Here is a 288358-nt window from a genome sequence, read left to right as displayed (position 1 = left end):
CAAACAACATACAGCCTCAAATCTAATATCTCCCACCAAGGCATCCATTGCCCGCTTACTATAAACAGCAATGATGAGTTCAATCATTGTCCACAATAAAAACCCAGATGTTCTAGATTTGGCCACACTGCAGCACTAAGATCCCAATGCTACTGGAATTTGGGGAGAGACCACCAGGGATGAGCAACCCTGAGAGACAGTAACTAGATGGTGGCAACCAGCACTCACAGGAGAAAGACCCCAGGCACAGCCAAAGCCACAGGCACCCTGACGCTGAACCTCCAGGTCCTGGCTGATGTCCTTAGACAGGGGCAGCTGCACCCCAAGATGGCAGTGGCAGCAAACCCGCCAGCACCCCAAACAAATCACAGGCTCTGGCCAGCATCTCAAAATGGATGCGGCTGTGTGCAAGAAAACCTGGAGTCTCCCTGGCAGCGGGCCTCTGGGCGGTGGTGGAAGCAGTAGTGGTGGGGGTCGGTGGCAGCAGGCAGGGGGTCAACAGCAGCTGCAGTTGTTGGTGGTCTTGGCAGCAGGTGAGGGAACAGCAGCAGCAGTGGCCACGGTGGCAGCAGTGGCTGTGGCCGCAGCTGCAGAGGCACCCAGAGAGAAGACCTCCAGGTGAGCCCTGTGGCATCCGCAGCAGCAGCAGTGTAGATGGCAACTGTGCCCAGAGAGAAGACCTCAGCCCCCCGCGGCAGTGGCGTCAGGGGCGGTTGAGCCCCAGGAGGGAACGTCTAGGTGATGGCAGCAGCACCCATGAGGGTGGCACCCTGGGGAAAGACCCCTGGGTGTCCTCAGTGGTGTGGGCACTGGGCGTCTGCGCTACTGCCCTGCCCCACGAGAAGACCTTCTGGCAATGGAGGGGTGTCTGTGGCAGTGGCATCTGCAGCAGCCATCATTTGTATTCTTAATGACTGGCATTCTGACTAGTGTGGGATGAATTCTCAGTGTAGTTTTGATTTGTATTTCCCTAATTAGTAATGATGAATTTTAAAAATATATCTGTTAGCCATTATATTTCTTCTTTTGAGAAGTGTCTGTTTAATTTATTTTCCCACTTATCAATTCAGTTATTTGATTTATCTTTGGTGTATGTACATGTACTTTTTTTTTTTTTTTTTTTTGCAGTGCTGGGGATTTGAACCCAGGGCCTTGGGCTTGCGGGCAAGCACTCTACTGACTGAGCTATATCCCTAGCCCATGTACATGTACTTTTGATACTAGGGATTTAACCCAGGAGTGCTTTACCAGCTAGCTATAGCCCCAGCCCTTTTTATTTTTTATTTTGAGGCAGGGGCCTAAATTGCTTAGGGCCTTGCTAAATTGCTGAGGTTGGCCTTGAACTTGTAATCCTCCTGCCTCAGCCTCTGGAGTTGCTGGGATTACAGTCATGCACCACCATGCCTGGCATGGTAAAGTTTTTTGAGTTTTTTAAAAAATATATTCTAGATATTAATTCTTGTCAGAAGAGTAGCTAGCAAAGATTTCTCTCCCATTCCCAATTGTTTCCTTTGCTAGGCAGAAGCTTTTTAATTTGATGCCATCTCATTTGTTAACTCCTGGCATTATTTGCTGAGTTTTAGGGGTCCTGTTGATAAAGTTGTTGCCTGTGCCTTTATGCTGCTGTGTTGACCCTATACTTTCTTCCAGGAGTTGCATAGTTTCTGGTCTAATTCCTAGACCAGAATGGATCAATTCAAAATTCGTGTTGACTTTTGTGCAGGGTGAGAGATAAGGATCTAGTTTCATTCTTCTGTATGTGGATAACCAGTTTTTCCAGGACCACTTGTTAAAAAGGCTGTCTTTTCTCCAGTGTGTTTTTTGGCACCTTTGTCATGGATCAGACTGTAGTTTGTCTTTGTCTTCTATTCTGTACCATTGGTCTACCAACATTTGCATTTTAATGGCCGTATAGTAATCCAAGATATGACTGTGCCTTGACTTATTTAACCAATTTTTAAATCTTGAATGCTTAGTTTGTTTTCACATTTTTGCTCTTTTATTATCTTTTTTTTTTTTTTTTTTTCAGCACTGGGGATTGAACCCAGGACCTTGCACTTGTAAGGCAAGTACTGTACCAACTGAGCTATATCCCAGCCCTTTTATTATCATATTTGAACATAGATCTTTATTGATATCTTTTATTTACTTAGATTTATTCCTAAAAGAGGAATTGAATTGTGGCTGTGGTTATAGTTTAGAGTATGCTTAGCATGCTCAAGGCCCTGGGTTCAATCATTAGTACCAATAGCAACAACAGAAAAGGAATTTTGATTCAGTCTTTAAAGACAGAGTATTAACAGTTTTGTTTTACATAAATAATCTTTATGTAGTTCATAATTTTATGTGTATGTGCACTAAAGAGTTAACTTGGCAGGTGTAGGTGTTTGAATCCTGCACATTCAAAGGTCTTCAGGTCTGACCTTCCACCAACTCCTGGGAGAAACCTCTGAGCCCTCGGAATGGCCTGCCTGATAACAGTGTCTTGGCATAGTGACCATAGACCATGTCACAGAGTTTGTTAACAATGTAATGCATGGTGAACACCTGTTCATGTTTATCTGGGGTCCTGGGCCACACTGTATCAGTTATACATCTGATGGGGGGTGGAGTGGGGTAGAGATGGAGTAGTTAGGATCCATTATATAAGTGCTCTGGTCTGTGTGACCAGATTTGCTCTTACTCCCCAATAAAAACTGTGTATACCAAGGCTCAGGGGAGTGTCATTGGTTAACACTAGTTCGTGCATATTGTCACACACTCTTGCTGGGGGAATGAAGTGTTGTCTGTGTGATCTGCTTGAAGAAGAACAGCTCAAACTCTGTACTTGGTTTCTCCTGGACTCTACCATATATACCTTTTTCCATGTTGATTTTAATCTCAATCCCTTTGCTATAATAATGGTAACCATTATAACAATTTTGAGTTCTATAAGTTCATATAATGAATGATTGAAGTTGAGAGTAGTTTGGGGGATCCCCTAATTCAACCCATTATATTCTAATACATACACATAGGATTCTGGGTACCAAACCATACATACTATATTTTATTGGAGATTTAAGAGTGAAAGCTGATTGACTATTATACTTGATTTTTGCCTTATATTTCTATTTTTAGAAACCAATCCTTATCAGCTGTGATTCTGCTATTGAACATCTTTTAAAATGCTTATTGGCCATTTGACTTTCTTCCTCTGTGAATTGTCTATTCCAGTTCTTTTTCTTCACTGAGTTGTTCTTGAATTTAGAAAACAGTAAGCCCATTCACATATACACAAAGGAAATCACATTTTTATTTCCCTGTTGGTGCATGAAGCTTAGTGCTTTCTAAATGATTTGCTTTGTCTAAATAATCCCTAAAATTGCCTGCCCCTCAGGAATACCAGTTTTCTCCAATATCCACTTTTCTTATTCCATTCCCCTATTTTTAAGTCATGTCAATTCCACCCTCAATCTCTCTTAGACCTGCTTTATCTCTAGGAAACTTTCACTGAGTTTAGTTGTTTTTTCTTTCTTTCTTTTTTTGGGGGGAAGTGGGGAGGTTGTACCTGGGATTGAACCCAGAGGCACTCAACCACTGAGCCACATCCCCAGCCCTATTTTGTATTTTATTTAGAGACAGGGTCTCTCTTAGTTGCTTAGTGCCTCACTTTTGCTGAGGCTGGCTTTGAACTTGCAATCCCCCTACCTCAGGCTTTTAAACCACTGGGATTACAGACATGTGCCACCACATATTCCTTTATATTGACACTTTGCAAAATCAGGCATGCATAATATACACATTTATTTATTTATTTATTTAGCAGCACTGGGACTTGAACCCAGGGATGCTGTACCACTGAGTTACATCCCAACCCTTTTTATTTTCTGTTTTGAGGCAAGGTCTCACTAAGTTGCTGAGCCTGGCCTCAAACTTGAGATCCTCCTTAAGTCCTTGAGTTACTGGATTACAGGTATGCATTACTGTGCCCAGCACAAAATCAGACCTTCAGAATTTCACATTTGGTACTACAATAACCTTCCCATGAACCCTGTAACTTTTACCTTTATGTCCATCCTACAATTGCCAAATGATCCTTCTTAAAGCACTGATTTCATTGTCTCTCTTTCTTGCTCAAAATATTCCAAGATTTTCTTTTAGTTTCTCTTATCAGACATAGGAATCTCTGGGTCAGACATGGAGATCTGGGTGTGCTGAGCCCAGTCCTGTTGGTTTGCTCATGGAATTGCCTCCCAAAAGAAATGCTGCAATAGGACGTGTGTGTTTCTGTGTGGCCAGTTCAGTTGGGATGAGCCAGGAAGAAGATGGATTATGACCTAGGAGGTTGAAGTGGTGGAAGTGTCAAAACCTGCTTAAGGTAGTTCTAAAGAAATTATGCTATTTACTGGTAGGATCAAGCTTGAAGAAAGCTGAACATAGTGTGGTCCATGAAAACAGGATTGTATATAATGGATGCCAGATCCTAATTATAGTATGTTTTGTTTTTTGTTTTTTAAATGATGCTGGGGATCCAACTCAGGAACTAGTGCATTCTAGGCAAATACTCTATCACTGAGCTAAATCCCTGGTCCTAGAGTATGCTTCTATGTATGGCCTTTTCTTCCAGGGTCTTCATTCATATTCTCAACTCTAATCTCCACTGTGAATTGGAATAGACTCTGGGTTTCTCCAAGTTCTTTTAACAGAAATTTATGAAAGGCTTTGGAATATGTGTAGGGCAGGCTGTGCATCTCGCAGCCATTACCCTCAGGGACTGACTCATTTCTGTCTGAGCACACATCTGTAATGGGTGGACTGTTGTGGAATACTGTTGGATTACTGGAAGACCCAGTGGACCAACCATACCTTCCTAACTCCCTAGAGGACTTTAAAGGCTAGAAAATAGAAAAGAAAATGTTGCTGATAATGAGCCACAGAACCATACCAGTAAAGGCTGGAGAAGGATATTAGATGAATGCTGTAGTTTCTTAACCCTCTTAGAGGTCCTGGAGAGGTCTGAGACTAAACTTACAGAGACAGATTAATAGTAGAAAAGCGTACACATTCATTTAACATAAATTTCACATGACATAGGAATCTTCATAAGGAAATGAAGACCTGAACAAACAATTAATTCTGAGGTTTTTTTTCCCCTAGTGTTGGGAATCAAATCCAGGGCTTTGCATGTGCTAGACAAGCACTCCACCACTGACTCACATCTTCACCCTAGGCCTGAAATTTTTATAATAGGTTTAATAAAGAGTGGGAGGTCATAAGAAATGTGATAAGACAAAAGGATATGAGCTGAGGGTAGCAAGCTGGGGGACTTAGCCAGGCATGGTTACCGAAATTATCTCAGCATCCCTCCTCCATCCCTGGATATGAGGATGTTCTTGTATTGTAGGGGAGGGAGGGCATCTCCCCTACGAGGACCTGTTGACCTGCTCCAGAAGAGAAAGAGAAGGTAAGAGGTTTTCCTATACTTAATGTTTCTCAAATTTCCTTAAGTTTAAAACAGACAAAATGCTAAGGTACCATATTTTGGGATAGCGTGTTCTGAACCCCATTGATGCCAACAAGACCAAGTGGGGCCCTATTCCTGTGAAATCTTCCACTGGGATGATGCAAGTCTTGGATCTCTGGATATTCTGTTTTAAAATTTATTTCTGGGGGAGGATCTGATTTCCTGTCGTATTCCTGCCTCCTTCAGAAGATTTGAGACTGCATTAGACAGGGGTTACTTAAAGAACAGGACCAACTGTGTCTGTTTTTGACTCAGCTTGCAGGAAGCCCACAGGCAGAAGAGAGGTCTCACATCTTATGGGTGCTGAGCCTCTCCCAGGCAAGTGGAGGAGCGCTCTGAGCTCAGTGAGCTGGGGTTAAAACAAAGAGTTGTGTTTTTCAAAAGTATGCTTGGGTTATGAGGGAATTGTCTAAAGCAGGTTGCCTGAACTTGTACCTGGAAATTGTGATTATCGATCTAGATTTGGACACGGGAATCTGAGATTTATCTTCAGGGAGGCTTGGGAAGTACTGACCTAGGGTTTGTGAAAGTATAGCCCTGATTGACGTTGGAAGTGCCAGGAATAGGCATGAAGGTTAGCATAGAGCACAGGTGAAAATTCTCTTTAATTTACTGAATAACTTGACTTTATCCATCCAGAAACTGGATGGACAATAGCCCTTCTCAAATAGATTCATCAGCAGGTGTCACACAGAGATGTGGGCTAAACAAGGAATGTCTGTTCATCCTTGATAATTTGGGGAGAGGGACACCATTTTAGGCCTGTGGAGAGTTTTGCTGGGGACAGTCATCTGAAATTGGGTCACAGAACAATAAGCCTCGAGAACTTGATCTTAACTAGCTCCTATAACCATTTCTTCCAGTGTGGATTCCCAGAAGGAGCATCCTGGATGATGTCAACTGAGGGTTTAGGGTCAAATTTGGGGAATTGTATATGTCTTCTGAGGGGAGAGAAGGGACAGTACAGGCCTTTTTTTTTTTTTTTTTTTTTATAAAAAAAAAATTCACAAGTGATTCTGATGTCTTGGTTAAGAATTCGTCTTGTAGAGGACTCCCTGGCATTAACTTGAGATTTACTGTATCCAGACTGCAGACCTAATTTTGCCTGGCAACTCTTTAATAATTTCCTTTCTTTATCTTACTTACCTAAGGCAGACAGGTATCTGGATGGAATAGATTCCCTCATTCATGTCCTTCATCTATTATGACTTGCATGGGCCATTTTGATATTCCATCACTTTGACTGGCCTGGCAATCTTGCTAGGATTTGTTTTCAGAAGCAGACTCAAATACAGTTGCTCAGCATTCCAGGCTTTCCATCTTGTACTCTAGTCTCAGAAGGTTAAATTGGCATTAGAAGTCTCCAGTGAATCCTAATTTCCTTTTCTCAGTTTCTCTCCCACCTTCTCTTTTGAGAAGTCCTGGTATCAGTTACTGCTCCCAGACCATGTTTAGCCCATCACTACCCTCAAAGCTTTGCTCACCACGTTCCATATACTCTCTCCTTCTTTTAATTTGTCTAAACTCCTCTGGTTTTTAGAATTTTTTTTTTCTGATTATAAAATTCGTACATGGCCAGGTATGGTAGCACACTCCTGTAATCCCAGTCACTTGGGAGGCTGAGGCAGGAGGATCTGGGTTGCCTGGGAAACTTAGCAAGACCCTGTTTCAAAATAATATGAAAGGGCTAGGGAAGTAGCTCAGTGGTAGAGCACTTGCCTAGCATGCTTGAGAACCTGGGTTTGATCCCCAATACCTCCCAAACAAAAAACAAACAACCGAATACATGTTTACTGTAGATCATTTGAAAAACTTGGTAAATCATGGAAGAAATAATAACCCACAGAAAAGATAACCCTCTGTTTTTTACATTTCCCCACTAAGTATTTAACTATAATGTGGGATTAGCAGCTATTGATATATGGATTGCTTTATATTTATGTATTGTTTTCTAGTTACTCATTCTTTCTTTTTCTTTTAATTTTAGAGACAGGGTCTCACTATGCTACTCAGGTTGCTCAGGCTGGCCTCAAACTCTTGGGCTCAAGAGACTCACTTGTCTTAGCCTCCCAACTGCTAAGACTGTAGGTACATACGACCTGCACCCAGAATTTTTTGTTTTTTAAAAATACTTAGTAGTTCTTTACTCCCTCTTTTCCCTCTCCAGGACAACACGTTTCTCAATTTCACACACGCATCTTTACCTCTTTCTCTAACACTCTAGGGGCCCTATCTGTAAATACTTTGGAAAGGAAGTTTGACTTTTAAAAAATTCTGATGCTACTTCTGAAGAGAATAGTAAACTTAGCTGGGCATGGTGGCTCTCATCTATAATACCAGTGACTTTGGAGTTCGAGGCAGGAGGACTACAAGTTCGAGGACAGCCTCAGCAACTTAGTGAGACTCTGACTCAAAATAAAAAATAAAAAGCACTGAAGATGTAGCTCAGAGGTATAGCATCCCTGAGTTCAATCCCTAGTAACACACACACACACACACACACACACACACACACAAAAAAAAAAAAAAAAAAAAAAAAAGCAAGAGAGAGAACAATAAATTTCATCTTGTAGCTAGAGGAGAGATAAGAAAAGTGATACATGTAAAATTTAAAAATTTGGACTTTAATATAGTTGCATTCTTGTTATAGATCAATGTTGTTTTGATGTTTGGAAAGAAGAAAAGGTAAAATCTGTATAATGATCAAAAATTTTGAAATTTTAGGAAAGTTTATATTACAGCTAATCTAAAAATCCAGAAATGCTGTTAATGTAGTATATGTTGTACAGTTTTTTATGCAGCTGAAATATAGAATTTTATTAGTTTATATCCTTTATTACTATTATATAATGAACACGTATTCTTTAAAATGAAAATTTCATAGCTCTCTTTCACTCTTTATACATATATTCTGTCACTGAAAAAAGTATTAACTGTAATTAAATTATATTGATAAAAAATTGGCCAGGTGTGGTGGTCTGTGCCTGTAATCCCCAGTGACTAGGGAGGCTAAGCCAGGGGGATTGCAAGTTCAAGGCTAGCCTTAGCATTTCAGTGAGACCCTGTCTCAAAATAAAAAAATAAAAAGGGCTGGGGATGTGCTTCAGGGGTAGAGCATCCCTGGTTTCAGTCCTCAGTGCAAAAAAAAAATCATTTAACAACATGTGAACAAGCCATTTATTCTCTATTCACTTCTGGCTTCTGACCAGTTGATCTCTCCAAGATCATTTCTATTCCATTCTGTTTTTTTATTATATATGTGTTTCGTCTGTTAAATGTAAGTACATAAAGTTGAATGACATAACATTGCAGATGCTCTACCATCTTTGGCTACAAAAATAACAATTTCATATACTCATGGAGAAATGTTTATTCTGTGTCTTGCAACTCTGGAGCATTCTTCATTTGTTACTCTCTCTGTGTCTCATAAATTATTTTTCTAAGTGATGCTGCTCTTACACCTTCTGTCACAGGAGGCCTCTCAGAGTCCTGTCTTGAACTCGGCCCTATATGATGGTGGAGCGAACTGGACAAACTCCCTGAACCAGGCAGCCTCCAGGTTGGTCTGTGGTCACTCTGCGTTTGCTCACTCACATTTGGGATGGTAACCCTGACTGGCTTAGAAATGTCAGAGGCAGCTGTGGTTGAATCAAACCAAACAGTGAAGCTCTCCTCTGGGGAGACACACTTTAAATGTGCCTGAATTGCATTTTTTGGCAGATTGTTACAGTAGAATATTGACTCTCTGATCTGAAGCCAGGCTTGTCCCAGAGATTGTCTGTTTTTCTAAGAGCTAATAATGAGAATTGATCAGCAGTGGGGGTGGAGACCAGAGGTGGAAGGAAGAAGAATACTGTTCAGAGAATACTGAATTCTGAAGCTGTTTGGCAATTTATCTCTATTATTTTGCCTTATTTTTCCTCATTGGCAATGAAGCAAGTTTTTAATGGACATTATAAGATTGAATTAAGGCAAAGTAAAGCATGGAAAGCAAATAGAAATGCTACCTTTTCTTTCTGTGAATTTCCTTATTTTTAAATTTTCATCACCATCATCCATATAGGCCAAATCTGAGTACAATGGACCCCTGGGGAACTGTACCATTTTCAATGTAATGGAATCTCATTATTGCAGTGAAAGCCTGGGAAGATGAAGGATTGGGCCCCAGTTCATCTCCTGGGTAAAGAAAGATAAGCACCTACCATTTTGATTAATTATTATTTCCCACCCCAAAATAAATAATCAGAAAATCCATATGCATGGCAAAGAGACAGGGTGGTGGAAATGCAAACCAATAATGATTTCTTGTTTAAACTGGAACTTCCTGTTTTAATCAATTAATTTGCAGGACTGGGGGATTGTACCCAGGGATGCTTCCTCACTGAGCCACATCCCCAGTCCTTTTTTCATATTTTGAGGCAGGGTCTCCCTAAATTGCTAAGGCTGGACTTCAAATTGCAATCCTCTTGCATCAGCCTTCCAGGTTGCTGGGATGACAGGTGTGTACCACCATAACTGGCTGAAAATACTGTCATGAAGAACCTTTCTGTTTTGCTTTCAAATATGTTTATGTGTATATGGCTTATAGATGAAATTTCTGTTTTCATATTCTTTCTTGGAGTCTATAAGATGGGGTAAGTGTATGCACATAAAATACTTAAAGTTTATGGGGGTATTTCCCATGTGTGGGTATTGAATGCTTTACTTCTCAGAACAGTCCTATGATGTGGACACCATTATTACCCCCATTTTAAGATGAAGAATCAGCCCAAGGTCATTCAGGTAGGTGATGGAGTGAGGGCATGACCCTGGATAGTCTAACTTTCAGCCCATTCTTTTTCCTCTCTGTTTATGTTGCCTGATCCAGGACAGGGGAAAAGTACATTGTGATGACACTATTTGGGTCACTGTGTAAATTTACTAGTGTAAATAGATGACACTATTTACACTAGTAGTGTAAATAACATTAAAAGAAAGAAATTCCTGAACAAATATTTTGAGCTTCAGTTGCTGACTAGTACATTTCAAGTAGTATTTAACTACATACATTCCTGGTTCCAAAATTATAATAAAAAGGTTTGAAGTCTCTTGGAATTTCTGATTGTGGAATTTGGCCTTATGAATTGTGCTTTAATAATATTTACACCTCAAAAAGCTTATCTGGCCATGAGTGGTGGTGCATGCAAGAGAATTGCAAGTTTGAGGCTAGCTTCAGCAACTTAGCAAGGCCCTAATTAACTTAGCAATTCCCTGTCTTAAAAACAAAACCATAAATAAAGGGCTGGGGATATAGTGCAGTGATAAGCACTCCTGGGTTCAATCCCCAGTACTGCAAAAAAGAAAAAAATATACAGGTAGCTGGGTATACTAATGTATCCCTGAAATGCCAGCTACTCAGGAGGCTGAGCCAGGAGATTGCAAGTTCAAGGTCAACCTTGCAACTTAGGGAGACCCTGTCTCAAAGTTAAAAAAAAAAAAAAAAGTCTGGGAATGTAGTTTAGTGTTTGAGTGCCCTAGGTTCCATCTCCTAGGTTTATTGTGAAAAATAAAAATAAAAATAAAAAAAGTTTAATATTGAGGCAATAAAAATTTATAAAGAAATAGTTAAAGTGATCACCAGAATTTATTATAATTTAAAACTCATAGTTGAGTACTACAAAGGATCATAGAGAACATGTGTATGTGTGGTTAAAGACTAGAAGATACACAAGAGTCCCCTCTAGGAGTTGGGGGTGTTGCTCAGTGATAGAGTACTTACTTATCATGAGTTGGATTTGATTCCCAGCACTACGCACGCACACACACACACACACACACACACACACACACACACACACACAGTCACTCTCATCTGCCTGGTTCCTCCCATGATCACTGTTATCAATTTCCTCTGAATCTTTCCAGAGTTTCTACATATATAAGGAGGTATGAATGTGTATGAACAAAATAACTACTTTTTGAAACAAAAGATAGCACTATTCTACATGTAAAAAAACTTTATTCTGAAGGTTTTTCCCATATCAGCATATAAAGGTTTTTGGTGTTTTTATGTCTATAAAATATTTCATTATGTAGATGTATCATAATTTATTTGTTATTAGTAGACATTTAAATTGTTTCATAGTCTTTTACTGAAATGTTTCATTGAATAACCTATGCAAGTATATCTATTGGACAGATTTCAAAAAGAGGATTTGCTAAGCAAAGAATTTATACTTTGTGTATATGTGTGTGTGTGCGTGCATGCATGTATGTGGGGGCTACTGGGGATTGCAGCCAGGTCTTGTGCATGTGAGGCAAGTGCTCTATCACTGAACTATATCCTCAACCCCAGGGACTTATACATATGGAATTTGGGTAGGTATAGCAAATTGCCCTTTCTAGGGGTCGTCCTAATTTATACTTCCACCAGCAATGTATAAGAATGCCTGTTTCCCCACAGCTTTGCCAATAGTGTGCATTTTCAAATTTTTATCAGTTTAATAGCTAAGAAATGATTTCTCAGTATGGTTTTAATTGATTTTTTAAAATTATAAGTGAGGCTAGGTATATTTTCTTAGTGTTTTTATTTCCTCTTTTGTGAAATGTTCCTATCTTCAGCTCATTTCACTCTTGAATTGGATAAATTAGTCTTTTTCCTATTTCTTTTTATAGGAACTCCTTCTAGATAAAGGAGATTTGCCTTTTGTCTGTGAAAACTATTACAATCACTTTCCTCCCATTTGTAATTGTCTTTTGAGATCACATATGCTTTTTTTTTTTTTTTTTTTTTTTTCAATGTAGAACCTTAAAAATATTTTTATGTAGTTAAATTTATCAATATTTTCTTTAAAGATTTCTGGCTTTTAAGTCATAGTTAGCAGCCCCTACCTGCTTAAGGTTACAAGGGAATGGTCCTTTCTTTCAGTTCTTTCCTTTTCCTTTTCCTTTTTCCACCCTCCCTCCTTCCTTTACTTCCATTTGGAACACTCATAGTGTGAGATATGAATACTATTTTGAAATTAACTTGTTTTTAAATTTTTCAATCTTTTTTTTTTTTTTTTTTTTTTGGTACTGGGTATTGAACCCAGGAGCACTTAACTACTGAGCCACATGCCAGCCCCCTCTGTTTAAAAAAAAAAAAAAAATTAAATCTTGAGACAGTGTCTCGCTAAATTGCTTACGGCCTAAATAAGTTGCTTAGGCTGGCTTTGAACTTGCAATCCTCCTGCTTCAGCCTCCCAAACTGCTGGGATTAAAGGATTAAGACCTTCCACCTATTGTCTTAGTCCATTTGAGCTCCTATAACAAAATACCATGAAGACAAATGGTTCATAAACAATGCAGATTTACTTCTTGTAGTTCTGGAGGCTGGGAAGTGCAAGATCAAGGCACTGACAGATTTGGTGTTTGGTGGGAGCCTGCCTCCTTGTTCACAGATGGTGCCTTCTAGCCATGTCCTCACATGGTAGAAAAGCAGAGCTCTGAACTCTTCAGCCTCCTGTAAGAAGGACCACAAGTTAAAGGCCAGGCAACTTAGTGAGGCCGTCTCTAGATAAAAAAATAAAAAGTAATGGGGATTGAATCCAGCTTAGTGGTAGAACACTTGTCTGGCATGCATGAGGCCCTGGGCTCAATGCCCAGCACCAAAAGGGAAAAATAAAAAGTGCCAATCACATCGGGCCGTCTCCATGACCTAATCATCTCACAAAGTCCCCATCTCCAAATTCCATTACCGAGGAGATTAGGTTTTTAATATATGAATTTTGGGATGCCACAACTTTCAGACCATGGTATATGTGCTTTAATTTAGGTATGCACTATTTGTGATAAATCTTTACCTTACAACTCACTAAAGCCCTCCAAACTTAAAAAAGATTAGGAATTCTAGCTTTTGAGAACTCCTGCTAGTTCCATTCTACTGGAACTTCACATATCAAAGTGTCTTTGAATGCTACTGGGTCACAGGTTTATTTTTTTATTTATTTTTTCTTAGTTGAGGGTGGTGGGGACTGGGAACAGGAGGGTAGAAGTAGGTAGGTAGGGAAGAGACCAGATGCATAGATTGAATTGAACTCCTCAGTTCTTAGCAAGCAGTTATGTTCTGTGAAGTGTTATTCTCCTGTTTTATTTTGTTATTTCCCCCTTTGTGTCTTTTAGTCATTTTTGGCACCGTGACAAAACACCTGAGAAAATCAACTTAATAAAGGAAAAGTTTATTTTGGCTCATGGTTTCAGATATATCAGTCCATGGTTGGTTGGCTTCTTTGTTTTTGGGCCTGTGGTGAGGCAGGACATCATGTCAGGGAGCACATGGTAGAGCAAAGCTGCTCATCTTATGCAACCAGAAAACAAAGAGAGAGAGGGAGGGGCCAGGGTTCCAATAGCCCTTCAAGAGCACTTCCCCAACCTCTTCTCCTAGGCCCCACCTCTTAAAGGTTCCACCACTTCCAAACAGTTCCACAGGTCAACCACCAAGTCTTTAGCCCACGGTCTTTGGCAGTTATTTAAAATCCAAACCACAAGACCCCTTCATTTCCTGTCTTACTACAATTCTTTTCAAAGGTAGCCCATCTAGAGGCTTTTCCACAGTGACTCATAGAGACTTGGAACAGTTCAAGTGTCTTAAAAAAACATGTTCTGGGCTGGGGTTGTGGCTCAGTGGTAGAGTGTTTGCCTAGCACGGGTGAGGCACTGGGTTTGATCCTTAGCACCACATATAAATAAATAAATAAATAAAATTAAGGTCTATCAACTTCTAAAAAAAGAAATTAAAAAACAAAAATCAAAACAAACAAACAAACGAACACAAAAAACCTAGGTCCTAGGCCTGGGGGTTAGCTCAGAGGTACAGCCTTTGATTAACATATATGATTCCCCACATCACAAACCTCCTCTCCCTGCTATCCCCAAGGCAAAAAATCAGTTGCCGTTGACTAATAAGGTGGTTGTAGAATAAGCAACAAGAGTATAACAAATAAGTTACAGAAGGAGTATAAGTGAGCTGGACCATTTTCTAGTGGACCCTCTTCACTTGAGAAAATGAAGTTAATAATAACCTCCTCTATATCTAACACAAAAAATACAATGAAGAAAATTGGTTATATAGTAAATTTATGATTTTGAAAACTTATAGGAGCATTAGATAGCTTTCAAATATGGAATAAGCTAAAGCAGCAGCAGAGTATTAATGGGGAGCATTAATGGGGAGTCTCAGAAGTCTGTCTTTATTTGCTATGTCAACTACTCTAAGGTTGTGAGAGCAACCTACTGACCTGAAAAACACATTTTCCACCAGTGTGAGATATGGCTAATTGACTAATCAGTGTAAGGAAGACCCAGATGACTTTTTAGACTAATTCAGATCAGAGTGGATATTGGTAGGGCAGATGGTGAATGGCACTGAAAGGCAGATTTAATTTATTTACTCTTTGTTTTCTAGTTTTTGTAATTTTAATTAAAATGAGTAAAAATAAGATCTTGCCTAGGCATTTTTTCTTCCCAGTATGAAAGGTGTTGACACATCATATCATTGAGTTGGGAAGATAAAGACAAGGAAAAGGATTGGAATTTGGTGTGAATTAACATATCACAGGGCTCTCGAGTCTGCAAGAGGTGAGGAAACAAACACATGTGTTAATGTGACTCAACTGCAAAGGAGGCTGTCAAGGCATGTGGGTTTGCTTGGCCAAATGCTGTTGATTCCAAAAATGTAATTTCATTTGATGGATTTTATTGTAATTAACACAGGGAGTTGCACCAACTCAGAACTCTTAGCTTTATTATCTTGGGAGGAGAGTTATGAAATGCATGCACTTATAAAATAGGGTTCATATTTTGCAGAGGGTTTAGAATACTAATAGATCTTGGGAACCTTCTGGGATTATGTCTTTATGGTTAGGGTTTTTGCTTTGCAATCTCAAGCGTGGTTCACCTGGAACATTTTTTTCTTAAATGGTGTTTAATAGAGCTTGATAGCCCTTCAGAACAGGGACTTAGATTTGTTGTTCTTACTTATTATAAAGCATTCAATTCACTGCAAGAGAAAACTTGCAGTCACCCCCAACAACAGCCCTGGGGATTGAATCTAGGGCCTGGTGCATGCTAGGTAAGTGCTCCTGAGCTAAATCCCAGCCCTTTTTACTTTAAGACAGGATCTCACTGTTTTGCCCCGGCTGGCCTCAAACTGGCAATCCTCTTGCCTCAGCCTCCTGAGCAGCTGGGAATTACAGGCATGCGCCACCACATCCAGACAAGTAGTCACTTGTTTTGTATACATCTGGTTATTTAAATCAAGTAGAGGTTGTCTCTGACACTTAGCAATTCACAAAAGCATAAAGTTTACCTGAGTATATTAATGTGTGTACAGGTTTGGCTCTCTATTTTAACAATTAAGCAAAATCGTTGAGACTATTATGAAGATGAGGTAGAAGATAAACAAGGGGAAAACTGATTCAAGGATTTCTTCCAGTAGTGGCCAGATATAACTCATTCCCTGTTGCATCTTCAAACTGAAGGAGAGCTACCTCAATATGAAAGCTCAGGCTTTTCAGGTAGGATCTACCTGCAGTTCTGAGCTCAGCTAAAAACTTGGATACTGTGGAAGCAGCCTGCCCTTTCAAACCTCTCCTTGGGAAACTAATTAGCAGAATAATAAAAAGGCAAGATCAACTCTTGTCTTCCTTGTTGGGGATATAAAAAAAAAAAAAAACAGTAGTTCTAATTAGCAATAATTAAAATTTAATTAAGAGGCTCTTTGCAATCCTCCCCTCCCCCGTCTGCTGCTTGCCAGCTCCCGGTTGTGGAGCTGTTTTTCTTCCTGTGGTGCTGAATCACGGCTTAATCACAGAGCCTCAGATCACAGCTCATCCAGCCCTGAGCGCTAATCACCACTGCCTTCCAAGAGTGACAAATACATGTTCTAGATTGTAATAACATGAACAATTACTTTCTTCAATTTTGTAATCCTGAATTATGATTCTTTCCCCCTCTTTATCAGCTGATTACAGATGCCATTGGCTTTTTTTTTTCTTTTTCTTTTCTTTCCTTTTTTTTTTTTTTTTTTAAAAACTTTTTATCTGTTCCCACAGTTCTGCCCCTTGTTGGGACAAGAGGGCAGTAGGAGACCTTGAGAAATACTAAACTTGAACCCAAATTTCAATTTCTATGCTTTATTTATTTTTAGATGTCAATAGACCTTTATTTTATTCATTTATTTATATGTGGTGCTGAGGATTGAACCCAGTGCCTCCCATGTGCTAGACAAGTGCTCTACCACTGAGCCACAACCCCAGCCCCAACTTCTATGCTTTAAAGTAATACAGAATATTAGCTTGAAATCAAAAACTGGTGAAAACCCAGATTTAAAAAATATTTGGCTATTAAAAAAAATAAAACAGTGGTTTAGATCATATAGCTCAATAGAATAGCACTTGCCTAGCAACATGAGGCCCTGAGTTTGATCCCCAGCACCTAAAAAATAAATAAATAAAATTTAAAACCAAAACGGCACACTGCAGAAAGAATTAAGGAAAACAAACATAGCACTTGATATTTCTTACAAGTTTAAATGGTATTTTAAGTATTAATCTGAATTTAGATTATTTTGAATTGCTAAAGGAACTGAGTTGTATATTTTAATGTGGTTACAATGGTGAATTTTATGTCATATGAATTTTATCTCAACAGAAAAAAGAATTCAGTCTCTGACTTTGTCCTAGTTTTGGGCATGAGGATTAATCACCTAGTTTACAGAGAGGCAGAAAAAAGCCTCCAAGATTTGATGTTCATTATGAGCAAAAGAAAAAGGAAATAATCAAGAACAGAGGGAAATTAGTTTTTTAAAAGCCACTGGACTAAGAAATATAACCCTGGTTCTTTAATTATTAAGGGAAGGGCTCTGAAGCTGCTCCATTATCTTAATTATGTTTCTGGAGCAAACATTATTTCAATGTGATAAAAGATGACATGACACTAAAGGTAAAGCCCAAGCAGATGTACATGAGTAACAAGCCAATAGGCCCACGTTCTGGTGATTTCTTCCCCACTAGACATGTTCTCATTAATCTGTGATTAATAGGATTTGAGTACAGTAAATGATGATGATCTATTGTCTGTCTTTGTCGAGCACCATGGAGGGAGTAATTTGTCAGCTCAGCTTTTGTGTGACTATTTAATAGCAAAGAGGGAGAGAGAAAAGACGCTAATCTTCTAATTGGCATCTATAGAGAAGAGCTAGGAGCATACTGCCTGTATGGAAATAGCCCAGTGTAATTCCTATGCCTAAGGAAAGCAAAAGTGGACTATATGTACCTTTTATGTAATTGTACCTTCTATAGAGTAAGAGGTGAGGGTGGGGACGAAGGAAAAAACAGCAATAAAACAATCTTAAGAGATTGTAAGGTGACATTTATTAACCTACTTATGAGTGTATAACCTAGTTATAGAGTTTTCTCAACTGTAGTGATTTGCTGCAAAAGAAAAACAATCTACTTTAAAAACAGCAGTTGCAAATCTACCCTCCTGAGCAGACCTACAAGATACCCCCTGCCTCTGAGGTCATCTTAGACTTCTCTCCCTTCCTGGTTCCAGTCACACTGGTCTTTCTGTTCCAGTCTCAATCTGTTTTTTGTTGCTATAACAAAATACCTGAGACCAGGTAATTTACAAAGAACAAAGGTTTATTTGACTCATGGTTTTGGAGCTGAGACATCTAAGAGCATGGTGCTGGCACCTGCCCAACATCTGGTGAGGCCTTCTTGCTGTTTCATTGCATGGTAGAGGGCATCATATGATGAGACAGGACAGGTATGCTATCTCAGCTCTCTCTTCCTCTTCCTATAAAGCTACCAGTCCCATCATGGACCCCACCTTCAGGACCTCATCCATTCCTAATTACTTCCTAAAGGCCTTACCTCTAAATATCATCAGCTTGTGAATTTGGGGATTAAGTTACCAAAATATGAAATGTGGGGTACACATTCAAACCACCACAATTCCTTAAACACAGTGGTCTGCTTTCTGGCCTCAGGCCCTTCTCATTGGCTGCTCCTGCTGGTTACTACAGTCTGAGCTCATGTATGTGTCGCTTCCTCAGATAACTGTCCTCTAGCTATGGTGACCCCCCATTACACGGCTGGGCAGTCCATTAAACTTAGTGCTTATTTTCTCCATAGAATTTATCAAAATTTGTAATTATCTGTTTTACATGTTTATTTGTTTATCACCTGTGAGATCCATGAGAGAGAGGGGCCTCATAATGCTGTGACAGAATCTCAGTCTTCAGCAGTGTCATGCACATAAAGCTTAGTTATTAACTGAAAAAGGCAGTTGCCCAGATAGACAAAAAAAAAAAAAAAAAAAAACCCAATGTCTAAAACAAAAAGCCATCACCATCAACACCTCCAATAACACAGAAAGCCCTGATGTTATGATGGTAAAATTTTAATAAATTAATAAATCAGATATTTTGAACTAAAATGAATTGATTAGTCTTATAAAGTCTGTTGTAGAATCTTTTCTGAATGCTTATACGTTGGCAGAATGATGTATGAAATTGCTCTCTCCCTTCTTCCCTTTCTTAAGTTTAAAAGTGTTCTGCAGTTTTCATGATTTTAGATTATTTCAGATACTCTTCTGTTTACTGGAAATAAATAGGACAAGGTCTCACTGAGAAAAGTTATGCATGAATCTGACATATAATTAGTACGTGCAGAGCACATGAGGAAGGACTGCTGGTCAACTTTGGAGAGAAAGTGGCAAAGAATAAAAACAGGCAATAGTCAGAAGTGAAAATTTAATATGGGCAGTGAACATAGGAATATATACTCAATATAACTAATAACCAGGAATATTTAAGTCAACCAATAATCCACACCCATCAGATTGGCCAAAATTTTAAAAGTTTGAGGAGACCAAATGGAAATTCAAAATTTGGCAGCAAAATATCAGACAATAATTTTAGTGGGCAATTTGTCAGCATCTATTAATTTTTAAATCACTTTTTCAATGTTTACAGCAATTCTTTCATAGCAATGTTTATAGCAAAGAATCCTTTGCATGTGGGCACAAAAAGACATCTAGAAGAATATTCCTGGGCATGGTGATACATACCTGTAATCCTAGTGATTTGGGAGACTGAGGCAGAAATTCAAGGGCCAGCTTCAGCAACTTAGCAAGTTGGATAAGAGATAATAAAGCAAATTTAAGAAAAATATTTAGGGTATAAGATATGCAAAATGATAAAATGCATTTATGTTGCTTCATATGTGGTATGACTATAAAAACATGCATGTGAATAACATAACACCAAATCCAAGATGGTGGTTCCCTCTGAGGGAGGGAGGGGAATGAATTTGGGCGATTTCAACAGTGTTTCTAATATTTAGTTTTTAAAAGCCTGAAATAAAAATCTAACACAATTGGCTGGGCTAGGTATGTGCCTGTAGTTCCATCCACTACGGAGGTTGCAGTGGTGGGATTTCTCGAGCCCAGGAATCTGAGGCCAGCCTGGGGAATATAGTGAAATTCTGTCTCAAGAAGAAAAAAAGCATTGTGGCTCAGTCAAGGAGTGCTTGCCTGGCATGTGTGGGGCACTGGGTTCCATACTCAGCACCAGGTAAAAATGAATAAAATAAAGGTATTGTGTCCACCTACAACTAAAATGATTTTTTAAAAAGTATATTTCATCTCAAAAAGAAAAAGTATATAATAAAAGATTTGGTAATACTGAATGTTTGCTATAGAATTCTCTAAATTTTTCAAAATGTTTGAAATGGTTAATAATTTTAAAGGGGGAAAATAAAGACACAAAGTAGGAGAAATAAGTGATTTCTAGTTTCCAGGTACTTATATTGTGGCAGGTGAACAGTTTACAAGTAGCAATCATACAGTTTGTTAAGGGTTATAATGCAGCCACAAAGTACAATATGTAGATATAAATTGCCTCTGTCTCTCTCACACATGCTCTTTAAGATGTATGACCACATTCTTTTAATAGCAAGTGATTGAGCTGAAAAATATAATTGACATGTATTATCTTTATTGAAACATAAAATTTGTACATCTTTATGAGGTGCAGATGATAATCCTATACATGTACACAATATGCAAGGATCAAATCAGGGTAATAAGCTATTCTATCTCTTTAAATGTTAATAATTTCTTATGTGTTGGGAGTTTTTGTACTCTTCTTTTTTTTTTTTTTTTTTTTTTGTATTGGGAATTAAATCCAGGGATGCTTGACCACAGAGCTACATTACCAACCCTTTTTTTTTTTTTAATTTTTTATTTTGAGGTAGGTATGCCTAAATTGCTGAGGCTAGCTCCAATTTGCAATCCTCCTGTCTCAGCCTCCCTGGTTGCTAGGATTATAGGCATGCAACACTACACCTGGCTTTGTACTCTTCTTTTTTTTTTTTTTTTTGGTACTGGGGATTTGAACTCAGGGGTGCTTAAGCACTGAGCCACATTCCTAGGACTTTTAAATTTTTTATTTTGAGATGGGGTCTCGCTAAGTTGCTGAGGTTGGTTTTGAACTTGATCCTCCTTCCTCAGTCTCCTGAGCTGCTCAATTATAGGCATGGGCCACCGGTCTCAATTGTACCCTTCTTTGTGGTTCAAATGTGTCTTCAAATTTAGGAAAGAGTTGGAGTGTTAGCAACAATAGTAGCAATGGTATAGTAGTTTTTGTTTTGTTTTGGCAAAAGGACAAAGATTCTAAATTCTAAGAACAGCATTAAAATTGTTGAGTTTTTTGTCTCTCTAATGTTATTGGTTTCGTGAACTTGAAGTTACTTTAATTTCTTCAGCCTCTGTTTCTGAATCTGTTTTTGTTTGTTTGTTTGTTTTTGTACTGCATATTGACCCAGGGGCACTCAACCACTGAGTCACATCCCCAGTCCTTTTTATTTTGAGGTAGGGTCTCCCTAAGTTGCTTAGGGCCTTGCTAAATTGTTGAGACCGGCTTTGAATTTACAATCCTACTGCCTCAACCTCCCAATTTGCTGGGATTACAGGTGTGAGCCCCTGCACCCAGCTCTATATCTGTTTTTCTTTTTTTAAATAAATGCTGGGAGGGCTGGGGTTGTGGCTCAGTGGTAGAGCACTTGCCTGGCATGTGTGAGGCCCTGGGTTCAATCCTTAGCACCACATATAAATAAATAAAATAAAGGTCCATTGACAACTAAAACAATATTTTAAAAAAATTAAAAAATTAAAAAGACTGGGAGAGAGATATAGAATCTTTACATAATCTTTTAAGGTTCCTTCTAGTACTAAAATTTTAAGTCTATTTTTTTATGGAAACATCCTGATTTATGTGAAACCAAAACAGATGAGCAAGATTTTCCAAGATTTGTCCTCAGGTTGGTAATAGTTCTTTTTTTATATCTTTCTATCATTCTTTCTCTCTCTTTCATCTGTCTGCCTGTCTGTTTATTGATATAGATCTATATAGATGGGCTTTTGCTCTGCCACGCAGGCTGGTCTTGAACTCCTAGGCTTGTAATCCTCCTGCCCCAGTCATCCTAGTAAGTAGGACCACAAGTGCGTGCTGCCACACCTGGCTATTAAAAGTACATTTATTCATGGAATCTTACAGACAATATTCAAAGGCAAAGAAAAATGTTCTCTCATGAATTTGGAAGGAAACTTATTGAGAGGGTCACGATTAGATTTGGAGGAGACCTAGAGATTTGGAGAATACATATATATTCTTAAGGAGCATATGGGAAGACAGAGCTAGAAAGAGGTGAATCATTTGAGCCAATAAGATCTGCAGATATAGGTTATTTATAATAGGAACTTCTGAGATGGATAGAAACATTTTGTCTTGTATATTAAATTTCTGAACATGGCAGGATTCTGCATCAAGGGTGATTATTTTTAGATCAGGCAATGTGTGGACTTCTTTGGTCCCACATGCTGAGCTGCAAATATACCCCCTAGTGACTTATCACTTAAGTTATTCATCTCTGCTCAATGATAATAATCCTTGGTAGTAAGTCCTTGATAGGCAGCAATCTTGGCCCTTGAGGATGTTGATTCCTGGTTGAAAAACTAATTGTCCTGGAGGATAGTTAGAGAAAAGCGGTGTCTTCAATTCATGTTCCTTTTTCTTTAAGACTCAACAAATCAGACATTAAGAATCTAGCACGTCCAAAAATCTTCTCAAACTGTGTGCTCGTTTGCTACATTCTAAAAGGAATCCTTCCTTTTTTCTTTATCTCAAAAGGCCCTTTCCTTATTATTTTTTTCTATGTTCTATTATTATTATTATTATTATTTTTTTCTTTGGTGCTGGGGATTGAATCTAAGGCCTTGCACATGCGAGGCAGGTGCTATATCATTGAGTGCACCCTTAGCCCTGCTGTTTTCATTTTGGTTGGTATGAATTATAATCTTAAGAAAATATTGTGGAATTTTTTGGGTTTAGTTGGAAGAAGAGATTATTTGGCATTCCTTTCTTTCTTGTTTTTGACCATTGTCCTCATCACTTCAGAGAAAATATCCCTAAAGTGTTGCTCCTGGCTAAACCTAATAGCTAACTCCTCTGCCCCTGACCAGCTCTTTTTTTCCATTTTGAAATAATTAGAGTTTCTAGGAAGTTGTGAAAAATAGTAGAGAGAGGTCTTATGTATCTCTCATCCAGTTTTCCCCAATAGTAACTTAAATAGTGAAGTCTTACGTGAAAAGTTAGAGATTTCATCACTTTTCTGTGGGGTCATTTGTGTGTGTGTGTATAGTTCTAAGCAATTTTATGATGTGCGTAGGTTTGTATTGGCACTGCCAGAATCAAGATAGAGTTGTCCCATCACCATGAAGATCTCTTAGGCTCTGCACTTATACTTATGCCCACTCCTCTCCCTTCCATGACCCATGCAAGCACTAATATGTTCATCATGTCCATAATTTTGAGTGTTATAAAAATGGAATAGCAACATAAATATGTATCTTTTGAGATTGGCTTTAGTCTTGTTGCACAGTTCTCTTGAGATCCACTCAAGATGTTGCATATATTACTAGTTCATAGATTCCTTTTGCTGAATGGTTTGTTTAACCATTCACCAACTGAAAGATATTGGGGCTATTTCCAGTTTGGGATATTATGAATAAGACTACTATAAGCTTCATGTACAGACTTTTGTGTGATGAATAGTCATTTTAAATCTTAAATTCTCATTGCTTTTACCATCATTAACTATCCAGTTTTGAAAACAAAGCAAAACCTCCTTTGGATGCTTATATTAGGTCTCTTACTCATCATTTCTCTTTGACTTGTAAGTTACCCCACCTACATCTGTGGTTTTATAAAACTCAGTTCTTGGTCCTCCCAGGACTTAGCTACTTTCTAAGAAAGGTTATACACTCTTATAACTACAGATCCCATTTTTGTCCCTTACGAATCTGCATCCATAGACAACTAGCCATCTATATGGGATCTCTATTTGTAGGTTATGCTGTACCAAGGTATTTGCTTCTCAAAAACTGGACTCTTTCTGTTATTTGCACCCTGAAAGCCCCCTGGTTTCACCATTCTCTTAGTTTCCTGTGATCATAGTCTTGTGATTGCTTTCAATTAATCTTTTTTCTTTCTTTTTTTTGTCGATTCATTATAATTATATACAATAGTGGAATTCATTATGCTATGTTCAAACTCAGCTCATCCTTTTTCTTAACCTTTCACATTCAGTCATTCACTAAACTCTGAGGTCACCTTTTGGTAAGCATTCACATAGACACAATTATCTTTATATTCTTTGCTCATGTAGAGAAGTCAATCCACATATCTCTTTTCCATATTTTCTATCACCAATTTTCCCAATCATGTTCCTTCCAGGTTCCTACCCAGGTAACCAACCATTGTTATAGTCCATGAATTTGTATAAACTCTTACTTGGAGTCATTTCTCTTTCAAAGTAAAATGAATAACCTGGTACACTGCTTTGTGTTTTATTTCTTGGGAGAATGTTCCTTTGCCACCCTTCTTCGGGGTACCATTGATTTGGGCAATTGTCCCTTTCTGGGTAATGTTGCATATACTGCAGAACAACCTATAAATCAGGTCCGATTTCTCTCTTTCTCAATCAGCCAATGGTAGGGGCTCCTCATGAGGCCATAGAAGCTGGCTGAGAAAGAGAAAGTAGTGTAGCAGGAGTAGGGCCATGGGTATTTGGGCCACTTTGTCATGTAACATGTGCTTTTGGGACAAGTTGCAGCCTGATCTCAAGTACACCACTTCCATTTAACTGTGAGATGCTGCTGTACACACCCAAATAATAAGGTTTGGTGGGTCAAAAAGAACTCAATTTCTGATGGGCAGCTCAATTTGCAAGGTAGCTTGGTGGGAGAAAACAGATGATTGTGTATGTGTGTGTTGGGGAGTGGTTACTGGGAATTGAACCCAGGGCCTTACACATTCTAGGTAAGGACTTCACCTGTGAGCTACACCCCAGCTCTCTTTAAATTTTGAGATGGAATTCACTCAGTTGCCCGTGTTGGCCTCAAACTTGGAAACTTCCTGCCTCCGTCTCATGAATAGCTGGGATTACAGGCATGAACTACTGTACCTGGCCAACAGATAGATCTTAAGGAATGACTGGATTATCATAAATTTAAGTGGGTAGCAACTCTAACTGTAGCTCCTATTTCAGATGTGGTTTTGTTGCTCAAGCAAATGAGCACATCCTCTGGCAACTGATATGCAGCTATTGATCTGGTAAATGCTACCTCTTTGATACCTAGTAGATTTTGGTGATGTTTTGAATCTCCTGGAATAAGTGTTAATTCAGAGTAAGTGTCTGAGAATCCCTGAAAATTCAGATGATTTTCTTTTGGGGGGCTTAGAGGAAGATTAACAAACTAAATTTTTGGCAGGGTAGCAGGGTCCTTCTGCAAGGGACCCATCTTCCCCTTCATTCTGGGATTCTGGTCCATGAACCTGGTTTGTGGCTGGGACTTGGTGAAGGAGCTGTCACTGTCTGTTTGGATGATTCATGCTAGAGTACTGAAATGGTGCTGGAGCTCCCCTTACAAATTCACTTCTCACGGTCGTGGTGACAGCTGTATCCTCTGGACCCTCGTGGGGTGAGTGAACAGGTACTTACCAGGTAGTTCCACTCTAACATTCTGGTCTCCCTAAGCCTTCAGATATCTTCCTCTGCAGTATCTGAGGCAGTTCTAGAATCTCAACTTCACTCAGTATAGGCAATTTATTGGTTCATGTTTCATCCAATGATTCAAATAAACTGTTTCATCTCTTTCAAGACCCTTACCAGAAACTGTGCTTAGAAGCTAGTGACATTGTGAAACATATCTTTGGTATTCATCAAAAACCCTGTTTCCCGGAATACAACTTCCAAAATCTTTGGAAAGGAATCTCTAAAGTAATAAATGTCCCCCTGTCTTTTTTTGTTGTTGTTGTTGTTTGTTAATGAGTTGATTGATGGTTAGTATCCCTAAGGTAGCAATATTTATCCTAACTTAAAATTGAAGTATACTCCTATTTAGTAATACTTTCGGAAATGTACCCTAAATTTTCATCATAACTTATAATAGCAAAAAATTAAATGTAAATAGTTTAAATGTTCAATAGAGGGTTAGATGGAAAAAACACATCTATATCCTCAGCAATTAAAAATGGTTAAATAGACATCATCTGTTAACATGGAAAAATATTTAAGATGTCCTGCAATAAAAAATACCAAGGGATGGGAGGGTAACCTGGTGATCGAGTACTTGCCTAGCATGTGTAAGGTCTGGGTTCAATCTCCAACACGGAAAAAGAAAAATTATCCATGTAAAACTGTTCATACATGCCGGAGTATGTGCATATGCTTAAATTCTGAAAAGAGCAGCGGCTTACTTCAATTGATGGAATTTCTGATATTTTCTAATTTATTCTTTGTGATTTTCTGTACTACTAGAATGGAAAAAAGCATGTGTCATTTATAGAATCAGAAAAAAATCTATTTTCATTAAAAATACATTTGCAACCATCACTAAAGAAAGTCTTAGGGCTAGGGGTGTAGTCATGGTAGATGTCCTGGGTTCAATCCCCAGCAAAAACAAACAAAAAGCAAAAACAAAACAACCCTCCCCAATTCAAAGATTGTTCATAAGATATACTCCATAATATACAAATCACACACATACAGCTGTGAGATAACACCATTTTTTGGTCACTTAAATAGTGCATGAATGAATTTCGTTAATGCCCACTTTTTCCTGTATTACTGTAATTTTATGTTCAAACATGATGGATGTCTTGCCCTGCAGCATGCTGAAGAGCTGTATTACCATGAAATGACACAATGTAATGTAGTAGAGCCAGTTCTAGACCTATCTGGCTGGAAAATTTAGGCAAGTTATTTAGCCACTTTGAATCCCTACTTCCTCATTTCCAGAAATAGTATCTGCACTGCCTACTTCACACAGTTGTAAGTATCAAATGAGATGATATGTGTGAACACATTCTCTAAACTCTAAAGTGCAGGTGCAGTTCTATTCTGATGTTTATTAAAATAAGAAAAATTACCATTACCAATTGAGGCTGCACAGGGAAGAAATGCTCTAAAATATACAAAGGAGCTAAGTGGCTGACAGCATCTTTCCCTTGCTGCAATTAAACAAATAGTTCTATATAATAAAACTGAAAATGTCCTGAATTGATAGTCCTTTTTTCTTTTTAAGAAACCACAACCAACAAACTAATATACCAGCAGCTCCTCTAAAAAGTAGAGTTAATTTCCTGCAGGCACATCCAATTTTTCCTCTTTTTGAACATTCTGGAAAGGTCTTCTTTTTTTCCTATTATTCCTGACAGTGTTGAAGGTCCTCAAGTGCAGTATATCATTATCAGCTGGGTGCTGTGGCACATGCCTGAAATCCCAGCTACTCAGGAGGCTGCAGTAGGAGGATTGCAAGTTCAAGGCCAGCCTGGACTTTACTTCCTCAAAATAAAAAAGTAGAAAGGACTGGGGATGGAGCTCAGTGGTAGAGTGCTGTCGGATTCAATCCCCAGGACTGTGGTGGGGCTGGGGAGCTATCATTGTTACACACAGAATAAGAACTGAAATCCTTGCCTCTTTTCCTCAGTTATCTCTAGTTGGCAAAGTTGTTGTTTTACTAGCACCGTGATTTGCTTTTTAATGTTGTGACTTTATAGTCTCATTTGTAAAAACTATGGATCCCAAAGTGGAGAACCTGTTCTTAAGTAACTATGGTGGTGGCTACCCTTCCTGCCACATACCCTCTGCTTAAGCAACCATGAGGCAGGGTTTGTATGGGCCATAATAATAGCCCATTTAGATGAAATATCAAATGCCTTCATGGCAAGTGGCTTCGGTTTCCTAGTTTAATGTAAAAATAAGTAAGGCCATACAGAACTGTAATCTTGTTTCAGAAATCGCATTTGTGAAATTATTGTCATCAGAAAAGGGTATATTCAACAACATCAGTCTCATTGAATACAGAACATAAGATAAGGCAAGGTCAGATATTTGCTTGTCTGGTACTGATTTCTTATTCTAAAGCAAATAATTATGATTTGGTTTTAGGGGAAAAAAAGGAATAAAAAAAGGGGATCTCACAAAAACAGGAGGGAGACTAACAGAGTGGAAGGGAGGAGGGGAGGAAATGAGGAAATCCGGTGGAATGAAATCTACCAAATTATGCTATCCTTATTTGTGTATGAATAGACCACAATGAATTTTATTTATAAATACAATTATAATGCACTAATGAAAATAATAATGGAAGAGAGATCAGTAAAGTAGAGCACGTTCATCAGGGAGGAAGGAAGGGAGGGAAAGGGAAAATTCTGGGAAAGGTTATGTTATATACATGTACGAATATGGCATGATGAATCCCAGTATTTGTAATTATAATGCACCAAAAAAACATGATTTGCCTTCAATGAACTAAGGTTTCAGATTATGGGTTGCTTTTTCTTTTTGTGAGAATGAGGAGGATAGATATTATCACATTTAAAATTATACCATTTTGGAAAAACGCGAAATTGGAAGAATAATCCCGAAATCTAGAATTAGAATGAAACTTTAAACTCTGGCATCCTTTTTACTGAAAATTATAGGATAACATTTTGATAGTTTGAACCAAATATAACACAGAAGCAATTGCTAAGTGTTGATGGGTAAAGGAAAGGAAATGAAATTCAATCCACTAAGGAAGATTTTGATCCAAAATGAAACAGTTCTTCTCGTTAGTCAGGCAGAAATCTAATTACTCTTGTCTGATCTACTATGGAGAGGCAAACCTGAGAGGTATAGATTATGGACAGTTTTATTGATTTTAATCCTAGGAATCAACAAGTGAAGGTTTTACACTTTGCTCGCAGTTACTTAACTGGTGTTAAAAATAAAACCCAATCAATAATAATAATTTTTGCTTTACTGTGACTTGTTCTAGTTTCAATTATGGGGTTGGCTATTTCATAGTTCCCTTCTTTATATGAATGTTTTAAAGATAATCTCTCTCTAGTTGAGGGTTTAATGTGAAACTATTTGTCATTTCATATAATGTTTTGGAAACACAACCAGAATCAAGGAAACTTAAAGCTCTGAGAAGATTTGGAGTGTATAGAGAGATGAGCTGAAATGAGGTGTTTTTCTTTCCTTTTTCCTTTCCTCCTTCCTTCCTTTCTTTTTTTTTTTTTTGAGATGGGGTTTTGGGGTTTTGCTATGTTGCCCGGAACTCCTGGGCTCAAGTGATCCTCCAGACTCAGGCTCCCAAATATCTAGGACTATAGTCTTGCACCCATAACAGTCAACTCTCTTTTCCTTCAAGTCGATTTTGTTTCTCATTACTGTCTGAATAGCTCCGTTAAAGGAGCCTTTCGATGAGATCAAGAGTGCATACAAGATTCAAGGAATACTCTTCCTCCCTGGTGCTTTCCCTTTGCAAAGTGGTTCACTCGGAGGACCTTGGTGCAGGGCCCAGATCTACTCCTCAGGAACTCGATGACCTGGTATTGAAAATCAGTACTGCAGAGGACTGAGAACTAGTCTCCACTGATCCCTCACTCTGCACTCTTTATATCCCAGAAATAACTGTGTTATTTAAAGGGACGCCCCCTGCCAGACCACCCCCTCCACTACCTTTTTTCTTCAACAGGTAAGGGAACTGAACTTTTGGGAGCTCAAGTAACATGACACAGTAACAGATTACACAGAAAAGAAATAATTTGAAGATCAGATGAAATAATGCTTGCAAAAGTACTTTAAAAATTTTCAGTCGCCACATACATTTAAACTATTATTTTTAGTTCTCCAGAAGGAAAGTAAAAATCTGTATTTTTCAAGTGCTCTTTCCAGACAGGCTTCCACTTATTCTGCATTAGCATAGCAAATGCTTCCATTTCCAAAAAGAGCATGATTAGTGTTTGCAGGTGTTCCAGTGGCCCTACTGTCACAAATGGCAGAAATAGTTATTTTGCCAAATTGATGACAGGCCCAAGAGGAAAACAAAAGGAAATCACTTTCCCCGCTACTCTGTTAGGATTTAATAAAATACTACGGTGTTAATAAGATCGTGAATTTTTTTTTCTATGTGTGGGAATTGTTGGGCTGATGATGCCCTCGAATGATAATCAGTCTCTTGGGGAGGGTCACTCTTTGCTCTTAGGACTTTACTGCCTTGCCTCTTTTTATTCACACAGCAGTACACACACAACCTATTTGTCAACTTCACAAGCACTCAGCTGTTAAGGCAGTAACCCTCTGATTATCTTGATGGTATATCCAAAGAGATAAGACCTTCTTTCCCAGCTGCCTCACTCCCAGATGACTGGCCACTCCTTCAGAAGAGGCTGCCACCTTCTCTCTCATATGAAGGGTATCAAAACAACCACCATTTAATTGTTTTCCTTGTGGCTAAAACTACTATTAAAACAATTAACCTTCTTATGGGAATATACCACCAAAAAAAAAAAAAAAAAAAAAAAAAAAGACAAAAAGAGGCAAACCTTCATTTCCATTTTCAGATTCTATGTGGTTTGTTACTTTTTTTTAAAGCCCAATGTTACTGTAAGCTCGAGGGCAAGGGCTGGTGTCCAAACAAAAGCGGACAGAAAGGGTCCAAGCAAGCCTTACTGGAATTTGGTTCTCCTCCGAAATTCCCAGCCCTACAGAGTACAGGTCAAGGTAGAGAGCCCGAGAAAATCCCACGTGGCCCCGGCTGCCCAGGTTATTTATAGGCGGGAGTAGGCAAGGGTCCTGCTGAGTGATAGGTGGAGGTGGGGGTCAGTGAGGTTTATCTGTGTTCGATTGGTCACTCTTTGGCGCGCTGCCCGCTTCCTCAGTTGTTCTGTTCCCTCCCACGTAGCAGCTTAAGTCCCGACCTAACAGTTATTAATGATATTTTTTAGCCTATGGTGCTTCCCAGGAGCCAAATCATCAAATACAGCATTAGATTAATTCTCAGAATCCTGATGCATTATTATCCTAATTTATTTAGTTGGGAACACTGAGGGAATTCTCAGCAGGCCAGTTCTAGAAAGCATTAGGAAAAGCCCAGGACTAAGAAACCTGATTACACACCATTCTGCCACACCCATAATTTTGCATTTCACACTTAGTAACCTCTTGAAGTGCCTCAGGTCTCTTTCTCCATAAGAAGAGAGTTTACTTTTTAGGGCTTTAATTAAGATGAGTGAAACAGCTGAGATTGTATGTGATCCATACTGGCTCACAGTTGTTCTGCTATGTTGACCCACTAATTTCTTCCTTTTAAAATTCTTCTAAAAACTCTGCTTGGAAGCAGCATGGGCATTGACAATCACAGGGTTTTAGGGCTATCTGTTCCCATTTATGAGACCTGGAGCTTGCTTACCCTTAACTCCAAATACCTGAGAGCAGGACCTGATGAATTTACAGTCATGGAGCAATCTTCTTCACCGAAATCAGAAACTAAAAGTCCATCCCAAATTTGGAGGAGGCCCACACAGGCACACTGCTACTTTTACAGGATCTTTGAATGTGTTTTTAGTTTATTATGTATTTACATAACAAATACAACATTAAATTATCATTACAGAAATTATCAAGCTAGATCTGTAATCCCAGATACTTGGGAGACTAAGGTAGAAGGATCACAAATTCTAGGTCAATATGGACAATTTAGGAAGAATCTGTCTCAAAATGAAAAAAAAAACCAAAAAACAAAAAACTAGGCACATAACTCAGTGATGGAGCACTTGCGTAGCATGTACATGGTCCTGGGTTGATATGTATTATTGGGGTAAAAAAAGAAGAAAATTTTTATCTGAGGCCCAATTAACTAGCCATGATTTTTCCCCTAAAATTTATAATTTTACTGTATTTTTTCTTTCATGATATATATCTATTCTTGCACAAATAATATTGTAGTGTAGTAACAAATTAAAATATTTTTAAATGCTTTAGAATCTCTCCTCACATGAAATCAGTAGTTTTAATTCATTTTTCTGTGTTCTTCTGTGTACTGGGCTATATGCATATATAACCTTATGCAAATGAGGCTGTAGCATAGATATAATTTTATAATTTGATCCCTTTTTTAGTTTTGTATATAAGGTAGGGGAAGCCAGTTTCATTCTTTTGTGTGTGTGTGTGTGTGTGTGTGTGTATCTGTTGAACTAGCATTGTTGGTTGAGACTTTTTCCTCATTGAGTTGTCTTGGTACCCTTATTGTAAAGCAGTGGACCATCAATTTAAGTCTATTTTCAGAATCTCAATTTTATTCCATGGGCCTAGATATTTATTCTTTTGCTAGTATCACAAAGTTTTGATTACTGTAGCTCTGTAGTAAAATTAGGAATTGGGATGTGTAAGTCCTCCAATTTTGATCCTTGTTTCTTGTCTAATTTCTCTGGCTAGAACTTCCAGTACAATGTTGAATAGCTGTCCTAGTCTCATTCCTGGTTTTAGTGGGAAAGCTTTCAGTTGTTTACCATTAGTGTGAGCCATGGATTTTTCATAAGTGCTCTTCACTGTGCCCTTCACTTCTATTTCCAGTTCTCAGGGTTTTTTTTTTTTTTTTTAAATCATAAAAAAGTATTGAATTTCACTAAAGGTATTTTATTCATTGGTGGAGACAATTGGGTTTTTTGTTTGTTATTTGAATATTTTTAAAGATGTTGATAGAACTTTATTTTATGTGGTGCTGAGAACTGAACCCAGTGCCTCACACATGCTAGGCAAGTGCTCTACCGCTGAGCCACAACCTCAGCCCCATAATCGTGTGTTTTTTAACCTTCATTCTGTTAGTATGATTAGATGGATAGATTTTCTTATCACTCTTTCATTCCTAGGACAAATCCCACTTTTATGGTATATCATTTTAATATATGGTTGAAATAGGTTTGCTAGTGTTTTGTTGAGAGTTTTTGCATTACATTCATAAAGTATTTTGGTCTGTAATTTTTACCCCGTGTCTTTTTAAAAAAATATATTTTTTAGTTGTAGATGGACATGATACCTTTATTTTATTTATCTTTTTATGTAGTGCTGAGGATTGAACCCAGGGCCTCTCACGTGCTAGGCAAGTGCTCTACTACTGAACCCCAACTCCAACCTCCCCATGTCTTTATCTGACTTTGGAATCAGGATAATGCTGGCCTCAAAGAATGGGTTAGACAGTGTTAAGGATGGAGATACATCTCAGTGGTTGAGCATTTGCTAACATGTGCAAGGCCCTGGTTTCCATACCTAGCACTGCTTAAAAAAAAAAAATCCCCCCCTCTTTAATTTTTCAGAATAGTTTGAGAAGAATTTGTTTTAATTCTTCTTTAAATCTTTGCTAGAATTCATCAGTAAAACCATCTGGTCCTGGATTTTTCTTTGTCTTTCATCATATTTGGAAGGTTTTTGACCATGATTTCTTCAAGTAATCTTTCTAGTCTACCTGATGTTGTCCTACAAGTCCCTTTAGGTTCCACTTAGTTTTCTTTAAGTTCACTGATTCTTTTCTGCCTGCTCAAATATGTCTTTGAACCCCTTTAGTGAATTTTGCATTTTAGTTTTTATACTTTTCAGTCTCAGAATTTGTTTGGTTCCTTTTATGATTTCTCTTTGCTAATATTCTTATTTTATTCATGTATTATTGTTCTGATTTTCTTTCTTTGGTTATATTTTCCTTTGCCAATTTAAGCATATTTAGAATGGTTGTTTTAAAATTTTTGTTTAGTAAGTTCAGTGTCTAGGCTACTCTAGGGGTGGTTTCAGTCAGTTGTTTATTTTTCCTTTTTGAATAGGCTACACTTTCATGTGTGTGTGTGTGTGTGTGTGTGTGTGTGTGTGTGTGTTGAAAATCTTGTGTTTTTGTTTTGTTGGTACTGGGGATTGAATCCAGGGCCTCACACATGCTAGGTAAGCAGTCTACCACTGAACTAACCCTTTAAATTTTTTGTTGTTTTTTGTTTGGGGATAGAGTATCACTGAGTTGTTCAGGTTAACCTCAAATTTGCAATCTCCCTGCCTTACCTTACCAAACAGTTGGGATTACAGACATGTGCTGCCACACCTAGCAAGTATGTCTTATGATTTTTGATAAAAACTGGACATTAGAATATTAGTATGTGACAACTTTAGAAATCAAATTTTTTATCCTTTTTCTCAAGGTTTGAGGGCCTTTTAAAAATTATTGAGTGCTTTATTCCTTGTCATGTGTGGTCATTGAAGACTCTGTTCCTTCAGAGATTTTCTTGAAGGTTGGAAATTAAACAATAAAATGAACTAAGACAAAATGAAACCAAACAAAAACAAAAGAGAGAGAAGGAGAGAGAGGAAAAAAAACAAAATCCCAACAACTCTACTAGTCTTGGCAGATTGGCTCTGTAGTGGTCACTCTCACACTTACAAAGGCTTGCACTGAGCCTAGGGATCATATGAGGTGAGTGTTTAGGGTCTTCGCAGGAAACAGATTACTTTAGAAAAAGCATTAACACTTTTTAAATGTAACTTTGGACACAGTATACAAATTTAAAAAACAAAACATACAGCAACACTATCCTGTGGTCTGATCCTACAAAATGAACTTTAGGATCTCAAGAGAAATTTATTACAATTCTAAATATTCACAAGCTGCTGCCACTTCAACTCTGCCATCATCCAGAGTGAAGGGAAAGAACAATTTAAACATCAAACCTTTCCTACTGTACATTTCAAGCTGCCTTTCCTTGATTCAGCTTTCATTCCGTTGCTGTAAATCTTTGACTGTTTTCCAGAGTTTGGACAAAGTTGGTTTTTATGTTTCTATTTGTTTGTTAGTATTTCTGTTGGAAAGAGGAGAGACAGAAAGCTTGGAACTAATGTGGAAAGGGAAAAAATGAGAGGGAAAAAAACCCCTTTGAATTTCCTACTCCAACCTTTTGCTGACATAATTGCCCTTAGAGCTTAATATACTACTCAACTTTTGTTTTATAAAGTACCTCTACTATCTGTAGTGATTGTTTCTGGAGTAGTTTGAGACCTTATTTATTTGATTCTTTCTTTTTTTTAAAACAAGGTAGATTTATTTATTTATTTATTTATTTATTTATTTATTTATTTATTTATTTATTTATTTTTACGTGGTGCTCAGGATCAAACCTAGTGCCTGACCTGTGCTAAGCAGTCTACCACTAAGCCACAATCCCAGTCCCATTTTCAGTTTATTTCTACTGTTAATGACACATAGGTTGTCCTAGTGATGACAGTAATTTCTTTAATTAGGTTCCCCTAAGTCATTAATTCTCAGCTTTAGCTGCACAGTAGCATCACCTATGGGAGTTCTAAAAAATAGAGAAGCTCAGAATCCTCCTTAGACTTAAGAAATCAAACTCCAAAGGCAAGTAGCAAAAGAAATAACTGTAACTAGAATCCTCTCCAGAGTTCAGTTAAAAACTATGAATTTTTTTAACATTGAGTGAACTACCACGGGGGTCATATTATTCTTGAATTAAGAAATTAAAATTTACTTATGGAGCTTACTTATAGAAATACTAACTTTTTATTTAAGTATTTTGCTTCAATGAAGGTAGAACATTGCTATTTAAAGTTAAGAAATGATTAACTTTGATAGTAGTAATATATATATATATATATATACACACACACACAAGTAGTTTTTCTAATTGTGTATACATGTGTACTATATAACTAGATATATACTGCACACAATTATATAGGTAGGTAATTATTGTAAAAAGTAGAATTTGTAAAATATTTAATATTTAGCTTTTCATTATTATCTTTTCCTTCCTTCCTTCATTTTCAGTGCTAGGAATCAAACACAGGGCCTCATGTATAAACAGGCAAGTGCTTTCTCATTGAGCTACATCCCCATCACAAATTTCCAAGTTTTTCATTATTTTGTGTGTGTATATACACATACACATATATATGTATATATGTATGTATATATGTATATGTGTGTATGTATATTTTTAATTTAATTTAATTTAATTTTTGGTATCAGGGATTGAACCCAGGGGCACTTAACCACATGGCCACATTCCCATTCCTTTTAATTTTTAAAAATTTTTTATTTTGAGATGGGGTCTCGCTAAATTGCTTAGGACCTCACTAAATTGCTCAGACTCAGGCTGGCTTTGAACTTGCAATCCTCCTGCCTCAGCCTCCCAAATTCTTGGGATTATATCCATGTGCCACCATGCCCACTTTCATTATTATATCTTAATAGGAAAAATGGAACCATAAAATATATCTAAATGTATAGTTCCATAGTGACAGTTTACATAGGTTTAATTTCCTTATTTTAACTTTTTGGAAGTATAATCTAAAGTAAATCATTAATTCAAAAAAGATAAAGATTCTTGGTGGAAGAGAGATGCTGGACCTTGATGGCTTGCTGCCTCTAGAACTGTCTCAAAATGTTTCTAATTCTTCCCTATGCATAAGTCATTTTTCTCCCCTTTCTATAGTCAAAAACTATGTAGATCCTCCCTCTAGTTTAGTCTTCAAGGGAAAAGTGTTAGCTCATTTATTTATCATCAAACTTCTTTCCCACAAACCTAGTCTATTGATCACTCTTTTTTAATGCCTTGCACAAAACAGAAAACCTCATGCTTTTTTCAGCAGAGGCACATTAATATTTACTCCCTTAAGCAGGAATTTCAAGGAGAATGCCTCAGAACAACATTTAAAACCAATGTCATAAATGCTTCCTTTTAATAAACTCTGACATAATGCTGTCCTCAAGAGGGCCATCTGGTAGTTTTGGTAATATCTTCTTGTTTCTACTGTCTTTGTCTAACCATTATGGTGAGAATTGTTAAAGAAGTAGATGTTGTGCACCAAATCTTCACAATATGCTCAGCATCCCACCCCTGTCAAGCTCACCTTTCACACATGCAAACATGGTACCATCTCTGTGCATTTGTGTTTTAACTTATCATCCTTGATTTTTATTCATTTTATTGAATGAAGCTCTGATTGGTTTATTAAATGGCAAATATTCACCATACTTTTAGAACTGAAAGCTCTCCATGTTTTTTCACATTGACTAGAAGGGCAGGGATCAAAGTACAGAACTAGGACAGTCACTGCTTATGTTTGTGCTTTATCTCATTAAGTGCTGATCACCAGGAAGGCAAACAGCCTGTCATGAAATTTGCCTTGCAAAGTATATAATAAAAAAATCTTATGAAAAGAGGCTGAACAGAAGGTATGTTTAATCTGTTGTAATGTTGGTTAGCCCCAGTTTCAGACCAAGAGTGATGATAGTTGGAAAAAAAATTGGGAGTCTGCCTGCGGGCAACATTTACCCCTGGTGTAGAGATTGCTACAGAAACCTAACCGTTGGAAGTTTTCAACATACAAGTAAGGATTTATTAAAGGAATTAATATCTTTGAAGGTTCACAAAGCAATCCTATTTTCCTACAAGATGGATGAAAGGCAGAGATTCAAAACATTTGCTCGAAAACATCAATAGCCAATCCTGCTGATTTAATTTTTTCAATCCCTCCGGCATCAAAAGAAGTTGTGACTTGTCCACATTTGCCTCGGAAGCAAAGCAATATTGTAAATTAAAAATGACTGGAGCTTAGCTGGCTGCATTTCATTTTTAATTAGTTGAAGTTTCACAATATTTATGAACATTTCTTCAGCTCAGAAACTGAAGAACCTCTTCCTAGCGTTTTTCATTAAGAGGGTAGAGGGAATATTTGATGACATTCCCTGACACGCCAAGGAAAAAGTTCTTAAATTTAGCTGTCCATCACAATACTAAGAAATGATGTTTGGCCATCTCCATTTCTCTTCCATTTTATTCTGGAGTGAGAAGACACTTCCTATTCTTTTTAACCAGTTGAGAACTCACAAGACATACTCATCAAAGATTTATACTAAAAATCAAAACAGATTCTGACATGAAACACTAAGATCACAAAAACATATTTAAAAAGAAGATGATTTTACTTTAGACATTTTGTTGAGGTGTGTGGTAAACCAATAGGAGGCAACAACATTATAGCCAAGCTTTGGAATGAAGGGTTTCCTCTGAGAATGAAAATGAAAAAAAAGTCATACATTACATAAGACTAACTGCTCATTCATTCAAAACAATATTTATACTTTACTATTCTTTTATGTTAGGAATTTGGGTTAAAATGTTAAATAAGAACTGCCTAACATCATGAAGTTTATATTTACTTGTAGAAATATTTAGTTCTGAACAATACTCTGTAAATGTGAATGGGAGTTCCGACGGCACCCGAATTTTATTTAAGGTAATGGGAGTATATGTTAAAAATAAATGCAACTACATTAGTATATCTAAATCAGTAAAGGTCTCAGTTACATTTAGTCTTACCTGGAGTTTGGGGTGGGGGTGTAGCTCAGTGATGCAGTGTTTACCTTTTATGTGTGAGGCCCTGGGTTCAATTCCCAGTACTGCCTAAAACAAGACAGACAAACAAAAAAACCCTGAAGAATGTGTTATAAGAAGCATAAGATAATGAGAGGTCAAGGATAAGAATTTCTCCATTATGGCCTTGGGCCTAGGGAGCAACTTCCAGACCCGTGGCAAGTCTAGCTCAACAATGGAGATGGGTATGTCAGACTATACTGATGCTATTAGTTCAGGTAATCCAACGGAGGCCCGCTGCTGATTTCGAGGTGACTGAGCAGTCTTCAGCTATAATGTGACTTCCCATATAGATTTTCCTATAGAAAGAGTGTGTTCTCTATAGTCCCAAGAACTCTAGTCTTTTAAAGTTATAGTTCTCATTATAAATCAATCAACAGTCTAGTTTATATTGAAGAGTCTTGGGAATTTGGATGTCATGAATCTGAGCATCTGAGTACTCTGACAATATTGAATTTCTAGAACTATAGAAACTAGCTTTAGCTCAGGCCTCCAAATAGTCTTTCTTCAGGGGTGGCTTTAAAATTTTTGGCATTAGCAGGGCACTGGTGCATACCTCTAATCCCTGTGACTAGAGACCGAGGCAGGAGGATTGCCAGTTCAAAGCCAGCCTCAGCAACTTAGCGAGGACTAAATAACTTAGCAAGACCCATCTCAAAATGAAAAATAAAAAGGGTTAGGGATGTGGCTCAGTGGTTAAGAACCCCTGGGTTCAATTCCTGCTACGAAAAAAAAAATTCTGGCATGAGAATCACCTAGGGAATCTGTTAAATATACAGCTTCCTAGACTCATACCGTACTCAGACTGAATCAGAATATTTGAGGATGGGGTCAAGATCAGTATTTATCAGTTAATTCTAATGTACAATAAAACTTGAAAGGCACTGCCTAAGAAGCAAGAGGTCACATCTAGGGAAGCTCTGCTTGGGTAACAAGCCCGTTTCCTCGATAACATCTCCATCTTAGAATTGCAGCAAAGTAGGGTTTCGGTGAATTTTTTTTTAATATTGTTAGTTGTAGATGGACACAATACCTTTATTTTATTTGTTTTTATTCTTTTGTGGTGCTGAGGATTGAACACAGTTCCTTACACGTTCAAGGCTTCAAGGCAAGGGCTTTACCACTGAGCTACAACCCCAGCCCTCAGAATTCTTGTTAAGGTTTGGTGGCTTTCACAGTCTGGCCTCCTTAGTTCTCCAATCTCATTTCTCGGTGCTTTAACCCTCTGAACTCAAGACTTTCATGACCTTAGGCCTGTACATTCTCGAGGGAAGGGTTTTCTTTATTGGTGGTGGTTGGTGGTGGTGGTGTGGGGACGAGACAAAACACATTCCCATTCCTTGTTTGAGTTCTCAGTCTACTGACGAAGGCAATTTGAGAGCAAAATCTGACTTTTTCTTTTTTTTTTTTTACTGTGGATCACAAGGTTGGAGGATGTGATTTAGATGTAAAAACTAAGGGGTATCTTAATTCTGAACTTCAGAATACCATCCTGTCCCAGGAAAGATTGGATAACTACGGGCCTCTTCTCTCAAGGGCAACCAATTACTTCTAAACTTATGTAAGGCCAAGAGCAGACCAGGTCAGTGAGAAAGCGGAGCGAGGAAGGAAATGGCTGAGCTGAGCTTAGTAAATTCTTGGTCCCTAACTAACCAATCAGAATAATTCATTCTAATGGAGGAAATGAATGAGTGAGGCATGGAAAGGGATCAGAACCCTCCTCTAAGTGGATATTCCTAGGTGTCAAAGGACACATCAGGAAGGGGAGTCAATACCCTCTGCCCCTAGCATGCCCTGTTCTTGGTCCTTGAGACACCCTGGTCCTTCCCATGTCTTCCTCTTATTTCCCTTCCTCACTCCTACTCATCTTCCAAGATGCAGCTCCAGTGTTCATTCCGTGATGCCTGAGGGAATTGAGAGCAGCATTCCCACCTTTATGCTGTCACAGGGCTTCAAATGACTTTCAGAATGGTACTTGTCATGTAATGGACATACTTGCTCTCTCTTATGAATGCAGGAACTCTGGCTGATATGTCTTTATATTTCCATGCAGTAAATTTTTGCTGAGTGACTCTGAAAATGAGCACCAAACTCAGATATTTTTGAAGCTTCATTTTAGTAACAAGACCAACAAGAAGACTATCAACCATTTTCCTTTTCAGAACTTTCTGTTCTCTAAAAATCGGCTAACGAACTTGCGGTCAAGGCAGCTATTGCCTATTTAAGCCCCATTGTAGAACTCCAGCTGACATCATCTTATTCACATGGCACGTGTGACTGATGCTCTGACCCTGAGAGATGCCCTCTTCCAGTTAGTATAACCTCACACACTCATAATTAGAATAGGCTAGTAGGTGACAGTCACTTTTTAAAAAGGCCCCAATGAAGTAGAAATGAGAAGTCATTTCAGGTAAAACTTAAAATTTCAAATTTCAATTATTTTAGAAAAATTTATTATAATGAATGATTTGAATATATGTTATGAAATTACTTTTTCTCCTCTCCAAGTTTATCTATTTTCTCTAATTGTGTAAGGACACAAAAGGATAAAAAGCATTTTGATCTTAAAGTTCAATCCTATGTATTTTTATTGCAGGGATTACATATAGTTATGCAATAGTTATTTCATAAAGTTATAGACATAAGAAAAGATTTTCAGCTTTAATTGGTAAGACCAATTGTAAAAGATCCTTGTAAAAGAGATCTTTTAAACAAAGTTATTTTTGTGGTACTCCCTTAATTTCAAGATGATTTTTTTGGTGTTAAAGTATGTAATTATCCTTGTCTCATACTAGCTTCCTTTCCAATTTATCTCTTGTTTCAATTATTAGTCATAAATTTCCCAAATGATGGGTAACAAGCATGTATAAGTGGTAAAATAAACTGAGCTAGGATGTACACAAGACTGAATTTCTACCTGTTCTTTAAGAACCAATAACACTGAAAACAAAACAAAACAAAACATACCGTAGAAAGACACCCGGAGCTGTTCAAAACAATAGTGAGTCATCCCAGTGGAGAGCCACATTAGGCCTTTTTTCTTCTGAAGACTTGATAGCTTGGGAGTGGGCCTTGCAATCAAGTCATTTTCAAAACAAATCTCTAATGTCACTTTAACACTTCTATTGGTAATTCAAGATATTTTAAAATGCTGTTTCAAACAGGTGTCTGTTAGCTTATTTTTTTCTGCTTAGGACCTACTGTAAACTTAAAAAAAAAATGAACTATTTTGTCAATCAGTATCTGCTAAACTCTGGGTCTACATATCAGTAAATGTGCTTCTGTTTAACTATCTTTTTACAGTCATAAGAGAAATAAACATAAAATAAATTCATCTCAATGCATAGCTGTGCAGGAGTACAGATGTTTTATTAATGAAAATGAATCCAGCTTTTTGTAAGTCATGGCAGCAATATAACATTTCATTGTTTGGTTCTGTGCTAGACAGTTCCTGCTGTTTCTACATAGAAATTCCTGTAATGCTTAATGGACATCTGGAAGAATTCAGCCAATTAATCGAATTCACGTAGGAGCTAGGCTAATGGCTGTCTGAAAGGCAGATTACATTAAATCAAACTTGCAATATGAATGAAAGCACTTAATCATACATGCAACATTCATTAGATGCGACACAGCAAGTGTTTTGATTACTTTAATGAAAGATCAGGTAAAGTGCATCAGCTGAACAGATTGAAAAGACAGCATGCTTACAAATGTTTGATTATACTGAATATCAACAGAAACAGTGCCAGTAATTTATAGCAAAACATATTTGTAGGTGTCTAGAACTGGTGAACTCAGTGAAATTCAGAGCCCATGCTCAAAGCAATAATTAATATATGATAAAACTTTAATCAGTTGTCCGGAAAAGAGAGTGATTGCTAGAAGTTTAGTAATTATATTCACTAGGCAACTTCATGTTTTGAATGACTCAAAATCTCTTTGAACCCCAATTTTATTTATTTTAAGGTATATAGTTTGTGAGTGAAAAGGTACTGCAACCCTAAAAGCATCATATTGAAAGAGGAATTAACTCTGTATGTTGGGCTTTGAAAATCTCATGCCAGAAATTCAAATGCTATTTTTAATAGTTGTTCCTGCATAATAACACTTTTGTTTCTGAATGAAAAGGAGATTCATGAATATTTTCCACCTTCTTAATTATCTCACTGATTTCCCCCCCAACATTCTACAGAAAGCTTATAAATTTTGTAAATAATATTAATGGTACTAAACGTTTTATAATATGATAAAGCAAATGCCATTAGTGGCTCTTTGGAGTAAAAAGTGATATACACATAATCATTTTAAAATTCTATTTAATATATTTTAACTAATTTTATAATTACTAAAATTATAAAATTATTTTTTATGTGATTATACATATCATTTCTTCTCTGTAAGCACGGTTTGTTGCTGCTTTTGTTTGTTTGGTGCTGAGATCCAGAATCTTTAAGCACTTTTAATGTTAGACAGGACTGCTTTTAGAGGTTGTGGCAACCACCTTTTCCTGGGGCTTAACAGAACGACTGAATTTTATCTTTCTAGCTGATGTTAGTGTGATTCTAAAAACAGAAATGGGCATAGGACTTGCAAGTCCATTTAGACATTTTCTTTGATTCAAGTCAATGAATATGTAACAAGTCCTCTGTTTTAAATGCTATGGGTGGCATCAAGCTGTGAAAGGTATGGGTGATAACCACAAGAAGTTTATAATATTCCATCCACTGGAACAATACAAAGAAAAATCGAAGTAACAGCAATAACGACCAAGAAAACAACTTGAATATATTCAAGCAGTAGAAGATAAAGTACCAATTTATAATTCTTTTTTTTTTAATTGAAGAGCTAAAATAATGGGAAATTTTATACTTGGGCTGCTTAATTCATTTGACAAGAGATATGATTTAAGATAATTAAATTTTCATATTCTAAAATTAAGCATATCTTAGTCAGTTTGGACTACTGAAACTACTATATAACGAAATGCCATGAACTGGGTAGTCAGAAAGAACAGAAATTTATTTCTCACAGGTTTGGAAGCTGGAAGTACAAGATCAAGTATAAGGACAAGTATGAGATACTGGTAGATCCAGTGTCTGGTGAGAACCCTCTTTCTGATTCATTCATGATGCTTTCTAGATGCATCTTCACATGGCGATAGGGACAAAGGAGTTCCCTGGAACATGTTTTGTAAGAACACTGATCTTTCATGAGGGTTGCACCCTAAGGAACTTGTCAGCTTCCAAAGACCCCACCTTTTAATACCAGCATCTTAGGGAATAGAGTTTTTTTCCCTCTTTCTTACTTTCTCCCACCCTCGCTTTTATTGGGAATCGAACCAAGGGTGCTTTACTACTGAGCTACATCCCCAGTCCTTTTTCATTTTCTATTTTGAGACAGGGCCTTGATAAGTTGCTGAGGCTAACCTTAAATTTGCAATCCTCCGACTTTAGTCTTCTAAGTTGCCAGTGGTTACAGGTGTGTGCCACTATCCTTGGTGAAGCTAGGATTTCAATGTATGAATTTGTGGGGTGGGGGACACATACATTCAGACCATAGCAAAGCAAATAGAAATATTTGTAAGTACTATTTTTTTTCTATAGAGACTTTAAAACCCGAGTACATCTATAAGTATTTTTCAAATATAAAATTGCCCATCCCATTTTAATTGTTTGATTCTGCAGCAGACTAGAAATTCTCTCTTCTTAATTTTCTCCCATTACAAGTATTCACAAAAAGGAAAAGAAAAACTCGCTGGATTTAGGGTTAGGGAGGGGGGCAAGAATGGAGGAAGAAAGGACTGTTTAGAGGGAAAAGAAGGGTGGGAGGGGTGGGGGGGGAGGGAAAAAATAATAGAATGAATCAAACAACATTACCATATGTAAATTTATGATTATACAAATGGTATGCCTTTAACCCATGTACAGACAAACAACATGTATCCCATTTGTTTACAATAAAAATAAATAAATAAATTAATTAATTAATTAAAAAAAAAAACAAAACTAGCTGGACTGGTGGGAGTGTGGGGTGGACGCCTGTAATCCCAGTGACTCAGGAGGCTGAGAATGGAGGATTACAAGTTTGAGGCTAGCCTGGGGAACTTACTGAGACCCTGCTCAAAATAAAAAATAACAAATGCTGGGGACGTGGCTCAGTGGGAGAGCACCTCTTGATTCAATCCCCAGCACCCCTGCAAACAACAACAGCAACAAGAAACCCTAGCTGCACTAGAATACAGCCTTTGTTTATATCTGCACACCAATTAATTCTTTATCTATTATTAAGAATATAACCAGAAGGAAAGCCTCAGATTATGCTACTTACCAAACCTTCCTAAAACCTGTAAGTCAGTCACTTCAGTTACTAACCCTAACCCTGCCCACATTGCCATTTACTTCACTTCTTTTCAGTAAAAAATGGATATTCTGAACTCTCTTCCCATTTATTTATCCAATTTCTTATAATGGGTTATGCACTTGAAGATTCTCATAAATCTTAAGAGTTTCAAGTTGGTTGGAAATGTAATAAGTGTTTGAATTAGCTCAGGTAGGTCCAGACAAACTAGAAGCCTTTATATTTCTCCCCACTGGCAAATCTTTACCCATTTCTTTGATTGAACAGGAACTGTCACTTCAAATATATTTTTAATCATTTTTGAAACATTCAGTTTGACATGGTTCACACTGGAGAACCGTCCTATGATGGGATTCCACTAATAATAATTCCCGTCAGTCTATTAGTCTACCTATCTATTCACTACCTATTGGTTTACAGCTTTTATTTTTTTAAGGTGTCTTCTGTGACTTTTCTGAGATGCCCAAAGTACTGTTTGTATCAAAAATATAGTCTTTGAAGTTCCTTCAATTTATTTTCTTAACCATAGAATGGAGGAGGCAGAGCTACTATACTTTTTAAATTTTTTTTTGTATTTTGTGGTGCTGGGGATCAAACCCAGGGCCTCCTGCTAGACAAACTTTCTCCCACTGCAGTATGCCCCCAGCAGCCCCTATGCATTCTTTTTTTTTTTTTTTTTTTTTTGCAGGGGGCAGGCGGTGTTACTGGGGATTGAATCAGGAGCACTCAACCACTGAGCCACATCCCCAGCCCTATTTTGTATTTTATTTAGAGACAGGTCTCACTGAGTTGCTTAGCATGTTGCTTTTGCTGAGGCTGGCTTTGAATTCTTGATCCTCCTGCCTCAGTCTCCTGAGCCCGTGGGGTTACAGGCATGTACCACCATGCCTGGCTCTTCTTATTATCTTTTTCATATTGGGGATTGAAACCAGGGGTGCTTAACCACTGAATCACATCTTCAGTCCTTTTTATTTATTTTGATTTTTGAAACAGGGTCTCACTAAATTGCTGAGGCTGACTTTGAACTTGTGATCCTCTTGCCTCAGCCTCCTGAGTCGCTGGGATTACAGGAGTGTTCCACCGCCTATTCCTGGCTCAGGAATTTGGATCTGCGGAGCTTCAAGGACTGTTTAGCTCATTTACTTGTTCAACATCATCCTTTCATTGTATACTTTGTGTACTCCTCTATTCACCTTAAATTGTGTTCTGCTATGTACTTTGATGCATTCTCCAAGTACCATTCTGAAGCAATGGTTATATGTATGTAGTGAAGGGGCTTATGTCTTTAAACCTGACAGTGTAAACTCCTAGTGGCAGCTCCAAAGGGAAGGGTTCAGTCAGAATTTGGCTTACAGATACATAAACATGGTCTAGATTATCCCCCAGGTTCTCATCAAGCAGTTCTCAACACTGAGACTACTTTGAATTTGAAAATAATGGGCAGTGCATCTTTAGGCTCAGTTCAGTTTGGTTCCAAAGATTTTTGCAGTGTAGCTATCTTAGGAGGCATAAAATTTGTCTTTATTTATAATTATTGTGAATCATTTTTTGAATACTATGAATAAAATGTCATGCTAAATCAAAACTACTAAGATTTCATCTTACTCCCGTCAGAATGACAATTATCAAGAATATAAGCAACAATAAGTGTTGGTGAGGATGTGGGGAAAAAGGTACACTCATTCATTGCTGGTGGGACTGCGAATTGGTGCAACTACTCTGGAAAGTAGTAAGAGATTTCCTCAGAAAACTAGGAATTTAACCCAGCTATCCCAGTCCTCGGTTTGTACCCAGAGGACTTAAAATCAGCATACTACAGTGATGTAGCCACATCAATGTTTACAGCAGCCCAATTCACAATAGCTAAACTGTGGAACTGACCTAGATGTCTTTCAGTAGATGAATGGATTTAAAAAAAAAAAAAAAAACTGGTACATATACAAAGTGGAATATTACTCATCCTTAAAGAATGAAATTATGGCATTTGCAGGTAAATGGATGGAGTTGGGAATTATCATGCTAAGTGAAGTAAGCCAATTCAAAAACACCAAAGGCCAAATGTTTTCTCTGATGAGTAGATGCTGATCCATAATGGTGGGGGGTAAGGGAAGAATAGAGGAACTTTGGATAGGGAGAGGGAGGGAAGGAGGAGAGAAGGTATGGGGGTAAGAAAGATGGTGGAATGAGATGGACATTACCCTCTGTACATGCATGATTACACGAATGGTTGTGACTCTGCATTGTGTACAACCAGAGAAATGAAAAGTTGTTCTCCATTTGTGTACAGTGAGTTGAAATGCATTCCACTGTCATGTATAATCAGAACAAATAATAAAAATAAATAAAAATAAAATATTGTGTTAGGTACTTTGTGGCTAGATCCAGTCACTTCCTTCAATTTAATGAGAGAGATAAAATGTTCAAGTAGAATAAATGTAGACCAGGTAGGTAGAGAGGCCAAGATTTCTTTTTTTCTTTTTGTCCCCCTACACTGCTGGGGACTGAGCCCCGGGGCCTTGCACATGCTAAGCAAGTGCTCTGTCACTGAGCTACACCCCAGACCCTAGAGAGCATGAGTATATGCTTCAGCCCTGGATATATGGTCATGTGGTAGCAAGGAGTAGCCATCACGTCCAGTTTGTCCTCATGAAACTTCAAGTGAGGAACTAGTATTTGGCAGATTCTTTGGTGATAATATTAGATTATGTCTAGGTGCTTTAGTTATAAAACTGATCATACTTGAGTCGGTTTTTGGAAGTAATCTGTGATTCTATGGTAGAGAAACCAGAAGGAATCACAGGAAACAAAAATGGGAAGAACTTGAAGGAAGTAAAACTAAGCTTCAACAGTCAGTAGCAAAATATTTCTTCTTGACATCCAAACAAAATAAATTAATAAATAAATAAAAAGAAAATGGACAACTTGAGAGGAACTGAAAGACTAGATAACAATACAGATATTGTTTCCATTAGGCTTCAAATCTAAGGAATCTAAAGTACTTTATAAAATATTATGCCTCACAACCTCTTTATGAGAGAGGCAAGTGTTATTATCTCCATATAAAGGCAGGGAAAGAAGGAACAGAGGTTTGCTTCTTTTACGCCAGGAAAGGCCAAATATTTTGTGGAGTATTTGAAATGAGACTTGAAAATAGGGAAGCAAGGATAGAGAAAGCTGGAAGAATTTGTAATTGAGGGGAATAATTTCACACCACATAAGTGTCTAGAGAACGTTAATATAGTGAATCTTCATTTCCAGTGAAGTGGAATGAAAGTCTTGAATTGCTTCAATGCACCACATCGTGCAAATAGCAATTTCAGTTTCAGAAAATCCTCCACTTATAGGAAAGTTGTTCAGTGAAAATGGTCACGATGAGGATTTCGCACATAATTGTCCAAAATATGTTCACAGTTGTACCCTGTACACACACACACGCACACACACGCACACACACATAGGCTTTCTCAGTTGAAAGATTAAATATTTATAGGGCATTGTGTAGGCTCTTGAAATACACTAATGGGTATCTACTGTGTTTTGGTTCCACTCTGTTATTTATTCACATATTTCTTTTTCACCCCCCACTTATATTTTTATATGCTGCTTTTCTTTGATCCCTTGCATTTTAGAACTTTCTTTAAGAGGTCCTGCCCAGAGAAGATGGATACAATAGCTCAATAAAAATAAATATTGTGGTCTTATTTTCTTATTTAAAATAAAATTCATAAAACATAAATACCTATTAATTTCCTTTAAAGGCTCTGAGTTCCAACACTCCCAGTGAGAGGCGGCCCTTATAGATTTTTGCGTGTGAGATATATAATTTTTTTAAAGAGATGGGTTCAGCTTCCAGAGTAGCTGTATCTACAGCAATGTGTCACCATGCCCAGATATTTTTATATTTTTTAATGGAGTATTTGAAGTTGAAACAGCAAATTAGGTTGTCTGTCAATAAGTTGTTGACAAAAGTAAGAATAAAACCTGATCTGGATACTAAATTGGGACTTTAAGGTATGACTGTGAATTGAATGCTAATGAATATTATATGGTTTTTGTTTTAACTAGCACCCTAAGTCTTACTCCACAAAAGATTTGAGGTAACAATGCTACTTTCATTGTTAAGCAAGTGTGTTTCTTGTTGTTTTGTTTGTTTAAAAATATTTTTAGTTGTAGATGGACACAGTACCTTTATTTTATTTGTTTTTATGTGGTGCTGAGGATCAAACCCAGTGCCTCACATAGGCTAGACAAGCGCTCTACTCCTGAGCTGTAACCCCAGCCCTGTTGTTTTTTAAATAGGAATTGAACCCAGTGGCATCCAACCACTGAGCCACATCCCCAGACTTTTTTTTTTTTTTTTAATTTTATGTTTTCTAAATTTTGACACAGGGTCTCACTAGGTTGCTTATGGCCTTGCTAAGTTGCTGAGGTTGGCTTTGAACTTGTGATGCTCTTGCCTCAGCCTTCTGAGCCACTGCAATTTCAGGCATATACCATTAAACAAGTTTTAAAAGTTAATCACATTTAACCTTTTGGGGGAGTAAAGCAATTTCTTTATAATAGATGCTGTGAAATGATAGATATGATCAAATCTGCTTTCTTCTGCATTTCAACCATATTTTGAAGTTACAATGTACAATTTAAGGACTTACATTGTAATATAGTTACAAGTCTTTTTGACTGGTATCAGGGAGAACTAAGCTGTAGTAACCTAAAGAATTCATTGTATGTAGCAAATTAATTTATCTCTTATCCTAGAATGATTGCAAACCTTCCTTGGGATGGTTTAGAGAGTAGTCAAGCAATCTGTGTGTCACATACTAGAGTTCAAATGAAGTATCTTGACTGAGAATGTTAAAGTTTTCTTGGTTAGTCTTCTTTGTACTTCTACCCTCTCTTAACCTCCCCTACTTCATAAAACATTAGCAATTATACCTTTAGGGAAATCTGCTTCATTGAAAGGCAAGATGACTTTTTATGTGTTAACACTGTAGTTACAATGTACCAAGGCAGGTAAAGGTTTTATTGATGACAGCTAGCTCTGATATACAATGGCAGCCAGACCAATATTCTAATTATCCCTATGTGAGGTCTCTGGAGAAATATAACGGAAGTAAAGGAAATGTAGCCAACACACCGAGGCTTTCTTTTTCTCTCACAATAATATTGTCCTCTTTAATAATCATTTACAATGCAGACACACACATATATGGTATTTAATGTCTTCCACCAATAAGCATGGTTGATATTTAAGCAACAGAAAACTAAAAAACAAGAAAGATGTTATTAAAATCAGTACCATGAGCTATTGTCCTTAATTTAAATAAAGGTAATTTACCAATTAGAACAGTGAAGATTAGATGCTACTATGATTTACTATTGTGGATATTTCCTCTAGTCTTTGTACATGTTTCTTGGGTTTTGATGAACTCACTAATTCATTCATTAGTAATGGAGATACTTTTAGTGAATAAATATTGGCAATTTTTAAATTCTATCTAGGGCATCTTTTGTAATATCTTCTCCTAAATTGTTTTTTGAACTATGTGGGTTTGGTGCTACAACTGCTCATTAAAATGGCTCCCAAGCAAAAGAGTACACATACACTCTCCCAGAGGGTGCACCATTCATTCCCTGGGAGTGATGACTGAATTTTTATACCTGGATTTGTTTCATTTTAAACATTTCTAACAATAAAACTAGAGCATCAGGGACACTGTACACGTCAGTTCAAGCCGAGCCGGGTCGAAATTAAGATATAGGAAAACCAAAGGGAAGGGCAAGATTGTTCATCTCTCCTTCTGGACATATGCTTTGCCAGGACATTAAATTTTCAGCTAGACTAGTACCTGATTGTCCCGCAATTAACATATAGTTTTAGGCAAATATAACTTATGGAGATAAGTCACAGGCCATCAGGTAAGTGTAAGAGAAATAGCATCAATGAACGTATCCATTCTATGTATTATACAGCAAGTAATGAATAGAGCTTATTCATTTATCTTGAAATATAAAACAATGATCATTTTTCTTGGATGAAGCATTTTCTTGGATGATCATTCTGCCTCAGTATAATATATAGCAAGTTTTCTAATGAAATCATTTTACATCCAGTGTATCTCATTATTAAACTGATATAAAACTCAATTTCAACTAAATCTAATTATGTAGCAAGAAACCTAGTATTAGTATACACTAAAAATACATATGAAAAGAAGATATTCTTTGCTTTGCCTGTACTTCCCAATGATGTAACAAATCTACTTAGGACATCTAGAACCAAGATTTAGGTAATAATGTCACTAGTTAAAGCTACACATGGATATGATACATAGTCTCAGCCTATCAGACACAAATCTTCAGGAACCAGGCTTTATTGGTTCAGATACTTGCCTGCTTGTTTCACAGAACACTTTGTTAAGTGAGAGGAAGAATAATGTCTCCAATTGAAAAACAGAGGGAGTTTGGGGCTGGCAGAATGCAATTGCCCAAGTTAGAGTGAACCAAATTGATCTGAAATCATTTAGATAACAATGTGATGGGCAATGGACAGCATTTGTTTATGAAGACAGATCATGCCAGGCAAATCTGATTTATTCGGTCTTATAAAATTACTCAACAAGTTTGTGGATAAAGGAAACTCCCTAGACAAACAATATATCTAAATGTTTGTAAAAGCCTGTGATGTGGGTCTGCATGAGATTAAGATAATTGAAATGCTGGAAAGATGTTGCCTAGATAACAATGCAATGGTGTGGTTATCAGATTTAAAACAAAGTCATAAAAATAGATCATGATACCGAACTAATATATTTGGCAGAAGACCATAAAGGGGCTCACATCTTTATAGATCAGTATTGTAAGCAAATATGAAAATGATTTAGTCCATAAAAATTAGTTAATTCTTTCTTCAGGAGGTACACATATTATAAACAAATTTTTTTCATTTGCTTTTCAAATTCTCCAACATGAACTATTACTTATTTCGGCCTCTACTGATATTTACAAGATTGGAAATGTGTGGTGTCTGCCAAAGCATTAAAACAGATAACCATAAGTTTAAAAGGTTTCCAAAGCATAGTAAAATTCAATGAAAATCTTATGTAGGTTTGTGAAGAAATTCCTTTGTAGCTTTTAAAGAGCTAAGAGATAATTTAAAATAAAAGTCATAGTATTAAAACAAATTTGGGACAACTAATTATAAATAAAATTTAAGGAAGGGGACTGTGGAATGGAAACATGGAATACAGTTTGATGCATTTTACAGTCTTCTTGCCAAATGGGAAAAATACTTTCAATATATATTCACAGGGCTTACAGTGAAATATAGAATAATATCTACGATGTGCCTACAAACCTATGAGAACTGGGGAAGGGTCACAGAGCTGGACTCAGGCCCTGATGGATAATGGGGAGGATCTAGGGGCAGGGGGCTGGTGAGAGAGCATTCAGAAAGGTGATGCATATCTGCTAACTGAGATGAAGTTATTTTAATTTTAACAACTGATACAGACTTCCTGATTGGTTCCAGTTATGTGATAGCCAAAGGACTCTAGGAAAAATAAATAACAGAAAATTTGAGTATGTTAAGTTTTAAAAAGTGAAATACAAATTTAATGAACAGATTATAAGATGTTAAATGTCATGGGTAATAAAATAAATACACATTTATTGGAACAAAACAATACTTTTAACTTATCTAATTGACAAATATATTTCCTTATAAGTGACAAAACATAGTGGAGGGAACATGGAAAGTGACACTCTTCTGCCTGTTGATAAAAGTATAAATAGGCACTATCATTCTGAAGGACAGTTTCACAATATTCATCAAAATTTTGGTTGTTTTCCTTGCAAGCGCAAGGCCCTGAGTTCGATCCCCAGTACCGAAAAGAAAAAAAAAAAAAAAATTGGTTGTTTTGACTTAGTGGCTCTGTCACTTTTAGGTTTAATTAGATTAACCCTCTCAGAGAAAATAACTAAAAGAGCTAGATTTTAAAAATATTTTTAAAGTATAAGAGAATATGAAAAAATAGTAAGGAAGTGTTAGACATCAAGTGAAAAAAAAAAAAAAAGGGATGTTGGATATGAATATTGTCTGCCCTGCTTGAAATTTCTAACTTAAAACAATTAAAATCTCTATTGTGATAGACCTGTAGGACAAGGGAGGCAAAAAGCAAAATTCAGAACTTGGATAAAAGAGAAAGTCTGGAAGGTCTTCCCTCATAGGATACTGGGACCCCAAAACCCTTGGGTGTTTAGTGCTTTATTCAAATTGCCTAGGACAGTGAACTGCAAGTCTTGAACTTAGGGTAAAACAATTTTGAATTGATAGTGTAGGGCAGAAGTAAATACAAATATTCTCAAAGTAAGATACCTTCATCATAGGTATAAAATCATTCTAGATATAATTCTTCGACTACGATTTTGAGCACATAATAAAAAAAATCAGGTATACAATGAAACTAGATTAAATAAGCAAGAATCAATGGAGATAACAGACAACAGAAACAGACTCAAAAAGACTTTAAATACTGGATTTGCCAGGCTCAGACTCTAAGACTATAAAAATGTTGAATATGTTCAGCCTGGTGCGGTGGTGCATGCCTGTAATCCCACTGAGACAGGAGGATCACAGGTTTGAAGCCAGCCTCAGCAATTTAGTGAGGCTGTAAGCAACCTAGTGAGACCCTGTCTCAATACAAAAATAAAAAGGGTTGGCACTGTGGCTCAGTGGTTGAGTGCCTCTGAGTTCAATCCCTGGTACTCAATAAAACAAAATACAACAAAACAACAAAAAACAACCCCCACGAAACCAAAATATCTAAACAAACAAATGTGAAAAGCAGCCAGAGAGAAGGACATATTCCTTTCGAAAGAGCAACATCTAGCAACAGCCACTTTTCTCTTCACTAGTAAAAATGGGAAATGAGAGCTGAATGTTATTTTCACTGTGTTGAAATAGTTACCAACCTAAAACTCTACAGTAGATAAAATAACAGCATTTCAGATACCTCAGAGCTGACATATTTTGCCACTAGTAAATCTGTAATGAAGGAAATTTTAAAGCATGTATTTCAGGCAAGGAGAGAAATGATCCTATACAGAAAATCTGAGATACAAGGAATTAAGCACAAATAAGTGGAAAACTTGTGAACAAATTGAATGAAATGTAAAACAATAATATTGTGAGCTTAAAAAAGTACTAAGTTAAAATACACAAACCAGGCATAGTGGTGTAGGCCAGTAATTCCAGCTACTCAGGAAATTGAAGTAGGACCTGGATTGAAAACCGGAGCCAGTTTGGACAAGTTAGACTCTGCCTTGAAATGAAACATTTTAAAGGGGCTAGGTGTACAGCTTAGTGGTAGAGTGCTTGCCTAGTGTCTAGCGTGTGAGAGGCTCATGTTCAATCTCTGGTACTACAAAAATAAATAAATAAATAAATAAGCCCCCCCCCCCCCGCAAAACTAACAACAACAAACAATGCCACTCCCCAAACCATAGCATATAAATTAGGAAAGAGTACATGAAATGCAAGTGTTCTAATGCCCTTTTATCATCAAAGACAAATTTTTCTGAACTCAAAATGTATGATGTAATTTAAAAAATAATAGAGAAATACAAGCGAAGGTTTTAAACTGATAAGGGGGAGATTTGATATATAAAAATAAGATGACAAAAGATAAAAAGAGATGTAACATTAGACAAATAGAACACATTTTTAAAGACAGCAGATTTAATTCCAAATATAGCAGCAATTACACAAATGTAAAAGGACTAAATTACTCCAGCTATAAGTTAAATACTGTCTGATTGGTTAAACAAATCCAACTCCTATTAATAGACACATTGAAAACATAATGATAAAGAAAGTTTGAAATTAAAAGGAAAACATATACCTTGCAAACACCAATTAAAAGAAAGCTGATTTGAAGAAAAACATCAGAAAAAAAACTATTTAAGGCAAAAAGTGTTACTAAAGATGAAGAGGGAGACTTATGAGAGGTTCAGTTGACCAAGCAGATGCTGAATTAGTTCATATGAATCTTGAGATTATGACAAATTCTCAAGATTACATAGAGCAGAAGTTGAGAGTTACAAAGAGAAAAAACATAAATTACTATGTACATATATGGGGAGGAGGGTGTGCACACACATACATACATGAACTGGCTACAATTGCAAAATACATATTCTCTTCAAGCATGTGAATTAAATGTTAAATCTAAACATATAAAGATTGACAAGGGTCTCCCTGCCTGCCCTTTGCCAGGTAGACAAAGTAGTAGACAAGTACTCCTAAGTGCTTATTTGGAACACATGTACACTTTTTATTTTTTTGCATAATGAAATGCAGATTAAATAGTCAACCTCTGCCCTTAAGAGTTTAACAAGCATCACCAAGTAGGTATATTCATATGCAGCACTAGTGGCTCATAGCCACTGCTGTAGGGGATACAAGTTTATCTCATTTAATTCTCATTCTACTATGTATGTATGTATTGTAATGGTAATGCCCATTTAAAGATAAAGAAATGAGACTCAGATTAAACCAGTTTTCTGAAAACCTCTTCAGAAGATGACAAAGTGAGGATTCAAATGTACTCTTTATGTGTAAAGAACTGGTTTCAGAAAATACTAATTCCTGTGAGACTGGAAAGAAGGAAGTAAGCATTCTTATAGAAGAAATCTCTAATATTTGGAAAATGTCTTTGTGCAATACTGACAAAATTTTAAGTGTCTGAAATATAGGAGAGTTTCACAATGAGCCAAAGAAGTGGCAAAAATCATTTGATGAGAGAGCTATCTTAGAAGATAGAGGTAGAGCGAGGGATTTGGAGTGTGAGAATGCCTGAGGGAAAAGATCCAGCATAACAATTAAAATGCTTCTCCTCTATGATGTCTCATGCCATCAAAAATCCTTTTTTGCTAGTTCAAGTTCACTACCTTCTCCTTGCTTATAGTCCCTGAAATAAATCCCATATTTAACAGTTTTTCATGACCTAGTGAAAGTCAAGTTGTAAATTTCCTCTTCGAGTTTGTAGAATGCATTATTTATTTTACTGTTTAATGCATGGGATGGGAGGAACATGCATATGGATAAGCTGTAGTTATATAGTTTATCAATCCACTGTTTAAATATATTCAATATTTGAATAACTTGGCCCACATTATCTTCTGTCAACTATTTTAATATTTTGTGGCTATACTTCTCGTGTCAAGTCTCATCCCACTCTTTGGACTTCTCCATATCTTCCCTCAACCCTATGGTTTTGCTCCAATATAGCCCTTAGATGTTTTTCCAAAATAAAGATCTGAATATATAACTTGAATGCGTTTAAAAAAAATCAGTTAGATTTCACCAAAAAGCATTTATACTCTGGTGCGGTATATAATTCCCTTTGCAATTTGTCCTCAACTTACCTTTCCATTCTGAGCTCCTCCACTCCCTATTGCATTTCTTTACCCACAAGCAACAACAGACTGCTGCTCCATTTATAGGAAATACTACATTCTTGTGCCTATCTGATAAGAAACTGGGGTCACACAATAAGTAAACAGCAGTCAAAATTCAAAGTCAGGCCTCACAGACCCCAACTCATGGGCTTAACCCAGTAAAGTCTTTTAAGTGTTTGGTGAATTTTTTTAACCATATGAAGCAAAATCAATTTTGAGTGTATTAAATGCTATATAGAAATCATTGCTGTCTTGTATCATAATTGGGTATAAAATATAGGCCAATCACATAATAAGTTATTGTTATTTGAGCAGAATTTATGGTTTCCATTAGTGTCCATTGTTTTCCTTTATCTCAAATACCTAAATAATAACTTCTATTCATTTCAGGTGCACTATGTGCCATGCATTGCGAAATTTCACATGCATAATAACATGTAATGCCCAAAGCACCCTGTGAAGTCCCATTTTGTGATGAGAAAACTGTTGCTTAAGATTAAAAAGTAGTGGAACTGGAACTGAACTCAAGACTGTTCATTTTAAAATCTGTACCACTTCTGTGGAAGCTCTTAGATTGAATTTCCCAACAACCTGGTTATTACCTTCCATGTCCTATGCCTGAAATTTCGTTTTCCACATTTGTAGTCTTCTCCTGCCTATCTTGTGTTTCTATCTAAGTAACTGACTAGCATATTTTTGCTCCCATTTTCTTAGTATCCAGGCTACTTAAAAGCTTAAAATAGCCAGGTGCAGTGGTGCATGCCTGTAATTCCTGTGGCTCAGGAAGCTGAGGCAGGATGTTCAGAAGTTTGAGGCCAACTTCAGCACCTTATCGAAGTCCTAAAAGGCTTTGAAAGACCCTGTCTCAAAAAATAAAAAGGGTTGGGGATGTGGCTCAGTGTTTACGCACCCCTGGGTTCAATTCCCTGTACCAAAACAAACACATAAACAAACAAGCAAACAAAAGCTTAAAATAGTAGAAACTCTGGCTATAAATTGTGGTTTATTTTCCCTGTACAGAATGATTTCAAAAGGGAAATGGGAATGACTTAAGCCATGGCTTCAGCAGTTGAGGTGGGGAAGAAAATATTTCCAAGGGCATAAAATGTAAGGAGACCTTTTATTTCCTTTCTCTGCATCAATATTCCCCAATACCTAGGATCCAGAATCTTCAAAATTTTGTTTTTCTTTCCTCTGAGCTCAGATGGGCTTCAGGTCTGTGGGTTGCAGCTGTAAGAAATTGTAATGCCTTTTTTTTTTTTTTTTTTAAATCTGGTAGCTCACTGTTTTAGAAATCAATTCATTTATATGCCTGCTTAGTATTGTTCCAGATATGGATATACAGCTGTGGATAAAACAAAGAACCTGCCTTCATAGACCTTATGACTTGCCAGGAAACAATTAATGAATAAACACATAATGTGGTGATAGGAAATTATAAATGCTATGAAGAAAAAGTTGAGGGGTAGCACCGTGACAGGGTGCATGTTTAGCACACCTGAGGACCTGAGTTCAGTCCCTAGCATATGTGTACACATATGTGTGTGTACTCATGCACACACAATTACAAAAGAAAAAAGAAAAAAAGAAAGCTGACTGAAGGATAGAAAATGATGAAAGGTAGCTGATATCAGTGTGGTCAGGGAAGATCTTTCTGCGGTGGACTTTTTTTTTTTTTTTTGGTACTGGAAAGATTGAAGCCAGGGGCACTCAACACTCAACAACTGAGCCACACTCCCATTCCTTTTTATTTTTATTATTGAGACTGAGTCCTGCTAAGTTGTTTGGGACTTGCTAAGGTGCTGAGACTGGCTTTGAAAATCCTTCTGCCTCAGTCTTCTGAGGTGTTGGGATTACTGGCGTACCCCACAGTGCCCAGCCTGAGGTGGCATTCTAAAGACTCAATGTTAAGGGAAGAAAGAAAGAAAGAAAGAAAGAAAGAAAGAAAGAAAGAGAGAGAGAGAGAAAGAGAAAGAAAGAAAGAAAGAAAGAGAGAGAGAGAGAGAGAGAGAAAGAAAGAAAGAAAGAAAGAGAGAGAGAGAGAGAGAGAGAGAAAGAAAGAAAGAAAGAAAGAGAGAAAGAGAGAGAGAAAAACAAAGAAAGAAAGAAAGAAAGAAAGAAAGAAAGAAAGAAAGAAAGAAAGAAAGAAAGAAAGAAAGAACATTCTAGCAGAAGACAACAGCCTTGAGGGGTTAAGTGTGCTTCTCGTGTTTGAGAAACAAAGGAGATTAAAGTGGATAAGAACAGATTGAACAAGGAAGAGAGTGGTGGAAGATGTGATTTAGGAATAGCAAGGGACTAATCAGAGTTTTGGATTTCATACATGGTGGGTTGCAGCTGTAAGAAATTGTGATGCTTTCTTAAAAATCTGGTGGTTCATTATTTTAGAAATCAATTCATTTGAAGATTTTGAGCAAAAGAGTGAAATTATCAAATTTATATTTTATCAGGATCTATCTTGCTGCTACACTACATGGAATGCAAGGGTGGATGTAAAAGACTTAACAGAGTGTAGTGATAAAGAATCTGAGAGGTATTCAGATTCAGGCAATGCTTTGAAAGTAGAATTGTTAATGGGTTGATAATAGGGTGTTTAGCTTGAACCAAAAGTTTTGGGGTTTTGGTCTAGGCAGGTAACTGAATGAAGGTACTATTCACTGAGATGAGGAAACGGAAATGGAGATTCATTTCAGTAGAGGAATTTGGTTTTAGATATAGGAGAGATGGTTGACTTTCAGGTTCTTAGGGACAACAGATCTATAGCTGCAACTGGTGTTAATCTTTTACAGGGATGTGTCCAGGTGGAGGTGAGGAAGCAGAGAAACAGAAGAAATAAAGTTCTTCCTGAGTAATCCCCCAGATATTCAAGTGATTAAAAGCGTAGTTTAGTTATCTGAGCCTATCTTATACTCAGTATGATTTTAGGGCCAGAAGATATCTGTCTTCAAAATTTTTCCTGATTTCTACCATCTCAATTTCTTTGAATTTAAATCACAGTAATTTATTCCACAGTTAGACATAGAAAGTAGTCATGGAGTTTAAAGTGCAAATAGTTTAAGAGAAAATCCACTGTATATGAGTTTTTGTTAAAGTATAACAGAGCAGATGAAGGTCCTGGATGTTTAATAGAAGGAAAATGTTGCCAAGCATGTAGCTAAAACAAAGATTTCACAACCTTGCTGAGCACAGCCCATTATTCAGCAGTTTATTATTATTTATCATAATATCTAAGTGAAAAAATAGAGAAAGAAGTGTTCATATCTTGAAGGATCATCTAGGTTTATATCTGAGTGGGGAGCATGCATCTAAATTCTTTCTCTTCCCCACAGTTTAATTCTTATTCTTCTCCTAAAACTGTTCTTCAACTGGAAGACCTCTGGCATGATAGAGGCTTGTCACCTCACTGTGAGGGCCGGATTTCAAAGAGATTGCTGTGGAGAATGCTACTTATCTGTACAATTCTCCATTTGATGTTGAGGTATCCTAGGGAAAATTTACTGCATTGAACACCAGAGACATTTAAGGCTGTTTTTACATTATGTATTTTTTCTGACTACCAAGGTAATGTAACTTATTGAGAGTATTTTTAACAAAAAAGTTTAAAAACCCCCAAACAACAAAAGACTTAAAATTCCTACTACCTATGGGAACATTACAGCAGCATGTTGGCATAGTTCCTTCCAGTGTTTTGTGCATTTTGTTCTTTCATAATTGAACTCTACTGTACAGGCAACTTTACAGCCTGCAGTTTTGCTTAATGTTATGATATACATATTTGTCCATGTCATTGCATTTTTGTTTACCTAATCATATATAGTATGATTATACTGTGATTTACTTTTTTGATTATTTACAATGACAACATTGTGGTAAACTGCTGTGCACATACATCTTTGCTCTTATTTTGGGTGACTTACTAATAGATAATTGGTAGTTTACGGGTATACCTTTTTTAACGCTTCTGATATACATTGTTACACCAATTTCCAGAAAGGTTGTTATCAAATTATACTTGAGGGCAAGAGAAAGCTATTAAAATTATTTAATCTGGCAGAAAATATATGACAGCAGTTCTTACAAAGTACTGTGCCTCTGGGGAAAAGCCCCTTTGGAAAAGGGACTATCTTAAAGTATTAAAATTCTTACATTAGATTTTTCATACCACATAACATATCTGGGTCATAGGGAGAAGAAAGGAGAATAACTGAGAAGAATTTGAGGTAGATATCATACTTAAACTAATATGTCAGACATGATCAACCTGAGAAACTGAGATACTGCCAATGAAAAGGCCTACATATTTTAAATAATGATTCAGAATATTATTTTGGTTATAACACATTAGGTTTATTTGCTTACTTTGTATATGATTTTATGTTGTTTAAATTGGCTTTAATCCACTACTCAGTTATGAAATCAATTTATTTGCAATGATCAGTGCTTTTAAATACTTTTAAGAGCAAATTCAGTCAGGCATGGCAGCGCTCACCTGTGATTCCAGCTACTCAGGAGGCTGAGGTAGAAGGATCACAAGTTCATGACCAGCCTGGGCAATTTACTGAGACCCTTTCTCAAAAAATAAAAAGGACTGGGGGCATAGCTCAGTGGTAGAGCATCCCTGGGTTCAATCCCTAGTACTGCAAAACAAAAATATAATAAATTGAATAAAGAATTAGAAAACATTGCACTTAGTTAAGGGAAATATTATTTTGTGAAACTTGTTTTCAGATGTGTGTTTACTACAGAACATATTTGTTATTATGGGCTTTGATTAAAGAAAAAAATTTGAAGTCATTGGAATGGTGGAAAGAGACTGGGTTTTGGAATTAGCCAGACCTCAGTTTCAATCTGGGTTGTGCAGGTGTACGAATTTTGCCAGTTACCACCTTCTCTCTGGCTCAGTTCACTCCTTAAAAAAAGGAGAGTAATAAAATCTCCTTCCCAGGGTGTGTGTAAGGGTAGAGATTTCTTACTTCCAAATCTTTCCCCAAACAGCGTCCTCCTTATAGTTCATGAGAGGGAAGACAATGTTTTAGTGATGACTAAAATTGTTATGTTGTATTCTACTTTAAAAATACCTCCCTCAGTCTTTTCTCCAATTTGGTTTAGTAAGGAGAGTTGAACACACAGTTCTTTTCCTTCCTTTCCAGTTCTCATGTTGTACTTATCTTGTATCATAAAATTTGGCATTTCACCTGTTGTATATTGTCTAATCATTTCATTGTTCAGCTAGTATTATGGACTTCCAAATCTCTTCCAGTTCTTAAGACAGAGCTGGGCACGTGGCAGGTGGTCAGATGAAAATTTGTTGAGTTTGGACTACAGCACATTTTTGCAAAGTATCACTTGTCATGTATAGAGAAGCAGATGTAATGCTGATTCCACCAGCATTTCTCACTCAATCTAGTCCATACTAAACAGGCCAGTTAGGTATTAAGTCATGTCTCTGGGTAGCACAAGTGGAAAGTGTGAACAGAGAAACCACTTTGTGTGAGGGCAGTCGAAAATTAGATCCCTTCCCCTCCCCACTCCTATTCCCATCGGGGATGGGGCACTTATCAGCCTGGAGGACCAGGGCCCAGAAACGTGCTGGCGTCCTGAGCTCCAGAGGCTTCTTGCCAGCACGCACGATCTCCCGCACTGAGAACCCTTCTTCCCAGATGAATTCTCATAGTATCACAGACGCGCGCAGTCTCGATCGATACTGGATAGCAGATGTGCTCCCACCGACAAGTGTAGGCACAGGGCGGTGGATTTAGCCACCCTGCCTCTCTATCGCAGCATCTCATCAGTTCAATACCAGCAGAGGATGTTAACCAGTTCCCCGGTGGACACCCACCCTGTGGTCTCCACTTCCCGCTGCGGTTTCCCTTTCGCAGTTCTCCCTCAGCGTCAGAGCCTTCCCGTCAGACCTGGGGGGCGCAGGGGCGCTGCTGTGTGGGGCTCCCCAATAGATGGTCCCGTCCCTGGAGGCGGCTGAGGTGGGGAGGGCCGCACTCCTTCAGACTCCAGACCTTACCTTCCTGCGTCTTCGCCTGGGGCGGGGATTGAGGGGGGCAGCAGGGGAAGTCAGCCCCTCTACAGACCTCAGGAGGCTCAGAGGCACTGCGAGGCGGGGCAGTAATGTGCGCCGCCACCCAGCTTGGGCTACTCAGCAAAGCCCAGCAGACAAAAACCCCGCCCCCGGCACCCGCTCCCACTCCTGATTGGCCGGACCAGCCGGGAGGTGGCCCAACCGGCCCCTGCCCGCGTCCCAGCTATAAAGCCAGCTTCTGCATGACCGCCGTGGCGAAGCTTGTGTAGCTCTTGTTGCTCGCCTGCTCTCAGCCCCTGTGGTCCCTTATTCCTCCTGGAGCCTGACTGTTCCCGACTCCACCATGCCGAGGGGCTTCCTGGTGAAGCGAACTAAACGGACAGGCGGCTCTTACCGAGTGCGCCTAGCTGAGCGGGTCTTACCCCTGCTGGGGCCCCAGGTGGCGCCGCCCTTCTCCCTGGAGGTTCCCAGTGCCTCCCTGCCCAGTGCGGAGCAGGCGGCGCCCCCTACCCAGGAGGAGCCTGGAAAGGGGCTGACGGCCCAGGAACTGTCGGGGTCACCCTGTCGGGAGGCTGGGGTGAGCCTGGGAATAGGCGGGCAGGAAGGCACAGAATGGAGGGTCGATGACAGAGAGGGTCCCAGACCCAGCCCCAGCCCCGCAAAGCCGGCGGGCACCGAACTCCGCCGAGCGTTCCTGGAACGCTGCCTCAGCTCGCCTGTCTCCGCTGAGTCTTTCCCCGGGGGTGCCGCCACTGTAGCCACTTTCTCCTGCTCGGTGGCTCCAGCAACCGCACCGACCTCGGGGGAACAATTTTTGCTGCCGCTCCGGGCACCATTCCCAGAGCCCGCGCTCCAGCCGGACCCTGCGCCCCTCTCCGCCACCTTGCAGGGCCTGAAGCGAGCCGCTGGCAGCGAGCGGCGTGTCAAGGTACCTCCAGGCTGTGCGCCTGGACTCACGGCAGCGGGAATCAAGAAGCCAAAGGCCATGAGGAAGTTGAGCTTTGCCGATGAGGTGACCACGTCCCCTGTCCTAGGCCTGAAGATCAAGGAGGAGGAACCAGGACCGCCTTCTAGGGGCTTGGGTGGCAGCCGCACACCTTTAGGAGAGTTCATCTGCCAGCTGTGCAAAGAGCAGTATGCGGACCCCTTCGCACTGGCTCAGCATCGCTGCTCCCGCATCGTGCGTGTTGAGTACCGCTGCCCCGAGTGCGATAAGGTCTTCAGCTGCCCTGCGAACCTCGCCTCTCATCGCCGCTGGCACAAGCCACGTCCTGCAGCAGCAAGCGCTGCCACAGTCTCCTCCGCCGACGGGAAGCCGCCTCCTTCATTGTCTTCGTCCTCTTCGGACTCCGGGTCCATTGCATCTTTCCTGGCAGAGGGGAAAGAGAATAGCCGGGCAGAGCGGACTGTGGATCAGCACCCGCAGGTCAGGGACAGCTCCGGGGAAGATCAGCACCAGGACAGTGCCCCGCACCAAGGCCTCCAGGTGCTTCCGCACCGAGAGTCACCACTGCCACAGGTCTCCTACCCAGAAGGGGTATTGGGGCACCAGGTGCCTGCACTGGGCAGTGCCACTAGTGGCGGGGGATCTGAGATCTTCATGTGCCCATATTGCTACAAAAAGTTTCGTCGCCAAGCCTATCTACGCAAGCACCTGGGAACTCACGAGGCAGGCTCAGCTCGTGCGCTAGCCCCCAGCTTTGGCTCCGAACGTAGGGCTCCACTCTCCTTCGCTTGCCCTTTGTGTGGCGCGCACTTCCCATCCGCAGATATCAGAGAGAAGCACCGGCTGTGGCACGCGGTCCGCGAGGAGCTGCTCCTGCCCGCTCTGGCGGGGGCTCCTGCTGAAGCACCGGGCCCCGGAGGTGCATCTGATGGAAGTGCTCAGCAAATTTTTTCATGCAAGCACTGTCCGTCCACTTTTTTTAGCTCCCCAGGGCTGACCCGGCACATCAATAAGTGCCACCCATCAGAAAGTCGTCAAGTATTGCTGCTGCAGATGCCACTGCGGCCAGGCTGCTGAGGGCCAAGAGACCAGATTTCAAGGCTGGCCTTGGGGAAAACAGATCATAGGAATCTCTGTGGGGGCTTTGTTCAACTTGTGAGTTTATTTTCTTTTCCATGCTTTCCCTTCTAAAACTCTCCTAGTAGTCAATGTTCTGCTAGGGGAGCAGACAGAAAAAATGTAAAATCCCTCTCTAGAACAGGTAGGTATACAGTATAAATATTCATGGTCAAAGACTGTCAGCTTTAAATCTTCCTCACTTTCCCCACTAAAATAGGATTTTCCCCCTCAAAACTCTGGACACCCTAACAAATCCTATATGATTTGTAATTCCTATGGAAAGTTGCAGTGAATGCATGCATGTCTCAACGTCTACAAGGGGTTCTGGCTACCAAAAGTGGTAGTCGCCAGTATTTTTTTTTTTTCCCCTCTTGCCATTACAGGCACCTATGTGGTTTCTGTCTCAATAGGGTCAGATATCTTACATTGTATATTCTGTGAATTAAAAAGTTATGTGATTGGTGCCAAACTTACAGGGGGGACCGATTCAAGACCTTTGTCCATGGGCAGGAAATAGAGGATGTTAGCTGCTTTGGTGGGGATATGAAAATCTCCCTGGTAACCTTTTCTCAATTATGTGTACTAGCCTATCCTTAGTTTTTGGAGATGGTACTTTATTGGAAGGAGTTGAGACACCCTCAAATTATTTTCTTTAGTTATTTTGTGTGCAGTATTCAAGAGCTGCGCTAAACCTTTCTTTATGTAGTTTTTTTGGAAATGTAGAACTTGTTTCCTGATATTTGACTGTTTTAGTAAGATTTCACCCAAATTATTTAATGCTTCTGCTTTAAATCTCACTGTATATATGAAACTATGTTCAGCTTAAGGAAGATGTTAATAACTGTAATACACTATGGAACTGAATGGCAATTTCACTCAATATTCAATATTTTCTTTTCAGCGGTAACTTTTGCATTTCTTTTTGTAAACCATATTCAGTGTACCTTCTGTACTCACCCCCTAATAGTCAGAGTTTAGGATATTGGCTGAGCATTGCTTGACAGATAGCTTAGATTTGTAAGATGCTTATCACCAAATAAATGTACACAGACTGTGCCTTGTTTTGCTGCTTGTCTAAAGAATGGTTGAACACAGCATATTTTCAAAGTCACATTTCTTATCTCCTCATTGCGAGTATTCTATTTTAGAATTTGGACAGAATACAAAGACAGGAGATATATTTTGTGAATGAATGCAATGGTGTAGAAATGCAATCCATCTGAAGTATAGCTGCATAGACTGATGCTCCCAAAGGTCAAGAATGTGCACTGATCTTTAAATATATTTTCTATTGTCATCTGTTAAAGTATTTTCTTAAAAAAGCTTCAGAAGTGTCATCTGTTATAAGTTTAACAGTGATACCATTTAAAATTATAATTTTGCTATATTTCAATACTTCAAGTTAGTATTTTCAGTCCATTTTATTATACATTATATATTATCAATCCAGTAGATATTCATTTAAAACAAACTGAAAGCACCTTAGACTGAAAGAATCTTAGAAACATGTTAACAGTTATGCTTTATTCTCCTTTTTATAATTCTTCACCTTGGCTGTGGGAAATTTTCTATTCTGTTAAATTTGTTTCCAAGGATTCTTTATCCATTTGTTCATCTTTTTAAATAAGCTTTCATAAGAATTTTGGTTTGTATTTGCAAGAAAACAAAAAAATTGAGTGCATAGGAACTCAGGAACTCTGAAAAACTATTTTAGAAAATTTTTCTGGAAAGTTTTATTCCTGAAAGCATATTATAAAACAATATGACACTTGAGAAATTAAAGAAAAATGAGGCTGTGATAAATTGATGTTTTAACCAACAGCACTGGGTGAAGTTTCTGGCCAGTCTCATGAAGGTGTAAATTTCCTGTTTTTAATGACTGTGGTGGGATCTCTGAGAAATAATTTGGAGTGTATCCTCAAAAGGAAATTCGTTTTTCATGATTTGCTAAGATAATCTAGGTTTATGCTTTACATCTCCCTATTAATCATACAGCCCAGGTTATTAAATCTGAAAATACATGAAATATATGATGACTCATGGACAGGACATGATAAGAATATTTTTATTGTGTTATTAAATACCATGTCATTTTTAATCCCCCCACTGTAACAAATTTGTAGACACTACATGAATGATGATACATAATTTATATTCTATATTTTGCCAGTATGATGTATTTACACATGCAGTTGGTACTGATGTCATGCTACATTTCCTTAAGAGATGCCCATTCAAAACAAAATGTGAGCAGCTTATCTACCATAGGAAAATACTTCTGGAGGATGGAATGTCTACCAACTTGTACCAGGAAGTTCAGTATTAGCAATATTAGATTCAACTTAGACTCCTGGGTCATGTTCCCTTTTCTTATTTAATAATACACATAATTTAAGCAACATATTTATGTCAGAAAAGTTTTTTCCTCCTGTCCATCACCTCCTTTTTGATACTTAAGAAAGAACACAGATAAGCCAGTCAATAATCAGTCAATAATCAAGGGCCACAATCTCAAAACAGAAATAGCAATTTAACAGTGATACCACCACTTAAAAAGCAAAACATTAGAAAATTATTTGGAAGCTAAACAGAAATCAAAACTCAGCAATGATTTTTCTAGTTATTGGATATGTCATGGTATCACCTGCACAGCCGAGAAATGAGACATTATCTTGGGAAGAAAAGGTTAATGCTAAAATTATTTCACTTAAGAATCTGAGATGCTAAATGAGCATTTGAGTGTTTTGTTCTTGTAACAAATACTCTATACATATCTGTATTAACAGATTTGTAACTTTTTGCTCTAACTTTACAAATGCTTAAACTTAATTTTACATTTGTAAAAAATTATACATTTATTGAGCCATAAAGCTGCAATGAGGCACAATAAATAAAATAAGACTATTTGTCCAATTATATTTTGGCTCTACATTAATCATGAAATTAAAGGTAAAAACTACTTAGACATAATTATCTAGGAAGGTAAAGAGTGTAAAATAAAACTCCATCCCCTCAAAATATGGCAGCTTGGAGTGTGAGGAAAAAACAAATTGAATAAATAGTCCAAATCTAAAATATTAGGTTACAAATTATTTAAGTCCAGTGTTTTCTCAAATATAAAGGAAGGAACATGCATGTTATGGCAGACATGAGGCCTGTAAGGATTAACACTATGTTCGTGCTAAGGTAGGGCTGCTTGTCTCCTTAGGATTTATTGGCTGAGCCAGAAGAACGACGCAGCTTCATGGACATGCGGCTTTTGCTAGTTCGAGGAGACATTGGAGAGGCCAGGTCAGCCCCATCTACCTGCGTTGCTGTGGGAGCTTCACTGGGTAGAATCTCTGGGTAGAAGCCTGTAGGAAACAGCAAGAACATAAATATAGACATCTGGCCTCTCATAAGACATAACCTTTCTGCTACTAATCTGGGGTAAGGATCCCACCCCTTAATGAGATCTTTTAAAGAAAAAAGCAAGCCCCAGATAAACTTTGTTACAACAGCCTGCTAATGTATTTAAAACCCAGTAATCTGGTGGTTCATATCATTATATTAGCCATAAAGTGCTAATCATCATGTCCAGAGCCAGAACCCTGGGAAAAGCAATGGGAAGCAAAATCTCTGGGCCAGAAAGATAAGGAATTCAAAGCACTAGTGGCATGCAAGGAAGGGCACAAGAAGCAGGTGAGAAAGACTAATTCTACTTCTAGGGTTCGGGGAATAACAAACAAAAACAAAAACAAAAACAAAAAGCGGGGAAGGGAGATGCTTCACAACTCAAACTGGAAGAAAACAGCACTGAACAATTCTAAACAGTTACGTTCCAAAGAGGAACTCTGCACTTATGAGATCATCGTATATGTAAGATGTTTAAGTAAGGTTTTAAAAGGAGCAAGACAGATTCCAGGGGGAGGGAAGAGGATAAGAATTCTCATCTGAAAGTTGGTCAAAAGAGACAAACTAGCCTCAAAAAAATCTTAATTTAGAAGAGATAAGTAATGCTTTTATTTCACTAGCTTGAACTTTTGCAGTTACACTATTCAGAAATAGCCAGTGGGAATTAGTAGCTATAAAATTTTAAAACAAGCAAAACAAATTCAAATAAGAGAACTCTGTGTCATTTACAAAGTAGTTCTTCACCTCTGTACCTTATTTCTTTGAATTATGATTCTCCAATCTACAGCAATGCCAGAGACCTTTGCTTGTTGTAGGCAAATTTTCTCAAATATTTTCCTAACAAATGAGACATTAAAAAGTCCTTCAAGGCTGGGGATATAGCTCAGTTGGTAGAGTGCTTGCCTTGCAAGCACAAGGCCCTGGGTTCAATCCCCAGCACTGCCCCCACCGCAAAAAAAAAAAAAAAAAAAAAAGTCCTTCAAAGAAAAAAAAAATCTAAACAGAATAACAAAATTTAAAAATCCTGTATATTTTAAGACACTTTAATCCAGACTTTTCTAGGTCTTAAGTACATGAAAATTTTCTTTTTGTGTGTCACAAACAAGCAAGAATAAACAACCACACAGATTGCAGGGTTAAACTGAACACTTCTTACTATGGTGGGGAGACTTTTGGCATATTTGTTAACCAATGCAACATCCCACTGACACTTCAAACTTGGAAAAAATGCTAGTACTTTCATATAATGAAACATTTGTGCTTAAATCAAAGTTATAAATATTTATAAGAAAAAGCAAAAATGTTCAATAAGGAGTGAATATTCTATAGAGATATCTTAGGTAATGAAGAATGTATCTGCAGAACACTTCAAAGTTTTTTAAGGCCAAATGTTATACTTTTCCTTGTAAATGTATATTTGTTCTTAAACATATCACTCAAATTCCATGTCAGCTACCCTCCTCAAAGTAACTTCTCCAACATTTTCTTTTCTAAATTGAAATGAGACTGGCCTTCAAAATGCAAGGAGGAAATGCATTTTTGTTTAAATTTACTCCTCCTGAAGATCTGAATTGGTCCATAATAGACCCATATTGGGAAATTTAGAGAAGAATATGAATTCATGGCCCAGTTAGGGAAGCACTGCAACGGACAGCAGAAGGAAGGTGAAGAGCAGTAGCTCATGCTTTTCTGGTAGTGCATACTATTCCCAGTCATCATGAGAGGCCTTCCCTGGCTGTTTACCTTGAGATGGCCAATGCTTTCTAGTGGAGGTTTTGGGAGGAAGAGAACTATCACTGCATTTCTTTCTTTGTTGTGAATGAAGAAATGGAGTAGCAAGCAGAAGCAAGGAAACAAAAGAGAAGATAGATAACAGATATGAGAGACATGGTGTAGAATTTTACAGGTGTTAACTGAGGAGTAGAGCAGAGAGTAATCAGTTCTTTATATGAAATATAACTGGGCATGCAATGAGTGAGGGTGACGATGTTTCACAATGGTTAATAGTTTGTAAATTTAAACATTATACTTACCAACTAACAAAACAAGTTCAAATAGGAAAAAAGGAAAAAAGGGAAAAAAAGTCTATGAGAGTTTTTATAAATGTCTGCATTTTAAAATGTTCATTATACTAGTGGATGTTATCCTAACCAATCAATCGTAAAATATCTAGAGATATACTGACTGATATGGTACCTATAGCCATGTTAAATTTAAATGTATTAAAATTAAATAAAAATTCAGTTGCCAGGTATACTTGCCACATTCCAAGAGTTCAACAGTCACATGTGGCTAATTGCTACCATACTAGAGATGCAAAACAGATACAAAACAGTTCCCCCATCATAGAAAGTTTTATTGGGGAGCACTACTTTGTCAAACTTTATTTTCCTCACTCAATTCTTTAAAAAAAACAAAAACAAAAACAAAAACAGACCTCCATGCAAATTTACTCCATAGCTGTTTTATCCATTTCTATTACAAAATTTTCTTAACTACACCTATTTCTAAAAGTCTTTTTCTTTCACTACTTTAAAAAAATTTTTTTTTTAGTTGTAGATGGACACAATATCTTTATTTTTCTATGTGGTGCTAAGGATCGGACCCATTGCATTGTGTGATGCAAGTGCTCTATCACTGAGCCCCAGCCCATCTTTCACTACTTTTAATAACTATAAATAAAGCTAATCTTCAGTTGCCTGTGTGCATATCCCAGCTTTATCACTTAAAAAATGTTTTATTTTTCCCCCTCAAAAACCGCAAATCCTTCATGTCTCCCTTATTGCCTTCAAAGTGAAATCCCCCTTTGGTTAACTGAGAGTCAAATAAGGCTTTTTGGCACATGTAGTATATAGTTATTGGTACTTACGCATATTTAGCAAATGATAATTGTGGTATATACTGGATATACCCAAACTCTATAATTTACAGTAGGTAGACCTCAATTTTATAAGAATATAGTGACACCTGCACTTCATTTCACACCCTATTCTGCCTATTGATTTATACAGTCATAGAGTGCCAATTTATATAATTTATATATGATTTATATATTTATAATATATATATAATTTATATATACATATAATTTATATAATTGCTATTATTAATAGAATATTATCCTCAAGGATAAATTTTAAAAGTATCTATGGGCTCCTATGAGCATAATGTATCTGTTATTAACACTCTTACTGTGTTCATATAGACTATGTCTATGTCTTGATAGTATAATAAACTGGTTCATATACACTGATAATAAACTATCATAAATAACAGCATGAATATAAAACACATTATAAAAGGGAACTCAATGGATCATTATTTATTTGTTTGAACTGTGTAGTAGTTTTAAACTGGTCATGTTTGTTATCAAAGTTATTGGGCAAATAAAGCCTTTTAAAATACTATAACTTTGAAAGCAGCTTGAATTAATATTGAACTAAAAAACAATGTGAATGTGTTAGAAAGAACATGGGCATGTACTAGAGTTCTAGATTAAATATCAAGGTCTCTCATTTTAATCATGAGCAAACTGACTTCAGACATTTTCTTACTTGTAAATGGAGAAAATAACAGTTATTTACAAAATTGTGGGAATTAATGACTACAGATGCAAGGATCCTGGTATGTAGTAGGTATACTGTAAGTGCAACTATTTGATAAAGCTATTAAATAAAAAAGAGTGAAAGTTAATAGACTGAACAAAAACAGATGAGGATTAGAAAGGTTCAGAAATTAGAAACATTTTTGAAGAAAATGATCACTTATGAAATACAACTGTCCAAACGTGGAGAACGTGACACCCTTCCTTAGGGTAAATACCCTTCCTTTGGGGAAATAAAAGAATTTATCCTCTCTTATGTTAATAACCTTATGAAATACTACCTTATGTTAAAGGTTAGATTACCCAAATAACCTTACTGCTTTAATATTGTTAAAGGAACTGATAAGAGATTAAAGATTAGCATGAATATAACACTGAATGTCAAGAAGGAAACAAAACACATTAAAAATAAAATAATGAAGAAATACAGGCAAACGAGTATTTTCACTGTAAGATATTCAAGAATTATATTGCTGTAGACTTAAAATCAGGTTAAGCTTGTAACATTTTACTTCCTTCTTACAAATGAGAAAACTGGGTGTAGGATAGATTAATTTGAGTTTGTGTGGATAATAAATGGCAGGATAATGATTTAAATTCAGATCAGTCCAATTTCAAAGCCTATATTTTTTAGCTGGCAACTTTAAAGCTATTAAAACAAAAGAATTTTCAATGGATAGGAAAGATAGAGCCCTCAAAATAAAAATCTCCAATAATTTCTAATTTGTAAATGTGACAGATTATTGAGCAATCTCTCTCTCACCTCTACCAAAAGCAAGAAGAGGATGAAAACAGATTGTGTAATTGTAATAATTAGGATCATGTACTCTGAGGCCAGATATATCTAGATTGGAATTCTGGCTTTATTGAGTACTAGGTGCTCCTGGGTAAGCTTTTTTTTGGAAAATTTCATAGAACTGCTGTTGAAGATTGAAAGAACACAGCTATGTGAGGTGGTACACGACCTGTAATCCCAGCATTTGGGAGGCTGAGGCAGAAAGATGATGAGTTTGAAGCCCCTTGGGCTACGAGACTCTGTTTCAAAATAAGATTTATAAAAAGGGCTGAGGGTGTATGTATGTATTTCAGTGATAGAGTACTTGCCTAACTAACATGCATGAGGGCCCATTTTTAAAACTCAGCACTGAAAAAAAAAATGCCAACAAAGAAAGCACTGTTTTAGCATAGTGTCTGGCACCCTGTAAACCACTCAATTATTACATCATATTTTCATAACAAATATCTCACACCCAAATGAGTGTTCTATGTCAAAACTGAACCTAGTAATTATTGTTACAAAAGGTTAATGGATGTTATTTAAGATCAGTATTATTTGCCTCTTAGTCAAAAACATATAAGACAAATTTTTTTAAAAATATTTTTTAGATGTTGATAGACCTTTATTTTATTCATTTATTTATATGTGGTGCTGAGGATCGAACCCAGTGTCTCACACATACCAGGCAAGCGCTCTACCACTGAGCCACAACCCCAGCAACCTAAGACAAATTTTTTAAGTCCAAAGTACTGAAGAGGACATATTTGGCTGCCTATAATTTCATACTTATGTCATATATTGAAGGAAACTGACTTTTCTATTGGCATTTGCAAATACTACTTAGGATGATTATACAATATTTTTGAGGGGCTAAAATCTTTTCTTTCAATCCTGTAATCCCAGAGACTTGGGAGGCTGAGGCAGGAGAATCTCAAGTTTGAGGCCAGACTGAGCAATTTAGCAAGGCCCTAAGCTACTTAGCAAGGCCCTGTCTCAAAATAAAAAATGAAAAGGGCTAGGGTTGTAGCTCAGTGGTAGAGCACTCCTAGGTTCAATCCCCATTACTAAAATACAAAAAGAAACAAAAATACCAACCCCCATCACCCAACTTTCAGATCATTTCAAAGCCTGGGAAGAGGAGAAAAGTTAGTGTTTATAAAGTGTTTAAAAAGATCACCATGCTTAAAAATTACCTAAAGCAATGGCTAAGATTTAATGATTCTGTCCTACTCAAAAAATTCAGAAAGACAGGTCAGAATTAATGATTATCAGATCTATCTATGTATGGTAATAAAAATTTTGTGAGACTGAGGTTATAATGAAGGTCAATTAGATGCTACTCTGGGTCTTCAATCACTCTAGATTATCTTTGACTTCGATGGCATATCAATTATATTTGAATTTTACTAATTTTATAAGACTTCTTTAATAGGAACCTATATGTTTATAAGGTAATTATAAAAAGTGGTATGTTTGTATGAATACGTGTGTGCATATATATTCATGTATATATTTGTGTGTGTATATGTGTGTGCTTCCAACATTTCTAGCATAATCTGTTGAAAACTAACCCAAAAGAAGGAATATCCTGGCTCAATTAGAATAATACAGTAGGCATTCAAAAATATTTGTTTGATATAGTCAAAAAAGACATAATACTAGAAAAATCATGGGAGTATTTTTAATGACAAAATTTAGAAAGACAAACCAATTCATATTTACTATACACTTTTAGCAAAATTGGATACTGTTTTTGTTGGCATTTTTAAATTTCTTAAAATTTTAATAACAAAAAGATGATATTGAAAGGCAACATATTAGGGGAAAATGTGAACATTTTTTAACTACTACTGTAATTTAGTTAAGAAGAAGAGTGATTTCATTTTAAAGTTTACAGTTAGAAGAAGGATGTTATAAATACAAGTTTAAAAAAAGAAAGTCACTATAAAACTTTTGATATTTTCCATATACATGCCTGACAGAGATAAAGGGATTTTTTTCCTGTAATTTAAAAAAAAAATAAAGGACAAGAAAAATCTAATAATATTTTAATGTAGTTATGGAAGATCAACAAAATGTGACATCACAAAATTTCCCTCAATGACCTTAGGGATAAAAATAATTTCCCCTAAGTATCAGTCTACTGCCACAGACAGTACACTTTGAGAAAATAAAGTTATGAAATTTATGGATCGATTATGATACACCCAACTCCTTCATATCTATTTAATAGTGGAAGTTATTTATTTAAAAAAATCTTTTTGAATTTAAATGTCACCACAGTTGGTAGATTACTGTTAACAGGAAATGAGTTTTACATCATATTGAACCAATTAAAGAAGTGTAAAAAAAGGGTTTTTTTGTTTTTAATTTTGTTTTGTTTTTTTGGTGTTAGGGATTGAACCCAGGGCTTCAAACATGGTAAACATGTATACCACTGAACTATACTCCAAGTCCCCCCAAATAATTTTTATATACTATTCCACTGAGTAGATATATATTGGTTAGAATTGATTAGAAATAATATATCATCAGTGCATTTCTTCAAAATGTAATTTCAAATATCACTGCATCCGTATTTGATTAGTATTTTATTTTTTATTTTTCATAGTATTTTATATACATAGGGTAAGCATAGGATATCTAAAGTTGATTTTGAACTGCAATTATGAATCCATTTCCTTAATGTTCCAAATAAATTTTATTATGTTAAAAAATGAAACCAATGAACTTCACATTATGTCATTTTTGCAAAGAAGAAATCATGTCCACATTGCTATTATGTGGTTATTTCATGTCTTCTCTCTCCTACTTTGAGTTAAAACTTTAAAGAAGGCTCTATATGTGTGGGGTGGAATATGAAGTAAAATAAAGATATGAAATAAATGGAAGAAAAAAATTATTTAGATACTATGTTTTTGCAACTAGAGAAATACATATTTTTAATTTTATTGTATTAAACTGAAAACCATGCTGACAAAAAATGTCATGACTATCAAAGTTTGCAAAAAAGCATATAGAAATGTATTCAGTAACACTGTCACAAGTTGTTTACAGGCAAAAATACCCTTTCATAAATTAGTCTTAAAACTTAAATGTTTCCTAAAGGCTAAGGCAATTTAAAAAAACTAATTGAAAAAAACTATAGCCACAATATTAGGTTGATGTTCAAATTCATATTTTTATTACTTTATTGGGTCTTAAGTAAATTAAGAACACTAATACATTAAAAATGAAGCCAATAGAGCCTTGACTTGGCTGCTATAGCATCCTTTGATTTGCATTTCAGAAAGTGAGAATATGACTTACTTCTCATATTGTATACCTAGCTAAAAGTGGGGGATACTATGCAAAATATGAAAAGAACATTAAGATGGCAAATGTGAAAGACTATAGCTGGAAAACAATTATAACATTAAAACTAAACAGGCCTTATAAGTATAAGGGGAGAAGTTAGTCCAAATGTGACCTGATTATCAGTGTTTTTTCAGTTTTGAAGTTTATGGCTTGACTACATGATACACAAAAGTGTCATTCATATCAATTTTAATAGTTTGATAATCATCAGATATTCTTTATTTTTAAACAACCACATTGCTAGGTATACTTAGTTTCCCTTTTTTGCTGTTCATTAGTTTTAGTATTTTTCTTTTACCTTCTTTCTTAATGCCAAACTGTAATTTTAGATAGTGTCAATCCATTAAAGCAAATCTTACAATTTATCTAATTTTCAAGATTCAACCCAGTCTAATGTGATTTTCTCTTTGCTATGTCTTTTATATTAACTGAAATGGATCTAAGATTTTTGGTAAAATTATTTTTCTAATGGCAAATTAATGATGACAGGAATGGAAGCTTTAATTACATTAACTAAACCTCAATTTAAAATTATAGTAATTTATTTTTCCAATAGATTAGGTTAAAGAGTGCTGTGCCTTTCAAACTTATAAGAAAACATAGTTAATGTAAAGAGAACTTTAACTTCATTTCATGTTCTCCTTTCCTGCATCCTATCACAACAGTCATCTTCTATTTTCAGGTGCCTAGTACAGTGCAAGGCACACAGAGAATAACCACAGGATGACTTAAGAGATCCAATAACAATGCAACACATTACAAATACAAAGACACACCACTTCAGTTCAATAGTACTACTTTTTCATGCTGAAAAACAAACAAACAAACAAAATAAAAAGCATCAATATAACAAGGTGTAACTAATTTCAGCCAAAGGGTTCTATTATTAGTTATTTTAATCCCCAAACCATGTTAGTGTTTCATGCAGACCTGGGTTAGTTAGTATAATTCTGGAAAAAATTTAGTGACAATTTCTGAAGTGTTTAGTATGAACCAGGGCAGTGTTAAGTTTGTTTACTGTCTGAGTTACAAGCTTAGAGCTTGCTAAATTTTGAAAAAAGGAAATGGGAAAAGAACAGAGGGTGTTTTGGTTGACACTTTATCTTACCTTCAGATAAACAGAACTGATATTTAATGATCTAAAGAGGGAAAATAAAATAAATGAAACAATCATAAGGAGTGCAAGATATTACAGAATAGGAAGGCCATGAGTCATTTATTTCTTACTGATTTCTTCAAAATTAGTTAATTGTATTAATGCAGTACCCTCTGAACAATCCTTAAATATAACATAATTTGCTATATTAAGTACTTCTAAATCTAGACCAGTTTAGCTTTATTTGTAAAATTAGAGATTCAGATGAGGCAATATTCTTGGCCATAAAATTTGATCCTCTAAAGTTGAGAGTACATGCTCAGTTTGTATTTCTTTTGCAGATACTTCAGAAATGATCCCATGAGATGCAAGGGTCACTGACTTTTAGCTCAGATAAAATGTGGTGCATGTACTTGTATGAAGATTGTTGACTTTTTAAGGAACTGCAGTTAGATAAAAGGAAACAAATCAAATTTACAGGCCAAATTTGAATAGCGATGAAAAATATGTAATTTCAATGATTAGAATTTCATTTAAGCAAGGTTTTAGAACAAAAGGGTATCACATTTCAAGTTCCAGTGACAACAAGTAACTAATACTTGCTTTTAATCTTACCGGCATCAGATGGTAAATGATGGTAGGGAGCTGGAGAAAAAACTTGTGCTGCAAAATCTTCAAATGTTGTTGGTTCTAAATGATGCTGGACAATTGTTTGCAGATATCGTGCTCTCTCCTCATAGCTGATTTCCTTCTGTTAAGGATGAACTTAAATGCAGCTTATATGGGAAAGGAACAGGTCTCATCAAAAAGGACCACTATGATTGCTAAATTTCATTGCTTCTTAGTAAATTAGTCACTAATTATTCTTGCATATGATTAGAAATATGCCATTTTAAAGCATAAAATAAACGTCTGAGGTTTACTCCTCATGATACCACTAAATGACAGCTTAACAGGGAGACATTTATTAGAAAATAATTATAATACTAAAATGTTGGAAGAGAGAATATTTTGAGAAAGGATTCAACTACTGTCAAGTCAGGCTAGGCTCCTCTTGTTAATCAGTTTCCATTTGCAGATTTACTCTCCAAAGTCATGCAATAAATATTATACTGCTGCCTTTAAAATACTTTGTTCAAAATTTTATATTTTTCATTGGAAAGGACTTATTGTAAAAATTCCTGCATATCTTCTTCATTTTCTAAAATCGCTGCATTTTCTCAACAATTGTTCTCATTTTGAATGGAAGACTACTGTTGCTATAATCCTGGAATAACTCCATGCCGTTAAGATAAATACATAGCTGAATCTGTGTGTCAGGAAAAAATACCTAGTCAATTATAACACTGAAACAAGCAGGAATATTTGCAAAGAGTCCACAGGACTCCTAAATACTGTCTAACAAAGCATCTACAGGGCACTGACACTGACAGAAAAATACTGTACTTCCCTTTGACCACATTTTCTTCTCTGATATTATTGACAAGCAACCAGTACCTTGAAGTGTTGTTGCTTTTGAACAACCCACTCCAGGCTTCCTGTTTCAGCAGGTCTGATTGTGCTGTTAGCACAGAAAGGGCGAGAAAGGGAGAGAATATTTCTGTTGTTCACGAAAGCAACTATGGAAATGGCTGTCAAAATGTAGAGCAGCAGGCAGCAACATACAATTATCAGGAAAAACTCACATGCTGACTTCATGTCGTATAGTTCTTGAACTGAGAAATCAGTTAACCTTTCTTCTACAACTTTTAAAAGTTTTCCTGCTGTACTCAGTGTGCTATGTTGACATTTAAATAAGGATAATAAAAAATGTACATGAGACATTTAAATAAGGATAATAAAAATATGCTCATTGGTTCTTTTTTCATCGATTTTTTTCTAAAACCAACTTCAATGTTTTTTCCTCAAAATTCCTTATTCTGAAGTTCTACAGTTCTAGAAATTGTAGACCAAGTCTATACATAGACCAAGGAAAATAATTTGAGAGGAAGACAATTTAAACTGATAATTCAATGGGAGATACCACAGCCAGTTACATTTGTAAGTTTATTAAGAAGGGGTAAAAAGTCTAAGAGTTAAAGGTAAGACTACAGTGTATTCATTTTGCATTTGACCTTGATTATGCTATCTTTTTCCCCTTAGATGCTTTGTAATCTCTTGCATTACTATTTATTTTATGCATCAAATATTGAAATAACCTGAATTCCAATTCCTTATAATCCATTGTTTTCAATTATGTACACTGGAGTTGAACTTCAGAAGAATTTTACTTCTGAAATGGGTAGCAACAAGATGTTATATTAAAATGATTGGTGATGAGGATTTTGTGGAAGGATAACAGACATTTTTTAGTTCAATTTAACATGGAAAAGTAACAGCACACTTTTAAAGGGAGTATATGGTTATAAACAGAAGAGGATGAAACTGATGGTTCAATCTAAATAATACTACATATCTCACAACTTGTTGGAAAGTACTTTTTTCATTGGGGGAGATTCACAGCTGCCGAATTTTCTGCAGTTAATAGAGTCCTTTGATTCACAGCAGTGCCCCTTGTACAAAAAATACTGGCCTTTGTGTATTACCAGAAACTAATTTTCTATTTGGCTGAAAAGGGAAAAATGGGGTTATTGCTTCTCCCTCCTACAGAGCTTTTCATTATGCCTGATGCACTCAACTTCTAAGCTCTTCTGAGAAAAAAAAATAACTGAAGAGGCAAGAGGTAGAAAAATGAGCTTGTTAGCACATTAGAAGTGAAGTATCTTGGTGGGCCCTAGAAATTCCCAGTGGTGTGTTAACTTATCACTCTATGCATGCTGGCACTGATAGTCTCCCAATTGATCACTCTCTTTTCGCACCAAAGGTGCTGCCAGGAAGCAAAGGCTGAAGGCCCACAGGAGAACAGTCTGCTATCAAAACAAGCTGTTTTGAAAAGTCTGCTTGAATGGGTAAAACGCTTCATGAAAAGTAGGGTGGAGACACCTACCTGCTTTGAAAATGCTCTACTTTCAGAGGGCCTACAAATGAACTATTTTACTTTATCTTCTTATATTTAGAGTTTATGTAAAAAATTAGGCAGAAAGAAAATATTAATATTTCCAAAACAAGATATTTCTCATGTTGTAAATTTATCAGAGGAAGAAAATGATTATCTAAATAAAACACATATTGAAGGGTAATTCTACTTTGCTATACAAAAGGAGGTTTTTTTTTTATAAACAAGAGAAACTCTAATACATAGGGCACAAAACTAAATTATTCTAATATAACATTTTCTCTTTATAGAAAACACATTTTAATAAAATTACAATAAATCTCTGTTAGGGAAAACAGTGTTTCCCAAAATGATTTTTAAAAAGTTTGAGTCTCGGTGGCAGAATGAAAGAAAATAACCATTAGTGGCTAATTTTAAATGGAAAATGGCAGTAGTCATCACATACTAGCACAGGCTAACCATCTAGTTTCCTTTTTGGGCTGCTGAACTTCTGAAAACACTGTTAGCTTGATAAATATAGTTTAAGGTAACTCACCTCTTAAAAGCTAAATTTCTTCATAATTTTTCAGGTTTGATGTGACAAATAATATTAAAACAAACCAACCCAATCTATAGTACATTTGCCTTTTCCCTTTTTACTTCAGAAAACATATATTAAAGACATATAATAAACTCTTAAGTATTTTAACCATACTCCTGGATCCACAACAAGGTACTTTTGTGATTGTAATGATTACAAACTTCCAAACAGTGCTGTAAGCATCTGCAATTGTAACCAGAATCTAAGCAGTTAATTCCTGTATCTCATAAAAAGTTAGGCACTTTTTCATTACAAAAGGCAGCTCTCTAGGCAAGTTATTAGTACCTATAAGATGAGTGGCATACACAAACATGATGGCTAGCAACAAGAGGACAACTCAAGCTATATTCTTACTGTGAGTGTTGCCAATGGTATTGAAATTAAAAAAATTTGAAATGCATAAGATAAAAAGCTGAACGTAAACTAACAAAAAATCCAGAACAAAAGTTTAAAGTACAGATCTAAGTTGAATTGAGAGGGTTTTATTGTAAATTTAAAACAACTCAAGCCAAAGTTAGCTAAAAATACATTTGATAAGGGAGACTCTTGGCTGGTAGGAATCTTTAATATAGAACTAGCCAATCAAAAGAAATAACACACAGGTGCTGCAATCATAGCAATATAATTATCCACTAATCCTCCTTCTTTCTGTAAAAGCAGAAAAGGGAAGGAATATTACTGTTCTAAAAATAATAAAGGGAACCAAACATTCTCTTTAATAAAGAAATAGTTTAATCTGCACTTCAGTAATGTTAACATTATTACATATTTTAAGTAATTACTTTTAATTTTAAACTTCAAGACCAGCTGTTAAGAAATAGAGGTTCAATTTCAGCTTGGACCTGGACAGATAGGTATGAATTCTCTTTAAAACAGTTTATCTGTATGTTAATGAGGATACCACCACCTGCTCCTATTTACTTTGTTGGGGGTATAAAAGGATATAAATTTAGGGTAACCTAAAAGTGCCCCTACATCTGCACTTAGAATAGTTTATTTTGATGCCTGGCTCACATCTTTGTAAACAGTAAGTGCTATCTCTCGGAGGACAATTTTCAATGTTGGTTTAAGAAATATATCTATATTCATATATAAGAACTCTGATAATACTGGTAATATTTATTTGTAATATGTAAACAGGTGCTTTTGATTTATTCTGATGTAAGGAAATTGATTTCTCATGGTGAAAAACAATATGAAGAAGGTTAAGTAATATGAAGTGTTTTATTAATATATAGGGAGAAAAAAGGTAGGGTTTCTTTTGGTAGTACTGGGATTGAATCTAGGGTTGTTGTACCACTGAGCTACATTCAAAGCGCTTTTATTTATTTATAGTTTTTTTTTTTTTTTTTTTTAACTTTGAGATAAAGTCTTGCTAAGTCATCAAGGCTGGCCTTGAGCTTGCAATCTCTGTGCCTCAGCCTCCTGAGTCAGTGGAATTACAGTCATGTGCCACTGCGCCTGGCCAGATTTGGTTTTAAAGAAGCAACAACTCTCATTCTCCACAAATTTCTTGCTTTTATTGTCAGAATTGGGGATACTTTTCGTTTTTTGATCAATGATTCCATGGCATACCCCAGTGGGTTGTACTTATATCTTAAATTATTATTACATTATTATTAATGTAATTTATGACTAGCCTAAAAGAAATGGAAATTTTTGTGTATACATGTATATACATATATATTATACAAAAGAATAAAGTATAATTTTCACAGAGAAATTATGAAAGTTAACAGTTGTAGGCAAGTATCAAAGATCTACATTTTCACTTATTCTCTTCTTAAGTTCATGTTCAATGTTTTATTTCCCAACCCAGTAAAAAACACTGGTTCATTTTTAAACAAAGGCAAATATGAAGTGTTTATACCTGTACTCAATGTTATACAGTCTTAGGGATTAAAGGCCTACTTTGAAATTCCTAAATTAGTAAGCAGTTGCCTTAGAATTTTTATTTTGAGACAGGGTCTTGCTAAGGCTGGCTTTGAACTCTGAAACTTCCTGCTTCAGCCTCCCAAGCTGCTGGGATTGCAGGCATTTGCAGGCAAGTGCCACCATGCCCAGCTATAAACTATTTCTATTTTGTCTTACTACCCCAGATGCAGAACATCTTTATGAACTTGTAATGAGCAGTAAATGACCAATTATGGTAACTTTGAAATAATTGTTTTTAGAGGTCTTTTGAGAAAACTAACACATGAATGATTATAGAGTTCAATATGTTTCCCATTATATGAAAATACATGAGATATGTATGCTCTAGATTATGATTTCTAACCTATTTTAATGCACCTTTATCAATTTCATTGAAATATTAGAATTAAAATATTAGAATTGAAAACCTGGAACTTAATGGGTTAATAAAGTGTAGTTTACTAGGAGAACAATCAGGAGCAAAGAGGTTCCCTACTGCTGGGGCTAGAAAAACTTCAAAGCCAATTTCAAGTTATCTTACTTTTGAGAGTTTGGTTTCACCTCACTCTTTGATCTTGTTGACCCCTTATGAATAATAAAAAAAGAGAATAAAACATAAGGAATAAATATGTAAGGTGTAATATTAAAATAAAACTGATAATTCTTTAGAGAAATTATAATAAAAGCATTGAAACAAATATTTTTGTCATTAGTTGTGATGATTTTTTAAAAAGAAATTTTAAAAATTTTCATAAATTCTTTAATTGTATGAGAAAATGAGGGGAGAAAAAAATCTACAGATAAAATCAAATGAAGTTTAATTCTAGACCATGTTAGGTAGATTTCTGGAAATGCTCTGTGGATTAAGAATAGAGTTAACTGAAAAAAACTTTAAATACAGATGCTGAACTTTTTATGGTGTTATCCCCCAATAAATCCACTGTTAAGTTGTAAGTACTGTAAATTGAAAAATTCTAAGTAAAAAATGCATTCAATACACTTGATCTACTATCATAGCTTAGCAACACAGTACATTATAGAATATAGGGTTGTTTACCCTCTTAATTGGTGGCTGTCTGGGAGCTGCCCAATATCATGTGGGAGCATCTTATGGCATTTTGCTAGCCCAGGAAACAATTAAAATTCAAAGTATGGTTTCTACTGAAACAAGCTTTGCATCATATAAAGTTGAAATATCATAAATTGAACCACTGTAAACTGGGGACCATTTCTATTTAGGTTTATAAAAAGGACATCTTGAAAGGTATTATACCAAAATGCAGCATCATTTATTGAGAATATTTAGGACAGTCAGAACTAGAGTAAGGATACATTCACAAATATTACCTGGAAATGCTCAAAATCACCAAAATGATTATTCAGCAATAAGCCTTCTCTTGGTGAGGAGTACAAAAATTTGCTTGGAAAAACAAAACTGCTGACTAGAGTTGGGACTAGAACCTTAGTCTTTTAATTAATGTCCAGCACTCTTTCTACATCCAATGTCAATGATCTAGGTGTTGTGTAGAGAAACCAAAGAAGATTAGGCTTGTTAATTATCTTAAAGATTACCAAAACAATGAAAATTAAATTGTAAGATGAGCAACTTTTGAAAATGTCTGTTTATTTTGTTATACATTTCATTATACTTTTATTATTATAGTAAAAAAATCCTTGTCTGTCATAAAATAAAAGTGAAAAAAAAAAAAAAAAGAAGTCATAGGAAACATTTTAGTTTTAAAAGGCCTCGAAGTATCTTTAAACATTGTAAGGCAATATCATTGTCCAGTCTTGAATGATGAAAAATAAGATTTTATTGAGATTTATGAGAAGATATCTTTTGCAAATACATTTCAAGGATCCTATGTTACTGTCAGTGGTGAAACAGTGTATTTCCCTGAACTGTACAGGGAAATTAAGTGTGCTGTGACCTAACAGGCAGTGTTTATTTATTAGATGAAAGCAAACTATATTGCTTACCTTACAAAGCAAAATCTGGTAAATTAATGATCTGGCAGGGGGAGGGATATTTCATATTTTTTTCTATTATAGCTAATTTCTTCATGAAACATATAGTTTAGTTCATATGCAGTAAAAATAAAACTTCTTTAAGCAAATAGCATGAACCCAGATACAAATATTATTTACTTACACCACATTAACAGAAATTCTTCTGAAAGTCTGCAACAGGTTATGACAAATTGTCTATTTTTATGATGCCTCTTACATTAATGAAATTCTTTAGTAGCTGATACTATCTACATCATGAAGGAAAAGCTGTGATTTGTCAGAGCAGACAAAGCTGGGCTTTAATCCATCCTTTTAACCATATTGCCAAGACTATATTGTTTTCACTGCGTCTCAATTAGGAGACAGGCAGGACACCTGGTACTTCTTTATCTAAGTCCCATGGGCTGCCAGATGACTCAAAATCCATAACAGGTGCTAAGGCAGTGTGAGGATAGCCCTATTATTGAAACTGGAGTTGAATAAAATTTGTACCATATATAATTGCTCATAAATCAATTACTAAATGAAAACATTAAGTAAAAAGTCGATAAGCCCATTTCTACCAAAGTTCATGTAAATACATTAAAAAAGATTAACCTTAAATAGGCTTAAATTTTTAAAACTACCCCAAAGGATCTGAAAATCTTTTTTTATTTAATAATCTAATAAATCATTGGTGGTTTCCAAAAATTCTAACATGATTATCAAACATGTATATATCTTCTACTTTCATGAAAGTTGTATAAAGCAAAACATCTAAAAGAAAAATTAACTTATCTGGATTTAAATTTAATAAAATTAAAATTTTGTACTCATTATTGATAATATCTACTTAAAATGTTATTATTAGTTTGGCATAATGAGACTTTCATAGTAGAGAGAGTACTACTTCAAAATCACTAGAGTTTTAAAAACATTGAAGATACTAGAAAAGGAAATTAAACCCAATTTATAACCTTATCTGATATGTGAACTTGTTCCTTTTGGGAGCAAAAATTTCAGTAGATTAAAGTTGAGAAAATGAATGTATATATTTGAACTATAACTTGAACACTGGAAGAAAACTGCAAAAAGAAAAAAAAAGTGAAATTTTACAGTGTACAATTACTTAAGTGTTATCTCTACGTAAATGTGCACTAATTTAATTAAGATTTTATTTAAATGCTATAATTATTGGGAATACAAAAATGATTTTATTATCATAGTAAGTAGTAATAAAGTACAGCAAACTGTCATTTAAGACAGTGTCATAGAATCTGTGATAAGCAGTATATTGGCTTAAACTAATGCACTATATGCCCCCAGGGAATGATAGGCTTAGACACTGGACTTTAACATCAAAATCTATCCATTAATCTTGACTTAAATATAATCTATTCTACAGTAAAAGGAAGAATGGACATTCAATGAATTACTGTTTTTGAAATACTGCACTGGTGCCCATTTGCTAAAATCACTTAAGGGGATATGAGGAGATGGAATACAAGTAAATTTTATAGATTTACTAATTTTACAAAACATGTATTTGACTTTCTTCAAATTTGGCAAGAGCACCCCATTTAAAAAAAAAAAAAACAGATTTAAAGAAGTTTGCTTAAAATATCTCTCCCAGATCCCTATATAAGGAAAGGCTACATAAATTGCAATACTGCAATATAGTCATTATCAGCTGGAAATAAATCATCTGTGGAAATACTGTGGGGTCAGCATCCCTGGAGACTGACAATAAGTTTTAATAAAAAATATTGTATACAATATATACTGTATATCTCTATTATATATCTATACCTATATCTGTCTATATTTCTATATATGATTGTTGTTTCTTTTCACCAGAATGACCAACCTACTATTGATAGGACTGATCGGAATAAAATGGAAAGGCTAGGAGAGAAGATTTAAAAGGAGTTTATACAAACATCAGGGTACATGATACTTCATAAAAAGGAAATAACCCTCACATTTTAAATATAACTAGAATTAGAAAGAATTCAATGAGATAATCATACAAAACTAAAATCATTATCAGTTATTCATGTAAATAATACAGTATTTAACCTTAAGATGTGATAACTAATTTATCTTTAGTATATTATTTTGGCACTTTCAACTGTTATACAGAAAACTAATTTATATTTGTATACTAATATAGCTTATATATATTCATATGCTATTTGGGAATTCTAAAAAGCAAAGTGTAAAGGAAATTAAACCAAATTTTTAAACTTATTTAATATATGAACTGTGGTGGTTTTAATCCACTTCCTCCTCTTTAAAATTTTTATGGATATAAAAAAACATTTTTTATCAAAGCATAAAAAAACACAAAGCAAAACTGACATTTACTCTGCTATAATCTTGTGGGCTAAAAAGTAATGGCATGTTAACAAGTGATTACTACAGGTGGTTGTTTAAATATATTCATTTGCTTTCTTTTTGATGGTAGCTATGTGCTAAATAAAAGTCAACACTCCTATCAAGAAAGTAAATGTAGAAACATCAGTTCTACAACAGCTGTTTTTGTTCCTTCTCTTTTCTGAACAGCAATTAGTAAAGCAACCCCTTCCCCTCCTCCCTAGCTGTCAAGCTGTTCAGAGCAGTTTGCAACTTAACAATGGTACTATTGTGAATGCTCTCTGGGCTTCCTTCCCACAGAGAGTTAAATGGGCAGTTCCTGCTGCCCATGATTGGTGTCCAGTGAAATAATACTCAAGAGCCAGGTTTTATCAGCTTCACGCCAAAGAAGTGAAGCCAGGGAACCCAAGCCTTCATATCATACTGGACCATATGCCAACCCTGATGGCCCCAAAGGTTTATCACTAAGAATCAGGATCCATCATGTCCCTTGTGAAATTTCACTTCACATACCTTATGTGAAATGCAAAGCTTCACTAAAAACCGAACCTTCTTTACAATTGGCATGAACAGATGGACGGTAACAGTGGTTTGGCAAGCAAAAGTTAAGATTTAAATAGGCTGTATTCTAGTGTTTGAGAGGAAAAGCAGTTAGAAGAAATGGAGAGATTTGTGACCCATCATTTAGTCTTAATTCCATTATTTAGTTATTAACTATTCAGTATCAAAAGCTTTTATATATAGTAAAATGAAATGAATGAATTAAAAGTACTGCAATTCCTATGTCAAACAGGTTTAAAGACTAATTTGAGCTTTACATCTTTTCTTCTTTGCTCTCTGAAATCCCTAAATAGCATCTGATCTACAGTTGTTTTTGAATTTAGACACTAGGAAAAATTTGCATATTATATAGTAAGTATGGTGAATAATAATGTAAGCATATCACAGCATCTTCGTCACTAATAGAACAATACAGGGTTTTAATGAAAAGAGGAAAAAAATCCCTGTTATAATATAGGTGAGAAATTAAAAACAGTAGTGGAGAAATATCAAGTTTGGTTGCTTTTAGGGAATAGTTTGCCCATGCTCTGATGGAGTTCTCTATCTTCCTTCTGGCACACTGTGATATCACCCAACTGTCTGGATTGGCATATGTAGACCATACTGTCACGCTGGATTTGATAAAACAGATAAGATGATGGTAATGATTTTTCTTTGCTATTTCTTCCATGAAACCAATATACTATAAGAAAAAAATAAAAGCATTCAATTTATCAATAATGTGTTAAAGTATAATAATGTGTAAAAGCACAACCATGTAGAAAAGCATTTTATAGGGAAAACATAAAGGGCTGTTATACAAGAGGAGTATCGTGAGTCTATCATAAGATATATAAAATCTCAAATGCTGTTTTAAAAATGAAAATTACAAATAAATATTAACAGATATTTAGAGACCTTCTTAGCTTCAATAAGAAAAAGTAACACTGATGCTATTAGTTTGGCATTTATTGCTTAAATAATTATTACAAAAAATAGAGACTTTGAAAATAAACTGTTTGGAAAGGCTTCTCTAAAAATGAAAAATGATAAATTCAAGTTATAACTGTTCTGCTACTCAATAGGTGAAAAGTATACAAAAGCAGAAGGAATTGTCACCTTAGACACATATTACTGTTGGCAGCATTAGAAAACTCTTAAGTTCACAGCAGGTGCAGTAGCGCATGCCTATAATCCTGGCAGCTTGGGAGACTGAGAAAGGAGGATTGCAAGTTCAAAGCCAGCCTCAGTGAGGACCTGTCTCAAGATGGAAACAAAGGGGGTGGGGATGAGGCTCAGTGGTTAAGCATGCCTAGGTTCAATCCTGGGTACCAAAAAAACAAACAAAAAAAATAGGGCTGGAGTTGTGGCTCAGTGGTAGAGGGCTTGCCTAGCATGTGTGAGACCCTGGATTTGATATTCAGCACCACATATAAATAAATAAAAGATCCACTGACAACTAAAATATATATATATATATATACACACACACACAAACCAAGTTTGCTTTTCTTTGTTTAACTACATTATCTGATTTTGACTTACTTCTTGATCTTCATGTGCCACTACTCTTTCTTTTGCCTTATATCACCCAGCAGTACAAACTATTTTTTTGACCGCATCATACTTGTATGCCTCCAGGTCATTTTCCCACCCCTGAAAAACTCTTCACTAACTACCTATCTTGAAAAGTTCCTTGTGTCTTTGGAGTAATTAGCAGAGCAGTCTTCTTTGGTAAAGCCCCTCCTAATTCCATACCACCCATCTTCTGCCACTTAATATTGATTACCTTTGCACCCTACTTTGTATATACCACTACTGGTAGACTTTCATCAGTGTGCACTTCATTACCCCACTCATAGGACTCTTTTCCCACACCAGTGTGTAAGCTTCTTGAAAGCAGTGACTTACTTTCTTTTCCTAGCTTTTTTCTCACAATGTCTCCCATGTAGGAAGTAGGCAATATCTGGTGAATAGATCAATGATCCAAAATTATTTAGTAATGTTATTAATGTTATTATTAGTGCATTAAGTTCTTGATAGAGGGTAAAAACTTAAATATCTCTAGAATTAGAATAATGTTAACAGAAGTTGGTCACATAGTGAAGTCATTTTTTTTTTTTTGTGAGCTCACACAATTTAAATATAAGAAAGTAATTATTACTGGTCCATATTAGTTAAACCTTAAAAAAGACTGTCTCTAGAGAACACTGAGAGACAATATTATTTTTAGACATACTGGTTCAATTCCACAGAATAAACTTACTCTATTATCATTGCAAATGTATTACATGACAGATTTACACTAATTGCTTTTATATCTTTTTGACAATATTGTCTAGATTTGCTAGGCCAAAACTAACACCTCTAAAGGTATGCAATAAAAATATTCCCACAATGATTTTAAGGAGGACCCTCAAAACCCCTCAATAGGCACATAATTACCATTTATTGAAAGAATAGCTGAACAAATGAAAACTGATATAGTAAAGAATATATTAGGGACTGGGGTTGTGGCTCAGTGGTAGAACGCTTGCCTAGCACAGGTGAGGCACTGGGTTTGATCCTCAGCACCTCATATGAATAAAAAATAAATAATCCATTAACAATAAAAAAAATTTAAAAAGGAATATATTAGTCACCACAGAATTGCTGCACATATCCAGAGCCCCTGTTTAAGTAATTACTCTGCATATGTAGCCTATGAGGCTTAGCAGCAAAATCTGGGCCAACAGGATGTTTAAGCACAGCAAAAAATTCTTTACAAGTAATACCCATGTCTTTAACACAGTAGACTCAAATGCTCCAATTAGAGATTATCAGGTAAATACGAATGTTGTCTACTCTCTCTCTCTTTTGTTTTTTTTTTTAAGAATGTTGTCTACTCTTGAAGAGGTTCTACTGCAATGAATTAATATCAATGGCAAAATGGCTGCAAGCGTTTCAAGGACCACAAAAAATTTCAAAGATCTCAAAACTTGGTTCACTGAATTGGAAAGACTTTTATTTAAAGACTTAACTTCCCTTCTTTTGAAGCATGAATAACAATAATTATAGATATTGGAGTATTTAAAAACTAAACAATTTGTGAGGTTTCAAACTTCCATTTAGAAAGTAGGAAGAACAAATGAGGGGGCTGGGGACATAGCTCAGTGGAAGAGCACTTGCCTAGTATGCGTGAGGCCCTGGGTTCCATCCTCAGCATTGCATAACAATAAACAAATAAAACAAAGGTATTGGGTCCATCTACAACTAAGAAAAAAGAAAAAAAAAAGACAAGAGATTCCTAATGGGAATCACTAATGTAGGTGGTGCCAGTGTTCAAGCAACAAAACCTGAGACCTCACTAGCATATAGACTCCCATAGCTGCTCCCTACTGCTCTACTGTGGCTACCACTTTCCCTGCCATAGAGAAAGGAAGCACGAACCTTTAGGGCTAATGCTATACACGGCCTCCTCCTTGGATGGGATAACCGAGACAACTTCTGTCACTATCAAGTCAGAGCTGTCTTAGTTCTGTTTTCTACCTAACAGATACCTTATCCCCTTACCTCCACTGACTACTGGTCTCTGAAAATTATCCTCATTAAACAATACTGACCTCTATAAAAATACACTGATAAACCAGTAAAATATAAAATCCTTGGGTGTGTGCCGTTCTGGTTTAGTCTTACGTCAGAGGCAATTTCTTCATGTCCTAGGTTCTCTTTTCTTACCTACCCAGTGAGCTCGTCAGAGCTATAGTCCAGTTTAATCTGAACTTCAAAGAATCTATACTAATCATAAGCTTCAAATACACAGATCATAAAAATACAAATGAGCTTTTAATATATACTGGTAAATGGATAGCAATTTTCTGTTAAAGAGAAAAAAAATGAGTTAAAATCTTATCCTATTATAATAAGTTACAAGTCACCAATTATAGGGCAGGGACTGTGCCAGAAGTCAGTGAAACAAGGAGGGTAAGACATACATTAATATGTGCACATACATGGTAATTACTATAACAAAATGCTTGAGGCAATGTGAGCAATTCTCCAAAGGATTATTTTAATTAGGTTATTAAGAATGAGTATAATTAGGAAGAGGTGGGCATTCTTAGGGTAAAAATGTGGGCTTAAAAGAGAAGGGCATTCATAGAAAATAGACATGGTTTAGCTTGACACATTATAGAGTATCCTGGGTGTCAGTGTGGTGGGGATGATTACAAAGAACAGGGGTGGAGTTGGGGAGGAATGCCGGTACATTTGACGAAACTAGAGTGGGAGAAATGAGGTTTGTGGGGGGTAAGATAAAAAGTATTTGCAGGTAGTCAACAAATGTAGACCTATTTCAATAAGCAGTCAACAACCATTATCAATCTTTCGGTATACTCAGGTTTGTGTTTTAGTATATTTCCAGTGTCAATATAAAGGTTAATAATATCAACCACCATGTAGCTGCTATTTGCTGAGCAGGTGCCACATATGACAAACAGGCTGCTGAGTGCTTCACGTAGATAATTTTGTTTAATCCTTACACAAATCCTGAGTTTGGTACTATTATTATCCTCTCTTTACTGATTAAATTAAGGATAGTTCATGCTTATTGATGTTATCTTCTGAGAAAATGATCTACAAAAGAGTAGATACATAAAATTATGTAGTTTCTTAAGAAACTCATTTTCTGCTAACATGAAATGACAGCAATATTGATGGGCCCCCCTAAGAGTTTTATAATGTCCTATCATAATGAAAGGCAACCACATTAGTAGAGCCAATCAATTGCATTTCATTTACTTTTGGCTCTCATACTTTTGCAACAGGTTCTTTACATCTGAGTAGTAGAACTGCAGGGATAACAAACTGTGACAAATTGAAGAATGATCATTGACTTCTTGTAATTTGTCTGATAAAGTTAAACAGAAACCCAATTCTGGCATTTAAGAAAAAGTCAATCTAAACAGATTAGAAGAAATCAAATAATATTGGCTGTGGGAGGAAAGAATATTAAATTGAGGTATAACATATTTCCTTAAACATGTTACTTAATTGGGTAATATCCCTCATACTGTATATTTCAGAATATTATATGTATAGAGACCCGCAAGCTCTAAGTTCTAAATTATAAGAATTATAACAAATAGATATGTTGCATTCTATCTGCTCAAATCCCATCCTTTTAAAAAAAAATGTTGGGGCTGGGGAGATAGCTCAGGTGGTAGAGTGCTTGCCTTGCAAGCACAAGGCCCTGGGTTTGATCCCCAGCACCGCAAAAAAAAAAAAATAATAAAAAAAATTTTTTTAGCTCTAGATGGACACAAAATATTTATTTATTTATTTATTTATTTATTTATTTATTTATTTATTTATTTATTTATTTATTTTTATGTGGTGCTGAGGATTGAACCCTGTATCTCAAACATTCAAGGTAAGCACTCTATCACTGAGCTATAGCCCCAGCAAACCCCATCCTTCGAGACCCAGATTTTCTATATATTCTTTCCTGATCTTCTTATTCCAAACTAATTTCTTCTTCCTTGGAATTCTCATATCTTCTATTATTTTACTTAATATTTTCATTTCATCTCGTGTAATAATTATTAATATACATATTATTTTCTCTTTATTCCTTTATAAAAACCAGAGGACCATGTGATTGGTTTTCACATTAATCTCTAAATCTTTACTACTACTGTGTAAATGATTGATAGATATTTTTGAAAGAAGAAAAAAAGTACAGTTGTATTTTTTGATGTGGTGGTAGTTAACTAATTATTCATCGCAGTACATTTATGATTTACGTACTTTTCTCAAATTACATTCTGCAATAAGATGGAAGAAAAGAAGCATGAAGTGTTGGTTAATTTTATGGGTCAGTGTGGCTGGGTTATGGGACCTAGTTTTTGGTTAAACACCAGTCCAGACGTTACTGTAACTGTGACTTTTTTTTTTTTTTTTTGGTGTGATTACTATTTAAATCATTAGACTTTGAGTAAAGCTGATTATCTTCCATAATGCAGGTAGCCCTCATCTGGTCAAAGGCCAGAGACAGAGACAGAGACAGAGGTCACTTGAGAAAGGAAGGAATCCTACTTCCAGATACTTTCAGACTGAGACAGCAATATCAAATCTTCCCTGGGTCTCTACATTTTTCAGACTTGATAGGCCCTGCAAATGTGAAAGCCAATTCCTTCTTTCTTTCTTACTATATATACCACCTGGATCTGTGGATTTTTTTAATCTGTGTATTCAACCAACCTGCAGTCAAAACCATATTGAAAAAATTGTGTCTCTACTGAACATGTACAGACTTTTTTCTTGTCATTATTCCCTAAACAGTACAACATAACAACTATTTATACAGCATTCACATACTGGATATTATAAATCTAGAGATGATTTAAAGCATGCAGGAGAAGGTGCGTATTTCTATGCAAATATTATACCATTAAATATAAGGTACTTGACTAGCTGCAGATTTCGGTATAATCAGGGGAAGGATTGATTCTCTTTCTCTAAGGATGCAAATACAATGTAATTATATACTGTAAATTCTGAAAAAATTTACATGTAAATCTCACATTAAAAAGAAACAGTATGTACATGATGGCATCATATTTGTACATTCAGAAGTCAGTCAAAATGTCTTCAGCATCAAAACAAGTAACTGCTTTAAAATTTTTATTTAAGGAATAGAATGAAGACACAAAGGCTAAGGCCATGAAATTAATGCTTTAGAATTATTCTCACTGCAAAAAATAAAAACAAACCAACAATAAAATCCCCCAACATCCTTTCTAGGTAACTAATAAATGGTGGCTAAGATCAAACCTGAAATATCCCTCTGGTCCAGTGGTTACCTAGAATCTGCCTGGTCTTCCTTCTAGGGTTGCAATTCAATTCTAATTGCATGAGCAAACCAATAAATTGAGCTTAAAAAAAAAAATGTACCTAGCTGACAAAATCAGAGGTTGCATGAAAATGCTTTTCCAGTACAAGTACTGCAAGAAATGACAAGTGAAGTAAGGAGAGGTTTCAAAGCTTGAAAGACAGTCATCAATACTGACAGATTACTGTAATTCTGGCTGCCAGGATGATCGATTTGGGCAGCATATGACAATCAATATTGTCCTCATTTAGTGAACAACATTAGATTCATAGTTACAGAAGATGTTCCTAGGGTAAAATTTAAACTGTATTTAATGATTATAAATAGCACAATTTATGCTGTGGAATCTTAGGGGGTACTTTTACTGGGCATAAAATAACTGACCCAGTAGTACAATTATACAAATATAATTGTTTATTACTTTGTTTTTTTACCCCTTCATTTCTTTTATGAGAATTAAAATATTAACTGGTGGTTTTCAAAGCCTACTACTATTTCAATTCCTGTTGTAATTCATGTTAAGTGCATTGATCTGTTTTAGAATGCATAGATCTGTTTTCAATGAAAGTAAATTTGGATTTGTCAAAAACATACATTTTTAAAAATTTCATACATTATATTTTGGAAATCAGTATTTATTATTTAAATTTAAAACAGATATTCCTATATTTTAATATCTTAAAAGTACATATGAATGGTTGTAAATTATTACATATACTTTGATTTATAAAACAAGAGATGTTTCTGTAGGATGGCACTGTCCTCAACATTTAGAATTAACACAGAATTTTGTGCACCTTTGTGAATGATTGTTATGTTCTTCCAAGTAACAAAGGATAAGAGTATTTACAACTATATATAGTTGTCCCTCGATTATCTGAGGGGTGTTTGTTTCAGGATCCCCACAAATACCAAAAATCTAGAGATGTTCAAGTCTCATATAAAATGGTGCAGTGTGTTCATATAAGCAAGGTGATCTTCCTGTGTATCCCTTAAATTATCTCTACACTATTTACAGTAATACCTCTACAAATATAAATCCTATTTAAATAGCTGTCATACTATATTATTTAGGGAATAATGACAAGAAAAAGTCTTAATTTTCTTTCAAATAATTTCCAGTTTGTTGAATTATAGAACATGGAACCCATGGATACGATGGTTGACTACATTCAAAATAGCACTGGAGGCCTGGGGTTGTAGCTCAGTGGCAGAGTGCTTGCCTAGCATGTGTGATGCACTGGGTCTGATCCTTAGTACCACATAAAAATAAATAAATAAATAAATAAAATAAAGGTACTGTGTCCATCTACAACTAAAAATATTTAAAAGTACAGCATTGGAAAAAATTTCCTATGCCTTCTAAATTCAAGTGTCTATGTCAAGAAGAATTTGTTTGATCTGATTTAATGTTTTTACTCTGTTCCACAGGCAGTTTTGCTGATAGGAATTATTCAGATTTGCTACTTAAATACACTGTTTATGTTTTCTATTTTCATTTTTAACTGTCTCTCTTCATTCTAGAATTTTTCTCCAACATGGTATGAATGTCTCAACATGATTAACTATTTAAGATGTCATAATCCAACAAATCAATCTATTAACCAGCCAAACATAAAAACATAATTAGGCAATTCCTTGGTATTGGGTGGAATTATGTAATATTGCCTATAATCTTCATACATAACAATTCATCACTGGTCAAAATAATGCAACTTACTGCATTTACTAAGCACATCCAAATTCATTTATCTCATGTAATCTTCACAATTTGTAGATGGGCATTAGTATATTTTTACAGATGAAGAAAGTGACATTCAAAGATTCTATAACAAGAGCTGGCAGAGTGGCTCAGTGGTAGAGTTTACCTAGGATGGTCGAGGCCATGGGTTCTATCCCTAGCACTGCAAAAAACAATAAAAGATTCTGTGACTTGAATAAGATTGCAAAGCAGAGGTCAAGTTAAAAATCATAATTTGCCAACTTTTACATGTGAAAATCTGAATACAAAAATGTGAACCTGAGTATAAAAAAAATTAAACGATTTATATCCCCAACATTGTTGATTTTGTATTTTTTAACTTCTTGGGGGAGGTGTACATCTTAAATGTTTGTATATCAGGTCAAAATATTTGTTTGCTCAATTAATAGAGTTCCTGTTTTATGACATAAGAGGCAAATAGAGTTCTGTGTTTCAATCTATTTTACCACTTTCCAAAAGGTTTAAAGCATTTTTTTTTGAGGGAGCGGGTACACAGGAAAATGCAAACTCTTTTCATATCCATTTCTGTGCTCCACTTTCAATTGTGACTTAAGTGAAATTTTGGAGGACACTAAACCTCAGGGTGAACAACAGGATTAGGTGAGCCACAAAAGAGATAAAGGTCAGAAAGACATCTTTGGTGAAGCTATGTGGATAAAATTATTTTATGGGTAACTATATATTTCTGTAAGATTAGCTACCTTTCTAGAGATATACAGGAGATAATAAGCTGAAAAGTATGCTCCAAGAAACAGATTAAAACTTCAAAGCTTTTATGAAAGAATTACAATAAGATGAAAATCAGAACAGGAATTTAGAAAAAATACATTAGAAAGGGGAGAATTTGTTACTTAAGTATCTTATTTTGTACAAAGGAATAAGATACTGTATCTTGGGAGTGAAGGTGAAATCCCCCCTGTCCCACTCTGCTTTTTTTTGTGGTGTTGGGGACTGAATCCAGGGACTCATATTTGGCAGGCAAGTGCTCTACCACTAAGTTTCCTTGGCCCATGAAATTCCTAGGAAGTCATGTGGTATGCAAACTTTAAAGATGGGAAACCATGAGTTTGAAGAATCAATCACATCTGTTGAAATGACTTTTAAGATTCCTGGTCCTAAAGGTAATGGAAATGACCCTGATTTCTGGGTAAACTCAGCAGGGTTCACAAAAACTCTGAATTGCCTTCTTGAATAAATTATCCTTAATTATTCAAAACAAAAAGCAGCCTGCATACTTTTCAAAACAATTTATAAAACCAACTAATAGACTGTACAAAGAGATTTTGAAAACACTTTCTTCATGTTTACCTTACTCATTCACTGAACTTGCCCACTGAGATTTCTTTTCAAATTGGATATCCAAATGTATAAGAATGACACGAAATCCTTTCTCTCACCCTGCACAAGTCAATTCCAAGTGGATCAAAGACCTAGGAACTGGATCAGAAATCAGCAACTGCGAGAAGAAAATGTAGGCTCAACATTCCAACATTTGGCATAGGCACTGCCTTCCTTAACAAGACTCCTAAAGCATAAGAAATAAAACCAAGAACCAATAGGTGGGATGGCATCAAATAAAAAAAACTGCACAGCAAAGGAAATGAGAGTATGAAGAGAGAACCTACAGAAGGGGAGAAGATCTTTGCCACCCACTTCTCACATAAGGGATTAATATCTAGAATATGTAAAGAACTCAAAAACCTAATATAAAACCCAAATAACCCAATTAATACATGGGCAGAAGAACTAAACAGATATTTCTCAAAAGAAATACACATAAATGGTTGACAAATATATGAAAAAATTTTCAACACCTCTAGCAATCAGTAAAAAGGAAATCAAAACTCCATGTACAAACAGAGAAACAACATGTATCCCATTTGTTTACAATAAAAAAAAAAAAAAAAAAACTACACTGAGAGCTGGGGATATAGCTCAGTTGGTAGAGTGCTTGCCTTGCAAGCACAAGGCCCTGGGTTCAATCCCCAGCACCACCAAAAAAAAAAAACAAAACAAAAAAACCCCTACACTGTTGAGATTTCATTTTGTTCCAATCAGAATGCCAATTATCAAGAAAAATGCTAGCGAGGAACATGGGGAGAAAGGTACACTCAAATTATTGGTGGGACTATAAATCACAGGGTCAAATGTTTTCTCTCATATGTGGAAGCTAGAGCAAAAGGCCAAAATAAGAAGAAGTGAAAAAAAAGGGAAGGGAATCCCATGAAAATGGAAGGGAGCTCAATGGAATACAGGAAGGGGTTTGAGGGGGAGGGAGGAGAGACAGAAAATGGGAGGAATGAAACTGGTCAAATTATCCCAAGTATGTATATGAATACACCACAGTAAATTTCACCTTCTTAAAAAAATTTTTGTTGTTGTTGTAGATGGGCAGAATGCCTTCATTTTATTTATTCTCATGTGGTGCTAAGGATTGAACCCAGTGCTTCACATGTGTTAGGCAAGCGCTCTGCAACTGAGCTACAGCCCCAGCCTTAAATTTCACCTTTATGTTTATTTATAAAGCACTGATTTAAAAATACTATGTAAAAAAAAAAAAAAAAAAAAAACAAAACTTTCCAATTTGTAGATCTTCATTTAGTGGATTTCTCCCAGTGTCATTTTTTGAGATGGGATTGTGCTACGTTTCCCTGGCTGGTCTCAAACTTGTGGGCTCAAGCAACTTTCCAAGCAGCTGGGACTATAGGCACACACTCCAAATTATATTTTTAACAATGCAAGTCTCCTGAATTATCATTTCCTAAGATGACAACTTTAATTCTGTGTTTTCAATTTAAAGTAAGTAAAGATATGTTACAAATAAAAAATGCTATATAAACATCATTAAGCTTTATCAATGTAACATATAATGATCCATTTGTAATTTTATTTCAGTGTCACGTGCATGAGAAATTATGTAGAATAAGAGTTCTTAAGTAGATTTTCATCAAAAGAAAAAAATATATGTGGCAGATTTCCAAGTTATAAATATATTTCCTGTGAAAGGAATCATTTTCAAAAGCCTTCCTTTTAAATCCTAACATTTATAGTTTGTTGTGTAAAAGAACAGTAATAATGAAATAGTGTTAATCATATTGAAAAAATGTGTGGAAAACACAAATTCATTTTAGAAAAGATCCATCAGAAAATAATTTAAAACCTTGTACATAGTATACACCTGGCACTATTTTAAGACCCTTACATATAATGAGTCATTACTAGTTCTCATAACACCAGGCGCTATTACAATTATTCTTATTTTAAAGATAAGTAAATTGAGGCTCAGAGACGTTAAAGGAAACAGTTAAGAAAAACCAACATTTGAGTATAATCTGGCTCCAGAAACTATATTCTTAATTACGGCATGTCCTCTCATACTTCCACGTCTCTGTTTATGTTGTCCTATTAGGAAAGCTCTTAATCTCATCAATCTGATTAACTCTTATTTGTCCTTCAAGATTGGTTTAATCCTCACGTTTGTCAGAAGTGTTTCCTGATAACACCATCCCCTCCAGCTGAGTGAGAGGCCCCTTGTTAGTATGCATATTGCATTTACATCTTTTAGAGCATGTATGTTGAAAACAGTATGTTTCCCCAAGACTGAATTGTTTGCAATGACTTTTATTTCTACACCTTCAGAGCAGCAGAATGCCCACAAATAATGGTACTCTAATTAATTAACTAAAAGGTTAGTACTGATTAAAAGTATATAAAAGAAAATACATCATTCAAATATCACAACTACTCAATCACTGCAGAGGAACTCCATGATTTGTTTATCAATGAACAGAAACTAACTCAAAAGTCTTCACATAGAAATACTTAATTTGGAAAGCAGACATACATTATGGTAGAAACCATACTGTTAAAAAAGGATACAAGTTTTGATACAATGGAATCAGTGATTTCAGAGCACGGCTTGCATTTATAGCTGTTGCCCGAACCATAATGGGTAGAACCTTCCCATTCACAATAGCACCATCAAAAAGTGGACCAAAGAAGGGAACCTAATAGAGAAATGAAAACAATTTCATATTTTACATTTAAATTGCAGAAAGACTATAGACAAGAGCAATCAAGAACATTTTGCATTCAAAAGTGTCTCTGCTTCTTTAGTTCTTCCTTGAGTAAAAAATCTGTTCAATAATTAAATTATTTTCCAGGCTAGATCACTCATCCTAGACCATAAACAAAAAATGCCAAAGCTCCACAGGGTGTCTATGCAAAAGAGCTATGTGTTTCATGTAACCAACTAAATAATTTATACATCCTGCCAATCTGCAAAGTTTTGAAGTTTTAATTATATATAGAAAGCCAATGCTACAAGTAAATTCCTTTTTCCTCACTGAGCAAACACAGAAAAGATATGTATCTTTACAGGCAGGAAGTTTTTTATACTTTTGTGAAAGACTGGTTTTACTACAGAACCTAAAATACCTTACTTGGTATATGAGAAAAATAATGTTTTGAAACTAAATGCTGGGGCTGGGGAGATAGCTCAGTTGGTAAAGTGCTTGCTTTGCAAGCACAGGGCCTTGGGTTCAATCCCCAGCACCACAGGGGAAGAAAAAAAAAAAAAAGCCATTTTTATTGGGAAATGACAATTTCAAAAATTCTATTTAGGGTTGGGGGTACAGCTTAGTGGTAGAGTGCTTGCCTAGCTGAGTTCAATCCCCAGCACTGCCCTTCTACCGATACACATTATTTTATGAGTATCATTGGCACAAATGGTAGCTGAAGGCAAGGAAATAAGCTGTGGAAGGCATAGTGAGCATTTTAGGCTTTGTGGCCACAAACTGTTTTATTCTTCAAAAAATTAAAAAAAAAAATGTAAAAGTGTAAAAAATCATTCTTAGCTTGTGGGCTGTACCAAATCAGGCTAGGCTATGGGCCATGATATGTTGACCTCTGGTTTAGATAAGTCTTAAAAAACCTGGCCATCAGCAAAATTCACACATGAAAACCTCAACCCAATTCAAGGAATTCTGAAGATTCTTGGTCAATTATCAAAGAATAAGTTTTCTACTGAAAGAATTCAGCTTAAAAAAAAAAAAAAGGAATGCAATAAAATATCAGCAAACTTTTATGATCTTGAAATACTTTTGTACTAGCTGTTTTAACCCTATGCTATAATACAAGATATCCAACTATAGGAAAGGTTACAAAACTAGGCTCTTTATTTTTATTTTATTTATTTTTAAATTTGTACTGTCCTCATTTATTAAGTGAACATGACTAAATAATCACATAATTTTAATAAGTATATAAAACTAAAAATAAAGGAATCATATATTCTTATTCTAAAGGGAGGGTTTACTTCTTACTGAGTCTTTTAGGAAAAGATCATTTTTGGGGGGGGGGGGATGGGGGATTGAACCCAGGCACTTAACCATTGAGCCACATCCCCAGTCCCTTTTATATTTTATTTAGAGACAGGGTCTTGCTAAGTTGCTCAGGGCCTTGATAAGTTGCTGAGGCTGACTTTGAACTCACCATCTTCCTGCCTCGGCCTCCCAAGTCACTGGGATTATAGGCGTGTGCCTCTGTGCCTGGCACGATCATTCTTTTAATGAAAGATAGGTCCTTTAATGAGATTAGTATAAAGGAACTTTCACCCTGGCACTATTGAGCCATCTCCCATTTGAGCAATTTCTTGCTATTTATTCTGTTTTATTTTCTTTTGTACCAGGTTTAAGATATCTACTCTGCTACGAGAGTCTAGGTTGCATTTCCCCCATTTTCACAGCCTAATGCCTGATCTAAATTTTTTTTCTATAAGATGGAAAGAATTCATAAATACATATAGAAACTCAAAATCTATTACTGAAATTGGGAGCAACGAGTTCTTACCTCTGGTTTTTTCATTATTTGGATACTGAACATGTGATTTTTCATTGGATATATTATAATAAGAACATCACCAAATTCTGTAGGAATAATTCCTCTCCTGTAGTCCCTGGTATGCTCTGACCAAACGATGTGCACTTCATCATTTCCTAAATGTCTCAACTGGAAAACCAAGAAAATAATTTACAGTGCCTTATAAAAAGCTCTGTGAGTATAGTCATATAGTTAGTGACAACATACTATAAAAAGGGGAAAACGTAAATAATAAAAATGCTTAAATTTCATTTGGTCATTTTCACAACACATGAAACACATTTAAAGACAGTAAGAGACACTGCAGAAGACAAACTCAACTGTCCATAGTCAATGAGAAGCAGAAAGAACTTAAAAAGATTCACATAGAGCCCATTCTTTTTTTTTTAATCCTGCAGTTTATTTTTTAAAATATATTTTTTATTTGTAGGTGGACATAATACCTTCATTTTATTTTTATGTGGTGCTGAGCATCGAACCCAGGGTCTCACATGTGCTAGGCAAGCATGCTACCCCTGAGCCACAACCCCAGCCCTAGCCCATTCTTCTTAATTAGCAATTTTCTGCTACCAAACTTTTAGAAAGGTTGTTTATAAGATTCTTCTTTTTCTGACCACTCTCTGGAGGTGCTAATGTGCAGTGAAGTGGCGTGAAGGAGGCAAAAGGAAGAGAAATAAAAGAAATAGATAATTCATAAATTGGATGATCACTTATTGAGTAACGGAAAGTGTGGTTTAACAAATTTCCAGGTTTTCTTTGCTTACAAAACTACCTTGAGTGTTATTAGACCTTTAAAATGTTATTAGGATATCTGTAGGGCTTACAAAGGTGTTTCTGACAATCTGAGTTAATGTTATAATTAAAAGTGCATCAAAGTAAAGCATCCAAAGCTGGATTTCTTACAAGTTATTAAAAATTAACTTAATGCCTATGACTCCTGAATTTTCTCCTTGGTGATTATGGTATAAACGTAAATTTTATTATTCAAGTGCATTTATTGATTCTGCCACTGAGAACATTTGAGTTCACTTTCAGTTTACTGAGGTATCTGGACACACTGAAGGTGGGAAAGTCTGAAGACAAAAATAGGGATATCATCAATATCTATGCTAACATACAAGAAATTTCTATTTTTAAAATATGCAGTTTATTTTTGATTAAGGGCATAGGGTAAGCAAACAAACAAACAAACCCCACAAAAAACGTGTGACTTAAAACTCTTAACTCCTTAACCTTGTAGTTAACTTCCTTACGCCTGTGTATAATATAACTGGAATGATATAAATGTGGGATGTGGACTTTATGACATTTTTTAAAAGAAAAAAAAAAAGATTACACAACTCAGAAAAGCCATGGCTCTATAACTTCATTTTTTAATCAAAATACTTTAAAAATATCCTTCCTATACAGCCATCCCCATGTGTCAGCTTCCCTAATAGGTTTATGTTAACTGAATACAAAAGAAATGTGAAATAAATTTAACCAGGAGGGATGATCCAATCTAATTTTGATACATTAATGTCATATGCTGTACATGTTACAATAGCAGCCAGATCTAATACTAAGCTCCAGGCTATACTGAGATTTCCAAATGGCAGATTGTTCTAAGTGATATCAAGTATAATTGAAGTAATAAACGATAGTAAAAGCTGAGCACACTGTCAGGAAGAATTTAAGTATTTACTTTTTAAAATTAAATGAGTTAGGTTAGGAAAGACAAGACAACTGAAATAATGCAGGTCTCAATTTACAGAAAATTCCTTTTATTTATCTGCTACATTAACCCTTGAACTCTTGCCAAAACTATCTATAATTTCTAGTGCCACTTATCTAAAGAAACAAGAGAAAGGGGCAATTGTACTTTTATATTATAGCCACAGTTTGTCTTGAAATATCTTCCACACAGTGTTAAGTCTGTTATAGAAGTTCAATGGAAAAGGACACATAATTTTACCAAGATGTTGTAATAAAGATTTTTGGCACAGAACCATGTGCATAAAAAAGTCATTCTAAACATGTTAAAACATTTTAAGGGAAAACTTCACAAAAATCCTTATTATTTACATTCAAATGCTAAAAAAGTAATTATTTTGGTCTGTCATGAGACCACTTTTTAATGTCTTTAAAATCTGCTATACAACTAAATAGAATACGCATAGACAAACCCACATAAATACAGTTATCTCATACTAGACAAAGGTGCCATACGTACATTGGAGAAAAGATAGCCTATTCAACAAATGGTACTGGGAAAACTGGAAATCCATATGTAACAAAATGAAATTAAACCTCTATCTCTCACCCTATAAAAAAATCAACTCAAAGCAGATCAAAGACTTAGGCACTAGAACAGTGACTCTGCGCCTAATAGAAGAAAACGTAGGCCTAAATGTTCATCATGTCAGGAACCGACTGCCTTAACAAGACTCCTAAAGTGCAAGAAGTAAAATTAAGAATCAATAAATGGGATGGATTCAAACTAAAAAGCTTCTTCTCAGCACAGGAAACAATAACATGAAGAGCGAGCTTACAGAATGGGGAGAAAAATCTTTACCACATGCACTTCAGATACAGCATTAATCTCCAGGATATATAAATAACTCAAAAAAACAAAAAAGAAACAAATAACCCAATCAATAAATGGGCTAAGGAACTGAACAGACACTTCACAGAAGAAATACAATTGATCAGCAAACATGAAAAAATGTTCATCAGCTCTAGCAATTAGAGAAATGCAAATCAAAACTACTCTAAGATTTCATCTCACTCCAGTCAGAACGGCAATTATCAAGAATACAAGCGATAATAAGTGTTGGCACGAGGTTGTGGGGAAAAAGATACACTCATACACTCATACACTCATACACTGTTGGTGAAACTGCAGATTGGTGCAACTGGAAAGCAGTATGGAGGTTCCTAAGAAAACTTGGAATGGAACCGCCATTTGACCCAGCTGTCCCACTTCTGGGTTTATACTCAATTAAAATCAGCATACTACAGTGACGCAGCCACATAAATGTTTACAGCAGCTCAATTCACAATAGCTAGACTATAGAACCAACCTAAATGCTTTTCAGCAGATGAATGGATAAAGAAAATGTGGAACACGCACACACACACACAGACACTGGAATATTACTCAGCTTTAAAGAAGAATGAAATTATGGTATCTGCAGATAAATGGATGGAACTAGAGAATATCATGCTAAGTGAAATAAACCAATCCCCAAAACCAAAGGCCAAGTGCTTTTCTCTGATAGGTGGATGCTGATCCACAGTGCAGGTGGGTAGGTTAGGGAAGAATAAAGGAACTTTGAATTTTGTAGAGGGGGTGAAGGCAAGGGTGGGGTGGTGGGGATGGGAAGGACAGTAGAATGAGACATATTATTACTCTATATACATGTATGATTATACTACTGGTGTGACTGCACCATGCACAGCCAGAGGAATGAGAATTTGTGCTCTATTTGTGTACAATGTATCAAAATGTATTCTGTTATGTATAATTTATTAGAACAAATTAAAAAATTTAAAAAAATCTGCTGTACAACAATTAAACTGAGGAATTGCCAATCACCAGTAAGTATCTTGGGAATTTTTGAAAGACCACTGGAAGTATGAATTTTCAGTAATTAAAAGTTAATAGAAATTTCAGATATATGCATATTTGACATATTTTGCATATGATTTTACACATATTTCTTATCTCTTTTGGTCTTAAAAGACTGTCTCATGTATACTCAGCAGGTTTCCCTACATTCTTAAAATTCTAAAAGAAATTCCCAGCTACATATTTTTGGACCAAGATGTTAATTCATTTCTGAAATACAGTACAAAACTTCTGTACACGGGAAAGGTCTGTTAACATGACTGGCAACCAAATCACTCTTCCAAATTTACTTCGACTGCTGTTGAAGCTATTTGGAATTCATGGTTGTTATGGTTTAGATATGAGGTGTCTCCCAGAAGCTCATGTGTGAGGCAATGCAAGAAGTTTATAGAGGTGAAATGATTGGGTTATGAGAGCCTAAACCTAATAAAGGAATTAATCCACAGACAGGGATTAACTGGATGGTGACGCCAGGCAGGTAGGATGTGACTGGAAGAGGTATGTCCCTGTGGCTGTGCCTTTAGGGCACATATCTCTTCTTTGTTGAACGGAGTGCGCTTTCTCTCTACTTGTTGGTGCAATGTCCTGAGCCACTTTTCTTCCATCACACTCTTCTGCCATGATGTTCTGCCTCACCTTGGGCCTCAAGGAATGGAGAGTGGGCCTTCTATGGACTGAGACCTCTGAAACCATGAGTCCCCAAATAAACTTTTCTTCCTCTAATTGTTCTTGTCAGGTCCTTTAGTCATAGCAATGAAAGAGCTGATTGAAACCATGGTATATAACACAGGCTACAGCTTATCATTATTAATTTATGAAGATAAAGCAGCAAAATGAAATTCAACATATATAAAATTGAAGTCCTTGATACATTGTGGAATGTTAATACTGGAAGAAATCTTAAAGGTATGATTTCCTACCCAATGTAGGAACCCACTGCAATACCTCTGAGTAGATACCTTGCCTGTGCTCAAATGCTTATTTAAGCTCAAATCTGCCCTCCTGAAGCTATTTCTTCCAAATGAGCCTTACCAAATAAACCCAGTTTGTATTTTATATATCTTTTTAGATATTTGAAGGTTAATATCTCAATTTTCTTTTCCAGTTTATTGTGCCCCTCATTCTTCCTCTTAAGAGTTTACAAAATGTTTACTACTGTGCATATTTCCTCAGTTTATTGATGTTTCTATTAAACTGTATCATCTGGAATAGAATACAATATCAATATATGCTCCAATATAGAAAATCAATATTGGGATTGTTTGTTGTTCTGGTCACTAAATTATTATTTTTTTGCATCTTTATAACAGTGCTTAAATCAAATTCTAGTCAATTCAAATCCATAAGTCTTTTTCTTACAAAGTTTTTTAAAGCAAGTACAAATGACTGCCAAAACTAGGAAGGATTCACATTTATTCTTTATTAAATTTTATCTTGCCAAGTTCAGATTTGTCTTTAAGCAATGTCTATTGTTAGCCTGATTTTGCTACTCAGTGTGTGTTGGCTCTCTCTTTTCCATATTTAGGTTATCTTTAAATTCAAATTCTTGTGTCTTCATTTAGGTTTTGAAGAAAAATGTCAAATGGGACAGGTTTGGATAAGAGCCTTAACAGTCAGTCATTAGATTTCCCTCCTGGTTAAAAAATATTTCTACCTTTATTAAGGGTTCACTGTTCTATGTGATTTGTAATAATTCATTTAATTTTCACTACAATGCCTACAGGTATGTATAATTAGTATCATCCCTATTTTTATAGGTGAGGAGTTGAAACTTAAAAGATGATGTAGCTTGCCTAAGGTCAAACAATTGGTAATGGGAGAACCTGGATTTGAACCCAGGCAGGCTGGTTCCAGAACCCATAATTTTAACTAATATCCTATTATTGCTACTTGTTAAATAATTTATGTGTTCTGAACATAATTATACTGTCAGTCATGAACATACTTACCAAACTACTATTAAGACCACATTTCTTCAACTTGGCCATAACAAAAAACTTAAATGCTTTATACAGTCTATGGTTGTTCCTGATCTAGTAATCCTGTTAAAACAAATTAAGTTATTTTGATGTGATTTGTTATGGCGAACTTATGGTGGCTCCTAGTGATCACTATTTCATTAACTAAGTGCTCACAAACCATCTGTTTAATAATCCTATTTTGCCAAGCACTGACATGGAGCTCATGAATGTTGTAATTTCTGTACTCTGTAGCCTGCTCTGTATCCTTTTGTGAAAGTCAGATGCTTGCCATTGCTATAGACTCAATGTTTATATCCCCTTAAACAAATTGGGGTTGAAGTTCTAACCCCAATGTGATGGTATTAGAAGGCAGGGACTCTGAGAGGTGAGATTAGATCATGAAGAATTTTTTTATAAAGAATTAATTGCTTTATAAAAGAGGCCCAGAGAACTTGCTTGCTGTTTTCACCATATAAGGTTACAGTAAGAAGACAGATGCCTGTGAACCAGGAGGTGGTCCCTTCCCAGACACTGAATCTGCTAGCACCTTGATCTTGCTAGCCTGAATATGAGTGAGAAATAAATTTCTGTGGTTTATAAGTCATTTAGTCAATGGTATTTTTATTGTTGCTGCTCTAATGAACAAAGATATCCATCTTCTGGCAGTACTCTGGTTCCCCATGATTTTCAACAGGGACTCCAGAGTTTCCTAGATTTCCTCAGTGCCATATCCTTCATCTGGAGTTAGAGACCAGAATTCATGTAAAGAAACTTTATTATCTCATAAAATCAGCTTACTCCCTACAACCCCCATTTTTGTTAAAGGTAACTACCAACTAATTATAACCATCCAGGAGCAATACCCAAGAGTTTTCTTGATTCTACTGGTTTCTTTACTATTCTAACAAGTTCTTCATTTTTTTTTATTTTTTATTTTTATTTTTTTTGCGGTGCTGGGGATTGAACCCAGGGCCTTGTGCTTGTGAGGTAGGCACTCTACCAACTGAGCTATCTCCCCAGCCCAAGTTCTTCATTTTTAAAAAATGTATTTTCTTTGCACTTTCCTTCCTATTTCCTCTACTGTTGTCCTAAAGCAGATGCTAATCCCCCTACATACCTGGACTAGTTCATGAGATCTTAAAAGGTCTTCTCTCTTACTCCCTCACTCCTTCCAATCTACCATCTTCATTCATTAGCAAATATTAACTAAGAGTTGACTATGCTGTGCTAGCTTTTGCAAATGCAACGAGGAAAACTAGACATGGTCTGCTCTCAAAGCTTTAGGTCCAATAGAGGAAATGAAGCAAAATAATTAAATATTAAAAAATGAATAATTAAAAATACATATAATACTCTACATATACTTTTCTATTATTGATAATGGCACTTGAACAAAAAGCTGAAGAACACACAGAGGCTAATTAGGTTAGGCAATTACTTCAGAATAAACTGCTATAGATGCAGAAAATGAACAGTATTCTCACTGTCCCATTTCCCCATTATTTCAGCCTCCTTCTAGACACTCACACTTAGCAAAGCATACTCTCCCTTACCCCTCAATTATTTGAAAGTGTGGCGGGCGAAACCGGGGCCCAGGATTCTGCCATGTGCATCTAAAGATGGCAACTGGCAGAGAGCAAACGGCGTCCTAATTATGCCTGGAGAATGGCAAGACACGTTTACAATTGGCTGTATGATAATCAGTTCAGCTGCCTAGCGCGTGGACAGATATACTTTACATGTATGCTCGAGTGAGTGATCGCTGACCTTTAAAAGGATTGGATGGACATATCTGGTTACAATTGCTTATGCATGAGACTGCTTATATATTGAGGGTGTTATTTGAATAAATGGGAAGCTGCTTCATGAACCTCTGAAGTGTACGTGTCTTCTGTCCCGCTGGTTGGGCCGTAAGCGCGAGAAGCAGCGCCGAGCCGCTTGGAGCAAGCCAGGCAAAGAAGCCACGGTTTTCCATAAGCGGAGCCGCTTGGAGCAGCCCCGGCAGCAAGCAACGGTTTTCAGTAGAAAGAACATCCTCTCGTATACATTTTTGTTGTCACGTATTTTCATGTATTCATTTGCTGTCTGGATCATTCATTTTTAAAAACTAAGAAAAACTTTTTGAAAGCAACAGGCACATCTAGTACTATGTCTTAATAAGGGGTGGGCAGCCAATAACTGTTACTGGCTATTAAAAAGATATTATAACAATACTTGGCAATTTTCTTCTATAACTACGTGGTAGATAGTATAAAAACAGAATTATCTGCAATTATGGCTTTTATTTAAATGTGACACTTGGATGACAATAAAGGTGTCTATAGTTCTTTTGATTTGAAATATTTATTAAACACCAATAGGCCTGGTTTTAGATGCCGATGATACAGCGGTAAAAAAAAACAGAGCCCTTGTCCTCATGACCTTGATAGTGCAGTGGGAAGAGCCAGATAAATATGCACAAAAATAAACAAATAGAATAATCTTACATGATGGTAACTGCTAAAAATAAAATAATGTAAGGTAATGTGACAGTGTTCCTCAGGAGGAGGCTTCTTTTCATCCCAGAGTGGTCTGGAATGGTCTTTCATCTAAGTTTGACAAAGGAACAGTGAGAATGGAGGAAGCCTGCAGGGAAAAAAAAAAAAAAATTTTCAAACTAAGAACAGTTGAGTGTATATAGTCTCTGATAGGTAAAGGAGTTTGATATGTTGGAATGCTAGAATGAAAGTGAGGCCAGACTGAATAAGAAAGTGACAGAAAAGGAGATCAGAGAGTTAGAAAAGTGGTTAAATCATGAAGAACACTAAAGGCCACAGTGAGAAATTATAATTTTATTCTACATGCAATGAGAAGCGGTTGCTATCCTATTCAAATTATACCATTCATACTGGGGAGATAAATTTGCACTGAACCACTGTATTTTTCTGTCCCTTATCTTTGTAGAAATTTGGGTTATGGTTAGGGTCTTAAAATTAAAATGGAATTATATAAGGTTAATTGCTATATTTGGGAGTAAAACTATGAGTATGATTTCATAGCTATTATTAATTATAATGTTAACCTTGCTGAGACTAAAATAATTTAAAAATTTATTAGTACTTAAATTGCTTTTCAAAAATTCACTTTCCAGATTATGTTTAGCACATAATTCTTTGAAAAGTATCTTATTTTTGATTTTACATAAAATTTAAAAACATTTAAAATTAAAATTGAACCAATCAAGTCTCAAGGTTCATTTATTTATGGAACTATTGTGACCAAATTTCAAGACAGAAATGAAATGTTGTCCATTACACTAATAGTATTTCAGATGAAACCAACTTAAATAAAGTGCTTCTTTCCCCTCTTTTGGGGGGTCCAGGAAATGAAAGATAGACTAGAGTGTCCAACTAAGCATGCTACAATTATCTCAACTTGATCTTCATCAAACTTCTAAAAGGATGATTCAGCTACCTTAGAAGCAGAGTATCAGCAAGTGGCTAGAACAAGGAGATAGAGGAAATGAGAGAGGCTCCTGTGAACACTTTATACCAATGCTTGCAGCACTTTTGATTTTTAGGGGTGAATACACTCAGTTAAGTGGAAATTATTTTTAACCATTTTCCATCAATCTTCCTCAGGTAGAGATAATTTATAGGACAGATGGCTTGGACTGGGGTTATATCGGGATTTTTGATATGGTGGTATATTTCTAGGAGAGACTACTAGAATGAATGGTTAATTTGTTCAAAAGTACAGTCTATGTTACAAATATTCTGCTCTACTGGCTTGAGCCTTGAAACACTTTTTCTTCACATACTAAAAAAGAAAATAATGCTACACTTAAATAGGTCTAAGGAAATTTACTTCTCATTCCAAGAAAATAAAATGCTAAAAAAATTTACAAAACACCATATAATATTTTAAATAAAAAGTTGGAATTAAAATTGGTTTCTACGAAATGGATACAAATGATTTTCTCCTACCAAGTTTAAAACAAAGAACCAGAGTCATAAATAATTCTAGCTTGCCAGAGGCATGGCAATTTCTTTATACTGACTGTCGACTATCTAATTTAATTAGAGGTATTAAACTCCATGCTGAGGTCAACAAGCCTTACTTCCTCCAATATTACACTTCAACCAGTGCTCATTAATGTGTCTACTGAATGGATTAACACACCTGAAGATGTATGTGCAAAGGACAGGGGGGACAACCTAATGATACTCAATTGTTCATTTATAATAGGACACATGTTCTAGGCCCCAACTTATTACCACTAATGTAGAATTTATTAAATTCAGGAGAAAAAATACCAATACAGAAAGTGATTTTTTATTAAGAAGAAACTGGTATAAGATAACTGAATTCTATGTTTAAGTTTAAATGTTTAGGGCTAGGGTTGTGGCTCAGTGGTAAAGTACTTGCCTAATATGTGTGAGGCACTGGGTTTGATTCTCAACATCACATAAACAAATAAAATAAAGATATCGTGTCCATCTACAACTAAAAAAAATTTTATAAAAAAAGTTTAAATGTTTAATCTATTAAAAAGGAAGTGATAGTAAAGAGAACTAAAATATAATCCTGCTATGGAGAAAAATCTTACTAGAATTCTGAGGAGCAGATTAAGAGCAGGAATAAGAGAAAAGGGAAAATCAGTATACAGAGAAACCAATGTTACAAGTTTTTTTGATTTCTATGAAAAGAAAATTCAGACTAGTAATTTTGATATCTATGAAAAGAAGATTCAGAATAGTTATAACAGAATTTTGAGATCTGCTAAATATTCTCTTTCTAGGGAGCTTTAAAACAAATCTTTTAAGCAAAAAACTTATCCAGGTTAGGTAATTTTCTTCAATAATAAACAGGTATAATTTTTATTTTAACAGCTAAAATAATACACATGCTTATATTCTAAAAAGTTAGAATGCTTCTGGCTTCTTAAATGCATGAAATATTAGGCCATGTTATAATCTGAGTTCTTCTCTTTACTAAATAATTGGAAAATATTAACTTTTTCATCTGGTATATTATCAGATGATTTTAAATTTAGAATTAAAACAAAACTTTTTCTAGGGTATGATGTCAGCAAAATGGCAAGCTAAGAAACTCCAAACTCTTGTTCCTTCACAGAAACATAAAAAAACATGATCTCATCTGTAGAAAAACCCAAGTCCACAAAAAAACTATTAGACCTAATATATAAATTCAACAAAGATGCAAGATATAAATCAACACACAAAAATCGGTTGGATTTGTATATGCTAATGGTAACAACATGCAAAAGAAATTATGAAAACTATTTACGTAGCATGAAAAAGAATAGAATTCTTAGAGATATTTAATCGAGTAGGCAAAAAACTTACACTGAAAATTGTAAAGCATTTCTGAAAGAATTTAAGGTGATATAAATGAAAGGCATTTATTCCATGTGTTCATGGATTGGAAGACTTTAAAACTACCTAAAGTGATACCACAGATTCAATGTAATACTCATCAAAATCTCAACAGTGCTTTGAAAGGGAGAAACCTATCCTAAAATTTTTATATAGAAACTCAAGAGACCTTGAAGGCCAAAACAATTCTGAAACAGAATAAAGCTGGAGGACTCATATTTCCTGATTTCAAAACTTACTACAATGCTATAGTAATTGAAACAGTATGGGGACTGTCATAAGGATAGATGTTTAGAACAACAGATTTGATTACAAGAGTTTTTCAACAAATGGTGATGGGAAAACTGGGTATTCACATGCAAAAGAATGAAGCTGGATTTATATCTCATGCCATCTACAAAATTAGTTTAAATGGGTCTAAGAACTGAATGTTAAGAGCTAAAACTATAAAACTCTTAGAAGAAAACTGAAGGAAAAATCTTCATGAGACTGGATTTGGCAAATATTTCTTGGATTGAAACCAAAAGCAGAGGCAAGAAAAGAAAAATGAAATTGGATTCCATTAAAATTAACACTTTTGTGCATCAAAGGACACTACCAACTAAATGAAAAGACAACCCACAAAATGAGAGAAAATATTGGTAAATCATATATCTGACAAAGGATTAATATCTAGAATAAAGAATTCCTTCAATGCAACAACAAAAAATACAAATAACCTATTAAAATGGGTAAAAGGTGAATCGAAAATGCAGTCTGTAAAAATAAAAAAAAATTAAAAAAATATGTACAAAAAGTTTTCCAAGGCATCTTTAAAAAAAAAAAAAAAAAAAAAAGAAGTGGGTAAAGGACTAGACATTTCACAAATGAAGGTACACGAATGGTCATAAGCAATGAAAAGATGCTCAACATCATTAGTCATTGGGATATGCAAATAAAAGCCACAATGAAATAACACAGCAATTTTTTTAAAAAGTGAAATATAAGAAGTGCTGGCAAAAATGTGGAAAAATTGGAACCCTTGTGCATGGGTGTATGGCTAGCAGGGATATAAAATGGTACAGCTGCTATGGAAAACAGTTTCAATTATTCAGCAAGGTATATATGACTCAGCAATTTTATTCCTTGTTGTATAGCCAAAGGAACTGAAATTAAGGATTCAAACAGATAAGTGACTGTTTATAAACTGGGGTATGCTAATGTTCACTGCAATATTATTCACAATAGCCAAAAGGTGGAAACAACCCAGGTCCATCATCAAATAGATAAACAAAGTGTGGTATATGTACACAATGGATTATTATTTTGCCATATAAAGGAATGTAATTCTTACACATGATATGGCATGGATAAAACCTTGAAAACATCATGCTGTTAGGTTTACAATCTAGTGTACAATTAATTGGTAGGGATATGGACAAAAGAGAGCCCTGGTAAAAATAGTTGGTGGGAATGTAAACCAATACAGCCATTATTGAAAACAGTATTAAAGTTCTTCAAAAAACTAAAAATAAAACCATATAATCCATTAATAGCACTATTGGGAAAATTTAAAAAAAATTTTTGAACCAAATGAAAATGAAAGTTATATAAAGGGGTAATGATGGTGGTTGCAATGCACTATGAATTTACCTGAAGCCAATGAACTAAAAATGTTTTTAAAAATTGGTTTAGAATGAGTCAGTGCAGTGGCACACACCTAGTGACTCAGGAGGCTAAGATAGGAGGATTGTAAGTTTGAGGCCAGACTTGGCAACTCAGTGAGACCCTGTGTGAGAATTAAAAGAAATAAAATAAAAAGGATTGGGATATAGCTCAATGGTAAAGAGATTGGTTTAAATTCCCAGTATCATGAATGAATGAACGAATGAACAAACAGTATAAGCTGGGCATGGTGGTGCATACCTGTAGTCTAGTTACTTGGGAGGTTGAGGCAGGTTGATTCAAAGGAAGTAATATCATTATGTCAAAGAGATATGTGCACCCCTGTTTACTGAACCATTGTTCACAATAACCAAAATACAGAATCAATCTAAGTGTATATCGATGGATGGATGAATAAAGAAAATGTGATATATATATATATATATACACACACACACACACACACACACACACACACTATACACACACACATATAAACACACACACACACACAGTGGAATGCTATTCAGCTTACAAATGAATGAAATCCTGTTATTTGTAACGACATGAATGAATCTGAGGGGCATTAAGCCAGGCAAGAAAGACAAATACCATGTGATCTTACTTATTTTTGGAATCTAAAAAAGTCAAAGAACTAGCCACGAGCAATCAGATAAGAAAAAGAAATCAAAGGAATCCAAACTGAAAAGGAAAAAGTAAAATTATCTCTGTTTGCAGGTGCATGACTGTATGGAAGAAACTCCAAAGATTCCACAAAAAAGGTAGAACTAATAGATGAATTCATTAAAGTTGCAGGAAATAAAAAGTGAAGAAACAAAAATCAGCAGCATTTTTTATGTAACAATGACCTAATAAACAAAGAAAATAATCCCATTATAATAAGACAAAAAACAACACCCCCCCAAAAAAAACCTCACAAATTAATACTGAGGAATAAATTTAACCAAAGAGGTGAATGATGGAAAAATGGGAACCATAAAACATCAATGAAAGAAACTGAAGATACAAATAAATGAAAAGATATCCTGTGTTCATGGATTGAAAGAATATTGTTAAAATGTCAATTCTACCCAAAGCAATATACAGATTTAATATCATCCCTATTAAAATTCTAATGGTATTCTTCACAAAACAGAAAAACAATCCTTAAATTTGTATGAAACCACAAGAAACCCCAAACAGCCAAAGCAATAATGGGAATGAAAAACAAAGTTGGAGGTATCATACTCCATGATTTAAAATTAATTAATAAACTATAGTAATTCTGATAGCACACTGAAAACCCTGACTTGAAATTCTTTTTTCCCATACTCTCATTCAACACAGGATGATAAAGGCTTCTAACACCAGGTGTGTAAGAGAACCAAGAGAGCAATTTTACATAAGCAGACACCTGGTGGGTATCCTCTAATCCAGTTCTACCTGGGGATAATATCCGAGCACACAGTCTCCAAAAGGGCTACCTCCTATTCAGATGCCAATCACAAGCCCCAGAGTATTCTACCTGTGCTTCTGGACTGACTGTTTATAAACTGGGGTTCCCAAACCTCCTTCTTTGGTTTGATAAATTTGCTTGAATTATTCACAGAACTCAGAGAAACATATTTGCTGGTTTAGTATATGGGAAATTATGAAGGGGTGCAGAGTTCCCATGACATCTTTAGGCATGCCACCCTTCAGGAAGTGCCATGTGTTCAGCTATCTGGAAACTCTTCAAACTCTGTCCTGTTGGGTATTTATGGAAATTCCATCGCACAAGCACGATTGAAGCATTGTAGAAATGTGATTGGACAAAGAGTATGAACTAATGTTAATGGACTATATGGGAAAATCCAGCAAGGCGCGTCTGTCTGAATTATTCTAGGCTTCTTTTGCATCATTATTTCCTTGTGGGTATGGGACAACAGTGCTTCTGAAATGGAGGTCTTATGATGTACTCTTAGATAGGCAAGTTAAAACGTTTCCTTATGACAGAGTCCAAGACAGAAAAGTCAAGGAAGATTAGTTTCAAGGACCTGCTTTGGTAAACAGAAATTCTAGTGTCCATAGCCTGCCTTGGGGACAAAAAGGAAAAGTGAAAGGAGATCAGAAGGGGTGTGTGTGTGTGTGTGTGTGTGTGTGTGTGTGTGTGTGTGTGTGTGTGTGTGTGTGTGTGTGTAAGAGAGAGAGGTTGATTTAGCTTTCTGAGAACTTCTTCTAAGGTCTAAAGTACTCCAACATTATAAAAGACATACTTGTTCTAACCATTTAGGAAATAATGAGGTGCTATGGGAGCTAGCCAGAAATCATATATAATATTACAGTAACCAAAACAGGAGGGTATTGACATAAAAACAGAAAGATAGGCCTATGGAATAGAAGAGAGTCCAGAAATAAATACAAACATTTATGGTCAACTAATTTTCAAAAAAGGGTGCCAAGAATAGGGGAAAGAAGAATCTTCAAAAAATGGTGCTGGAAAAATTAGATTTCCCCATGCAAAAAAATGAAACAAGATCTTCATTTTGTGCCATGCACAAAAATCAGCTAAAAATGGACAAAAAAACCCCACTCAAATGTAAGAACTGAAGTCACTAAACAAATAGAAGAAATCATCTAAAAGTCTAGGCTACAAAAGCAAAAATCAATAAATGGGACTATGTCAAACTATAAGGCTTCTGCACAGCAAAAGAAACAACTGATAAACTGAAAAGGCAATGTACAGACTAGAAAAAAACTTTGCAAACCACATATCTGATAAGGGGTTAATATCCAAAATTCATAATGAACTCTCATAACTCAATAGTGCTAAAAGAAGTAACTCCCTTAAAAAATGGGCAAAGGACCTGAACACACATTTTTCTGAACAATAGCCAACTGGTATTTGAAAAGGTGGTCAACATCACTAATTTTCAGGAAACAAATTAAAACGATGAGATTTGTTAAAATGGCTATTATAAAAAAGATAAGAGATGATAAATGTTGGTGAGAAAATGGAGGAAAGGGAACCCTTATACACTGTTGAGGAGAATATAGGTTGTTATAGCCATTGTGGGAAATAGTATGGAGGTTCCTAAATAAGTCAGAAAATAGAACTACCACATGGCCCAGTAATACCTCCTCTGGGATGAAAATAACTATCTCATATACCTGCAGTCCAAAGATTTGGAAGTATTGTGTCCACTGATGAATGAATAAAGAAAATTATGTTTGTGTAAGTATGTATATGTAATGGAAATTATTCAGTCTTAAAAAAAAAAAAGAGAGAGTCTGCTTTTTGCTGCAATATGGAAGGATCCTGAGGACATTAAGCTAAGTGAAATAAGCCAAAAAACATTGTATGATCTCATTTATATGTGGAATACAAATGTGTGTATGTTGGAATATATATGTGTGTGTGTACAAAGAATAATACCATGGCTAAAGCAGGTAAGGGGAAGAAATGGGGAGACATAGGTTAAAGAATACAAAATAGTGGATATGTAAGATGAACAAGTCTTCAGGTCTAATGAACAGGAGGACTGTAGTTTAATAAAGCTGTATGGTATTTGAGATTTTGTTTAATAATATACTTAAGCTGAATTTTTCTATCACAAAAAAAGTAACCATAGTAATCATTTTACTATCTATATGTATCCCATAACATGTAAATTTCAAATATACATAAAAATTTTTAAAGAGGATTATACTTTTTGATCACAAAATCCTTGAAGAATCATTGTTCTTTAAGGAAAATACACTTTACAATAATTCTTTTTGAAGACCACATTGGGTATAGAAATACCACACTGAGAAATAGTGCTTGATCACTTGGTATTACTTATATATTTTATATATTTTCTTTATTACTAGATTTTAACTCTAACATACTTTTTTCTCAGCACTTACTTTTTTGGTCAAAGAGTCATCAGAATCAGAAGGCATTCTTGTTGATACATGAAATATTACTTCTACCGTAGAGGTAGCAAAATATGGAGTGGTCAATCCAGTGCTTTTGTTTTTTTGTAGTCCTCCCATAAAACCACAGTGATTTGTAAGATTTACCTAGAAGCAATGAGGCACATAAAATTAACCAACTAAATACAATTAAAAAATACCACTGAAAATGATTCACTCATTTTACAAAAACATTGGGAACAAACTCTCTTACATGTTATCAATAAATACTAAATCTAGAATTGTAGTCAGTCTGTATGTGCAGCTTTCATGTATACAGATTTAACAACTGTGCACTGAAAATATTCAGAAAAAAATTGCGTCTGTACTGAACAGGTAGACTTCTTGTCATTATTACTGAAACAATATAGTACAACAACTATTTACATTGTATTAGGTATTACAATTAATGTAGAGATGTTATAAAGTACACAAGAGGATGTGCATTATGTAAACTCTCTGCTATTTTATGTAAGGGACTTGGGCATTCACAGATTTTGGTATCCAAAGGGGGTTCTGGAACCAATCTGCTATGGATACCAAGGTACCACTGTGTCAGGTAGAGCTGATCTGTTCAGACAGTCTAGTATTTTTTTCTTAAGTATGAGGATTCCTAATTAGGAGTATTTGGGAAATAAATTAACTGCCGTGCACTATGCATCTTTTGTTAGGTAACCAGGTATTAATAGTAAGTTATAAAGACTGAAGGGGGAAACCAAGTTCAGAGAATAAAAATCAAATCTGGAAATGATTTGGGAAAAGTTAAAACAGTAACATCAATTTGATAGAATGATTAAATAGGCATGTCATATTTACTCATAAAATTGGCTTCCTAGTTTTTAAAAGCCTATCAAAGAATAGATTAAAAATTCAACAATGCAGAACTATACCTCAATTACATTTTAAAAACTACAAATTAACTTTTAAAATGTTATCTCCTGACTATATATATAACACACATTAATATCAGGGTCATTGCATTGAATCATATTTCCTTGACTTGTGTAATACAAAGAAACCAGGAAATTGTGGTCACTGGAGAAAATTAGGGAAATACAGCAAAGAAATAAGAAAACTTAAAAATAATCTGTCTTTCCACTAGAGAAAACCACTTATACTTTTAAACAATAAAATCTGAATACCCAATACAATGGAGAATTACAAAAATAAATTCTTATACTATGTGAACTAAACATGTCTTAATATCAGTATTAGTTACTAACTGCTGAACATATAAAAGACAGATTTGTTTTTATGCCATTACTCTAAGATCACCTCAATCTCTTACAATTTTTTAAAAATTTATTTTTGACAATAGTATATTATTAAAAACTCAAAAGTAGAAAAAGGTATACCAAAATATCTTCTTATCTCTCATTGTCACTACTCAGTTCCCCTCTCAGAAAACAATTTAAGTATTTTTCCAACAACATTCTCTGCAATATATAATTAAATGTGTGTGTATGTGGGTGTGCACACACACATGAAGCATGGATATACAATGTTCTGTGCCTTGCTTTTTGTACTTAAAATATCTTGAAAATATTCCTTCTACAAAGAGCTTCATCGTTTTTTTGTTTTGTTTTCATGGCTTCATAGAAGTTCATTGTATTGATGAACAATAATATAAATAGTTTACTACTGGAAGGATATTTAGGTTATTTCCAATCTTGCTATAAGTCAATGCTTCAGTAAATAATACTGAACATCTATCATGTCCTATTTGTGAAAACAAATATGTGGACAGATAGTTAAAAGTTAAACTTTAAGTCAAGAGCATGGTCATTTCTAATTCTGGGAAGCACACTACCCTTGTACCCTCTCAAATACAGTAATATATCAAACTTTGATCTTTGTTAATATGATAGATGAAAAATGTTTTTTTTTAAAGTGAGAAAGTGACCTATTTTCAAGTCAATTATCTGATTATGTACAGAAGATAAAAGAAAGTATCAATTTAGTATTCCTTTGCTGCAAACACTTTTGTAACTTTTGCTAGTCTGTTTTTAAGTCAAACACTTGGAGATAATTATAGACACTGATATGATCAAGAGATGGATCCCCCATGTTGCCCTGATTATGAGTTGCATCTACTACCACCCTCCCCTCTTCTCTTCCTTAGTCCCCAGGAAATCACTAATTTTCCTTTTCTATAACTGTCATTTCAATAATGTCTTATAAAAGGAATCATGTAAGTTTTGGGAGGTTTTCCCATTTTCTTAATGAATTCAGGTTTGACTCCATTGTGGAGGGAGAACATATTGCATGATTTCAGTGCTCATGAATTTGTTGAGGTGCATTTCATAGCTTAGGAAATTGTCTATCTTGGCATATGTCCTGTGGGCACTTGAGAAGAATGTGAATCATTGTGTTGTTGGGTGAAGAGCTTTATAATTGTAGAGTAGATCCTGATGGCTGATGGTGTTGAATTCTTCTATATACTTGCTGATTTTCTCTTAAGTTCTCTCAATTTTTGAGAGGGGGGATAGTTTTCAGCTATAACTGGATTTGTCTATTCTTCAGCTTCTGCTTCACATCTTTTACAGTTCTGAGGTTTGATGCCTATACACTTAGGATTGCTATGTCTTCTTCGTGGACTGAACCTTGTATAAAATCCCTCTGTCTCTGGTAATTTTCTTTGCACTAAAAGCTACCTTTTCTAGTATTAATATGGCAAATCTAACTTTCCTTTGATTATGTAACTTTTCCCATCCTCTTATTTTCTGCCAGATTATACTATTACACTTGAAGTTTTTAGATAACACATAGGTAAGTCATACTTTTTAACCCATTCTGCCAACCTTTGTCTTTTATTTAGACCACTTGTATTTCATACAATTATTGTGATAGAGTATGGCTTATATACCTGCTATTATTTTTTGTTTTTGTTTTTTTATTTTTCCTGACTCGTATGGGTTACTTAAACATTTTCTAGAATTCTATTTTTATTTATCACTTTTTTTGATTATTCTTTTTTGAATACTATTTAGTGGTGGTTCTAGGTATTATATAAGTTATCACAGTCTATCAGTATACTTACTTGAATATAGTAACTCTACCTTAATGTATGTCCCTTTGCCCTCCCCACTGTTTGTAATATAGTTGTCATAAATATTTCCTCTCTATTTAGAAATACATCAGATTGTGTTATAATTTTTTTGCTTTCACTGTCAAAAATAATTAAGAAAACTCCTGAGAAGAAAGTATAATATATTTACCTTCAGTTTTTCTTGTCATGCTCTCTCCCCCTTTATCACTCCCTTTCTGTTAACAGAACTTGTTTCAATGATTCTTTCAGGGTAAAACTTACTGGTAACAAGTTCTCTAAGATTTTTTTTCATCTGAGAATGTTTTTTCCCAAAGAATACTTTTGCTAGTTATATTCTGAGTTGACATTTTTCTTTCAGCACTTGAAAAATATGTCCCTTCTCTAGTGCCCTGATTCTGATGAGAAATTTGCTATCATTCCAATTGTTTTCCTCCTTAGAATAGGTATACTTTCTTTCCTGGTCAAGATTTTTGTTTTTTTGTCTTTAGTTTCTAAAATGGTTAAGCTTCTTATTATGGATTTCTTTTGGGATTTTCCTGTTTGGGTTTCACCCAGTTCTTGAATCTGCAGTTTTAGGTTTCTTGTAAAATTTGGGAAGTTTTCAACCATTATTTCTTCAAGCACATTTTCAGACCCAGCCTCTCTTTTTTTCTGGGACTCAGAGTATAAGAATGTCAGATCTTTTAGTACAGTCCCACAGGTCCCTGATGCTGTTCATAGTTTTTAGGTCTGTTTTCTCTCTGATGTTCAGGTTGATTTCTACTATTTTATTACTTTCAAGTTTACTGCTTCTTCTGTACCCCCTTTCCCATTCTACTGTGTTGCTGGGCCCAGCTATTGAACTTTCTTAATTCAGTTATTACACATTCAGTCCTAAATTTCCATTCGGTTGTTCTTTGTATTTTCTATTTCTTTGTTGATATTTTCTATTTTTTTTTTGTTTGTTTCAACTGTGTTCATATTGCTCAAGGAAGATCTTTGTATACTGAGTGATTTTGAATAAAAATGGAATATTTTCATGTTATGAGACTCTGAGTCTTAATATCTTAGCTGATAGTTTCACAACACTGCTCCAGCAAGGGAAAAAAGTGAGGAAAAGGGGCAAGGTGCTGCCTCATTACTGTTAGGTAAAGGTAGGAATATAGGTTTCCATTAAACCACCACTGATAGCTGCAAAGAGAAAGACAGCCTGCTTGGTGGAAGGAGTTCTGGCTTCTTATGTGATGTCCACTGATACAGTGGTAGGATGACTTATTGTTATTGCATGATAGGGAAAGTCTTAACTCTCCACTAGGCCTCCTTTAACACTATCCCAGTTAACAAGGTAGGAGTGTCTCATTACTGCTGGTTGGGAATAGAATTTCAGGTTTCCTAGTCGTGTCTGGTGGTGCATGCCTGTAAGCCCAGTGGCTCGAGAGGCCGAGGCAGGAGAATTACAAGTTCAAAGCCAGCCTCAGCAACTAAGTGAGGCCCTAAGAAACTCAGTGAGACCCTGCCCTTAAATAAAATTTAAAAAAAGGGCTGGGATGTGCCTCAGTGATCGAGTGCCCCTGGGTTCAATCCCTGATACCAAAAAATATAAATAAATAAAAGAATTCCAGGTTTCTTATGTAATTTCCACTAACACTGAAAGTGTGGGGTATACACGAGGACTCTATCAACTGGTGGAGGATGAAAATGTTGCCTTTCTTCTTGGCCTTCTCTGACACTTTCCCAGTGTGGTGTTGGGGGCACTTCATTATTGCCTCATGAAGTTGTGGAAGTCTAGACTCCCCATGTGGCCTTTGTTGTAAAGGGTGGGAATGAAGTCAAGATATTTTCTGTAGTATATAGCTGGCATAGACCAGTTTCTAAATTTTTAAAAATACGTGCCTTTTCAGTAGATTGTTCCTGGTCCTTTGGCCTTTTTTTTTTTTTGGGGGGGGGGGGTCATTTGTGACTATTGATAATTTTCAGATACCAAAACATCTTCAGTTCCAAGTCTTGCATATGTGTGAGAAAAAAAGGAAACCCAGAAAATTCACCATAATGTCATTCCTCAGTCCCAAAGTCCCTAGCAGTTCTGCCTTCTCTCTACCTTTCAGTCTTATATTAGTTTTGTAAGTAATACAAAGGATTTTTGTTTGCTCAGCATGAAGAATAGGGACAGTACATCTATTCAAACATTCTAAAAGAGAAGGTCCCTCTGTACAAATTTGACAGATTTTAGTACATTCACAGATAAGTGCAATCTACAGATATATCTATTGTGGATATCACATATATATGGATCACAATAAGGAGTCTTGGTGACTCTTGTTTTCACTTAGAATTGTTTCTTAGGTGCATTCTTGTAGCACATTATCAGTATCATTCTTTTTTATGGTTGATTAATACCTTGTGTGGACATACCACATATAATTTATCCATTCATCCACTGAAGGATGAATGGACTGTTTCCATCATTATTATGAATAATCCTGCTATAAACATATATGTACAGGTTTATATGTGGACTTGTGCTTTCATTTCTCCTCATGCATATCTAGAACTGTTTAGGCATATGGAACCTCTGTGTTTAACCATTTGATGAGCTGCCAGACTGGTTTCCACAAGATTATATCATTTTACATCCTCTCTTACAGTGTATGAGGGTTCAGATGGTTCTAAATCCTACCAAAGCTATTTTTGATGCTTGCCACCCAGAAGGGTGTGAAATGATATATATCACTGTGGTTTTCATATGCATTTTCCTGATAGCCAATGATGTTGAGCACTTTTTCATGTGTTCTTTGGAGAAAGGTCTATTTTGGTCCTTTGGTAATTTTTAAATTAAGTTGTCTTCTAATTTTTTTACTTGTATGAGTTTTTTTAATATTCTAGACACAAATCTCTTCTTAGATACATTATTATAATTATTTTCTCCAATTCTGTTGGCTGTCTTTTCATTCTGTGAATGGTGTGCCTTGAAGCACAAAAGTTGTAATTTTGATGGTCTTATTATCTAATTTTATTTTTGTACCAGGAATTGACTCCAGGGGCACTTTACCATTGAACTACATTCCTAGCCCTATTTTATTTTGAGACAGGGTCTTGCTAAGCTGCTTAGGGCCTTGTTAAATTGCTAAGGCTGACCTTGAATTTGTGATCCTCCTGTGTCAGCCTCCCTGGCTGCTGGGAATTATAGGCATATGCTACCACACACAGTTTATTATCTAATTTTTCCTTTGTTGCTCATCCTTTTAGTATGATATCTAAAAATCCTTTGCTAATACTTGCCCTTATATTTTATTCTGTTTTATAATTTTAGGTCTTTGATCCGTTTTAAGTCAGTTTTTATATATGGTGTGAGATAAGTTCCAACTTCGTTCTTTTGCATATGATTATCTAGTTGTTCAGTACCATTTTTGTTGATAAGACTCTCCTCTGGATGGTTTTGGCATCCACATCAAAGACCAGCTGACTATAAGTAAGTAGGTTTGCTTCTGGACTCTCAAAATTCTATTCCATTGATCTATATTTCTACACTCATGTTAGAACCACACCACACTATCTTGATTTGCTTTGCTTGGTAGTAAGTTTTGAAATCAAAAAGTGAGTCCTAAAAATTTGTTCTTTTCATGTCTCTCTCACTTTTACTAATACTTTTATGGCATTTTTATACAAAGATTCTATTTATAATATTTTTTATACTTTTTAAAGAATTTTCAGATACATCATCTCTACTGAACTTTACATCATCTTCACTGGGCAGGAAAATATTATTATGTGTGGTAAAGATAAAGAGGCCTATAGAGCTTAGGTAATTAATTTAAGGTAAAATAGCATATCAGGTATAAAAGTATATACTAAATGCTAAAGATCAATATATCATACATTGAGTAAAACAGTGGGATTTAAAAAAAAATCAGTGAGATGAAATGTCCCTTAGAAGGTTATAGTCTACTGCAATAGTCTTCAACAATTTTGCTTATATGTTCTCTATAAGCATTTTAATAAACTATTTATTAAATTGACAATAATAAAATTTTCATCACAAATTTAAATGATTGCCAAAGATATAACTTACAGTGTACCTTATGCTTTACATATATGTACTTTAAATATATTTTTGTCAAAAATTTGAAGCTAAAGAGTTGGCTGATTTGATATACATAAAATGTCTGCTTTTAGCTTAATGATAAAAATCAGCCATATCAGATTCATTTTCTGTTAGAACATGTCTGGTGCTTCATTTTTTAAATTCAAAGAAGAGTATTGCAAATCCTTATGAAAAATACCTGGCTTCTGAGTTATAATTCGAAAATAGACAGATGTGACATAGGAACCTTGAGTTGGTTGCCAGGACAACATAAGTGCAACACCTTTCAATATTTCTTGATATGCTCTCAGGGATTCTCATTTAGGAGAACACCCTCTTGAACTAGTGCCAAACCTCTTTGGGACAAAGTAGGATTTGGGGTGGGTGAGTATTGCGCCTTCTTTTACAAAGGAGAAGAATAGAAAAAGAGAGGAAAGAAAGTACAGAAAAGTTCTCTGACATTAGTTATTAGTAAGTTGAGAATCTGGATTAATTTCCTTGAAATTAAGCATGCCCATTACTCATGGAAAGGCTTTGTACAGCCTGAAGACTTAGTTTGAAGATCACCAATCTAGTGGTCATGGTTGTAAGGAAAATCTAGATCTTTGAAACCTATGAGCTCAGTACTCTGACAAAAATATTGTCTCAAAAAAACAGTCAACACTCTTCCTTTCAAAGTTCCAATTGTGTCTACACTCGCATAATAAACCACCATTAAGTTGCTGTGTCCCCTAAAATAAGGACTCTAAAATAAGCTGAAAAGAAAAAGAAAAATAACCCTCTGCTTCCTAATAGCCATGGGTTCTACATCTGTGGTGGATTTAAAAAATGGATGGAAATATTGAAAAAAATAACAATTATATTTGTACTGAACACATATAGATTTTTTTCCTTGTCAAAATTTCTTAATACATCATAATAACTATTTATACAGAATTTACATTGTATTAGGTATTATGAATAATCTAAAGATAAATTAATGTATACAGGAGAATATGTGCATATGCATATATGCCAATGTTTCATATAAGGGACTTGAAGCATCTTTGGATTTTTGTATCCACAGGGGATGGAGTCTATTCTCCCAAGGATAACAAGGAATGACTATAAAATATTTGGTATAATTAAAAAAATACCTCCCAACCAAGACCAGCTACAAAATCTTCATATGCTTGACTTCCTCCTGTATTGGTAAGAATGGAGTGTTTATCTTCTTGTCCTTCAGCAACATAAAATACTGCAATCTTGTGTGTCTCTCGGCTGTAAAAGAAAATGATTACACCATTCATTCATTTTTTTCATTCATTCATCCAATAATTAAGTTCTATGTACAAAGTACAGGCAATAAGAAAATGAAAAAACAACTGAGATTTTATAGTTTACAGGAGGAGACAATTACAATATAAGTAAGACATTATAAAAGTGACAAAATTGCCTTGGGAATAGAAAAAAGGCATGTTTACTTCTGACTGAAGAAACAGCAACTTATAAGGGAGAAGGGTAATACTGAGTTAAGTGAAGGTTAGAAAGATTGACAAATGAAGAAGAAGTATAAGGAAGGACAGATAAATGTGAATGCATAAGCATGTGAAGAGTTGTCTGTTGTACAATATAGCTGAATCCCAGGGCTAAAAGGGTCATGTTTTAGAACTAGTAGGAATAAAGAGATGAGTGAGAAATGATTCTTTCAGGGTACTTACAATACAAAAGAAACACATACATAAATATAAAACTGTGTGGATTAATTTCTTGGAAATTAATTATGCAGTTATATTTGTGCAGTTTTAGTTCTATTTCAAAGTATTAATAAAAGTAAACTTCTTATCAGAAATTTGTTTTTCCAAGCTAAGCAGGGTACACTATGCTTAGTCAATGTTGATTTATCAAAGCATGGGTTGACAACCTTTATTACCAGAATATAAAGTTTTCATTATCATACCATGAAGGAATTACCAAAAATGAAAACAAAACAAAAAACAAAAACAAAAACAAAAAGAAAACAAAACCACAACCAATAAGTAAATAAGAATTGAAATCAACGTGGGTACAGTGTAGCATGTCTAAAATCTCAGCTACTAGTGAGGCTGAGGCAGACAGATCAAATTGTGAAGCCAGTGAGATCCAATTTCAGTATAAAAAAATACAAAGTGCTAGGAAGGTACAGCAGTGGTACAGTGCTCCCCTAGCAAAAACAAGGTTCTTGGTTCAATCATTAGTACTGTAAAAAACAACAACAACAAAACCAAAACAGTTATTTTAACAGCTTAGTCTGGCAATCAGATTCTGCCATGCACCTTGAGGAAGTTGCCAATCATGACTGCGGGTTTCAGTATCAGCAACAAAGAAGTTTCAATGCTTTTAATAATGGCAGTATTTAACTTAAGCTGGTAAATACAAAGCAAACTTTTAATATTCCTGATGCATTAGGATAATTAGTATGAGCAGTGAAATATAATTTGGCAAGGGGAGGGGCCTTCCAAAACCACAGAATATAGATCTAGGTGGTTACTTCTCCAAGTAAAACACAATTTAACTATTGAAAATGATTCTTTAAAAAAACCATTCAGGGCTGGGGATATGGCTCTATTGGTAGAGTGCTTGCCTTGCAAGCACAAGGCCCTGAGTTCAATCCCCAGCACCAAAAAAAAAAAAAAAAAAAAAAAAAAAAAAAAAAAATCATTCAAAGTCTTTGGATTTGTCCTAAAGGCATATAGCAAATGGAGAAATATTCATTGAAGAAAATCTATTAAATTTTGGGAAGAACAGTTTTTGACATATGAGCCACAATTTATTCCCCCACTCCAGTCCCTCAGCTCCATATTAGAAATTTTGCCCTAAGCATTCTACTTAGGTCTAGAAGAGAGAGGTTCCCTCTTTCCTCTGATCCCAGTCTGGGGTTACTGTTTCACCATGGAAAATGCAGGTTCCTAGTGGCATTTCTCATCTTTGCCTAGCTTTGTGTTACAGAAGCTCTATGTTAAACAGGGGTAGATGAGTGGACCACATAGATTGATCTTTCCTCATTTAGCTCCCTTTCTTAGAAAAGAAGTTTCAGGAGCTCAAGGTCCCAGAATTCTCCATTCCAGCTTGCTAGGTGCATGTGTAGATTTTGCTAAGAGGAATACGCGTAGATTTTGCTAAGAACAGTGACTGCCAACTCTCCCCAAGATCCCAATTATAGAGTGAAGGTGTTGCTCAGGAAAAGTCTGTTGCTGACCCTGGCTCAGGTGTGATGGAAGACAGATACCCAGGATAAAAGGCAGGCAAAGAACTTAGGAGAAGTTATGCCTGAAAGGAATGACTATCTGGAACAGAGCATGGAATAAAGCAATTAAGAGAAGCTGGCAGCTTGATGACAAGAGCAAAACAGCAAAGCAGTCAGAAGTTTAATAAAGAGGAAGAGGAAAAGACACAGCAAAAAGGAGCTCTTTTGGGATCAATTCTGAAGGTCAAAAGCTTGTACACAGGTATCATGCTGTGTCCAATCAGAGCAATTAAGAGTAAGGTGTACAATATTTCCCAAAGTGACAGAGATCTATCAACATAGGAAAAGGCTCAATGGCACTGAGTAATACTCTCAGGGTGGAAGCCCAGGAAGTGAAGACTTAAAAAAATAACATATAGTCATTTCTGGTAGTCCGGAAGTCTGTGTGCAGGGCCCAAGGCTGTATTCTTTTTTTGAAAAATAATTAGTGAGCCTTCATATTATTAGTATCTGTGTGAAGGTGGGATGAAAAATGGAAATTTTCTGAATCGTGATAGTGGCCTCTAAGCCACACCCATCCAACAGTAAATTTTAAAAAATCTAGCTAATTGAGGGGGGTTAAGCACAAACTTTGATTAATAAGTAGATGATATAAGTCCAGGGAAGACCCTTGAGAGACTAAAACAGAACAGTAAAATAATTAAGAAAAAAATCTGAGCAAGGAGATGTGAGGCTGCACATTGTTGGTAAACCAAATCTCTAAAAAACAAACAGGCATTTCCAAGCAAACAACTACCACCAACAAACTTTTGATTCAAAGACACAGATAAAGTTTAAAGCACAAAGGATGAAAAAAGATAATATGCACGTAGTAACCTAGAGAACCAGACTGGCTCTACTAATATCAGATTAATGCACTAATACCAAAACAACAGAGAAAAATCAATGAAACCAAAATTGTTTCTTTAAGATCATCAATAAACTTGACAATTTTTAGCTAGATGAGAAAAAATAAAAGACTTTACCAAAATCAGGAATAAAAGAAGGGACATCACTTCATACATTACAGAAATAAATGGGGTAAGGGAACACTAAGAACAACTGTATATAAACAAATTAGATGTTAGATTAAGTGGACAATTTCCTAGAAAAACACAAATTACTAAAACTGACCTGAAGAAGAAACTGAATATCTGAATAGATATAACAAGTAAAGACTTTGATTTAGATATGTGATTGGAAAGGAAGAAGTAAAAATATCCCCATTTGTAAATGACACGATTTTATATAAAAGAAATTCTAAAAAATTTACTAGAAAGCTATTCAAGCTAATAATGAGTTCAGCAAGACTGGTGGAAACAAGATCCATATACAAAAATCTATCACATTTCTATATACTAGCAATAAACAATCCAAAAATAAAATGAAGAAAAAAATTCCTTATGACATCATCAAAAAGAATAAAATATTTAGGTATAAATTTTAAAAGTACAAAACATATTCTGAAAACTAGAAAGCACTGTTGAAAGAAATTAAAGATCTAAATTTTAAAAAATTCACGAACTAAAAAACTCAATATTGTTAAGATGATAGTATTCTCTAAATTGATGTACAGATTCAATGCATTCCCTAAGAAGATCTGAGTTGCCGATCTTGTAGGAACTAACAAGCTTATAATAAAATTCACAGGAAAATACAACAGACTTAGTATGGACAATCTTGAAAATGAATAGAGCTGGAGGACTCATACTTTATGACTTCAAAACTTGCTGCCAAAGAAACCAAGGTAATGTGTACTGACATATAAGAATCACACATCCAAAAATAAACTCTTGTTTATTATCAATTGCTTTTTGATAATGGTACCAAGACAATGCAACAGGGGAAAAGAACTCTTTTAAACAAATGGTGCTGGGACAGCTAGGTAATCTACATGCAGAAGAATGAAGTTGGATTCTTATATCACCTACAAAAATACTATATCAAAATGGATCATATATCTAAATATAAAGACTAAACCCACAAAAGTCTTAGAAGAAAACATATGACCTTGCATTAGGCAAGGTCTTCTTAAACACAACACGAAAGCACAAATGACAAAAGAGAAAATAAACATTTTTGTGTTATAGATGATACATCAAGTAAGTGAAATGACAACATATAGAATGACAAAAAAAATTTGTAAATCATCTGATATGGAATTTGTATCCCCAAATGTATAAAGAACTCTTACAATTCAATAGTAAAAAGGTAATTTTGTATTAGTTTCCTAAGACTTTTATAACAAATTACACGAATTAGGTGGCTTTAAACAATATTTATTCTTTAATTGTTCTGGAGGCTACTAGTTCAACCAAAGTGTTGACAGTGCCTTGTTCACTCCAAAGGTTCTAGTAGAAAATCTTTCCTTGCTTCTTAGTCTCTGATGGTTGTCAACAATCCTTAGCATTCCTTAGCTTGTAACTATATCACTGCAATTTTTGCCTCTACCTTCACATGGACATTTGTCCTATGTGCATATGTCTGTGTGTCTTTAAATGGCCTTCTTATAAGTACGCCAGTCATCAGATTGAAGACAAATCTAATCTAGTATGACCTCATCTTAACTAATTATATCTGCAACCCTCTCTTCAAATTACACTGAGGCTCTGGATTGACATGAAATTTTAAAGAGACACTATTCAACTCAGTATAGATCTGAATAGACACTTTCCCAAATAAAATACATAAATGGCCAATAAGCACTGAAAAAAATGATATTATAAATCATAAGAGAAATGTAAATCAAAATCACAACAAGATACCCTTTCATATCCACTAAGATGAATATTAAAAGGCAGACAAGTGTGCTAGGATATGAAGAATGCAGAACACTCGTACCTTGTTGGTGGGTACATAAAATAGTGCAGCTACTATACCATCGGCAGTTCCTCCAAATGTTAAAAGAGTTATTATAGCATCCAGCAATTATGCTCCTAGGTATATACTCAGGGAAGTGAAATATGTTCAAATCAAAAACTGTACAGGAAATGTTCACAGAAGCATTATTCACAACATTTAAAAAGTCAAACCAACCTAAAATGTCCATCAACCAATGAATGAAAACACAATGTAGTATATCCATAAAATGGAATATTATTTGGTAGTACAAAGAAATGAAGTACTTAGATGTACTGTTAACGTAGATGAACTTTTAAATCATCATGATAAGTGAAAGCAAATTCTACAAAATACCCTGTTTTGTTTGATTCCATTTATATGAATTATCCAGAATAGGCAAATTCATAAAGAGAAAGTAGATTATTGTTGTTTAAGGCCAATAGACAGAAAGTGGAGTTTAGGGGGCAATGGGGAGTAACTTGTTAATGGATACCAGGTTTCTTTTCAGAAGGACTAAAATATTCTAAAATTAGATTATAATGATAGTTGCACAGCCCTGTGAATATACTAATAATATGTTAGTTAATAATTATATTACAATATTGGTTCATAAATTTTAACAAATGTACCACACTAAGACAAGATGCAAATAATAGGCAAAACTGAGCAGGGGGAGAAGAGGTAAGTGGAAACTGTACTTTCCAAGTGATATTTGTGAAACCTAAAACGACTCTAATTTTAAAACACGCTTCAGTTAAATTAAGTTTAATTAACCAGATAAGTTAAAGAAATGATGCAGACTGAAATAACTTTACACTTAATGATTAGGATACAAACCTAGAGAAAGATAACTTCAGCAGAACAGAAGAGGAAAAAGCTATACAGATCTGAGCTGAGCAAGATGGCAAAAGAGATGATTCCTGCCCCTGAGGACTTGACGATGTAGTAACAAAGATAAATTATTTTAAAGGAAGAGTGATAACTGGGAACTGACAAACTACATGGAGTTTTTGTTTTGTTTTGTTTTTGCGGTGCTAGGGATTAAACCCAGGGCCTTGTGCTTGTGAGACAAGCACTCTGCCAACTGAGCTATATCTGCAGCCCCATAGAGTTTTTTTAATAGTTTTTTTAAAAAAGAAGTAACAAGAATAACTAATAACAGTCATACTAATATTCAGAGTGATCTGTGCTGTTATAGATAGGGTTCTGTAAAAGCACATGGAAGTAGATAGTTTGAGAAGGTAAGTAGGAGTAGTCTAGAAAAGATAATTATCTGCCTCAAGAAAAATTTTAAGAACCACAAAACTATAATGAAAAAAGGAATATAATAAAGAATTATGATGTCAAGTATGAATCTCTACTAGAATCTATTTGGAAAATCTCAATAAAACAAATTTTGGAAAACAAACAAGAAAATTGATCCAAGAGTTAAAAGACAAATAAGGATGAAACAAACTGAAAGAAAAATTAGCACTTTTAATTCTTCTGAACTTTTAAACAACAGATAATCCTCATTTAATGAAGCTGGATATAACCTTAATTCTAAAAAAAAAAAAAATACAAAAATACAAAAAAAAAGGGATAAAAAATAACTATAGAACCTGTGAAATTAATGGACTATACCCTTACTCAAAATGAACTTTTAGTAAATCTAACACAATAGGAAGTCAAAAGACTAGGCAGGGTTTACCCAAAAAATGCTAGATGTTTTCATTGTTAGCAATCCTCTGATATTAAAATTCAATAGATATCAATTAGTTAATAAATCAAAATGATATGAATACCTGAATAGGTGCTGAAAAGAATTTTAATAGCATTTAAAAGCTTTTCCTTATAAAAACTCCTATAAGACAGACTACTTTCTCAGCATGATAAAAATTATCTTTTTCAAATCAGAAAAAAGTTTTTCCATTATAGTCAGGAAAGACAAGCATGCCCACTGTTTACTATGTTATTCAACACTAATCCTGAAAGTTGTGGGCAGTGAAATAAGACATAAGCAGGAACAGGACTAACTATTAGAAAAGAGATTATCTGTAGTCATTGATTACACACCTAAACAAAGTTTAAAGAGAGGGACAACTATAAATTGTTTAAAATAAGTAAGATAATTCACTAAAATTTTCAGTTAAAGAGAAGTATTAAAAACAGAAAAACTCAGAAGATATAATGGGCAGACTTTCTATTAAGAATAGCAAGAATATAATAAAAACACCTAAAAAATACCCATAAGTAATGTCTGGGTCTCAGAATAAATAAAAGAGACATAGCATGATTACAAATAGAAAAGACTATGATTACTATTGTGACTTTTTCCATATGAGAACTTTATTGAAAATTCAATCAAAATACTGGGTCCCCCCACCCTTGGAGAGTAACAGTATAATTCTAATGTATCTAGATAAATAAAAAGATTAGAATAGGGGGCTGGGGTTGTGGTTTAGTGGTGGAGTCCTTGCCTAGCATGTGTGAGGCTCTAGGTTCGAACCTGTGCACCACATGGAAATAAGTAAATGAAATAAAGATATTTTCACATCTACAACTCAAAAATTATTTTTAAAAAAGGCTAGAATAGTGAAGAGAATAATAATGTGAATAAAGGGGGGCAGATGAGAAGATGACAATACCTATCAGATATTAAAATACTAATATATCAATGTAAAACATTTGTACAAAACAACAAAAAAATCAATAGAAATGAAGACCTTTCGAGCAGACAGCTTAATATTTGATAAAGGAATCATCAAATTAATGGCAAACGTATAGGTCATTCAGTAAATTATAGAAATAGACAATATTCAAGCTAGTTTCAGTTCTCATTTCATAATTTAAAATGTATCCTAGAAGAAATAAAGAATTATCAATGTAAAGTAATTACTACTGCAACCAAATTAAGATCTACAAGGGAATCTAAGAGAATGCTTAACTGATTTCAAAACAGAATTCTGTAAGTACAACAAACGATTGAGAAAATCTTAAGAAAAATACTGAGAGTTGACTATATAAAAATGAAAAACCTGTATGTTTATCTCAAGTTGAAAACTGAAAGCTGAAAAACTCCCACAATCAGTACAAAAATTAATCCTTACCACACACACAAACATACCATACACACACAGAGTATAGTGATTAATAAATATTCCTAAATAGAAACAGAAATGGGATGCTGAGAGAATTTAAAAACAGATTAAAATTTCACCTAAACATATTTAAAAATTCACTAGTAGTAAACAAAAATTACAAAACACTATGATCTGTCTCTCAAGCTATAGACTGAAAAAAAAAAAAAAAACCCTAATATCTTGTGCTGGCTAAGTTGAAGTTATATAGGTGTTTTTATGTGATAGCATAGTTACAAATTATTACTTAATGGAAAGTAATTTTGTAATATATATATATATAGCTGGAAATAAGCTTTTATGCTATGACCTAATAATTGTATTTCTAGGAATTGATCTTATAGCAAGAAACTGTAAATGTTCAGTAATCAACAGAATTTGGTGCTATAGAGATTATTTCTGAAGAATATCTAAATGAGGAAAATGCTCACAATATAAAAAAAGAAATTAAGGACTGGGGTTGTAGCTTAGTGATAGAGCACTTGCCTAGCATGTGTGAGGCACTGGGCTCAGTCCTCAGCACCACATTAAAAATAAACAAATAAAGGTATTGGGTCCATCTACAATTAAAATTTTAAAGAAATTAATATATAACCTATGATTCCAGTTTTATAAAAAAAGTAAAAGAAAAGACAGAAAAAGTTGTCCTTAAAAAAAGAAAGACTGAAAATAAACATTAACAATAGTATTATAAATATGTGGATTGTTTTTGTTTTGTATTTTCTGTAATAACCGAAAAAATTAAAAACTATTTTAAAAAGGTCATTTTGAGGAAAGCTAAAACCTTCACAACAAAAGCTAGTTAGAAATTATGAGAAATTAATACTGATTGCATATTTCCATAAATTTGGTAGTAAAGGGCATCAAAAGAATAAGATGAGTTTGAAAAGATAATGGCAGAGGAAGGGTTTCATTTTTGATTTGTTTAAAGACAGATAACGAACACATTTATGGTAAAAGCAGTTAAGTAGAAATACAAGTTAAAGAGGAGGTTACTTCTTCAATTTTTATTTTTGCAGTACTGGGGACTGAACCCAGAAGCACTACCACTAAGCTATGTCCCCATACTTTTTAAATTTTTATTTTGAGATAGGGTCTTGCTTAACTGCCCAGGCTGATCTTAAACTTGTAATCCTCCTGCCTCAGCTTCTAGAGTAGGTGGGATTACAGGCATGTACCACACATCTGGCTAAGATTACCTTTTAAAGATTTTAAAACAGACAGAAGATACAAAGCAGAGAAGTATATATAGAAGAAGAAGAAAAGATGATTTTTCTGAAACTAAAGGTGAGAAAGATGCCTCAATATAGAAATTTTAAGAGACAGGAAGATGCAGAGCTGATTCATATGGGAAAGGCCCAAATCATCTTATTTACTTTGTAATCCTGTCGAATTGTGATGTCACAGAGGGTGGCTAGTTTCAAGCTAGCTTTTCAATCCATCAGAACCACTGGATTTAATTAATGAGATATGACTAATTTTATCAAAGCACGGGGGGAAAAATCTAAGGACACTTTCCAGGTTCAATTAGATTATTATGATTTAAAAGATTGTGAAATGCATATAAAGTCTAAACAATTACAAGATACCAAACATTTTAATGCAATTCTAAATTTTTCTGAAAATTAATACATATTTCTAAGTTATAATGAAAGAATTTCTCAGAAAATATGATATATATATGTTAAAGTTATACTGAACAATAATGTATAACTGTTTAGAATATTAATCAAGTATTATTCTAAATAGAGAATGAGAATGGCTAATTATAAATGTGAAGATTTTCCAACAACTTACCACTGCCTTGAATCCAAGTTCCTAAGTTCTCTAAGTAGCTTTTCATTTTTCTTCAGGAGATGAAAGCTCCTCCTAAATAGAGAGATTTATAAACATTTTCATCACCTTTGCAGTGAATGACATGACAGTCCCGGAAATACTTTTCCACTCTACTCATGCAACTTTTACACTTTTCTTGCCTTTTCATACTTCTAACACAAAGGAGAACAGACCCTAAAAAAAATGTAAAGAATATATGTCATTATTTCTACCAGGTCCTCATACATTTCTGTTAGTGGATCATATCTATTGACCACTTCAATCCTTCCTTGCAGATACTTCCCAAACTCATACCCAGAAAAATGAATGAAAGTACTTTTAGGAATTTGCTTTCTTTCCTACATATTATATGTGTAAACATATATAACATTTAATACATATGTATATATATAGTGTAAATATATAAAAATATATTTATATTCTTTTATGCTATAAAACTATAATTTTTTGCCAAATCTGTTCTATAGATTATTAAATATGTACATAAAAATCAATGCTTGCTGTGATAAAATATAGATTCCCATCTTAAACTTTTTTGAGAAGACAAGATATAGGTCATTTCACAGCAAGAGAACAGAATGCATTTATACAGTAACTAAATGATAATTACCTGTATTTGGACATAAAAGACAAATTGTCTTTCTAATACAATGTGGCCTAGGCAGAGAATACTGCTTTCTAATAAATGGAGAAATTTAAATCAAGTAAGATTGTAAACACTCCATTTCCATGCTTTATATACATTTGAATTACTTTAAGATTTATTCAATGTCCAGTGATATCTAAGCTTTTTCCTCTTGCAATAAGTGGAAAAAATGTAAAGAATATATGTCATTAAATAGTGCTGCTTCTTTGCAGTTTCCTACATATTTTTCTAGCACAAAAAATTAAAACTAAAGGTAGGGGATATAGCTCAGTCTGAGAGAGTTTTTAGCAAGCACAAGTTTTGGGTTCAATTCTCAGCACCAAAAAAAAAAAAAAAAAAAAATCAAAGAACAAAAAACCCCAGCTCCACCAAAACTTGAATGTATATTAGTAATGTTTTACCTTGACATAAATCTTTTTTTTTTCTTTTGTACTTTAATTCTTTCCACTGCAAGAGGTGAGAATTATTCTTAATTTGTACACTACATCCCAAGGCTTAAACTGAGGTCATGTAAGTCCAATGTTCTCTTCATTTAACTCCTATCTGAACATTTGAATACATGGGTTTATAGTAAGCTGCTTTTGTTTTGTTTTCTTTTATCTTTTGTGCTGGGGATTGAACTCAGGGTGTCATGTATGCTAAGCATGTGCTTTAATACTGAACTACATTCCCAGCCATGTCTTTTAAAATAAGGTTTTGTAACATGCATAAGAAAATAAAATAGTAAGAGAACAACAACAACAAAAAAGACATTATTTTCTTAATTTGATCCTGAATCTGGAATAATTTCCCTAATTTAAATAAAAAATGATCACACTGCAATAAGTCTAAAAAAATTGTTGGGTTGGGTATGGTGGCACATGCCTATAATCCCAGAGGCAGGAAGAACACAAGTTCAAGGTCAACCTTGGCAATTTAGTGAGACCCTATCTCAATAAAAAGAACTGGAGATGTAAATTAGTGGTAAAGTAACCTGGGTTTATTTGATCCCCAGTACCACCACCACCTAAAAAACAAAAACAAAAACAAACAAACAAACAAACAAAAACCAGAGGAAAGAAATAAAAAGAAATTGTTATGCTTACATGGTAACATGAAAGTTGAAAAAAATCCTTTTAATCATATGAGGTGTAATTTCTAAGGCAGACAGTTTTAGTAGTCGATCTGAAAATGTTGATAGTTTACTTGATTAACTTTTTATTCCCCTGAATTCTGATAATAACTAAAAGGTCTCCAAAAATATGCCTACTCATCAAAGAAGTAATTAGGAGATAAAATTTGGTGAGGAAAAGAACAGAAGGTTAATAAGACTAACATTAAAAAAAAAAAAAAAAAGAAAAAAAAAGAAAAGTTTCTACTGTATCCTTACCGTTTGTCCCAGGAATTCATTCCCAATATACTAAGAAGCAATCTGCAATAATAAAATGCTGACTGAGGCTTTTGAGGTGTTGGTTCATCTTGTTCCATAGCTTTCATGTTTAAGTCATTAAAGTGCTTCTCAACAAATTCTTTTTCTTCGGTATGTTGCTTAAGGATAGCATTAATAACATCATTCTCCTGTTTTTCAGAAATGCACACAGGTTGTGGAGCAGGAATATTAAGTGAGATTCCAGTTCTCTGTAAGCATTCAGGACTAGTAACACCCAAATACTGCAAGAGTTCATCAAGAACATCTTCTTCATCTCTTATTGTATCCCAAGTTGGTACGGTTTCTCTAAATCTTTTAAATTGGAGGGCAAGTTCATCTTTCACTGTTATATCTTCTAAGCATTCATTAGGTATAGGAGGTTCTTCTGGCTTCTCTTGGTGAGACAATGAAAGTATGAAAGATGAAGGTTCTGAGAAGCCACTTACAGGAGGTGGTCCATACAGTATGGCAGAATCCCATGAATATTTTCCAGAGAGATCACGTACTATGATTCTGACATTTGAATTGGCTGATGCAAGGCCAGCAGATAAACCTCCTCCAGGCATACTCTCCTCTGATCTGATCTGGATGCAAGATACTAAGGTTGTATTGTTTAACACAAAGAACTGAATATTTGGACTCTCAAAGAGTTCAGGAGAAAGTTCAGTACTTTCACTGTAATGATTGTCATGATTTTCACAAACCTGACTTGTTAGCATAGCAGGACCACCACTCATTGGATAATGGCCCAAGTGATTTACCAGATGTGTAATAACCGTGCGAGCTGCAATAGAGATTAATCCTTGTTGCATTTGAGTTTTCACTAGAAATGAAAAATATAAATGAGTGGGAATACTGATGTTTCTTAGAAGTCACAGAAACAACAAAATAACACACAACAATAAATACATATTTCATCAGTCCTAAAGTCACTATCAAATATTTGAAAAAATATTAATATTCACAACTTAGATTCTGTGTTTAAGAATGATGGTAAAGAGGGAAGAAAACTATTTTTGATGAAGTTTTGTTTATTTTACAAGGAAGCCCTTTCTGAAATCTTTGCTAATGAATCCATAATTGGAACCAAAGTCTTCAAATGTGTATCACTTTGGAGAGATCAAAGTGTTATAAATCAATCACTTGAAATACACTAAACACAGATTAAAAAGTCAATAAAATCTATCCTACTGATAAGTTTCTTATCTCATTAATAGATTCCAGATTCAGAGACATAGTTTACAGCACACTTTAAATGTCATTTAATTCTGACTTTTACTGATGATGTAAAAGTGTTTCTGAGAAAAGTGATATTCCAATTAAACTTTAGGAGTCAGAATGAACTTAAACAGCGAGTCAGTACAGGTAGTATATGTCAAGGAAACATTATTTTAAAGGCAAAAATATTTGATGGGTCTGCTTATGTATTATATTTTTCTAAGGAATCTTCTGGGTCAGTGCGGTCTAGTCTAGCAGTAGGCTGTATGCAAAATCAGCTTCCCTAAGCACATTAAGGAAAGCAAACACTGAACTTAAGAGTAACACTAAAAAGTTGTATGAAAGAATAAAATAAGACAAAGAATACAGTAGTTTGAGAGGCCTAGATGAGCAAGAAACCTTATGTGAGGATTTGAAGAAGGAAGGGGAGAAAGACTAGGAAGGGCACAGAGGAAACAAGATAGATAATAACTTGTCAAAGCCAACTAGTTAACACTGCCAGTGTGATTCTGTGATTCAACGGAGGGCTGATGCAAAGGCCAGATCTGGATTGAGTGGTGTCAAGAAGTGGGGATAACTGGTTGACAGTTATCTTGATTCTTTTCATTGAAGAACTGAGATGAGAGTTGTTACTGCTAAAGATGTATTAGTAATTCATGTTAGAAGAGGATGCTTAGTTGTGTAATATTTGTGTGTGTGTAGTTAGTGCCTCTATTTAGTTTTAGACATAATTATTCTACCACAGAGTAATCTTGCCTGATATTATTTTGTATTCTCTGAAAGTTAACCAGTTAGGAACAGTAGAGCTTAGTTGCCAGAATAAATATTGATTTGTCAGAATAAATATTAAGAATATTCTGAGCATGCACAGTGGCAAACACTTTGTAATCCCTGCTACTTGGGGGATAAGGTAGGAGGATTTCAAGTTTGAGGCATCCAAGTGAGAGTCTGTCTCAAAATTTAAAAACCCACAAAATCTCTAGTAATTAGAGAAATGGAAATTAAAACTACACTGAGATTCATCTCACTCCAACTAGAATGGCAATTATCAAGAATACAAGTAACAATGAATGTTGGCAAGGATGTGGGGGAAAAGATTCACTTATACACTGCTGGTGGGACTGCAAAGTGGTACAACTACTCTGGAAAGCAGTATGGAGATTCTGCAGAAAACTTAGAATAGAACCACCATTTGACCCAATAATCCCACTCCTTAGCATATACCCAAAGGACTTAAAATCAGCATATTATAGTGACTCTGTCACATCAATGTTCACAGCAGCTCAATTCACAATAGCTAAACTATGGAACTAACATAGGTGCCCTTCAATAGAAGAATGGATAAAGAAAATATAGTACATACACACCATGGAATATTACTCAGCCACGAAGAAGAAGGAAATTATGGCATTGGCTGGTAAATGGATGGAACTGGAGACTACCATGCTAAGTGAAATAAACCAATCCCAAAAAACCAAAGGCTGAATGTTCTCTCTGATATGTGGATGCTGGACAAGTAAGGTAGGGGTGGGGTGGGCGGTGGAGAATAGAAGTTCACTGGATTAGTTAAAGGGGAATGAATGGAAGATGGGGTGGGAATAGGAAAAACAATAGAATGGACTGGACTTAAGTTTTCTATGTACATATATGAATACACTTCTAGTGAAACTCCATATCATGAACAACTACAAAAATGGAATTTTAATAAGAATAAGTTATACTCCATGTATGTATGTCAAAATACATATGTCACCCATATCTAAAAAGAAATAATTTTTTTTTAAGTTGTAGATGGACAGAACTTTATTCTATATATTTATTTTTACATGGAGCTCAGGATTGAACCCAGTGTCTCACATGTGCTAGGCAAGCACTCTACCACTGAGCCACAACCCCAGTACAAATTTTTTTTTAAAAATTAAAAATAATGGGCTGGGGTTGTAGCTCAGTGGTAAAGTGCTTGCCTAGCATGGGTGAGGCCCTGGGTTTGATCCTCAGCACCACATAAAAACAAATAAATAGTTGGGCGTTGTTGGCACATGCCTGTAATCCCAGCAGCTCAGGCGGCTGAGGCAGGAGGATTGCAGGTTCAAAGTCAGCCTCAGCAAAAGCAAGGCACTAAGCAACTTTGTGAGACTCTCTCTAAATAAAATACAAAAAAGTGCTGGGGATGTGGCTCAACAGTCGAGTGCCCCTGAGTTCAATCCCTGGTACCAAACAAAACAAAACAAATAAATAAAGGTTAAATTCTTTTTCTTTTCTTTTTTTCACGGTGCTGGGGATTGAACCCAGGGCCTTGTGCTTGCAGGCAAGTACTCTACCAAATGAGCTATATTCCCAGCCCAAAGGTTAAATTTTTTAAAACAAAATTAAAAATCACAAGGGCTGGAGATGTGGTTCTGTGGCATAGTGCTCCTGGATTCAATTCCTCATTCTGTAAAACAAACAAGAATGCTCTGATTTACATACAATAAAATCTCTAATTTAAAATATTTAGTTAGATGACTTCTAGTAAATTGTATTACCACCAACACAATCAATACATAGAAAAATCACATCATAAGGGCTGGGATCGTGGCTCAGTGGTAGAATGCTTGCCTTGAACGTGTGAGGCACTAGGTTTGATCCTCAGAACCACATAAAATGAATAAAAATAAAGGTATTGTGTCCATCTACAACTAAAAAGATTTTTTAAAAATCACATCATCAAAAAAAGAATAAATTTTATGTAAACTACCTCAATAAGCTTAAAAGAAAAAAGGTCTATTAGGTTGTCCACTGCTAGTATGATTTCTTAAAAAGAGGCAAGGAAGAATAGTTTCACATTTTTAAGGTTATAGCCCTCAATGTTCAGAACTAGCACTGGGTATAAGAAGAGGGTACACAACCAATCCCCTACTATGCCATTAATACTAACATCATCTTTTCCAACTCAAAAAGTTTTTTCTAAAGGCTTTTTAAAAATTTTAAATGTTACTATCAAACATTTAATCTTCCATTATTGGTCAATTTTTTATCTCTACATACATGTAAATATGAAAATTTCAGTTTCTTAGTATATGAGCTATTTTTAAATTTATGCTAGCTCTGAAAATCAGCCATTCAACACTAGAAGATAACACTAAATGATTAGCCTTAATTTAATCCTCCATTTTCAAGACTGTGTCACTGGATGATGAGAAATAGGGGTGGCTTCAATCTAATATCTGCTTTTCCTTCTCTAATTATAACTTAGAATATAATTATTCTTTACAGCATTAGTGGCTAATCTAGCTAGTGTTCCTCATTTTGAATATGAGGTCACATGCTTCGTGAAGGTAAGTGATTTACCTGCTTTAGTTTCATATCAGGGCTGGTCTTTTGCCTTCCAACTCTAATTTCTATATTTTCCCCTTTTGTTAAATTGACTTTTTCTTTGTTAGATATGGAACAATTAATTTAAAATGTGTTTTCCTGTGTACAGAAACTTCAAAAAAAGTACTACTTAGCATGAATACCAAATAGCTAGGATCATCTAGAAAAGTTCACTTAAATAAATCTAAACTATGTTTTAAATGGTAATAAAAATTAGAATTAACAATTTAAAATTTTTCGATGTAGAAAAAATGTTTTCTATATTTTATTCTCCCTTTATTTTATTGAGTGATACACATAAATGGCTGACTCATTTTAAATAGTGAGTCTTTTCTTCAGAACAAAAAAAATTATATTCTTAACAAAGGTTCGAGTGAAATTTAATAGAAATGATCACAGAAATGGATTCACTGAATTCCTGATTTTGGCTTGCTCTGTGATCATGGATAAACCAAAAACTCTTTAACCCTATTTTTCTATAAGAAAAACACAGACTTATTTGTAAAGGTGAATTAAAAACTTCTGTACAAAGCTGAACATAACAGACAAAATAATTTTGAGCTCATTATAAGATGCAATGCAGGTTTTATGAGCTCCTTTTTCAAACTTGCTTATGAACACCAAGAATAAGCCAGCCTTTTCCCTAAAACAAACACCAAACACCAGGTGCCAGTCCATCCTACATATCCTCTTTCCAAAGGAAGAGATCGTGAAAATGCAGTTTTAGAACTTGTTCACAAATCTGTCATAATTATTAACACTGAAAACACTAAAAGGATTAACTTAGATTTCAGATGTAGGTAAAAGCATTTTTTTCCCCTAAGTTGCACTTATATGCACATAGATGAAAGGATAAAAATCTATTTGTTAATTGGGAAATTAAATTCAGCCTTATTTTTGAGCTATGAAATACAGAACAGACATATTTTATACTTATCTAATAAGATATAAAGAAGACAAGAAATTCTCTCATTTAGAAATTCAAAATGAAATTCTAAAATAACCAACCTTGTGAGAAAATGCAAAATGAAGATATCGATGCTTCTAAGGCTTTATGTAACTAGCATTCATTTAAATAAGTCTATTCAGGGTTGTCTTTTCAGATTGTCAGATTAAACAAACCCTACAGCATTTGCAGCAAACCCATAATTACAGATTATTATGGCATACAAAAGCAGCAAGACATAAAAAGCTGCTGCAATTCACTGCACTGTAATAGAACACACAGAGGAAGTTAATTTTGGCAAAAGCTTTAAATATTAGCTTTGCATAATATGTATAGGTGAAACTATAATTAGGACAGAATGAATCCTTTGGAGCCTCCTTTCACTCTGACCCTGCAAATGATAACTTTTTGCTAATAAGACTACTGCCATTTGACAAAAAGCCAACTTTACTACCTTTCCTTATTCTTTAGTAAATTTAATAATTACAGCTACTCCTGCCAATAGTTCTCAAATCAGACTTGTTCAATCCAATACTGAGCTGATTAGGGACACTCTGTGTTTATAATTCATTGGCCAAAAAAAGTACTTGAAGATGTGAAGCATGCCTTAGACAAGGGCACAATGATCAGTCATTTTCAACACATTACCTCCACCCCCCACCACAGCATGTAGTCACTACAGACCACAGAATCACCTGCTGTTAGCTCATGGCTGTTCCTAAAAGATTATTCATTTATCTGGTCCTCAAAAAGGAATGATTTAATACATTTAGGAAATAATATATGGAGTATTTGGTATGAATATTGTCCATCTATTTACATCTTTTCCTCTGCTGCTTATACAGTGACTGATACTATACAGTTAATTTTGTATGAAATGTTAAAAACTTCCTTTTATGTAAGTAAGCTCCATTTATTGTACTGCTTTAAGAAATACGCTATCCTGCCTTGAATCAAAACTTTATAATTTAACATCTGAAAAAATGCAAAGAGCAACTAAACTTTTCACAAAACTTTAAATGCTCTACTTTACTATGCCAAATCTAAAGAGATAAAAATTTTAAGTTGCTTATATCAATTACTGTCTAATGTTTTGCTACATTATACTGCCCAGTATATCTCTTTTATATCTGAGCAATAATTTAAATCTTGAATTCCTATTTCATACGCACATTTTTGTTCTAGACAAACCAGCAGAAACTTATAGTCCACCCAAAACTGCAGCCTGAATTCCTTGATTTCTAACTTTGTATCTTTACTTTCATTGTATACCGTAAATTACTTATCATATTCACATTCTAGATATTTTAATCATTTATAACTACTCTACCTTTGAAAATCAAACTCCTCCTTTATTGCCCACTCTGACTACAATCTCCTAGCCTACTGATTTCTCAACTGTGTTTTGTGTTCCTTGGAGAGAACCCCTGAAAAGTGACAGGAAAGAAGTTGGTAGGCTCCCAGGGCTCCATTCTGCTGCAGTTCTACTTTTAGAAGTTTTAAAAATCAGCCTCGCTTATAAAATTTATTTGAATAGGCTCTTCTACTTAAAAAATCATTTATAGACCACTGTCCTAAAATACTAATTTTCTCAATAGTTCTCAAACATGGTTGCATATTAGTCACATGCACTGCTTTAAAAAAATCTCAGCAATCCTAAATAATAAGTCAAAATCTCTGTGGATGAGTTGGGAGCATCAGTATTCTAATGTGCAGCCACGGTTAAGAACCACGGCTCTACTTAATACCAACCACAACTACTTTCTGACTTCCTAGATCACTCTGTTTTCTCCCCAATTATAAAGAATGGAAGCAGCTCATTCTTTAACAAGACTGGATTCCACAGATAAACCATATACCAATATTCTGAAAAGCACAGTTCCCTTGTATTTCAGTTACACCCACCTAACTGTTGACTGGTGCAACCAAAATTTCATGGTTTCCATTTTCTGTTGGGCTCTCAATAACTCCTGTGAAATCTTTAATCTACTTCTATCTTCTTTTTCTTTCTATTTCCAGAGGAAAGGTTAATCTTCCATCAATACTTTTCAGCTCATCTCCTCAGGGACTTCACTATTAATGATATACTTCCCACTTACTTCCTTCTCAACTTATAAATTCAACTCTCTTCATCCTTAAAATTCCCTTAACCCCAAATTATCTTTTAGCTTACTTCACTTTTCTTTTTTCTTTTTTCTCTTTTTGTACCAGGGATTCAACTTGGGGCACTTAACCAGTCACATCCCCAGCCCTTTTCTGTATTTTATTTAGAGACAGGGCCTCACTGAATTGCTTAGGTTCTTGCTAAGCTGCTAGGGCTGGCTTTGAACTCAAGATCCTCCTGCCTCAGCCTCCTGAGCTGCTGGGATTACAGGTGTGTGCCACCATGCACAGCTCCAAAGTTCTCTTATTCTATATAAATTCTATATAAAATAAAAACTAAGAATAGCTTGGCCAGAAGCACAACGGAAGAACTATTATATATTAGTAATTGTGTATATGAACTTATTTCTTAAGCTAAAAATGAACTCATGCTAGAATAAACAAGTTGTTTAGGTAAAACAACCACAAAGTAAGAGATATTCTTCTTTGCCATCATTTCCTCCCCTGGCCTCAGATCATACTTTGTAAGAACCCAAGCAATAATACTGATATGAAAACTCATTTTACCTTCTGTTACTGGCTGGAGTTTAGAAGACCGTTCTGAATCAGGGGAGTGTAGAGGTTCAGGTTCTTTCAGACTTTCTAAATGCATAAAAGGATCATAATCTACAGATGCCAAATCAGAAAGGCTTATTGGAAAGTATCTTGGGTTGGTAAAACACTGAGCTCCATAAACACATCCATGTAAAACCTGAAAATGCAAGGGAAAAGAACATACCAAGGTTTACCTTTAAATGAAAATAAAGGAAGATAAAAGGAGAAAAACTGTCAAATGGTAACATAAGAGTTTGGCAAAATTTTTAAGTATTTTAAAACTCAGGGCTTCAATCATGGTAAAGTTTAATATCTCTTTTAAAAACAACAACAAAAAAAAATAAGTGAAATTTAAATAGTGATTCTTACAGTAAAAAAATCTAACTCCCCTCAAATTCTGTGTGGAAACAATGATATCTTGTAAAGAAGTACTTTTAAATGACCTTGCTGTAATCTAAATCTATAGGAAAATATCCAGATCTAAAACTACAGAAATGTTGTTTCTGTAGTTTTTAAAAACCCCTTACTAAATAAATAATAAAGCAAGTAAAAAAGTTCACCTTATAAATGCAATTGAGGACAGATTTTTCTGTTTTATCATTTTCTGCTCCAGTAGCATGAACTGGCTGAAGTAGTGTCTTTAGAGGTAAGGCCATGATCCAGTCCAGAAGGCAGAGAAGTAAGGATACTACCAACTATAACAACAACAATAACAAAATTATTGTAATTACAAACTCATAGGAGCCTCTTAACACTTAATAATTCACCTTCTTAGACTAGGGTTTCCAAAATTTATTTTAGGAATCATCAATCCTATTAATTTTACCTGGACCTGATTATCAAGATGTTGTCTATGAACGTTATTGTGGGGTTTTCTTTCATATTTCAAGGAAAGCACAACAAAATCTTAAGTATAATAAAAACAGGAATGTTAAAATCAATGAACCCCAAAAACCTCAAGTTTCAAAGACAACAGATATTCAGAATGGCTCAGTGATGGAGCGCTAGTCTAGCATGTGTGAGGCCCTGGGTTTAATCCCTAGCACACAAGGAAAAGAACAAAAGAAAGAGACAGACAAGACGAGAGAAATAATTAACTACATTTCCCTAATTATACAAATACAAGTTAAAGGATTTGGTCCATACATGTTATAATCACTTCCACTTTCCTCTTCTAATCCTGCCAGGAGGACTACCTTATTCAACTTTTAAAACTTACTCACTTTACTAAATGACTATTTTCATTGGACACTTTTTTTTTCTTTCTTTTTTTTTGGTGCTGGGAATTGAATCCAGGGCCTTGAGCATGCAAGGTAAGCACTCTACCAACTGAGCTATGTCTCCAGCCCCTCTCTGGACACTTTTAAACTACTGGATGCTATAAACAACACTTTCACCCAAAACATGGAGCAAACTAGCAGTATCCATATTATTGGATAAAAAAATCACAAATAATACTAACAAATAAACTGTCATGAAATAAATCAAATGTGACCAATCAAGTGGCAATAAGAGATCTGCTGATCTCTAGTGTTAAAGATCAACACCAATTCAAGGAGAAATTCTGGCCTAAGTCTCTCAAAATGTACTCCAAATGAACAATAAGAAAAAATATAAAACCTCACAAAACTCATTCCTTCCATATACCCAGAAGACAGAAAATATCCACACTTCAAATTCTTTGTTAAGTATAAAATTATTCAACAAACCCCAGAAAACTTTTATTCCCATTTTCCCTTTGCAGGCTTTCATGAAGCAACAAGGGCAGTTTGGTAAAAACTATGAGAAAAGATGGGAAGCAGCTGCAAATCTAAGACTGATCTAAAACCAAGCCAGAAAGAAAAAGTCCATCCGAAGTATTAGAATACTGAAAAAGTATACAGGTAGATCCAAGTATTGAGTAGAAAGAAGAGACTTAATAGTGCACACAGGAAAGGTAATGCTTTAAGAAGAGAATGTTTAGAGTAAATGGAGAGGCATCCTTTGAAAAAAATGTAGTGTGGGAGGGGGGGAAGCAAAAGGGAAACTTTGTATTCTTGCTACACTTATAAGTATCTAGAAGAGGAAACTCTAAACTGGGACTCTTGTAAACTACTTCAACCATCAACCTGGTTCACAGAATTGCAGAAAGAAAGTCTTCATCTATACAAAATTACCAGGAAAGGAAAATAGAAAATGAGAAAATAAGTAATTCAACGGATGGAAATGCTTCCCTGAAAATCAAATGGGAAGCACAAGAACCATAACAACATATTCCAAACTGATGTGAATATTTCCAAACAAGCATTTAGAGACACTGGGAGCAGGGTAACCCAACTAAAATCAGAAATTTTAAAACTAAGAAAAAAAAAAAAAATAGACCAAGAAGAATAGAATTGATTCAAGTCAAGAAAAGAACTAAAAGAAAAAGACATTGAAAATGAAATGAATGAAATTATCAGGTGCCTAAGGAAGAACAAATTTGAAAAGAAAATCAAAACAGTAAAGAATGTTGAAAACAACTGTAAGCATGAAAATGAGATAAATATAAAGAAGTATTAGAAAAGATTGTTGAAATGTAAGACATAAAATAAATATCCAATTTATATATAAATCATAGTTGATGAAGATATATAATTTAACAGAAAAAAATTATAGAAATAAAAGATTAAAATATATATACTGAAAGGCCTAAAAGATACTAGGACAAACTGACTTGCAATGATCAACTCCAGCACATTTTCTGGTAAACCTTCAACAGAGACTCCAAAAATAAATAGTTGGGCACAATGGTGCACATTTATAGTTCCAGCTACACAGGGGGCTGAGACAGGAGGATCCCTTGACCCCAGGAGTTCAAGGCCAACCTGGGTAACATAATAAACCCCCATCTTAAAACACAAACAAACAAACAAAAACCCCTCAGAGCCTCCAGGCAAAAAAGAAAAATAACTTACAAGAGAATAAGACTGGCATAAGATTTTTCATAAACAATATACAAAGTCAGTCAGCATTTAAAAAACAAAACAAACCTTCAAGGAAAGCAAGTGTGAGCTAAGGATTCCATATGGAGCTAAACTGCTTTTTAAGTCTCAAAGTTAGTAGAAAAAGTTTTAATTATTCAAGATCTTAAGAGTTTCAGGAGTCCATCTTGAAGAATAAAGATGAACTTTCTCTAACAAAGAAGGTGAATGAGTAAGCTTCAGCAAAAAGACCAAGTTATGGATCTCAGTTACAGCGGCAAGATTAAAAAAAAAAAAAAAAAAAAGAGGTGGAGATGAGTATGGAAGACTAATTTGTTACATGATTTATTTCTACAAGCTATATGTAGAAATAAAATAGCCATAATTTGAGACATGAAGAAAGAGAAGAGATGAACTCATTTGTTAAATGTATATGGTAAAAGATAGAAGTTAATCTTTTCATTAAATAATACAAAATACCATTAAATAATCACAAACCAGATAGAATGAGGTTAAGTAAGAAAGCAAGGATGTGTTTGTGTGTATAAATAACTACTAGAACAAAAGTACAAAGTTTCCTAATAATACCAAGAGGAACTTAAAAACAAATCAGAAAAAAGGAAATACATCATGCAGAGAAACACAGAAAATATAAGATAATATAAACAATAACGATGATGACAAAATAATAGAGGTGAGGCCAAAAATATAAATCACATCAGAATGGGTTTAACTGCTAAACGAGAGACAAAGATTTTGGGTCTTGCAAATCAAGACCCAAGTATGTTATATTCAAGGATACAGTTAAAAAGATTAAGAAATGCTAAAATTGAAGAGATTTAATAAAGGTATATCAGGCAAATTAGAATGCAAAACAAAAAATTCAAATGTTAAGTTACAATTCAAAATGAAGATAAAGTATTTGTGAATACTTATGTATCAACACCTTACAAATTAAAATCTGTAAGCTACATAAGGAAATAAAAAAACTTCAAGTGGATTAGGAATAAAAAAAAATACAAAAATATAAATATAAAATCAAACAATACAAACTAATTTCTTGTTTTGACTGGTATCCCATCCCCAAGATATGTAATAATGTATATGCAAATATTCTAAAATAAAAAAATATTCAAAATTAAAAATACTTCTGAGTTGGACATGGTGGCACATGCCTATAATTAAGCAACTCCGAAGGCTAAGGCAGGAGGATCACAAGTTCAAGACCAGCTTGGGCAACTTAGGAAGACCCTGTCTCAAAATAAAAAATAGAATGTAGCTCAGTGGTAAACTACCCCTGGAGTTCAATCCCCACTCCACAAACAACAAAACAAACAATGTCCCCAAAAAAACAATAAAAAACCCAATTCTGGTCCTAAGCATTTCAGATAAGGGAAATTCAATCTCTATGTCTCTTTTAAAAATGATGACTGTTGGAGCTGAAGAAATAGCTCCTTTAGTAGAGTGCTCGCCTAGCATGAGCAAGGACCTCGGTTCAATTCCCCGGCCTCTAAAATGAGGAAAAAAAAAAAAAAAACTACAAAAATGATGACCGTATTTACCAAGAACTGTACGATATAAGTGGAATTTTAACTGAGTATGAAGGGAAAGAACTAAAATTTTTGAGGTAAACTAATGAAATCAGTGATTTGAAAGAAGGAATAACATGCCAAAAACAAAAGTGTAAACAGTCTGTAGGCCACACAACAAAGTAACTGGGAATAGGTACAGAAACATGATATCTTCCAAATTGTATAAATTAATGTGAAGAACATAAGCAGTAAATAAAGCATAGTTGAGATTTCCTGTAATACAAGATGATTAAGAGGTAGTAACACTGAGAACTGGAGAACAAAATTCATGATTGGGATGTCACAAGGAAAAGGAACAAAATAATTTTCAATTTTTTTTGTTGTTGTTGTTGTTGCAGGAATTGAATCCAGTGGTGTTTAACCACTGAGCCACATCCTAGCCTAATATTTTTATAAAAAAAAATTAAGACGCAGGGTCTCGCTAAGTTGCTTAGGGCCTTGATAAATTGCTGAGGCTGACTTTGAACTTAAGATCCTCCTGCCTCAGTCTCCCAAGCAGCTGGGATTACAGGCATGCACCAATGAGCCCAGCTTAGAGAGAAGATTAACAGAATTTAAGTAGCCTGAATAATACAACTTTGTGCAATGATAGAGTCACTGAGTATTTGAAATACGTAAATGTGGGATTAAACTTTCAATGTAAATTCTTAATTTAATGCAATTTTAATTTAAAGTCACATGTGTTTAGTAGCTACCACAATAGGCAGCATAAATCTAGTCTCCACATGTTATATATAACATTTAGTATTTAACTGAACAACAGGAAAATGGAAGTCTGGCAAGAGGAAAAACATTCAATAGAAAGAGACTCTGTGAAAACCCAGATATAAGATTTAGCAAAGACTTTAAAATAATTATGACAAATATGTCAAGAATCTTCAAAATAAGATGTAAGCTACTGATAAAGAAAGGTAGAATTTCATAAAAGACATGAAAACTTTAAAGACACCACAGAGAAACTCTAGAACTGATAAACACAACATCTGAAGTAATTAAAAGACTTCATAGTGAATTTATGAAAGTAAATCCCATCTTGTAGAACTTACCGGTGCACAGAGGAAATGTCTTCTCCTAAGTGACCTATCTTCTATGTATTTTACATACTTTGCTTATTAGAAATATCTTTACTTTCCACCACAAATAGTTTTACAAAATCAAGTGGTTCTCTTCAGAGGTAATGAATTCTTAAGAATTAATAATCTTCAGGTATAACAATACAATTTGACAGGATACAATAAAATAATTATAGATTGACAGAATGTTCTCCAGGGTTCCTTAAAACCCTGAGATTCAAAGTCTTTATCAAATGGCCTGAAATTTAAACTAAAATATAACTTAGTTATACTTAAATAATAGAAAGATATATTTCACACTATAATTTATCATGAACACCAAGGTGAATTAATTTATATCATGTAGTTATATATACTTTTGCAAACTTAACAAAAATAAAAGTATTTTAAACAAGATAATCAGATATTAAATATCAAAGTTTAAATTACCCTTTTGTCCATTTCATAAGATGAAGCTTCTGTACTTGGCAAGAGGTGGGTGATAGTAGCTATTAGGATCTGTACATGAAAATAAATAAGTTCAAAATATGTTAATGGTACTCTTAAAAATAATTACATGCTAAAGTGATATAAAAGCTACTGCTGCAAATTTTTCCTAAATGCATTATCTAAATATATTACCCTTATTATTTTAAGGTTTAAGGTTTTAATAGATAAGCTTTTCAAGTACACTTAATTATCATTTATAATCCTCATGTACAGAAGCAAAGTTACATGTACATTCTGTCAACTACCAATCATTTCATTCTAATTCAATTCATGGTGGATCAATGCATAAACACAATTATGCTTAAAAAATTAGAAGATATAGATAAGCAAAAAGCTTTACAAAAATCATTGTAATCAATCAGCTCAAGAAATTACTCTTGTCTTTCTAGATCTTCCTATATATACTTGTTGAGCATTTCTAATTTTAAAATCCAAAATGTTTCAAAATCCAACACCACTGCAGCTTCTAACATGCACTTGAAAAGTTATGCATTTTTGAAGCATTTCAAATTTTTGGATTAGGGATGCTCAGTTGGCAAACTCCATGCAAATATTCCAAATTCAAAAGAACTCTGAAATTTGAACCACTTCTGGTCACAAGCATTTCAAGTAAGTGATACTCAACCTGCAGAAGCAAATACATGCTTTGAAAAAATAATTTGCATCTTTTTCAATTTACATATATTATATGCTGAATATTATACAAATGAACTTGAAATAGGGGATATGAAGTAATAAAAAAGAAAGATATTATTAAAATGAGGTAAAATAATTCTATACAATATCATCATCAACCCTGGAAATTGCTTGGCTTCAATCAACTTTTTTGTGCCTGTTACAATTGTATTAGTATAGGGGCTTCAGTTATAGTTCAGTGGCAGAGCACTTGCCTAGCATGTGTGAGGCACTGGGTTCAATCCTCAGTACCACATATAAATAAATAAATAAAATAAAGCTATTGTGTCCATCTACAAACAAAATATTTTTTAAAAAGTATTAGTATAAATTTTTATTGTACTTTTATTGCATATAATATTTTAAAACTTACTGTTTCAATGCATTACACAGAAAACTTTTCTAAACATATATTAAGAACTCCAAAAGCTCAAGAGCAAGAAAACAAATAACCCAATTAAAAAATGAGCAAGAGACCCGAACAGACATTCCTCCAAAGAAAGCATATGAAAGGTCAAGTGCATGAAAAAATGCTGAACATAACTACTTATCAGAGAATTGCAAATCAAGACCACAATAAGGCATGGCGTACAGCTCTGTGGTAAATTGTGTGTACAGCATTCACTGGACACTGGGTTCAATCTCTAGTACCAAACAAACAAAAAATACACAATGGGATACCACCACACTCCAGTCAGAATGGCTATTATAAAAGGCAAAGATAATGTTGGTGAGGAGGTGGAAAAAAGAAAACCTTTCTACATTGTTATGAGAATGCAAATTAGTATAACCATTATGGAAAAACAGTATTTAAAATGGAATTCTAGTATTAAAAATTAAAAAATTGAACTACCATATGATCTAGCAATCCCTCTAACTGGGTATAACTCCAAAAGGAAACAAAATCAGTATATAGAAGAGACATCTACACTCCCATGTTCACTGCAGCACTAATAACAATAGCTAAGCTAGGGAATCAACAGAAGAATAGGTAAAGAAAATGTGGTGTATATATACACAATGGAATACTATTCAACCATAAAAAGATGAAATCCTATCAGTTTAACAATATGGATGAACCTGGAGGACATTATGATAAGAGAAATAAGTCAAGCATAGAGACAAATACCTCATGATTTAACTTCTATGTGGAATCTAAAAAAGATGATCTCATAGAAGTTGAGAATAAAACAGTGGTTACAAGAGACAGGGGAGAGTACGGGTGTATGAAGGACAGAGTCTGGTCAACATGTATAATGTTACAGTTAGGAAAAATAAATTCTGTTGTTCTATTGACAGGAGGTTACAACAGCTAACAATTACGCAGTTTTTTCAAAGCTAAAAGTGAGGATTTTCAATGTTCTTACCACAAAAAATGACATATGTTTAAGGTGCTGGATATGCTGACAGCCTTAATTTGATCATTATACAATGTATGTAAATATTAAGATATCATATTGTAACCTATGAATATGTGCAAGTATTATGCTTCAACCAGAATATAAAATTTAAACAAGTTTAAAAAAATTTAAACAAATAAATATATTTTTACAGAAAAAGGCTTTCCTCCCCAGTTGAATCTAGTATTTTGGATGCACTTGCTTCATACTGGTAATAAAACTGGGCTTTTACTCATAATTCTCTGACTAGGAAAACCATTTCATTAATAATTATTAATGAAATACTTTACAATTCTGTGATTTTATTTCTTCAACTATAGGTGGGGAGAAATAACTATTAATGTTTATCTACAGGCTCTGGCCATTATAAAATATAGTAAAACAATTTATACACATATATTATTAAATGTTTCTAATATACAAGTTGAAAAAATAAGGGAAAGCATTTGGAGGCTTTCAGATTGAAAAAAGCATTTAAAGAACAACTATAATTTTTACACAGAATAATCAATCTTAAATGGTAAAATTTTCAAACGTTTCAAGATTTCAAACGTTTTATTATTAGACACACACATGTACATTCACATTCAATTATCATGTCCCATGTAACATAATAACAGCTGCAGCCAACATTTATTAACATTTAGATTTCATTTATAAGCCTAAAAAGTGCTAAGTGCTTTACATGTAATTTTTCATTTAGCTTTTTATCTGAGCTAAATCCTCAGTACTTTTTAAAAAAAATTTCAGATAGGGTCTCACAAAGTTGCTAAATCTGATCTCAATTTGCAATCCTCCTTCCTCAGCCTCTCATGTATTTGAGATTATTTAGCCTTTAAAGCAATCTGTGAGGTAAATTTTTATCCAGTTATAAAGTGTTCAGCATTCAGTGTGCTTAGTAACTTGTCCACAGTTACAAAGTCAGTACTTGGCAGAGCTAGTGGTTAGTTAAATCCAGGTGTCTAATCCCCAAAACAAATCTCTTAACTATAAAACTATTTCAAGTCAATATACTAAATATTTTCTACATATAAGCCACACTGGACATAAGATAGTAAAGATAAAAAATATGTTAAGGACCTTAAAATTTTATACATGATAATCTGGCTTCACTCAAATTTTTAATGTACATATTAAAAATATAGTTGTAAGTTTATTGTAAGTTATATTTTTATAAGTTATTACTTTGACATAGTAAATACAGTAATTCTTCTAAATATACTTTATATAGGGAAAGGTTTTACTCCCTATTCTGAGTAGTGCTATTATAGAGACTGGTGATGTGTGAGCAAGAAAAACTTGGACTTCAGATTCTTACAGACTTGGTCTGAATTCTGTTCCTGTTCTGAATTCTGTTTCTGTCCTGTTAGTTTGTGACATTATGTAGTTACTAAATTTGTAATTCCCTTATTTTAAATAAGTGAGGTAGGAATGGAATAATCTACCTTAAAAAACTTTTAAGAATTAAATGAAATATTTATAAAAAGATACTAATACTGTGATTGGTAGATGGTAGGTGATTAATAAATATTTGTGTTCATCTTTCCTAAGAATGTTATAAGAATACAAAGATAAATTCTGGTTGGTAAGATCAGATAGGAAATTCTGGATTTTTTTTTGAGGAGATGGTATTTAAGCTAATTATGGAAAGATGAGGGGACAAAGAGAAGTAAAGCATTTCAGATAAAAGAAAGAGAGTAACGGGTGTGTTTAAGCAATAGTTAGCAGATTCAGTTGCCTGGACAACATGGTATTTCAAAAAAATCTGCACATGATCTTGGAAAGGCAGGTTGGGTCCTTGCCTGGAGATCCTGAATTTATACCTAAAAAATTGGGCTTTATTTTATAGTCTAAGAAAACCAGAGATTTTCTTTCTATTTTTTTCAGATAAGTGACATGATAAAAGTCATATGAATGTGGGGCTGGATCTGTAGCTCAGTAGCAGAGTGCTTGCCTAACACATGTAAGGCACTGGGTTTGATCCTAAGTACCACATAAAAGTAAATAAATAAAATAAAGGTATTGTGTCCATCTACAACAACAAAAACAAAAAATTTAAAAAGTCATATGAATGTGATGATGACTTGTAGGAAAAGATCGTACAGGAGAAAGCAACTGTAATATGTCATAGAACAATAAAGAGCTGAAATATGTTAGGTGTTATAGGAAACATGGGAGACAGTGAATTAGGATGAAAAAAATAAAAATCTCATAAATGACTGACTGAAAAAGAAAAAAATAATAATGCTTTGATTTCAGTAATGCAAGGATGGCATGTTTTACTCACCTAAGAGTAAATGAAGAAAATGAAACAGAATATACACTTACAAAGACAATGGCATAAAAAGTTTACACATAGCATTTAATTTTCACTACTATTAATGAGTAAAATTTATAAATTTTACAACTAATGAATTCTTTTTTAATGATTTTACTTTGACCAAAAACCAGGAACACAAATTTCTAACCTAAAGTACAAAGAAACAGGATCTTTGATATTACAAAAAAAGCATGTAAAATTTTTAAAACTTATTAAATAATTTCATATCTACACCTAAGAATATTTCACAAAGTCATACTAAAAAAGAAATAAGAAATTACTTACTTGAATAATTTTCAAGGGAGAATCAGGTTGGTAAATTTGAAGTCTAGATACATAATGAACCAGCATGTGAAGCATGTTACAAGCCACCTGGGCTACGGTTTTATTAGTAAACTGCAATAACAACAACAACAAAATCATCATTTAATATAAAGTGTCTTCATGATACTCTAGTTTCCCTTCAGATTCTATAAATCTTTGGCCTTTTACTAAGAAATTTCTTAATGAACTATTATTCATCAGTACATTAGCTGACTGAAAATTTTTAAATTTCATACATGTCTCTTTTTATTACCATACATTTATGTTTATTAAAATATTAGGAAGATAAATCTTTGGCTGCAAAATTTTTTAAAAAATCACAAAACATTCCAAAGACATATACACTTTGTACTCTTCACAACACTTCCAAAGTACTGCTTGATCCTGGCATTCTCTGTACTTAAAATTCTCAGATGACTTTCCAATAGCATTATGGTTTGGATATGAAGTGTCCCTCCAAAGCACCTATATAATGCAGGAATATTCAGAGGTTGAAATGATTAGATTATTGGAGCTATAACCTAAATGGTTCACCCTAGTTTGAATGGATTCACTGGGTAGTAACTATAGGTAGGTGGGACATGGCTGGAGGAGATGGGTCATGGGGGTGGGGGCATACCCTAGAAGGGTTAATATTCCCTGTGGTCCTTTCCCCACCCCTCTACTGGCCTCCATGAGTGCAGCAGATTCCCTCTGCCACTCTCTTCCAACATGATGTTCTGCCTTATCTTGGGCCAGAGCAATGGAGTTGACCAACCATAGACTAAATCTCCAACCATGAGCTAAAAATAAGCTTTTCCCTCTCTAAGTAGTTCTTGTCAGGTATTTTTGTCACAGTGATGAAAAGCTTACTAACATAGATGGCATAAAGTCAAACTTTTTATGCTTATCTATGTTCAAATCTCACTTACTCTTCAAGTTCCAAATACCTCCTCTTTTCCAAAATTTTCTGACAGCTAAGACAATGTTTCTGCTTCCTCCAAATGTTAGTTCAAATGCACCATTCATATAGTACTTTTAGCTTTACCTATTTCATTAACATTTACTTTAATTTTTCAGTTATATCTACATCTATCTATCTATATCTTGAAGCTAGTATTTTTTTTCATTTCATTATTCTTTACTTTGCCTAACAAAGTACCTCAAGACATGGTATATATTCAGAAATACATGTCAGGTAAATACTAGTATTATTCAAAAGTATTTATGGGATAAATTTTATTTTTAAACACATGCTGTATTAAAAATTTCAAGATAAAAAAGGTATCATGAATCCTTTGATTAAAAATATACCCACTTACCCATTAAGGTTCTCTAAATCATTAGAGTACTACTTCTGAAAAAAAATCTTATTCTGGGGAGTGAGGGAGGAAATGCTGAGGAATGATATTGGCCACATTATATTGTTATATTGTTATATTGCATGTACGAAAATGTAACAATAAATTCCATCAGTATGTACAACTATTATACACCAATAAAAAATGTGGGAAAAATCTTATTCTGGTTACAAAAGAGGGAACTTGAATGATAAGCCAACAGTTGAACAGTTCAAGAATTTGGGAAGTGTTAGAAATCAAAAGAGTAAGTTACAAAAATACTAGTTAAAAAAAAACAACCAAAAAAATCCTTTATGTTTTAAAGGACTGGTTTCCTTTTTAGGAGTGATTCATATATATTTTAGGGACAAATTCAAATACAAAAGAAGTTCAGATAAAAGAGGCCATCACAAAAATGTTCTAAATTCAAGAGTGAGATCACCGTGTTTTTTTCTGGGCCCCGCCCCCCCCATTCAGAGATTGAACCTGGGGCCTCATACAATAGGCAAAAGCTTTCCTATTAAGTTACAACTGGTTGGGACCATTCTCATACCATTCATTTTTGGGGGGTGCTGGGGATTGAACTTAGGGGCACTTGACCACTAAACCACATCCCCAGCCCTATTATGTATTTTATTTAGAGAGAGGGGCTCACTGAGTTGCTTAGTGCCTCACTTTTGCTGAGGTTCGCTTTGAATTTGTGATCCTCCTGCCTCAGCCTCCTGAGTCACTGGGATTTCAGGTGTGTGCCACCATGCCCAGAAAACCATTCTTAGTCAGGATCAAGGAAATAATACAATAATAAAATAATGAAAACATTTATTATAAATGTTTTATTCCAGAAGAGCACAAGATAAAGTTAACATTTAGAGAAAAAAATAACCATGCATTCTATACTGTCTTAATATGTCACTAAAATGTGGTCTTTACCTTTAAGGAAACACAAATTACATTCAGAGCTTCTTTAATTTGAGGATGATGAGACTCATGGACTAGTTCTTCACAAATCCAAATACCTAAACTGCAAAGTGCTACACATCTGCAAAAGAGGCAACCAACAATGATACAAATAAAAGTGAAGGAGTCTTTCAGTAAAATGAAACTACCACCACGCCAATCAACTGACACAGAATGAACACACACTGTGTAAGTGAGTTAATGAATTTGTTATTCTATACACTGGTTGGTGATTAAGAGGGAAAAAAGCCTAACCCCTAAATCCTAAAATAAATTTTCTATTATAATCTACTACTACTACCTAGGCCATTTGGTTGGATAACACATAGCATCTTTCTAACAAACCCATGTAAATAAAATGACAAAACTGTCAGGTTGCCCAAACAAATATTTAACCTGCTTTCAAAAGGAAAGAGTCTAATTTTATAACTTGCAATAGTAAAACAAATTTAAACATATGAAGCTGATGGAGGAAGTAAAAAAGCTATTGTTGTATCTTTTAAATAGAACAAAACTGGCCACGAGTATTTTTAAAAACAATTTGAGAACACAAAATTCATATAATTTGCAAAGGAATTGCAACAAAAAACAGAACTTGTAGAATTTTTGTTCTGTTCCCTAATGTCTAGCAACAACTTCAGCTGAGTTTCAGCTTGAAGGGAGTTAAATTTGATAATCTGAATCAGGAAGAATTCTATCAGCATGTTCAAGTTTAGGATTTAGACAAAGAATATAAAGGTTGTAAGTGCAAAAACAGTCAACAGCCCAGTATTCTGATGTACTTGGTATGTCCTAAAATGATATTCTTAATTTACATCCACTAGAATGCTTTCAGAATAATTCAGTGTAGAAATATTTTTCTACCTGAACATACCAGATCAGAAGGTCTTAAGTTTTTTCTCACAGAGCAGAGTGCTATAGTGCTACTAATTTTTTTACTATTAAAACTGCCAGAAAGTCTTCACAGTAAAGTCTACTGCTTTATTTCACCCCTACTGTTATCCACCCATAAATTCTAGGTAATATTTATAGACCTACATAACCAGTTTCCAGTTTAGCAAAGGAAATACCTATAATTCTAAAGCAACAATAAACTCTGAAGTAGAGCAAAACTCTCATGGATTCAGCTAACTAAAGGCAGAGGCTGGAGTACAAACACTGAACAATTTTTGTTGTAACAAAAGGTAAGACTGGATGTTTCTATTTTTTGTTTGTTTGGTTTTTTGCTTTTGTGTGTAGAGAGTTTTCTCCATTTTCCAAATTGTCAAAATAATCAAGATAATTCATATTATAGCTTGACCTTTCTCCCGCTCAGATTTTGGAATATAAGCTTCTAAAAAGAGGTCCATTACACAAAGGTATAGAACAAGTTCAGTTTCTGAGATTGTTCCACACTCTCAAAAACAAGCTGTTATGTCAATCATTCCTTGATCTACATCTGACAGCTATGTTTTAGTTGTCCACATTCTTCACTTAAGAGTCAAAACATTTTAAAAGAAAAAGACAGAAGATGGGTCCTAAGCTCTAGGTTCAAACCTCATCTGCCACTTATTAATTATGCATCTATGGAAAGACAGTAGAATGAATTGGACATAACTTTCTATGTTCATATATGAATACATAACCAGTGAAATTCCACATCACATACAACCACAAGAATGGGATCCTAATTATAATAAATGATACTCCATGTATGTATAATATGTCAAAATACACTCTACTGTCATGTATATCTAAAAAGAACAAATAAAAAATAAAAACATTTCAAAAAAATTATGCATCTACTCATACACTGTTGGTGGGACTGCAAATTGGTGCAACCACTCTGGAGAGCACTATGAAGAGTCCTCAAAAACATAGGAATGGAACCATTTGACCCAGTTATCCATTCTCTGATATATATCCAAAGGATTTAAATCAGCATACTATAGTGACCAGTCACATCAATGTTTATAGCAGCACAATTCACAATAGTTAAGCTATGAAGCCAACCTAGGTGTCCTTCAAAAGATGAATGGATAAAGAAAATGTAGTATGTGTACACACAAACACATGCACGTGCGCACGCGCACACACACACACACACACACACACACACACACACACACAATGGAGTATTACTCAGTCATAAAGAATGACTTTATGACATTTGCCAGTGAATGGATAGATGTGGAGACTATCATGCTAAGCGAAATAAGCCAATCCCCCAAAACCAAAGGTCAAATGTTTTCTCTGATATGTGGAAGATAATCCACATGGGGGGTGGTTAAAAAAAATCCAGAACAGAAGTTCAGTGGAATAGACAAAAATGAAGGGAAGGGAGAAGGGATGGGAAAAGGAAAGACAGTGGAATGAATCTGCTACAACTCTTCTAGGTATATATATGGTATACCACAGTGAATCTCACAATTGTGTACATTCACAAGACATTAATTTCAAAAAATAACTGGGTAAATGGCAGAGAGATCAGTAGAGGGAAGAGAGAAGGGTGTTGGGGAAGGGGGAGAGGAAGTACTGGGGAATGAATTAGAACAAGTTATATTTCATGTTTTAATAATTATGTCAAGATGGATTGAAGTGTCATGTATAACTAAAAAGAATCAACAAAAATTATGCATCTAATAGGACTCTTAAGACAAACTTGAGGGTAAAAATTATGGCTGTGCCTTATCTGGAAGATAGAGTAGGTTATCTAAATTCTCTGGGCTCCAGTTTCCTTATTTATAAAACCAAAGATAAAAACTGTGTATTGCTCAGTTATCATGAAATTCAATGCCGTAATAAATACAAAGTGTTTAGAACATACCCAGCACACAGAAAGGGCTTAATAAATGTTAGCTTTAGGTTTAGTAAGTATTAAGTTTATTAAGCATCAGTTACTGAGTAGCAAAATTGGAAGAAGGTGATTCTATCAATCTCTCAGGATTTGATGAGTATTAAATGAAACAAATATTGGGGGAAATTCTTGCAAACTTGAAAGGGATCAGGGTAAAAGAATTTGCTCAAATAAGTTTGTTTTTAGTTAACTTGGCTATCAAGTGAGAAAAATGTGTAATGGAACAGTTTCATGTAACCAAACTGTTCATATTACATTATTTTTAATTGCTAGAAAAAGAAATTTAAATTAGAATTAGAATCTAAAGAGTCAAAGCCATGAGCTATACCTTTTGAATCTTGGATTAACAAATAAGTACAAGATTGGAAAAGGAAGCTTCACAGAGGTAAAGTCAGAGGAGCACAGATTAATGTTGAAGGTAAGGACATACATTAGAATCAGCATCAAGAAATATAAAATATAACTTGAAATTTTAAGGAAGTGAAGGAACATAGTGTGTTTCTGCCAACCTCCTAATTTAAGTCTCAATCTTTTTGGGGAAAGGTTTATTTAATGAAAAAGAAAATGTCAGTTTTAAGTGAGTAACACATAAAAAAGGAAAAATGTAGAAATCTTGTTACTTATATTCTATTAAAAATCATGATCAGCTGGGTACAGTGGGGCATGCCAATAATCCCAGCAACTTGGAAGGCTGAGACAGGAGGATTGGAGTTCAAGGCCAGCCTTAGCAAATTAGCAAGACAATCAGTAACCTGGTGAGACCCTGTCTCAAAATAATAAAATAAAACAAAACAAATTAAAAGGGCTGGAGATATAGCACAGCTGTAGAGCACTTCTGGGTTCAATCCCCAGTATCACCCCCCAAAACTCAAGGCCAATACATATGAATATTAAAATATACTATGTTCTTAGATATTTTACTCTCTACAATAAAAATATTTTGTTTTAATTCAATTCAACAAACACTCATTGACTACTTACTTCTCTATTTCAAGGTATTACATAAGAAGACAATGATATATATAACCTGATGAGAATATAAAATGTATTTAGATAAAATCAAAATAACTCATTTTACATATATAGGGTTAAGTAACTGAAAAAGGTTACCAGGTTTTTATTTTTATTTTTTAATGAAGGAAGAGTGGGATGTAATCATGAAAAAAATGTAAGAGTATTTAATCATTCAAGTAATTTAAACTTGTAATTCAGAATGGCTTTTATGTGTTTGAAACAATCTTAACTGCTATAAAAATTCAATCAACTTCTAAAATAAGATTCCAAACCCAAAATAGTTATAATAAAAGTTACGTCTAAGAATACCTGACCTACCGTGCAGGACCAGAGGGCTCATCTCTTGCTGAGCTTAACACAGTTTTGATTATAAGTTCCTAAAATAAAGGAAAATAATTAATAGCGATTAGTTAAGATTTAATTCATTTATTCAACAGATATTTACTAGGTGGCCAATCTGGGCTAGGTGCTGTGCCAGGTATTAGAGATAAAATAAGAGAACAATCTGTTCTCATGTACATACTTTTAATAAAGAATCCAACATTATTTACACACATAGCTAATAAAACAATTTATGAAATTTGTAACAAAAGAATATGTTCAAAAACAACATTTTTTCCTGATTGGAAGAATAATAAAGACTCACTATAAGACAGACAGTTAAAGCAGAATTAATACCTCGAAGGCATGAACATCTTTTTTAAGCTTTGAGAAATAGCATTTAAAAGTCATGACCAGATGGTTTCACTGATGAATTCTACTAAATATTTAAAGAATTAATACGAATCCTTCTCAAACTCTTCCAAGAAAACTAAACAGGTAGGATACTTCCAAAATCATTTTATAAGGTCACATTACCCTGATGCCAAAATCAGACAAGGGTACAACAAGAGAAAAAAAAAATTACAGGCCACTATCTCTGATGAATACAGATACAAAAATCCTCAACACAGTAACAATAAACCAAATTGAACAGCACATTAGAAGGATCACACCCTATTATCAAGTAGGATATATTCCATGTATACAAGGATGTTTCAACACATGCAAATCAATAAATGTGACATACCACTTTAACAGAATGAAGGATAAAAATGATCGTTTCAATAGGTAGAGAAAAAGCATTTGAGAAAATACAACATCCTTTTATGATTAAAAACTCAACATATTAGGTAGAGAAGGACTATACCTCAACCTAACAAAGGCCATGTGTAACAAGCCCACAGCTAATGTCACAACAATGGTAAAAAGCTGAAAATGTTTCTCTAAGATAAGCAACAAGACAAGGATGCCCACCCTCATCACTTCTATTCAGCATAGAGCTGGAAGTCCTAGTCAGAGCAATTTAGTAGAGAAAAGAAAAACAAAAAGGGTAGTTAAACTAGAAAGGAAGCATTAAATTTTTTTTTTCTTTTTAGATGACATGATCTAATATACAAAAAACCCAAAGACTCCACTAAAAACTATTTATAACTAATAAAAGTCAGGAGAGTGGCAGTATATAATATCAACATACAAAAATCAGTTGTGTTTCTATACATTTAACTACCAATGAATTATCTGAAAAAGAAATTGAGAAAACTATCCCACTTGACAGTAGTATAAAAATAATAAAATACTTAGGAATAAATTTTGTTGAGAGTGGTGACAGAGGATGGGAGAGCAGTTACTGAGATCATGGCCTGGTTCCTGGGAATGTTTCTGTGCAAGGACACAGGATACCCAGCTGCTGTAGCAATGCCCTGCATAAGGAGGCTCTATGCAAGAGCCCTATCAGTTCTAACCTTGATCTTAGGCACACAGCTCTTGGGAAAAAAGGAATTCTTATGCTAGACAACCACAGTGTTTCACCAGCTCTGCTTCTCTGGTTCCTGCCCACCTTGTAGTAGCTTTTTTTAAAAAAATTATTTATTTATTTTTTGAATTTTTTTACACACTGCATTTTGATTCATTGTACATAAATGGGGTACATCATTTTGTTTCTATGGTTATACTCGATGTAGATTCACACCATTTGTGTTAACAATGGACTTCCTTGAGAGCTGTACAAAGCTTCTAACATTGCACTTTACAACTGTGGATTGCCAGTGTGGAAAAGCTACATAGGTATCCTAGTTTCTGTAACTTTCCTGAATACGAAGAATAATGGTTGCACAGTCTTTAACCTGATAATGAGACATATATAAATAAGGACTGCTGTCCTAACTCATTAAGACCTGCATCTACATCAGAGAGTCGGCTCCACCTGATCCCAGTTTAATCTTCAAGATCTGTGTTTGTGAATCTTTATTTTCCAATTCCCCTTTGCCCCTTACCAGACCCAAGAGTTTGGTCATGCTGGTCACAGCAAAATTTAACCAAGGACATGAAAGGTCTGTGCACTGAAAACTACAAAACACTGATGAAAGAAGTTAAAAAGACACAAAGAAATGGAAAGATAACCTGGGTTCATGGGTTGGAAGAATCAGTATTGTTAAAATGTCCATGCTACCCAAAGGAATTCCACTTCTGGGCATGTATCAAAAGGAAATTAAATCAATATATCAAAAAGATATCTGCACCTTCCATGTTCATTGTAGAGGTATTCAAAATAGATAAAATATGGGAAAAAAAAACTAAGTGTCCATTAAAGCACTAATGGATAAAGAACATGTCTTATATACACAGGGAATGAGAAATAATTCAGTCTTTTAAAAGGTGGAGATCTTGTCACTTGTGACAATGTAGATGAACCTAGGGGACGTTATGCTAAGTGAAATAACAGACACAGAAAAACTGCATGATCTCACTTACATGTGGAATCTAAAATGCTGAATTCTTAAAAGCAGAGAGTACAATGGTAGTTGTCAGGAGTTGGAGGATGGGAGAAATGTTAGTTAAAGGGTATAAATTATCTGGAGATCTAAAGTCCACACAGTGACTACAGTTAACACCATATTATATACTTGAAATCTGCTAAGAGGCTATGCCTTGAGTGTTCTCACTCCCCTACCACACACACACACACAAAGCTAACTATGTGAGTTGATGAACATGTTATTTAGGTTCATATGTACTACAAAGTATATGTGTATATACGTTCAGATGGAAAAAAATGTTTAAAGAATAACCATAATTTTCACACAGAATAATCGATCTTCAATGGTGAAAATGTCAAAGGTTTCAAGGCTGAAAGAAAAAACCAGCTTCTTCTTCCTTGATAATTTGTATACTATGATAATGTGTGAGATTAGGGATAAGTTCTAGATATTTAAATTACATAAGTGAATAACATATTCAAGAGGGAGAAAATATAAGAGAAATACAAGGGTAGAATACTGAAGTAAGCACATGTTTTAACAAAGAAAAACAGTCTATTTAAGAGTCAGATATTTAGGTAAAAAATAAATAAAGCTAGATCTGTACAAAATAAGTCAGTTGAGGAGACATTTAGGAAGAACATGGACACCAGAGGGTCAAATACTATAGCGGCTGAGCAGAAAAGAACACCAATAGATTTGATGAACAAGAATTGGGCACTCATTTAAAAAATAATTCACACATTCACTTAATAAGCCTTTATTGGTCATAGAGGATATAAGGTCCTTGGAAAGGAACAATCTTCTATTTATCTTTGTAAACTCAGCACCTAGCCCAATGACTGGAAATTAATTGAAAAATATCTACAGTTTAAGTTCAAGCCCTTTCTGTGTAATAGACCCTGTCTTAGGTGCTGAAAAATAAGAAGATAGTTAAGACATGTAGTATCCTTAAGAATGTTAAAGTCCAAGGAGGGAAACAGATTTGAAAACAATTAAAAAACGAGATCTTGTGATATCAAATATCCAGGAAAATCCAGAGACAGAACATAAATTTGTAGTTGCCAGGAACTCGAAGTAGATAAGGAAGTGGAGTGACTGCTAATGAGAATGGGGTTTCTTTAAGGGTGAGGAAAATGTTCTAATATTGACTATGACGATGGATGCACATTCTGTGACTATATTAAAAATTATTAAATGGGTGAATTATAAAAATATAAACAAACATGATATGTACAATGTCCTACATGAGCAAACAGCTCAGCTGGGAAGTCATAAAAGACTTCACAAAGGAGTCTTGGATAAACATAGTTTTGACATATAAGCAAGGTGGAGGCTCTTTTTGTGGTGACTAAGAGAGGTGGCAAGTAGAGAAGAGGACTATATAATGACATTTTAAGTAGAAAGAAGTGGTTTTTCAACAGCATGTAACTGAGAAATACCATAGTATATTCTATGTGGCTGTAGAGTAGTATCCCTAGAGAAGCTGACTTTAATGACAATGTTAAATTTATAAACACAACAGCATGTAACTCTCCCTTTAAATATTAATTTTCTGACAAAGAATAAGTACATATTTCTTAGGTTTTTTGCTTTTTTCACTTAGTAAAATTGGGTTACTTTGTAGGTTTTCTTCCCCATGAAAACAGTTTTTTTTTTTTTTTTTTAACCACTTCAACCATTACTGCCTAGATAATACCCAACAGAGACAAATACACTCTGAAATTCAGACGGTATATAGTAAGGTAGGCTAACCCCTAACTAATTTAAAACTAAGAAAATTAGATCCTTGGCCTTCAGGATCTTTTGAAAATAAACTGAACTATTACACCCCGAAAAGCTAAGGTAAATTTATATAGTTTTTATTAAGTGTCTTTGTAAATTTGCATCGATCCATTTGATTGTATGTGTAAGTCAGGTTCATTTGTTTATATTTCTGAGTACATGCTATGTTCCAAAAAGTGTTAGGTCATGGGGATACAATAGTATATAAGACCTCATGGTATCTGTCTAAAACAGAAGTTAGGTACTGAGTAAGAAATTACATGTATGAGAAATGTTATAAAGAGAAATATGGATATTAAGGAAGTGCAAGCAACACATAAACTGGATTAAAAACTCCTTTCAGAGAAAGCAAATTTAAAAAAACAAGTCACCTGCATGACCCCCAAGGAGCTATAGTATCTTCTTCTCAACCCCTCTTCCAATTCTAAGAACAAATTAAGGTTAAACATGGAGACTACCTGAGAATTACTATGATAGGCACAACTTCTCAGGACTAAGTCCCTGGGAGTTTATAATATATGTATGCATTCAGTTAGAGATAGGTCTTGACTTAGTGATGGAATTATTCCCTCACTACACAGCACACTGTGGGTTCAGAGCACTGATTTTCTTTATCCTTATTAAAAGAGGTTTTCACAGCACTCCCCTCTATTTGGTTTACAAATTACTGAGTCTAGCCAGGTGCAGTGGTGCATGCCTGTAATTCCAGCAACCCTGGGAGTCTAAAGCAGGAAGATCACAAGTTTGAGATCAACTTCAGGAACTTAGTGAGACCCTGTTTCAAAATTTAAAAAAGTGGGGCGGGGGGGGCAGTGCTGGGATGTAGCCCAGCAGTAGGGAAACCCAGGGTTAAATTGCCAGTATCACACACACAAAAAAAGAATTACTGAGTTCAGAGGACTAAGGATGCTGATGTCACACCTTACCCTTCAAACAGAGGCTGACCTCTGCAGAGGCACAAAACAACCTTTTGCCAGTTTTCTATCTGAACTTTTTAACATGTATTTAACACATCTGCTCCTGCCTGGGCACACAGGTTTTTAAAGGACTAATATTTGGGATCTGGGGAGGTACTCTTTGCAACTATATAGTCACTGCTAATATTAAATAAGCTATAGGATGTGACAGCACACACCTGTAATTATGGCTACCTGGGAGGCTGAGGCAGGAGGGTTACAAGATCAACACCAGCCTGGGCAACATTGAGAGACCCTAGCTCAAAATTAAAAATAAAAAGGGTTGGGGATATAATTCAGTGGTGGGGTATACATGTGCTCACTTACCAGTATAAAAAGAAATATTCCATCAACTACTACCCAGGTCCTATAATGCTTTAGGTACATAGGATCACTACCCCAACTCATATAGCAGTACATATAGCATATATGTACTGTATTCATATAGCAGTACAGAATCTTCCATTATTTTGTTTGATACCACATGCTGAGAAACTGGAAGAGTCAAATATGCAGGTATAGTTTGCCATCTCAGTCTTAGAAGCCTTATATTAGCAGCACCATATCTGGTTCATAAGATATTTTGATAAATGCTCAGTAAGTGAATGAACAAATCCTAAGAAACAAACATATGTGTAGGTTCAATAATGTGATAAAAGTTCCAAAGCAATTTAAACATATCCAAAAAATAAAAAATAAAAAGGCTAAAAACCTAATGAACCTTCCAGTTTTTGTTCTGGAAGATATGGCTGATTAATGTTGTGTAACAACTGGGTAGATTTCAAAATGAAACAAATTTTATTGCATATATTTTATGGTTATAAAATCTCTTAAATGCTACAAACTAGTGTCTGATTTCTTACCTTCACATCTGTAAACTGAGACACCGCAACATCTGGAATATTGGGATGGAGAGCAGGCAGTTCACAATACAAGTTGGGAAAGCAAACCAAAGATCCCAGAAGAACTTGTGCTTCTACTCTTGGTGCCTATGTATCAGATTTAAAAAAAATTTTAAATATATTTGTTATTAAACTATCATAAAAACACTTTATTACTCAACTATATTATAAAGGCAAGTGGGAGTATAAAACAAAATTCAAAAAGGAAAGGGGAGACACAGAAAGATTCAGGTTTCTATGAATACTTTCTAGACAAAATACTATTATTCTTAGTAAAGGTAAAGGACAAATAACAGAAATTTCCTCAAAAGTAGTTAACAGGAAGAAATAACCCACAGTTAATGAGATTATAAATAGGAATATAACTTAGCTATAGCATACACTTACCCTAATTAGAAGGGAAACTATAAATACTTCATATTTAACTTTATTTTCAAAGGCAACTTACACAAGGTGACATATTGTTCTAATAAGCAGATGATTCACTGTCACTAGATTGTATTCGTTACTAAGGATGAACAAATATGGATGAAACAGATGCCAGTCTAAAAAATTTTTATATTTTTATAATATGCATATGGGAAAAGCATTGCTTATACTTACTAAAATAAACATTAGAATGTATGCCTGGACTGCAGATGAAAGTAACTTTTCATCTTTTTTCCTTAGCTGCATTAAGTCATTTCTGAATTTTCAATCCTAAGCATTTCTTTTTCCTCTCTGCCTTCTTGCGTGTCTACCAAACACCAACACCTACCTACTAATGCTTAATTTATTAAATATCTACACATAGATTCATTTTTAACAATACCTAATAAAAGGCAAAACACTGAACAACTAGAAATATAATACTTCTATTCATATTAATCAAGAACCAGTTTCCAAAAAGATTTCCCCATCTTAATAAATCTTGTTAACAGAGGCAATGTAGCAGTGCTCTACTATGTTAGGTTTCAAAACAAAATGACTTTTCTAGATTTAAAAAAAATTTTAGATTTAAAGATATAAGGCAAGAGTATGAAGGGGGCAAGGTTAGCTCCATTTACTTTTCCAATTTAGAAGTTATCCTACAAAAATGAAACTCATTTTAAAAACCATTAGTTAATGAAAGTGATTAGCTAAGAGTTTTTCTGTAAGGGTGGGTAAGAAAAATGGATTTGTGGGTCTGTGGATATAATGAAAGCAGACCTAGAATGTGACTGTAATTAAGAAAAGCAAAAATAAATCAATTATCTTGTAATCTGCCTAAGGAAGGAGGGAAATATTAACAAAGGAAGATGATATGAATGAGATCTAAAATGGGAATCCAAAGAGATTTGGACTCAATAGTTCCAACACCATCCAGAGGGAAGGACTATCCTTAACCTCTAGTGGAGATGTATCAGGTTTGATTCCCAAAAAGATTCCATTTCCTATGTAGCCTTCTTCAATAAATATTCATCATCTGAAGCAGAGAATACAGAAAATGACTATTTTCTATATTTTCCCAAAGATGTTACATAACCAATATCCTTCTAGATGCACAGAGAAGTTAGTTACATAAAATGGATACCTTATGACACTGGGGTTTAATTCTATTGAACTTTGAGAAAAGCTGAAGGAAATGTGCTGGAACAATTGGCTCATTGAACAGTAATAGTTTTCAGAGAAAATTAATAAAAAATGGCACTGGTTTATAAATTAGTCTCCGAGTTCTATCAACTTTCACCAGTACCCAAGACTAATAATCTACATACACTGATAATACCACAATGACCTTGTAACTTGTTTACCATCTCTAGTTTGCCTTCCATTTAATCTACTTTTAGATTAAGATATTTGTTTAACATTCGCAAGGGACAGGTTCAATATTTCTCTTTCCACTTTAAAATATTTAACTCTCAAGCTAAAATAGCATCATAACCTGATCTGTGGCATTTAAGACTTTCCAAAATGTAGTCTAAAGCAGTACTTCTCAGTCTTTAATCAATGATTATGTCAATCATTTATGATCTAATTAAAATGTAGATTTTGCTAGGCATGTGGCACATATGTAATTCCAGCTGCTAAGGAGGCTAAAGCAGGAAGATTACAAATTTGAAGCCAGCCTGGGCAACTAACTTATCAAAACCCCATCTCAAAATAAGATAAAAAGGACTGGGGTGCAGCTCAGTGGTAGACAACTTGCCTAGCATGTATGGTTCCCCAGTATTGCCTACCTGCCAAAAAGCAGATTCTAATTGAGCAGGCCTGGGATAAGGTCTGAAAATCTGCATTTCTATTAAATACCTAGATCATGCATAATGTTTCTGATGTGCAGACTATACTTCCAGTTTCAAGGATCTGAAGATTTTCTTAACTTTAAATCCTGTTCTGCTTATCAGATATAAACCATTTTTATAGCTCTTCAGTCATCAGCTAACTATAGTGATTTCTTACACTTCAACATTTCTTACTTACATTTTTTAACAACAAGAAGCAATATAACCCAATTAAAACTATAAACTTTTCTCAACATCAGCTTGTTACGTTTTATCCACAATAGCTCTTCCTTTGTGGTTCTATTAGTCGAGTCCTGGTTAACAAAAGCTTGTTATATTATGAAGGAATAAAAACTTACATTAAGAAAAGCTGAAGAAGCCACTCTACCAGCAGCTACAATAAAATCCATAATAAGCATTGTGGCACCAGGCAAACCAAGTGAAAAAAACTGAGGTGAGCAGTGCTTGATGATTGTATTGACAATATCCTTAGAATAAGGAAAGAAAGGGAAAAAGAATATCACATATGTAATCTTGGGCATCAGCTAATCAATATCCTTAAACAAATAATGTGAAATAAAAAAGGGAATAATTATACATGGGATGACTAATTGGAGACTAATTTGAATTCTCCCCCAAAATACAGAAACTTACAGCATATTTGTTTTAACTGATATAGTCTGTAACATTTTTTTCCATATTAGAGAACAGAGAAGGCTCATTACTTCAGTGGGTTAAAAATATAAGGCCCACACATTATAAAAGTGAATTGCAGAGTAGCATCTCCTACTACCTATTTGTTTCAAAGTGATAACCTGCCTCTCTGAACTCACATGACCTGCTAAGTGGCAACTGAAGAGATTCTCTTTTTTATAAAGAGTCCTTAAATGATAGATGTCCAGCCTTGGAAATCTAGAACTGGGTACATGTAAAGGGAATATTCTTGTTTGTTTATTCACTATGTCTTTGGAATTTACCATGAGGATGCAGTGTATTTGGTTATATTACTCAATTTAACTTATTTTAAACAAAAGTTCTTTCTCTCTTTCTAGTAACTGATAGTGTCATTTGATTTAAGACATGTTCATAGGGTTAGAAACTGACTATCTTAATGATGGAAATGTTTCATTATTCAGAAAGAGACAGAATTACCATCTTTTAATATTAATTCAGTACTCTCTCCATTACCTGCTAGTCAAGTTTCAATCACATAAGGATAAAAATATTTAATTACTTTGACTTGCAATCTTCTATACTTTTTAGTTTTACAGCCAATTTTAGTTTTACAGTCAATATCAAGACTCCTGAAGTAATGTTCTAATTATATTTATGACTATTTTAATGATTGTAACTGATACAATTGCCAAGTCAATATAATTGTAACCATGTCAATATAACTGGTAATGTGAGTGTAAAAAAACAACTCTGACTGCTACATGACAAGGAGAACAAATTCATATGTTTCAAGTATCAATTATCAATTACAAAATGTCTAGTAATAGGTATGATGGGATATCACAGAAAGATATTGTCAATTTAAGCAAAAAATGGTTTAACCTTTTCAAAATTTAACTAGTTGGTATAACGTTAAAGTTGGAGGAGCACTGAAATCAACCCCCTAACCACCCAAATAGCTTGTTTTCAACCATATTTCAAGAACAAATAGGATCTTAAAATGGAAGCAAACTCTATATAAAACTATTATATACAAGGGTTAGTTTTAATTCTAGATCTTAAAAATCAAAAGTTAAACATAATTGAGAATTAAGGAGAAACAGATAAATTAACTTTTTAGAAAGCATATATTTACCTGATCAATATGAAGTAATCCACAATGCATTATATTGTAGAAATGTGTTAGAAAATCTCTATTTGGAGATACATCTTGTCTTCTTTTCATTGTATTACAAATGAGTTTATAAGCATGTAATTTACCTTGTTTATATTTATCAGTTAACATGGTTGCCTAAATTAAAAGATTGGTTTTAATACTCAAAAACAAATATTGTTTTTTAAATACTCAATTGAATAGAACAAATAGTATATCTGTTTTCATTTATTTCTATGTTGGTTTAATTTCTTTAGTGAACTAAAACTCAGGGCTACTGAGACTACTGTTGCTATCCAAAATGATACAATGTAGGGATGAAAAACCACAAATGATTTCACTTGGAAAAATACACCAACTGTCAAATACTACTTTAAAAAATGAAAACTCTAAAAGTACACAGCATATTGTGACACAACTCAAGGTTTATTTTTTACTGAAACACAATACAAATATACATTTCTATATTCACTTTTGCTTTATTAAACAAATAAAAACAATGTATCCTATAATTCTGCCATGCCTACTCTCATCTTTTAAATAATGCTTAATGACTTCCTAAAAATACTAGCTTAAAACTAAGTGCTTGCCAGGTGTGGTGGTGCATGCCTGTAATCCCAGTGGCTCTGGAGGCAATTCAAATTCAGCCTCAGCAATGGCCAGGCGCTAAGCAGCTGAGTGAGACCCTGTCTCTAAATAAAATACAAAATAAGGCTGTGGATGTGGCTCAGTGGTCAAGTACCCCTGAGTTTAATACCTGGTATTCCCCCTGATCTCCCCCAAAAAACTAAATGCTTTAGAGGACCATATAATAGCCCAAATTTTATAAAAAACAAATTTTAAATAAAAAACAAATTAATTTTTTACATATTAAGCTTACCTTAAAAAGCCAAGGTGTAAGAATTCTTAAAGGAGGAATCAAAACTGGTGGAGAAGGGGAGGTCAGATTATCTGTTGAGATGCCGAGGTTATCTCTAATCTGTAATTTTCAAATAAAAGGTGACAAATCTATGAAAATTCTTTTCTTTTTCAGTTTGCTTTACCTTAAACTAAATTTCAAACCCAGTTTCTACCACAAAACACATATTTAACTCTGATTAAGTGACTTCACCATGCTGGGTATCAGTTTATCTATAGGAAGATATGTGTGTGTGTGTGTGTGTGTGTGTGTGTGTGTGTGTGTGTGTGTGTATAACACACTAAGCTTCTATTTCTTAATACTTTATTTTTCTTGCCTTCTCCTTTTATAGCCTTTATTTTATTTTTTTTACCTTGGCTAGATTCTGCCAAAGTTCACAGAGGTAATCAAAAACCTGAGCATGTATTTCAGGATCCATAATGGCATTGACATCTCCCAAAATGCCTAGCATTCTTCGCCACATAACAGTAGCAACATCAGCATGCCATCCGGTGAGAGTACCCCCTGCCATCACACTACAACATTCAGATGGAAATTCACTGATTTCTATAGAAAAGAATAATACAATAGTGTTAGTAATTTTCAGAGAATTGACAGCAAAAATCAAAAACTTAAATTAATAATCTTAAATATCTACAGAAGTGAATAAAAGAAATGTGAATGTAACTAAGATTTGTTTTTTCCTGAGAAGGTCAAAACCTCACCAGTTATTCCCTATTATGGCAATAATTACTTACTCAATACTGCTTCTATCTAGATTTACCTAAGGAGGAAACTAGGCAACTACTACTCACTGGGCAAATACCAGATGGAGAATTTGTTTGATATATACATCAATTTTATAAGCACATACTCTCACTTTTATCTAACAAACTTCATGTTATATTATCATATTAACAGAAAATCTCAGGGTGAAAACAATTCTTATAGGAAGTCTTCAAAAGTCTATTTCTTTGTAGTTAAAACTTCCAAAGAAATATATTTATATGCTTCACAAGGAAATCAGTCCTAAAATTAAGAGATATTACAATGGCATGAAAATGTTAATTTTATTAAAATTCAAACAATAAAAAACATCATGTTTCTTTTACCTATTAATACTGGCAATATGAAAAATAATAAATATATGGTGCTCATGTCATTTCTGCTACTAATTATGTGTAAATAATTTTAATTGCTTCACAAAATCTATACTTTCCCATCTATAAAATGGATGATTTAGCTAAATATCATTATTAAAGTTGTCTTCTGGCTTTAAAAAAAAATCCATTATTCTACTCAACATATATATAATCTGTTCCTCTGTTCAATTTATAGAAAAATCAATAAAAGGTCAATAAAGATACTTATGCATCTCAAGAATTTTTGAAACTAAAAATTTTATAGAATGAAAGAATCATAAGTTTATGATTTTTCATATTTCATATTCTAATCGGTTGATAATTTATAGTAAATTCATATGTGCCTGCTTTATTTGCAATGCTTAAATTTTTTCTCTGCATGTAAAGTATACAGTAACTGATTGTATTATTAAGATACTAAATAATTAATAGTTCTCCATAATAAAAAACACTGACATTCTAACTATTGCTATAATGCTTTTCTATTTTATAGTACCTTTATAATATAGAGGTGAATCAACTGATTTGAGAATTTGAAATTAGAATTTGAAATTAGAGAATTTGTCCTTCTCAAAGTAAAGCTAACAAAATTTTAAATGATTAAAAGGTAAGCAAATATTAATAATGCCTTATTAAATTCTGGACAGAGTTGTTGGTGTAGGGTGGCTATAAGAACATTATGGGGACAAGGGAGAATATTTGACTATGGAACAAAATAACAATAATGTTTCAATGTTATATATCATGAATGAGGACATTCCGCTGTGGTTAAACATGAAATGAACACTTTTCTTAGCACACACCACTGAAATATTTAGATGTGAAGGGTTTGCTATCTTGTAACTCCCTCATAAGCAATTCTGCAAAGGAAAAGGAGGGCAGGTTTTTTAGTGTATATATGTGTGCATGTGTGTAGATACAGATAAAGGAAAAAATATTACCAACTAGTGATTTTGTGAGAAGGGTTTATGGGTGTTCACTTTACTAGCCTTGGGACTATTTATGTATTTTAAATTTTAGGAAACAGCACCATATCAATAAATGATAATATAACACAAAAATAATATAATCACTAATTCTAATATTATAATCAACTATGATAAAATGAGCAAAAATCAGTATAAATAGTTTTCTTTAAGAGCTAGAAAAAATGATATAGTGACAAATTTTCAAAAGCCTCAAAAATGTCCAAAGATTTATAATAATCATACATAATCAAATTTAAGATGACTTATTTAAGATCTCTTAACACTAATGCTTTGAAAGGAAAAATGTCAAATATCTAATTTCCAAGTATTGCCTAGATCATCTGGTGTCTGAAGAACAGAGTGGTGAAGTTTCTCATCAAGTTGTAGATCCTTCTGTTCCATGTGATCTATATTCAATGTGGAAGGGGAAGGTGTCTGTGACCTGGATCCCAGAGCTGAATGAACTGGGGAAGCACTTTCTGAGCCTGTAAATATAATTTCATAAAATTATCATGAAGTACTCTTCAATACCTTACCCAAAGATAAAATACTTAAAACCCCAATAAAACAAACTTAAAACATTAAAAGATTAAACAAGATATGAATGGTTAACAAAACCATTATAATGTACAAGTTTTTGCATTTAGGAGCCACAGCTCATACCTACCCTAGGACTAACATAAAATCAGAAATGGATACACCAGGTAACAAGAGCCATCAGTAAAAACAAGAATATCTACTCCCATTCTTGTCCTAGCTATAGAAACTCAGGTACCCAATGCTACTCTATTTTACTTACTTTAGATTTAAGAGTGGAGACTTTGCTGCTCTATGTGTTACCATCATTGCTAACCTGGTTTACAGTAGTCCCCAGCCTACAAAGACCCTTATCTCTACTTCTTCCTCCCAATCCAGTCTCTGTGAAACAGCAAAAATATCTGGAAATCTAATCTGATCATGTCACTTCCTCATTTAACATCTTTCAAGGTTCCTCACTGGCCTCAGCATAAGCCCATACTTTTTTAGTATTGTTTTCAAATATCTCTGCAACTTTTGTATCTCTCTACAATCTACCTAAAAATTTTATGTTCTATCCATAGGAAGTAAACTACTTTTATTTATTAGAACACATCACACTTCTGCCCTTTTCCACATGCTCTTTCCTTTGCATTGCATCCTAATCTTTTAGGTTTGATTAACTTCTACCTATTTTTCAGGTCTCAGCTTAGACACTGTATCCTAAGAAGCCTACTCCACCTTGTCAAGTGTAAATATGCTATATGGTCTGACTGAACCCTCTACCTCCACATTATACCACTTATCACACTGACTATTCAGTTTTAAGCACTCAGGAGAGTATAAAATCTGTAAGAACAAGGATTCTATCTTATGTATTATATTGCTAGTGCCTATTAAAATGTCTGGCACACAATATGTGCACTTATTAAATAATTAAATATAATAATTTTAATTTAAATAATGTACGGGATAAATTAATACTGTATAGAACAACTGATGGTAGTTGTATAGTGCTGCTAATGCTAGGCAATTAGTTGAACATTATATCTTTTCTTTCTAGCAGAGAAATATCAATATTTTGGGCTTGAAAATAGCAAAATTTTACTACTTTGTTACTTTCTTCTATACAGCAAAACCCAATATAAATTAAACATATAATTGTATTGTCTCAATTCTTCAAAAGTGATTCCACATATCATGTAATTTTTAGAACTAGCACAATAAATGACTAAAAAAATACATATAGAGCTATATCACTTGTATCACATATCATAATCATATAATCATGATAATCATATATCAAAATCATGAATGATCATACATGATAATCATATGAATGATATTCACAGAACTCCACCTAGACTTAATTACAACAAATAAAGGTGATAAATTTACCGGTAACTGTTGCAACTTCAGCAGAGAAAGCCTGTTGATTGAGACTGCTTGTTTCGGAATCTATATGAAGTGTGGTTAGACTAGCTACTTCCTGCTCTTCAGCACTCTGATGATGGCCTGAACCTGAATCCACATCAGCAGACGAAGCAATTCCAGTGTCAGCTCCAAAGCCAAAATCTATAAGGAAGACAGAATATATGAGTTCAAGTTATAAAACAAAAATATTTATATAAGACACAGCTGAATCACTAAAAAGGCCAAATAGTAACATTTCCCCTAAACCTATTCTATTTATAATTTATTCTATTTATATAGATGTGATATATCATCACTATTATCCATATTTTCTGATGGCTAGTAATACACATGTTTTTCAAGTATTTTATAATCTCTAGCACAGGAATAAATAAATTATATATATATATGATAAAAATCATCTTTCTTTTAAATCATATTTGTCTGGGGTCAGACTAATGTAAAATTAGTCCACAAGGGAAGGAAATAAGTAATCCTCCAAGGCATCTCTCAGTTCTTCAGAAACTTGATTCCCAAGGTTTTTACTTTATTCTTATTAACTTTGGTGCAAAGTACAATAGTTCATCCTAAATTATTTTCCTTTCTACATTTTGATCTTAAAAATATAATGTTTTACTCCATTTGCAATAGCCTCAAAAAAAAAATAAAATACTTGGGAATCAATCTAACCAAAGAGGTAAAAGATCTCTATAATGAAAACTACAAAACATTGAAGAAAGAAATTGAGGAAGACCTTAGAAGATGGAAAGATCTCCCATGTTCTTGGATAGGCAGAATTAATATTGTCAAAATGGCCATACTCCCATTCACTATAGCCTCGAAAAAAATAAAATACTTGGGAATCAATCTCACAAAAGAGGTGAAAGACCTCTACAATGAGAACTATACAACACTAAAGAAAGAAATTAAAGAACACCTTAGAAGATGGAAAGATCTTCCATGTTCTTGGATAGGAAGAATTAATATTGTCAAAATGGCCATACTACCTAAAGTGCTATACAAATTCAATGCAATTCCAATTAAAATCCCAATGACGTACCTTACAGAAATAGAGCAAGCAATCATGAAATTCATCTGGAAGAATAAGAAACCCAGAATAGCTAAAGCAATCCTTAGCAGGAAGAGTGAAACAGGGGGTATTGCAATACCAGATCTTCAACTATACTACAAAGCAATAGTAACAAAAACGGCATGGTATTGGTACCAAAATAGAAAGGTAGATCAATGGTACAGAATAGAGGACACGGACACAAACCCAAATAAATACAATTTTCTCATACTAGACAAAGGTGCCAAAAATATGCAATGGAGAAAAGATAGCCTCTTCAACAAATGGTGCTGGGAGAATTGGAAATCCATATGCAACAGAATGAAACTAAACCCATATCTCTCACCATGCACGAAACTAAACTCAAAATGGATTAAGGACCTCGGAATCAGACCAGAGACCCTGCATCTTATAGAAGAAAAAGTAGGTCCAAATCTTCACCTTATTGGTCTAGGATCAGACTTCCTTAACAGGACTCCCATAGCACAAGAAATAAAAGCTAGAATCAACCACTGGGATAGATTCAAACTAAAAAGCTTTCTCTCAGCAAAGGAAACTATCAGCAATGCGAAGAAAGAGCCTACAGAGTGGGAGAATATCTTTGCCAATCATACTTCAGATAGAGCGCTAATCTCCAGAATCTATAAAGAACTCAAAAAACTCTACACGAAGAATACAAATAACCCAGTCAACAAATGGGCTAAGGAAATGAATAGACACTTCACAGAAGAAGATCTACAGGCAATCAACAAACATATGGAAAAATGTTCAACATCTCTAGTAATAAGAGAAATGCAAATCAAAACTACCCTAAGATTTCATCTCACCCCAATTAGAATGGCGATTATCAAGAATACAAGCAACAACAGGTGTTGGCGAGGATGTGGGGAGAAAGGTACACTCTTACATTGCTGGTGGGGCTGCAAATTAGTGCAGCCACTCTGGAAAGCAGTGTGGAGATTCCTTAGAAAACTCGGAATGGACCCTCCATTTGACCCAGCTATCCCACTCCTTGGCCTATACCCAAAGGACTTAAAATCAGCGTACTACAGAGATACAGCCACATCAATGTTCATAGCTGCTCAATTCACAATAGCCAGACTGTGGAACCAACCTAGATGCCCTTCAATTGATGAGTGGATAAAGAAACTGTGGTATATATATACAATGGAATATTACTCAGCCATAAAGAATGATAAAATTATGGCATTTGCCGGCAAATGGATTAAATTGGAGAATATCATGCTAAGTGAGATAAGCCAATCTCAAAAAGCCAAGGGACGAATGATATCGCTAATAAGTGGAGGATGACACATAATGGGGGGGAGGGAAGGGTTAGTGTTAGGGTTAGAGTTTTTATAAATTAAAAAAAAAAAAAAAAAAAAAAAAAAAAAAATGGCCATACTACCTAAAGTGCTATACAGATTCAGTGCAATTCCAATTAAAATCCCAATGATGTACCTTACAGAAATAGAGCAAGCAATTATGAAATTCATCTGGAAGAATAAGAAACCCAGAATAGCTAAAGCAATCCTTAGCAGGAAGAATGAAACAGGGGGTATCGCAATACCAGAACTTCAACTATACTACAAAGCAATAGTAACAAAAACAGCATGTTATTGGTACCAAAATAGAAAGGTAGATCAATGGTACAGAAAAGAGGACACGGACACAAACCCAAATAAATACAATTTTCTCATACCAGACAAAGGGGCCAAAAATATGCAATGGAGAAAAGATAGCCTCTTCAACAAATGGTGCTGGGAAAACTGGAAATCCATATGCAACAGAATGAAACTAAAACCCTATCTCTCACCCTGCACAAAAATCAACTCAAAATGGATCAAGGACCTTGAAATCAGACCAGAGACCCTGCATCTTATAGAAGAAAAAGTAGGTCCAAATCTTCAACTTGTTGGCTTAAGATCAGACTTCCTTAACAGGACTTCCATAGCACAAGAAATAAAAGCAAGAATAAATAACTGGGACAGCTTCAAACTAAATAGCTTTCTCTCAGCAAAGGAAACTATCAGCAATGCGAAGAGAGAGCTTACAGAGTGGGAGAATATCTTTGCCACTCATACTTCAGATAGAGCACTAATTTCCAGAATATAGAAAGAACTCAAACTCTACATGAAGAATACAAATAACCCAATCAACAAATGGGCTAAGGATATGAACAGACACTTCACAGAAGAAGATCTACAAGCAATCAACAAACATATAAAAAAATGTTCACCGTCTTTAGTAATAAGAGAAATGCAAATCAAAACTACACTAAGATTCCATCTCACCCCAATTAGAATGGTGATTATCAAGAATACAAGCAACAATAGGTGTTGGTGAGGATGTGGGGAAAAAGGTATACTCATACATTGCTGGTGGGGCTGCAAATTATTGCAGCCACTCTGGAAAGCAGTGTGGAGATTCCTTAGAAAACTTGGAATGGACCCACCATTTGACCCAGCTATCCCACTCCTTGGCCTATACCCAAAGGACACTTCAGAGATACAGCCACATCAATGTTCATAGCTGCTCAATTCACAATAGCCAGACTGTAGAACCAATCTAGATGTCCTTCAATTGATGAATGGATAAAGAAACTGTGTATATATATATATACACACACAATGGAATATTACTCAGCTATAATGAATAATAAAATTATGGTATTTGCAGGTAAATGGATGAAATTGGAGAACATCATGCTAAGTGAGATAAGCCAATCTCAAAAATCCAAAGGATGAATGATCTCACTGATAAGTGGATGATGACACATAATGGGGGGTGGGAGGGGTGCAAGAATGGAGGAAGGAGGGACTGTATAGTGGAAAAAGAAGGGTGGGAGGGGAGGGGGGGAAGGAAAAAATTAACAGAATGATTTAAACATCATTACCCTATGTAAATGTATGATTATGCAAATGGTATGCTATTACTCCATGTACAAACAGAAACATGTATCCCATTTGTTTACAATAAAAATAAATTTTAAAAAAATATATAATTTGTTTTATGAAAGGTCAGCATTGCTTTTTAGATGCACTTAGTTTGGCAAAATAAAGTAATATTAACCTGATGACTCCCTAAAACACCCTTTTTTCATTGAAAAGTGAAATCAAAGTATGCAGACCACTGTCTAAGTAACATTGCAAAGGAAGACGACTGCTACATAATCCATAAGTCAGTTCTAGACAGACAATACAAAACATACTACTCATATGGTAAAAGATACTTGCTGTCAAATTTTCGGCCATCATACTGGAAAGCACTGAAAGAATCCGAATGACTATCTGAGCTGATAAGATCACTGCTCCCTGCACTAGCAGGAGAAGTCCATTCCGAAGGCACTCCAGGGTCATCAACAGGGCGCATCTGGTTCTGTTTGTTTAGGATATCAGGGAGGTCTTTGGGAATTTCGAGGCTACCTGGACTACTTCCTCTTCTTGTCATAGTCTAAAAATTCAAGAAACATTTAAGCATTAAAAAAAAAAAAAAAATTTTATTCTCAGTAAGCATCTGAAACCTTTAATTTCCAAGATAATCATCAAAATAAGTGCTGAGATTTAGTGCCTGCAGAAGAGGGAAACACACTCACTAAACAATCTGTGCAAGGGCATGGACCTGGTGCCTAAACCAATGTTGGTGTACCTAAAGTAAAGTCTCAGTAGGATCCATGGAGTCAGTACTCTTTGTATTAAGAGTGAAGTATTTAAGGGACAAAAGCAGGGATAAATCAAAGATAGAACAGGTGAGAGGGAAGAATGATGTCTAAAAAGCCATTCTATAATGATTCTACAATCATTTTTACCCACTCAAGGAAAAAAAAAAAAAAAAACTTAAAAAAAAAGATGTCACAAACGATTTGAAACTCAAATGGAGTCATGACCAATTCCATATGTATTCATCTTCCCCTAACAAGCATTATTAGGGATAAGATAGTTTTTTATTTCATTTTGCCATTATCTTCAAAATAAAGAAAACTTTAAAATCTATTCCAAAGTTATCGGGAATGATTAAGCAATATTTGTGCTATGAAAACTATGGGAGGTGGGCCAGGTGACCTCCACTGTTATCTTTTCTATTGACAATGGCAACTGGACCAACATGGGACCAAGTTGGGAGAGCCAGAAGATAGTAGCTTATATGACTATTTGAACAGATATTTCAATCTCTCTTTGGAGAAAACACAGCTTGCTTGCTTTATGTCTTTGGATTAAAAAGTATTATAGAAATGTAATTTTAATAGGGCTGGGGATGTGGCTCAGTGGTCGAGTGCCCCTGAGTTCAATCCCCAATACCCCCCACCAAAAATCTTAATTTTAAAAAAGGGTTAAAATATGGAGGAAGGTTGTTTTAAAAGAAAAACTTCACATATACATATGATACACACACACACATATATACAGGTATGTATCTTTTGGTTCTCTTAAGTTTCCAGTCTAAAACCAAATAAAATAGAAACAGAACTTACTGAGGCATTACCACTTCGAAGTCGCTCTGCTATAAACTCATCCATCAGATCAGGAACATTAGCACTGCTGCTGCCAATATCACTATTAAGAGGAGGCAGTTTGGAGCTCATGTCCTCTTTATTGACTAAAAGCAAATAAATAACTATATATAGTGAGGAAAAAATTTAACTGCATTTTCTAAACTTAAACAAAAATAACTCAAAATAAAGTACCTATGCCATGTCATTTATTTTGCCAAACATGCACTTATGAATAATTTTCCTCCTTTAAGATTTAATTTTAAGAATTAGTAAATTGGTATTTATTTTATTCATCTAAGCAGATGTTAGTCAATCTTCAGAATAACCTTAAACAGCAAGAAAGCTTATAGATAAGCACTAGTTGAAGTCAGGTTAATATTGCCTATAAAGAAACTGGTATATTTACTTATCTTTCTTCCTGTCTGTGTGCTTCTATTTAGAGACTTAATAATTTATAATTTCTTTTTCCCCAAAGAATATTTGCAAGGAATAGATCCCTTAAAATCTATGCAAATCTCAATGGGACACAAATGCATTTAAGTTTGGCTATTTATAAATAAAAATTCTACAATTTTCATAGAATGTTGTTTCTATCCACTATAAAATCTAATTTTAGCATAGGAAAAAAGATGTTTATTTTTACAAAAGCTTAAAAAGTAACCAAAACTATTTTGATTTTTTGTAATTACTACATTATGATTTATATACAAGAAAATTTTAACTTTGGAAACTAACTTACAGAAGGTAAGATGTTGTCTATGTCACTGCTATTGCTATTGGAAAGTTAATTTCTCTGTAATGAAAAGCAAATCAGCACTGTTTATGTTCCTAATAAACTACAAAGCATTTCAGAAAATATATTGGTCAGAATTTCACTGTGAAATACCATTATCTTTATATTACTGGCCAGGCTTTGCTAAGCTGTCAAATACTGCCCTCAGGTGGCATTAATGGCTCAATGCAAGATGCATTATACAGCGTTGTTAATCATGCTAACAAAACCATGTTAAAACAAATAAAATCAAAACCTACCTTACTGCTGAAAGTTAATTTCTATATCTGTAAAGTTATTTTAACTTTGAATCAAGATAAAACAGTTATCATAATCTTGCTTTCTTTCTGTAATTTGTCCATAGAGGTTCCACAATTAAATCAGTATTAACTTCATGAAACCTTTATGCACATTTAAAATCTCAGAAAAAAGAAAGTAATGATAAGTGTTTGAATTACATGACTTGCATTCTACACAAATGAATGCAACACTAAAAGCCCACATCATGTTTGGAAGTGGCTTAAAAGTTATTAAATTCACTTTGAAAATTAAGAAATAATTTCCTCTTCAGCGACAGTTAACTATATGATGGTGCTGATTGCAGGACCTTGATTCTTATTATGTTAGATGTCAAAGTAATTTTCACCAAGAAAAAATATAAAACCACATAAATTAACAGCAAATATAAATGAACCCAATTAGACACAGATAGTGCCCTTTTATAAAAATTAACACCATGGGGCAAGAGAGAAAGTATAATGACTCCTTAGTAAACTTAATTTCAAGACTCATGTGGTACACACTAAGGAAAATATTTGATTTAGGTAGCTTTTGAAAGGTCATTAAATTTTTCCTGTATCTTCCTCTTTTCTATCTTGTTGTTCAGCAGCAAAGAGGTTTAACTAAATGCCTTATAAGGGAAATTAGTAATTTAAATAAACATTTTATGCTGGGAAAAATACAGCTGGGGAAAGGCGCATGCATAACCAAACAGAGAGGAAGCAGTGACCATCCCAAAGCTCTTTGATTGCTTATAGCTTGCTTCAGTTGCATTAAGCCAAACTGGTGCTGTCTTTCTCCTTTTGCGCTCTGCACACTGTTAGTGCTCACCTGCAGCTTTCCTTCCAAAATAGCCCATTACATGACTGTACAGATCCCTCAGTGGAGCCTCTGGTGGCATTCTGTTCTGCCTCTGTGGGGAAACATTTGCCTTCGGCTTCGAAAGAGCATGTACAACAGTTTTATAAACGCCACCCAGGGAGCCCTGCTGTAGACCTGCCTCATGACTTGATGACCTAAGAGTACTACGACTACTTAACTGATTACTTGCAATTTCTTCTTTTTGTAATATGGTAGTGGGAATCTCTGTAGATTCCTTCACTGTTTTGCTACTAACAGATGCTACACTAATTGTATCTAGAGGCCGGTATACACCAGGTTTTACAAGCTCTGTACCACTAGTTGGACTGGTATGGATATTGCTGGTGCTGCTACTATTACTACTACTAAAGCCACCAAGCTTCCGTAGTCTCATCTTCCATGGAGCCTCTTTGTTTTCCAGAGGATTGTAAAACTGAACAGACTCAGTAGATGGTCTAAAAGTAACATGAACACTATTTCGTTTCTTAGTAGCAATTTTCATAATTTTGGCTCTATGGGTTACTGTTTCAGACAAGCTCCTTTTAGTTGGAGAAAGTTTGCTAGTGTTTGAAATATGAGGCATTCTACGGTTAACAGATGCTTTTAGTGTAGTCTTCTTGACATGCATTACATGTGGGACAGTGATTTTTTCATTTATTTGCACACCCTTAAGCTTTTCAGCTAGTGTTACATCTACACAGGCATCTAATTCTGTGGCTGTTTGTCTGTACAGGTATTTTCTTTTTTCTTTATCACAAGGGCTATCTGAACTAGGCTCCGATGACTGTTTATCAATGTTTGGTTGCTCAGATTTTTCAGAAGTTTGTGGTCTCATGAAAGTATCTGACTGATTAGGTGCAATATTACTCATGAAGATAGATGAGTTTGGTTCTTTTTCAAACTGCATAGTTTCAGGAGTCCCAACAAAAGACATGACAGTTTCTGATTTAATTTCCTGATCTGCATATTCTAATTTATCTAAGGATGATCTTTCATCTCTAGTTACTGCAATAATCACTTCTGGAGAAGCTATATCTTTACCTATCTCATTTTTACTATGACTTTCTTTAAAATATTCTTTTAGGGAAGAAAGAAGATCGTCATCTCCTTCAAGGTCAATGTACTGGATTTGTTCAAAAGCTGAATCTGCAAGTTCTATTGGACCTATTAAGTGACAAAGATGGTCATATATGCTATCACCAACTTCCAGAGAAGACTCTCTACTATGAGTATCAGTGATGTGGCTTTCAGTGGATCTAGTTATTGAAGAAGCCTCTGTGGAACTCTGCAAGCTTGGTGCATGACGGGATGAACTGTCAATGACAGGAACTGCACCTTTGGCTCGTTCAACAGTGAATGGTTCCAAGATGTCAGAAGTGCTGCTACTTCGAGGCAATGGCTGTTCCTCATTCAAGGCACCAAATACTTCATTTCCAGTGTCTTCACTTTGTGAAAAATGCCTGACTCTAGTTGAGCGGGGAAGTATTTGAGCATCATCAATATCTGTAAAAGAGAGAATTTATATAGAGTAGGAACTATATGAATATAAAAAATAAACAATCATTTTAACCACAGCCTAAGTTTATGTTTTAAAATTTTTTAAAAATTTGAGATATTTTGTAAGTTCAATGAAAGAAAATCAATTAAAAATACAAATCTGTTTAAAAAAAAAGAAAAACAAGATGGGCACAAGCCACTATAGCATGTAGTGTCAATGAATTAGAAAACTAACAAAATACATTTTAAAATGTTAACATGCATAGAAACAGACAGTGAGGTGATGAAACATTTGGAAGTGCAGTTAAAGATAGAGCTGTGCCAATAAATCAAGTAATTCAAACTTGTTATTCAATTTTTCCTAAAGTTCAAAACCAGAGGGGGGTAAAAAAAAGAAATCCAGATTTTATTACATAAAGATTATTTAAATGTCCCATTGCAGACTCCTGTAAATTCCTGTCATCTTGCCTGACTGATGACATATGAGCAGAAATCTCCACCTTCTTCCTAAATGTTCTCTTTTTCAGAAACTAACTGTTCTACTTAGATATTTTGCTTTATTTTATTACAGTATTAACATACTTCAATGCCATTAAATAAAATCAATACATTACAAAAAAAAAGCCTAATTCAACTTTTTTGTTCTTGACAGATCTGCTCGAAAGAAATAATACCTGCCTATTATTGGCCCTTTCTGTTAAACCACCACCAAACTCTTAAAAACTATCTATAATAGATTCTTACATCTCTTTATAAGAGTCACAGATTCTGGACTCAAAATGGACATTTATAGATGAGGAAGTTGAGATCCAGAGAGGTTAAGTTACTTTCTCAAATTCATAATCAAAGTTTGAGAAGTAGATTTAGCGTTCCATATCACTGCATTATTTTTCACTGCCTTAAGTGCCAAGTATATAGTAAATCCTTAAACACATGAAATTGGAAATCACAAGATGAAATATTATTTAACTGTTCAAATATATACACATTTTCAAAGAGGAATTTTAAAAGCTAAATATCATGTTTATGAAGCCATCAGGGACATTAAGTTGCCTAGGAATTTGTAATTTTAAAAACTGTTTTCAGAACAGCAAAATATAATCAGTAAAGGACAAAGAGTAAAAAAGTCAGTTGTTGCTACTTATTAGGGTTGTATGCAAAGATTAAAAGTAGAACTATAACTGAACAATCATAAGAAAAATTCAGACCCTAAGTAAAGTAGTGACTTGTCTAAGATCTCAAAGTAATTTCTTAATGGTTCTAGATCTTGAACATAGGTTTATTTACACTAGACTCTGAGACCAGTTTCCTCATTAATAAAATGAAAATTTTCAATCAAATATTTTCAGGGTCCATGCTATGGATCAAAGGAGACAGTCTTTTTGCTATTTTAATATTATTTTAATAAATATTTAAATACATTACATATGTGCCTTATTAAAAGTTTTGCTATCTAATATTATTTCATTAATTTTTTTGTATGAGGCTCCAATATATTCACTTTGCTTAAATTCAGATCAATAGAAGTTTGTATTATATCAAGATTCCTGAAGATGTATGTGAATGCTCCCAACATGTCAAATGTATAAGTTCTCCTGAAGTTGAAATAATTACATTTTTTTCTCATTAAGTTGAGGGGAATATATAATTCTTTCAAAAATAACACTGACTTTCTTTCTTATGCAGTCCATTTAGAAATTTTTCTAAATGAAAAGCAAAACAATTCCTTACCAACTTCACATTCATGCATTTTATACTCATAAAGTGTTTGTTACTGCAGCAAATAACTAATACATGTTTGTGTATCTTGGCAAATATAAATATTGATTTGTTATACCTCCCCTCCACCTTGAGGACAGATACTATATTAAACACGCACTCCATGTTTCTTTCCATACAATATCCCGCAGGGCTCAGCAAATAATAAATACTACATAACTTTCTATAAAAGTTCTTTAGAATTTTACAGTTGGGATTTTATTGAAGTTCAAAATTAATAATTCAAAACATTAAAGATACATTATAGTCAGGTATGGTCATGCTTATAATCCCAGCTCTTGGGATACTAAGGTCAGAGGATGTTAAGTTCGAGCCAAGCCTTGGCAACTTAGCAAGACTGTATCTCAAAATATAAACTAAAAAGGGCTGGGGATACAGATCAGTGTTAGAGTACCCCCTAGATTCAATCTCTGGTACTGGAAGAAAACCAACAAACCCCCAAACAACAACAACAAACCCTAATGTCAATGAATAAGCCATAAACACATGAACTTCAGGGAAAAAGTAGAATAGTAGTTTTGACCTTTAATTCCCTTTATTGATATTTCATAATTTTTCCATTCTAAGCCAGGGAAGTTTACTATTTAAGTTATCTTTTAAGGAATTTCTTCCCATACTCCTCATCTGCATATCAGAACACTTACTTAATCATTATTTCAGCCTATGTTTTCTTTCTAAAAATTTGTCACCACATATGATCTAAAGTTTCTGTGAAGAGTTTTTTAAAAAGGTTACTGGATAGTTTTCTACCAATAATGAGTGGGGAAGAATTTAAATATAATTTTTTAAAATTTTTTTAGCTGTCCATGGACATTTATTTATTTACTTACTTATTTATATGTGGTGCTAAGAATCGAACCCAGTGCCTCACACAGGCAAGGCAAGTGCTCTACCACTGAGCCACAACCCCAGTCCAAATCTAAATATTTTTAAGTCAAGCTTTAAATATAGTTATTACATGGGTACATGACAATATTAATTGTGTAAAATCAAAGAAAAAATAATTGAAACAGGGAGCCAAGGTCAGCACTTGAATCGAGTATAATTGATATTAATTCCTTAAATTTAGTTGGGGAAAAAATGCTTGAACTTTATTGAGGAGAAAAAGACTAAATAGCACTTTATATACATATATAATATTTTATATTTATATAGAGATACATATTTGTAATTTTTTTCCTACAGCTAGGTATTTTTCTATGTGCCCATTAAACTCGGTTAATTTAAAAAAAATGACCTGGTAAGGGAAGTGTTATTAGTCCTATTTTAAAGATGAAGAAACTGTTTAAGTGACCTATTCAGGTCTAAAGCTATCAAGTGGAAAAGCTGTGATCTGAAATAAGGCAGAAATTAGTTCATATTCTAAGTCTCTTAAGTAACATGTTGCATGTGTTTTATATTCATGAAATAGTTCGTTAATTTTTAAAATAAAAAGTGAAATTGGGGCTGGGGTTACGGCTCAGTGGTAGAACGCTTGCCTAGCACGTGTGAGACACCGGGTTCAATGCTTGGCACCACATGTAAATAAATAAATAATAAAAATCCATCAACAACTAAAAAACGTTTTAAAAAGTTGGTGAAATTAATTATATTAAGAAACTACACTGAAGCATAGTGATTTACCTCTATAAAGACAAAAATCTTAGCAATCAAAAGCTAGACAAATATTCGTAAATTGAACAGAGGAAAAAAATTGAAAAACTTTATATTAGATTGCTAAAAACAATAATGGTATCAGGTTTGAATAAAAATGTCCTTCAAAACAATTTAATTATGCTGCTCATATTTTATTGGAAAACAGAAGGCTCTTAAATTATTTTAGCCTAAAGTATTTGAAACCTTTTAATGGATAAAACAAAATGTTTTTAACAAAAAAAAACTTTAAAATATTGAGTAAATGCCTCTTAAAAAGCCTACAAATTTACAGAAATGTCATGTTTTATCTTTGGGTTTTCTTTTGTGGGGTTTTACAATTATAAACTAATTTTTAAAATATTTTTATTGGTACATTGTATTTATACATAATAATGGGATTCATTATGCCACATTCATATATATATATAATCTAATTTGATCAGTCTCATTTCCCAGTACCTTCTCTTTCCTTTCCCTCCTCCCTCCCCTGCATCCACTTGCTTTACTCTGTTGATCTCCCTTCTATTATTGTTTTTTTTTAACCTTTAATTAGTACACTATAAACACATATACACATATATGTATGTGGGATTCACTGTGGTATATTCATACATAGTCACAGCATAGTTTGGTAAACTTCATTCCTTGGTATTTCACCATGCCCTCCCCTCCCTGGGTTTTCTTGATAATGCATTAGCATTAAAGTACTGGGGATTATTTCTGTATTATAAATTTTTTCTAAATATTCTGTTTCAAAGAAAAATTTCCCCTGCTAATATCAGAGTATAAGGTTAGCTTGTAACATAAGAAAAGGGGGGGGGGGGGGGGAAAACACTTTTCACCAGAATTTAAGTTGCTTAAGGATTTTTTATTTTGTTCACCAGAATATCTCCCTTGCTTGAATGATTACTGGTCACATGGCCTAGATGAACACTGATAGAAGGAAAGAACACCTTTAACAAAAAATTAGCAGCTAGTTGGTAAAAACCAAGAATTTCTCAAGAAAAACAAAAACAAAAAAACTCAAGGTAGAATACTAACATATCACTAGAAAAGCGGAATAATTTCTGAAATGATTTGCAGAACCAAGTGCCCTAATATCTTTTACCAAAGTTAAATTCTTTTCCTGGTCAAGCACAAATATTCACTGTGAATAATACTTTTATGGCTCCTGAATTTATAAAATCATTCACATTAGTTTAAATAGAAATTGATACTATATGGGGAAACATTTTTTTCTGCTAATTACCAGGCAAATTTGTAAATTTTTTGTCTACATGGTCAACAGAGGTAATATATCTTTCAAGGTAGTTAACAACCAAAAAGCATCTAAGCTAGTAAAAACTATCTTTTCAAGACTAGATATTTAATTTAATGTAGATAATTCAAAGCAGTAGCTGTATTATTGAAATTCTATGAAAAGACTTTAACAAATTCAGCTCAAATAAATAATTTTAAACCACTAAAATTTAGCCCACTAAACTATCCTTTGTTTCTATTCTTTAATCCCTCTAATACTGTTTTCATGACATTTAAATTCTGGACATAGAAAAGTAATATATTTTTATGGTAAAAAATTATAGTTTTACTTGTTTATGAGCATGCTGCATACTACCATTTTAAGTCAAACATTTCTTTTAAAAACTTAAATCATTTTTAAAAAATCTAACGTGGAATTGTGTTATAACCAACAGATTATAGAGGGAAAAGATGTAAACGATTAATATCCTATTGCATATTTTTGATAGGAAAAAAGAAATTCATTAACTGTATAAAAGAAGGGCCTACTTGTCTGATTAGAAATGGAATGTAGAAAAAGGAGTGTGAGACAGACTATCTTCTAATCAGGAAACAGAAGAACAAAGATTAAAATATTCTGCTCTGTAGATTCAAATTAGCAGTCTATATACTCTGGACTTACAGGCTAGAGTCTTATGGCAACAAAAAAGGCAAATAAATCATTGGTTCTTGAGAACTGAATGAAAGAAAATCAATCTATAGACTTAATTCCAGGGTGAAAAATCACAATACTTGACTAGAAAATGTTAAATAAGAAAGTTATAGAAGTATACATAAAATAAACTTCCCACCATGCTTAAGTTCTTTTGTATGTTTTTTTTTTTTTTTCATTAAGGCATTATTTTTGTCAGTAAAAGCAAATTTGCTTACAAATGATAATTGAGATTTGTGGTCTCTCTGTACATCAGTTTATCAGGAAAATAAAGACTGTTAGTCTTGGCTACCAATTGTGTGAAAGTACAAGCTAGTGCAGTAATTTTCAATGGTCAATGAAAGAAGCTAGGCAGAGTATGCTTGCCCAGGCACCAGAATTAGTAGAGCTGTAAAAAGAGGTGTTATGTGTTTGTACACCCTCCTGCCCCCTACCCCTGGCAGCTGCCCACACACACTGTGTATCAAAATCTGTGACAAGAGTATGAAAAAATATTTTTTTTCAAGTGTTATACATGAGTCATGTTAAAAAAACATGTTATATTGGTGTAGTGACAATTCCTTTGAACTGGTCCCCAGAGCTTAAGAAAAACTTCACGTATATTCAGTTATTCAGTAGAATTAAGTCTATAGATGTATATAAAGTTATACCATACATTATCACACTAACAACAATCTAGATAAAGAACAATGGAGAAGAAATAAAGGCTAGCAAAAAAATAGGGTACTTTGAAAACTGATGGTCCATTCTCAAAGAAACATGTTAAAACAAAAACAAAAATGAAAAAGCCAGGGTATGAAGAGAATTCAAAAGAATTTCCTTTTTTTTTTTTTTTTTTTTAAATTTTATTGTAAACAAATGGGATACATGTTGCCTCTCTGTACATGGCGCAAAGGCATACCATTTGTGTAATCATAAATCCACATACAGTAATGTTGTTTGATTCATTCTGTTATTTTTTTCCCCTTCCCCTCACCCCTCCCACCCCTCTTTACCCTCTATACAGTACTTTCTTCCTCCATACTTGCCCCGCTCCCTAACCCTAACTCTAACCCTAACACTAACCCTTCCCTCCCCCCAAGAATTTCCTTTTAACTCCCCAAATTATTCAAGAACACCTGGGTAAGTATTTTTCTGATAAATTCTATGTCTAATCAAAAGCTAGAATGACTATTAGTAGTTTCACTGCTTTTTCTGTTTGTTTGTTTCGTGAAGGAGTTACAGAAACCTCAATTACCTGATCTCACAGAGAGACTCAGAAAATCTTACATGTTCATTTAAGCCTGCACTTTCCTCTCCTGTTCACTTTTCTTCTTAGTTTTGACTTTTGAATGTATGTCAATGGCTTATATTCATCAAACTAAGGTAAATTTTACTTAAACCTTGGAAGGAAACAACCAACCAGTTGAACTGTTTGATGATCCAAGACTTTTTGAACATTTTTTAAAACACGGCACTATTGTTACAAATTTCTACTCATAAAACTCCTTTTCCTCCTATCCCTCCCCTCTACCTAATCCCTAGAGAAACAAACTCCAGGCCTTCAATTTGCCTTGGAGGACCACAGGGGCAATAATCAATTCAATAACTCAGATTTCTTCAATATAAACTGGTACAAGAACAATCTCATCCAATTTCTATGGTGCTTTTTTTTTTTTTTTTTCATTATAAGTTTAGTTCAATATTTTCCAAATTTTTCCTCTTTGGAACCTGAATACTACAGGCTGTCAATATTTATGTATCTAGAAAGATAACTGTGAAATATTGGAAATATTACACGTTTTTTAACAGGACTTCTGAGAGCCTTCAATATGTTGATGGGCATTATGACCATTTAATCTTTTCTTCTCTATAGCTACACATCTCCTTGAAAGTATTCTAAATTCCTGCCTCAGGTTGAAGTATGTTAACTTTGCTCATAAGTCATTTTTCAGGGGAAAAAAAAAAACTCCTTTCAAGGAGTTCTAAGAGGAAAATGATTCTTAATTCAAACTGACTGATTATACTTTAAAAGTACAAATGTATAAAAAATGACAGCAAAAGTATTTTAAGTTATCAATAAATTAGCATTGGTTTAAGAGACATATTTTCTTGTACACCTTCCCATATAAACAACATTTTCAAAAATGAATAATTATTATTTTGATGATCAGACGTAAGGTTTGTTTTGTTTAAGTGACTGGTGTCTCCATGTCATCTAAATCTTAAATTTATCATAGAAGGCATTTTACTGCAAATGGGGGAAATGAATACAACCAATAAAAGTGCCACTCAGAAAAAATTACTTTTAAACATTCTTCATAAATGTTTAAATCATAAAATCTTTTTAAAAGGTAATCTTTCTCAATTATGTTATTTACAGCAAAGCAAGAATTCTGAAATAGGAACTTCTCACGCTGGCTAAAGTAGTACTTTAAAACACTTTAAAAGAAATGATCTCATTTTTGTTTATTTTAGATTTCTAAAAATATTTTGGCTCTTAAATAATTACTTGCCGAAATAGTATTTAAATTTCAGAAAAGATATTTTGTAAAGCCCTGTAGATTCTGAGGGGAAAAAAAATCTGGCAGTTTTTAATGACAGAAAAACATACAATCCAACCAAACCTTTGAGAGTTAGTGACTAAAACTCATTTTAATTTTTATAAACAAGTAAAAAATGGTTTGCATTAAATGCTTTTAAAAGCTTGAAGCAAAAAATGTATCTAAGAAAAGTTTACAATAAATTGAGTTTCTTTTAACTATCTAGTTGTTAAGACAGAAATACTGCTTTGTTTACCAATTAAAATAACTAAATTACAATTTGATATAAACAAACCAAAATCTATGCTATTCAGGAAGGTACTGTGTTTAAATGGAATATTGAAGAAACAAAATATGACAGCCTAAAATATTCAAGTTGCCTATTTTTTCTACTGTAAAACTCATTCATTCTTACATTAAATACTTAATTGAGCATCCAGTTTGGACGGAAGCCAAATTTTTGCTTATTATAACTAAACGGCAAAATCAACTATTAATTTCAATATAAATTATCTCTAATTGTATTATGGTTTCAAAATATACCTAAACACCTCTCAAAAACATCCTAAAAGATATTCTGAAATGTTTCCCAGTCAATGCATCCTGAATTAAAAAACATAAACAGATCATATTCAGTAATTGAATGTTTTATTTTCTCATTTGGAACATAAGTACTAAGTTTTTTCATTTATAACAAATCCAAAGATTACCAAATATAATACATAGGAGGTAGATGTTTTTGTACCTACTAATTGATAATTCTCAATTAGGTTAGCCCCACTGACTTGGAAGAAATCTCATCTTAATGGGATTAGGGATGGGGAAAGGGACTTTACCTGAAGTATCATTATTAACACAAATGAATCTTGCTTCATGGTTCCTTCAGGCAATTCTCAATTCTTCTTAATGAAGCTGAATTCTAAGAACTAACCATTCCTATTTTTTAAACTCTTCTCCAACTACTAGAGAACTTTTAGGGTAATGCAAACATTCTATAATTTGCTTGGGGTTATGGTGTATAGGGGTGTGTATAATTCTCTAAACCCACTGAAGTGAATCCAGGAAACATATATTTGATGATGTGAATTAACCTTAATAAAACAGTAGGCCATCCCAGTACTAGAGATGAAGTACCTGAATCCCAGAATGGAAAACCTGAGTAGGTTTTGAAGCTCCTTGTAAACTGAGCCTTTAAGCAATGATTTAAAAATGAGTGAGTCCTTAGAATTCTACATACTATAATATCCAATATAAATAAAGATTTATTCCAAAGTAACTTTTAGGTTATGTACTTTCTCCTATGACTGCGTGCCCTTACTTTTAGCTCTATTACTCTAAAGGATAGAACAAATTATTCAAAATTTACCATATTGTTAGTCAAACAATGGGAAATTAAAGGTCAAGACTCTGATTATCTTAAGTCACCTCTATGAGACATCTATGATATATAAACATGCATTACTACTTCTTTTAACCACTTGAGAAAAATAATCAAACATAAAGCAAAATATTAGCCATTTACAACCAAAAATATTGGACATTGGCACAGCACTAAACTTAGCACTTCCAGAATGAACTGCAAGGATAGCATTAGAGTTCAAATAACTCAAAATGTTGATTTCTCAGTCATTTCCCAGTTTCCCATACCTCCCCCAAAGAAATTAACTTTGAAGAGTTTATTTGATTAAGCAAAATTTGAAAGCAGAGGATTAAAAAGTGAAAAAGGTGGTGCAGAAATTAGCAGAGGTGGCACTACCTGAAAGCTCATCAGAAAGGGGAGTGAGAACAATATCAGGCAAGAAGGGTTTGGAAGTATGGATCAGAACAGGAGCACTTTTAGCACTGCGTATATAGGCCGATGGCAGAGCACATTCACCAATGGATCGGCTTCTCATGGCTTTAAAAAAGGAAAAGAAAGAAGTGGGGAAGGAAAAAAGAAGAGTGACTATAATGAAAGGCTGTGTCACAGAAAAAGCAGCAACAGAGAAAACTAAAAGATACAAAGGAAGGAAATTTTAAATTAAATCATTTCAGCACGGCAAATACTGGCAAGCTGTAAGAAAAGAAATCAGAGAACACACATATTTTGTAAATGTAAATTTTTTGGTGTAAAGCAGGAAAATGCTCTTAATTATTAGCAAATACAATGGAACAGCATTAAAAACAGCAGACACTGTAGCATGATGTTCTCAAAACCAAGAATTGAGAAGTTTGTTGAATGGAAACATTGAAAGAAATTCAGTATCAATTCAAAGAAAATTTTAGTACCATATTTGGGCATTTCTCTAGGCAATTCTCACTCTTCTTAAGAAGCGGAATTCTAAGAACTAACCACTCCTATTTGCAAACTCTCCCTCCCAAAAGTTTCCAAGTCACTCAGGTCTTTTTTAGAAAATTATGTGTGAATCATAGTCAAAAGGACATATTCTCATATTTAGTATTTGTTCCTGGTAGAAGAATGCCTAACCAAATCAGTATTTAATTTATAGTAAAGTATAAAAGTACAATTAAAATTTTAAATAGAAACATAAACAGAATTTGCAATCAATATTAAGAATCACATTTTTGAGAAGGACAATTTCATGCTCCCTCAAATCATAAACAAAAACTTTAAGGGTTGTTTTTAAAAGTTACTTTAAATTTTATGACATTTTAAAAATCACATTTGCAGCTGTATTTGATAATTTCTTTAAAAGTACTGTGTTCACAAAATTAAAGACAAAGTTTAGTTGACTTAGAAATAAACTAGTAATTTAAATTCAGAGACTTTAACTTTTAGTTAAGAACTACTGATTAAATGAAGTTATATATATGTATTGTTATGTACAAATAGAGGACTTAAACAACATTGCATAACATTCAGTGTAATAGTGAAATAGGCAGTAGGAGTCAGGGGGACAGTTTGTTAACAGCAATTAAAAATTATAGGCTTTCCTGATTACCGGAAACATTGGGTTCTATGCCTAAATTCCTTAACCCATCACATTAAGGGTTAAGGAATTTTTTTTTTCTGACCTGGCTACTATCAACCTCTTTCTGAAACTTCATATCTTTCCACTATTCTTCCATGCTGCTACAACACAGAATTTTATACTGTTCCCTATAAGTTTCATGCTCTTTCACAACAACGTAACAGCTTTGTATCTTACTAATAATGTCCTTGGTCTCCTTTTTCTTCCTTACAAACTCATACTTGAAATGTCATTCCATTTAAGAAGTGTTTTTTGATCCTCCTGTACAATTATTTAACTACTGACAACAATAGATAAAAACAAGTTAAGAATTTCTGCTTTTTAGTAGACTACATACTTTTATGCTAGCCTACTCAACTTTTCAAAATCAAGAACTATATCCTCTTTGAATTCCTAGTACTTGGCACATATGAGCTCAATATATTTTTAATGAATAGTGACAAATGAGTAAGAGTTCAAAAACAAAAGCTTCAGATTATGAAGACAGAGAAAACAAAACCATTAACTAAAACCTAAAATTATTTAGTTTATAACTAGAAAAAAAATCACAAATTTTCAAAATATGTTATGAACGCTGGCAAAATAAAGGATTTAAGAGCTGTTTTTAGGTTCGTCTACATGCAGCAAGGTGTGAAGGGTTAGAATAGTTAAGATTATGGCAATAATCTGACTTCGGTGTATGGCCTGCTGTATAATGGTTTAAAGATAAGTGTAGTTTAAAATTTAATCCATATACAAAAATTCGGAATCTGACCGTATTTGAGTTTTCCTGCTAGATTCTTTTTATTCTTGTGAAAATGACCAACAATTTTATAATCTAATTTGAAATAATAAAAAGTTATGTTAACTTCAAAAGTTATGTTAACTCATTAGAACTTGTTAAAGCAAAGACCAAAACACAGGCAAAACCAAGCACTGGTTACACAAAAGAAATAATACCATCCACAGTATAACCAGATGTGAAATAAATATATTTATTTTTTAAAAAATAAAGTTTTATATTCTTCAAACTTTTTTTTTAAAGGCTTTTTTCTTGGGGTATAACAATTCCTTTTCTGTCCCTTCTTTCCTATCACTAATTTAAAGAAAGCTTGGGCACCTTGGAACTTTTTTGTATTTAGGGTGGTATACATTTGTGTTATTTTGAATGAATTCTTCAAAGATGAGTTATATTTTTCCTATATATTTTTCAAGTCTAAAGTTAGTGTTGTAATACCACCAGCTCCCTACCCCATATAAGACAAAGACTTTAGAACTTATTCTCTTACTAAATTCCCTGAATTATATGCCACTGACCAACATTTTAATTCTGCTCTCTAACTCCAAAACTACAGATTATTATATTTAGATAACATTTGATTTACCTATACATTTACCAATTTCTTTGATCATTTATTCCTTCTTATATCTCAGACTTCAATCCTGGTATAATTTTTCTTTTTCCTGACATATTCTTTAGTTCCTTTCATGAAGGTCAGATGGTAGCAAAATTTTTAAGTTTTTTTGTTTATATATATGCTATTCTTGAACCTTTTATTCAATACACAATTCTCTATGGACAGTTATTTTTCCATAGCACTTTAAGATATTATTTCACTGTCTTATCTTCCACTGTTGGTACTAAAAACATTGTTTTTAATGTAACTATTATTATTTTGTAGGTTCTCTATTTTTTTCTCTTTGCAGCTTTTAAACTCTTTTGTCTTTCCATTCTGCAGTGCCAGTGAAACATTTAGGTGTGAGTTTATATCTATTCACTCCAGTTAGTAGACTATGTGCTTCTGTTTCTAAAGACTCATATCTTTCATCAACTATTTGTTACCCTTGAAATATTGCCTTTCCTTCACTCTCTCCTTCCAGAAATCCAATCAGACATAGTAGACCTCCTTATCCCATTCCACATATTTCATAAGCTTCATATTTTTCATATCCTTATCCTGGGTAATTCTTCAGATCTCTCTTTCAAGTGACTGATGCTCTTTGTTCTCTTAGTAAATGTTTTTACTTCTATAAGCTCTGTTTGGTTTTCTTTTTAAAAAAATCATCTTTATGAGTCTATCACTTTTCCTTTAAACATTTCAAACAGTTATGTTACAGTCTGAAAAATTATATTCCAATAACAAGGATCAATATCTGTTAGGAATCTAAATCTGTTTTCATTTGTTAACACACCAACAGTTTGTTTCCTTACTTGAGTAATCTCTGTGAGTTCATATTGTGTGCAATTTCTGGAGGCCTAATTCAGACTGCATTCCTCCAAATGTAATTTGCATTTGCTTGCACCAACTGCCAGCAAGCATTACCTGCAGAAAATCAAATTTTGCCCTTGTCTAATGTGAGGGCAATTTAATGTGAAAACTTTCAATTCCAGTCTCTGATCTTGCAGCTTGCCAAGGTTTTAGTTTGGATACCCAAAGTACATAGCAAAATGTATTTAGATATCAGCAGTTTGCTGTAAAGTCAGCCCACTTTTCTAGTATGCTTAGTGCCCATTACTACTCTATTTTAAGCAAGTAGCTTTTTTTTTTTTTTTTTTTTAAGTGTGGCCTGGGAGAAGTAGGGTCATGAAGGAGAATCTTAGAGATTTCCCTGACATTTTGTAGATCCAACAGTATAATGAAAAAGTAGCAAGAATATCTAACAGCTCCAGAATATAAAGTTTACTATACTGCTGGCAGTACGAGTCATATAATGACTTTAAGAAAAAATCTTTTTCTCAATATTTTATTATTAAGAAAATTGTCAATCATCTAGAAAAGGTTAAAAGGCTACAAAAATGCACACATATATATACCCCCTAGGGTTGGGGATATAGCTCAGTTGGTAGAGTGCTTGCCTCACAAGCACAAGGCCCTGGGTTTAATCCCCAGCACCACAATTAAAAAAAAAAAAAAAAACCCTAAATTCAAGCTGTTAACATTTTGTCAATTTTGCTTTATTTCTGATGTGTGTGTGTGTGTGTGTGTGTGTGTGTTTACTGAAGTATTTGAAAGTAAGTTTGCAGAAGATACCATGACTTCATTCCCTATATACTACAGGATTCATCTATGAGTAAGGTCATCCTCCTACATAGCTAATGCCATTACTAAACCTGAGAAAATGTTTTAAAATTCTATAATATCAATTAATAGCCAATCATATTCCAACTTACTTATAAAATTATTTTTATTTTTTTGAATCCAGGATTTCATCAGTGTTAATGTATTACATTCAGGTATTGCCTCTTTAATCTAAAACAAACCCCACACCCAACATTTAAAAAAGATAATGTCTTTTTGAAGAATCTATGTCAATTATCTCATAAAATGTACTACATTCTAGTTTTATTTGTTCCCTATGGAGTCATTTAACTTGTTCTACGTCCTACATGTACTATAATCTAGAAGTTAGGTATACAGGCTTAAGTATACCTACTGAACCTCTACTGTAAAGGTACATTTCCCTTTACAAATGTAAAGAAAATGTGGGATGATCCAAGGCTACAAGCAAATATCCTATTCTCAAGCAAACTTGTACCTAATGGTTTTAGCATCAACCAATGATCCTTGCTTAACTATGTAAGCAATTTAAACAGATTTAAAAAAAAAAAATCCCTTCAGTTCTTCTATACAGACTGGCTTAAATTTTTTGGTAAAGAGCTTTAACTTCACATCTCCCACCCCTTTCATGTAACACATACACATTTTTGAGTATCATTATGGACTACTGCATTTTTTTATGTTTTGATTGTGTGGAAGATCCCAAGTGACTTTTGAACTTAATAAAAATATGCTCATCTTCATTCCCATTATTAAAAAAAAAAAAAAGAAGAAGAAAAACAATGGATAGGTGCATGCCTATAGTCCCAGCTCAGGAGGTAAAGGCAGGAGCATTCCTTGGGTCCAGGAGTTCAAAATTAGTCTGGACTACATAGTGAGACCTCACTCAGAAATAAAACAAACAAGGCCAACAAAACATCATCAACAACAAAAAACATTAAAAGACAAACATAATTTTTCAAAGCACACTTAGCAAAACATTTGATAATATAATTAAAGGCAAGTATGTAGAAGAAACAGGAATTCTTTATTGTGAATGGAAATATAAATTAGTATGGTCTCTTGGGCTGGGGTTGTAGCTCAGTGGTAGAGCACATGTGAGGCACTGGGTTTGGTTCTCAGCACCACATACAAATAAATAAATAAAGGTATTGGGTTAATAAAAAAAATTAGTATGGTCTCTTTTGGGGCAAGTTAATTTCAAGTCCTACAGATAAACCTGTATTTGTGCGTAAAGTAATTAGCATATATAAATATATTCTATACCATTTTTAATAGTAAAAAATAATAAAATATATGTCCATCTTTAGAACATAGGTTAAATTATGGTACTTTAATGTAATGAAATAAGATGCAGGAAGTTCAACACTTTTTGATATATAGTAATTTTAAAGACACATTATTATTATAATACCTTGATTTAATCTCCTAAGAATCTCCTCCTTTCTTATCCTACACTCCACTTCAGCCACAGTTGACTTTCTTACTCTTCCTCAAAAACCCAAGCATATTCCTGGCTTCAGGATGTTTTACATTTCTCACTGCCTTGAGTTTCTCATAGGTAGTTGCTAAGCTCATCCTTTCACTTTATTCAGGCTTCTGTTCTTATATGATAAAACAGACATTTCCCATCCTACCTAAAATAATCCTATTTCCCCAGTCTTATTATTCCCTGGTCCTTTGTTGTATTTAAATTGTTTTGTTTTTCCTTTTTTAATATTTTAAAAATTTCTCCCTAGCCCTTTGTACTGCATTTTCTTCATGACTTACTACTACCCAATATGTTTATTGGTTTATCTGTTTATTACACATCTCTCCAATACTAGAATTGTCAGCTCCAATGAACTTTGCTTTGTTCACAACTAAAACAATGGTAAGAACAGTGCTTCCATAGTGAATACTTAAAAATTTTGTTTTCATTCAAAAGTGTAAAAACCAAGGTTCACAACGGTATAGATACTATGCTTTATGCCTGTATATGCATAAAGTAACTTTTAGAAGGATGTTCAAGAAATTGGTAACAGTGGTTGTCTCTACTTAGATGAACTGGGATGATGAAGAGTAGGGATGAAGCAAAGACTGCATTGTTTACACTTTTTATCAGAATGAATTTTTAACCATGTACATTAAGAACATAAAATTTTAATTAAAAATTTTTAAGAAAATATATCTCCAAAAAATGTCCTAATTTAATCTATTGTCCTTTAAAGGATTTTCTAACTTTATGCAGGTACCTTTCTTAACAAAAATTTTAATAATTTAACTTTTTGTTTGAGAGGCTTATCCACTGAAGAAACTACACAAGATTTTTTGACTTAAATACCAGAAAGTAATCACAGCTGATTTCAAGATGAGTATTTTATTACATACTATTTAAAAGACTAGAAAGATATATGTCAACTTGTTAAAAATGATTATTTTGTCACTAGACAGCTAATGGAACTTCCTTACATTTTATAAACTAAGAATAAATTCTGTAATCAGAAAAAAGTACTTTAAAATGATTTCAAGTTTTAAGTAAACATTTAAATGTAAAAATAATTCCTTTCAAATACAGCTATTTTCTGTAAATGTAAATGTGACATTAAACTGAAGAAACACATTTCAATATTTTCCTTAGGATTCCCAAAGGTAATTGTATATACCAAAATTCCAAAGCATTAAATTAATTTCAGTCCACAAATATCCTTTTTCCTTATGTTATTTCTTATTCTTTCTGCTTGGCATATACAATTAATACAACTATATGTTTATTTTATAAGACAGTTCTGAAAATGTGATCCCTTTAAAGGATTTAAAATCAAACATAATTTTTAATTCTTAAATTCTGATTTCTTATTTCTTTCATTTCTGCATCTTCCTTTCAAGCTATAATTCTCAATACTTCAGAACTCACTATTTCATAGAAGACATCTTTATAATGATGGTTTTCAATCTCTTTAAAACCAATAATGTTTATTATTGATTACCATTCAATATAGATACATTTCCATGGAAAATTCTCCTTTTCTGGAATCATAAGATCATAAATCCTGAAATAACTTCAAGTAATTTTTGTTTCAGGTATGAAACAAGTATTATCATGCCTACTACACAGATGAAGTACTTAAAGCCTGGAAAGGTTTGATAAATTATCCAAGGTTATCTAGCTATTTAGTGATGAAAGAGAGAAAGAAAAGAGGTTAGGACAAAACTCTCCTTTTTCACTGCAAGTACTCTTTCTACTATGATTCATACCAAGTTACAAACCTCTGAGAGGAAAAGAAATAAGATGGTAGCTAGCTTGAATGCCTAGAAATTTTTCATATTAGTACTCCTTCACTAGCATTTCCCAAATTATAGAAATTTCTTCCTTATTTGTTAAAAGTAGCAGGGAAACTAGCATAGATTCCATCTTGGCCTCAGCTATGTACCAGTAGAGAGCATGAATTACTTGTTGGAAGTTTGTGAAGTCCATCTATATAGTTGCAGCACTAAAAATTAGCTACCATAAATTTCCATGTTTGCAAGTATATTCATTTAACAGTAATATACTAGTTAGTGCTCAAGTTCTGTAAACTGAGTCAGAGTTCTACTACTTCAATCCTATAAAATAACATTTTAAAATCAGGGATACATACAGTTAAATGAAATACATAAAAACAATAATGAACAATAAATATAGTATAAGAGAATAGAATAGCATGCTGTTGGACACTGAGTACTATTAAAGGAAAAGAGATTTTGCTACAAAAGTTTTTCATTTCAAAACAAAATCAACTGATAAGAAAATTGTACATTTATATACACTGTTTTTAAAGGACTGTAAGTGTACTGGTCCATACAATTCTCATGATTTTGAACAACACGTACCTACAGTTTTTTGCCGTACTATACTCCTCGCTTTTTCAGTTCCTGGGGAGCCAGTTGTTGTTGCACTTCTCTGTCTCATTGGGGCTTGGCCAGGCTGATCACGGCTCCATCCTCTAGAAAATGACTTGTCAACTGAAACTTTCTGAAATTCATGTCCAACTCCTAGAAATGTAGATTTTCAATCTCAAGGTACTGTTACCTGATCAATAATATCTTTAAATTATGTATGCTATGTTGCCTCATATTCTTAGGCTTACTTATAATAAAGTATAAAGTTACAAGATAAAATGCTATGCAGTATGTGATTTTTTTGAGCTTCATTTTATATAAAAATTATGTTGTAAAATATGCAGAATTTTAAAATTATATCAATAATAAACTATTATAATTTCTGATATGTACTTGCTTTGTAATAAAAATGAAACATATGGATAAGAAAAAAGATAGGCAATGAACTAATACAAAACCCTGCAATAGTGAAGTTTACTTAATTTCTACCTGCTAAATAACAACTACTTGGGAAATATATAGTTCAGAAAAAAGTAGTTTGAGCTTCTTAATATCCTGGAAAAAGGGTTAAGTCCCTTAAGTGTTATCTTCAGCTAGCAACTAATTTTTAAAAATGCAAAATACTAACAAACCAAGGATTAGAAAAACATGTACTAATGATATAATCATTATGCTACTGCCCCAATCCCTTTAAACATCTGACACATTTCAAACCTAGGGAATGTTTTTTAGTTAAAACAAAGAAAATACTTTTGAAAATTTTTCCAGGGCAGCGAGTGCAAATCAATGGTAGCTCAGTGATATACTTGCCCAGCATGTATGAGGCCCTGGGTTCAATCCCCAGTACCACATACACAAAAAAGAATTTTCCAAAAAAATTCTTTATTACAGACTTTTAAGTAGAGTGAAGTAAAATCACTCCTTTAGTTCCAACTACAAATTTGCTTATGTTAAAAAAGGAATGGCATAGGCAGGAACAATGGTATAGGCCTATAATTTTAGTTACTTAAGAGGCCAAAGCAGTAGGATCACACATTCAAGGCCTCGGCAATTTCGACCCTGTCTCAAAATAAAATAAAAGGGGACAGGACATAGCTGAGCAAGTGGTAAAGTGACTCTGGGTTCAATTTCCAACACAGCCCCCTGCCAAAAGAAGGAATGGCATTTTATAAATTTCCATTTTGGTTAAACATCAAAATATAAATATATAAGATTAGCTTTAGCTACATGTATAGAGCATTTTATCTCTTGTCAAAATTTCTACTGATTTTAACGGTTAATAAAAATTACAGAGTATCTACATGCTTTATTGTCGAAAAATTTAATCTCCTGGGTATATGAAGGCAGGAATAGTTAAGAAAGAACATGACTTTTACACCCCTCCATCTTTCTGGAGTGGTTTTCCCCAACTCAATTATTTTAAACAAATTTATATGGAGCACCTCTGAACAATTCTTACCTTTCCCTTTGTGCTTTTTTTGCTTCTGTTCACTCAGCTTATCCAATGGTAAATCACTGAGATCCAAACTATATAAATTCCTAGCTAAAACTTTAGTTAGTGTCTCCATAGTTAGGGACCACTCAGTGGCCAACTCTTCCCAATAGGTCAACGATGACAATACTGACAGTAAGTCATCCCAAAGTTCACGTGAGATGTACACATTTAGATTTGCTTTAATCCAGGCAACTATAAGAGTCTATAAAGACAAATATTCAGAAATAACAATGAAATGTAGTATGTGACTTCAAAATCAGATATTTGATTCTTTTAAAAATTACCTAAAAACAAGAATTTTAAAACATATATCCATGAGCCTTTCTTCATAGTAATGCTTGTGAGAGCAATTTATGCAATCATTAGTATCTACTATAAATTTCATTTCAACAATCATCAACTCTCAACACACCAGTAACTCAAACTGAAAAAAACCTCACTAAAGTCATAACTGTCTTTCATGAGGCATTATAGTAACATTATACAAAATAAATGCTATTTACAAAAGATAAGTCTCTACACTATTTAGTGTTGAAATTATTGAACTAATAAACCCAAATGTATATTCCCAAATTAAAGATGGAAATCACTATATAATTTGAAAGTTTTCACTAAAATAAAACAGGTATTAGAGATATAAACACCTAAAAAAAAAAAAAAAAAAAAAAAGAGATATAGACACCTTACTTAAATGTGTGTGTGTTTTTTTTTAATTGTGTGTAAACTGAAGGTTAAAATTAAATTTTATCTTAAAGACATCTTAGGAATTAAGGGCATTCTGCACTAAATCCATCACGGAATCGAAAAAGGACAGAAACTATTGATCAACCATTATGCTCTCAGATTTTGTGAATTTCTACTGAAGATTTGCCTTCCTATTGAATAAACAATTCACAAAATAAAAAGTTTCAAAAGCTAAACTCAAATCAGTCCTGATAGCACATGCCTATAATCCCAGCTACTTGGGAGTGAAAAATAGAAGGTTTGAAAAGTCCAGGCCAGCCTCAGCAACTTAGTGAGATCCTGTTTCAACATAAAAGATAAAAAGGGCTGGGGATATAGCTCAGTGGTAAAGCACCACCCTGAGTTCAATCCCTAGTATGGTTTAAGAAAAAAAAAAAAAAAGCTAATTCCATAAATTTTATTGAGGAATTCATGTCAATTTACACATGAAATATAAAGGTGGAAAATGAGCAAAGTTTAGAACAGTAGTAAATAGCGATCTCTCATTCTATCAAAATGTGCAAATGACAGAAAAAGTTATATCCTTAAAATTTTATCTTCTTGTAGCTCCCACCATTGGATTAGTTAAAACAGGGAAATTAAAAAGAAAATGGGAGTTTAGTTAATACATGTTTCTGTTTTTAAAGGGTTATTTATCACCAAAACAGAACTTTGGGAAAAAAGGTTAATATCTGAAAAACAATTTTTTATGATTATTCTTATGACCAAAAATTAGATCTGACACAGCTTTTGACATTAAAAATAATTTTATCTGTATTTTCTTTAAAATCTATCATCCTAAAACAATTTTTTTCCTATTTTTCAAAGATTCTATAACACATTTAAAGCTAGATCTCTGTCTTCAGGTTGAAAACCACAGTGTATAACTCCTGTGTAATCAAACTACCACTGATACTTCAAATTAAAAAGCAAGGACTATAAAGTTCCTATAACAGCATAAGAATGAATCTTGATTACTAGTGTTTCATTACCATGGAACAACTTACAAAGTTTTATAATCTAATAAAGAAAACAATCAGGTTATTACTCCTGACATCCTGTGACAGTTTTTTTGTGACAATACATAAACATGCCATGAGATAAGATTAGCATCATCACCCTTTGTGATAACACTTTTTTCACAGACATAGTATCTCCTCCACTAGGTTTAAGTTTGTATGTACAGCAAATAAACAACTTAAATGAGCATCTTTTAATTTAGCTCTACAAAAGACCTTTAATATGAACTGATTTCTGATTTATATTTTTTCCCCCAGGTAACAAGCTCAGGGTTGAATGAATTCTTTAAAAAATACATATCTAGGGTTGGAGTTGTGGCTCAGTGGTAGAGCCCTTGCCTGGTATGTGTGGGGTCCTAGGTTCAATGCTCAGCACCACATATAAATAAATAAAATTAAACAAAAGATCCATTGACAAAATATATATTAAAAATGTTTTAAAAATATGTATTTATCCATCTACTCATCTATTTATTTTATTTTTATTGCCTGGAAAAGTGGTCCTGCAAGTCGACCTGCCAATGTCATATTTTTTTTCCCCTGGAACTGTAGAAAAGCTTGTGATGACATCTTCAGTACAGACTCCGTGACTCTGAGCAACACAAGCAGCATCTGTTCCCTTAAAGTAAAAAGATTAATTAATGTTTCCTTCTTACATATGTTTGCTTTTGATTAGCAGTTAACTTTCAAATTAAAATTGTTATAAAAATAGTATTATTTTTGGATTAACTCAAATATTACATATCTTTGAAAGACCACTTCAAAGTTTTAGAATTTGTTAAAAATTGAAATTAAAAATTCAATTTATATATCTATATCAGTCATTTTAAAATCATTTTTCAGCCACAGTATCCTCAGATACAGATAAGGGAGATTTGTGATTTTAATAATGAGCATTTAGGAGAAAGAGAAAAAGTAAGAATAGTGACTCTTCCAATTCTTTTATTTTGGTTATTTTTAAATCTTTTGTTCTTTTTGTGTATTACAAGTCAAGCCAATTCTAACATTGTTCTTGTCTTCCCTCTTTCTTCTAGACCGTTACTATTGAAACAATAAAACTACATCTGATATTTGAAAACTGATTCGGCCTCTTTTTCACTGATAAGGGAATTCTAGGTGCATATACAACCAGGCTAAAGTGCAAGTACCTATCGCAGCCTCATCCTTTTTAGCTATTCTACAGGCCCATTCCCGGAACAGTATTACATGTGACAGTCACTGTGGGAAATATGGTTAAGGCAACAATAGGTCCTAGATATAGATGCCATGGTTTTTCTGGGAAGAAAGGGCAGAATCAAATAGAAAACTATCACTCAATTAAAAATATCCTGAATTTATAAGCAAACACACACAATCATACAAAAAAATAAAACTCTGAAGTGTCACATTTATGACTTTAGGCTTCTAGCTTAGCTGTAAGAAATGAAAAGCTATTTCAAATCAACTACCTATACAATAAAGCACATATTTTACAAATAAATCTTATCTGATATGGTCAAACCTTAACTCACTCATATATCAGATAACCTATTCACTCTGTAATAAGAAGAATGATTTTAAATAATGAAGTCTAGGAAATTTAACATAAATTATGGACTTCCCAAAGTGCTATGACTTTAGGAGATCTTAAAAAATTAAGAAAAAAGAAAATCTCTAAAATTGTGTTGCACAAAGCAAGATTTGCACTACTGCATGGCTTATTTATCAATTATTCAAAGCATATAGAAATAAAAATAAAGGACTAAAAAAAGCATGGTCAAATGAAGTATAATTTCTGAAGTCAGAAAGACTGTAATTCAAATCTCTGCTCACCAAATACTGGCTGTGTGAAAAAGGACAAATCACATAATCTCTTTGTGCCTAAGAACTGTTTCATGTAAAATAGGGATATTTCTGTCATACAGTGCTATGAAGATTAAGAAACATATGTAAAGAGCTTAGAAAAAAACCTAGCAAAAAAATGTTTCAAATATGTTAGTAACTACTTCTAAATGTAATTCTAATAAAATTGTTGGTAAAGAACATTTGCAAAATAGTCATTTTTCTCTATGTACCAAAATTTTAAAAAGGCAGATCCTTTGACCAAGTGTTCCACTTAAGAATGATTCAAAGAAGGAAAAGCAAATATATACAATGGTATTTATTCACTATCTTCCTCCCCAAAAACAAAAAGAAATAACTTTATGTCCATTATCAACAGGGCTTGGTTAAGAAAACTATTTGTATATATAATAATGTATTATGTTAAGAAATATAGGAAATAGAAAAATAAAACAACTTGTATATACCTTCTAGGGCCTCTCAATGTTTACATACAATTTAGGGATCAAGACAAGTTTGACAAGAACTATACAGAAGTGCAAATATAAAATGAAAAGAAGTAAGGGAAAAATATGGGTAAAAATATGTAGAAAGAGGAGGACGGTTTAGAGAATAGTTTTGGTGACAAGAGGGAAAGATGGCAGACAATCATTCTAAAAGCCTGGAATGTGCTCAGAAGAAAGCAATTTGATAACACTGGGAAGAAGGGTCCTATCAAGCAAGGCAGATAGGGAAAAAATTTAAGAGAAAAGAAGAAGGCAGGGAAAAGTAGGCAGGAGCCTGACTATGCAAAGCTTTGAATGCTAGATTGAGGAATTGGGCATTACACATTCAATGAATCATCTTTTCATTCATTCATTCATTCACACATGCATAAATTCCTTTCTCCATATATACATGCATGCATTTGTTCCTTGGGACTGGGGAGGCCATCATATGCATACTTCAGAAAGATAACCTAAGGGGTCTTGTGAAAGCATGATCAAAGATGTTTGAGATAAAGTGAAAGGAACTACTGTCATCATGATTACTATACATTATAAATCTATTTATTTATTCAATAGGAGACACTACAGCATTTTAACAAGCCCTGTTCATAGATGCTATTCATTCAAAAAATCACTATACTTCTGTATACAGTAAAAAATGAATATATATATATTTATATTTATATATATAAAGGATAAAAACTTTTTACCAAGTCCTTTTGTCCATTGATACTTGTACAACCATGTACCGATAAATGTTAAGAATGCGTTTACACATATCTGTGTGCTCATCCAGAAGATTTTTTATTTCATTTGCAGGTTCAAGAAGAAATATGTTTGATGAGTTTATAATGAACACCTAAAACAAAAGAAATAATTATCTATCACAATGGAATTTCAATGGCAAATTTCTATTCAAAGAGAAACAAACTTAGATGCTGATCACTAGGAAATCTACAAAAACTTAAAGGTACTGTGGGTTAATTTTAACCCTACTTCTACTACTAGCTTAGTATCTGAAATTTAAACTCATTAAATTTGCCTACTTTTATGTTTACCTAGGCAGATATAAAATTATTAATAGACACTCAAAGAAAGTAAAACAAATGCAAAAAAAGCATTGCTAAACTGATAGCTTTATTATAATAAACCTATTCCTCTCAAAAACATGAAAAGAACAATAAAAAAAGGATAAAAAAGGTCACTAGTTCAGAAAAATTTTTCTGAATGAGCTGTAAAAATATTTTAGCCCTTTTTTCTTATTTTTATGTGTGTATATCTCTTTTGGTGAAAACAGACTGCATATAAGTATTATATATAAGTATTATAAGTATTTCTAATGAGGGGTCATCAACGTGTATCTTTAATTATAAACAACTCATTAATTTTATGTTGTTACAGAGGAAAAAGTTATAATGGTGAGAGGTGTATACAGATGCTCTCAAGGATACTTCAGAAGAACAGAACACTACAACTATTGAAAATTTAAAATATTTACATCATCTACGCCCACATTGTGATATAAATCTCCTGGAAAAAACTACATAACAAAGTGCAGTTGTAAAAAGTAATGAGAGAAGAAACTATTGAGCAAACTTTTAAAACAGTAAAAAGAGCTAATTCTGAAAATCTAGCTATGCTGACCAAGAAAAACAAGAAAAAATACAAATAAACATTAGAAATAAAATGAGGACAGTCCTATAGATTCAGTAGAGAATTTAAAATAACAACTAAGTGCATTGGAGAGTATCATATTAAGTGAAATAAGCCAGTCAAGGGTCGGCATGCTCTCTTATATGTAGAAGCTAGAGAGGAAAAAAAATTCAAAAGACCTCATGAAAATAAAAGGAAGACATGTAAATCTGAGGAAGGGGACTGGGGGAAGGGAGGAGGGAAAGGAAAGGGAAGGTACTGGAAAATGAAACTGATCAAATTATGTATATATACAAATATGTCGCAAAGAATCCCACTATTATGTATAATAATGCACCAATAAAAAAGGGACAATTCACAAGTAACTTCATGCCAATAAAATGAAACTTAAATGAATTTTTTAATTGAGTAAGTAATAATTTGCCAAAACTGACTCAAGAAGAAATATAAAAGTTGCACAAATACCATAAAAGAAACTGAACTGGTCATCCAGGTCTCCCTGACCCATCCCTGAACAATAAGCCTAGACAGCACTATAGGCGAAGCTTTGTCCAACCTTCACGGAAGATGATCTTCTCTTGCATGAGTTCTTTCAGTGACAAACAAAAAGGAAAACCACTCAATTTATTTTATAGACATATAAACTTATTCTGCCTATCCAAGAACATGGGAGATTCTTTCCATCTTCTAAGGTTTTCTTTAATGTCTTTCTTTACTGTTCTGTAGTTCTCATTATAGAGGTCTTTCACCTCTTTTGTTAAGCTCATTCCCAAGTTTTTTTTTTTTTTTTTTTTAAGGCTACTGTGAATGGGATAGTTTTCCTAATTTCTCTTTCAGAGAATTCATCACTTATGAATAAAAATGCATTAAATTTATGAGCATTTATTTTATATGCTGCTACTTTACTGAATTCATTTATGAGTTCTAGAAGTTTTCTGGTGGAATTTTTTGGGTCCTTTAAATATAGAATCATGTCATTGGCAAATAGGGATAGTTTGAGTTCTTCTTTTCCTATTCATATCCCTTTAATTTCTTTGGTCAGTCTAACTGCTCTGGCTAGAGTTTCAAGGATGATGTTGAATAGAAGTCGTGAAAGAGAGTATCCCTGCCTTGTTCCAGGTTTCAGCGGGAATGCTTTTCAGTTTTTCTCCATTTAGAATGGCCGTGGGCTTAACATAAATAGCCCTTACAATGTTGAGAAATGTTCCTACTATCCCTTGAATTAATATTGTCAAAATGGCCATACTTCCAAAAGTGCTATACAAATTCAATGCAATTTTGATTAAAATCCCAATAATATACCTCAAAGAAATAGAGCAAGCAATAATGAAATTCATTTGGAAGAATAAGAGAACCAGAATAACTAAAGCAATCCTTAGCAGAAAGAGTGAATTAGGGGTATCACAACACCAGACCTTCAACTATACTACAGAGCAATAGTAACAAAAACAGCATGGTATTGGCACCAAAATAGGCAGGTAGATCAATGGTACAGAATATAGAACACAGAGACAATCCACATAAATACAGTTATCTCATACTAGACAAAGGTGCCAAAAACACACAATGTAGAAAAGATAGCCTCTTCAACAAATGGTGCTGGGAAAACTAGAAATCCGTATGCAGCAAAATGAAACTAAACCTCTATCTCTCACCCTGCACAAAGCTCAAGTCAAAATGGATAGAGGACCCTGGAATCAGACCAGATACCCTGCACCTTATAGAAGAAAAAGTAGGTCCAAATGGTCATCATTTTGGCTTAGGACCAAATTTCCTTAACATGACTCCCAAAACACAAGAAATAAAAGCAGGAGTCAATAATTGGGATAGATTCAAACTAAAAAGCTTTTTCTCAGCAAAGGAAACTATCAGCGATGCGAAGAGAGAGCCTACTGAGTGGGAGAAAGTTTTTGCCACACATCCTTCAGATACAGCACTAATTTCCAGAATATATAAAGAACTCAAAAAACTTTATACCCAAAATACAAATAACCCAATCAATAAATGGGCTAAGGAAATGAACAGACACTTCACAGAAGAAGATGTACAAGCAATCAACAGATATATGAAAAAATGTTCAACATCTCTAGTAATAAGAGAAATGCAAATCAAAACTACCCTAAGATTCCATCTCACCCCAACTAGAATGGCTATTATCAAGAATACAAACAACAACAGGTGTTGTCGGGGATATGGGGGGAAAGGTAAACTCATACATTGCTGGTGGGGTTGCAAATTAGTGCAGCCACTCTGGAAAGCAGTGTGGAGATTCCTTAGAAAACTTGGAATGGAACCACCATTTGACCCAGTTATCCCACTCCTTGGCCAACCTACATACCCTTCAATTGATGAATGGATAAAGAAACTGTGGTATATATACACAATTACTTAGCCATAAGGAAGAATAAAATTATGGCATTTTCAGGCAAATGAATGAAGTTGGAGAATATCATACTAAGTGAGATAAGCCAATCCCCAAAAAAACCAAAGGCCGAATGATCTCTCTGACAAGCGGATGATGATACACAACCGGGAGTGGAAGAGAGGCAAGCATGGAGGAAGGATCGATTGTATAGAGGAAAAAGAGGGGTGGGGAGGGGGTGGGGAGAAGGAAAAATAACAGACTAAGACAAACATCATTAGATGTACATGTATGATTACACAAATGGTGGGACTCTACTTTATGCACAACGAGAGAAACAACAGTTGTTCCCCATTTGTGTACAATGAATCAAAATAAATAAGTAATAAAAAAAGTAAAAAACAAAAAACAAACAGAAAGAAATATAACCTTATCATCGAAAAAACAAACAAGGATTAGATAAGAAAAGTAAATAAAGTCAATATCTCTTATGAACATTTACATGAAAATACTGAAAAAAATACTAACAATTCAAACTGGACAAATTATAGTACTTTATACCAAGCCCTGTTTATTCCAGAATTTTTTAGCAGAGAGTGAGTACAGGGAATTTAACCCAGAGGCACTGTACCACTGAGTCACATTCCCGACCCTTTTTATTTTGAGACAATATCTCACTGAGTTGCTTAGGGCCTCATTAAGTTGCTGAGGCAGGACTTGAACTTGCATACGTACATCAACCTCCTGAGTTGCTGAGATTATAGGCATGTGCCACTGCACATGACTTTATTCCAGAAATTTAAGAATGTCTTAACATACAAGTATCTATCTATTAGTATATTCTTATCAATAGATTAAAATAGAAAAAAATAGGGCTGGGGATGATGTGGCTCAGTGGTTGAACAACCCTGGTACCAAACTCCCCACCAACAAACAAAAAACAAAAAAACAAACTGGACTGGTCATTTAACTCGGTAGTAGAATGCTTGCCTAGCAAGTCCAAGGCCAGTTTGATCCTCTGTACCACCACAACAAAACAAAATGAACAACAAAAAAAATAGAATATAATAAACATATACAAATCCTTAAGAAAGAGATAAATACCCAATATAAAAGTTTGGAAAAAAGCATATGAATAGGCAATTCATAGATGAGTAAAGATGCTCAAATTCAATACTGATGAAGTGTATGAGTTCTCATTTTCTCATTGTGAGATTTGAATTTTCTGCTATTCCTATATATATGAGATATTCTCATTTAAAAAAATTGTAGTTGGTAGAGTGCTTGCCTCACACGCAGAAGGCCCTGGGTTCACCTGGGTTCACTTCCTAGCACCGCCCCCAAAACAAAACAAAACAAAAAACAGGTGCAGTAGCACACACCTGTAATCCTAGCAGCTTGGGAGGATGAGATAGGAGGATCATGAGTTCCTCCTATGGCCTCAGCAATGGCCAGGCGCTAAGCAACTCTGTGAGGCCCTGTCTCTAAATAAAATACAAAATAGGGCTGGGAATGTGACTCAGCGGTCAAGTGCCCCTGAGTTCAATCCCCAGCACCAAATATATATATATATAAAGTTTTCCTTTAAGAATTTGAGCTCTCCTTTTTTTTAGTTGTCAGTGAATGAACCTTTATTCATTTATGTGTGGTGCTAAGAATCGAACCTAGTGCCTCACACATGCTAGACAAAAGGCTCTACCACTGAATCACAACAGTCCTGTTTTCCTGTTTTAATTTGCTCTTCCTTTATCAGTACTAAACTTGAACAACTTTTCTTATCTATGAATTGTCTATGTGATGTTTATCAATATATAAATTATAAAGTAAAAAATGGCCTAGCACATGTGAAGCACTGGATTTGATCCTCAGTATCACATAAAAATAAACAAAATAAAGTTATTTAAAAAGTAAAGGAAAAAAGAAAAACCACAAATATAACATAATGATAACTGAGGCAGCAAATTTATTACATTTTAGAAGTCATACTATACAATGAAATCCTAACTATATATATTTGAAATATTTAATGATTATATTGTTTTAAAAATATAGTTACAAAGTAATCCACCTGCAAAACTGCCTGGGTGCCAGCTTGTATGTTTTGTTCTGTGGCTTCTTCAGAGGCATTACAAAGTGCTTCTTGGTAGGAGCCATTTTTTGCCCAATTGGAATTTCGAACATGCTCAGCAATATTGGTCCCATTTTCCTAAAGCAAAATATCAAGTTTTTAACATTTCAATAATAAGAATGCCAAAACAGGTAAAAAGGGAAATGAAATTATTAGATCCCACTATGAAACAAGTTTCTGACAAAACAATTTATATCTGATTATGAATGCAATCTATATTCACTATAGAGTCTCACCGACAAAAATAAAACGTTAAAAAAATCATCCATAATGACTATCTAGAATTAATAGCATTTCAGATATAGAGACAGTTTTCTATGTATCTAATGTGTAAAACTCCCTTCTATTCTCTCACACATTAAAGAATGGGATTTAGTATTTAAAGCTCTATAAAAGATGAATTCTGTTCTAAATTAAATGCAGAATCCAAACTTTAAAAAATAAAAAATAATTTATATTTATCCTACTTAAGAGTAGTAAATTCCCATTATTCTAATACTAATACTTCTAACTACTAAGATTGCAGTTTTCTGCCTGAGGTTAAGCTGTTACAAGTCTTATAGACTAGAAATTCCTCAAGTAAAAAGCATACAAACAGAAATTTCACCCAGTGTTAGTTTTCTTTCTAAAGTTTCCCTCCACTTTGTTCCTACTTTTGGTAATTCACCAACATTTTCGAATGGTTTTAAAAATGTTTTGTATGAAGCTTATACTGTTAATATGTAGGAGGTTTAGTCTGATACCAACTATTCTGCCATTATTAGAAGTGGTAACTGGAACTCAGCTCTATCTGAGCAGCCTCCCATTTCTACCAACCCATTCAGCCAACTTAGCCATCACGATCAAACTTGCACTTTTAAAAATTCCTACCCCCAAAAATAATAAAAGTAAATAAAGTAAAAAAATAAAAATTCCTATTTATGTGCCAGTGGCAACTACCCTGGTTGTAAAGCAAAAAAACCTGCCCATTACTCATCTCTCTCAGTCAATTATCAAAGCACAACTGGCTCTACCACCAAAGAAACTAATACACCTGCCCTCTTCCTTATAGTTCCATTGCAGCTGCCACTGTCCTGTTGCAAGTACTTATCACCTCACTTCTGAACTTTGCTAATACTTCCTAACTGATTCCTTCCCTTGCCTCTAGACTAATTTCCAGTCTACCCTCTCCTCTGGGTCAGTATGATCTTTTCATAATCCTTTGATGTTCTCCAGAGCCTAGAAAATAATCAAAGTCCATTAACATGGCATACAAGTTAGTAAACAAAATCGAAACCTTGTCTATATTTTTCTGTCACTTTCTCTACCTATTCTTAGCTAGCCAAATAAACATATTTTCAAGGTTTCTCACACATTTATTGATGTTATTCTTACCATGTAGTTCTTTCCCTTTTGTCTCTCCTTTCCCGTATTATTCTATCTCCTCCAAGAAGCATTCCTTGATATCCCCAGGTACAGTACAAGTATTTCCTCCTTTATGTTCTAAGATCCTATCAGTAACATTATTTTATACTACTTACTATATTTCTGTTCTTGCTAAACCATAAGTTATGTGAAAGTGAAAATGATGTCTTTTCATATTTATGTTACCAAGAATGGTTCTCTAGGTGGGCAACACCATGCTTTAGAGGACATTTTGAAATTTGGAAGGATTTTTATTGTCACAAGAACTGATATACACCACTGGAATTTATTATATATATCCTGGGATGGACCAGGGAATACTAAACATCCTACAAGGTACTTGATAGTCCTGTAACCACACACACAAACACCACACACACACACTTTTATTCCAAATGTCTTTTAAATGTCTCACACATACTGTGAATTTATCTGAATAATGACCTCAATCTATAACGTACTTCCATTTTATAATTATTACACAAAAAGTTTTAAATGATTTTAATAGTTACTAAATTTACCAGAAATGTAACTCAATGAATGATTATATCTTTTGGATTAGGTGCATACCATTACAAAGAGTTGCTGGCATTTTGAAAATTCACATTTCTAATGACAATGTTGTTCCATTTAAGTAACCAATAGAACACAGTTATACACATTACCTATATCATTAACTCACCCTCACTCACTCATTCCTTCTACTGTTTTTAAACTACATATGTAGATAGTTTATACTATTATTCTTGTTTAAAGAATACAGGTTAGGCTTGAAATAACATGGTCTACAAAATTTTCAATGCAAGGTATACCTGAAGAAAGGATTATACAGACATAGTATGACTACAAAAGTTGGGGAAAATATTTATATATATTTCCTTGGTATATAACAAATAGTACTGTGAATATCATTTCATAATTTATATAGTTAATTTTACATACTTCAATTGTAATTTTTATTCTTTTTTGCAGGGGAAATGCTGGGGATTGAACCTAATACCTTATGCATGATAAGTATGTGCTCTACTACTGAGCTAACCCTCAGTCTTAATTATATTTCTTAGCTTAATTTTTCCCAAGCCAAGTATAGTGGCGCATGCCTGTAATCTCAGGGAGGCTGAGGCAGGAGGATTGAAAATTTGAGGCCAGCCTCAGCAATTTAGCAAGACTGTCTCAAAATAAAAATAAAAAGGTCTTGGGATATAGCTTAATGATAAAGCACCCCTGGGTTCAATCCCCAGTACAAAAAAATTTTTTAAAATTCCCATTTTTACAAGTAGGGGAAAGTACTCTACATATGTGTATACACCCAGAGATTCAAAGTATCCCCATAAAATGAACCTATTTTTTCCAACTATAATACACTGATTAAATTCCACTGGTGAAATTTAATCACCAAAGTAAATAAACAATTATTCCTGTTCAGATTTAGTAAAATCCTTTTTTGGTGAAAATGCAAATCAACAAAATAGATAAACTTTTTGTTTTTCTAACACCATCTCAGCTTCTGTTTCTTGTATAGTGTGATTTACTACAAGGGCAAACAACCAAAGGATAAGAATTCTTTCAGGCTTAAAGAATAAATGAAATCAGGGACCCAAATGTCACCTCTACATTCCTTTCTCTGATTCTCCTCTGTGGGTAAACTCCAGTCTTCCTTATCACAGACCACTGTATTTTATCAAGTCAGGAAGTTTCAAATTCTTTAATCAAAACAAAAGAGTTCAGGGAAGAATTTAGAATACTGTGGTTTGTGCTGGGTAACCATTCATAGCATAAGGCAGCCACTACAACCCTGGGAGGGGGAGTTTTAGTTTGGTAATCATACCACAAAGAATGACGTATAACATCCATTTTTATCCAGCACCTTAGTTCTAAATATAATAGCATCTAACTTTGATCTAGCTAATAATTTTAAAAAGTCAGTATACGACCTCAATGTTAACTTCAAAGTTGTGACATCACAGAACTCTGCAACAGAGTACTGAGATAACAACTGTTTTATTATCTAAACTACAAAATATACTAAAAAATATCTTTACCTTCTCATTTAAGTATATGTGTTAACATATTATACTTTAATGAAACTATTAAACTTACACTAAAATACATAAATCTTGTAATTTTACCTCTTCTCTTTTTTCTCCTTCTTCCATTGAAATATCATGGTCTACATTTTCAATGCAAGGTATGGCTGAAGAAGGGATCACAATTTCTTCAGGCTCTTGCATAAACAAAGGTTTTTCCTCTTGCTGGATCCATTCTTGATATACTTTTACCACTTTTCTCATAGCTGCTGCTTCACAAATTGGTAATAAAAATGCCTAGTGAAAAAAAGAGGATATAGAGATAATATCTTTTCCTTTGCCACAAACCACTAACACATTTCTATCTGATGTGAGATATAAATAATTTTTAAAGTTCATTTATTCACTGTCACAAAAAACTTTTTTATCCCCAAATAACATGTAAATAAATACAATGAGCAATAAATGTTTATGGTGGGTAGCCACTGACTTCAAGAGAAAGGAACAAAGATTTGCTTCATTTGTACCATCTCAGAATGGTAGTATTTCTTGTTTCATTAAAGTGTGCTCTTATAAAGTTCAATATTGGGCTGGGGATATAGCTCAGTTGGCAAGGCCCTGGGTTCAATCCCCAACACACGGAAAAAAAAAAAAAAAAAAAAAAAAAAAAGGCCAGGCATGGTGGCACATGCCTATAATCCTAGCAGCTTGGGAAGTTGAGGCAGGAGGATCACAAGTTCAAAGTCAACCTCAGCAAAAGCAAGGTGCTAAGCAACTCATTGAGACCCTATCTCTAAATAAAATACAAAATAGGGCTGAGGGTGTGGCTCAATGGTTGAGTAACCCTGAGTTCAATAATCCCTAGTATCTGCCCTCTAAACCTGCAAAAAGTTCAATATAAATAAAATGTTTCATAACAAACTACTTTTGCAACTTACGTCATTACTGTTTTTTGAGATTATGGCTAAAATATAATTTGATAAAAAGATTTTAATTTAAAAATAAAAATTAGACTACAAAATGTTTTTTAAAACCACATGTCTATAATCCCAGCAACTCAGGAGGCTGAGGGAGAATGATCACAAATTGGAGGCCAGCCTCAGCAACTTAGTAAGGCCCTAAGCAACTTAGTGAGACACAGTGTCAAAAAAGGAAAAAAAAAAAAAAAAAAAATTAAAAAGGGTTGGGGATGTAGTTCAGTGGTAAAATGCCACTAGGTTCAATTCCTAGCAGCATAAAAGGATTTTTCTTCAAAATAACATTTAACAAGGTAGCTTAGCTTTTCTAAGCATATAAAGAAACAGTCAAAGCTTTTATATTTCATTTTATATATATATCAAGATCTATAACTTAAAAATAAGGCAAAATACCTAGAAATTTAAAAGGAGTATCTCTGCTACTCTTTGTTTTAGATATTTTCTAGGTTGTCTTAATGTTAAAAAAAAAAAAAAAGTAATCATTTTCCTCATCACAAAAATATTACATTTTGCCAGGTACTGTTGCACAGGACTATTCCCAGACTTGGGAGACTAAGGCAGGAGGTTCACAAGTTCAAGGCCAGCCTCAGCAACCCCGCAAGACCCTGTCTCAAAATAAAAAATAAAAAGGGCTAGGGATACAACTCAATGATAGAATACTCTTGAGTTCAATCTCCAGTACCATAAATAAATTTATTTAATTAAACAACAAACTACATTTTTACAGTACCATATAATTAATTTTGACATGCCAAAATAAAAAAGTAAAAATATTCTTAATCTTTACTACTCAAAGTCCTTTCTCTATGCATGTCTGTGGTATGGTTAACATTTCTATTTTACTACTTATTTATAAATAAAAACAATTAAATTGCTCCTCCTTTTTCATTTTAGAACCATCACCTATGGTTACTGTCAACTTTAAAAATCATAAGACCTTTTACCTAAAACCTGCCACTTGATGCACTAGAATTATCCAATAGACCAATTTAATAATTAAATGGTAAAAATGAATTTATTTTCTCTCAATGAAACTTGCAAAAAAAAAAAAAATCACATCCAAGATAATGATGAAAAGTTAATGTGTGATTTCAACAGTGTAATGCTGTTTAGCAATCCTTTGATTTATTTAATATTAGTAATTCCCTAGAAATATTTGATACTTTCCTCAATTGAACAAATCTATTCCTGATTTCTCATTCTCATATTCCAGCACATTCATTATCATAATCATTTTGATCATGACTGCCTGCTATGGCACTATTTATTTTATAGTTGTAGCAACAGCTCACCCTTGCTTAAAGATTTAAATTATAAAAATTAGAATAGTTTAATTCCAAGGAAGTTCTATTTTAAATACAGAAATTTTAACTTATTTTTTTAGATTCCTATGGAAATGCACTATAATTTTTACTCAATTTTGTTATGAACCCAAAACCCAAAAACACAAAGTATAATAAAAGATTAGCAATCTCTAGATCTATCATTTCAGTTTTCCTAACACCATGTATTATTTATTAAATTATAAAAAAATGAAGACCATGCTATCAAAAAAAAATTATCAAGACTACGTATCAAGTGATTTGATATATTTACTATATTCCAAAATGTAGAAGATTATATTCCTTATCTTCAGGTTATCCTTATACAAAGTTTATTTATCCTTGCAGATTCTAAAATATGCTACTGACACACTAAGGATGACCTGAAAGAAATATTGATTTAGCTATAACTAAAATCTAATACATAAAAGTAATAATTTATAAATTTATAATGAGAAATGACTGTGACAGACACTAGGATATTCAAATCCAAATTTTAGCATATTAGCATATTTAGCATATGCCATAATCCTCTATGGCAATCAACAAAGTACCCTGAATAGCCAAAGTAACCTTGAGCAAGAAAGAACCACTACGGAGCATGCATGAAGTCTCGGGTTCAATCCCCAATACCAGGGGAAAGAAAGGAAAAATGAACAATGCTAGTGATTTTGCACTTCTTGACTTCAAAATGTACTACACAAAGCTACAGTAATCAAAAAAGCATGGCACTGGCATAAAAACAGACATATACACCATAAAACAGACTACAGAACTCAGAAATAAATCCCTGCATGTACGATCATTTGATCACAAAAGAGGGTGCCAAGAATACACAATGGGTAAAGGACAGTCTTTTCAACAAATGGTGTTAGAAAAAGTGAACATCTAACAGGCAAAAGAATCACTCTGAACTACTATCTTACAACACATACGAAGTCAACTCAAAACACATAAAAGACTTAAATATAAGCACTGAAAATACGCAATTATTTGAAAATAATGTAAGAAAAAAGCTTCTTGACCTTGATCTGGGTGATAATTTTATTCATGTGACACCAAAAACAAGCAACAAAATAAAAATAGATAAGTAGGATTATACTAAGCAAAAAATTATGCATTAGAAAGGAAACAATTAGCAGAGCGAAAAAGCAAAATTCGGAAAGGGAGAAAATATTTACAAATCAGATATGTGAGAAAGGATTAAGGCCCAAATAGATGAGGATCTCAAACAACAGCAAAAAAACAACCTAATTATTAAAGTGGGCAAAGATTCTGAACAGACATTTCTTAAAAGGTGCTAAGTGGCCAATGGGTTTATGAAGAAATTCTCAATCACTGATCACAGAAATGTAAATCAAAACCAATGAGATGTCACCTCATACCTGTTAAAATGATGGATGACTGTCAAAAAGTATTGTTGATGATGCAGAGAAAAGGAAAAGGAAATCTTTGTTCACTCTTGGTGGGAATATAAACTGGTACAACCATTAGGAAAAACAATATGGGAGGTTCTCAAAAAATTAAAAATAGAACTACCATATGATACAGCAATCTGATTTCTGGGTATATTTCTGAAGGAAATGAAATCACCATTTCAAAATAATTGATATCTACACATCCATGCTCACTGCAGCATTAAGATATAGAAACAACCTAAGTGACCATGAAAGTTTGAATGTATAAAAGAAAATGTGATATACAATGGCATATTATTCAGCCTTAAAAAAGAAGAAACTCCTGCCATTTACAACAATATGGAGGAACCTGGGAGACATTATGCTATAAAATAAGCCAAACAGAAGGACAGCTACTACATGATCTTGCTTAGTTGTAGAATCTAAAAAAGTCAAATTCATAAAAGCAGAGAGTGAAATGATTGTTACTAAAGATTGAGCAGTGGATAAAATGGGGAGATGTTGATCCAACAGTACAAAAGACTCAGTTGTATAAGATGAATAAATTCTGGACATCTTATGTACAGCATGGTAACTATAGTTAACAATATTTTTAAATTTTTTTTTAGCTGTTGACGAACCTTTATTTTATTTTTGAAATTTCTTTGTATGTGGTGCTGAGGATTGAACCCAGTGCCTCACGCATGCTAGGCAAGTGTTCTACCACTGAGCTACAACCCCACCCCTAGTTAACAATATTTTATACTCAAAACTTGCTAAGAGATTTCATCTTAACTGTTTATACTACAAACATACACAAAAACTCCTAACTATGAAGGCAATGGATATATTCATCAGCTTGACTGTGATAATCACAAACTACATACATATCAAAACAACACATAGTATAACATAAACATACACCATTTCTCTTTTTTTAGTAAGAGACAGGGCAGTATGACACCTGTAATTCCAGCAATTTGGGAGGCTCACAAGGAGGATTATAAGTTCAAGGCCAGTCTCAGCAACTAATCAAGGCTCTAAGCAACTTAGCAAGATCCTGTCTCAAGATGAAAAAACAAAAAGGGATGGGATGTAGCCAAGTAGTAAAGAACCACTGGGTTAAATCCCCAGTACCAAGTAAATAAATAAACAAACAAAAAAAGAAATAAATAAAAGACAGGGTCTTGCTATATTGGCCATGCTGACCCTGAACTCCTGAACTCAAGCAATCCCCTTGCCTCAGGTCCCTTAGTATTTGGGACTATAGGCACATACCACTATGTGACTGGCTTTATAAAAAAAAAAAATTTTTTTTTGGACGGTGAGTACCAGGGATTGAACTCAGGAACAATCAACCACTGAGCCACATCCCCAGCCCTATTTTGAATTTTATTTAGAGACAGGGTTTCACTGAGTTCCTTAGTGCCTCACCATTACTGAGGCTGGCTTTGAACTCAAGATCTTCTTGCTCAGCTTCTTGAGCTGCTAGGATTACAGGCATGCGCCACTATGCCCGGCTAAAATTTTAAAACAGAACTCCGGGCTGGGGATATAGCTCAATTGGTAGAGTGCTTGCCTTGCATGCACAAGGCCCTGGGTTCAATCCCCAGCACTGCAAAAAAAAAAAAAAAAAAAAAAAAAAAAAAAAAAAAAAAAACTTCAATAAAGTTGAAAAAAATTCCTATGAAACCAAAGTGTCTGATATCAACAGTCATCCACCAAATAATAACAGGGAAAGTATGCAATAAGAAAATAAATTAAAAAGAAGGCAAAAATAGAAGGATAATGAAAAAAGAAAAAGACAAGGTCAGAAAAAAAGAACAAAGTATTATGAATAATCTAAATGTGTTAGAAACTATAATGAATACAAATGTTACAGTTAAAAGCAAGATTTTTAAAAATCCAACCACATTTACAAGGGTACTAAAAGATCAAATTAAACAGATAAGATAGGAGTCTAATTCTAATAGAAAGTAGCATATATACCCAAAATAGTTGTAAACAAAACACTTTAACCAAAAATAATTTCTAACAGAGGAAAAGGAATATAGGATCAGGTGTGGTAGTGCACATCTGTAACCCCAGCAATTAGGGAGACTAAAGCAGAAGAATCTAAAGTTCAAGGCCAGCCTTGGCAACTTAGTGAGCCTGTATCAAAAAAGAAATAAAAAATTAAATAGATAAATAAAAAGAGCTGGGGATGTAGCTCAGTGGTAGAGTGTCTGCATAGCATGAACAAGGCCCCAGACTCAATTAGCAATGTGTGTATGCGCGCGCGCACACGAATATAAATTGTTTGAGTTGTCAAGATGTAAAATAATAACTTATAAACTTATATGTACTTAATTACACAGTTTCAAAATAAAGAAAGATTAATATAACTATTAAGAAAAAAAAACAACAAACATATCACCATCCAAACATTGTACATGTTTGTTTGTTTGTTTTTTGGAGGGGCGGTTGCCATGCTGGAGATTGAATCTAGGTTTTCATACTTGCTAGGCAAGTACTCTTCCACTGGGCCACATCCCCAGTCCAGAGCAGATCTTAATTTGCTCCTCTTTATAACTAAGAGGTCAGGTCAATCAAAAAATTCAGTAAGATAAGAAAAAGTTGACCACCACAATTCTTAACCTTCATCTAAAGGACTTTAAAAATCATTGTACATCTTCAAACATACAGAACATTTATGAGAACTGACTATATATTAGGACATTAATTTTTTAATTTAAAAAAAATTGGGGGGCTGGGGTTGTGGCTCAGTGGTGGAGCACTTGCCTGGCTTGTGTCAGGCACTGGGTTCAACTCTCAGCACTGCATATAAATAAATAAAGAAAATAAAGGTCCATCAACAACTAAAAAATATATTTAAAATAAAAAATGAAATTAATTTTAAAAAATTTTTATTGGTGCAAAATAATCCTTCAGCACAATGGGCTTCATTGTGACATATTTAAACATCCAAATAAATACAACCAACTTTACTCCCCAATATACTTCCTCTTACCATCCCCACCTCCCTTGGAACTTGTTTTAAATAATTAGTATCATACAAACTATATTCTTTTTTTTTTTTTTTTTTTTTTTTCAGTGCTAGGGATTTGAACCCAGGGCCTATGTGCTTACAAGGCAAGCACTCAACCAGCTGACTATATCCCCAGCCCTATATTCTTGAACCAAAAGAAAATCACATTAGAAACTTGTAAGGAAAAAAAAAAAAAAAACTAGAAAAAAAATTATTTATTTATTTTTATTTCATTTTTTTGGTACTGGGGATTGAACCCAGGGCCACTTAACCACCAAGCCATACCCCCAACCCTTTTTATTTTTTATTTTGAGACAGGGTCTTGCTAAATTGCTTAGAACCTCCATAAATTGCTGAGACTAGCTTTGAACTCCCAATTCTCCTGCTTTAGCCATCCTGAATCCCTGGGATTACAAGCATGCGCCACCATGCCCTGCTAGAAAAATCTAATGTTTGGAAGATTAAACACTTCTAAATAACTCATAATAAGTCAAAGAAGATATTATTTTATTATGAAAACAAGAAATATTTAGGATTAAGCAATTACCAAAAAAAAAAAAAAAAAAAAAAAAAAGCTACATATAGCTAAGAGGAGTTGTACAAGCTACCATGCTACTTGGGAAGCTGAAGTAGGAGAATCATAAGACCCTGTCTTCAAATAAAATTGTAAAAAGAGCTGGGGATGTAGCTCAGTGGTTACACACTTGCTTGGCATGTGCTAAGCTCTGGGTTCAATCCCCAGTAGCACACATACACACAAAAAAAGAAAGAAAACTCCACCTAAAAATGTTTAAAATGCAGCTCAAAATACATTTAAGTAAATTAATACCTTAAAATTATTTAGATGAGAAAAAATGAAGTCTAAAAATTAATTAGCTAGGAAAAGAACCACCAATACAATCAAGAAGAACTAGAATAGAAGGAAATAACGAGAAAAAAATTAAAAAGCAAAAAGCAAATATAATACACAGAGAATCAACAAAGCCAAAAATTCATTCTTTGAAAATATTAATAAAACAACAAATTCCTGGGCAAAAATCTAAAAGAAACAAAATCAAAATAACAGACAAATAAACATTAAAACACAAGACACAAATACTAGTGGGAATGAAAAGGAAGAACATGAATATAAATGCTTCTAAGAGTAAAAAGATTGTTAAAGAATAATCTTTATATTAATAAATTTGAAAATAAATGCAATAAACAAATTCTTAGAAAATAATAAACAGATCAAACTGACACAATAATGGAAAACCTGAATCACTCAATGAGTTTTTGAATTTCCAACAACTATAGGAATCAAGATCTGGATGTTTTAGTCCCAAATCTACCACTTACTTATTTTAAGACTTGAATGATGTCCTAGCTACAAAACTCAATAATGTTTACTTCTGCTAGAAAGAGCAATGAATTTTCACAGTTTATTTTCCACAAAATTTTTATGTGCTTGAGAACGTACATTTTGGAATTTCCATCTATTTTAAATATTTCCTCTTTCTCTAATCAACTTTAATTTCAGAATGCTCTATAGAGGACAAAGGTGAACCTATGGTAGGGAATGGTGGCTCATGCATGTGATCTTAGTGACTCAGGAGCCTGAGGCAGGAGGATTGCAAATTCAAGGCCAACCTGGGCAACATAGCAAGGTGCTCAGCAACTTAAGTGAGACACCATTTCAAAATAAAAAAATAAAAAGGATTGGGAATATAATTCAGTGGAAAAGCACCCCTGAGTTGAATCACCAGTACAAAAAAAAAAAAAAAGAAAGAAAGAAAAAAGAAAAAAGAAAAGTGAAGCTATGAAAGCAATGGAATATCAGTTATATTCATAAATTACTTTGTATTGATCATAGAAAGGAAGATAAAACAAATTTATTATAATTTATTAGTCAAATGATAGAAAAGTTTCAATCCGTAAGTGAGAAATTTGAAATAATCATTCTGGACTTGGGGATGTAGCTCTGTGGTAGAGTACTTGACTAACAAATGCCTATCTGCTTTATCTGGGTTTAATTAATAGCACCAAAAAACCCCCCAAAAACAGAAGGACTTGAGGGGGAAAAAAATAAGTGGTGGGGATACAGCTCAGTAGAGCATGTGCTTAGCATGCATGAGGACCTGAAAAGTTATTAAACTAAAATATATAAAAATCAAATGGAACACACTAAAGGATTAGATATAAATTTTAAAAATTAAATATGAACTTCAAAAAATACCTTCATGAAGAATAAAGTTTAGTGGGCTGGGGTTGTGGCTCAGTGGTAGAGCACTTGCCTGGCATGTGAGGCCCTGGGTTCTATTCACAGCACCACATATAAATAAATAAATAAATAAATAAAATAAAGGTCCAAAAAAATTAATAAAAAAATAAATTTTAAATAGCTAAAACTCAATATATTCAATATTAAAGTCTTTATTACAACTTAAAAATACTGAGAGGCATTTTACCTGACGAAATATTTCTGTGACAAAGTTTACATTACTTCTTTTAGAAGAAAAAACTCTGCGAACAATTTCAATGTCTGTGAGATGTTCTTCATCAATGCTACAGAGACTCGATGAGCTAGGTTCTCGCTCTGTGAGAGTGCTTGTATTAGAATGAGATTGTTCTGGTTCTGTAGTTCTATCTGCTTTATCAGCATTATCATTTTTGTTTTCTTCTCTGGATACCAAACTAGCAGCTGCTCTCTAAAATAAAAACAAAGGGAAACAAAGTCATAATCATTTATCTGGGAATATGGTTTTTAGGAAATACTGGAAGAATACAAAGCCTTCTACAAGAAACTTACATCTTCCTTTAAAATCCAAACAGAGTTTCATTTACAATCCATTCTAAATACTTCAGTAGCATTACAAGTAACTCAATATCCAAGTAACACAAAGAAATTCCAAAATGTGTGGTAACTAATCATCTACCTACCTGTAATAAATTTAAGTAATTCAAACAAGTTACAGTTAAAGCTATGTGAAAGAATAATGTAAACAGATGCAGCTTAAGTTCTTGGAAAACAGTAACTTAGAAGTAAAAACACTGGACTACTTACCAAATGATGCTTTAATTTTTAAAAATACTTCTAAAGTGAACAAAACAAATGACACAAAACAAAAAAGGAAGGGAACAAAATTTATAATAGAAAAAGTAGAAATAAAACTAAAGAAATATCCTGGAACATATGAGAGAAATTCTGTATTTTAATAACAATTTTCACCAAGACTGAAGATTAAGCCTAACCCTAAGAAAAGAGCCAAAGTGTTGAAGTGGTAATAAGTAAATTACCACCATTATATGGTAGCCATAGCACTATTTTGATAATGTACATTACTTCCTTCTAAGGTATTCAATTTTTGGTGTTGGTTTTGTCATCCATAAAATAAGAAAATTTAAATATGCCTTCTTAACCTATTATGTCCCATCATTCCTTTTATGGAAAACCTAAAAAACGAACAAACTGAGCAATAAATATACTATTTATGGTAACTCTGATAAATATTTATGTTTTTTAGAGTTCCATTCTTTTGATAAGCCATTATTATTATTATTTTTTTTTTTTTTTGGCAGCGCTGGGGATTGAACCCAGGGCCTTGTGCTTGTGAGGCAAGCACTCTACCAACTGAGCTACCTCCCCAACCCCATTATTATTATTAATGTCCAAAATACTTTAATATTAATATAATTAATATTAGTGACAATATTAATTTAATATCATTAATATTAGTGACAATAAATTATATCATAAACTCTACATCATGATCTCTTAATGTACCTGTCAATTTCCCTGAAATATTTGTAGAACTGAAAACATGACTCAATGGGTTAAATATGCCTTCACAATCAATAAAATCTATGCAGGCTGGGGTTGTGGCTCAGTGGTAGAGTGCTCACCTAGCACAAGTGAGGCACTGGGTTCAATCCTCAGCACCACACACAAAAAAAATAAAATAAAGGTATTGTGTTCACCTACAACTAAAAATTAAAAAAAAATAAATAAAGTCTATGATTTTCAAGGACGAGAAAAATAGTTCTGCTTCAGAGTCTTTGCACTTAATAATTCTTTCTAGAGGATTTGAAATGAAGTTTTGGAGGAAACATACCATGTAGACATCCACAGACAAAAAAAAAAAAAAGAAGACTAGGAAGAATAAAAATCCAATTTTCTGAACTCTAATGAACACACTTTATACCTCCAACCTTTTTTTAAGATTTAAGAAAGCACACAAAACACACACATTTTAAGATTTTAAAAATTCAACATGGAAATCTGAGAAAAGGAAATAAAAGAAAAAAATACTGTAATATAGACAAGTTGAGATAAACACACAAAGAGAGAAAACACAAAGAGAGAAAAGAGAACACGAAAAGGAAATATGAAAAAGAGGTAAGCAAAACCAGAATTCCAAATATCCATTCCTCCATTGCATAGCTGTGTAATTTTATATCACATTTCCAGACTGAGTGTCTTTGTTGAAAAAAGGGGGAAGGGATGGCGGTAGGACTTTTTATAAATCTGCATTCTGTAAATGCATAGAATTTGAAAAGGATTATCATGGTCCTACCATCTGATTGAAAGAATTTATTTCTACAATTCACAATATTTTTAGAATGTTACAGTAGTCCTCCCTTATTTGTTGTTTAGTTTTTCATGGTTTCAGCAACCCTCTCAACAGTGGTCTAAAAATATTAAGTGGAAATTTCAGAAATAATTCATAAGCTTTAAATAACTTTTATTACATAATATTGTTATATTTTATTTATTATTATTATTGTTATTAATCCCTTACTGTGCCTAATTTATAAATTCAACTTTATCATAAGTAAGGATGAATATGGAAAAAAATATATAGTAGATACAGAGTTCAGTACTATCTCCAATTTCAGGAATCCACTGAGGGTCATGGAATGTATTCCCTGTGATAAGAGGGGACTACTGTACAACTAAAGTAAATACATAAATAAATTAGAAGCTGAAACTGAGACCCAACTAAAATTATGTTCAATAGTGTCCAAGTTTTATTTTTTTATTAAGAAAATATCACTTCTATAATAATTGTTAAAATCTGTATTTTCAGGATACATTTATGCAAATGAAATATAACTATTATTTGTTTAAAATGTGCTACACAACTGAGGCAACTAAAATTGGTAAACTAAATCATAAGAGCCATTTATAACTTTAACAAGCTTGTCTCATTTGTTTATTACCTGAATATTCTTTGGCAAGACTTCACCTTCCATCCCAGGAATATGAGGTCCTGTATGTGGTTTTGGCTCCAGCCAGAAAGAAACTAGCCAACGAATGACAATAACACGAGCTTTAATGAAAGGCTCCTTTGTACAATAGATAGCTTCATTGGTTTCAGCATCCTTCTTTATCATGACATAGTGTGGCTTTGGTCTCATCTGTGGGATATCTAAGCAAAATGAAAGGAAAAGAATTATGCTTAGATAAACCTACATTTTAAAGCATTTAAGAAAACCCTGGGCTGAGACTCTGGTTTTACAAGTAGCTTTATTAAAAAAAAAAAAAAAAAAAAATAGCAAGTTAAAATTTGCTAGATGCTAGCATGGAACTCAGAGGGGTAAACTATATATACCAAGCTAATATATGAAAACATGTCTTTTTGCAAAATATCATCAAAAGGTTCAATGAATCTTGTCTAAGTACAAAAATACTTCCAGAACCATATAAAATAAATGAGAAGTCACTTCACTTAACCTAAGACTGAAACACAATATTCTGAAGTCATACAAAGTATGAGGTTTTGCCTGAGCCTGTTAATTACATAAACTTGGCATTAAGGAACATCTTTTCCCAAAATAGATATTTCTACATACAGATTACCAGTGCCTTTGGCAAAGGTCTGCTTCTAACTTAGGATTTGTCTACAAATTCTAGCTTCAAGGCTCTGACAGATACCTTGACAAAATTCCCAATAATTGAACAAGATATGACCAAAATATACAACAATGTAATTATTCATATAAGAAAGACTAACACTCGATTGGACCCTTGAGGGATCATAAGAAAAAAATTTAGAATACAGTCTAAGGATCATACCAAAAGTTATAATTCAGTTTAATTTTCAATAACATATATTTCTGGTGAACTAACTTTTCTAATGGATGAGATGCAGAGAATAAGTTTTAAAAAAATCTCTTCATTCTCAATGAAAATTTCTTTTTTTGGGGGGGCAGGAGTAACTAGAGATTGAACTTAGGGGCATTCAACCGATGAGCCACATCCCCAGCCCTATTTGTATTTTATTTAGAGACAGGGTCTCACTGAGTTGCTTAGTGCCTTGCTTTTGCTGAAGCTGGCTTTGAATTTGCGATGCTCCTGTCTCAGCCTCCCAAGCCACTGGGATTAAAGGTATGTGCCACTGCACCAGGTGAAAATTTCATATTAATATAGATTCACTTTCAGCATGAATCTGGGTATAGTATCTCTATAAACCAATACAAATAGTAAATGTGGTCAGTTGTCTGTAAACAAATGCCAACCTTATACTCAGAGATATTTTATTCTTATGTGATCTTTTAGAAAATTTCAAACACTACATACCAAGTACAGGATGATATAAACTGTTTTCCTTGCAGATGTTTGGAAAAATATAAGGCAAGTAATATTTTTTAAAATGTGAAAACAAAAATGAAAATCCCCTTTCTTGGTTTTCTTTGTTCTTCCATTCTAAACTTTTTACCTAAAAATAAACAATATAATTAGAATCATCCCAGGAGACAGAATCTTAAATATAATTGTTAGCCATTAGAAGCAAGTTTGTGAAAGGTTATAATTTATTGAACTATTATCCTGTGATGATCATATTATATGGCAAAAGGTCAAATCTTTAAAATTGGTCTAATAAATGAATACATTATATTTCCAAAAAATCTTAGAAGTAAAATATGCTCTGAAAAACTCAAAATTTGGGTCTACAAATGACAAAGTTACTAATGTTCTTTCCCCTCTGCCCCTTCCAGAATAATTCAAGATAAAGGTTAAAGGCATACAAAATAGGCATGTGTGGCCGTGTGTGTGTGTGTGTGTGTGTGTGTGTGTGTGTGTGTGTGTGTGAGCAGTAGGAGTAGTCAAGTGCAGATAATCAGAGCTGAGCACAGGAATCAGAGTATCCATGAAACAGATGTAACAAAGGCAGTAACCCATGGAGACTTGGTGATTTAAGAGCCTGAGAAAGGTAAGGAGAATGTCCATGAAATGGGGGCAGGTAGACAGGAGAAAATAAGAGTAGTATTAACTATGTAGTATACAGTGTAGAACTCTAGTAGGGTGAGGACGATATCTAAGTAGGGCACTGGCAAAGGCCCAGAGTAGAGTACTGGGGCCCCAAGAAGGTCTTTGAGCAAGGCAGTGGTGGTAGTGGGAGATTTGATAAGGACTGTGTAAGTAAATATACAGAGAATAGTATGAGTCTAGTTTCTCAATGACAGTAAAGAAAGTTCTAAATATGGAAGGAAGAAACTAGAATGAATTCTGTGACACTGGACTGAAATCTGAAAATCTGAAGTACTGAGTTTAATCCAGAGAAGGGGGGTGGAGGGAAAGAGGAGGAAGAAATATGAATGGTGTATGTTGTACATTTACATTCTCTAATCCTAGCCACTGACAGGATCTAGGAGCAGCAACACTCAGTGGCAACAGCAACATGCACTCTGAGTGCTCTGATCTAAATACAATACATCACCAAAATAAATTATGGCTCCTTAGACAAACAGAAGATTCCAGATTGGGGCAAGGAAGGTACCAGATGAGACTGAAATATCTTGCTATACTAGAATTTAAGAAAGTGTGTTGGGGACCACTCAAAATACACAGAGTTAGATTAAAGGAACTCCCATTGGCCAAAGCTAGGACTAACATAGTGATTCATATGAATACATAAGCCCTATATTGAGATAAGTAATTAACATGATTAAATAAATGGGAAGAGGAGAAAACTTTTGCTTACCAGGTACTGAATGTAGAAATAATGATGGGATTAAATATCAACAGTGACCAAAAAGAGGAAACAATCCAAATATTCATCAACTGATGAAGAGATATATAAAATGTGTTATGTCTATACAGTGGAATATTATTTAGTAATAAAATGAAGTATTGATATATGCTATAACATGGATGAATTTTGAAAATATCTGCTAAGTAAAAGAAGTCAATCAAAAAAGACTATATATCATGTATGATTGTTTGAATTGTCAAGAACAGAAATAGATATAGACAGAAAATAGATTAGTGTTTGCCCAGGGCAGGGGACAGAAGAGCCTGAAGTATAAGAGAACTGACTCCTAACGGGAATGGGGTTTTGTACTAGGAGGACTAAAATTTTCTAAAATTATTTGTAGTGATGGTTGCATAACCTTGTGAATATGTATTTTAAAACCTGAACTATAGGGGCTGGAGTTATGGCTCCACTAGTGGTAAAACCACTGAAGACAACCCAAATGACCATCAATAGGTAACCAAATGACTAATGATTTTGTTATACTGCGTAACAACGGATGTTACACAATAATAAGGAGCAAACTATAGATAGATGTAAGAATATGGATGGTTCTCACAATAATTATGCTAAGAACAAAGCCAGATCAAACAAAGAATACATACTATATGATTCCACTTACATGAAAATATAGTAAATGCAAACTAATCTATTGTGACAGCAAACTTTCAGGGGGTGAGAGATACACTTCTTGTGGTAAAGATTTCAGGTAACAAAATTCATCCAATTGTAAACCTTATGTTAAAGTTCACTGTACATAAATCATCTCTCAATAGCCAGCATGGTAATTTAAAAAAATTATAGGAAGTATACAAGTTTTTAAGGAAAACTAGTCATAATGATAATAACAACTATCTGCTATAGAATATGTACTGTGTTGTTGAGAGTGGTGACGGAGGATGGGAGAGCAGTTACTGAGATCAGGGGTCTCTGATGCCCTCATGGCTGTGGCATGCCTGGTTCCTGGGAATGTTTCTGTGCAAGGGCACAGGATGCCTAGCTGCTATTGCAATGCCCTGCATGCGGAGGTTCTGTGCAAGAGCCCTGTGAGTTCTAACCTTGATCTCAGGCACACAGCTCTGGGAAAAGGAAGGAATTCTTATGTTAGATAACCACAATGTTTCACAAGTTCCACCACTTCTCCGTTTGTTGCCTACCTTACAGTAACTTTAAACAACAGACTTTCTTGAGAGCTACACAAAGCTACTAACATTGCACTTTGCAACTATGGATTGCAAATGTGGAAAAGCTACAGTTTCTGTAACTTTCCTGAATACAAAGAATAATGGTTGCATAGTCTTTAACCTGATAATGAGATGTACATAAATAAAGATTGCTGGCAAAACTCTTCAGACCTGCATCTCCATCAGAGAGCAGGCTCCACCTGATCTCAGCTTAATCTTCAAGATCTGTGTCTATAAATCTTTACTTTCCAATCCTTCTTAACCCCTCACCAGACCCGAGAGTTTGGTCAGGCTGGTAACGACACTGTGCTAATTACGTTTTTACTCTAAGCACTTCGTACTATGTAAGCCTCAAAAACCAAGATGGAATAGGATTCTTTTTATTCCTCTTTTACAAATGAAAAAACAAAAGTACAGAGTAGTTAAATAATTTTCCAAAGGTCATGCTATTAGTAAGATGTACAATCGGGATTTAAACCGTGGTAATCTGGCTCAGGGTCCAAATTAAATTTTAAATGTTTGTTTCTGAAGTACAGGGAATTTTTGAGTTTGGAAATAATAAGAAATGTATATGTGCTAAAGATGGTTTCTTCAATCAGAACATGCACATTTCATGTCTACAGATGAACAAGTTACCTTACAAAATATATGAACTTAGAAATTCCAAAGTATAAATAGGTTTAAGTGTAAATTACATTTCGCCCCAATTCCTATCCTGCAGCCTACCTCCCTAATTGTTACATTTTGACATACTGATCCCTGAAAACAGTTATTAGCTTTTCATTTACAGCATCACAGCTATTGACTACCAAGGATGGTATTAGAAAATAGATCTAACTGGTTCACATAAGATTACACAGTCAATATCACTAAAATTTTCCTCTTCAACCAAGAGTTTCATAATCTCTCCAGTGGTTTTATTTCAGGAAGGGGATACTAACACATATTTCAAAAGTAAAAATTTGTCAGTCTTCCTTCAAGGAAATAAAGCAAATATCTACTATGACAAAATAACACAAGAGAGCTAAAAAGGGGGTGATATCAAAGAAGATAACATGTACCTGAATTACTATATATTTTAAGAGTGCTTCAAGAAAATAGCTTGTGAGGTCTTCTTGTCCTTTATCTCCTGATTGAGGGGGAACAAGAGGAGTGATTTCCTCTATAGTGACTTGAGCTAAAAGACAAGAATATATATATAAAAAACAAATTTAATAATACAATAATATGAGCAAATAAAATTTAACTGCAAAACGTATATGTAATTAAAACTGCTTAAAAACTTTCTAATGACTGAATCATGAATAAATCTGAGGTTAAAGACTGGGAGTACAGCTCAGTGGCAGAGCACTTGCCTCACATATGCAAGGCCCTACTTTTGATTCCCTGAGCAGCCTCAATTAATCATTCTGAGGCCATCCTGAAACTCTATCACAACAACTATAAACTTTAATATTCAGCAATTTTATGAACACTTGATGAGAGAATGTAACATAGAGATGAATAAGACAGATATGTAGTGCTTAAGAGTGCATGACCCCTTATTTGAGAATGAATTTCTGATAATTTTAATTCACATTAAGAGTATCCATTACAAAAATTCACAATATGATGAGAAACATTAGCAATATGGTACTTATTCAAAGTAACATTCTAATAATAAGAAACTTTACATTTTTTACTTTTCAGATCTTCAAAAAAATTTTTAACAAAGCAAATGCAAAAAAATCAACTCATAACCAGCTGAATTATCTCAAATATTTTCTAAGCAGCACAATTAATACCTGCTTGAACACATGTAGATCTCTAAACATGTCTCTCAGTAAATATTAGCCAAGAAAGTACAATTTCTTATATATTCTAGTTTTTAATAGAAGCTATGGTATTTCTAACACTTATTTAAAATTATTCTTTTAAAATACAATCTTGATCATCTGTCCTCTGGATTTCCTGGAGTATATACTATCCCCACAGAAGAATACGCTTATGATGTTTTATTTTGTGAGGCTAAAAAAGTCTCCTTAAGACACACTGGACCTCTTGCATTAAGTCCTCTTAGTCTCTTTAGGGGAATATATAGATTCTCCATATTTTCCATGTCCTACAGACTAAAAAGCAAAACTTCTATTCTCAAAGAGAGAGAGCAAATGTCAGTCACAAGCACATTTGAAACTAATCAAAAAAATAAAGTCAGGGCTGGGGTTGTGGCTCAATGGTAGAGTGTTTGCCTAGCACACATCAGGCACTGGGTTAGATTCCCAGCACTACATAAAAACTAAATAAACAAAATAAAGGTACTGTGTCCATCTACAAGTAAAAAAAATTTTTTTTTAAGTCAGCCATAAAAATAGTGATGGAAGGAAACCTACCCTGATAGGATTACAGTGATACAGAAGAAAAAGCACTTACAAAACATCTGTTAAGTATTTCAAAATAAATACAATATAAATAAGCAGGTAAAAGTAGCCTACTTGAGCTGGTTCATTTATAGATTTTTCTTCAACTTGGCATTGTTTCTAAAATTTTATGCTACAGGTGTAGTTTGATTTAATGCAAAACCTATAAATTGTAGAAATGCAAATTACAAATATTACCCAACAGAATACCTGTTAGAGTCTGAACTGTGTTAGAGTCTGAACCCCAAAATTCATATGCTGAAATCCTTACCCACAATGTGACTGTATTGGAGATGGGGCCTGTTATGGTTTGAATGTAAGGTAACCATCAAAAGCTCCTGTGTTAACACAGGAATGTCAAATGTAGTGACTGGATTGTGGGAACTGTAACCTAATCATTCCATCTAGTTTAAATGACTGGGTAGCAACTGTAGGCAGGTGGGGCACAGTTGGAGAAGGTAGGTCACTAAGGGCATGGCCTGGAATGGTGCATCTTCCTTGTGGCCCCTCCCCTCTGTCCTCTGCTTCCTGGTTGCCAGAAGGTAAGCAGCTTTCCTCTGCACACCTTCGCCTGTAATGTGCTGCCTCACCTTCGGCCCATCTATAGACTAAGCAACAGTGAGCCCCTAATAAACTTTTCCTCCTCTAAGTTGTTCTTGTTGGGCACTTTGATCACAGTGGCACAAAGATAACTAAAATAGGGCCTTTAAGGATGTAATTAAAGTTACATTACATGATGTCATAAGGCTGTGGCCCTTAATTAGAAAAGACTGGTGTCCTTGCATAAGAGGAAGACACACCAGCGCTTATTCTCTGTGTGTGTGCATGCTCATCAGTCCACAGAGAGAAGGCCATTTGAGAACGCAGTGAAAAGGTACTGTCCACAAGCTAAGGAGAGTTCTCACCAGAAACCACCCTGATCTTGGACTCCTGCCTCTAGAACTAAAAGAAAATATATTTCTGTGTTAAAACAACCTAGTCTGTGGTATTTTGTTACAGCAGTCCTAGTCAACTAATATAATACTATATGTGACAAATATTTGCTAGTGAAAAAATAAAGAATACAAATAAATATACACAAATACAAAATTAAATTTTAACAATAAATATACTATTGGGCATTTATAAAAATTCAATTTATATGATACATTTTTATATCATCTATTGCACAAAGTAAAACATACTTGGTACATTTTTATATCATCGGCTGCACAAAGTAAAATACACTTGGTACTTCACACACTTGGTAAAACACACTTTGGTATCCAAATTAATTCCAGGATACAAGGTGATAAATAAGAAATAGAAATTAGAGATAAATGTAAAATTATCTATTTCAACCATGTTTCTGATGTTTAGAGAGCTGAAGCCTTGCTACCTGAAGAAAATGTCCCTTCTGGGGCTAGCCAAATCCTAGAGATAATTAGGACTACAGACTGTGACAGTGACTTTCATATGCAAACCAATCAATCCAGAGTTCACACCTCTACCACCTCCTCTACACTGAACACTCAAGACCACTACACTTCACCCCAGGGCCAGGTACCAGACAACTATGCACAAGCTCTATGTCTAGAACATACTGAAATTATTCAATTAGCTAATCTTAAACTTGCTTACTCCAGTTTGCTCCTTCCCACAGAAACTACAACAAAGGCCTTGCCCATATTTATTCCTGTTCCCTCTGTCTTCTGATAAATCCTGGTACTTCCTCACATGGCCCCCATATTATGGGATTTAGTACAAAACCTGTAATTTCCTCTTGGAAACTGTAACAAAACTGTAACTGTAATATTTCCTCTTGGAAAGCGGTTTTCAATGGCTGTCTTGATCTGCTGGCCTTACAACACTCCAATAACATTGCCCTGTACTGCCCATTTAATAAAATGCATAAACATTTACAAAATACGTTAAGAAACTACTGAAAAAAAAATACTGAAGGGTAACATCTCATGTACTTACTTTCTTGAAGGTTGAGTGGAGGATTAATGAGATTATCTAAAGTTCTAGGTCCATGTTCAGATTGTGGTGCTGAAAATCCAGGGATTAAGCATGAAAACATCCAGAGCTGTTCTTTGCTACAGTTATTTTGAAGAGCTTGCAACCATAATAAGAAAAGACGAACACCTTCCCTCCTAATCTAAAATGAAAAACAGTGTTTTTATTTTAATAGAAATACTTTCTTCTTTAAAATATAAACTCTCCAGGTGATTACAGAATGACATTTTACAAAAGACAGAAATAGGGAGGGGGCGGTAGATATATTTTATACCCAGGGCATCTATTGAACTCTCATTATTTTAAATCAAAACTCATGGATTTTTAATAAGTAAAGAATGAACTTAGTTTCTATTTAAAGCCATTATATAACTTTTATTCCATAATTTCCATTTGTGAAAAAAAGGCAGAAAATCATTTCCTCCTCCTATACTTTTCTCCTTCCCTTCTGCCTATAACCACTACCCTAATCCAAGAAGCACAAAGAAACAGGGCAATGATTGTTCCTTGCTGTGAGACTGATAAAAAAACAAATAGCAACAAGAATCTCAGTGCACTGCTAACTCAATGCTCCTCTCCCTAAAAAGTTGTGAAATTATTAAAAGTATAAAATTTATTAAAATTAAAAAATAAAAATTATTTAAAAGCTCTCTGAAATTATCTCACTTATTTGTAATTTGCTTCTAAACTACAAATCAGGAACTCTGGCCTATTACTGTATTTAGGCACCTAAAATAATATTTACACAAAGAAGACAATAAATATTTGAATCAGTGAATGAACACTCTCCCTGCAAGAAAACATAAAGACAGGAAAATTAAATCTCTGACAAGTAAAAAACTAAGTTCTTCACTAACCTAACCACACAGGTAGATTTGGAAATTACACTGCCAGAGCTTTGTTAATAGCCACTGTCAAAGTCATTTCACCTGCTGCCCTGAGGTTAAACCTCACAGTTGGGTCAGGTAACAGGAGAAACATATAAGAAGGCTTATTTCTCTGTACTGTTGTATCCAAGTCTTGATTTCAAAAGTGTATTTTATAAAGTGTGGCTTTAACTAACTTACAGCAAGATGCTTTTGGAATGGGCAGCTTCCCTTATCATACAACACTCAGTTAATGAAAAAGAAATGAAACTAATATATTTGTGTGTGTATGTGTGCATATGTATGTATATGTTTGTGTGTGTGTATACACGTATACACACACACAAACATGTATTTATGTATATATTCTCTACAACTAAAAATGGCTATGGTAAAATTAAGAATAATTTGTTGAACGACTAAATTTTAATTTTCTGGTGAACAAATCAATGCAGATGCAAAATACAATAGTTTCTCAATGCCCTCGTCAAGCTAATATTTCTTTTTCACACGTAACACTAAATATGTAACTATATTTTAAGTGAATTCAATTCAAGTGAGACACCTCAACAAGCTTCAGGAATAGCTGAGTTAGGAAAAATGGAATAGGTGGCATGTATGCTTTATTCAGTTTTTTAAAAGTCACAGAATATACATATAATTCTATTATACCTTTAAGGAATTTCCTGTGTGGAGTAGCTTCTTTAAAATCAATCCTGCAAAAGAACACATGATTTTAAATGTTCATGTCTCCTTATCTATTTTTAAATGTCAGAGTTCTCGGTCAGACTTGAAAAAACTTTTAAACAAGTCCTTGGCAACCTCCAAATTTTTCTTGGTGACTTTGATATCCCTCTGGTCAAAACTGAGACCAGAAGGGCATATGAAAAAAAAAATCACCTTTCCAACACATGGTTTATTACAATTAAACATCATTTATTTTATTGAAAAAAACATAGGCCCAATATTGTGTTTAAAACAACAATCTACTACATATCTTAGACTAAGACTGAAATTAAATATTTTATCAAATAAAACCCACAGAAGAAAATTTTCATTTAATTAACCAAATAGAAATCCAAGTCTAATATTTCCCTACAAATATTTCCATTACACCAATTTTCTTTATTAAGTTTCAAAAAGTCTTTAATATTCTTATTTCTTTTAACTTATGACAAATGTTCTAATATTGATAATCTGATGAGTGTTAAATATCTTAATCTTTTCATTTGATGTTTGCTAGAGACATTAAACATCTTTTTATTTGGCCACTAAGTTTCTCAATGTCCTAGTCAAACTGCAAATTGAAAATACAAAAGAAAATAACATTACTAAACATCCAAAAGACCACCATTAAATTTGAACAAATCTAAACATCTCCACATTTATTACAATTTATAATTTCATTTATTTTCATTATATTTAATGTTTTACTAAACCTTGTAGGTATCAGTGAACCTAATCATTTTCTTCCCTTCTTCCTCAGAGGAAACTATTACACAGAATTTAGTATTAGTTCTTAAAACTATTTTTATATTATTTATAAATTCATTAAAAATTTAGTTTGGTTTAAGACCTTATACAAATGATACCATACAAAAAAAATCATTTATAAGTTAATCATCAGAAATTTATTTGTGTGTGTGGAAGGAACAGAATTTTACCTCATCCCCAAAATGGATAACTAATTATAGTACTAACTCTTTCAGGGTTTATAATGTTAAAATAAAATGAAATGTCATCTCAATCATATTTCAAATGTCCATAAATAAGTCAAGGTTTTTGAATCACTTCAATGTTCTTTTTTATTAATCTATATACTTGTTCATTCATCCCTGCACCACTGACAGTGTTATTACTATAAATTTATATCTTGTTAATACGTTTGGAAATACCCAACAATACCATTCTTCTTCTCCAATTTTTAAAATTCTTCCAAATTGCTTTGTCCTTGATTTCCCATTTAAATTTTAAAATAAACTTGTCAAGGCACATTGAGAAATTCCTACAAAAATTTTAAATGAGAATTTTTATCTTTATACTACCACATCAATCACTCATGAATATCATAAAAGATTTCATTTATTCAAGTCTTTTCTTGTTCTTCATAGTCATACTATTGCCATAAATTAGTCTAATTTCTCAAGTGAAGAATAACTATATTTTAGGCTACAATATACCTCAATAACTTCAAAAAGTTCAACTCATCCAAACTGTATCTTCTGACTAGAAAGGAATTTATTTGAAATCATGAAAGAAATTTGTGGAAACATAAAATATTTGAAAATTAAAAAAAATAAAAACATTCTTAACTAAGTTATGAGTCAGAAAAAAACAAAAGTGACATTTAAAAATATTTTAAACTGAATACAGTGGCACACACATGTCATCCCAGTGGCTCAGGAGGCTGAGGCAGGAGGATTGCAAGTTCAAAGCCAGCCTCAGCAAAAGTCAGATGCTAAGCAACTTGATGACACCCTGTCTCTAAATAAAATACAAAATAGGGCTGAGGATGTGGCTCAGTGGTCGAGTGCCCACGAGTTCAATCCCCAGTCCTCCCCCCCAAATTTTTTTTTTAAAAGTGAGTAAAAATGAAAGTTTATGAATTTATGAGAATGAAGCTAAAGTAAAGCGTTCAGGGAAATTTATAGTTTTCAATGCCTATATAAGAAAAAAGAGATATCAAATTAATATCATATGCTCATATCTTTACAAACTAGAAATAAAATAGTAAATTAAAACCAAAACAAGCAGGATTTTTTTATATAAAAGATTAGAACAAAAATCAATGAAATAGAAAACAGAAAAAGTATAGAGAAAAATAAATCCAAAATTTAGTTCCAAAAATCAACAAAATGATCAATTTTAGCTATACTGACTACTAAAATAAGAAAGAAGACACAAATTACCAAAATCAGGAAAGAAAGTAGGGACAGAGGGAACATCACTACTGACCCTACAGGATTTAAAATACTTATTATAAGAGAATAACTTGAGTAGCTTTATACCAACAACTTAGACAATTAGATGAAATGGAAAAATTCCTAGAAAGACACAAATTATCAAAATCTAAACATAAAATCTAAATAAATATATAACAAGTAAAAAAGTTGAAATGATAATTACTATTCTCACAAAGAAAAATCCTGGTCCAAAAGGCTTCACTTTTTAATTTAATTCAATATTCAATATTTAATAAAGAAAAATATTACCACTCATTCACAAGCTGTTTAAGAAAACAGGAGTGGGCTGGGGTGTGGCTCAGTGGCAGAGTGCTTGCCTAGCATGTGTTCACTGGGTTCAATTCTCGGCACCACATATAAATAATGAATAAAATAAAAGTCCATCAACAACTAAAAAAATATTTAAAAAAAAGAAAACAGAAGAGAGACCACTTTCCAATTTTTCTACGAAGCTATGGATATATTGCTATTAAAGTGAGACAATGACATGACAAGAAAACTACAGTTGAGCATAATGGCGCAACACCTATAATCCCAGTAACTTAGGAGGATCACAAGTTATCCAGGCCCTAAGCAATTACTGAGTCCCTGCTCTAAATAAAACCTAAAGGGATGTCGCTTAGTGGTTAAGTGTCCCTGGGTTCAATCCCCAATACAAAAAAAAAAAAAAAAAGGAAGAGAAAGAGGAAGAATAGAAAAAAAGAAAACTACATAGCAATATCCCTCATTGAAGTGCAAATTAAAACAACTCTAAGATTTCATCCTACTCCAATTAGAATGGCTATTATCAAGAACACAAACAATAATAGATGCTGGCGTGGATGTGGGGGAAAAGGCACACTTTTACATTGCTGGTGGAGTTGCAAATTGGTGCAGTCACTCTGGAAAGCAGTGTGGAGAATCCTCAGAAAACTTGGAATGGACCCACCTTTTGACCCAGCTATCCCACTCCTCGGTTTATACTATCCAAAGGACTTAAAATCAGCATACTACAGGAACATAGTCACATCAATGTTCATAGCTGCTCAATTCACAATAGCTAGATTGTGGAACCAACCTAGATGGCCCTTCAACAGATGAATGGAGAAAGAAACTGTGGTACATATACACAATGGAATATTATTCGGCCATAAAGAAGAATAATATTATGGCATTTATAAATAAATGGATGGAATTGGAGAATATCATGCTAAGTGAAATAGGCCAATCCCAAAAAAACAAAGGCCAAATGTTTTCCCTGATAAGTGGAGAATTGATATATAATAGGGGTGGGGGGTGGGGGGAGTGAGAGAAGAATGGGGGAACTTTGGATTATGCAGAAGGAAATGAGAGGGGGGTATGAAAAATGGTAGAATGAGACAGACATCACTACCCTATGTACATGTATGATTACATGAATAGTATGAATCTACATCATGTATAACCATGGAAATGAAATGATGTAGCCCATTTGTGTACAAGGAATCAAAATGCAGTCTGTAAAAAATTTAAAAATAAATATTTTTAAAAAACCCCTCATAAACATTGCAAAAAGCTTTAATAGATTATTAGCAAACTCAATTTAGCAACATATAAAAAGGGCTAAAGTGGTAACCAAATGAGATGCAAGATTGATTTAACTTATTATTCAATTAGTGAAATATATTAATAGAATAAATGACAAAATCACCAATTTATGGACAATGATCATAACAACAAATACAAAAAAAATGCCTGACAAACTGATTACTCACTCATGATTAAAAACTCAATAAACGGGGTTGGGAGCAGTGACTTGCACCTGTAATCCCAACTGCTCAGGAGGCTGAGGCAGGAGTATCGTGAGTTCAAAGCCAGCCTCATAACTTAGTGAGGAACTAAGAAATCAGAGAGACCCTGTCTCAAAATAAAAAATAAAAAAGGGCTGGGGATGTGACTCAGTGGTTAAGCACCCCTTGGTTCACTTCCTGGTACCAAACAAACAAAAACCTCAATAAACCGAGAAGATAAAAAATCCACAATACAAAAAAAGAGAGAACTAGCAAACAAATGTCTATTAATTGGTTGAAAAGAAAAACAACATGGTAAGTCCACATGATAGAATACTATGCAGCAATCAAAAGGAATAATGGCTATGTTATAATATGGAAAAACCAAAAAAATTATGGTAAGTGAAAGTCACATACGAATGAAAAAATATTGGATAATTTCATTTATCCAATGAAACATCCAAAATAAGACAAGTTTATCTACACCAGTGGTTGGAATAGCAACTGACTACAAATGGGCATGAAGGACATTAGGGGGTGACAGAAATTTTCTAAAAATCAACTGTAATGACTAAAATATATTTACAAAAAATAACTGAATTGTTTATTTAAATGAATAAACCTTATCTACATAAATTATGTCAACAAAACTATTTATTAAAAACCAACTAGTGATCTGGGGATATAGTTTATGGTAAAGCACTCATCTAGCATGTGTGATACTCTGGGTTCAATCCCCAGTTCTGCAAAAAGAAAATAAACACTTCAACTGAAGTTACTGATTATTTTCCTTTATACACAAAACAAAAAAAACAAGCGAACAGCTGTAGAATTCTTCTGAGTGATAAAGAAAAATGACCATTTATGAATTTTCTAAGTCACAGACATTTTTTGAACTACTATTAATCACAATACCTAGATAGCCTAAAGGTCCTTTAGAGATTAAAGGCTGTGTTACTCAGGAAATACAATAAATTTTGAAGTTCAGGTGTCTTAAAAAAACTTCTTTATAAACAACTTTCAAGGATTTTTTTTATGATTATGAATTATAAAATGGGATTTCACTATTCTATTGAATAACGTCATGTGCTTATTATTAGTACTTCATTTCATCTGTGGCATAATGTCTATTCAGATCTTTTGCCTATTGTTCTGTCTTTTGAATATACTGTGTTATAAGAGTTCTTTATGTATTATAGGAATATCATTTTAGTCTCAAATTTTTTCATGTATCTATTTATTTTTGGCAGTGCTGGATTTGAACCCAGGGTCACACATACATTAGGCAAGTGATCTACCACTGAGCTAAAATCCCAACCTGTGCCTCAAAATTTATCTAGTAAATGTATTCTAAAAGGCTTTATTATTTAGGATTTTGTCTTTTTTTAGCCAGGACATCAAGTCCCCTCTAACTGTCCAGACTCCTCTGTTACTGGAATTGCTAATTGTGATAGCCTACTGATTCAGTCTCAGAAAAGATTTCATTTGGTAGAACTCATTAAGAAATGTAGGACCTCTTCTATGACTCTTTTTTTAAAAGAGAAACAAATAAATTTTTATAAAATGATTATAATGTCTACCACATTCTACTTCAACAATATAAAACTAGTGGCTACGTACTCTCCATGGGGCATAAGAATCCCCAGCAATCAAGTTTAACATCACCAAACACCAAACTATAAAGCCAATCACTTACCTGTAGACTCTTTCTTTTTTTTCCTTCTTAATATGAAGGGGGAAAACTAAGTTTTATAACGAGAACTTAAGAGCCATGTGGCAATACTGTGATTGTTGCAGAACCATACTCCAAGCCAGAAAGCATTTTGGCTTAATTCCTGATAACAAAGCCTGTGACCTCCTGGCCTACTTGGTATCTGACAATAAACATCAGGAGGATTTTTGTGGTTATTTCTTTTTCTTTTCAGCTTCAGTTCATGAGCTGGGAAGCTGTATTTTGGCCCTTTAAGTTTACTTCCAGTCCCCTCACCTTTTCTTATTTATATGTTTTTTCCCCTTGGTGGAGCAAACTCCAAGTTCACATCACTTGATTTCAAATCTGAAGCATATAGCTTTCCTTCTTCTAGGCACTCTACATTTCTCTTCCATTCTGATCCATGCAAATACTTGTCTTGATGTTGAGCCTGCTTTTATTTATTGATTTTTTTAATTTTTTAAGTTGTAGATGGACACAATACCTTTATTTAATTTATCTTTATGTGGTGCTGAGGATCAAACTCAGTGCCTCAAGCATGCCAGGCAAGCTCTCTACCACTGAGCCACAACCCCAGCCCCTGCTTTTATTTTTTATCCTACTATCATTGCAACATATTCAGAGTAAAGAAAGAGTGATTCAAAAACTTACTATGCCCATTTTGATGGGAAATCATGAAGAAACAAATTAATGTTAGAAGGGTGCTAGGAATTAAAGAAATGCATGCAAAGCACACTCTCGACTACTAAGCTACATCCCCAGCCCCTCACCTATCTTTTTTATATTATATTACTAGTCAACTTATTCCTGTATCTTTTATTTTGTTTTTAGTCAAGCATAAAGCATAAATTCATTTCAAATAACTTCCAAACCATTAAAAAACATTTTCATATATTATAATATATTTCAAATGTAAAATATATACTTACCAATACTATGAAACTGCCATCGCTGATGAATTCGTTCTGGAAGAAGTTGTAAAATTTTCTGAAAATCAATATGAACAAAACAAATAAAAGAACAAAAAACAAGTAATGAGTCCACATCCTGTGAAAAGTGAAATACTGAAGGGCTTATTAAACCCTTAAGAGTTTCTTATGTAAACGTGTTACAAATAGAAAACAGCTTTGAACTAATCTGATGGTGCTGGCATTCTTCAGCATTAACATCTTGATCAATATTTGAAAACCCCCATAAACAACAAGCAATACTAAGTTTTAGAATGGGAAATTATTGAAATTTATCTTTTATAATGTTATAGAAAGTTAAGTATATTTCTCCATAATGATTAAATACTAATTCTAATATATTTCAAAATGTTTATTTACTATTCCTAGAATTTCTGCATTGTGGATAACTAATGAGTTTTTAAGTCTTCAAGACATTAATATTTGTAGTATTTTTTTCTCTCTTCAAGTGTTTTTCCTCCCATTTGATAAACCTAGTACGGTGATATTTTGCTTTCATGAAATATATTTGTACCAAGTTGGGGGTGTAGCTTAGTGGGTAAAATACATGCCTACTATGCTTGAGGCAATGAGCTCAATCCCTAGCACGGCAAAAAGAAAGAAAGACAAAGAAAGGAGGTAGGAAGAAAGAAAAATAATTCTTTGTATTGAAATTCATGTGAACCCAAAGGTACTTAATGTCATGATGGATATAAGTATGAAAACAAAAATTTTAAATTTCATAGCTAATACATATAGCATATAATATATACAGTACAATATATAACATAGAATAAATGCTTTTTACATATAATACTGTCAATATTTTACCTCATTTCTTTTACTATGTGTTATTTATTTCTTTTAGTATGTTACTAATAGCTATCTTACTACTGAACTATACTCTCAGTAATCATCTACTTGCTAAATAACATTTGTTTTTGTTATTGTTGCTGTTCTTATTACTACTATTATTTAGCAACACCACTGATGCAATGCTCCTCAGGACCAAATACTAAAGTAGACACTTTATTTAATGGTATCTTATTAATCCTTGCAATCATCTCAAGAGAAGGGTTTATTCATCTCACTTAACCAATGAAGAAATGGGTTATGTTGTATGATTTAGGTTAGAAAGCTGGAAAGTCAAAGAACATATGCCTATTTCTCAAACCTGTGTCTTTATACTATTCTGATCAAAGGATTATAGGCATTTTAGTCTATTATGAAATGATGAAGAAATTATAAAGTTCTTCACAGATACAAATGCTGGTTTCACATTTTACATATATATATATTTTACCTTTGTCCTCCCTATATGTCTTCCATAGCTAGCCAGCAACTGCACAATTACATTTATTTTGGTATGGAAAGAGATGAAAATACAGCAAAGTTGAAATGACGAGTTTGTAAACTACTCAAAAGCATTCTTAAGTTATGACAAATTATACTTCATATATAACCTCTTATGTATTTTTAAGAGGTTAATAAAAGATGAAGGAAATTATATATGCCTTTAACTACTGTAAATAAAATTTGAATATAAATCTTGTCCCATATTAACATTTATAATAATGCTTTTTAGCCAGAAATGTTTTTTCCATCATTTGTTTTTGCATTATAAGGGGAAAAAAGAAAAAAAAAAAAAACCCCACAACAACAAAACACTAGGACAAATCTTTTTAACCTTATTTAAAAGATGAAAACACTAAGAATGGTAATGTATGCAGCTCAGTTATAGAATACTAGGTGCTTAGCATGCATGAGGCTCTGGGTTCAATCTCTAGCGCATACTCACAAAAACGAAGGAAAAAAACCCTGATCTCACATTGTTTTTCAATAAAACTTAGTCTTTAAAAATATGTATTTCTACTACAGAATAACAAATGAGTTATATATATTATATGTAGAAAAACATGTTACTTTTAATAGAAGAAATGCTCTGAAAGGGCTTCTATTAATTCAATCATAGTTCCTAATGAACATAGGGAAAGCATGAACATTCCAAAGAATACTAAGAATCATTACCTTGCTTTGTCTATAGATACTTCATTCTTTCCCAAAACATCAATGTTAATACTTGCCTTATAAATAATTCATGAACACTTGAGGAGGTTTATGTTAAATTCTTCAGCATTCAATGACTAATGAAAATTAATTACAGAGTATCAGTTGCTGTTGTCTGGAACTCTTTTTGGTGCTGGGGATCGAACCCAGGGCTTTGTGCTTGCAAGGCAAACACTCTACCAACTGAGCTATCTCCCCAGCCCTGTCGGAACTCTTAAAATCAATTTTCTTTCTTTTTCTTTTTTTAAATGGTGACTAAATCAACAGCTTAGTTGCTAAGAGAGATTGATCAGGTTGTTCAAATTCTTCTAAACCATATCAAAACACTCAAAATATGAAACAGTAAATTATCATTAATTGGCAACAGACAAAATAGTTTTAATTAATTAATTAATTAATTAATTTATTTATTTATTTATTTATTTATTTATTTATTTATTTATTTATTTATTTTATAGACAGGGTTTTGCTATGTTGTTTGGCTTCAAATTTCTGGACTCAAGTAATCCTCCTATTGCTCAGCCTCCCAAAAAACTGGGAATTAGGTGCACCCCCACCACACACATCTAGAAACTGATTTTTAAATTCTTTCCTATGGCTTTCAAGTCACAAAATCTAGTCCTGGTTTTCTATAGGTCTCTAAATTCTCAGTAAAGGTCACAATACTTCTATGACTATTTACTTTGAAAGAGAGAATAAAGAACAAGGAGTTATTTTAAGGGGGATGAGAGGTCTTCATTTTTATGTGCATACTAAAAATGGAAAATGCATTTTAGCAGAGCATCAAATTTTATTCTGTTTATCTCCAAGCTATGTTTCCTTCTGACTGTTTATAAATGCTTCTCCCACTCCAATTCAAAGTAAAGTAAAATAACAACTTAAAAAACATTTAAGACTATTTTGAACAAATCTGCAATGAAAAGTCATTAAAGCATAAAAGATAAATTCTCTAGATATGTAATAGTTATGGTTCTGAAGTTTAGAAAAAATACATAAAACTTACATAAATTAAAATTTTCACTGTTTGTAAACATACTGAATATCATGCTAATTTTGTGGTATCAAGTACATAAAAATAATTGTACCTAAAGAACTTAAAAATTACAGGTTAAAAATTATTAGTTCTTCAAAAGGCTGGCAGATTCACAGTGATGCATTATATACTTAATAATTTCAATATATTTCTTTATATGTTCACAGAATTATTTTTTAATTAAAGTTGGATTCACAGGTACTTACCTCAAAAATAAAAAGTATAGCATCCAGTTCCTCTCTTTGAGACTTGTGACCTAACATATTTTACAGAAAAAAATACGTTAAGCATATTATTTTGTACTCATTATTAACAATCACTTAATAAGCTTAAAGTACTTCAATCACTCAACAGGTACAGTGGTGCATGCCCATAATCCCAGCAGCTTAGGAGGCTGAGGCAGGAGTATAGCCAAGTTCAAAGCTAGCCTCAGCAACTTAGTGAGGCTCTAAGCAACTTAGTGAGACCCTGTCTCAAAATTTAAAAAAAAAAGAAAAAGGGCTGGGGACATGGTTCAATGGTTAAGCATCCCTGGGTTCAATCCCTGGTACCAAAAAAGAATAAATAAATATTTCAAGCACTGAAGGGTTTTTTTTTTTAAGTGATTCTTTTTTTTTTTTTGCAGTGCTGGGATTGAACCCAGGGCCTTGATGCTTGCAAAGCAAGCACTCTACCAACTGAGCTATCTCCCCAGCCCCTAGTGATTCTTTAGTAAAATATTTAAAGCATACTCCATTTACTGTGAAGACAGTATCATAGCATCTCTTTACTCTTGAGTAATTAAATTTAGGTTCTAGGGTTAGGTCTGTAGATCAATGGCAGAGCACATTCCCAGCACCCTTCCCCTTAAAGTAGGTTCTACATATTTATGTCTAAAAACAAATCATGATATAGTGTAGAGAACTTTAAATGAGCTCGAAAATTAAAATATAAAAATGATATTCAAATGTGTTTCTGGCAAACCAAAGAAAGTGGGAAGAGGAAAGATAAACCTGACTAGGGAAAAAGCAAATCTAAACCTTCGTGAAATAATAAGGGTAGTAATATTAATCTATTAGTTTTCTTTCAAATTCAAGTCACTAGACTTTTGAAGATAATATTAGAAGGGTAACAAAAGCATGTCTAAAATTCTGAAGTCCAAGAGCCTTTTTTTTTAAGTTAAGATAATTACCAAAAACATCAACATAAGACATAATGCATGTTAACATCTTACCTTTCTGTTTAAGACTAGCTTCAATAGTCACAAAGTTTTCAAAGAACACATAGTATATATGTGAAAAATGTTGGTCAAAAAATTGTTTAAGATCGATAGATTCTGCATTTTCTGAAAAAAAGAAATTTAAGAAAGTTTTTAGTGATTACTATGTCCATAAAAGTTAAATCACATTTAACAAATATATTCACAGTGCCAAGTTTCCGTGAAAGAAACTTGCTCCAAAAATTCTATCCCATTAAATATTTGAGATACATTATTTATATCTATACCTTTGTTTTCACAATTTTAGTCTTTCCATATTTTAGCTTTAATTTTAAAAACTAATCAAATCATCATAATCTGCTTCTTAAACCAGTATCTTCAATGAGACCTATTCAAAATCATTCGCATCTCAAAAAAAGTTTAGAACTATTTTCGATTTCACATAACATTTCTAAACCTCACCAAAACAGTTTGAAGACTTGTTCTAAGAATAACTTATGGCATCTGAAATACATTTATTCAGGGAATAGGTACCTAACAATTGGTTTTGTAAATAAGCACTTAAGGATCATAAAGCTTAAACACAGATATAGCACTGCTCTCAAAAAATTGTCATATAGTATATAGCACACAAAACATATAACCATATGCACAGTAGAAAAAGGTACTGAAAGTGAAGTGACAAAGTACAACACATGGCAATTCAGAAAGACAAAGCTCAATAAGGCATAAATGTAAGAAGAGAAGTCAAGTCTGACAACAGACACAGCAGTGAAGACTTTTAAGATTGGAAGGACACTGGGCATGAGAGAGTGGGGTTGAATAGAAAGATCATTATAGGCATAAACAAAGATACAGAATAAGGAAAGCATGAAGCTTGACAGGATGCAGAAAAACAACTAATTCTGGCTGCAGTTTAATACATTTTAATATGAGCAAAACTGAAAAAGAACCTTGGGACATGTTATAAAAATGTCTTGAATGCAAACTAAAGAGATAGGATTTGTTATTCTAAAGATACCTACTGTGATGGATGGGCTGACAGATCTGGCTCCATGAGAATGTTATAGGCCAGACTCTAAGGGAAATGACTAAACAGACTCCCTTTTGCTATGAGACTCCATGTTATGTAGGAAATACGTTTCTCCCATGGGAACACCCCGCCTCTGTGTCCATCATCAGTTACTCAGTGTGACATGTTTAATAATACAGAATGATAATTCCTACGTAAAGAAAAATTGCTCTCTTTTGATTCCTATTGCTCCTAAACAATGTACTATGTGAACAGTGATTGTGTGGATGTTAGTAACCATTCTTTAGTTTGTACCTAGGTAAGGGTCATTTTGACCTACTTCCCCCTCTGTCGATGATCTCATGATGTTAGTTTGTAATTTCGAATCATAGCAACAGACACTTATGATTAATGTAATTTTTGGTATAAGAACCCCTACAACACTGTGGTTGGTGCTGTTCTCCCAATAGCTATTTTTTGGGGCATTGTGTGAGACAGTCAGCCAGCCAGCTTAATAAAGACTCTCAAATTTGGATTTCTCAGTGGTGATCAGTCTGTTCTCAAATTGCACCCTATAACACCTACGTAGGAATAAGTAGTTATGCATAGAATTTATTAGCACTGGTTGGCTCTAGGAAACATGATTGGGTTTACTATTGTTTGGTTCTATTATTGTTTGGTTTGTTTTCAAGGGAAATGAAAATACTGAAGAAAAAAGGGGTGTGGAGAACTTGTGCTTTACACTGCCTACTATTCCAATTTGTTTACAAAAAGCACATTATTTATCTTAAAACTAAAAAAAAGTTAAAAAAAAAAAAAAGTGGGCTGGGGATATAGCTCAGTTGGTAGAGCGCTTGCCTCGCAAGCGCAAGGCCCTGAGTTCAATCCCCAGCACGGAAAAAAAAAAAAGAAAAAAATCAGAGATTTTTGAACCTAGAAGTAAGATAAAGATAGACCAATGTTGATGGAGTGCTTATGATCCCAGCTACTCAGGAGGCTGAGACAGGAGAACCATTGAGCTCAGGAGTTTGAAGTAAGCCTGGGCAATACAGGGAGATCCCGTCTCTTCAGAAAAAGAAAGAATAAACTAAATTGTAAATAGACTAAATTGTTAACTAAAGTTTAAAATCAGTTAATTTCTTGGAGTGCTTTAAGCTTCAATGGTAGACAAAAATAAAGTAAAATAGGACTGGGGATGAGGTACAGTGTGAAGGCACTTGCCTAGCACTTGAAAGGCCCTGGATTCAATCTCCAGCACTGATATAATAATAATAACAACAACAACAGTAGTAGTAGTTGTTGTAGTAATAGTGGTAAAGAAAAATTATAACAAAATATAGATAGTACTTTAAACATTTTTATATATTCTCATATCCTGTGAATATTCTTAAGTCTTTCACAACATCTCATTTATGGAATTTTCCCTAGACTACCTCTTTTGCTTTGCCAGTCCAAATGAAAGGTATGATGATGCCTCTCTCCTCTATTCCCTTGGATTCTGTACATTTCTCTCCTATAGAAATAACAATGTTTCAAGCAACAGTGTTGAACAAACAATATATAATCAAATGTGATTTACTATGAATAATGTAAATTATTTTTACTCTATTGCATTCATATTGTAACATGGAAATATTTACCTTGAAAAAGACTATATTATCTACACAAAACAGCACTACACTTCATCTTGATTAGAATTAGAACACCCAGATCCTTTCCTGACTGTTCCACAGGTACTACCTTAAAACTTTTCATAGAATTAAAAAAAATAACGCCTCCTAAACACTGGACACTTGCCGAAGTGCTTCACAGAAATAAACTTCTACAGTCCTCAGCACTATGAACACTATGAAACGAGTACATATCCCTATTTTATAGGGGAGGAAACAGGCACAGAAAGTTTAAGGAACTTAACTAGTAAGAAGCAAAGTCAGGTTTTAAATGCCAGGCACCCTGGAACTGGCATTCATATTCTTAACTTTAATGCTCTTTGACCTCCAATGTAGCATAAGAAAAGACCACTGGTAATTTACCTATTATCGGCCAGTACAAATAACAGTCATTAAAACTAGTTTAATATATTTTATAGAATATTAAAACAAAAACACAAAATGAGATATACAATAAAAATACTCTAATTTCTCCCTCAGAGTAATTCAATAAACTATAAAATTAGAATGAAATAGGCTGCTAGAATTACATCTAGATTTCCTGAAATTAATGCTTCAAACACAATTAACGTCCTAGGACAAAAAAGAAAATGAGAACAATAACAAACCCAAACAAAAATTCAAAACAAAATAAAAGCAAACATGAGTCAACCCAAGATTTTGCAAAGTGACATATCAGGAGCCAAGCTATTCTCTTAACTTCCTTTCCATATGGCATATTAACAAAGCCTGGAAACTACATTATTTGCTAGTGCTAATAAAATAATACCAGATCAAAATTAGGCTAATTTATTTTCTACCCTACATTTATTTGTAAAGAATTCATTACCAAGTAAAAAGTCTTAAGATATTTTTGAGCCACTGTGGTGGAGCATGGCTGTAATCCCAATTTGGAAGAGGCTTAGGCAGGAGGATATCAAGTTCCAGGCCAGCCTGGACAACACAATGAGACCCTCAGCAACTCAGTGAGACTCTTTCAAAACATAAACAAATAATAAAAAGGACTGGGGATGTGGCTCTGTGGTTAAGCACCCCTGAGTTCAATCTCCAGCACCCAAAGAAAAAAGGTATTTTTTTGTTCACCGATTCACAAAATGTGTATGATGGGGGAAGAAAATAAACAAGGTGGACAAAATATACAAGGGTTTCACTTTTTTAATAACAATTCCTTCCAAAACAATAATAGAAGGAAAATGGAAAAAGAAGGAAATATAAAAGAGATTATGGAAAATGTCCACAATTTTAAACTCCAATACAAAGTTCCATCCTTTCTCCAAAGACCCCTTTAACTCATTCTGTTTCTCCTGTCTCCACTACTTTTTGTCAGTGAATTTTAATTATATCATATGAGCTATTATTACTCTCCTATAGATGCTGTACAGTCTGTAGGAGGAGCAAGAATTCCTTAACTTCTTTTATACCCTTTCAAAAATTTAATCTAGGCAGTGTTTTGCACAGCGCCAAGCTGATGGTCAGTACTTAAACAAACAAACAAAAAGTTTTTTAGAACTCAAACATTTTCCTATTGTCAGAAATACTTTGTTTGGAAGTGTTTGTGATCTAGTATTTCTTTAAAGAAACTAAGTATTTCACCATAAATGTACTTTCTACTACATAATTCAAAGATATTTTAGCACTATAAAACATATGTAACTAAAAATTTCAAAGGCCAGAGGTCAGTTTTCCTAACTTTAAAGTTCAGATATTGACTATATCCCCATAAAAATTAAGTAACCCAAGCCAGAAAACCGAAAATTCAACAAATTTGTATCATTCTTTTTCATTCATTAAAAGCAAACAAACCAGATGTGGTGGTATAGGTCTATAACCCCAGTGAGTAGGAAAGCTGAGGCAGAAGTATTGAAAATTCAAGAACAGCTTCAGCAACTTAGCCAGGCTCTAAGCAACTTGGTAAGACTCAGTCTCAAAATAAAAAATAAAAAGGGCTGGGGATGTGGTTCAGTGGTTAAGTGCCTCTGAGTCCAATTCCTGTTACTAAAAACAAAACAAAACAAAACAAAAAAGAAACAAGCAAACAACAAAACACCATTTAGATCTGCTTCTCAAATGATGGTATCAGAATACTCTGTCATAAGTAATCCGCTTCAAAAACAAATAAAGTACCAACCATTTCAAACCATTGTTTAAAATAACAATGATGGATCCAACAACATGGTAAACTGTCCTAAGTCAAACTACCCTTTCACTGCAAACATAGAAATGATGAATAAAAATAAAAAATGCAAGCTCAAAATAAAAGAAACAAAGAAAAAAGGGGAGAAGTGAAGAAGAAAGGAAAACAGGAAAGGAGGCCACAGAATGAAGAATAGGGGACAAGCAAAAAAGAGGATGGATGGTATGCTACTGAAATTTCATGAGTAACAAGTAACAACAGAATATATAACATTGGAGGGCTAAAAAAAGATATGAAAAGTCTATCAATCTAACAGAAATGAGTAAAGAAAAGCACCAGAAAAGTGAATGTAGTAATTTAAATAAACATAATAGTAATTACAAAAAATGTTACCAGACTAACTCTCCAATTAAGAGAACTATAATCACAAAAATAAAGCTACTAGGTATTTACTAAAACATACTCAAATTTAAATTTTGAAATGATTAGAGGAATGAAATAAAAAATTTAATTTAAATCCTAACAAATAACAACAATGTTGATTTGTCAACAAAGTACAAAATAGGCATTAAGGTAAGAATTACTACAATTAAAGGGGTCAATACCAATGAAGCTTCAATTCCAAATTTGCATATGCAATTTCCAATTATAAAAAGCAAAACCAAACATAATTTAAGGAGAAAAAATTCCACTTATTGTGCAGTAGATTTTAACACATTTGTCTCACATCTAACAGATAAGATTTTAATTCTGAGACCTAGTGGGGGTAAAACTAGTAAGAATCCAAAAGATCTGAACACAAAATAGCACTTTACATATAAAATTCTAAATCCCACAGTTGAGGAGAATATCCTTTGCATGCAAAAGTGAATTATTGACAAAAACTGAATAAAAACCCAAATTAGACAAAAACACCAAGAATAACAGTACATACCACACTCTGATCAAAATGAAATAAAATTAAGCAAACTAACTTAAACTAACCCCCATAAAAAAGGGAGGAGACTTCTAGAAAGCAGTTTAGGTTCCAGCCACAATAATTTACACAACCCAGAACAAGTGCCTATTCCCACTAGACTAAAAAACCCCACAATTCATGGAGCCTTGGGTAGATTACTAAGAAAGGTAATGACTTAGTAATGAAAATAATTAGCCTTAGACTGATCACTACTTCAGAATCACCTAACATCATAAAGGCAAAATGCAAAAAGATTAACTATTTCCAATGCCTGGCGCGGTGGCACATGCCTATAATCCCAGCAGGTCAGGAGGCTGAGGCTGGAGGATCTCACCAGTTCAAAGCCAGCCTCAGCAAAAGTGAATATAAAATAGGGCTGGGAATGTGGCTCAGTGATCAAGTACCCCTGAGTTCAATCCATGGTACCAAAAAAAAAAAACAAAAAAACAAAAAAAGATTTTTATTCGGTATGAGAAAGAGTATACCCATATGTGTAGGTAGACTGTGATGTGTTAAAGAGGTCTCTATTATAACTACAAGGGCAATTACTAAAATAATAAAGGTAAGGGTAATAAGCCAAGAAAGAAGGTAGCATAAAATCACAAAAAAAACACTTCATTAATCTAAACAAAGTCAAGAAAAGAGAATCAGTGATCAAATAGAATGAATACAAAACAAATCATAGATGAGAGACTCAAACCATCAATAATCATATTAAATGTGATGCCCAATACACTGGCAGAGATTCACAAACTAGATTAAAAAAAAAAGTCCCAACTATATGTTACAAGAAATACAAATTGTGCATTTATATTTAAAATCTATGCAGCTCACTGCATGTCAGCTATGTCTCAGTAAGACTGTTTAAAAAAATCTAACAATAATTACTCAATATTGATTCAAGGCTATTTTCATGCCATTGTTTTCCTCAGTGAGAGGGTAGAAATGAAACCATACGCTCCTAAAAATAGAGATACTGGCATCATTCTAGAAACTGCACTGATAAGTATTTTTTCTTAACTACTTCCGTCCACTGTGCCCACAGAAGTTTGTTACACATATAAATGTTGTTGTCTTTTTTTTTTTTTTTTTTTTTTTTTCTTCTGCTACCAGGGATTGAACCCAGGGGCACTTAACTACTGAGCACCATCCCCATCCCTTTTCATATTGATGTTTAGAGACAGGGTCTCTGAATGGCTTAGGGCCTCACTAAATTGCCAAGGCTGGCTTTGAACTCCCCATCCTCCTGCCTCAGCCTCCTGAGCTGCTGGAATTACAGGTGTGCACCACCACGCTCAACTTAAATGTCTTCTTTATAAGGGGGAAAAAAGCTTAAGAACCTCTCTCTGATTTAAAATACACACATTTTGTAAAGGTACTTAAAGCAAAGTATATGAAATCAAATAATGACTTTTTTAGAAATACTTTCACAAGTATAAAGCCTAGTATCTCAATACTAATGATAAGAAATAATTTCAACCAGAAATATAAACTCACAGAAAACAATCATTAAAACTGTTTTTTTTTTATTTTTATGTAATAAACCACTGTTAATGTAAATGGAGAGGTTCATTCTTGCACTTGATGTACCAAGCAGTCAAAACAATTTATTGGTATTTGTCCTGAGTGCTTTAATTCTTCAAAATAAAAATTGGAGGGCTAGAGGTGTGGCTCAGTGATACAGCAAATGAGGCCCTAGGTTCAATCCTTTGCATCAAAAACATAAATAAAAATCAAAAGTTAGGGACCCTATTCCTGCATGAATGCTTAAGGTGGACTGTTTTTATCCTTCAAATATATATTATTCATTAGTCTTTCATTTTGCAAAGCAAGATAAAGATACAAATAACTTATGTACTAATGGAAGCCACACAAAAAAACCTACTAAAGTTTCAAAGCAAATTAAGCAATTTTAAGATATGTGGCATATCTCTTTATCTATGTTTCAAAATACTTGCAGAAAAGTTCATGAGATATGATTACAGTTACAACTAATAAGATAATATTCCTAGAACTAAAAAAGCAAAATAGGAACCAGTAAAGAAGGCATCAATCATGATCTCGATCTTAAGGTAATTAATATTTATTCAAATATATGACATAAAAGTAAAATAAGATATAAATCTTTCTCCTGCCTTTAAGGATTTTACAATAACATTGGAGAAATAGGAGACATAAAGAAAAAGAAAACCACTATATACAATGATACAATATTTATGATCAAAGTAAATTTCATATTTATCAAATATGATACTATAAACATGGAGACATAAAGATAAGGCAAACACATATAATTATAATCACTTGCAACTAATGTCTCAACTTTTGGTATAGAGAGCACTTTTACAGCTACACACATATGATCCAACGCATTCTTCACACAAATTTTTTTTAAAGAATTTGACCTTTATTTTATTTGTTTTTAGGTGGTGCTGAGGATCAAATCCAGTGCCTCACCCATGGTAGGCAAGCACTCTACCACTGAGCTACAACCCCAGCCCCACACAATTTTATAAGGAAATTAGCCTAGAAGTTCGGTGATTTTTCCCAAGTCACACACTTTTAATAAAAAATTCAATCACACCATCATACTAGCCACATTACATTTCAAACAGTAAGCCAAATAACTTTGTGGCCAATTTTTATCAAAGTCATTCTGAGAGAAATTGTATTTTTAAAGTATTATTTGAAAGTCACAAAGTCCTACAGAAGCCAGGTATATAACTTCAGGTTCCGCAATGGGTGGACAGTGAAAAATACCAAGAATTCAGAGGACTTAGTCCACTGGTATGCATGCCATGTTAAAGTATCTCTGCTTACATTAGCTGATTATATCTTTCTCACTTCATCACAGTGCCTAAAATTCTCTACTTTTACTTATTTGGAATAGCAAACCATTCTAACACATAGTATAAAGAGTTAAGCACCTTCATTATTAGTGTAAACTGTTACAGACTGATTTATTTTTCTTTTCTCTCTCTCTCTCTCTTTTTTTTTTTTTGATACTGGGTATTGAACCCAGGGGCACACTGAATCACATTCCCAGCCCTTTTTTGTATTTTATTTAGAGACAGGGTCTCACCAAGTTGCTTAGGACCTTTTTAAGTTGTTGAGGCTGGCTTTGAACTCACGATCCTCCTAACTCAGCCTCCTAAACTGCTGAGATTATAGGTGTGAGCCACTGGGATTACAGGCATGCACCACTGCTCCTAGCCAGACTGATTTCTTAATAATATACAGCAAAGAAAGAAAGGAACTCTGATAGGGAATGAAGAGGAAGAGGAAAGAAGGTAACATTACTTGTTGAACATCAACTATTTTCTAAGGACTCTGGTAGACTCTTTTCTTTCAGTCTCATAAATTCTCCAAGAAACTGTGATAGATCCTATTAGCTTCATTTTACCTCCTAACTTTTTTTAGTTAAAAAAAAAGATTCAAATAAACTAAGACACCAGGTTCAAATTGCTATTAATGCAACTAAGCCAGACTAAGTATATATAAATATTCTGCATTATGCTATGCTACTTTCCAAGACAGGTATGTGGTTGTGATACTGGTTTAAGGCTGAACTAGGTCATTGAATACCGAAGGAAAAGGATAGAGAAAAAATGCAAAATATATTACATTAGCAACAATGACCTACTAAAAATTTGGTGTGCTCACAAAAGGGTGAGCACTCCCTTCCCTTTTTTCTTACTTCTCTTCCTCCCTTCCTGATACCTTGAATTTGGGGCCTTGTGCATTGCTGAGCACAGGTTCATTAGCTACACTCCTCTACCTTTTTCCATTTCCAGGGCTCTATAGCAGCCTTGAAACCAAGAGCCTAGCACCACAGTGAAAACTGGGAGCCTATCAGTCACTGAAGAAAATACGAATGTGATTGAAGAGACTGCGACGGGATGAGAGTTTTGGCATTTTCTCAGAAAACTCATTATTTGAGTTATACAACTGTTCCTAGGAAAACTCCCACTTGCAAAACTTGTCTATATTTGACTTAACTCAAAGTGTGCTAGGCAAAAGACTTTTTTCTGGTGGCATTTCTTTAAAACAAAAGGTGGCAACTGTTTACCATTGCAGCTGCCTGTATATTAACATCACAGCTGTTGGTGCTCACTGATGAGGCAAATAAAAACCTAACCAGGGCTGGGGCTGGAGCTCAGTGGCAGAGTACTTGCCTAGCATATGTGAGGCACTGGGTTCAACCCTTAGCATCACAGAAAAATAAAACAAATAAAATAAAGGCATTCCGTCCATCTACAATTATCAAAAAAACAAAACAAAAAACAAGAAGAAAATACAGAAAATGAGGTATTAATAGGGGACTTTGAAAAACTCTTAACAAATTCCTGGGAACACAGAAGGTCACACACATTCCTAGGGCTGTGAGCAAACTCAGGAATGACTAGGGAAGGCTGTAAGCTTTCACCTCTGGCTGACCTTGAGATTCTATACAAGCAGGAAATGAAGTCTAAGGCAGAATTGTAAATTGGTTGAATGCCACAATACACATACAGAGTCCTCTGGCAAAGACTAGAAGACTTAATAATTCCAAGTTTGTAATGAAATTTCTATCTAATTACTAACTAATCACTAAGTTGAATGGGTAAAGAATTCAGTAGTCACATAAAATAAAGACTATAAAAATTATTTTAAAGTTATTAGAGGAACAAAGAGCAACAAAAAATAAAAACAACAAACCCAGAGAAGAAAGGAAAATCTGCTTTCTGGGCTGTGGTTGTGGCTCAAGTGTCAGAGCACTCACCTAGCATGCATAAGGTCCTGGGTTCGATCCTCAGCACCACATAAAAATAAATAAATAAATAAATTTAAAAGTCTGCTTTCTAGAGTTGCCATATTATATTATTTTAAAATGTCAATTTTTAATGGACAGTTACAAGACATGTAAAGAAACAAAAAAGTGTATCTCGGATACAGGGGGGAAAAAAAAGCAATCAACATACAATATCCCTCAAGCACAGGCACTGAACTTACTAGACAACACTATAAACCATTTCTCTTAAATGAGATGGTCAAAAATCTAAAGAAAAGCATGTCTAAAATACATGCTACTAAAGGAAGATGGTGTCTCACCAAGTAGAGAATATCAAAATGAGATAGAATTTTTTTTGGGGGGGTGGTGCTGAGGATTGAATCCCGGGCCTTGTACATGCTAGGCAAGAATTCTACTAACTGAGCTATATCCCCAGTCCTAGAATTTTTTTTTAAAAGGAAGAAAGAACTTAAAAATATGATAATTAAAATTAAAAATTCACTGAAAAAGTTTAATAGCACTCTTGAACTGGCAAATGTAAACATCAGCAAACTTGAAGACAGACTCATCATCGTCATTAAGTCTGAGGAACAGAATAAAAAAGTGAACAGAAGTTCAGAAACCTGTACATGACCACTGAGCATACTAATATATTTATAATGGGCCACACAAAACAGAGAGGGAGAAAAGTGAGAAAGGATATTTCTAGGAAACGGGCTGAAAACTAGCCAAATTTGATGAAAAACACCCACACATTCAAGTAACAATTCCAAATAGAATAAATTAATGGACCCTGTGTTATAATAAAAATTATCAAAAGACAAAGAGGCAATCTTTTAAAAAGTAGATAACAGAGAAGCAGTTGGGCATGGTGGTGCACACCTGTAATCCCAGCAGCTCAAGAGGCGAGGCAGGAGGACGGTGAGTTCAAGGTCAGCCTTAGCAAGACCCTAAGCAACCTGGCCGAGACCCTGTCTCTAAATAAAATACAAAAAAGGGCTGGGAATGTGGCTCAGTGGTTAAGTACCCCTGAGTCCAATCCCTGCTACCAAAATAATAGCAGTAATAATAATAATAGAGAAGTAACATCACTTAATAAGGAAATCTCAAAAATAGCTGATTTTCTCATTAGAAATATGAAGGTGCAGTTGCAGTGAAACGATACAAAGAGTGGAAAGACAAAGGCTGACAACCAGGAATTCTATATTTAGAAAAACTATCCTTCAAAACTTAAGGAGCAATTAAGTTATCTCCAGGTAAACAAAAATGAAAGAATTTGTTTCACAGGCCTGCCCTGAAAGAAAATTTGAAGGGAGTCCATAACGTTGTAAAATACTACACAGCTATTCAAAACCAAAGGAAGAAATAAAGAATACAAGGCACCAGTACACAGGTAATATAAAAATTTAGATGTATTTTTTTTGTTTATAAGTTGTTTTTCCTTCATGTTGACTTGAAAGACAACTGCATAAAGCAATAAATTAGTGTAGACAGACAAAAACTGTATGAAAATACAATTCTGTATGACAATAACACAAAAGAGAGTGATAAAATGGAGATATACAAAAGCGAGATTTCTGTACACAACAAAATTAAACTAGCATTAATCCAAAATAGATTCTTATAAAGTAAAATATTAAATATAATCCCTATAGACACCATTGAGAAAGTAACTCAAAAAGTTATATGTAAAAACCACAAGAAGTGAAAATGGTATGCTAGAAAATATGTAGCACAAAAGAATAAAAACCATGGGAAAGGAGAGAAAAAACATAAGGCATATAGAAAACTAATAACAAAATGGCAGATGTAAATCCTATGTGAAAATTAATTATATCAAATGTATGTAAACTAAACACTCTAATTAAAAGGCAGAGCCATGGGGTAAGAGAATTGCTCAGTGGTAGAGTATGTGCACCTCCCACCAAAAAACCTGGCAGAGATGAGCAGAGCAGATGACAAACAAAAATCCCCCCTAATCCAAATATATATGCTATCTATAAGAGCCACATTGGAAGATACTAAAAAGGTTGAAAATAAAAGAATGGAAAGGGTTGTACCTTGTAAATAATAACAACAAAAAAAGCTGGAGGAGCTATACTAATGCCTGACAAAACTGATTTTAAGACAAATTATTACTAGAGAAAAGGAAGGATATTTTATAGTGGTTAAAAGTTTATCTATCCAGAAAATATAATAATTATGAACATATATGCACTTAACAGAACCCCCAAAAACATTAAGCAAAAATTGATAGAACTGAGGAGAGACACAGATAATTCAATAATGCTAGTGTGAGACTTCAATACCTGTTTTCAATAGCAGACAGAACAACTGGACATAAGATCAATAAGAGGACTTGATAATACATAATGTAACTAGATCTAACATATCTACTAAACATTCTACCCAACAAAAAAAGAATACACATTCTTTTCAAGTGCACATGGAACACTGTCCAGGAAAGACTATATGTGCTAAGAATGAAACAAACTTCAGCAATTTTAAAAGGGCTAATGACAAAGTATGTTATCTTATCACAATAGAATGAAATTAGAAATCAATAATAAAAGGAAATTAGGGAAACTCACAAATATGTGGAAATTAAGCAACATACAACTAAATAACCAATGGGTCAAAGAACTTCTAAGGGAAGTCCTAGAAAGACACAAACTACCAAAACTGACTTAAGAAAAAAATATGAAACAATTTATGATGAACATAAAGATTAAATTAGGGGGTTAGGGTCATGGCTCAGTAGTACAGCACTTGCCTAGAATGCGTGACGCACTGGGTGTGATCCTTGGCACCACATAAAAATAAAATAAATGTACTGTGCCCACCTACAACTAAAAAATACATGTATTTTTTAAAAAGATTAAATTAGGAGGAGGGAACAACAAAAACAACATCAAACTAATCTCAAAGAAAAGCTCAAAGCCAAATGGCTTTCTGGGTGAATGCTACCAATTCTTCTATAAACTAGAAAACCCTTTTCGACTCATCCTATCAAAACTATTACAAAAAAATCATAGACCAATATCCTTTTTGAATATAGATGCAAAAATCCTAAAAAGAAAAAAAAAAAAAAAAAAACTGTAGCAAACCAAATCCAGAGATTTATAAAAAAGATAATGCCCCATGACCAGGAAGTAAGGTTGGTGAAAAAAAAAATCAGTCAATGTAATATGCCATATTAATACAAATGTCAAAACTCACATATAGACATGAAAAAAGCCTTTAACAAAATCCAACATAGTTTCATGCTAAAAACACTAAAATAGCTAGAAATAGAAAGGAATTCCCTAGGGCTAACAAACAAGTTTAATCGGTTGTAGAATATCAATATGCAAAATCAATTGCATTTATATACACTAACATTGAGGAATCCATAATCTAGATATGAAATTAAAAAACATTAGAATTATCAAAAGGAGTGCAAAACTTGCATATTGAATACTATGAAACATTATCAAAAGAAATAAGACCAAAACAAATTGAGATCTGTGTTCATAAATAAGACTTCATACTATTAAGACAGCAATAGTTCCCAAATTTTGTAAAGATTCAGTGTAATTTCTAATCAAATCCCCATAGGCTTTCCTGTGGAAATTGAGAAGCTGATTTTTAAAATTCATAAGAAAACACAAGAATCCAAGAATAGTCAAAACAATCTTTGAAAAGAACAATAAAGCTGGAGAACTGATAGTACTTCAAGGTAGTATGATACTGGGTCAAAGACAGTCCTATAGAGCTGGGCACAGTGACAGGTGCACAGGATGGCAGATGGACCCCACCCTCCACCAGGGCCCTGGTTGGGGCCACTGCATCCTGGGAACTTCACTGCAGCTGGGGGGTCACCTCCCAGATCATCTCTGTGCGAACCTTGCAGAACCCCACCTCCTGAAAGGAGAGGGGACTGGCGCACATTCGTTCAAGCTTCTGTGCTTCTGGACCCCGCTCTGCAAACCAGGGTGGCAGTACGTGCCTGTAATCAGTGGCTCATAAAGCTGAGGCAGGAGAATCAAAAGTTTGAAGTCAGCCTGTCTCAAAATAAAAAATAAAAAGAGCTGGGGATACAGCTCAGTGGTTAAGCACCCCTGGGTTCAATCTGTAATAACACCTCCGCCCCAGGAAAAAAGTATAGACATACAGAACAATGGGCTAGAATTGCAAATACAGAGATAAACCCTTAAATTGGTCAATTATTTTTTTACAAAGAGTAAGACAAATCAATAGGGGGCAAAAAATAGTCTTGTCTATTGATTCATTTATTGTAACGAATTGGTCTGTAATGAATTGGAGTTAAACAGCAAAAACAAAATATTGGTACTTCACAGTTTGAGAAGCACTGTCTATAATAGAAAATAAAGTGAAAAGTACCTGGAGTGGTCTAAGCTACATCCATTGCTCTTTTTACTTTTTATTTTTGAGACAGGGTCTTGCTAAATTGCTTAGGGCCTCAACCTCAAAATTTTTATTTACTACCAAAGTGTAGTCTGCAGATTGGCTCTAGTTTACTATTCATTACAGATCTGCAACAAGTTAAGTAGACACATCCAGTATGTTGAAAAGTTTATCTTGGTTTGACAATGCTGTGACATCTGTGGCTGTAAACTAATTCCCTGGATACTGACTATACCTAAACCTTGATGATTTACAGCTATTACAAAAATTTTAAGAGTTGTCTTCCCCAACCACTATTTTTAAATACTTGCCTATTTTTTCCCATCTAATACTTTTAAGGTTTTACATTTTCTGCTGAAGAATCTGAACAATCGGATCCACTCAGAATTTATCTGTTATAAAAATAGTAATCCACATGTTTTTAGAAGAGCATTGTTTCTTCCTAATCTTTGTCTAAACACTATCTCACATTATTGGTCACATGAGCTCCTTCTGTAGCAAATAGAACAGTCATCCTTATAAATTTAACATTCTTTTCAAATGTAACTGTTCTTGACTATATCAGTAAGATGTGCAAAACCTTTCTTGGAGAAAAATATAAAGCTTTAATTTACAAACTTTATAGAACCTAAATAAATGGAGACTTCCTTAGAAAAGGAAGACTAAGATAACTTACAGATGTTAATTTCTAATTCTGTGGATTTGATTTTGTAATCCAATGAAAAAAACTCTAATATATCATTCATGGAATTTAATCAGCTGATTCTCAAATTCATATGGAAAAGATCAAGCAAGAAATAAAACTTTTTTGGGGGGGTGGGGGTGGGGGAAATGGCCGGAGATTGAACCCAAAGGTACTTAACTACTTTTAATTTTTTTATTTTGAGACAGGATCTCCCAAGTTGCTTAGGGCCTTGCTAAATTGATGAGGGTGGAATTTAGGATCCTTTAGCTTTCTGGAGTTGCTGGGATTACAGGTGTGTGCCACCACACCCACCTAAAAATTTTAACTAAGGAAAAGATGGTAAGAACAAGAGAAAAAAATGAACATAATATTTGAATATGTGCAGAATTTGGCTGGGGAGGAGATGTGAAAATGTCCCAAACATTTCAATATCCAAATGTCCCAACATCAATTTTTCTTTTTCTACCACATTGTCTTTAACCAGGAAGATGATAATGCCATTTGCCAATAATAATCACCCACCTTGCTATTTTCTCCAAGATCTACTTATATACCATGATATTTCAGTAAAAAGAGACATTAGACCTAATATACAAACGCATACATGACACACAAATTGTGACTGATATGAATCAAAAAAACTTTTAATCGAAACAAACAAAAAAGGATACTTTCTTTTCCAAGACACTAAAAACTTGTAACGCAACATGTTTCTCTTTTCACCTTAGCCAGTAGGAAATCTAAGAACCAAATTCAATGACTTATAGTTGTAATTAGCTCATCTCTGGAACGTGATAATGTTTCTTTCTTTGAATGGTGGCTACTCAGACTTTGTCGATCATTAATTGTTCATTCTACATTTTATTCAGTTCATAATCCTTTAGATGCAATAAAATCCTTAATAGATGAAATGTTAATGCAAAACTGACAGTATTTGAAACAGTTTGTTCTATTAAGCAGATTAATTGGTAATGTTTATAACAATAATTTGCACAGTAAATCATTTCTTCATAAATACATAAAGTAATTCAATTAAGTCAAAATAATTTTTCAAGTCAGTAAGATTCAAATTAAGAAAATAAATTGAAGACCAGAAACAAAAGCATGTAAAGGAGCAATGTCATATACAGGATTACTTACTAAAACTGCTTATCAAACTCTAAAAAATAAAAAAGATATATCAAATTAGTTTATTTTCATAAGCAGGTTATAGTTCAAAAATTCCCAGATATAAGCATGAATGTATTCAGATTGGAGAAAGACACTCAGATATTTTTCACAAATCAATTTATGATAACACATTTCTCCTCTAAATAAAAAAAGTAAAAATGGGGAACAAGTTGCTTTGTATGAGCCAATTTTAAGTCTCATTCACATAAGTGAACCTTTTATTATCAGCATCTGATGTCTGGTGTCTTGAAAACTGTTGTTTCTTGTTTTTTTTCTTTGTTTTTCAGAAAGACATGAACATCAGATGAGCAGAGAGATGACTGAGAGGTGACAAATAAACAAGGGTGTCCCCTATGACTGCTCCAGCTTACTGCCTTAAGGGAGTTTCCAAGTCATGGTGAAAGAAAAGGGAATCCAGGTAGAGCCAATGGACTCCATGAGTTGAGAAAATGGAGTTGAATATCCAGGAAGACCAATGCAATTTTTTGGTGCTTTGCACAAGACAAAGCACCGAAGAGGAGACTGGCTGCACTCAGTGAGAACCCAAGAAACTGAAGAGGATCCCCCCTCTTCAAGTATGACCACAGTACACTTGTAAGAATCTATCCAAAACAAAACAAACAAACAAACAAACAAAAAAAAAAAAAAACCATGCAAAAGATTTATAGGGAACAGTACCAAATGCTCAGACAGGGATGGGAACAGTGCCTGTTTCCAAGACCTGGACTTCAAAACAAAGCAAAACAAAACCTCATAATGTGCGTGGGGATGGAAAGAATATTCAGGAAGGTACTCATATCATAGCAGACAATTATTAACAAATAATAAAAGCATGACCCAAAATGATCAAACTATTTCCAAGTAATTTAACTACACCCTAGAAAAAGGCTAAAAAAATGTATAGGAATACAGAATATATTGCTATACAAAATGTACAAAGACTATCAGTAATACACAAATACTCAGACTGGAGGTAAAATTGACAGTATCAGGTATCCAAAGATTACCAGGAATACAAGGAAATAAGAAAACAATCAGCATAAGAATAATCAACTGAAACTAATCTATAACTGAAAGAGATGTTAAAATCAGCAGAGAAATATATTAAATTATTTTAATACTTATTCCATATGTTCAAAAAGTTAAGAGGACATATAATAGATGACTTTTTTTTTTTTTTAAACATCCTAAAAACTGAATGTGGTAGGGCTGGGATTGTAGCTCAGTGAGTGCTTGCCTAGCACATGTGAAGCACTGGGTTCAATTCTCAGCACTACATACAAATAAATAAATAAAATAAAGGTCCATCAACAATTAAAAAATATATATTTTTAAAAGTCCATTAATTAAAAAAAAATTTTTTAAATTGAATATGGTAGTGCACACCTGCAATCACAGCACTTAGGATGTTGAGGCAAGAGGATCATTTGAGGTCACATGTTTGAGGCCACTCTGGGCAACATAATGAGTAAAAAACCTATCTCACAAAATAAAAAAAGACTATAATTTACGAGATGAAAAATTAACCAAATGGGATTAATGGCAGTTTACATAATAGCTGGAAAAAAAAAAAGTGAACTTGAAAACATCAAAAAAATAAAAGAGAAAGAAAAAAGAATTCAAAAAAAGAAAAGAATATCATGAACTATGACACTCTTCAATATATTACTTTCCCTTTACTGTGGTGCTGGAGATCCAACCCAGGGCCTGGTGCATGCTAGGCAAGTGCTTTCATCACTAAGCAACAACTCCATTTCCTAATACTTTTTTCTTTTCTTTTCTTTTTTTTGGTAGATGGACACAATTTTATTTATTTATTTACTTATGTAGTAGATGGACACGATTTTATTTATTTATTTTTATGTGGTGCTGAGGATTGAGCCCAGTGCTTCATGTGTGCTAGGTAAGCACTCTTCCACTGGGCTACAACCCCATACTTTTTGATATGGTAAGTCAATACTAATACTTTCCAATAAGTGTAGTTCTAAAAAGAAGGGAAGATGTAAGGGAAAAAGATGGTTGAAATTTTTCCAGATTTGATGAAAACTATAAACCTAACAATCCAAGAAGCTCAATAAACCTCAAGCCAACAAATATGAAGAAAACTAACCAAGGTATATCATAATTGAATTGCTCAAAACCAGTGAAGAGAAAAATCTTAAAAGTAGCCTGAGGAAAAAATTATGGTACAAAGAATAAGACACAGATGATAAAGACTTCTTATCAGAAACAATGCAAACAAAAAGACAGTGGAGGGCTGGAGTTGTGGCTCAGTAGTAGAACACTTGCCTGGCATGTGTGAAGCCCTGGGTTCAATTCTCAGCACCACATATAAATAAATAAATGAATAAATAAAATAAGGTCCATTGACAACTAAAAAAAATTTTAAAAAGAACTCAAGTACAGGGCTGGGAAGATAACTCAGCTGGTAGAGTGCTTGCCTCGCAAGCACAAGGCCCTGAGTTCGATCCCCAGTACCTCAAAAAAAAAGAACTCAAGTACAAAAAAAAAAAATCATCAACCTAGAATTCTAGACAGGCAAATGTATCTTTCAATAAAGAAGGCAAAGATTTTTTTTAAACAAACAAAAGTATAAGGAATCCATCACCAACAATCACTGCTAAAAAAATATTAGTCTTTCTAGCACAAACAAAATTATTCTGGACAGAATATGCAAAAGAATGAAGAGGAAAATGAATCTTGCATTAAGTGGGTAAATATAGGACTTTTTATTGTTTAAAAAACTTTAAAAGATAGCTGCTTGTTTAAGTAAAATGTATTACAACTAAAGTTTGAAGACCCCAGAAAGAAATGGAAGTAAGGCTCTTACATTCTATGAGGAATACTATATTATCACTTAAGGATATAGACTCTAATTGGTTAAAATTGCAAACTGTAAATCACAAAGCAATCACTAAAATAATAAGAGGTTAGAGCTGAAAAACTAACAAAAGATTAAACATAAAATTTAATCAACTAATCCAAAAGAAAGAAGAGAGGGGGTGAAAGAAGGGGAGGGGGGAGAGTGGAACTAAGAACAGATAAGCCAAATAAAAAACAAATAGGAAGATGACAGACTCAAACTTAGCCATATCAATAATCACATTAAACATACTCATCCAAGCCTCTCTCAATTAAAAGACAGATTATTAGACTATAAAAAGACAACCACACACTATCAAAAAGAAACCCACTTTAAAAATAAAGACTCAAATGGGTTAAAAAGATGAGGATATATATATATATATATATATATATAATGCAATACCAATCAAATGAAAGCAAAAGCAGCTATATAATATCAAAGTATATTGCAAGGATAAAGAGACCATTTTAGGCCAGGCATGGTGGTGGTGCCTGTCTGTTATTCCTTCTACTCAGGAGGCTGAGGCAGGAGGAACACAAGTTCCAAACCAGCCCAGGCAATTTAGTGAGACCTCTTACAGAATAAAATAAAAAGAACGGGGAATGTAACTCAAAAAGTGCCCTAGGTTCAATCCTCAGCTTTGGGGAAAAATTTGTTGGATCATAGACCTAAATAGGCCCTAAAACTATAAAAATTTTAGAAGAAAACATGAAAGAAAATCTTTGTGATTTTGGGTTAGGCAAAGATTTTAAATAACACTATCAAAAAATACAAACCATAAATAAGGTGATATGTGAATTTAACCAAAATTAAGCTTTTCTACTCCTCCAATGAAAATGTTAAGAGAATGATGTAAGCCAAAATAGCATTTCTTCTTTACAAGTTGAAAAAACAAAATGTTAAGAGAATGAAAAGGCAACTCAAACTGGAAAAAAAAAAACTTTGTAAATTACTGATATGATAAAACGCTTATATAAAGGGGCTGTACAATGGTAAAGTATTTGTCTAATGTGCCTAGAACTTCCAAATTGAAGAGGAAAGCAAACAGTTTAAAAACAGGTAAATGATTTGAACAGAATCTTCATCAAAGAGGTTATACAATGGCAAATAAACACATGAAAAGATATTGAGCATTATTAGGCACCATGGAAATACTAATTATAACCAGTACACCCATTATAATGACTGAAATTAAGAAAACTGCCCATATAGAACACTCTGGTGCATATACAGAGGAACTGGTACCTTCACCACTGCTGTTGAGAATATAAAATGGTGAAAAACAATTTGGCAGTTTCTTAAAAAATTACATACACTGCTGCCATATGACCCAGTCATTCCACTCCTTGTATTTATCCATGGGAAAAGAAAGCTTATGTCTATACAACAAGTACACTTTACAGCAACTGAATTTACAACAGCCCCAAACAATCCACATGTCCATTAACTGGTGAATGGAAAAACTGTGGTACAGCCATATAATGGAATATATACTAGAGCAGTAAAAAGCATTGAGCTGTTGACATATCACACCACAATACAGATTAATTTCAAAATAATGAGGCTGAATAAAAGAAATCAAACAAAAAATGATTGTACTGAGCTGGATGTGGTGCCGCACGCCTGTAATTCCAGTGGCTTGGGAGACTAAAGTAGCCTCCACAACTTAGTGAGGTCCGAAGCAACTTTGTAAGACACTGTCTCAAATAAAAAATAAAAAGGGCTGGGATGTAGCTTTGTGGTTAAGCACCCCTGGGTTCAATTCCTGATGCAAAAAAAAAAAAAAAAAAAGATTGTACTGTATAATTCCATTTATATAAAATTCTAGAAAACACAAACTTATCTAGAGTGACAATAAGTTAATTGTTGCTGAGGATGGAGTGCAAGTAGGGGTGGGAGGAAAGGAACATAAGGAAATCGGAGAATTATAAATATATTATCTTGTTTACCTGGCTATATTTGTCCTTTTTTCTTTTTTTTTTTAATGTGGTGCTGGGGATAGAACCTAAGGCTTTGTGTATGTCTGGTAGGCATGTTGACCATTTAGCTACATGCCTAGTCTCTGGCTGTTTATCCTGATTGTCCAGATAAATTTAATCTTGATTGCTATGATGGTTTCCTTAAATATGTCACTGTACAAACTAAATATGTGCAGTTTTACTGTAGGCCAATTATATATTAAGTGGTTAGAAACAATCATCTAACTCATAATTTATTTTTAGCCAAATAAGCACATAAAGAGGACTGAATTTTTGGCATGCTACTTTAAAATAGAAGCAAACTTTTGGCCAATACACACTATAAGCCAAGCATTGTTAGTTACTTTTACAATTGCTAACTTACTATCATTATCTTAAGGATACTAGTTACAAAATAGAAGGGGGAAGAGTAAAAAGGATATCACAAAGCTTTAGAAACAGACAAGCACCCCCCTTTTTTTAAGAAAACTCCAACTTCTAGTTCCTACAAATTGAATATATACTATCAATAACAATAAACAGATTTAAATCTAAATTCTTCAGAATCAAGTTATATGCATTCAACCAAAATTATCCCATGGTAGGAGTATAAGCCAGGAAAAAGGTTTACTATGATTATGTTTTCATTTATTTGGATGTACTGAACTCCTATACCCTAAGTGAATGCAGTTTTGTCTGGTCCAATACAGTTCAGATAGTTCTGAACAAAAATAAGAATCCTGTGTAACTGGTAATGCACAAATTACTTTGTAAAATAGTTTCCTTATTGTGATTACCTTATTTAAAACCCTATTTCCAAAAAGGATTTGAAGTCCCTCTTCCATCTGTAAAATCAGATACCTAACTGGCAGACTTCTAAGACATTGTTCATTTTTTCTCATTCTACTTTATCTCACTTGTTTTCTTAACCTTATTTCAAATAATTGTAACCATTTAAAAGTACACAATAGTTTTATTAGATTTTATTAATATATTAAAACCAATTATAGCATTTGGAGGTCCATCTTGTACTCTGTTTTAACAAGTATCAAAGTCTCAGCATTGTAGACATTTACCACTAGAATTCTGTTGTGAAGGATTATCCTGTGCATTGTAAAATGTTTAGCAACATCTAGCATACCAGATGCCAGGAAACTGCCGCAGTCGTGAAAAAATATCTATAGACATTGTCAATTGTGTCCTAGTAGGCAGAATGTCCCTACTTAAGAACTAATGTTCTGAAACTACTGAAGTATAGTCTCTATGGACCTCCCCCACTCACAGTGCAAGAAGTCTGAAAGCAGAATGTTTACCATTTGAAAGTTGCTAAGGATATTATAAATGTAAATGCTCATATACATGGATATGGATATATATTTATATGTGTGTATACAGACACTCTCCAGTGTACTCTCCACTTTAAAAGTCCATAATTACTAAAAAGCAAAAAGGTTTTTTCCTTTTTAAAAGTCATTTTCTAAACTGAATAAGCTAGGACCTACAAAATATATGACACGTGTAAACATGTCTTCCCGATGGAAAAAAAAAAAAACCCTCTATGCCAAAGAGGTATAAATAAATCATTCCTTAATTATTCTATAACTAAAGAACTATTAATTAATTTAGGAAATCTCAATACTCTATTGGAACTCAACTTTACCACTTTGCGTTTACGAAAGCTACAGCTTGTCCCAAGTAGGAATTAAGTTCCAGGAAGCATCCAATTTCAAAATGCCAGTATCTGTAAAACATCTTCAGATTGACTTTCTCTGTCCCATTCTTAGCCAAATTTTTTGTTCAATTACTTACCTTTCAAGTAGAATGAAAACAAAAAGATAACAATCTCTACCATATTTAAAAGATTTACATTTTCTTGAAAACTAGGCTTCTTTGGGTATTGCTAACCTAGATTGAACTGCTTTCTTTCTATTCCACATGAATAAATAACAATTTACTTGTGATAAAGATTAGTTGTCATAAACACAGGAAGAGTAAAAAATAAACTGGAGACACAAAATCTGTGCTCCAGTTGTGATTCAACCTTCTAGTAGCTTAGATGACTACTCAATATTTTCAAAATTCAGCTTTCTCACTTGTGAAAAATAGATGATGATAATATATATACACCTCTACAGTTATTGCAAAGATTATAATTTTTGTGAAATCATTTTGTAAACAGTAAAGCACCATGCAAATGTTCGGTATTATTGGTAGTATCCTGGTAGTATGAGTAGACAATAGAGAAACACACACCTTATATAAAAGACTAACTTATATCACTAAATAAAGATCACATTCCAAAACACATACTCATTAGGAAGACAGCTTGAGATAACAAAATGAACTAAACTTCAGGTATCTAAGTTCCAAACTCAGTCGTCGTTAATTCTGTAAATCAATACAGGCAAATTAACTTTCCCTTTTACCTCAACTTTCTTCATTCGAAAAATCCAAATACTGAACCAGAGGTTTCATAAGAATTATTACAGCCCTCATCGTCTTCTAACTGACCAAATATCCAAAACATTCATTTAACAGTATATCCAAAACTCAAAGCACTGTTTGGTCTATCAACAAAACATAAGTTGAGGACAGCAGACAGGCAAGAAAACGTTTTAAAAAAGAAAATTCTATACAAATCTCAACAAGCAAAGGAATCGATAAAACTACCTTGTTTCCTATAACTAGTAATAGTTTTCCCTTTAAATGACAGTGATGATGAACAAGGTGCATCAACAAAAGGGCGGGGCTCTTCCCCACAAGCTTTTGGGAACCACCCACTCCCCAAAGAAGTGTAACTGCTTCCTCCTGCCCCTCATCAGCCAAGAAACTTGAAAGATTAAGGATTGCATTGTCTGCGAAAGGATTTTGTTTTTCTTTTCACTTGGGTGGAGATGGCAGTAGTCAGTCATCTGGCAAACATATCTTCTAAAGCACAAATACCCACAACACAAGTCTCCCTAAAGTCTTAAAGATCTAAGTTTTTAGGGTCATACTAATTCTTAAAAATGAGTTCAGACTATTAATTCAAAATTAGATATGTCTGTGTTAATAGTAATTAAGCGTTTGAGAAGTGCCAAGTTTTCCCCTCCCCAAATTATCCGCCCTCCCGCGTCTCTGCAGAGGCGACGCTTTGCCCTCCACTCCCGCACCGCGCCAGGTCGCGAGGGAGAGTCCTCAGACTCCCAGGGGAAGGCCGGGCCACCCAGGCCTCGGCACCACCACCGCTCGCTCCTCACCGATGACGATGCGCAGGTGCTTGAGGCGGGTCAACGCGTCCTTCTTGGTGTCCAGCACCTTCTGGGTGGACTTCTTCACGTCCCCGTGCGGCTTCTTGGAGAACATTCTGCTGCTGCCGCTGCCGCCGCCACAGCCGGCTCCGGCCCCCTCCCGGCCCGGTCCCGGCCGCAGAGAGTGGAGGGAGTGGGCGGGGAAGAGCCTAACCCAAGTAGCTCATTCACTCTCCAGCCAGGAGGGCCCCAGTAGAGCCGACTCCTTCCCCGTGAAGGCCAGGGCGGTCACCTCCACCCGCCTCGCGCCGCAGCTCCGCGGCACCTTCGGCTCCGGCTCCAATATGGCGGATCCCCTCTCCGGGCCCTGCACCGAACGAGGGAGACCCGGGCTAGCCGCCCGCCGCCACCGCCTGCCTCCAGCGGCCGCCGCTCACCGCCACAGGCCCGGCCCCTGCCCGGGACCCAGAGCCACGGAGGTGGAGCTCTCGGCAGCAGCAGTACAACTCCTCTCTCCCTGAGGCCCCCTTTAGGTTAAAGCTTCTGTAGCAGCTTAGACCCTGCAGAAGCCAAAACTGAGACAGTAATTTGGTGATGGGTTTTCACGACTCTGCCGTCGGTGGCGAACGGTCCCCCTGGCAACCACTTTCTGACATCAAGGGCTCTTGACGTCACGTCAGCGTGAGATCATCCTTGGCACTACCCACCTTGGTTTCCTGTGTAAGCAACCAGACCAAGGAGGAGCCCAAGAAAGTCAAAGAAGGTAGTTTTACTGAGTGCTCCATTGTAAATGTGATTTGTAGCCAGACTTCCAGTGTCGTATAGTTTTTATTAAAAAGGGTCGTTCATCTTCTCTGTTTAATAGGTAATAATAACTTAAGACACTTCCAAAACATCAAAGATGTTCAGTACGTGCTTAATGCTAATTCTGAAGGCCTTAGTTGTACCATTCTTTCTTTTGCTAATTTAGCTATTTTAAAAAAAAAGAATTTTTGTGTGTTTTACGAAGTGACTAGCAATCTACTGTAGTTTACAGATGTGTAGTGCATGCTTTTGGTTAAAATTCTCTTCCGTGTAGTTGGGGGTGTGATTCAGTGGACAAGTGCGTTTTAGCATGTACAAGACCTTGGGTTGGATTCCTAGCCCCCCAAAACAAAAGTTAAGAATATTACCTTGCATAAATAAGTGAGGCCTACCAGAAACATATTGTAAGAGAAAATCTTAAGAAATCTGGCTAGGCTCGGTGGAGCACACCTGTAATCCCAGCAGTTTGGGAGGCTAAGACTGGAGGATAGGAGTTCAAAGCTACCCTCAGCAAAGAGGGTAAGCAACTCTGTGAGACCCTGTCTCTAAGTAAAATACAGAATAGGGCTGGGATGTGCCTCAATCCACAGTATTCCCCCGCAAAAATAAAATCTGTAGAACTTAAATATATTTAGGGTTAATTATGTTGTGGGTTTTTTTTTTTTTTTTTTTTTTTTTTTTACATTTTTATTGGTTCATTGTAGTTGTACATAATGGTGGGATTTGTTGTTAGATCTTCGTACATACACACAATATAACATTATAATTTGGCCAATATCATTCCCCAGTATTTCCTTTTTCCCTTTTCTTCTCCCTTCCCACATTCCTTTCATTTAATGTTTTAATGTTTTTAATCCTTTTTCCCCTGTCTGCATCCTACATAAACATGGATATGTTGTCAGCTTTTCCACTGCAAAGAAAAATTCAAGATCTCTTATTACATTGATGGGGACATCCAAAGAATCTACAATAGATGAAAGATATCAGTGAAATTCTGAATGAAATACATTGAAATTGTTCTTGGAAACTTTCCTCCATAAATTATTTTGAGCTTGCTTGTTTGCAGAACTATTTCCTCCTATGGTCTCACCAACGGGAATAGTTTTATCAAAAATATAATGAAATATTTAATTAGTATGGAAAAATAATAAAATCGGCAAAGAAAAGAGATGTAAGACATCTGCTAAAATTATGTTAAAATGCAATACTTTGTTTAACTATACCTGGTTTTGACAGAAATCCTGTAATTTATTTTTAAAGGCTTACAAAAATGTTCTCAATTCCTATATTTACAGTTTGGATCATCCAAGTTACAGAACTTGTTTTGAGGAAACATTGTAATGTAGTGTGAAAATAAGTGAATTATTCCAGAGGTTTGAGTTCTATTTCCTCTCACTATCAGTTTTCTTTTTAGAAAAATCAAAATAAGATCTGTCCCTCACAGGTTTGTGAATTTCAGGCAATAGTACAGTGTTATTGAATGTGATCTTTAGAATCAGATACATCTAAATTAAATATTCTATATGAGGACTTACTCTGGGGCCCTTGACATATAATCTCCCTAGTCTCATTTTCCTCATATATAAATCACATCATTGGTTGTGCTATTACATGAGAAAGGGTATTGAAAGTTATTTCTATAATGACTGACACATCTCATAACATTCCTTTCCCTTTATAGACTTTAAAAAGAGTAATTTGTGTAGTTGTTTAAAAATTTGCTTTCCCACTAGACCACAAACTTCCTGAGGATAGAGTCCATATAGGTTTTGTTTAAAGCTGTATCCCAAACTTCTTGCAAAGTACTCTTTCCAAAATACCTTCAATAAATCTTGTTTAAGTGAAAGAATGAATGTTAGTTTTTTTTTTTTTTTTTTTTTTTTTCTCTTGCACAAGCACTCAGTAAATGTTTGGTGAATGAATGAAATCATTTTAGAAAAAAATGCATTATATCTCTAACACTAATTATATGACTGACATACTGGAAAAGAAATGGAAATGCCACTGCAGAACAAAGGAACACAATATAATTTAGGTATAGCACATCCAAACCACTGCTCGGCCTCTCTTAACCATTGACATACTAAAATTCTTTGAAAGTATAAGCCCTCTCCACTAGAAACATGTACTATGAAAAGAAAAAAATTTAAAGATTATCTTTGAACTGTTGCTTGTGAGAAATAGAATTTAAATTTATGTCTAAAATCAAGAAAAATATGTCACCATAAATTTCCCACATATGATCATGCTACACTACTTTTTTTTAAATAAAGTCAGGTTTATTCAAATATGAAACTTTAAAAAATTAATTATTTTTTAAATAATTATAGTTTACAGAAAAATTGAGTTGACAGTATGGAGAATTCCCATATACCTAACTACCAGTTGTCATTATTAATCTCTTACTTTAGTAGGGCATTTTTGCTGAAATTAATGAACAAATAACAATACATTATTATTATAAACTAAAGTCCATAGTTTATCAGATTTCCTTTTTTTAATCTAATGTCATTTTTATGTTGCAGAGTCTTATCTAGGGCCCTATTAGATTCAGTGGTCCTGTCTCTCTAGGCTGTTGCTCCCTGTCGGGCAACAAGGTCCAACAAGGTCTCCTCAGGGCCCACCTGAGGAGAATACAGGGCGGAGCAGGACGATGAGTGTCGGATGCAAAGGAAACACACCAGAGCCGGGAGGTCTGTCAGCACACACGAAGATCTCATTTATTGAGGAAATCACACAGTTTTTATGTAGGGTGGGGGCTAGGTGGGAACCAATCAGCTTAAAGGTCAGCAAGGCATGGGTGGGTTCACACAGGTGAGAGTCCCATAGGACTATATGGCAAGCAGGAGCTGATCACGTTAGTGGAACTGTTGTTAACCAATCCCTGATGGTGGGCCGGTTTATCGTCATTAACTATTGAAACCGCCTTTGAGGCCTTGATCTAGCTCACTCTCCAGGGAGTAAGGAGTCAGCCTGAGTTAGTTAACGTGTCATTAGTCCCAACACTAGGCTACTCCTGGCTGTCATGTTCTCTTATACTTTCTTTGGTTTTGGTGACCTTGACAGTTTTGAGGAGTACTTTTAAGCATATTGAAGGATGCTCCTCTATTAATATTTGATGATTTTCTCATGATTAGACTAAGTTTATGGGTTTTGGGAAGGAAGACAGCAAAGGTAAAGTGCCATGTTCATTATATCATATCAAAACCATTAATATGACTTATCACTGTTGATGTTGACCTTGATCATTTGGCTGAAGTGTTGTTGGTCAAGTTTCCCCAAAATGGAAACAAATTTTTTGTTTGTTTGTTTTGTTTTTACTACATGCAGCCATTATTTTTTAATTGGTTGCATTTTATTATAAAAACATGTTCCTTTGTTTCTATTACTTTAGTCATTGTATCTGTTTTAGTTTAATTACTTGTGAATGGGAAAGTTGAAATTCCAACAGTGTTGCAATGGTAATAGTATTTCAGGAATGCTGACCTTGTGAGTCATAATGGAACACAAATGGCAAGGATCTGAATTCAGCAGTTAGAAATTAAAAAACCAAAAAGAAGTGGTAACTCTAAAGACCAGCCATCCTTGAAGATTTTTATCTCAGGATAAAAATTATTGAGGACCTCTAAGAAGTTATTTTTCTTATTGAACACCTTAGGGCACATTGTCACATGCCTATGATCCCTGAGACTCAGAAGACTGAGGTAGGAGTATTTTCAAGTTTGAGATCACCTTGGGAAACTTAATGAGATCTTGTCTCAAAATAAAAAATAAAAAGTGCTGGGATATAACTCAGTTATGGCGTATACATGGGTTCCTGCGTTTGTTCCCCAGTATCGTTAAAAAAAAAAAAGAAAGAAATTAAAACAATATTGAGATACTATTGCACATTCAGAATGGCTAAAATCTAAATCACTGACAACACCAAATGCTGGTAAGAATATGGAGCTATAGAACCTCTTATTCGTTACTTGTGGGAATATAATATGGTACAGCTTACTATGTAAGACAATTTGGCAGTTTCTTAGAAAGCTAAACATAGTCTTACCGTACAACCCAACAATTGTATTCCCTGGTATTTTACTCAACTGATTTTAAAACATGACCTCACAAAAACCTGCATAAAAATGTTTATAGAAGCTTTATGCATAATTCCGAAAACTGGAAGCAATGAAGTTATCCTTCAATAGGTAAACGAATATACAAATTGTGTTATACAATGGATTCACCAATAAAAAGAAATGAGTTATCAAGCTACAAAGAGATGTGTATAAATCTTTTTTTAAAGAAACATAAATTTATTATTTTCAAACTATTATAACCAATATATAAATGAACATTGATATGCAAAATAATGGCAATTGATAAAACTATGACAATTCACAGTAGTTGTACATCATTTATGATCATATAACTACAGAAATCTTTAAACACAAAATCTAATTACTAGAACCAGAAGTTGAAGGCATATTGAAGTTATCCTTAATATTATGAGGCCTCAGTCTTGAAAATTACCAATTCTCAAATTAATTCTGCTCTGAAACTGTTTTTGATTGTTTCTTATTGCATCTCTTTCAGAGTGAAATGGAACCTTCAAATTCAAGTGTGATATCCATAAAGTCAAGGAGGTAGTCCAAACTGTCTCACAGCAGATAACTTAAATTCAGCAGCCTGTTTCTCAACTCCTTCTCTTTGGACAATTTCCTTTGTAATCCCATCTTTTGCTTTTGGGGACAGCACTTTTGTTCATCATCTCCATTTAATCATACCTATCATCATCTAATTTGGTTTTCAACTCTCTACATTATTCTAGAATCACTCTGTAATCCCTATCTACTAAACCTTGGAGATCATACTAAAGGTTGCTTTTTTAAGAATAATTTTTAGTTGTAGATGGACATAATACTTTTATTTATTTATTTATTTTATGGGGTGCTAAGGATCAAACCCAGTGCCTCACATGCACTAGGCAAGTGCTCTACCACTGAGCTGTGACACAGCCCCTCAGGTTGCTTTTTTTTGGGCGGGGGGTGCTGGGGATCAAACCCAGGGCCTTGTGCTTATAAGGCAAGCACTCTACCGACTGAGCTATCTCCCCAGCCCCTCAGGTTGCTTTTTGTAAAGAAAATTTCTCCAGGCATTTGCTATGGTTATTTGTTTTACTTCATCCCAACTTTTTTTTTGCTTTGTTAAAAATTGCATATTTTATTTTATATTGTAGATTTTCATCTTGAAAATTCCTTTTTTCCTTTATCTTTCTCAACTTCACTTTCTTCAAAAATTATTAGATTTTCTTCCAGTTCCCTCCAACTATAAAGTCATTTGCAGCTCAAGATCTTTCCTTTATTCATTGGTTGAATCCAAGTTGAAGCTATAGGAAAAACATGCATTTTATTTGACCATCCTCAGTGGTTAGTAATTCAGCATGAAGGTGAACTGGGGAATTGTCCAGAAGTAACAATACCCTGACATCTTCTTCATGGAATCTTAGAACATTAACTTGAAAATATTGGCCCTCGGGAACAAAGTTTTGAAAGAATTATTCTGAAGACAATTCTCTTGTAAACCAAATATCTTTACTAGGTTTATGTATCACAAGTAATGTACTTGTGTCCTCTTTCACATTTTGGTGCATCTTTGATTTGCCAGTAATGATTGATTTTAACTTATGACTTCCAACTGCATTTGCACATGAAAGGGCAGACAACCATTCTTTATTTTCCTCTTTTCTACTTGCCTGAGTATTTTCTGGCATAAAGAGGTCAGTCTCATCCCCACTGTATCCCTGAGCTAGACACAGTTTCTCTTCTTTGATTGTCATAGGCAGTTTTTGTTCAAATGGCTCAACATTTTCTGAAGCTGAACTTAGAAACTGTTCTCCACATACTTATTGGTTCCCAATTGCATATGTATTTCAAAATCTAAACCACCAACCAGTACTAACTTTGAAGTCTGCTCACCTAAAACATTGTGCAAATCTCTCTGTAGCAACCTGAAGCTCCAAGGCTCAGGGACACCAGCAGATCAATTCTGTTGGTACCACGCATAGACCACATCATCCACATCATTATATTTCGCCCTTGTCATCCTCTTTCTTTTCTCAGCCTCGACTAATGGTATGTCCTTCTTCAGTACAAAGTTCAAAGTCAATTTTTTTTTTTTTTTTTTTTTTGCGGTGCTGGGGATTGAACCCAGGGCCTTGAATTTCTTACTATTTTTAATATCCTAAATCATTGATGTACTAATTCTGAATGAATTATTACACTTTATGAAAATTATTTATTTATTATTTATTTTTTACAGACTGCATTTTGATTCATTGTATGAAATAGGATACATCATTTGTTTCTATGGTTGTACATGATGTGGATTCATACCATTCATGTAATCATACATGTACATAGGGTAATGATGTCTATCTCATTCCACCATTTTCATACCTGCCTCTCTCTCATTTCCTTCTATGTATTCTAAAGTTCCTCCATTCTTCTCTCAATCCCCACCTCCCACCCCAATTATATATCATCATCCACTTATCAGGGACAACATTCGGCCTTTGGTTTTTTGGAATTGGCCTATTTCACTTAGGATTATAGTCTCCAATTCCACCCATTTATTTGCAAATGCCATAATATTATTCTTCTTTATGGCTGAGTAATATTCCATTGTGTATATATACCACAGTTTCTTTATCCATTCATCTATTGAAGGGCATCTAGGTTGGTTCCACAATCTAGCTATTGTGAGTTGAGCAGCTATGAACACTGATGTGACTGCGTTACTGTAGTATGCTGATTTTAAGTCCTTTGGGTCTAAACTGAGGAGTGGAATAACTGGATCAAAAGGTGGATCCATTCCAAATTTTCTGAGGATTCTCCACACTGCTTTCCAGAGTGAATGCACCAATTTGCCACTCCACCAGCAATGTAAAAGTGTGCCTTTTTCCCCACATCCATGTCAGCATCTATTATTGTTTGTGTTCTTGTTAATAGCCATCCTTATTGGAGTAAGATGAAATCTTAGAGTTGTTTTAATTTGCATTTCTCTAATTACTAGAGATGTTGAACACTTTTTCATATATTTATTAACCACCTGTATGTCTTCTTCTGTAAAGTATCTGTCCAGTTCCTTGGCCCATTTATTGATTGGGTTCTTTGTATTTTTGGTGTTAAGTTTTGTAAGTTCTTTATAAATTTTGGAGATAAGTGCTCTATCTGAAGTGTGTGTGGAAAAGATTTTCTCCCACTCTGTGGGCTCTTTTTTCATATTATTGATTATATCCTTTTCTGAGAATGAGTCCATCCCATTTATTGATTCTTGCTTTGATTTCTTGTGCTTTGGGAGTCTTGTTGAGGAAGCCTGATCCTAAGCCAACATGTTGAAGATTTGGGCCAACTTTGTCTTCTATTAGGTGCAGGGTCCCTGATCTAATTCTTGTGTCCTTGATCCATTTTGAGTTGAGTTTTGTGCAGGGTGAGAGATAGAGGTTTAATTTCATTTCACTGCATATGGATTTTTACAGCACCATTTGTTGAGGCTATCTTTTCTCCATTGTATGTTTTTGGTCTAGTATGAGGTGACTGTATTTATGTGGGTTCATCTCTGTGTCTTCTGTTCTGTACCATTGGTCTGCCTGTCTATTTTGGTGCCAATACCATGCCATTTTTGTACTATTGCTCTGTAGTATAGTTTAAGATCTGGTATTGTGATACCTCCTGCTTCACTTTTCCTGCTCAGGATTGTTTTGGCTGTACAAGGCCTCTTATTCTTCCAGATGAAGTTCATCATTACTTTCTCTATTTCTATGAGGAATGTCACTGGGATTTTAATTGGAATTGCATTGAATCTGTATAGGGCCTTTGGTAGAATGGCCATTTTGACAATATTAATTCTGCCTATCCAAGAACATGGGTGATCTTTCCAGCTTCTAAGGTTTTCTTCAATTTCTTTCTTTAGTGTTCTGTAGTTTTCATTGTAGAGGTCTTTCACCTCTTTTGTTAGATTTATTCCCAAGTACTTTATTATTTTTTTTTTGAGTCTATTGTGAATGGAGTAGTTTTCCTAATTTTCTCTTTCAGAGGATTCATCACTTATGAATAGAAATGCATTAGATTTATGTGTATTGATTTTATATCCTGCTATTTTGCTAAATTCCTTTATTAGTTTTAGAAGTTTTCTTGTGGGGTTTTTTGAATCCTCTAAATACAGAATCATGTCATTGGCAAATAGTGACAGCTTGAGTTCTTCTTTTCCTATTTGTATCCCTTTAATTTCTTTGGTCTGTCTAATTGCTCTGTCTAGTATTTAAAGGACGTTGTTGAATAGAAATGATGAAAGAGGGCATAACTGTCTTGTTCCAGTTCTTACAGGAAATGCTTTCAGTTTTTCTCCATTAAGAATGATGTTGTTGGGCTGGGGTTGTGGCTCAGGGGTAGAGTGCTTGCCTAGTATGTGTGAGGCACTGGGTTCAATTCTCAGCACCACATACAAATAAAGGTCCATTGACAACTAAAAATACTAAAAAAAAAAAAAAAAAAAAAAAAAAAAGAATAATGCTGGGGCTGGGGAGATAGTTCAATTGGTAAAGTGCTTGCCTTACAAGCATAGAGCCCTGGGTTCGATCTCCAGCACCACAAAAAAAAAAAAAAAAAAAAAAAAAAAAAAAGAATGATGCTGTCTGTGGGCTTAGCACAGATAGCCTTTACAATGTTGAAGTTTGTTCCTACTATTCATATTTTTTCTAGTGTTTTAAGCATGAAGGGGTGCTGTATTTTATCAAACACATTCTCAGCATCTATTGAAATAATCATATGATTCTTAACTTTAAGTCTATTGATGTGATGAATTGCATTTATTGATTTCCAGATGTTGAACCAACCTTGCATCCCTGGGATAAACTCCACTTGATCATGGTGCACTATCTTTTAATATGTTTTTGTATGTGATTTGCCAGTATTTTGTTAAGAATTTTTGCTTCTATGCTCATCAGGGATATTGGTCTAAAGTTTTCTTTCCTTGATGAGCTTTTGTCTGGTTTTGGTATTAGAGTGATACTAACTTCATAGAATGAGTTTGGAAGGGTTCCCTCCTTTTCTATCTCCTGGAATACTTTGAGGAGTATTGATATTAGTTCTTTATTAAAGGTCTTATAGAATTTGGCTGAGAATCCATCTGGTTCTGGGCTTTTCTTGGTTGGTAGGCTTTTGATGGCTTCTTCTATTTTGGTGCTTGAAATTGATCTGTTTGAATTGTGTATGTC

The 288358-nt window shown here is 34.2% G+C and overlaps 2 protein-coding genes across 8 annotated transcripts; one reads left to right on the top strand and one right to left on the bottom strand.

The window, feature by feature from the left end:
• Positions 1–62545: 62545 nt before the first annotated feature.
• On the top strand, positions 62546–66813 carry INSM2 (INSM transcriptional repressor 2; the record flags this gene model as incomplete). Its single annotated transcript, XM_079119731.1, has 1 exon — positions 62546–66813. One exon carries the CDS (start codon positions 62546–62548, stop codon positions 64223–64225), a length of 1680 nt encoding a protein of 559 aa, XP_078975857.1. The 3' UTR covers positions 64226–66813.
• RALGAPA1 (Ral GTPase activating protein catalytic subunit alpha 1) lies at positions 66312–278824 on the bottom strand. 7 transcript variants are annotated; one of them, XM_079119317.1, is made up of 42 exons: positions 278305–278820; positions 253450–253560; positions 252443–252492; positions 249119–249176; positions 242440–242483; positions 240866–241043; positions 237569–237684; positions 233868–234006; positions 232508–232716; positions 229756–229995; positions 220687–220881; positions 217094–217231; positions 211721–211869; positions 209191–209320; positions 206924–207161; positions 205456–205617; positions 197350–197490; positions 186180–187712; positions 184277–184401; positions 183042–183258; positions 178722–178898; positions 177140–177292; positions 175071–175264; positions 174680–174778; positions 173782–173937; positions 172331–172459; positions 169693–169818; positions 163609–163667; positions 159414–159522; positions 157126–157236; positions 152386–152454; positions 146910–147044; positions 146323–146506; positions 138096–138957; positions 136042–136113; positions 126177–126300; positions 117884–118039; positions 101373–101531; positions 99402–99529; positions 77111–77235; positions 76508–76538; positions 67497–67620 (listed from the first exon to the last, which is right to left on the bottom strand). In XM_079119317.1, exons 1-41 carry the CDS (start codon positions 278408–278410, stop codon positions 76531–76533), a joined length of 7614 nt encoding a protein of 2537 aa, XP_078975443.1. In that variant the 5' UTR covers positions 278411–278820; the 3' UTR covers positions 67497–67620; positions 76508–76530. The 7 variants fall into 7 exon arrangements, with proteins under 7 accessions (XP_078975441.1, XP_078975446.1, XP_078975444.1 ...); XM_079119315.1 differs by lacking the exon at positions 76508–76538 and having other exon boundaries at positions 66312–67620; positions 278305–278821; XM_079119320.1 differs by lacking the exon at positions 76508–76538 and having other exon boundaries at positions 66312–67620; positions 187545–187712; positions 278305–278815.
• Positions 278825–288358: the final 9534 nt, after the last annotated feature.

The sequence above is a fragment of the Sciurus vulgaris genome (genome assembly GCF_902686455.1).
Source record: "Sciurus vulgaris genome assembly, chromosome: 2".
Lineage (NCBI taxonomy): Eukaryota > Metazoa > Chordata > Mammalia > Rodentia > Sciuridae > Sciurus > Sciurus vulgaris.
Note: the sequence above shows the minus strand (reverse complement) of the source record. Positions and strands in the feature narration are given on the sequence as shown.

Bases quoted from the DNA above. Each gene is read 5' to 3' on its own strand.
- RALGAPA1 (XM_079119315.1), bottom strand. From the start codon at position 278,410: ATGTTCTCCAAGAAGCCGCACGGGGACGTGAAGAAGTCCACCCAGAAG. The intron at 249,177-252,442 runs GTAAGTACCTGT...ATTGATTTTCAG, and splicing joins CTATACTTTTTATTTTTGAG to AAAATTTTACAACTTCTTCC. The intron at 220,882-229,755 runs GTAAAATGCCTC...TTTTTTCACTAG, and splicing joins TCACAGAAATATTTCGTCAG to GCATTTTTATTACCAATTTG.